The sequence below is a fragment of the Pelodiscus sinensis genome, chromosome 4 (assembly GCF_052426305.1).
Source record: "Pelodiscus sinensis isolate ZL-2025 chromosome 4, ASM5242630v1, whole genome shotgun sequence".
Classification (NCBI taxonomy): Eukaryota; Metazoa; Chordata; order Testudines; family Trionychidae; genus Pelodiscus; species Pelodiscus sinensis.
In genome coordinates, this window is record NC_143055.1 from 7,427,500 (window position 1) to 7,671,292 (window position 243,793).

General features: G+C 49.9%; 4 protein-coding genes across 15 annotated transcripts in view; all 4 read left to right on the forward strand.

Annotated features, from left to right (window-relative positions):
• The window catches only part of LOC112544060 (transmembrane protein 127-like), an 11,656-nt gene extending 10,925 nt beyond the window's left edge, over positions 1-731 (forward strand). The window contains exon 3 of the mRNA XM_025179545.3: positions 1-731. This exon is cut by the window's left edge and continues 1,495 nt beyond it. The gene's annotated coding sequence lies outside the window, so the exon portion shown is untranslated.
• A 64,861-nt stretch (positions 732-65,592) lies between these two features.
• Positions 65,593-190,721, forward strand: LZTS3 (leucine zipper tumor suppressor family member 3). Of its 7 annotated transcripts, none has more exons than XM_075931002.2 (5): positions 65,593-65,783; positions 172,647-172,754; positions 176,353-176,841; positions 180,168-180,998; positions 184,501-190,721. In XM_075931002.2, exons 3-5 carry the CDS (start codon positions 176,392-176,394, stop codon positions 185,209-185,211), a joined length of 1,992 nt encoding a protein of 663 aa, XP_075787117.2. In that variant the 5' UTR covers positions 65,593-65,783; positions 172,647-172,754; positions 176,353-176,391; the 3' UTR covers positions 185,212-190,721. The 7 variants fall into 7 exon arrangements, with proteins under 7 accessions (XP_075787117.2, XP_075787120.2, XP_006139283.3 ...); XM_006139221.5 differs by lacking the exon at positions 65,593-65,783 and adding an exon at positions 143,580-144,106; XM_006139223.5 differs by lacking the exon at positions 65,593-65,783 and adding an exon at positions 143,580-144,101.
• Positions 190,722-204,353: 13,632 nt separating this feature from the next.
• FASTKD5 (FASTK mitochondrial RNA regulator 5) lies at positions 204,354-212,518 on the forward strand. The gene is made up of 2 exons (XM_075930996.2): positions 204,354-204,478; positions 209,688-212,518. Exon 2 carries the CDS (start codon positions 209,726-209,728, stop codon positions 212,204-212,206), a length of 2,481 nt encoding a protein of 826 aa, XP_075787111.2. The 5' UTR covers positions 204,354-204,478; positions 209,688-209,725; the 3' UTR covers positions 212,207-212,518.
• UBOX5 (U-box domain containing 5) lies at positions 204,357-231,822 on the forward strand. 6 transcript variants are annotated; one of them, XM_075930999.2, is made up of 7 exons: positions 204,371-204,478; positions 218,522-218,594; positions 219,919-220,018; positions 220,464-220,567; positions 222,604-223,798; positions 229,647-229,808; positions 230,917-231,822. In XM_075930999.2, the coding sequence occupies exons 4-7, from the start codon at positions 220,514-220,516 to the stop codon at positions 231,120-231,122; spliced, it is 1,617 nt and encodes a 538-aa protein (XP_075787114.2). In that variant the 5' UTR covers positions 204,371-204,478; positions 218,522-218,594; positions 219,919-220,018; positions 220,464-220,513; the 3' UTR covers positions 231,123-231,822. The 6 variants fall into 6 exon arrangements, with proteins under 6 accessions (XP_075787116.2, XP_075787112.2, XP_075787114.2 ...); XM_075931001.2 differs by lacking the exons at positions 218,522-218,594; positions 219,919-220,018 and having other exon boundaries at positions 204,357-204,478; positions 230,917-231,082; positions 231,724-231,822; XM_075930998.2 differs by lacking the exon at positions 219,919-220,018.
• Positions 231,823-243,793: the final 11,971 nt, after the last annotated feature.

Consider the following 243,793-nt stretch of genomic DNA (forward strand, 5'->3'; position numbering starts at 1 on the left):
CCTGTGGGTGTTCTGATGACTCGTTAATCGTCCGAGGTTGCTGCTTCGCCATCTGGGGGTGAGGGTGGGAGCAGGTTGAGGAAAGGATTCCCCTGACGACAGCGCCAGTGACGCCAATACGCTCTCTGAGGTGGGCGAAGCAATGAAAATGGGAGTGCACAGAGTTAATAACCATCGACGGGCAGTTCTCTAGGCCGGCGGTTTTCACCCTTATTTTTTTCCCCCTCGGGACCCAGTTGAAGAAAATTGTTGATGCCACGACCCTACATATCTTGACTTGTGTGTGGGCTCCGGGGTGGGGCTGAGGCTCCAGCTTGGGAAAAGGGGTCAAGACTGTGGGAAAAGGGGCTCACCTTGAGCGGCTCCCGGTCAGCGGCACAGCGGGAGTTCAGGCAGCTTCCTGCCTCTCCTGGCCCCGACGCAGCCGGCAGCAGGTTCCCAGCCAATGGCAGTGCGGAGCCAGTGCGTGCAGCCCTGTGCTCTCTTCTCCCCCATTTAGGAGCCAGGCCTGTTGCTGGCTGCTTAGCACCCCCACTGCTCACCTGGTCCGCCTGTACCAATGAGACCCAGCGCCTGACATTCCGTGCCTGCCCGTCCTAGGTCGCAACCTGTAGTTGGAAAACCACTGGTCTAGATCATTCACTTAGGCCCTTCATATATGAGCTCGCCTTTTTTGTTTCTGCTTTCCAGCATGCTACAACCCCAAATAAGCTGCCTAATACGTGTTGCTTAATCCTTCCGCAAGCTTCTGGAGGGAGCAGTAGAGGGAGCTAAATAGCATGCAAAAGCTAGTCTCTGTGTGAAAGATCAGGACAGCTGTTTCCATAGATTTGCATGCACAATGTTTGCAACAGGAGGCCAAGGTAACACTGTGTTGTTTTGGGGGTCTTGTCCCCTGATACACATTCATCAAAACTCTTAGCAGTAACGGGGACTTAACGCACACATGTGTTCAGAACCCTTGTGGAACCACGTTCCAGCCTGGCTGGAACTCCGTTGAAGTTTGCCTGACGTGAACATACCCCTGTTTCCGACTGTCAGCGAGAGCACAGCGCAAACCATTGTCCAACAAGAGTAGTCGTAATATTTACTAATTGATTTTTAGTATTATTGTTTTCCAATCCCAAGGCTATAGTCACGTTTGACACTTAGCATCTTTCACCTGAAGTTCTTGCAGCACTTGACAAGTCTCAGTTCCTCCCAGCAGGCTGGTGAGGGAAGCAAGCAGTATCAACCTCAGGTGTAAAATGATTGTTATTTATTAACAGGTGCAAAAGCTGACCCAGATACCCGTTAAAAAGTGACTTTCCCTAAAAGAGTGAAATGGAAATTAAATCCTGCCATTGTGACTCCCTCACCCAGTAGTCCCCAACCTTTTGGGGCTGTTGGGGGCGGGGCTACTCACGCGCCGGGCACCCAGGGGCGGGGCCATGCACATGCCTGGGGGCGGGGCCACCCATACGGCACGCACCTGGTGCTGGCGCCACCCATGAGCTGCACTCCCGGGGCCAGCACTAGTGCCGCTCCTGTGCCGCATGCCATGGGGTGGGGCTGCCCACATGCCGTGCGCCGGGGCCGGAACAGCCCATGCGCCGCACGCCCGTGGGCAGGACCGCCACTGCCCGTGTGCTGCATACGCGGGGTCCGGCGCCACTCCTGTGCTGCGTGCCCAGGGCCGGTGCCACCTCTGTGTCGCGCACCCAGGGGCTGGTGCCGCCCATATGCCACGCACCTGGGGCCAGCACAGCCCTTGCACCGTGCACCCGGAGCCGGCACTGCTCATGTGCTGAGCGCCCAGGGCCGGTGCTTCTCCTGTGCTGCACGCCCACAGCCTGGGCCACCCCTGGGCCGCATGCCCGGGGCCAGCACCGCCCATGTGCCACATGCCCAGGGCTGGCCCAGACCTTGCACTGCGCACCCGGGGGCAGGGCCACCCACATGCTGCGCACCTAAGGGCAGGGCCGCCCATGTGCTGCACGCCCGGGGCCGATGCTGCCCATATGCCGTGCGCCCAGGTGGCCGGCACCACCCATGCACCGTGAACCTGGGGGCGGGGCTGGCCTTGTTCACTCGGCGGCTGCACAGAAATGGCTCGGCGGGCGCCAGGGCGGGGACCACTGCCCTAGTCTGTTCACTAATCACTAGATTGCATGTTCTCCTTTGTGATTGTGCCTGCTGCAAGATGTACACCTTGTGGCAATGACTGGCACAGCAACATGGATGCCTTGCACCTGATGGTTCTAGTTCCAAACACCAGCTGATGGACTGGTAGGGTTTGAAGTCCCACCTTGTGAACAGCTCGGGCGAACACCTGTCCTCAGAAAATGAACATTACTTCACTGCTTGGACATATCCGTTCTGTGCCTTTGCTGTCTCCAATGACTGGCGGTAAACAAGCTGGGTTTTCTTTAGATATCGCCTGCCAACTATAAAGTTGGCCCCAACCTGTTTAGCTTGACTTTAGAATCAAAGAGTCGTAGACTTTTAGAACTGGAAGGGACCCCAAGGGGTCATCAAGTCCAGTCCCCTGCCCTCACAGCAGGACCACGCACCAGGTAGATCATCCCTGAGAGATGTCTGTCTAACCGGCTCTTAAATATCTCCAGTGATGGAGATTCCACAGCCCAAGGCAATTTATTTCAGTGTTTAACCACCCTGACAGGCAGGAACTTTTTCCTAATGTCCAACCTAAGCCTCCCTTGCTGCAATTTAAGCCCCTTGCTTCTTGTCCTAACAGCTCCTCTTGATCTCAGGTTTCACAAGCTAAGTAGAATGTGACCTGCTCTGCCTAAATGGCAGAGATGCCAATGGTCTTCAAGGTGGCACCCTTCTTTGGCACGATCCTTTTGCTAGTGATGCTGTCTCCCGGATCAGATGAAAAGGCAAGGTCCTGACCGCATGTGCTCATGAAAGGAATCGAAAGCTTTTTTTGTTGGCATGAAAACATCCTGACCAACTTGAGTAATGACAGAGTGGGGACAAGAACCCCCAGGTCTCCTTACTCCCTGATCTCCATGCGCTGATCTCCCATCGTTTTTACTCCCAGCTCCATGCTCCTCCTTACATCGGCCTCGTTAAGCTGAGGACACTTGCCTGTCGAACTCGATCCTTCAAGCAGGTCCGCCAGAGCTCATCTGATAACTTTGCAGAGACACCGCAAGGCATTTTTAGTTTTCACAGCCCATTAATTAACAGGCACTTGATTGGTCATTCCCTGGGCTGCAGTGCTTCCAGGCACATCAGGGACAAGGGGTTGTCCAGCAGTAGAGGCTGGTTTATAATTCATTTGTCTTATAAAGCCCTTTGGAGCCTGCCTAGCACGATCGAACACAGACCTAGAGTAAAAAATAAACCGCTCGCATGGGCATGGTGAGGATTAAGTAATATCTGCCCGGCACACTGAGCCATTAGGAGGGTGTGACGTGGCACGGGGCTCCGCAGACGCGGAGACCCCGACTCCCTGCACTCAGCCCGCTCTCAGGGGCACCGGGGGTCCATTCCCGCCGCCAAGGCGGCCACACAGGGGGACGCAGAAGCACCTGATCTCCCCGGGGGGGAGGGGTCTGAGGCTCCAGGGCTGGAGAGAGGAGGAGGGAGCTGGCCACAGGAAGGGGCTAACCGGGGCGAGACGCGGGGTGACGTCATCGCCCCGCAACAGGAGGAGGCGGGGAAAGAACTGGCGGGGGAGTAAAGGGCCGAACAGCCGGCTCGGAGCAGGACGGTGGAGAGAGCCTGGAGCGAAGGCAGAACTGGGGAGTGGCGGGGGAAGACCTGAGCCCGGAGGCGCACGCCGGAGGTGCTTTTGGTGTCCGGCAGTGAGACTCTGGCCGGAACCCTGAGCGAGCGGCCGGAGCCCTCCCGAGCGGCAACGGGCCCATCTGGGCCTTGACTGGCGGTTGGGAGTACAGGGTCCAAAGAGCACGGGGGTTAAAGGGTTAGCTAGGAGCAGGCAACCCCGATGATGACAGGCCTGTAAGCCTGAGGGGGGAGCCAAACCCTTGACAGAGGGAAAGGGGCTGTTGGAATAAGAAGTATCGGGACTTTGTACCGTAGCTGCCTCAGGGTGACCCGCAAGGATAAAATCCAGATCCCACTGAGGTCAATGGCCATTGCCTTCAATGAGGAGGACAAATTTTACCCCTCATTTGGCCGGGCTGCACTGGTGTCATGTGTGATTTGCATTGGTATGGCTACCCTGTTTCTAACAGTGTGATGGGGGTCATATGAGTGACCCCCCACCCCCGGCATGCTGGTCCCAGGGTTCCATTTGTGGCCACCAGCGAACACCATGGGAGATGCAGAGGCAGGCCCTGTTGCAGGAAGGGAGGCCGTAAACCAGCCTCTGTAGCAGCAGAGCGTGTCCTACCCCCCGGCGTTGCTTTTGGAGCAATCCCTGTGCTTGATTTCACACCTTCCCCCCCAGAGCGGGCGCAAAGGGCCAAACACCCGACGGGAAGACGTCGCTAAAGGACGTCGGACGCCTGCGGAGGGGCGATCGGCGGCTCCGCTCCTCGGGCGAGGTGGGACTGTCGGTGGTGAGGGCCTGCCTGAGACGTTGGAACAACCCCAGGAACAAATGTCCCGGCCTTCTGCTCCAATGACAAGGCCCACGGATCTGAGCCACCGTTGGTGACAGACACCCACAGCACCACAATGGGCATTGTGGACTGTGGGTGAGTCTTCCTCTGTAGTATCTAGTCTTGTCCAGTGCTAGAGATGGGATCCTGGACTTTGAGGTAACAGTGGTTTGTTCTGGTGAATCCAGCATTCCAGCTTCCCCTTTGAGATGCACATACACACTACACGAGGACCAAAAGCTTTGTTACATAGCCTGGCCCCAGCTGGGCTCCTGGGCTTTTCTCCCAGGCAATAGTTCTCTTTAAATAGAACCTCTACACATTTGGTGAGTAACCAAGTGCTAAGAGGCCTGGCTTGGGAGTTACCACTCAGGCCTGGGAGCCAGGATATATCTCATTGCCTCCTGGTAATGTCCATGAGTCATTGCCTTCTGACCACATTGCTTAGGCCAACATTTTCTAAAAGTGGCCTTGAATTTTGGATGCCTCAGAGGCTGGCTGCCCATCTTTCAAAGCCCAGGGATACTGAGGCCACGTCTTCACTGGCCACGCTGGAGATCGATCTTTCGGCATTCTATTTAGCAGGTCTAGTTCAGACCTGCTAAATCGACCACTGAGGGAAGCTCCAGTTGGCATCAGTACTCCTACACCAGGTACAAGTAGTAAGGGACGCTAACAGGAGCGTTTACTCCCATCGACCTTCCTCTGTGAAGATGGCGCCAAGCTTGGCTTAAGGTAAGCCAACTCCAGCTACATATTTTACGTAGCTGGAGTTGCGTACCTTAACCTGACCTTCCAGGTCTAGTATAGACCTGGCCTGAGTGTCACAATTCAGCCCCTATGAAAATCAGAGTCCGTAGAACTAAAGCTGGGCTCTGAAAAAAAATAGAAGCACCTACTTGCAGGGCCAGATTGGAAAAATGGGCCCTATGGGGCCTTGGACTTGACTTGCCTGGTCTGTGAAATGGTTGTAGCACCTCTCACGCAGGCCCGAGAGGCCCTGGGGAAAGCAGTTTTGCTGTGGGCTGAAAGGTGGTGTAGAAAAGCAAGTGGTTACCGTATGATCCAGGGGGGAGTGGATCTCTTCGCTCCTGCAACCGACCAGGGACTGTGTTGAGCGAAGGAAGAGGAGGGTGCTCACCCGGCCCTGCCTGCCCAGCTGCGCTGGCTCCTGTCACATAATCTCCTTAGGCTTCCAGGAGACGTGAGCTCACTCGCTTAGATTAGCCAAACAAAACAAGCTGCTTAAGACTATTCCCAGCTTAGCTCTGACATTTGCCAGAGGAGATTTTTCGTTCTCTCCAGCTGCCTTCTCCCCAGCATGCAGGAGAAGCAAATAAGCCAAAACCGTAGCAACCCTGTTCCTTCCCTAGCAATTCTGGATTTGGGAAGAAGCTTTGCTCGGTTGTCCCCCCCAGCCCTCCCCGCACCACCGCCCAGTGACACCTGAACTGGCTGCTGGTTGTCATAGTAACATTTTTGCCTGCCTGTCTGCCAGGCTCGCAGTCTCTGGGATGCCATTGCTGCTGACGCTAACACGGCTCCTGGCAACTTTGCCTTGCAGTCCTAAGCATCAGATGCTGCTGTGTTTCCCCAGTGGCCTCTGGTTTGTTCCCAACTGGTGATGATTATAATTAACGGCGGAGAACGTCAGAACGGAGTGAATAAAACCATCTCAACTAGGAGAGACACCCCGGGATGGTTCCAGTCAAGAGTACGGCAAAACCAACCACCGATATCAACAGGGCCCTGACTCGTGCTAAGCCCAGGCCGATCCTGTTCACATCTGGACACTGTGGAGATGAAGTAGGAATGTGACAAAAGTGAAGCAGTTCAAAGTCATAGAATATTAGAACTGGAAGGGACCACAGGAAGTCAGCACGTCCCATCCCCTGCCCTCACAGCAGGACCAACCACCATCCAAACCATCCCTGATAGATGTCTGTCTAATCTGCTCTTAAATATCTCCAGTGTTGGCGATTCCACAACCCCCCTAGCCAACTTATTCCAGTGTTTCACCACCTAGACAGGTAGGACATTTTTCCTTATGTCCACCTCAACCTTCCTTGCTGTAATTTAAGCCCAAATAAATGTTCAACACCAAGTTTTACAATGAAAAATGGGGTCTTGGAGAAAAACAACTTTTTTCAATGGAAAATAAGTGGGATTTCATAAAAACAAACAAAACGTTGTTTTATCGCTTTTAATTTTTTTTAAAGTAAACCGCAACCTTTCCTATGGAAAACTTTTGATAAAAGAAGTTTTTTGTCTAATTTTTTTCACTAGGTGGGAGGAGAGGATAAACATTTCCTGGCTAGATCTAGAATGAATATAATTTAAAAGGCAGGGATAACAAGGCACATCAATAATGTTCATATCTTCCTCCCAGCCTTGGCTGTTGTCCTCATGTTATGCCACATATCAATCTCCATTGTCAATTCTTCTCAGTCTCTATCGTAAATGCAAGGAGCTCAAGACAGCTTGGCTGCATCTAGACTGGCAAGATTTTGCACAAAATCTTGCTGCCTGTCTACACTGGCCGCGAGTATTTGCGCAAGAACACGGAGTTTGTACTGTACAAAATCAGTGGTTCTTGCGCAAATACTCCGATGCTCCCGCTCAGGGATAAGCCCTCTTGCACAAGTATTCTTGCATAAGAGGGCCAGTGTAGACAGCCAAGTTAATTTCTTGCGAAAGAAAGCCCGATGGCAAGTTAATTTCTTGCACAAGAAAAGATGTCTTTTGCGCAAAAGCATCCGTGCCAGTGTAGACGCTCTCTTGCGCAAATACTTTTAACAGAAAAACTTTTCTGTTAAAAGTATTTGCGCAAAATCTTGCCAGTCTAGATGCAGCCATTCTGGCCAGCTGCTACCCTAAGGCCTAGGAGAATCAGGCCTGTAAAGAGGGTTAACCCCATCTCCTTTACAGCAAGAGAAAGACCCTAATTACTATTGATCTGCACCTGGGAGGTGATTCGTTGGTTTCGGGCCAGAGGCAGCAGTCTGAAGAGCAGAGGGAACTCGCTCATGTGAGAGGGCAGAGACTCCGGAGGAGATTGCTAGGGCGAAATTTCTCTCCCTGGAATAGGCCTGACACTAGGGCTGTGTCTACACTGGGCCACTTATTCCGGAAAATCAGCCACTTTTCTGGAATAAGCTGCGAGCTGTCTACACTGGCCCTTGAATTTCCGGAAAAGCAACGACGCTCTACTGTACAAAATCAGCCGCTATTCCAGAAAAACTATTCTGCTCCCGCTTGGGCATAAGTCCTTATTCCGGAACACTGTTCTGGAAAAGGGCCAGTGTAGACAGCCCAGTAGTCTTTTACGGAAAAAAGCCCCGATCGCGAAAATGGCGATCGGGGCTCTTTTCCGGAAAAGCGCGTCTACATTGGCCACAGACGCTTTTCGGGAAAAGGGCTTTTCCGGAAAAGCAGCCTGCCAATGTAGATGCTCCTTTTCCGGAAAAACTGAAAACGGAATAGTATTCCGTTTTAAGCAGTTCTGGAAATTCATGCCAGTGTAGACACAGCCAAGGTCTGGCAGTTTGGAATTGACTGTGGCCAGGAGGCAAAGCTAACTTCTGACGAATAGGGCTGGAGCCAGGGCCAGGACCTGCTAACACAGCTAGAGGATGACACAGTTTGGTTCAGTAATTCTCAGCACTCCCACTTTGCATGTTTTTCCAGCTCCTTGTCTGGCTGTCTGAGGGGAGAGATGGCTGGCCTTATTCAGAGAGGTTTTAAAGCATGCAGAGAACCACCCGGTTCGTGGGCAAGCCCACACTGTCCAGTGTGGAGTGTTAAACATTCAGGTGCTTTTTTATGCCAATCAAATACTCGTCCTTCATAGGGTGTGTCTGATTAAGACTTGCAACCATACCAGCCCGCTCTCCCTCGGAATGATGATTTCATCTCAGTCCAGGTGCTAGTGGACAGAAGCCAAGAGCGCACCGACAAAAACAACCCACTGCAATTAACGTCCGTTGGCCTCTTTGTCAACGAGAGGCAGAGGAGGAAGGGGGGGCCCCTAGAGACTGACCCCCAAGTCAGTGCTGGCACCAGCTGGCAGGGTGCTGTGTCGTAGGCTGGCATGGCTGGTGCCCTGTGCTACACCCATCCTGTGGGGAAGCAGATGGCAGCAGTCTCCTGGCTCTGTGCCTGGCACTTTTCAGGAGCTCTACACTGGAAAAACAAGCAGTCTGCGGGTTCCTTTCCTCCAACCCTCCTGCAACAGGGTCTGAGGTAGCCCTGTTCATCCTCCTGGGAGACATGGGATAGGAACATGAATAACATTTCCAGCAGGCCAGCCTATCACGAGAGGGTGGAATCTGGAAGCAGCGTATGACAGGAACTGGCCTGTCGTCTTGAGCCAGAGGCTTGGTCATTCCATCAAAAAGCTCTTGTGAGCTTTTAGGACAGGTGTGAGGGGCTGGATGCGGCCCCCGGCTTGCCTGAATCTGGCCCCTGATGCTCAGGGCTCCCCCCCACAGCATTGGGGAGCCCACACTGGCATTCCAGCTCCCACCCTCCTACTATGGGGCTGGGGCACACAAAATCTACTAGTCTGCTCCCCTCCCCCCCACCTTTAGGCTCTGGTGTGTGAGGGGAATGTGGGGAGCGTATTTCTCCCCCTTGGGGGCCGCATTAGTGTGGGGTTGTCTTTCTTTTTTTGCTTCTCACTTGTGAGCAGCTCCCGACTGATTTTTCTGTGGGTCTGCGGCCCCCCCAACCCCAAAAGAGGTTCCCCACGTCTCATTTAGGACAAGAGATTATAAAGCATCTTCAAGGAGCCTGGTTTTCAGAAGGCCGGTGCTCACTGGCAATGAAAACCAGGTCTGTTAAGGAGTTTCAAATTAGTCCTCCCCGAAATAGTGAGTGGAGTTTCCCAATCTCATCCTAGTTGCTTCTGGCAGATCAAGAGGGACTGGGAAGGGGTTGCACGTGGAGTTTTGTTGCTCTGAAGGGGAAGGGAGGCCGAGAAGGTGTGGTGTGTGTGCGAATTTTATACACTTTGACAAGCAAAAATGATGGTTTAAAACCAAACCTCCAGCCCAAAACAGATAAAGGGCCAATTATTAAAGTTTATTGAAAACAGAAATTGGTCAAGGGAAGAAGGGAGGGGACGATACCATGGCTACGTCTACACTGGCATGATTTTCCGGAAATGCTTTTAACAGAACAGTTTTCCGTTAAAAGCATTTTCGGAAAAGAGCATCTAGATTGGCAGGACGCTTTTCCGCAAAAACACTTTTTGTGGAATAGTGTCCATGGCCAATCTAGACACGCTTTTCCGCAAAAAAGCCCCGCTCGCCATTTTTGCAATCGGGGCTTTTTTGCGGAAAATAAATCTCGGCTGTCTACACTGGCCCTGCCCGAATGGGAGCAGCATAGTATTTCCGCAAAAGCACTGACAATCTTACATGAGATCGTCAGTGCTTTTGCGGAAATTCAAGCGGCCAGTGTAGACAGCTGGCAAGTTTTTCTGCAAAAGCAGATGATTTTGTGGAAAAACGTGCCAGTCTAGACACAGCCCATGAGTAAAATACAGAGCCATCATGATCAGCAAGTGGGACTGCTAGAGCAACGGCTGTTCAGTCCGAGGCAGGGGGAGAGAAGGCGCAATCACCAGCTGAAAAGGAACCAACCACCAAAGGGAGAATTAACTCTGGCCCAGGTCGGCCAAGGGGCCAGACATCTAACGCCCGTTGATTTCAAAGGGAGTTGGGGGCCTCAATAGCTTTGAGGGGCTGGCCAACCTAAGCCAGGTGCCCACCTTCTTCATGCCTGGCGTGTGGCAGCCATGTTGGATCCAGGATATCAGAGAGACAATGGAGGGTGAGGAAGAGGGACCAGTTTCTGCGGGTGAGCGCGAGGGGCTTTCCTGGCCCTGAAGAAGAGCTTTGTGCGGATCACACGCTTGTCTCTCTCATCGACAGAAGTTGGTCCAGGAAACGGTATCCCCCCACTTTGCGGGTCTGTCTACTGTCGCCATGGTCACTCAGCTCATATGCTGCATCCATCCCCCTACCCTGCATCCTGGCCAGTGGGCACTGTGATCGCCCGTGCCTATGGCAGTAAGGGTGAAATATAGCAGTGGCGGCCTGCCAGAGGCTAACCCTGGCGATCTGTTGCCATTTTATTGCCCACCCTATCATCATGCAGGATCGATGCCTTACACTGCAAACCTTTGGGGGCAGAGATGGTGCCTTTCACTGCAACGGGGCCTCCATTTGTCTTAGGCTAATACAAAAAAATACCAGCACAGTTCCCCTCCAACACTAGCATTTTCCCACAGCCTTCTTCCTCCTTTTTATAGCTGACAGCTGTGGCCTGTACCTTATTTGATCCCAGCTGCAGCGGTTCCCTGGCTAGTGAATTCCTAACGGGTTGGTTTCCTGCTCTCGCAGAGTTGGTGAGAAAATGGCACCGTGTCCTGCTTGATATCCTCTGAGACAGAAAAGTAGAACGGCCCTGTCACAACTCGTGTTCCTCCGGGGCAGGAGCAGCCAGTTTTCCTTTATCAGCTGTCTCCTGATGGTAGCTGAGCTCAGTGGGCCTGGATGTATTGTCTACCTCTTAGAGAGACAGTGAGTCATCACCCTGACCACTAACCGATCCCTTTCCTTTGAGACTCTCAGGCCTCCCCAGGTGTCAACAGGTGACTTGGCGCCATGTGTCTGGGAGGTGGGGCTTCACAGAACAGACGGGTAAAAGAAGCTTCCCAAGGTGGAAAATTTCAATGGGAAAATTATTTCATTTCTAGCAACAATTCTCTTGGGGGAAAAATTATAAATTTAAGTTGGAAAAACTGACAAAAAATCTGGTTTGGACCAGAAAACTAAGCTCAACCTTCGGCCAGCCACTACTGCGCTATAAATATGGCCTCACGCGTTCCAGGGAGCTTGTTGCAATATATCCAGTAATATGACTCTACTGCTAATTGTTTATCTGTTAACATAACTGTTGTTATGTGATGTTCTAAAATAATCGAACTAGGGAAAGTGTGAGCAGGGGTCAGGTTCAAGGTTGAAACAGAAATATTTGAAGGTCCCATGAGCTGTTTTCAGGCATTTTCTGCCATCTTCTGCCCCATCCAAGCTGGACTGGGAATCAGACCTTTTGCTATCATAAGAACGGCCATACTGGGTCAGACCAAAGGTCCAACTAACCCAGTATCCTGTCTGCCATCAGTGGCTAATACCAGATGCCCCAGAGGGAGGAATCAAAACAGGTAATCCTCACATGATCTCTCCCGTCACCCACTTCCAGATAAACAAAGGCTAGGGACACCATTCCTACTCATCCTGGACCTAACCTCATGAATCTATTTAGCTGTTTTTTGAACCCTGTTAAAGTTCTAGCCTTCACCACATCCTCTGGCAAAGAGTTCCACAGGTTGACTGTGCATTGAGTGAAGAAAAACTTCCTTTTGTTTGTTTTAAACCTGTTGCCTATTAATTTCATTTGGTGACCCCTAGTTCTTATATTGTGGGAAAAAGTAAATAACTTTTCCTTATTCACTTTTTCCATACCAGTCATGATTTTATAGACCTCTATCATATCCCCCTTAAGCTGCTCTTTTATAAACCATGGTAAGCTGTGGGTGTACCATGGTTTTATACAGAGGCAATAAGATATTTTCTATCTTATTCTTTATCTCCTTTTAACGACTCCTAATATTCCATTTGCTTTTTTGACTGCCGCTGCACACTGAGTGGATGTTTTCAGAGAACTATCCACAATGACTCCAAGATCTCTCTCTTGAGTAGTTGTAGCCAAAGTAGTCCCCATCATATTAAATATATAGTTGGGATTATATTTTCCAATGTGCATTACTTTACATTTATCAACATTAAATTTCATTTGCCTTTTTGTTGCCCAATCACTTAGTTTGGTGAGATCTTTTTTAAGGCCCTCACAGTCTGCTTTGGTCTTAACTATCTTGAGCAGTTTGGTATCATCTGCACATTTTGCCACCTCACTGTTTACCCCATTCTCTAGATCATTTATAAATAAGTTGAATAGGATTGGTCCCAGGACAGACTTTAGGGGGCCCCACAAGTTACCTCTCTCCATTCTGAAAACTTACAATTTATTCCTACCCTTTGCTTCCAATCTTTTAACCAGTGATCAATCCACAAAAGGACCTTCCCTCTTATCCCATGACAACTTACTTTACTTAAGAGCCTTTTGTGAGGGACTTTATCAAAGGCTTTCTGGAAATCTAAGTTTACTACTTACCACTTGATCCCCCTTGTCCCCGGCTACGTCTATACAGCTTCTTGCGCAAGAACTGTTGTGCAGAAGAGTTCTTGTGCAAAAAGTCTTCCACAAGAGCGCGTCTACACTGGCATGTACTTTTGCACAAGAGATGTGCTTTTGCACAAGAGCGTCTATGGCAATGTGGACTTCTTCTTCGGCTTCCTGCTTTTGATGCAGTTAAAAACATTTTGCTATTACTTTTTCAGTTTCTGGATAGCTGTTCTTCAAACTCCTTTTTGGCTTTTCTTGTTATATTTTTACACTTAATTTGACAGGGTTTATGCTCCTTTCTATTTTCCACACTAGGATTTGACTTCCGCCTTTTAAAATATCTTTTTATTCTCTCACTGCTTCTTTTACTTGGTTGTTACGCCACGGTGGCATTTTTTTGGTTCTCTTACTGTGATTTTTAATTTGGGCTATACTTTTAAGTTGGGCCTCTATTATGGTGTCTGTGAAAAGTTTCTAAGCAGCTTGCAGAGATTTTACTTTTCTCATTGTACCTTTTAATTTTTGTTTAACTAACTTCCTCGTTTTTCTGTCGTTCCCCTTTCTGAAATTAAATGCCACAGTGTTGGGCTGCTGAGGTGTTTGTCCCACTGCAGGGATGTTACATTTTATTACATTATGGTTGCTATTTCCAAGCGGGCCAGTTATATTCACCTCTTGGACCAGATCCTGCACTCCACTTAGGATTAAATCAAGAATAGCCTCTCCCCTTGTGGGTTCCAGAACACATCAAAAAAATGTATCTCTGCATCCTGTCCTGAGGTGACGTGTACCCAGTCAATATGGGGATAGTTGGAATCCCCCACTATTATCGAGTTTTTTAATTTGATAGCCTCTCTAATCTCCCTCAGCATTTCATGGTCACTATCACTGTCCTGATCAGGTGGTCGATAATATATCCCTACAGCTATATTCTTATTTTTGGAGCATGGGATTACTACCCATAGAGATTCTATGGAACATTTTGGCTCATTTAAGATTTTTACTTCATATGATTCTACATTTTCTTTCATGTATAATGCCTCTCCCTCACCAGCATGACCTGCTCTGTCTTTCCGATATATTTTGTACCCTGGTATGACTGTGTCCTATAGATTGTCCCAGAAGAACCCAATTGGTGTGTGTGGCCAGCTAGGGGACTTAGAATCTGACCACCCTGTCCCAGTAGTTGGGCAGGGAAAAAGCTTATATGCTGATATGTTTATAAAATAAACAATGTTGGTATGAATAAATGCCTGCTCCTCCCAAAATAATATGGTCATGTAGATAAAGTCCTACCCATGTTGATAAAGTCCAGCCCACTGTTCTCACATAGGACCCAGTGAATGCCGGCCACCCCGACTTGCGTATGTCCAATCTGTTATTGAAACCGCCAATAACAAGGATGCTACTACCTCCCTCGGAAGCCTGTTCCAGAGCTTTACCTCCCCTGAGAGCGGGACAGTTTTTTTTAATAGTAGATTCATGGAAGATGAGTGTTGGAAGAGACCTCAGGAAGTACCTAGTCCAACCCTCTGCTCCAAGCAGGACCAATTCAACCAGGGCTTTGTCATGGTGGGATTTAAAAACTTCTAAGGATGGAGATTCCACCCCCTCCCTAGGGAACCCATCCCAGTGCTTCACCACCTTCTAGGGAAATAGTTTTTCCTAATATCCAACCTAGCTCCCCACCTTACCCCCACTGCAATTTGAGACCATTGCTGCTCATTCTGTCATCTGCCACCACTGAGAAGAGCCTGGTTCCATCCTATTTGGAACTCCCCCTTCAGGTGGTTGAAGGCTGCTGTCAAATCCCCCCTCACTCTTCTCTTCTGCAGACTAAATAAGCCCAAATCCCTCAGTCTCTCTTCTTCCCCACCCAAGAAAACTCCTGGAAACTCCTGAGGAACAAAGTCTGAACTGGGGGCAGTGCTGGACCCCGGCTAAAGGAATTTCTAAGCCTGTGAATGAAACACCTGGGGATTTCAAGCGGTGAAGCAAAGTGCAGCATGCCCCTTAAAAAACTGCAGGCCTGTCTGTATCATTTCACAGGGTGAGACTTTGCTCATTCCTGTCTAGTGTATTTGGTATTAAGCTCTGTTTGTATTTGGTTTGTTTCTGCTTGGTAATCTGCCTTGATCTCTTTGCTCCGGTGAACTCTGTGGGACAGTCCTCAGCTGATGTGAATCCCCATCATCCACAAAGTGCTAATCTGCCTTTCTATCCCCCACCCTCCTCCAAACTGGGTGTCACTCATCAGGCGTTGCTAGAGCTGCTCCGAGCTGACCCTGCTGAAAGTGAGATCAGAAACTGCCCCGGTGGGAGGGGATCTCGTGTCTTTAAAACGAGAATTGCTGCTAGGTTCATGAGTCTGATTTGGTCACGTGTGTGTGTCTCTCTCTTTTTAAGGAGAGTTGGAAGGGAGAAGGGACGGTTCACCCTTCTTCCCCGTTGGGGCAGACGGTTCTGGGCTGTGCCTGGGCATAGCCGGGCAAGGGAGGGTTACCACGGCAACCTGGCCAGGTGTTGGATGACAGGTGCACTGATAAGAACAGGCGGTAGCTGCTGCGGCCAGATGAACAGAGCTAGAAATCCTTTGTCTCTCTCACGCAACGGCTGCTGTCCCGACAGCACTAAATCCACAGGGAGTGAGGAGAGCCCCACGGCCGCCCCACGGCCGCCCCACTTCCTCTGAGACAAAGTTGGGCCAGGATTCCCCACATGCATCCAGCTCCCACTTGGGCGGCTGCTAGGAGGTGAGATTCTTTCTGCTGGGCAGCGGCTCTGTCGTCTTCTCTCTCTTCACCCAGGCCTGGCTCTCCTTTATAGCCTGGACAGCCGGAGCTAGGTTCCTGATCTCAGTATTGCCTATTTGCACTGGCTTCGCTAGCTATCTCCACCATCCTTCTTCCATTGGCCTCTTCCCCCGGCCCGAGGAAATGTCGCATCCCGACAGCCCAGGCATCCTCCTTCAGAGCTCTGTGTGGCCAGCACAGCTTAGAGCAGCCTTTAGGCTATTCTAAGTAACAGATTGAGGCCTGATGGGTACCCCAAGATCCGGAGCCGTGCCCTGTCTCTCCCCAGCTATACCAAGTGCTGAAAGCCAGTGCCAGATCATAGCACAGTCGATGGGTCAGCAGCCACATGCTCTGAGGCGACGTCAGCTTTGTTTTCCATCCACAAATCTCTTCCTAATGTGATGCCCCTTGACTGGGTCATCCATGGGGCCTGGCTCATAGAACACTAGAACTGGAAGGGACCTCGAGACGTCGAGTCCAGTCCCCTGCTCTCACGGCAGGGCCAAGCATCATCTAAATCATCGCTGACAGGTGTCTGTCCAACCTGCTCTTAAGTATCTCTAGTGTTGGAGATTCCACAACCCCCCTATGCAATTTATTCCAGTGTTTAACCACCCTGACAGGTAGGAAGTGTTTCCTAATGTCCAACCTAAACCTCCCTCGCTGCAATTTAAACCCGTTGCTTCTTGTCCTAACCTCAGAGGCCAAGGAGAAGAATTTTTCTCCCTCCTCCTTGTGACACCCTTCTAGATACTTGAAAACCGCTATCATGTCCCCTCTCAGTCTTCTCCTTTCCAAACTAAACAAGCCCAATTCTTTCAATCTTCCCTCATAGCTCAAGTTTTCTTGACCTTTCATCATTGTGTTGCTCTTTTCTGGACCTTCTCCAATTTCTCTGCATCTTTCTTGATGTGTTGATGGTGTTGATGCTGTCATATGATCAATGGCCCAGGGCAAACCGCAAAGTTGATCCCTGCCCCAAAGAATTTACTATTGATAACCTTTGTCCATCGTCTGATTACTACAAGTCCCTAGAATGGGAGCCAGCTGGAAAAAACAGTCTGGTATCAAAGTTATAACTAGCTCCGGGAATGTGGGTTCACCTCTCGCCTGTCTGAAGGATCCCCATCTGGTCTCACAGTGGTAACTACAAGCAATCAGTGTTCGCTCCTCGTTGTTCCTCTTGTTATGCTAAATGTCTAGGAGGGGATAATTGAATTATAGCAGCATGACTGCATGAACTATTGCACAAAGACATCCTGTGGCAAGCCTGTAATTCATGGCTTTGCACCCTCCCTGCGTTGCTTTTGTATTCTATTTACCCTTCAGATGGCCATCCCTGTGTAAATTAAAGGGTTGCTCGAATGAACCTCCGGCTCTCACGATGTCTAATCGAACGTGGGAACGGGAGACTTGTTTAAACTGGGTTTCTGTCCTGATACCCCCAGCATCCACTGTAGAAGATTAAAGGATCTTTTTTTCCCCCCGCCAATAGTTTATTTATCTTGCATGATTATTATAGAACACTTGTTGCTCACGTTTATGCTTTGTTATTGCCCCTTCTGGCATGAGCAATAGAGAGAGTTGTAGTGGCAGAGAGAGGTGCCGAAAGAACCAGCTGATCAAAGGCTGGCATTAATTTCACTCATTCATGCTGGGTCGATGATACATGTGTAGCCATGTCCAGCAGCTGATGCTTCTGGTCAGAGGTGACTTCTGAGGAGGGCCATGGGGTGGGGGGCACTGTCCAGGTGACTCCCTGTATGTGACTACTCCCCATGCCACCCCTAGCCTGGGGGAGGGCCGGGACAACCCCCCTGCAACCCAGTCCCCACCTCTGCCTCACCCCTGCCTGCCACACCACCCCCCGTTCCACCTCCTCCCCACCTCTTTTCTGCCCTCTTCCCCCAAGCCGCCTCCCTCAAGCAATGTGGCCTGGAGGACTAGCGGGGGCCTAGCTCTGACAGCAGGAGTCTGGCCTCCCTGCACTCCCTGGCAGTGTGGGGGGGGCATGTGTCACCCCTGCTTCTGGGGCTTCCCATAGAGTTGCCAACTGTCTCATCACACAAACCCAAACATCCTTGCCCCGCCCCCTGCCCTGTCCCTTCCCTGAGGCCACGCCCCTTCCCTGCACCTTCTCCGAGGCCCTAACCGCACACACTCCACCCCCTCTCCATCCATCACTCACTCTCCTCCACCCTCACTCACTTTCACCAGGATGGGGTAGCAGGCTGGAGTGTAGGAAGGGGCTCTAGACTGAGACTAAGTCAGGGGCAGGTGGTTGGGGTGCAGACTCTGGGAAGGAGTCTGGGTGTGGAAGGGGCTCAGGGCTGCGGCAGGGGGTTGGGTTGCAGGAGGGGGTGAGGGGTGCAGGCTTCAGCACAGCATCACTTAACTTGGGTAGCTGCCAGTTGGCACCTCAGCAGGCCTAAGGCAGGCTACCTGCCTGTCCTTGTCCCATGCCACCCCCCCGCCTCTTCTAATTTTGTACCTGTGACTAATTGTCATTCTAACTCCATGGGCCGTCCCATCCTTTGTTCCCTGCACATCGCTAAAATGCACTAGTGCCGAGCGAATTACTCCAGCCCTATAGACCGCTATTGCTCATGCAAGCTGTAATTTTTTTGTTCCGTGTAGGATTTCACTTCCTTTCAAGTCATTTCAGGTTGTCGTCTTTTTAACAGCAGCCTCTTCGTGGACTCTGTAACGGTTCATTGACAATGACGCTAGCGTCGAGGTCCGGGGACTGCGTTGTTATGCCGCGGCTGTTGTACTTGGCGTGCCTACAGCCGGTTCAAAAGTTGCATTACTGCAAATCAGCAGATTGGACAATCCGGCTTCCAGATTCCTTCAAAACTGGGCAGTGTCCAGCTCGGAGCTTTTGTTTGGTCCCACTTCTGTTCTAACGGGAACAGAGTTTGGTAGTTGCAAAAGTTCCTCATGGGAACACAGGAATCCTCAGACCCAAAGTCCACCCTGCAGCCTGTCTCACTTAGTAGCCTGCTGCAGCACGCAGAGACCTTAGGGGCAGGTGTAAGGACACTGCAGTGGCCAGTTCTGGATAGCTTGCTCACAGAGAAAGCTTCTTCCTAGTCCCCATTAGTCAGACTGCCCCTGAGAGTGGGATGTGGGTTGAGGCTGGAAGCCACACTCCACACTGGTGGCTCGCTGGAGGAGCAAGTCAGAGCTGAGTCAGGAACCACGTGGACCAGTGAAAGTGGGGGGAGTGGAACAAGGGCGGGGTGAAAGGTCAGGGCTGGGACAAGGGGAGGTCGAGATCAGGGCCAGGAAAGAAGCAGCAGAAAACTCAGGTGGAGCTCAGGGCAAGAGAAAGAAGCAGCAGAGAGCCACCTCCTTGCACAAATGGCCCCAGGAGTCTACCTTCAATAGCAGCCTGATCCCAATGGGACCTCAGTAAGCACCGCCAACCAGGGCCTCTGTGAGCAGGGCACCCTTGAATCCGGAGTTGGCAGCCAAGGGAGCTGTCAAACGCTAGTGCGGCCCCATAGCTGTCACAGAACCAGTGGGTCCCAGACCCAGGGACCCTCACAGAGACTGTTCTGAGCCCTGAAGTACGGAAGTTAAGATCCCTTCCAAAACTCTTGGTTTGTGTCTTAATCCTTTACTACTGTAACTGTGCAAGTTCTTGTTATCCATAAACATGTCCAGCCCCGTTTAGAATCCTGCTAAGCTCCATGAGATCTTGTGGCAGTGAGTTCCACAGGACATCTGTGCATGATGTGGACAAATAGTTCCGCTTCTGTTTTCTAATTTGCTCCCTTTCAGCTCCATCGAATGTCCTCTTGCCCTTGTGTAATGAGAGGGTAAATAGAAGTGCCTGCTCTACCGTTGGTATCGGTCACTGTATATATAGGTGCAATAGACGGAGGCATGTCCAAGAACTGCATTCTTCCCCGGACTTTGTTAAAAAAAACAACTGTTCCTTTCATTTGGCCTCGCTAGTCTGCAGCTGTCGGCATCCCAAAGACAGTGGCCATTTGCCCTTGAAATGCTTTGCAGCCCTTTCGGCATTCCTTTACCTTTTGCTCTTGTTCACCCAGGGAAGTGGCACGATGGGTTATCTTCCCCGTGAGTTTGCTGCCTGGGCTGCGTCCTCTGACAATGGCAGGTTGACAGGTCCAGATGGCGAGCAATGAGCAGGAAACATACGCTTCCTCTGCGGCTCTCGCTGGGCAGCCGTGCTAAAAATACCAGCGTGTGTGTATTGTTTCATGTGGTTATACAATTGAAATTCACAGCTGGATTGGTGACACATCTGGGAGGCTGGTGAGTGTTGGAGTTATGGTTTCCCTTATCCCTATGCTGACAAGGAAATATTAGCCTCTGCCCACAGGGAATCCTGTCCTATATTTGAGCCTCTATCAGCCATCGAGATGGGGAGTGGGATGGACATTGGATTGGCTGGGATTGGAAGGGGAATTTTCAATGCCTTTATCAGGAGCCAGGTGACTTTCCTTGCCCTGTATTAAATAAAGCTATTGGATAATCAGCACTGGCCTGCTGCTTCTTGGAGCAGCTGGTTCTGGAACCCACAAGGGGAGAAAAAATTATTGATTTAGTCCTAAGTAGAGCACAGGATCTGGTCCAAGAGGTGAATATAACTGGTCCGCTTGGAAATAGTGACCATAATGTAATACAATGTAACAACCCAGTGGTAGGACAAACACCTCAACAGCCCAACACTAAGGCATTTAATTTCAGAAAGGGGAACGACAGTAAAAGGAGGAAGTTAGTAAAACAAAAATTAAAAGATACAATGAGAAAAGTAAAACCTCTGCAAGCTGCATGGCAACTTTTCACAGACACCATAATAGAGGCCCAACTTAAATGTATACCCCCAAATTAAAAAACACCATAAAGAGAACAAAAAAAGTGCCACCGTGGGTTAACAACCAAAATAAAAGAAGAAGTGACAGAATAAAAATACATCTTTTAAAAAGTGGAAGTCAAATCCTAATGTGGAAAATAGAAAGGAGTATAAACGCTGAAAAATTAAGTGTAAAAATATAATAAAAGCCAAAAAGGAGTTTGAAGAACAGCTAGCCAGAAACTCAAAGAGTAATAGCAAAATGTTTTTAAGTACATCAAAAGTGGGAAGCCGCCTAAACAACCAGTGGGGTCCAGGGACGATCGAGATGCTAAAGGATCACTCAAAGACGATAAAGTCGTAGTGGAGAAGCTAAATGAATTCTTTGCTTCAGTCTTCATGGCTGAGGATGTTAGGGAGATTCTCAAACCTGAGCCAGTCTCTTTAGCTGACAAATCTGAGGAATTGTCCCAGATTGAGGTGTCATTATAGGAGGTTTTGGAACAAATTGATAAACTTAACAGTAACAAGTCATTGGGACCAGATGCCAGTCACCCAAGAGTTCTGAAAGAACTCAACTGTGAAATTGTGGAACTATTATCTGTGGTTTGTAACCTATCCTTTAAATCAGTTTCTCTGACTAGAAGATAGCTAACGTGACGCCAATATTTAGAAAGGGCTCTAGAGGTGATCCTGGCAATTACAGACCCATAAGTCAGTACCAGGCAAATTAGTTGAAACTATAGTAAAGAATAAAATTGTCAGACACATAGATGAACATCATTTGTTGGGGGAAAGTCAACATGGTTTATATAAAGAGAAATAATGCCTTACTAATCTACTAGAGTTCTTTGAGAGGGGTCAACAAACATGTGGACAAGGAGGATCCAGTAGATATAGTGTACTTAGATTTCCAGAAAGCCTATGACAAGGTCCCTCACCAAAGGTTCTTAAGTAAAGTAAGTGGTCATAGGATAAGAGGGAAGGTCCTTTCATGGATTGATAACTGGTTAAAAGACAGGAAACAAAGGGTAGGAATAAATGGTAAGTTTTCAGAATGGAGAAGGGTAACTAGTTGGGTCCCCCAAGGGTCTGTCTTAGGACCAATCCTATTCAGTCTATTTATAGATGATCTGGAGAAAGGGGTAAACAGTGAGGTGGCAAAATGTGCAGATGATACCAAACTGCTCAAGATAGTTAAGACCAAAGCAGACTGTGAAGAGCTTCAAAAAAATCCCACCAAACTAAGTGATTGGGCAACAAATTGGCAAATGAAATTTAGTGTTGATAAATGTAAAGTAATGCACATTGGAAAAATTAATCCCAACTATATATACAATATGGCTGTTTCTACATTGGCATAATTTTGCGCAAAAGCACCCGATTTTGCGCAAAAGCACCCACTTTTGCGCAAAAACATGCTGCCTGTCTTCACTGGCGGGGAGTTTTTGCTCAAGAACCCTAACGTTCTAATGTGTGAAATCAGTGCTTCTTGCACAAGAACTATGATGCTCCCACTCAGGAATAAGCTCTCTTATGCAACTGTTCTTGTGCAAGAGGCCAGTGTAGACAGGCAACATGAATTTCTTGTGCAAGAAAGCCCGATGGCTAAAATGGTCATCGGAGCTTTCTTGCGCAAGAGAGCGTCTACACTGGCACAGATGCTTTTGCGCAAAAGCACATCTCTTGCGCAAAAGCACATGCCAGTGTAGACGCTCTCTTGCGCAAATACTTTAACGCAAAAACTCTTGCGTTAAAAGTATTTGCGCAAAATCTTGCCAATGTAGACGTAGCCTATGATGGGCACTAATTTAGCTACAACTACTCAAGAGAGAGATCTTGGGGTCATTGTGGATAGTTCTCTGAAAACATCCACTCAGTGTGCAGCGGCGGTCAAAAAGCAAATTGAATGTTTGGATAATTTTAAAAGGGATAGAGAATAAGAGACAGAACAGCTTATTGCCTCTCTATGAAATCATGCTACACCTATATCTTATTACTGCACACAGATGTGGTTGCCTCATCTCCAAAAAGATATGTTGGCATTGGAAAAGGATCAGAAAAGTGCAACAAAAATGATGAGGGGTTTAGAAAGGGTCCCATATGAAGAGAGATTAAAAAGACTGAGACTTTTCATCTTAGAAAAGAGGAGATTAAGGGGGGATATGATAGAGGTCTATAAAATCATGACTTGTATGGAGAAAGTGAATAAGGAAAAATTATTTACTTGTTCCCATAAGAACCAGGAGCCACCAAATGAAATTAATAGGTAGCAGGTTTAAAACAAAAGAAAGTATTTCTTCACACAGCACATTGTCAACCTGTGGAACTCCTTGCCAGAGGATGTTCTGAAGGCCAAGACTATAAGGCTGTGTCTAGACTGGCAAGTTTTTCCACAAAATCATATGATTTTGCGGAAAAACTTGCCAGCTGTCTACACTGGCCGCTTGAATTTCCGGAAAAGCACTGACGATCTCCTGTAAAATCAGCAGTGCTTTTCCGGAAATACTATGCTGCTCCCATTCGGGCAAAAGTCTTTTTCTGAAAGACTTTTGTGCAAAAGGGCCAGTGTAGACAGCATAGTACTGTTTTCCACAAAAAAGCCCCGATCGTGAAAAGTGCTTTTGCGGAAAAGCATCCTGCCAATCTAGACGCGATTTTTCCGAAAATGCTTTTAACGGAAAACTTTTCCGTTAAAAGCATTTTCAGAAAATCATGCCAGTGTAGACATATCCTAACAGGGTTAAAAAAAACTAGATAAATTCATTGAGGTTAGATCCCTCAATGGTTGTTAGCCAGGATGGGTAGGAGTGGTGTTCCTAGCCTCTGTCAGAGGTTGGCAATGGGTGACGGGAAAGATGTACGATACCTGGTTTGCTGAGCTGAGCCAGAGAGATGCGAAATGACCCCGCCACAAAGTCTGTGACAGAGCCCAGCATGGCACCCAGATCTCCAGCGTCCCAGCCCACCATAAGCGCATCCTTCCTCTCCAGCTGTGTTCCCAGTGGATAGGCCTTCGGCTTCCACATGCCATTGCCAAAAGGGCTGGCAGCCTTGGGGTGAGTCCATCCGTGGGGCAAACCTGTAGCAGGCTTAAGGAGAATCAGCTATTCTCTTCTCCATCAATGTGGGCCCACTCCAGATCCGAGCTGAGGCTCACGTGGGAGCCAGGCACGGATGGTGGAGGGCAGTGACGGATGGTGGACGGCATTTTGTTGACTGTTGCCACGTGCCGGGTTGCCGCATTCTGCTGGTTATCAGCCACATTGGGTTTTTCCTACCAGGAGTACTGAAGTGGCACGGACGTCAAGCCAGGGCATGCGAGGTGAGGAGCATGCCGATGGCGCACAACACTGGCTGTGCGTCCCAGCGCGCTCCCTCTGCAGCCAATCACAGCGCTGCTACGGTTCAGTCGGCACCTCCCGCCAATTCTAGCTACGCAAGCGCAGTGAGCAAAACTACCCTGTCCTGGGATACTCTCTTGGTTGCAATAAGCCTGCGGCCCACTGAGATAAAGGAGGGCCACTCATGTGGCCCAGTCGCTAGCCGAGGTTCCCCACGCTGGTGTAGGGAAATCGTGATCATGCTTTATCTGCTCTGCATGGAGAAGAAGGCTCACAGCAGGATCAGAGTCACAGGAGAAACGATGTTTGAACCTGGAAAATCCCCAAGCTAGCAGATTCTAGCCTTTCCTCCACGTGCCCAGAGTCTAATCTGCTGATATGGGTGGATCTGTCTATTTCTCTTCTGCACCGTGGTCAGCACAATGAGATCTCGGCCTTCCTGGCCTCAGTTCCCATCTGAGCTCCATAAGCCTGGGGATTAGAGGTTGTATTCTCTGCAGGGAGACCGTTGTCACAATGCATCACAGTCGGCCCTAGCTCTGAATGGATCCGCAACAAGGCGCTGTCGACAGGGATGCTCGCAAGGACTGTCACGTTAGGTCGAACGTGTTTCCCGCTTTTCTTTCCCAATGAAATCCCAGCAAAATCCACCTGGTTCAGTGAAACACTGAACCATCCAAATGTCCCTCTGCAGTTCCATTTCAGACACCAACCACCCATCTGTCCCCTGACTTGTGCCCTTTGATTTCAGGAAGGGGCAGTCCATGGAGAGGAAATGAAGGCAGAAATATCTTTGATTTGTGGAAGTAGCATATTATCCAACCCTGCCCCTGTTAAACAGTCCAAAGCCCGGGAGAACCATCAGCAGCCTCCAAAAAAGAATCCCCTTTTTCCACTTGTTGCAAGAAAAGCAAACATGATTCTGGGAGGCATTAACAGGAGTGTTGTGAGCAAGACCCAAGAAGTCATTCTTTCGCTCTGAGCTGATTAGGCCTCAGTTGAAGTATTGTGTCCAGTTCTGGGCACCACATTTCAAGAAAAATGTGGAGAAATTGGAGAGGGTCCAGAGAAGAGCAACAAGAATGACGAAAGTTCTAGAAAACATGAACTCTGAGGGAAGACTGAAAGAAATGGGTTTGTTGAGTTTGGAAAAGTAAAGACTGAGGGTATGTCTACACTACAGCGTTAATATGAGTTATCTTAATTCGAAATAGTTAATTCGAATTAAGCTCATTTGAATTAACGCGTCTACACACAAAATGCAGCTCAAATTAGCATTTTGCTAATTCGAAATACTGCATCCATACTGACTGGACACAGAATCGGATTTAAGGCCAGCCAGAACCAGGTCAGGCAGGGCATCAGGTCAGAAGTGTCTGTGTGTGGCTGCTGCCTGAGGCTATCTGATGCCTGTGCTTAATGGGGCCCCTCCCACCCCGTTCCCCGGGCAGCCAGTTCTCAGGTGTCCCTGCTTGCTTGCCTTCCTCGATGAGAGACAGCAAAGCATTTGTGTGTCTGCGTGCTCTGGTTGCCTTCACTGAGGACACCACAGCACTCGGCAACACAAAGCCAGAGCTGGCCCTGGGCCCTCTGGTGCTTCTCGTGGATGTGTTGCTGTGAGCCTGGCTGCACTTTCTGCAGGCTGCCATCCTGGAGGTCCATCGGGGGGCTGTCAATATCCAGGAGGCCCTGCAGGAGAGCTTCTACCCTGAGGAGCACTAAGAGCCTCCCTGGTCTGCCCCACTGAGGCCTTGTGCCTCATTTCTCCCTCCTTCCACTTACCCCTTCCTAATCCCCCTTCCTGATGTCAAATAAAAACACATTTTTTGCCAAAAACAAACTCTCTTTATTGGCTGAAACTGGGGTGGGAATGAGGGTAGAAGGGGGAGGGGGAAACCTGGGAGGAGGGAGCTGGAAGGGGGAGGCAAGGGGAGGAAGGGGGAGGAGAAGCTCAGGGTTGGGGGTCTTGCCAGACCAACTTGATTTTCATGCAAATCTGCTCCTGGGTTCGCATGTTGCCTTTGGTGGCCAGGCTGGCAGCTTTCCTGCCCTAGACGGCTGCGTTCCTCTGTCTAGTGCGGAGATCATGGACATTGGGGGCAGGATATCCATTAGCGACTAGTCAAAAGACTATCTGATAAGCTATTCTTTAACATCCCTAGTAGGCACCATTCGGCAAAGCTGGGCCCATAATGCAGATAGCAGGGGAACGTGGTGGGGCTCAAGAAGGTGCATGTGGGTGAGGGTTAGTGGCTTTGCCCTCTCTCTTCTGTTCTCTTGGAAGAGTAGTGAGGTCATCACAGAAATCTGAATCAGGGTTAGAGCTACAAGGCTGCGGCTCAGGGACTCGCCGCTCTCTCCACTCCTGCTTACACACTGGTGTCTCTTGCATGGCTGCTCCCCTTGCTCACTGTCCCCTGTATTCGCCCTACCCAGATAATCAATGGCTCTTTGCTTCCTAGCTTGTCCCCAGCTGATGGTGCAGCGGGCACCCAGGAATGGACCCTAAGGATCCACAACTGCATGACACTCAACTTTCAGAGGAGAAGTGGAGAGACTTTGGAACTTCTGAGCCATTCAGAGGGTCAGCGTGGGCCTAATCTATCAAATCTGCATTGTGTACCCCAGACCGTCTTGGGCAAGTCCAGTCCCCTGACTAGTGACAAGGGCCGGGATCCACAAAGGTATTTTGGCTCCTACTTCCCATTCAGATCCATGAAAGTGAGGAGGTTCAACACACTGAAGGAGCCGGGTCACGGTGTGATTGTTCTTTTGTCCAGCTGACTACAATCGAGGAGGTGGGGGGCTAGATTGGAACAGACTCATGGCTGTCTAGGAACCCGGAAATTACAGGTTGAACCTCTCTAGTCTGGCACTGTCTGGTCTGGCAACATCCATGATCCTGCCTGATTTTAGCTAGCCAGTTGTCCACGTAGCATGGGTGTGGTCAAGTTTCCCGCAGTCCCATAAAGTTTGTTTACAGCCACTAGGCCTGGATCTGTGTTAGGTGCTGTGATTTAGCTCTAATTCCAGCATGCAGTGGAAGTGTTGGTAATGCTTCTAGACAATACTGACCTCCCATCAGTAATCCGTCAAATTCTTTGGCTCGGCACTGAGGGTGCCAGACTAGAGAGGTTCCGCCCGGATCATCACCTCCTCTCCATGCTGATAGCAGGAACAGAACACGTTCCACCCTGCTTCCCAATCTCAGGTACAAGAAAAGAACATGTCTGTCAGTTAGGGAAGGGCCGAACACGACCCAGCAGAACAGTTCTGAGTCCATCCAGCAGAGGGCAGTAGGTTGCGCACCCGCTAACCTGCTCGTTGGCCATATATTTTGGATTGGACACGCCCCAAGCACAATGCAGGGGCGATTTAAGGGGAAGCTTTCCCCTCTAATGAAGAAAGGGGGAATTTGTAACCAAGGCGCTGCGGTAATAAAAGATTATTATAATAATAACCCGTAGACGGCAGCGAATTAGAACGGCTCTCCCGAATTAGAAGCTGTCAGTAATTATAGCTGAGCTCAGCAATGAGGCTATTTAAATGTAATGTGTTTAAAGTGCTGTTGGTAGAAATAACTCAATTGTGCAATTACAGGGCCCAGAGGGGCTGTTGTGTCTATCTAGGTACCTAGACCAGGCTCAGCATGGTGGGTTTTGTGGGTCTTATGGAAATGGTTTGGCATAATTATTGTGTTTATTTGTTTAGCGCTGACAGGGGAGTTAGGCATGGTACACAACACCAGAACAAAGGAACAGAGACAGCCCCTGATCCAAATACAGCCTGCTCTGGAAGATACAGAGACGAGGACGGATTTTTTTTAACCATGCGTCATATAATTATTCCTGTAGGTTTCCAGCTCACAAACATTGCAATGGCTCTGGCTAGAGAGGCAGTGTGATGTAGTGGTTAGTGCTAGCCCGGTGATGAGAGAGCTGGGTTCGATTCCTTGCTCTCACTTTGGGTGTGAATGGGAGGTAGAGAGAGAATCTACATGCACCACAAAGACTGGGCACGGTAGATCAGGAAAAGCCTTTTTAGCAAGCTGGCTCACTGTGCCTCAGTTCCCCACCAGTAACAGGAGGGTAATGAAACTTCCCTGGGTGCTGGGAGGTTAAAGACATTAAAGGTGGTATTTGGTTCAGATGCCATGATAATGGGGGCCGGCACAGGGTGACGGGCCCCTGTCAGGGGAGATGGGGCCAGCCACAACCATGCCATAACGAATTTGCCGCTTCCCAGCCTGAAAGTGTGAGGCTAGGGCAGGTCTGGTGACAGCTTAATGGCGCCAGGGCCTTACAAAAGGAGTGGGTGGGCTTCTGTGGAAGGTCATGAGCCAGGGCCTGAAGGAGGCTCAGTCCGACAGGGGAACCAGCTGACAGGCCCAGTGCTATTCCGGACCAAGAAATGGGGCTCAGAAACGGCTACTCCTGGGGGCTGAGAGCTCTGCCCAGAGCCAGAAAGACTCGGTGGTCATTCAGGAAGGAGCTGGGAACGGGGCCTAGAAGGTGGGTTGAAGAAAAGTCCGCAAAGGGCAAAAGGACCTTTTTGTTTGCAGGAATTTTGGGTTGTGTTTTTGCTACCCCGGAAGGAGTTTGGTTTGGCTGTGACATGGCTGGAGGGCTACGCCACAGACTGATGTGAGATGAGCCGGGGACACCCGCCTTGGGGAAGGAAACTGAGGCAGGGAGTTCTGGCCGGGCAGAGAGGGGGGTGCTACTGCCTGCCACAGACTTTCTGACCGGTTGTTATGTAAGTACAGCAGATGACTCTGGTATTGCAAGAAGAAAGGGGGTTGGATTCATGTGCCACTGAAGTTCACTGCAGCGGGTCAGGGGATATTTGTTGTTGGCCTCCTCTTCTGAGGAGAAACAGAGGGTTCTGGTTTCCAAGGCTGCCTGCAGCTGAATTATTCTCCCCCTATCTGACATCCTTCAAATCCACATGGTTTGTTCCCTGTAGCTAAAAAGGTCTGAATGCAACCCACGGCTCAGCCCCACCCCTGTAGGAACAGCAGCATCCCAGCTGCACTGGGAGAATGTGGATCCTTTGGGAGCTGGGCTTCCCAAAAGGCAGGTTCCGGGGGTCTGTAATCCGTGGTAATTCCGCGTGCTGCATCCCCCTCCAGTGACAGATCTGCTTAAGACCCAAGGCCGAGCTCTCTACCTCGGTTTGGATAAAGTCGCCCAGCAGCATGGCACCCGGGGGCCAGCTGGTTGCTTCTTTACCTCAGTAGTACAGATCTGAGCCATGGGGCCAAAGAGCCCTTCCAACCACACAGAGGAGCCAGGCGGGGGTTCGTTCCACACACCCATGGGCAGGCCCTGTACACGTTAGTGCATTCCCAGGCGCAGTTCAATGACAAACACTTCCCTGCTGGGCCTGAGCTATCCAGAGGAGCCCCACTGGCTGTCCTGTTCTGTGCCCTAACCCCTCCAGGGGCCTTTCCCCCCTGGGGAGGGTCTCTGCATGGGGGTGCATTAGGAGGAGCATTACAGCATATCTCGGAAAGATTATTCCCCTTTATTTAGCACTGGTGAGGCCACATCTGGAGTATTGTGTCCAATGCCGGGCCCCCCACTATAGAAAGAATGGGGATGCATTGGAGTCCAGCGGAGAGTAACCAGAATGAATAGGGGGCTGGAGCACATGACCTATGAGGAGAGGCTGAGGGAGTTGGGTCTGTTTAGTCTGCAGAAGAGAGGAGTGAGGGGGGATTTGACAGCAGCCTTCAACTTCCGGAAGGGGGGTTCCAAAGAGGATGGAGAGAGGCTGTTCTCAGTGGGGGCAAATGGCAGAACGAGGAGCAATGGTCTCAAGCTACAATGGGGAGGTCTAGGTTGGATATTAGGGATAACGATTTTCCTAGGAGGGAGGTGAAGCACTGGGATGGGTTCCCGAGGGAGGTGGTGGAATCTCCATCCCTAGAGGTTTCGAGGTCCCAGCTTGATAATGGGACTGGGACGATGGAGTTGGGGTTGGTCCTGCTTTGGACAGGGGGCTGGATTCGATGGTTCCCGTGGTCTCTTCCAGCCTTAGGCTTCTACGATTCTACAAGAGGGACTATGCCTCCGAGCTGGGGCTCCTTCCATGGGGCAGGCTTCCTATCCCACCCTTCTAGCCTGCCCCCGAACCAACCCCCACTGGGGCTGGAGGAAACTTTAACACCGATTTCCGTTTCTACGGGAGCTGGAATGGGCCCAGGGAGAGCAAAGCTAGGGGTGTGGTCAAGGCCCTGCACCGGGGGCCAGGAAATACGGCTTCTATTCCTGGCTCTGACACTGAGTGATTATGCGACCTTGGGCAGGCCTCTCTCTCTTCCCACTTCACTTACCCCAGCTAGAAGAAGTGCGATAATAAATAACCCAGCCCGCGCTCCTGAGGGGGTCGGGTCTGTTCATTCCTTCATGGCCGGAGGGTGCTTTTTGAACAGAGGACACCTATATGATTCAGCTGGGAACCTTCCCGTGCCCTTTGGCGTTTCAAGCCGATCCCTAGACACAGGCGTTCAGAACAACGATCTGCCCACCCCGCCGCCGCCCTCGGTCCTGGGCAGGACACATCCTCTCCCTCTTTCGCGGTTCTTGTTTCTTTTACTTTTGGCTGTGTGGTTGCCCAGCGGGAGGCTATCGCCATGTCATGGCCCACCTGCCAGCGATGCCTTTCATCAGCGGGCAGGCCCCTCCACTGCGATCCAGGGAGCTGCTCCCTTCCAGGGCTCAGAGAGAAAGCCCAGCAGTTGGAGTGCTGCGACAAGACGTGCTTTGAAGCTCTGGCGGGTATGTTCATTCAGGACCCCTAGGGTATGTCTAGACTGCACCCCTCTGTCAGCAGACGGATGCAGATTAGGCAGGTTGACATTGCAAGTGAAGCAGGGATTTAAATATCCCGTGCTTAATTTGCATAAAAATGGCCTCTGTTTTTGCCGACTTAGCACTTTGTCGGCAAAAAGCGGCAGTCTAGAGGGGGATCTGTCGAGAAAGAAAGCCTTTCTCAACAGATCCCTTTTGCTTCCTGCCACCAGCTCTATTTTTAGACCTTTCATCTCAGGGCTGGCAGTTCTGGAAGACAGCTGGAGAGACTCCATCCACCGCATCCCAGGAGAATAAAGGTTTCACGGGTGATGAATAGTCAGAGGCAACAACTGGCTGGATCCAAAAATCCTTCCCATCATGGGGCGGTTTGGATCCGAGCAGCAGAGCTCAGACTCAGCTCCACCACTCAGCTAAGCGGTACCCTGGCCGCCTGTCCCACATCTGTCTGCACAGTCAGACGTCTGCCAGCCATGTTACAGTTTGTCCTCAGACTCCCAGGTCGACACGTTTACCCGGGACCTTTGACTCAGACACTGGCACAAGAGGAATCCAGGTCATATGAAATCCGCCTTTTGTTTAACAAGACACGCAAGAACAGACCGTCGTCCAGAAAGTCATCTGGATCTCTGGTGGGTCTACGATGAGTGACGATATCAGAACATCACAAAACTCAACGGCTTTCCTGGCCTTTGCTTGAATCCCAAGCCCGACTCGGTGCCTTTGGGGGAGATTAGCTGTTGAAGGCTGGATCTCCCCACCCCCATGAGATAGGCAAAGGAAGCATTAGCACCCCCATCCTCCAGAATTTTGCCTGGCCTTTTTGGACACTCCTCTGAACTTTTTAGCAAGCCTGGGCCGGAGCTAAAACCATGGATCCAAACCTCTCTGCCGAAGGTTGGCCACAGGGAACGTAAGGTGAACCCCAGTCTGGATCTGGTCCAATCCGGATCTGAATTAGAGCCCAGCCTAGAGATGTCCTGGAAGGGCCGGGTATTGGAAAAAACACAGGTCCCCGTTCCATCATGTCAATCCGTTTGCATGGCTGAGATTCGGGGCTTAATCCCTGACAATTCTGGATCTTCCCAGGGAGTAGTTGGCTATGGGAAATACGCATAATACAGCCTCTCATGAGCTGTTGGCAGCTGGTCTCCATCCCGGGCTGCCGTGTGCACATGCCTGGCGCACCACAGCAGGTTGCTGCCTTTCACAGAAGCCCCAGAAGAGCGTCTGACACAATTTCAGGCGAACGCTCTCTCGCTGCAGAGACAGCAACGTCTTTCAAACAGCTCTGAGCTCCCCTAACCAGGGGAACCCTCCCTTCTCGGCACTAGCAAGTCAGGCAGGGCACGGGGCTACTAGAAAAATGACTCTGCAAATGGGGTTAATTACCTTGTAGGGATACTTCCCCCCATCACACCTCTCTCCCAGGCGGGAGTCCTCAAATCCGGGCCAGTGGGATGGATGCAGAAAACTTCTGGGGAAACAAGACAGATCAGGCACCTGGGGCAACAAGTGAAATGTGCCTCCAGCTGGGCAGGTCTCGGAGGCTGGGCAGAGGCCAATGGTCACAGTCGGAGTTAGGAATTAGAACGGGAGCTGCCGTCGGCACCAGGGAACTTGTGCCTGGAAGCGGGCATGGCAAAATGCCATGAGCCCATCTGTTCCCCCGGGGTCTGGATTGGCCAGGAAGCAACTGCCCTTAGGCCCCCATCTAGCCAAATGCTTCAGTGCCCGATTGAGTCGCAGCATGAGTCATGCCTTGAAATGAAAGCCCATGTAACTGCCTTGCTGGATCATGGCCATTATTCCCAGAGCAGGGAATGGGAGTTGAGGGGAGTCAGAATTATACAGACCTTATAACCTTAGCCCCCTATTCTCCACCCCGGTCTGGCACGTGCAGCCTGTCTGCCCGTTTCTAGCACACTCCCTAGCCAGTGGGCCCACTTGCCGGCTAGTGCATCTTCCAACCCTCCCTCCAGGGGTGGAATCTCCATCCCTAGACTGCCGGGGTGGGGTTATTGCCCAAAACAGGTAAACCTGGGCCCTGGCCCCCAACCCAGGCAGCTCCTGGGCATCTCTCTGTCCCCGATGAGCTTCAGATGTCCAGATAACTTGCACCTACGCATTGATTCCTGGCCGCGCACACATCCCCTTTGGTCGCAGCTGATTAGTCACAATTGAGGCTGTACAAGCCGGGGTATGTACTTGTGTGACTAGCTCGTGCTGGCATCCATGCTGCTGTGGCTGCATTGAACATAAGAAAGGCCGAACGGGGTCAGACCAAAGGTCCATCTGCCGACAGTGGCCAGTACCAGGTGCCCCAGAGGGAATGAACAGAACAGGAAATCATCGAACATCCCTCCCCGTCACCCATTCCCAGCTTCTGGCAAACAGAAACTAGGGACACTTAGGAAAGTTAGATGTCAGCAAGTCACCAGGTCCTGATGAAATGCATCCCAGGATACTCAAGGAGCTGATAGAGGAGGTATCTGAGCCTTTAGCTATGATCTTTGAAAAATCATGGCAGACAGAGGAGATTCCAGAAGACTGGAAAAGGGCAAATATTGTGCCCATCTATAAAAAGGGGAATAAGAACAACCCAGGAAACTACAGACCAGACAGTTTAACATCTGTCCCAGGGAAGATAATGGAGCAGGTAATTAAGGAAATCATATGCAAACATTTGGAAGGTAATAAAGTGATAGGGAATAGCCAGCATGGGTTTGTGAAGAACAAGTCATGCCAAACTAATCTGATAGCTTTCTTTGATAGGATAATGAGCCTTGTGGATAAGGGAGAAGCGGTGGATGTCATATACCTAGACTTTAGTAAGGCATTTGATACGGTCTCGCATGATATTCTTATTGATAAACTAGGCAAATATAACTTAGATAGGGCCACGATAAGGTGGGTGCATAATTGGCTGGATAACCGTAGTCAGAGAGTTGTTGTTAACGGTTCTACATCCTGCTGGAAAGGGATAACAAGTGGAGTTCCTCAAGGGTCTGTTTTGGGACCCGTACTGTTCAATATCTTCATCAATGATGTAGATATTGGGATAGAGAGTACGCTTATTAAGTTTGCAGATGATACCAAACTGGGTGAGGTTGCAACTTCTTTGGAGGATAGGGACATAATTCAAAATGACCTTAGCAAGTTAGAGAAATGGTCAGAGGTAAACAGGATGAAGTTTAATAAAGAGAAATGCAGAGTGCTCCACTTAGGAAGGAATAATCAGTTCCATACATACAAGATGGGAAGCGACTGTCTAGGAAGGAGCATGGCGGAAAGGGATCTCGGGGTCATAGTGGACCACAAGTTGAATATGAGTCAACAGTGTGATGCTGTTGCAAAAAAAGCAAATATGATTCTAGGTTGTATCAACAGGTGTGTTGTAAGCAAAACTAGTGAAGTCATTCTGCCGATCTACTCTGCACTAGTTAGGCCTCAGCTGGAGTACTGTGTCCAGTTCTGGGCGCCACATTTCAAGAAAGACGTGGAAAAATTGAAAAGGGTACAGAGAAGAGCGACAAGAATGATTAAAGGTCTAGAGAACATGACCTATGAAGCCAGGCTTCATGAACTGGGCTTGTTTAGTTTGGAAAAAAGAAGATTAAGGGGGGACATGATAGCGGTTTTCAAATATCTAAAAGGGTGTCACAAAGAGGAAGGAGAAAATTTGTTCCTCTTGGTTTCTGAGGACAGGACAAGGAGTAATGGGCTTAAAGTGCAGCAAGGGAGGTTTAGATTGGACATTAGGAAAAAATTCCTAACTGTCAGGGTGGTCAAATATTGGAATAAATTGCCAAGGGAGGTGGTGGAATCTCCCTCTCTGGGGATATTTAAGAACAGGTTAGATAGACATCTGTCAGGGATGGTGTAGACGGAGCTTGGTCCTGCTTTGAGGGCGGGGGGCTGGACTCGATGACCTCTCGAGGTCCCTTCCAGTCCTATGATTCTATGATTCTATCCCTGCCCATCCTGGCTAATAGCTGTTGAAGGGCCTGTCCTCCATGAATTGATCTAGTTCTTTTTGGAACCCTGTTATAGTCTTGGCCCTCACAACATCCTCTGGCAAGGAGTTCCACAGGTTGACTATCCATTGCATGAAGAAATACTTCCTGCTGCTACCTATTCATTTCATTTGGTGACCCCTAGTTCCTGTTATGGGAACAAGTACATAACTTTTCCTTATTTACTTTTTTCCATACTGTTCATGATCGTATGGACCTCTCGCATAACCCCCCTTAGGCGTCTTTTTTGAGCTGAAAAATCCCAGTCTTATTAATCTCTTCTCATGTGGCAGCCGTTCCATACTCCTGATCATTTTTGTTGGCCTTCTCTGAACTTTTTTTCAATGCCAGGGGGGTTGTTTTGGATTTGTTTGTGTGTGTGTGTGTGTTTTGAGATGAGGTGACCACGTCTGCACGCAGATTGATCAATGGTAGCCTAGGGACATGTCCAGTCACACCATCAACTGCCACGTAGGCATGGTGGTCCCAGTCCTAGAGCATGTATAGTGCGTGGGCCATGCCCCAAGCCCCCGGACCTTGATCCAACAGAGTGCTTATGTATGCATGGGAATTGCCTCATTGACATCAATGGGACTCGCCATGCTAAGTGCTTTGCTGACGTTGTTGAGGACAGTGAGAGAAGCTGAGGTTCTCATTTCAACTAGGTGCGCACACATGATCGAGAGTGCAACAGCAGTTCCGAAGAGGGTGGTGGAGAGATTCCTTGGGGAGGGGGAGAAGGTTAGAAATATTCCCTGCAGCACTAAGCTTGCAAGAGGGGCTGTAGATGCAGAGAGCGAGTACTCGGGAGACAAGAAGTGGGAGATTGTTCCAGGCATGATGGAAGGTCAGAAATCAGCCGTGCATAAGGGAGCGGTAAAGCTTCCAACATCCCTCTTCTCTTCCTGCTTCACATGGGGCCCAGCTGCAGTCCTGGGATGCGGGTGTGAACTTTCCCAAAGTTTGGATGTGGAGTCCAGGATGGTGTTGCCATGCCTCGGAGTGTTGCGCCCTCCTAGTCAGCAATGTTAAAGCAATTTGCCTCCTGCCGCGGCATGCAAATGAAATCCGTCATGCTTGCCTTGACCTATTGGCTGACTCATCATTGTGTGCGAAACATTTGTTTGCACGGTGTGAAAACAAGGGGTGGGGGAGAGAGTGCATGTGAAATGGATAACGCGATCCAGTGGCTGAACGTTGAAGCTAGATGCATTCAGGTTGAAAATAACGTGTAGTGTAATCGAACATTGGAACGATTTACCAAGGGCCATGCTGGATTCTCCATCATGGGCAATTTTCAAGGTGGAGGTTTACAGGAGCAGTCGACAAAGGCTTCCCTTGTCGACCGATCTGCATCTTGACTCGCGCGCTGTGCCGATGATCAGCTGAGCCGGCACAGCGTAGCAGCCATTTTTATTTTAATGAAGCTGGGGATATTTAAATCCCCATTTCATTGACTATGTCGGGTGGCCTATTTTACATGCCTCTGTCGGTAGAAGCATGTAGTCTAGAAGTACCCTGAGTCATGTCTTGTTGAAAAGTATCAGAGAGGTAACCGTGTTAGTCTGAATCTGCATAAACAATGAGAAGTCCTGTGGCACCTTACAGACTAACAGATTTATTGGAGCAGAAGCTTTCATGGACAACGACCCACTTCGTCAGATGCATGTAGTGGAAATTCCAGAGGCAGGTATAAATATACAGGCCTATGAAAAGCGTACCAATCAAGAGTAAGACTAGAGATAACGAGGTCAATTCAGTCAGGGAGGATGTGGCCTGCATCTAGCAGCTGATGTGGAGGCGTGAACACCAAGAGAGGAGAAACTGCTTTTGTAGTTGGCTAGCCATTCACAGTCTTTGTTTAATCCTAAATTGATAGTGTCAAATTTGCAAATGAATTGTAGCTCTGCAGTTTCTCTTTGAAATCTGTTTTTGAAGGTTTTTTTGTTGCAGGATGGTTACTTTGAAATCTGCTAGGCTACGTCGAGACTGGCATGATTTTCCACAAATGCTTTTAACGGAAAAGTTTTCCGTTAAAAGCATTTGCGGAAAAGAGTGTCTAGATTGGCACGGACGCTTTTCCGCAAAAGCACTTTTGCACAAAAGCATCCGTGGCCAATCTAGACACGCTTTTGCGCAAAAAAGCCCCGATCGCCATTTTCACAATCAGGGCTTTTTTGCGCAAAACAAATCTGGGCTGTCTACACTGGCCCTTTTGCGCAAAAGGACTTTTGCCCGAACGGGAGCAGCATAGTATTTCCGCAAGAAGCACTGATTTCAGACAGTAGGAAGTCAGTGTTCTTGCGGAAATTCAAGCGGCCAGTGTAGACAGCTGGCAAGTTTTTCCGCAAAAGCAGCTGCTTTTGTGGAAAAACTTGCCCGTCTAGGCACAACCCTACTTTGTGTCCAGGGAGATTGAAGTGTTCTCCTACAGGTTTTTGTGTGTTACCATTCCTGATATCTGTTGCAAGACTATTGGTTGTTTAAGTTTTTCCAGTTACAGACTAACACGGCTCCCCCTCTGAAACAGTGAGGTGGTTCTGTTCCAGGCGGGATTTCAATATGAAAAAGGAGGTGCAGGGGTGGCCCATCCATATAGGCAAACTAGGTGGTCACCTAGGGCACCAAGTTAAATTGGAGCGTCAAATGGTGGTGCAATATCATTGAGGGGTTTGGAGGTGGGGGCACCGATTGCATGGTTCGCCTAAGATGCCAGTTGCTGGCGGCTAGTCTAGGGCCACCCCAAGGAGGTGGCTTGGGCTCCTAGGAAAACAGCTTCTGCAAAAAACCCACGTGTAATTTCAACCATCTCAACTAACGGGAGGGCCCTGGCAGCTGCTCGCAAAAGGGAGAGAAAATGCAACGCAACAAGGATTTGCTCTGGGTTATTTGCTCATCTAGCATTTCTGGCAGTGCTGAGCATGTCACGATTTGTTTAGCCCATTGTGATCCAAACGCAAGACACCCTGAACAATTCAATACCGGATCAGCCATCTGAGTGCTCGCACCAGGCCAGCAAAGATTTTCCTCTCTCTGCATAATTCTACCCTCTTCAATGCCCTTCAAGAATGAGACAAACATTAATTTTCGGCAGGCTGGATGGAATCACATTATCAACAACCGCTAACTAATCACAAACAGACCCTGCAACATTAAGCTAGCTAGGAGATTTCTCCATTTGCCTCCGATCCCAGAACATGCAATTCTGCAGTCACACACGCTTTTAGTTCCAGTTCCTGCTCTTTATTCATATAGATTGAAATAAGAATTACAAATGCCCATGCAAAAGGCCTAGGCCCCTGACTGGTAACTAGACCTACAAACACCGTGAGGATCACCCAGCTGCTAAAAATCACTTACAAATCGTGAATTCCCTCAGCTAGCCAGTACCCGGAAGCAGCAAAACAGCCCTTTAACCATCTCAAGAAGGCAAGTAGCTGTTTTTCCACAGAGATTTGTAAATTTGCAGGAAGCGTGGAGGATGGCTGTTTTTAACATCACCTTCCCTGTTCCTCAGAACGCCTTGCAAATGTGCCTTAGTTATCATAGCTGTGTCTGACCCAGCTAGGGTGGCACAGGGCATAGATCAGTGTTTCTCAACCTTTTTTTATAAAGTACCCCTTTTAAGAAAAACATAAGTGACCCCTTTAAAAAGAAATTATAAGTACCCCTAGTACCTACCGTTTACAGACATAATTTTTTTTCTACCGATGCAACACATTTGTTTAAACAACTTAATCATAGCCAGGCAGGCGATGAAATTTTTGGGTGTAAAAAGTACAAAAATAACAAAGTGCTGTAAAACTTAAAACCAAAATTCAGGTTTCTCCAAATTTCAGGTGTGGTGACGTACCCCCACAGACTTCTCTCGAGTACCCCTGAGGGTACTCGTACCACTGGTTGAGATCAAACAGCTGCCGTCTGAACCTCAACAACAGTCTTTCTGTTCTAGGAATGTTGTACCCCACAAGGTTCTTAGCCCCACGTCCCAGCTCATCTGCGAGTGAAGCAGGTATCCTGATGAAAACGGGGTGGCAGAAGGTGTGAAAGGCTACAAATGAGGAACCTTTCTCTAATCCAAAGGCTTTTTTCCGTGTCAGAGGATTTGATGTTTTGCTTCTGTCCCAAATAGTTTACCGTCATGGGGCTGGTTTCATTCTCTTCCAGACAACCATGACAGCATGTGTCTCTTCTCTTCGCATGCCGGTTCAGTCACTCTCCTACTCAGCACCACCGCCGCCCTAAACTACAGTCACACAGCCCCATGCCGACTTCGCGAGGCACCCACCGGCCGCTCAGCCTGCTTGCGTGGATCTAAGTAATACACCACAGCCAACTGTGGTGCTGCTCTATTTCATTCTGCTGCAGCTCATCTAGATTCTCATGATTTCCTAACCGATGTCTCCCACATGTTCCGTTATTTCAGGGCTCTCACTGTGTTGTGCATTGGGCTGTAGATATAGACCTTGTTGTTACAGTAACTGAGATAGGTCACTCAGGGTCAGCCCAGCCTGTTTGGGCTGGTTCTAGTTAGTTCTGTGTTGTGAAATAAATGGACACTTGCAACTGCTCGAGCTCTCTGTGTTTCCAGTGATTTCTTTCTAAACTGTGGAACTCCAAACCATTTAACATGCTGTTTATTTCTCTGCATTACCATAGCACCTAAAGGACATAACCAAGATCGGGACCCACTGTGCTGGGCAAACACAGACACAGAGAGGATCAACATGAGGTAGGGTGAAGGAATATTAGAATCACCAGCTGGTAAGTGGGAAACTGAGGCACGGATACTCTAGAGTCTTCTAGGGACCTGGCTCCTGCTGTTTGATTGTACATAGAAGGTGCTGAGACACGACAGCAATATCAGGCCCTCAGATCGCTCAGGACTAAGGCCAGGTTCACACGATAGATTTCTGCCCGCATCGGTGTTTCCCCACCTGACCAATAGCAGAAGCCCCTCAGGTAGGTACAGTGATACTGGTAAAAGTGTAGCTTGGGCTGGGGAGAAGAGGGGTTACTACACCCATAGAAAGCACAGCTTTGCCAGTATTGTACACTGGTGCTCCTAGACCGGTACCGTATTATGCTCCTAGTACAGACGTCATCCAAAGGTCACACACAGCTAGGAACTGAATGTAAATCTTCTGCAGCCCATTCGAGTGTGAGAGCCACAAGGCCTTCTCCTACTTACTCTGTCAGGGGAGTGAATTAGTGACACCAATGCTGCTCCTTCACCCGTATGCGGAGGCCAGGGTGGGCCATTTGATCTGCAGTGATTTTCCTCTGCCTCTCTACCTCAATGTCTGCAATTCCTCTACTGTTCTGCAGCATTCCCCATGGGGCGTTAGCTGCAAGAGGCCTTCCGTTTCTCCCCTGGGTCTGTGTTTTCAGCCTAGGCTGAACCCACATTGTATACTGGAGATAGCCAGGATGTGTCTGATCTTTGCGGACCTTTTAGTTACACAGTCAGGAAAAGAGTATTGTCACCTCTAGAGGGTGCCCAGGAAAACCCAGTAGAACATTATTGGATGCGGATTAGAATTACAAGGCCCTTCTGTTTGTTTACATAGACTCAGGGTATGTCTACACTATCCCGCTAATTCGAACTAGCGGGGTAATGTAGGCATACCGCAATTGCAAATGAAGCCCAGGATTTGAATTTCCCGGGATTCATTTGCATAAGACAGGCGCCACCATTTTTAAATCCTAGCTGGTTCGAACCCCGTGCCGCGCGTCTACACGCGGCACGAACTAGGTAGTTCGAACTAGGCTTCCTAGTTCGAACTACCGTTACTCCTCATTCCACAATTCTTAGTTCGAATTAGCGGGGTAGTGTAGACATACCCTCATAGAGTTTAAGATCAGAAGGGACCATTATGATCATCTAGTCTGACCCCCTGCACAGTGCAGGCCACAGAATCTCACCCACCCGCTCCTGGAATAATCCTCTCACCTGTATCTCAGATACTGAAGTCCTCAAATGATGATTTAAAGGCCCCAAGATGCAGAGAATCCTCCAGCAAGTGATCCGTGCCCCATGCTACAGAGGAAGGCAAAAAACCTCCAGGGCCTCCAGGTTGGGGACCAGGCTGGTGTAGCCCAGGCACTTAGCTCTGTGGACAGATCCTGTCAGATAATAATATTACTTAGAGCAGTGGCCACCAACCAGTAGATCGGGATCTATGTGTAGATCTTGGAGCCTCTGGCAGGCGATCCTGACTGGTTTGGCCAGGAAGCTACCAAGTGCTGGCTCTTCAGTTGCCCCTCCACTCACTGTCCTGTTGCTCCTGCTCTCTGCCTCGGAGCCTACTGCTTGCTGTGCAGGGTGCGGGAGGGAGAAGAGGGACACTGATGTCAGGGTGTTCCTCCTCCCCTCACTTCTGTACCCCATCTCCACAGAGAGAAAGGGATGGAGAGAGCTTAGCAATGCAAATCTCTGAGAGAGAGAGAGAGAGAGAGAGACAGACACACACACACACACACACACACACACACACACACACTGTCCCTCACTCTCATCTCGAACCCAGCACTTACAGGAGTGGGGGTTTTTTACTTCTTTTACTGCTTGCAAAGTGGGTTGTTTTTGATTTTTGACTAGTCTGTGCATTTCATAATTTTCATTTCATTGCAGTGGGGTGTCTAGGTTGGATATTAGGAAAAATTATTCCCCTAGGAGGGTGGTGAAGAACTGGGATGGGTGACCTTGGGAGGCGATGGAATCTCCATCCCTAGAGGTTTTTAAATCTCGGCTTGACAAAGTCCTGGCAGGGATGGTTTAGTTGGGATTGGTCCTGCTTTGGGCAGGGGGCTGGACTCGATTTCCTGAGGTCTCTTCCAGCCCTGGGATTCTATGATTTCTCTTTCATGCACAAATGTAATTCTTTGAGTAGTGAGTTCTAAAATGCCTTATCGGTCATGGCTGGAGTAATAATCTCTATGGTAATTGCTGTTCTTGGAAGTGGCTGGCATGTCCCTGCAGCCCCAGAGAAAGGCAGAGCAGGGGGTCTCCACATGCTGTCCTTGCCTGCAAACACCACTCCTGCAGCTCCCATTGATCAGTAATGGGGAACCGTGGCCAGTAGAAGCTGTGGGCTCAATGCCTGTAGATGAGGAGCAGCACATGGTGCCATGGAGCCATTGCTGTACATGCCGGCTGCTCTCAGGAGTGGTGTAAGGCCAGGGCTGGAGTAAGCTGCCTTAACCCCACTGCTCCACCTCGAAGCCATCTCAGCTAAATGGTGCCAGACCCCTGTTCCAGCCCTGAATCTCCTCCTACACCCAACCTCCTGACCCAGACGTGAGTCCCCCTGCACCCAAACTCCTTCCCAGAGCTTGCACCCCAATCCCCACCCTGAGCTAAGCCCAGAGCCCTCCCACCCTCCAAACCCCTTGGCCCAAGACCAGAGCCTGCACCTCAAACCCCTACCCCAGCCTGGTGAAAGTGAGTGAGGATGGGAGAGAAAGGGGGATGGAGTGAGCAGGTGAGGCCTCAGAGAAGGGGTGGGGCAGGGCCCCAAAGAAGGGGCAGGAAAGAAGTGGAGCAAGGGTATTTGGGTTTGAGGTAGATCTTAAATTGCACTTAAATTGAATCATAGAATCATAGAACTGAAAGAGACCTCAGAAAGTCATCAAGTCCAGCCCCCTGCTCTAGGCAGGACCAATTGAAAAAGTCATCTTGCGGTTAAAAAGGTTGGAGACCCCTGACTTAGAGTGTGCAGTGCTTAAAAGCCCCCAGTTACTGACTCACCCCCCTTTGCGCTAGGCACTGCACAAATACTTTAAAGTGTCCTCCTGCATGTGCTCGTAAGCTGGTGAATTTATTGATCAACGTCAGGAGGGACCATTATGAACATCTAATCTGACCTCCGGTATCATACATTGTGAGGGGCGTAGAATCCTAAGGTTGGAAGAGGCCTCAGGAGGTCATCAGGTCCAGCCCTCTGCCCAAAGCAGGACCAATCCCAAATAAATCAACCCAGCCAGGGCTTTGTCAAACTGGGACTTAAAAACTCTAGGGATGGAGATTCCACCCCCTTCTTGGGGACCCATCCCAGGGCTTCACCACCCTCGTAGGGAAATAATTTTTCCTAATATCCAACCTAGACCTCCCCCACTGTAACTTGAGACCATTGCTCCTTGTTCTGCCATCTGAACAGCCTCTCTCCATCCTCTTTGGAACCTCCCTTCAGGGAGCTGAAGGCTGCTCTCAGATCCCCCCTCAGTCTTCTCTTCTTCAGACTAAACAAACCCAAATCCCTCAGCCTCTCCTCATAGGTCATGTGCTCCAGCCCCCTAATCATTTTGGTCGCCCTCCACTGGATCCTCTCCAATGCGACCACGTCCTTTCTACAGTGGAGGGCCCAGAACTGGATGCAATACTCCATATGTGGCCTCCCCCATGCATAGTAATTTCTGCTTCAAACCCACAGCAGCTGGGTGAGCGAGAGCAGCAGTTCTCAGCCCCTGGCAGGGGTGGGGGGAAGACCAGGTTTCAGGGGATCCACCACAATAAACTGAGGTTCAGTCTTCATTCAGCCCCGCATGGCACGGCTCAGGGAGGGAACGCCACCCCCACCCAACCTGTGGGTCAGCACCAGCAACATGCTTCACACCGAGTAAGTAAAACAAAAATAATATTCCAGGGGTTTTTTATTTCTGTACCTATAGCCTCCATTCATTTTCATATTAGAGAGGTGTGTGTGTTTCACTGTATAAGCTACAATTTCATGCAGCTTTTAATCTACTAGATATGCAGGAGAACAGCTGTTGTGGCCCAGGTGGGCCGTGGTGTTTTTGCAGCACGGTGAGAGGCCTCTGAAGGAAAGAGGCTGGGAACCCCTGAGTGAGAACACAATTCTTTAGCAAATAACCGGGCTGGATTTAAAGATTTCAGAAAATAGAACTCACCGCCCCCTAGGTATTCGGTGCCAATGGATAAGTGCCCTCGCTGTTAAAAGTAATGTATTTCTATTGTGAGTTTGTCTTGCTTCTAGACATTGGATGTGGCCATGCCTTTTTCTACGGGAGGTTGCACCTCCCTCAACCGGGACTCTCATGGCTGCGTGCCATGCCCAGAGGGGCAGTGGGCTGGTGTTAGGAGATATCCCCTAGTCCAGCTAATTCCCTCATTCAGGACCTGTCAGGTCCCAAGGGTGCCAGACCAGGGAGGTCCAACCTATAGTTTATAGACCCACCTGCTGTCAGAAATCTCTTCTCCACACAGGTTTGTGATTAAGCCACCTCTTCATCTGTGCTTGAGATTTTTAGATGGAGCTTGTTAAGTTTCTTACTACAAGGTGAGTTTCCCACATTTCAGCTCACCCTTAGAAGCTCTTTTCTGAACCTTTTCAATTTTTCTCTTTGATGTGTAACTGTCAGGAAGAACCAAACCTGGGCCCACTGGGGCTTAGACCATGAGGCTCTGCCACCTGAGCTAACAGCCAGCTGGTTATTTGGCACAGGCTGTAGAGAAGACTCATTATTCTCTCTGTAAGTGGTCTAAGTGCTTCCAGATGGGTCAGTGCCTCCCAGCCAGAAGGCATGTGGGTTACAACTGGACACCAGAACCAGATGCAATATTCCGGTAATGGACTTCTGTGTTCAGAGTTGTTAAAACTTTCCTCCTCCTCCTACTTGAACGTCCTTTGCTTTTGCATCTCTGAATTGCTCTCACCCCTTTAGCTTCAGTGTAACACCCACAGGCGGAACTGAACTTGGGACCTTTGCAGCTTAGTGCATGAGCCTCTACACGCTGAGCTAAAAGCCAGCTGGCTTGCATCTTAGGCTGTAGAGCAGACTCATTAGTCTCGCTCTGAGTGGTCTAACTGGCACTTCATGGGACACTGCACCTCTCCCAGAAGGCATGTGGGTTACAACAGCATCACCTACAAGCTCACATCCAGCCATCCACCAGGGCTTTCCAGTCTTGCTGCATTCCAGGATATTTCTCCCATCTTGGAAGTGTGACCTGAATTCTTTATTCCTGCTTCTATGCCCTTGCCTGCAGCTGTATTTAAAATGGTTCTTCCAAGGAGCCCATCTCGCCAAGGGATCCAGGTCTTTATAGAGGGGAAAACTAATGAGTGCCCAGAGGATCTGCTACCCACCCAGACTGAGAAGCTGGCCTGGCCCTGTTGGCAGGGATGTGATGAGTGACCATGTGTTTAAGGCTTTGCTCCTGGGTTTGGCTTGGCATCTCCTGACCATGCAGAGGCATTTGTGTGCTCAGTTGTTGGAGGAGGAGAGCACGGGACCCTGCCCTGTGGTGAATATGAACTGTGTGAACAGCTGTGAAGGGAACTTCCCTCCAGCTGCCCTTAGGAGTAGGAAGATGGCCAGAAGCCCAAGCTGCATGGGATGAGGGGAAGGAATGATACAAGGTGAGCTGAGGCTCTAAGAAGGGTTCAAGTTCCAGTTCTGACCTGTGCCCATCCCCTCCCACTCCTACCCCACTCCAGAGAACTCTGGGACTTGTAGTTCAGGCACCATTAGAGTTGTAGTCCTGAGAGCAAGGCCTGCTGGGAGAGGAAGTGATATAAAAGCAAACCACTTTGCTCACTGGGAGGACATCAGCTGAGAGTGGTCCAGGAAAAATGCCTGCAGAAGGGCCAGGTAAGTAACTGGTTTGGGGGAAAGGATGCAATGGACTGTTTGAGGCTGGAGTAAAAGGCTGCTGTGCTATTTAGGTCCTTGTGGCTGAAGCCTGTGGTAGAAGATGGGCACCTCTGTGCCTCAGCGGAGGTGGGAAGCTGAAATCCCTGCAGCTGAGGGCTGGTTCTACTGTTGCTGGACTTCCCTTGCCCTGGAAGGAAAAGACTTTGGATTTGGCTGGAGGGCTAAATCTACTTTCCCATCAGTAGAGGGAAACTGAGGCACAGACAGGCTTTAAAAAGCTCTCCACTGAAAGCCCCTCTTGGGGAAAATATTCCTAGACTTACAGGGTTTCCCCCAACTGACCTCTGGCCATGCCACAAAGACCAGTCGTCAGAGGAGCTGGAAAACTGGCCTGATCCTTTCATAGGTTTTGTTGAGGTCACATTCTGTAAAGAGAAAAATGACCTCGCGTTTCCTGGGGTTACGTCTTGACCCGGATGACTCGAATGGGAGTCTTGCCAGTGATGTTGCTGGGATCAGTACATGGCCTAGGGAAGCTGTTTCCATTGCTGGGTGCTCTCAGTTTGAGTCACGTCATGGGAACTCCATTCATGTTCTTTGTGCAGCCTGAACTGAGGTGAAAGGAAGCCGGTATGGCCTGGTACGGCCCCGTACGCGGTACTGGCAAGAAAGTGGCCAGCAAAGTCTGGTTCACAGCAGCGGCGGGTACGGTGTGTTGTACGGCCCCACGGAGCTGCCTCTCCTCCCACTCCCTCTGTGGAAAGCAGTAGAGCTGCTGTCAGCTCCTTCAGTTGTTATCTCACCTCCCAGCTAACCTAGGGTGGGATGGGAAGGGGAAGAGCATGGGGCCTCAGGCTGGGGGAGGGGCAAGAGGGGAGATCATGTGCCCCCCTATTTTTGGTGCACACACACCCCATACCAGGAAAAATTAATTTTACTTTCAACTCTGACCCTGAAGTTTCCTCCTCCTATTGCAGCCTGTCCAGCATGTATCCGGGGCTTGTACTTTGCAGGGCTGGAGGCATCCTCGGTGTGGCTTGGCACCAGCACTGAAAGATGAACAGGTGATCTGTTTAAGGAACAAGGAGGAGTCCTGTGGCACATTAGGCTGTCTACACAGCAACATTATTTCAAAATAACATAGTCCGTGTCTACTCCCAAGCAGTTACTTCGACATAATGTTGAAATACAGTCAAGCTGGAGGACTTCTTACTCCAACGCCTATAACCGTCCTTGTACGAGGAGTAAGGGAAGTCAGAGGAAGAGTACTTTGTTTTGAAATAAGTGCTGTGTAGACAGCCTCAAAGCTCAAAACAAGCTATTTTGAAATAAGCGACGCAACTGACATAGCTCAATTTGCGTAGCTTATTTCAATTTAAGCCCTGCTGTGCAGACACACCTTTAGAGACTAACAGATTTGTTGGGGCATAAGCTTTTGTGGGTAAAACCCACTTCATCAGATGCTTTGGAGTGAAATTTACAGAGGCAGGGGTGAGTGTATGAAATTCTATGGGTACATCTACACTGCATGCTTATTTCAAAATAAGCTATTCCGGAATAGTTATTCTGAAATAGTTTATTTCGAAATAGCACATCTACACTGCAGGGAAGCCTTAGTCTGAGGCAGACTTCCTTAATGTAGATGTGCTATCTCAATTTAGAGCCCCAGGAGGCATTGGGGAGGAATAACTTGGAATGTCCCTGGTGAGGGGCTATTTCAAAATAGCAGCAGTGGAGCATCTACACATGCCTTATTTCGAAATAGCTGTTTTGGAAGAGGCGTTATTCCTCATAGAATGAGGTTTACAGATTTTGGAATAAGCCGTCCATTATTTAGAAATTATTTCGAAATAACAGAATGGCTGTGTAGACACTCACATTATTGTTCTGAAATAACCGCTAGTTATCTCAAAATAACAGTGCAGTGTAGACGCACCCTATATGGACAACAAAAGAAAGGGGGTTCGCTCTATAAATGAGGCTAATCAAGCCAGGATGGAAGTGGCTCGTTCACAGCAGTCAATGTGGAAATTGCCTTTGTAATGTGCTAGCCAGTTGAGATGTTTATTCAGTCCTAAGTTGATGGTATTGAATTTGCAGATTAATTCCAGTTCAGCGGAAACCCTGGATAATCGGGTTTTGAAATTCCTTTGGTGAAGGATGGCTACTTTAACCTCCCTGGGCATTCAGCAATGGATTTGAAAGTGTTTCTCCCACAGGTTTAGGTGTGTTACCTTTCTTGATGTCTGACTTGTGTCCATTTATCCTTCGGTGCAAAGCCTGTCCAGTTTGGCCAATAGACCTGGCAGAGGGATGTTGCTGGCACTGGATGGCGTAGATCCCATCCGAGGATGTGCCGGTGGCAGAGCCCCTGATGTTATGGCTTATGTAACTATGTCCTGTGATGGTGTCACTTGTGGTCAGAACTGGCAATGGGGTTTGTTGCAGGGGTAGGCTCCTGGGTAAGTGTATCTGTAGTGTGGGGCTGTTGGTGAGGATTTTCTTCAGGTTGGGGGCTGTCAAGAGGCGAGGGCTGGCCTGTCTCCCAAGGTCTGTAGGGGAGAGATCGTATTCCAGGCTAGGTTGTAGATTGTCAGTGATGTGCTGGAGGGGTTTGAGTTGGGGGGGGCATGGTGATGACCAGTGGTAGTGTCTTCCTTGTTGGGCCTGTCCTGCAGTAGGTGAATTCTGGGTCCTTGTCGGGCTCTGTCAATCTGTTTCCTCCCTTCCCCGGGTGGGTATTTATCAAGCATTCTTGAAACTTGGATCCTGTAGGGGTTTCTCTGTCTGAGGGACTGGAGCAGATCTGGTTTTATCTTAGGGGAAAGGTGGGGTGCCTAAGGCCCAGGGGCCAGATGTGGCCCCTGGCTTGCCTGGATCCGGCTTCCAAGACTCATGGATCCCTCCAGCATTGGGGAACCCATGCTGGTGCTCCAGCTGCCCCACCGCAGGGCTGAAGCACACAAAATCTATGAGCCTGAGTTAGGGATGTTAAATGCTGTTTAATCAGCTAATTGATGGAATTTCCATCAACTAGTGGATGGGGGCAGGGGGAACTGCAGAGCGGCAGTGGAGTTAAGTCCCGACCCTGGGCACTGACCCTGCTGCAGCTCTGCCTTTAAATGTATTAAAAGGGTTGCGGGCATAAGCCAGAAATCAGCTGTCCCGGCTTGTGCCTGGTCCCCCCGCTATGCCTCTGCCTCCCATGCCCCACCGGAGAGATGGTGCTGGGGCAGGGGAGGGGGGAGAACCGGCTTTTAAGCCCGTTCCCTCCAGCACCAGGTCCTGCATCCCCCTCCCCCTCCAATTCCTCTCTCTGATAGAGGCAGTGAGGGGGGGCAACTAGTCGAGTTACTACTTGGCCTGTCAACAAGTCGCGTACATCCCTGGCCTGGGCCCCCTCAGCTTTGGTGAGTGATGGGAATGTGGGGAGCGCCTTTCTCCCCCTCAGTCATGGGCTATGTCAGTGCGGGTTTCTTTTTCTCTTTTTGCTTCTCACTTGTCTGCAGCCCCGACTCCTTCTTCTGTGGGTCAGCGGCCCCTGACCCAAAAATGATTCCCCACCCCGTCTTCGGGCTGGATCCGGTGCCACAGGCCTCTTCATCGGCTTAGCAGATGCAGACTAACATGGCTACCCCTCTGAGACTTCAGATGAAGGGTATGTCTACATTGGAAACTTAAATCCACTAAGCCATGGCACTGTTTACTTACGGGGTAGATCCAGCACCCAAGACTGGCTTCTAATTTTCCCCAGGGCTGCTCAAACTCTGCCTGGCTGCCTTCCTTCACCCTAAGCATGTAGAGTAGGCCAGGCCTGAGTTAGCAGAGCTCCACCTTAAGATCCCAAAGCTACGATCCTGCTCCCGCTGAACTCCATGCAATGGGTGCAGTGATGGGCTCAAAATAGACCAAGATCTGAAAATCACAGCTTTCTTGCCACCAAAAAGGTGGGAAAATCACACCTGCCTTACACACCTGCTAAGATTACCTCCGGCTTTGGCGTCATCCCTGTGGCAGGTGATTACAGAATATCAGCCGCCGCAACCCGTGTGCATGGGCAGGGTGCTCTCAGCTGCACACGCTTAGATGCCAGTGACATGACCAGTTATGGGAGAAGTCTCAGCCTGGCGGCCCGGCTGGTAAAAGCTTCTCTGTTCTTCCCCCAGTAAGCAATTGAACCATCTGACCGTGAGCTGCAAGGGGCTTGTGGAAGTGCTCTGTAGGCTGCTGCTCCAGTCAGGGATAAATGCATTTCATTGATTTGCTGATCTCCTCTTGGGGAAAGGGGATGGAAGCTGTATCAATCCCCACCCCACCCCACCCTACCCCTTTGGTTCTGCCCATGCCGGCGTCAGGGCCTTACCTCACTGACCTACTCTAGAGTTGGCCACCTCGGTTGCTCACTCTGATTTCTGGGGAGTGGAGGGAGGATGTTTAATTACCATTTCCTGTGCCTCCCTCCAGCAGCCTCGTGCTAGCCTGTTTCAGGTTCTTGCATGGGACATTGGTGCCTGGCTGAGCGGAGGTGGACTTGTACGTGTGCCTGAAGAGCCTTTCTGCAACAGGACTCATAAACATTCATGTGCAAATCAGCTGGCGCTTGCTTGCAGCTGTATGTGTTGGCCCCTTTGACTGGAGAGAGAGGTGCACACTGGCTGCCCTCTTTCCCCTCCTCCTTCCCATCCTGCCCCATCACATGCCCCTGTCCCGCTGGGACTCCCTTAAGGTGGGCTGCAGGGGGCGAAGAATCCTTCTATAGTGGCCGAGTACCCTGCCCTTGGGAGTAACCAGGGAAACTGAGCAAATGATTCTAGAATCTAGGAGGCCAACCTGCTGACTAGTGTGGTGTACAGTAATTCCTCATTTAACACGTGCCCACTTAACACGTTTTTGTGATAGCGTGATTTTTTTTTTTTAGGGAACGTTGTTTGAATTACACAACCGTCCCCGGAATAACACGATTTCCCCAGCCGGCCTATTGCCAGCGGCTGCGTGGAGCTCCCCCCGCCTCCCTGCAAAGCAGTGGAGGGCTCGCCCTGCCATTTCCCAGTGACACCCCCTCACCCTCTCCGGCCGCAGTGCGGGTCCCCGCACACCTATCACAGGGGTATACTCCCAACCCAATCCCCCTCCCCTTCCTTTCCCCAGAGCCAAACACCTCCCCTCCCTGCTGTAACCCAGCCCCCTTTTTCCCCTAACCTTATGTCCCGGTCCCAACAGACACCACCGCCTGAAATGCAACCCCCACCTTTTCCACTATTTTCAATGGGAAAATTGACCCCGCATAACATGTTTTCACTTAACACGATCATTTTCTGAAACATATCTAGAGTGTTAAATGAGGAATTACTGTATTTGACTGTGGAGGCATCTCGCAAGGAAAGCCATGCAAACCCTGTCATGGGCTATCTAAAGCGAAACCAGTCGAAGCACTAGAAGGGGCAGCCCTGCATCCAACTGTCTTCCCCTCTGCAGTAGCTAGAAACTCTTCCGCTCACTGCCGTCAGAGCTCTGCCATTGACTTCTCTGATGCAGGGCATCAGGGCTCCTAGATCCAATAGGTCTTTATCAGGAATGTGACAGACTCAGGGCAGATGGCTACAGTAGCCTGGTGGAAGGCAAATATACCGGAAACTGGGTGACTAGTTTTCTGTTCCCTGAGGCTACGTCTACACTACGAGTTTTCTCGGAAAAAATATGCTAATGAAAGGACTCATGCAAATGAGTTTCAATCTCATTTGCATATTTTCTGCCGATCTGTTTTTGCGCTAGGGGTCTTTGCGCAAAAATAAGCAACATGGATGTTTTCTTTGTGCGCAAAAACCTTTTTCTGCAAGATCGGTAAACCTCCGTTTTCTGGGGCATAAGGATCTTGTGGAAAAAGGGGTTTTTGCGCACAAAGAAAACAGCCACATTGCTTGTTTTTTGTGCAGAAAATGCAGTGCAGAAACAGATTGGCAGAAAATATGCAAATGAGATCGTGACTCATGCAAATGAGCCCCTCATTAGCTTTTTTTTTTTTTTTTTTTTTTTTTTTTTTTGCTGAGAACACTCGTAGTGTAGACATAGCCTGAGTGAACTGGCCAGGCGCTGCTGCCAAGGCAGACAGGCACCTGGGGCCAATTAAGCACTTTCCTGAAGCAGCAAGCTAATCAGGGCACCTGCCGCCAATTCAGGCCCAGTGGGGCCAGTTTAAAAGGCTTTCCCTCAGGAAGGGCAGGGGAGGAAGGCCAAGGACTGAGAGGGAGGAGGTGCACTGAGAGTGCTAAGGAGCAGGAGTGTGGAGGAGCGAGAAGGATTGCTCAGGGAAGGTACTAGGAGGAGTCTTTTGGGGAAGTGTCCTAGGGAAAGGCTGCAAGACTGGCAGGGGAGGAAGGAACCCATGGCCCGTGGCCACTGCCTGAGTCCCTGGGTTGGAACCTGGAGTAGTGGGTGGGCCCAGGTTCCACCCAACCCTCCCCGTGCCACTGCAGAACCTGTCCTGGCGGCGGGGGCAGGCCTATGGACTAGCCTGTGATGAGGATGGCTCAGTAGGCTGAGACCCCTGCCTCTAATAAAGGGCCAGAGGCAGCAAGGAGGGTCACAGCGAGTCTGAGGCAAACACTAACCGCCAGGGAGTGCAGGACCCTTGGGGCATGGCCAGAGCTTCGCCACTGTAACTACCATGGCGCTAAGTCTCCATGGGGTGCCTACCATTTCAGTGAGAGCTGCCTGCTCAAAGCAGAGGCTGGCCCCATGGAATTCTGCACTCGCCTCCCTGCCCCTTGCAAAAAGGGCTCCAGTGGGGTGCAGCTCCATGGGAAACAAACATCTGTGGCCCCAGGATTGTGCCTGGAGGCTGGTCCCGCGGGGGAGGCGCGCTGAGCAGAAAGCCGTGCGACTTGGGTGAAAGACGGGGTGCGGGCCGCATGGCACCTCCAGCTTCTCGGTGGGTAGGAGGCCGTTTCACCGCGTGTGATTCCGGCAGCTTCCTGCAGCCTTGGCAGCGAGCGAACAAAGCACCCGGAGCAGCCCAAACGGGAGGGAAAAAAGATGCGACTTCAGGGCCTGCAAGAGGAAGGTTGCAAATGAAGCTGTAAAACTTCTGCCAGCCTGCTAGCCCGGAACACCTTGGCCCACACCCCTTGGCCACCGTTCCCCTATCCCAGCAGCTACAATTAGCCCTCGATCCCGCATTCTCTGGGAAGCTGTCCACGTTACGTGGCCATCCCTTAGCGCCAAGGGGAACCGTTAGCCTCTGCGCTTTGAGTGTCCCACCCCACAGGATCTCTGGCCTCTTTCTCCTCAGTGCTCCCCAGTCACTGATGAAACCATCTACCTTACCCAGGCTGGTTAAAGGTCCCCCCAGCTCCGCTGTTGCACCAACCTCCGTGGCCGGAGCAGGTTGGGCCAGCCCCTCCTTCTCCCTGTGTTCCGTGGGAGTCCCTTCTGGCTCGTGAGAGATGAGGCAGTCCCTGGCACGCATCTCTGCGCACCCTCAAGCCATCTGCTCGCCTGTCTTTCCTTGGTTGCCTCCCTGTGAGGAGGAGGTTCCTGCTGCGAGAGTGTGAGCTCGCCCCCGTGCGCTGGCGACCCACTGCCAGATTGGATCCCAGCACACGCAGCCGGCCAGAAATATTCCCACCGAAGCTGCTATGGACTAAAGACTCTTGTTTGCTTACTGCCTTAACCACAAGTGCACATGGGACCCTACCAAGGAGAACCTAGGGGAAGTGCCAGCACGCCGGCTGGCATGCTTGGGATTGTATTTTATTACTCAGCCACATCTGCAGGACCCCATAAACTTGCATTGCCTGTCACAAATACACAGGCCTCTTCCCATCCAAGGCCACAGGAGAAGGCTTTTCTAATGTGAGCTGTCGGCTCCCACCGCTGCTTCGCCAGAGAAGCCCGCCCACAGGTTAAAGTTCCCCACCAAGACTGTGGTGCTTGTGTAACCACTACCAACGCAGATTTGAACCTGGGACCTCGGGAGCTGACTTTAGGAGCCTCTGAGCTAAAAGCCAGATGGCTCCCAGCCTGTGCTGTAGAGGTCTCTTGATCTTATCTGTTGCTGTGGTCTAGGTGCCACTTGCAGTACTCAGTAACTGCACTACGGGTGTGTCTACACTCGCGGCTTCTTGCGTGAGTAATATGCAAATGAGGCTAAGCATGGATTATTGCTGAGCCTCATTTGCATACCTAATGAGCCACCGTTTTTTTTCAGAAGAGACTCTTGTGCAAGAAGGAGCGTCTACACTGCCCCCTTCTTGCGCAAGAAAAACCCTCTTGCGCAATGCCGTTACACCTATTACTTTTCAGGAAGAACGGCATTGCGCGAGAGGGTTTTTCTTGCGCAAGAAGGGGCAGTGTAGACACTCCTTCTTGTGCAAGAGCCTCTTCTGGAAAAAAAAAATGGTGGCTCATTAGGTATGCAAATGAGGCGTGGCAATATTCCACACTTAGCCTCATTTGCATATTACTGGCACAAGACGCTGCGAGTGTAGACATAGCCCAGGTGTGTGGGTTACACTTGCTTCCAGCCTGCCCCTTGCAACGGGGCAGACTCTTCTGAAACTTCCACAAAGCCACATCGTTACCCCCAAACGCTGCCTCCAAATCCCGCGCTCCACACGAAACTCCCTGCCTTGCTACTTGGCATCGTCTTGCTTTTCTCACCCTTTCTTCTCCCATCTGTCTGGCTCCAGCTGTTGTCTTTTGGTAGCTCGTTGGGGCAGGTCTTATTTTGTTCTGCGTTTGTACAGCACCCGGCACAAGGGGCTCCTCCAGCTCCATGACTTGGACTCCTAGTTGGTTCCACCGTCCAATTAAGTGTCCTTTTGTCGGTCTCCTCACCCTCTCTGGTTATCGGTGTATTCTGGTGCTGCCAAGGAACCCAAACCAAGGATCGGGACCCCGTTGTATCTGTGACAAAGCAATAGTGCCCTGGCCCCAACAGAGCAGCCAGCTGACCTATGAAATGAGTTGATATGCTGAACAGACAGGATGAGCACAATGGCAGGTCTTATTTTGGTTGGTTTGGGCAAATCTTAGCCCATCGCCCCCTCGTGACCGTTTTCACGTGTTGCAGTGAAAAAAAAAAATAGCAGACAGGCGCCCAAGTCAACAGCCACTTTGGGGTAAGGCGCCCGAGTCCCATCGAACGTCCAGCCTCTTGTGGTCTCTTGAAAACGATCCCCCAGGCAAGAGGGGGCGTGAAGGCGAGATTCGCAAGAGGCAAGAAAAGCATCTTGACAGACGTGGAGTGGGAGCTGCTGCGTGAGCGCCGGGTATGCTAGGTGGGGGAACAAACTGCCAGCCTGGCCCCGCCCACACTCCACCCCCTGTGACGTAGTGGGGTGTGTGGGACACTCTTGTGGTCCTGGGTCCATGCCGGTTGGGCATTCACTGGTTGCTGTGTTGTGCTGGGGGTGACCCCTACTGGCCTGTGTCTGTAAGCACAGCTCAGTGGGAGGGAGAGGGGGCGTGTCCCTGAGGGCAGTGCACCTAACACAGTGGTCCCCAACCTTTCGGGGGCGGGGCCACCCACGCACCCTGCGCCTGGCACCGCGCATGTGCCACGCACCCGGGGCAGGGGCCGCCCACGTTCCACTGAGGAGGAGAAAGGAGGGTGGAGTGTTTCCTGCCCCCCCTCCCCAGGCTCTGGTGTGTGAGAGTAGATTTTGCGGCATGTGGGGCAGCAGGAAGCTGAAGCTCCATTGTGGGCTTCCCAATGCTGGGGGGAAGCCCCGAGCCTCGGGGGCCAGATCCAGGCAAGCCAGGGGCCGGATGCAGCCTCCAGGCCTTAGGTTCCCCCACCCCGGCTTAAATGCTTTGTTACACACGTCTCCTGGAGCCCAGCTCTGCGGCACTTATCCGTGTGCGCAAATGTTTCGCTGGCCTGGGCTCAGACCTCTGGAGAGTCACCTGGCCACTCAACAGCCACCGGGAGCCTTCTCGCTCCTCCCGCGAAGTGCGCACAGCTGCTGCGCATTGCCTGGGGGTGGGATTCACACGACGCGGCCGTTCACTTGGGTTCCTGTCCACGGAGATGGCCGTGGCGGAACCAGCCAGCAAGTGGAGATGGAGGCAAGGCCGGATTAAGGCATGGGCTAGCCGGACAGCTGCCAGGAGCGCCAACCTCTGGCTCCCGGCTCCCGGCTCCCGGATCGTGGGCTGCAGCGGCCGCCCGGGGCGGGGGCTGCGTTAACCCCTGCAGCACCAGCTAGCAGCGCCCTTCCCCACGGGGCTCTGCACGACCAGGCTTGGCCGGTCCCGGGCTGTGCGCCAGCAGCGGTAGCTGGGCTGGGCTGGGCCGGGTATGTGCGTCCTGCCACCGCCAGCTCTGTGCACACCCTCCCCCATGTGCTGGCATGGAGACAGGGCCGCGCATGTGCCCTTCCCCAACCTGGGGCGCAATTAACCCGTCTGCCTAGGGTGCTGGAATGGCTCGATCCAGCCCTGGATGGAGGTGATGGCAGAAGTAGGCAGCGCCAGGAAGGTGTAGCTTGAAATTGGAAGGCGAGAGGATTTGTCTCGTGGCGGACATGGCAGGTCCTGGGAAGAGCAGCTTTTCCTGTGGGTTTTTTGGTAGTCTTAGTTCCAGCGCTGGGCACAGCTGCCATACCTGGAAAGGAAAAGGGTCCAGATGTCTTAGGAGGGATACCTCAGTGGCTTGAGTGTTGGCCTGCTAAACCCAGAATTGTGAGTTCAATGTTTGAGGGGACCATTTAGGGATCTGGGTCAAATCTATCAAGGATTGTACTTGATCCTGCTGGAAGAGCAGGGGACTGGACTTGACCTCTCAAGGTCCCTTCCCGTTCTATCAGATGGTATATCTTGTTAATCTTTACAAAAAAAAAAAAAGACCGTGATTTGCTTTGAGCTCTGTTCTACATGTGGATGAAGATCCAAGGGTTCCCTGATCTTTTCAGTGCTAGCTCCTCTGTGCAAGCACCTGCTCCATCTACAAATAGCTGGGGTGTGCTGAAAAGAGCAGATTTGGTGAGCCGCACCAAGAGCCTTCTCAGCCAGGCAGTGTTCCAGTTCATGTATGTTTAAAAGAACGGTTGGGGCATATGTTAAAGCTGGCATCTTCCCGGGGGCGTGCTAAGATCTGACAGCTGGAACGCGATCACATTAAACAAATAAAGCAAAGTCCCTGAGAGCTGCGAGTGAGGCTGGAGCCTTGACTTGCCTTTCACGCAGAGCGGAGCAACGTACCGACGCTGCAGTTCCTGCGGCTTCGTCTTTCCTTCCGCAGAATGGCTAGATGCTCCCAATCGAAGGATGGCTAACTGTGCACAGCTCCTAGCTGTCCTTGCAAATCCAGAATCACTCCTCTGAGGACAAGGCAACATTTGGGATAGCGAATCCCAGTTAATCAGTTCAAAGATTAGGGGCGGGGAACACTTTTTTTTGGGGGGGTCGGGAGCTGCTGACCCACAGAAAAATCAGTCGGGGGCCATGCACAAATGAGAAACAAAACCCCACAAGAAACAAACTTTCACGGACGTGGCCCCCAACTGTGAGGAGGAAGACATGCCCCACATGTGGAACTCCTTGCCAGAGGAGGCTGTGAAGGCTAGGACTATAATAGAGTTTAAAAAGAAGCTAGATCATTTCATGGAGGTTAGGTCCATAAAAGGCTATTAGCCAGGGGATAAAATGGTGTCCTTGGCCTCTGTTTGTCAGAGGCTGGAGAGGGATGGCAGGGGACAAATCGCTTGATCATTGTCTTCGGTCCATCCTCTCTGGGGCACCTGGTGGTGGCCACTGTTGGCAGACAGGATACTGGGCTAGATGGACCTTTGGTCTGACCCAATACGGCCGTTCTTATGTATTCGCCTCACACACCAGAGCCTAGAGGGACGCAGGCTACTAGATTTTGTGCACTCCAGCCCTGCGGGGGAAGCATCAGGGGCTGGACCCTCAGCACGGTCTCCCCAATGCTGGGGGGAACCCCGAGGGCCAGATGCACTTAAGCCAGGAGGGGCCTGAGGTTCCCCACCCCTGATAAATGGTACCATTTAACCAACTAAAGCGGGATCCAGGCAGTGAGAGCCTTGTGAGTTTTAACCTTGGAAGAAGGGTTAGAGGAATTGCTGTGAATAAGCTCGGAGAAAGATTTGGTAGAAAGAAAACATGGACAAATTGGAGACAGTCCAGAGAAGCGCAACAAACATAATGAGAGGTCTAGAAAACATGACCTACAAGGGAAGATTGGAAAAAAAAATGGGTTTGTGTAGTCAGGAGAAGAGAAGCCTGAGGGGGGGACATAACAGTTTTCAAGTACGTGAAACATTATTACGAGGAGGAGGGAAGGAAAAATTGTTTTGTTAACCTCTGACGTAGAGATCATAGGAAAACTAGGACTGGAAGGGACCTCGAGAGGTCATCGAGACCAGTCCCCTGCCCTCATGGCAGGACCAAATACTGTCTAGACCATCCCTGATAGACATTTATCTAACCTACTCTTAAATATCTCCAGAGATGGGGATTCCACAACCTCCCTGGGCAATTTATTCCAGTGTTTAACCACCCTGACAGTTAGGAACCTTTTCCTAATGTCCAACCTAAACCTCCCTTGCTGCAGTTTAAGCCCATTGCTTCTTGTTCTATCCTCAGAGGCCAAGATGAACAAGTTTTCTCCCGCCTCCTTGTGACTCCCTTTTAGATACCTGAAAACTGCTATCATGTCCCCCCCTCAATCTTCTCTTTTCCAAACTAAACAAACCCAGTTTTTTTCAGCCTTCCTTCATAGCTCATGTTCTCTAGACCTTTAATCATTCTTGTTGCTCTTCTCTGGACCGTCTCCAGTTTCTCCATCTTTCTTGAAATGCAGTGCCCAGAACTGGACACAATACTGCAACTGAGGCCTAACCAGAGTAGAGTGGAAGAATGACTTGTAAGGGATCGGTCGACTATCCAATAAGCATGTGCTTATGGGGTAGTTGAGTGAACTATGTGCTTTTCCCTCCCCCTTGCTGCCTCTGACACAGGCAGCCAGGGGGGGAAGCAGGAGCCAGTGTTGGGGGGAGCTTTGTGTAGGAGCCTCTACAGCTCGAGCTATAAAACCAGCTGGTTCTCAGCTTAGGCTGTAGAGCTCCCTTGTTCTTATCTCTTGCTGTAAGTGAGGTAAGTGCCATTCCATGGGACCGTGAGCCATACCCACGAGGTGTGTGGGTTACATACGCATATAGCTAGATTCAAGGGGGGGGGCACCACAGAGAGCATGGGGCGAGCGGGGGCTGCTTGAGCCCTTGCTTGCCCCATGCTCCCTGCTGCACTTCTGCGGAGCTCTTGTATAGTTCAAAAGCAGAAGCGCCTGCAGTGGGATCCGGCACAAATGGGGACTGAAGCAGACCCCACTTGCTCCATTTCTCGCTGTGCCTCTGCCTCCCCTGCCCTCACTCCCAGAGATGGTGCTGGGTGGAACCGATTTTACCAGTTTCCCCCAGCACCAGCTCCTGGTCCGCCCCCCCACCTTGGTTTCTGCCTCTGATAGAGGCAGCAAGTGGGGGAGAGGGGAAGCGATGAGTCAAGTCGACCAGCCAATAAGCATCTGCTTATCAGATAGCCGACTAGACGCTCACATCTCTAGTGCCTGCAGGGAGCACTTCAAGGCAATGCACAGAGTTGTGCCCCCATGGGGGCTGTGCCAGGTAGGCACCCCAACCCCCTGCACCTTCCCACGCTGACCTTCCTGCCCAGGACCCTGCACCCTCAACATGCATCCTACTCTTGGCCCAGATCCTGCACCTCCCTCCCCCAGCCCGCTCCCCGACAGCCCCTTCCCAACACTCAATCCTGCATTTTGACTCCACCCCAAAGCCCTGGTTGGACACATCAAATGCGCTAGCCCTAGGTCCCCAGAAGAGTAAATTCCGCCCTGAGAGTAAGAGTTGAGCCTCGGTGCACCCTCCCCCTCCCCCACAGGGCTGGAGTGTGAAGGGAGTATTTTCCCCCTCTTTCTCACTTGGGGGGGTTGTGGTGTCTTGCTTCTCCCTTGCATGTGGCTCCTGACTTTTTTTTTTTTTTTTTTTAAATGTGGGTCAGTGGACCCCCAACCTCCGAAAGGTTCCCTGCGCCTATGAACAAGACTCATCAGGCAGACGCTTGGGAAACCTCCTCTCTAGTAACTCGGAGCTCTCGTCTCCCGTCTGGCCATTAGAGATCCTTGCTGACAACGATTGCTCGAGTATTTCGGCAGGACCCTCCCACCCCCATCCCAAACTCTTTCCTCTCCTCCCCTTGCAGCCCGGCCCTCTTCTCCCCTTTGCAGCATCCTAGAAATGCAGGACTGACAGGGCCCGCGAGAGGCTGCCCACTGAGGCAGGGTTAGGTAAAAGCTTCCACTGCAATAGCTTTAACTCTCACTGTGGCATTAACGCCTTGTGGCATGGGACAAGCCTGTTGTGGAGGAACCAAAGGCAGCGCAACCTGCAATGCTTCGGAGCTATGAGGGAAGAAAGGAGGGGGCCTACGAAGGGATCCCAATGGGATTTGGGCTACGTGTGCTAGGTCAAAGGCAAGGTGAGATTAGCATTACCTGCATATCCATGGCCCGTAGATCCAGCTGCCGCTGCTTCCAGGAATCGGCCGTTCCCCACCTTTAAGCAAGAGGGTAATATGGAAAAGGCAACCTGCCGACTTCTGGAGTTAAGCCCTCCTTCCCTCAGGCTTTCTACAAAACAGAGTGATTTAACCCTTCGGTTCCCATGACCTTTCTCATAAAACCCTTGGCCAAATTCCTACAGAGAGAACCGTTCCTCCATTGACTTAACTGGTTATGGTGTTCTTCGCGTCCAGTCCTAAAACTGTCGTGCAGTCCTGCTACGTCCGCTGCTACCCTTAGATCCTCTAGTCTCACTTGCTGTACATCATGGCCCATAGATATTCCTGCGTGTGCCTTCCTAGAGGCACCTGTGATTTTCAACTCAGAGGTGGCTGTTTGGAGGTGAGGTGGAATTGGGCCGGTATATTGGGTTTGGGAAGCAGGCGAGCTGGGCTTTGCTCCCGTCAGGTGACCTTAGCAGATAACTGTCCTAATGACCCCATCTGTAAAACGAAGACAATAATAGCTTTGTAGAGAGTCCTTCAGAATCCAAGCAGGAAAAGCACCGTGTAAGACCTGAACAGTACAGGCAGTCCCCGGGTTACGTACAAGATAGGGACTGTAGGTTTGTTCTTAAGTTGAATCTGTATGTAAGTCGAAACTGGTACATATTGTAGGGGAAACTCTAGCGAAACATTTCTCCAGAGCTCAGTTTTATTCTCCCACACCTCACTTCCCTCAGTCCTTTATTCTCAAGCTGAGGTGTCTGCTGAGACAAGCCGGTCTGTATCTCCCTGGTCTGCTGGGGGGGGGGGGGGGGGCGCTAGCTTCGTGTCTTCCTGGTCTGTTGGGGGGAAGCAGCTAGTGCGGGGTTGCCTCACCCCGTTTGTAAGTAGGGATCCGATGTAAGTCGGATCCATGTAACCCGGGGACTGCCTGTAATATGAAGTACACTGTGCAATCTGTAATTCCGCGAAGGAGTTTAAAGCCTCTGGAAGAAGCTCTATAAATCTACTTTGTATTATTATTAATAAATTAGAGGTTTTGTCAGCACAGGAGGTTGTGCGCACTGAAAGAGGCGGCGGCAGCCTGTGGAGAAAATGACTGAATTGTTACATTGAAAACCAACTATTTGTGAATTTACCAGGATACCGCCATCAGTGTATGCACACACGTTTATTGCATGGTGGACAATGGTGCTGCACAGAAATCACGTGCTCTTACTTGTGTTGCAGCGTGCTCCCGCTCTAGCACTTGTTGGTAAGGTTACCCAAGAGTTTCCATTCTAAGGCCCCTTTAATTAGCTGACTATAATTCTTCAAAAAGGTTAGGCCCAAATTTGTAGTTGCGTATCTGTCACTTGGGGCAATGTCTACACTACAGAGTTTTTTCTGAAAAATGGCCATTTAAAAAAAAAAAAAAAACCCTCAGTGTCCACACCTCAAGCACATTTTTTGTGCAAAAAAAAAAATCGAAAGAACGGAGGGGTTTTGCGCAAAAAAAATCAAAAGAATGGAGGGGGTTTTCCACCATAGGTATTCCTCATTCTACGAGGAAGAATGCCTTTTTGCAAAAGGGGGAAAATCAGTGGAGCCTGTATGAGGCGTGTGTGGACGGAGAAGAAGGGTTTTTTGCGCAAAAGGAGGAAAAAGCACAGGTGTCCTGGTGGCCATTCTGGGCATAGCAGTCACAGCTTACTTTTGAGAGAGCATCCATGCAGTCTGGACGCTCTCTTTTGCAAAAGCGCATCACTTTTTTGATGCGCTTTTGCACTGTGGATGCGCTCTTGCGCAAGACATTTTTGCGGAAGATCTCTTCTAAGCTTTTTATGCAAGAAGCCTGCAGTCTGGACGTAGCCTAGAAGACTCCCGCTCTTTTTCCTCCCCACCCCCACCCCCAATTTAAAAACATTTTTCAGTGAGGAGGCAACAACACAACCCCTTGTACCAATGTTTTTTAAAAAATGGAGCTTCTTTTAGAACGCTAGTACCCTTTTACATGGAAGAAACCTGAAATCTGGCAGGGAGTTGGTTCTGCGTCCATGTGCCTTGCAGTGGCTTGGGGGAAAATCCATTTTGACTTAACCGAGTTGAGGTCTCAGCTGCCAGATCGGAGTCTGGCAGCAGGAATGCGTGGTTGGCTAAAGACACGTGGAATGGTTTCCTTGTTTCTGGTGTGACTGGCTGTCAGGGTTTGACCTTCCACATAATTTTTGGACGCTGTTGAACAGGTTCCAAACTGGCCAAGGAACATGCTCAGCTGTCCTGTACCCACTTTGTCAGTGCAGCCCGTGTCAGTCAATGGCGCATGTGTCTAAACTAACGAGATTTCACAGAGGCCTTAGGGCCCTTCATTCAGCTAATGAAACTGCTGTCAGGCACCGTGGCAAGCACTGCAAATGCTAGAAGAACTTAGCTGAGTTTTATCGTTTGAAGGACCAGCTGTGTAGGGGAGTGAAATTCAGCTCTGTGCAGAGGCTCAGCAGGTACTTTGGTACCATTTACATCCCAGTGAGCAACTCTGAAGCACCAGTCATGTGGCATAAGCATCATTATCTATCACACTGGTGAAGTTCTAGGTGTGTCGGAATCCAAACCCCTGCTCTTCTTATACACATGTGTGAGTGGTGCACAAGAAACCTGGCAGATTAACCCCAGCCACCCAATAGCATTCGAGACAGAATCCCAGCCTTCTGCTCTAATCACTAGCCCAGCCTGCCTCTAACTTGGTGGCATCTCTATAAAGCTGATATTAATAATAAAAGCTCCATGTGGACCTAATCCTCTCTGCTCAATTTTCAGTGCAGGTCAAATGTGACCTGGGTTGCTAGATTTTCCCATAAGAGAAGATAGGTGCACTTAATTCATGTGCATCTGGCAAGGAAGGGCTATTTTCTCCCTGTTTACAGCTGCAGAACTGAGGCAAAGCACAACTAAAGTCAAATCAGCTGCAGCTGTAGGTGCTTTTGAAGCTCTCACGGGGTGCCTATCTGCATCTTTAGGCTCCTAAATTAAAAATTGGGGGCTAAGAGTACGTCTACACAGCACTGTAAACTGTAGAATCATGAGCTTTTGTGGGCAAAGCCCACTTCATCAGGTGGATTGGAGTGGAAATAACAGAAACCAAGATATATATTTATATAAACAGCAGAAGTACCTGTCAAGTGTAGGACCTGTGTTAATGAGGCTAATTAAGTGGGCTGGATGTGTCCCATACATAGCTTTTGATGTGGAAATGCAGATGTTAATGGCAGGTGAAATTGGCTTTGTAATGAGCCAACCAGTTAATGTCTTTGCTTAGGTCGAAGGCAACAATGTCAATGTCAAATCTGTAGATAAAGGCCAGTTCTTCAGACTCTCTCTAATTGGTTAGTGGAATGCCTTTGTAGAAGAATGGCTACTTTCAAATCCATTATTGAGTGACCAGAAAGGTTAAAATCTAAAGAAGTGTGTTTTGCCCACGAAAGCTCATGATGCTATATATTTGGGTTAGTTTCTAAGTCCTGCTCTACACTAGCGAGTTACTTCAAAATTAACCCTCTTATTTTGAAATATTAAGCAGAGCATCCACGCTACCAAACCTGTTATTTTGAAATAAGCTGGTTATTTTGAAATCTGTGCTCCTGCTTTCCCTGGGGAATAAGTTTATTTTGAAATAGTTATTATTTCCAATGTAGTTATTTTGAAATAATTTCCTAGTGTAGACATGCCCTAAGGTGCCACAGGACAACTTGTTGTTTTTAAAGTTACAGACTAATATGGCTACATCTGAGTAGCCCTGTGGCATCTTGGGGCACATCTATACTGCAGCATTATTTCAAAATAACTGATGTTATTTCGAAATAACAAAGAGTGTGTCTACACAGCAAGCTGTTATTTCAAAATAATTTTGAGATGGCAGGCTTCTTACTCCGACTCCTGGAAACCCTCATTTCACTAGGAGTAAGGGAAGTCGAAGGAAGAGTGTTCTTCCTTCAACTTCCTGCTGTGGAGACAGCATCAAAAGCCGAATTAAGCTATTTCGACTTCAGCTACGCAATTGACATACACAACTTCAGCTATCTTAATTTGACTTAAGCCCTGCTCTGTAGACGCACCCCTTCTGGCTACATCTACACTACAGGGCAAAACTCAAAATAAGCTATGCAAATTGAGCTACATCCACTGTGTAGCTTATTTTGAAAAAGCTTATTTTGAAATTGGGAGCATCTACACAGCACTTATTTCAAAACCGAGCACTCTTCCTCTGACTTCCCTTACTCCTCCTACAATAAGAGTTACAGGAGTTGGAGTAAGAAATTCTCCAGCTTGACAGTATTTTGACATTGGCTATGTCTAGACTACGGGCTTTATCAGAAAACGATATGCAAATTGCGCTCCATGATTTGCGTACCTTTTTCCGATAGTTTTTTCGGAAGAGGCTTTTCCGAAACTTGGCCCATCTACACTCGGCCACATTTCAGAAAAAACCCTCTTTCAGAAAAGCCTTTCTTCCTCATGGGAGGAGGAAGACAGGGCTTCCAAAAGAGCGCAAAAAAAAAAAAAGGCAGAAGAGCTAACCAGGGCCGACTTATCCATTAGGCACAGTAGGCACAGTGCCTAGGGCCCGTGGTACTTCTAGGGGCCCACGAAAATGTTTTAATTTCTTTTAAAATCAGAAGAAAAAAATGAACTTTTAGGGCTCATGAAAATCTATTAAATTTTGCCTAAAACAGAAAAAAATGTTGAAGTATTTAAAGTTATTTCAAAAATAATTGTAAATATTTTTTTATGGAGGAAGGGGCCCACGGAAGCAAAAGTGCCTAGGGCCCACGAAAGTCATAAGAAGGCCACATTCCCTGGACACGGTGGAGGTATCCTGGAAAAACGCTGTAGTCTAGACATAACTTCGAAACAACTGCCTGCGGCGTAGACGCGGACTACGTTATTTTGGAATAGCGCCGGTTATTTTGGAGCAGTGTAGACGTACCCCTAGACTATGTCTACACTCGCGGCTTTTTGCGCAAGTACGGCCGTTCTTGCGCAAGTAAATTTACAGTACGGCGTGGCCATGAGAGCTTTCTTGCGCAAGAAAGTGTCCGCACTGCCATGGGCGCTCTTGCGCAAAAGCACAGCGCGCACATGGCAGTGTGGACGTTTTCTTGAGCAAGACTTCTTGCCCAAGAACACTTGCCCAAGATGTGCTTGAGCAAGAAGCGGCGAGTGTAGACTTAGCCCTAGAGACTAACTGACCTAGAGGTAATAATGAAATGAAGGCCACTTCATCAGAGGAGCTACAGCGGCCCTGGAGGTTTTTCGCCTTCCTCTGTAGCATGGGGCACAGATCGTAGCTGGAGGATTCTCTGCATCTTGGGGTCTTCAAAGTATTTGAAGGCTTCAATATCTGAGACAGAGGGGAGAGGATTATTCTAGGAGGGGTGGGTGAGATTCTGTGGCCTGCATGGTGCAGGGGGTCAGACTAGATGATCCTACTGGTCCCTTCTGACCATAAAGTCTAGGAGGAGCAGCACAACCCCAGTGTGTTGACACCGGGGAAAAGTGGCTGGGTAAGGACTGCAAGGCAGGGCGCCCTGGCTGGACCCCCCCATCCCTCCTCCCTGGGCGGGCTCTGCGCGGTTCTCCCAGGCTCTGCAGGGCTGGGGGGGCCCATGCAGCCGCGGGGCGCTGCCAGCAGGGCCGGGGGCTGCTGTGGGCAGCGCGCCGGGCAGGGACGAGTTAAAGGGAAGGCGCCCGGCCGGTCCCACCCTCCCCGGCGCTGTTAGGCTGGCGGCTGGCGGGGGGCGGGCCGGGGGCCGGCTGCGCTTTGCCGCAGGACGGGGGAACGTGGCCGCGCGCGGTGACAGCAGACGAGCCCCCCTGAGCCTGCCAGGAGCCAGCGGGACCGGCCAGGGCGCCGGATTCCTGCGGGCCCGCGGGCCGCTCGCTCGCTCCGCCTGCGCCCGGGGGAGTCGCCCGCCCGCCCGCCGGCTGGGTCCAGAGCGCGCCGCGGCTTCCCTGCCAAGAGTAAGGCTGGGGGGGGGGGGGCACGCGCGTGCATTTTTGGGGGGGGGGGGGTGGCGGCTGCCGCCAAGCACTTCAGTGGACTCAGGAGCTGGTGCATGGTGGAATATTGCATGGGGAGGGGGGCTGGAATATTGCATGGGGAGGGGGGGTGGAATATTGCATGGGAGGGGGGGGGGGAGGTGGAATATTGCATGGGGAGGGGGGCTGGAAAATTGCATGGGGGGGGGGTGGAATATTGCATGGGGAGGGGGGCTGGAATATTGCATGGGGGGAGGTGGAATATTGCATGGGGAGGGGGCTGGAATATTGCATGGGGGGAGGTGGAATATTGCATGGGGGGGAGGGAGGCTGGGGCGGGGAGTGGAGAATTGCATGGGGCGGGGGGGGCTGGAAAATTGCATTGGAGGGGGCTGGTAAATTGCATGGGAGGGGGAAGGGGTGGATAGATTTCAGGGGGGGCAGCACCCTCTTCTGCAGCCCATCACATCAGCCACGGTGGGGAGGGGGTGGAAGATGGGGGGGGGGGGGCGCAGCGTTGATTTCTGCTATGGAGAAATGTTGGTGGGTGCATCCTTGCTGGGCTGTGTCCCTTTGGAAATCACCACCCAGTGTGTGTGTGGGGGGGGGGCAGCTTGCCGGGGGGGGGGTTCGGTGCCCGTGCTCGGCGGTGATGTCACGAGGGGCGTTCGGTCCAGCAAGGGAGATGCTGGCATCGGGGCGATGAACGTGCGCTAGCTGGGAATTATGTCATCTGCCTCCTGTGCACAGTGTGAGGGGGGAGTGGTGTGTGTGCGTGCTCCGTGCCTGCTCCTTTGGCAATAAGGAAAGCAGAGATTCCCACCCAACCCAGCACGGAGCATTTAACCCAGATCTGGAATATAGAGTTGGGGGGAGGGCCCCAAACCCGTCTCCTGTCTGCTCACTTGTTTTAATCCCTTGCCTGCCCCTAGCCTCTTGTGTGCACCTGCCCCCAGGTAGGCGGGCATGCCCCCAGCTGGCTCCTCCGCTGGCGTGCTGCAGGGGGCCTGGCCTGGAGAGGGGCACTGAAATGATTTGGGGCGCGGCGGTGCACACCCTGCGTATGATGTCATGGCAGCTGTGCTCCCTAATTCCAGCCCCCCGGCATGCTGAGGAGACAAGCTGCTGCCCGGCTCGCCGGCCAGGTCTCCGCTGCGCTGCTTGGCAGGGGCAGGTGGTTGGGGTTGGCCTGCCTGTGATGTTCCCAGCTGCCCAGGAGAGCAGGGCAGAGGCCTGACTGCAGTGCAGCAGACGGAGAATCCAGCGCGGCTGTGGCTTGCTCCTGCTTGCTTTCACGCCACCCCTGGGCCCCCTGCATGATGTCAGCTCTGGCCGGGGCAGCTGCAGAGGAGCAGAGGGCAGCCCCCTCCTCTAGCGTGTGTGTGTGTGTCGTGGGGGAGAAGGGAGGACGAAATGCCAGACTGCAGCTATGAGTGAGATTGACAGGGGGTGAGGATTCCCAGTTCCAATATGCTTCAGCCAGCTCCTCTCCCCAAATCTCGCACGGCGGAGTTAGGTAAGCACCAGCGACAGGGATCAATACCGCCCTGCGCAGCCAGCATCAGCACCTTGGTGGGGGAGGAGGAACCCTGACAGCTGGAGCAGAAGCTAGATCCAGAAAGGGAGCTAGATTCCTGCTGCGAGAACTACCTCCCTAACCTGACGGCGGCCAGGTGTAGCTCAAGGAAAGGCCTCTTACAGCATGGGTCGTGGTTGGCCTGGCTTGGAAATTCCTTCCGGCAGGGTCTGAGCCCTGCTCTGTGGTCTGTACAGGGCTGTGTGCGCTGGGAGGGGCCAGAAAACGATCCAAACCCCATGACTAGAGTGTACGTTGTGCGTAGGTGCTGATCACGAGCTGGTATGTTTAAAAAATCCTTGATGGGTAGGAGTAGCCGCTCACTGTGTTTAGTGTGGTCGAAGGGATGAGGGCTGTGAGAACAGGGGAAGAGTGCTTTTTTTTTTTTCCTTCACTGTGGGCCAGTTCCAGGCTGTGCGGAGGGTTTAACCCTCTGTTATAAGTTGATCAGTGAGAACCGGCAGGTTATGTTCCGGATCCCGATTTAGCTCATCAGTGCCTCCGAGCTCTCTTCATAGCTCTGCCCGGACTCACTGTGTGACTCTAAGTCATTCCGTTTTTCCCTGCCTCAGTTTCACCATCCATAAAATATTTCCCTACCTCATCTGGGAGGCACGTTACTATTGGTTTATTTATATTACAGAAATCTCAGGGGGCCTCTCTCAATCTGCGACCTATTGCACCAGACATTGTGATTAATACTTGCTTCTGAGATCTTCAGAGGGTATCACATATTTATTAATGAAAGGATGACCAACTCCACACTGAGCAGTGAAATGCGGTCGATATTGCAGCGAGTCTGTTCTGCGTATAGGTTTTCTCCTTCTGCTCTTATCACCACAGTATAGGAGGGCCTCCCAGGGGCGCATTAAGCGATGCGACTCACATCTGTCATATGTGGTTCAGTCTTTCTTTTGTCCTCTCCCCAGGGGGAGAATTCTGTGCACAGCGTAGTGTTGTTGCTTGTTTGTATGTGCGTACACTGCTAGTGGCTATATGATTTCGTGTGTCCCTATATAGAGTGCGACAATATCAGCTGAGTTCAGTTTACTTGTGGAATTGTTTTCTTGAAATATTTGAGGAAAATGGAGGCCACAGGTGTAGGCCATAGTCCTGCAGCCCTCTTACAGGTGAATAATTCTTAATCAGTGCATAAGTCCTCCAGAAAAGGCTTTCTTGTATCCTGCAGGATCACGCTCGTATGTTTCCGTGCTCTGGCAGACCCTGCAAATTCACAAATCCATGACCAAGTGCACCATTGCTGGTCCAGAGGTTTAGGATGCTTGCTAAAATTGTGAGAGGAGGGTTCAATTCTGCTCTGTCATGGACTTTCTGTGTGACCTTGGGCATTTCCCTTAGTCGTCCCATGCCTGAGTTTCCCCATCTGTCAAATGGGGGGGAGGGGATAGCATTGCCCTACCTCACTGGAGTGTTGTGAGGATGAATACATTAAGAATGTGAAGCACTTAGAGATCTACTCTTATCAAGAGTAACTCGAGGGAGTTGCTATAAATAACAGCCTCTTTCAATGATCAAAGTTAAAGATTGGGGGCCAGATAAAAATCGTAATGCAATAAACAAGCTTGTGGGTACCTGCCCCTTACAGGATGAAATTGGAACTGCCTGCTGTATTGAAAGCCCTATGCTCGGAATTGTTAGCAGGGAGTTTTCTATAGCTCAGTGGCTCTACGTTCTGTCTCTGTGAAATCCCCCATGTATAACAGCTGTGAAGGGGCTAGATGAGAGGTGGGCAATAATTTTTGCAGGGGGACCACTTCAGGAACTTTGATAGGCGGTCACGGGCCAGCTTTGCCCCAGAAGGGGCGGGGCCTCAGGTGGAAAGGGGCGGTTCCTTCTAGACACCACATGCCCCTGGTGGGGGGAGGAGACTTCATGCACTGGGGGCGGGGGAGCGACAGGGCGGGATGTGAGCCGGATCAAACAGCTTGGTGGGCCAAATCTGGTCCCATCCTGGGCTAGATTGCCACAGGTTTGTGTCTGGGCCAGCAGTAAGGCTGCATGAGTTCCGCCAGGGCAAAACATATCCCTTATTCTCTGAACAGGTTACGGCCTGGTCATTGCCCGGTTTTCAGGCTGTGACCCAGACTGCGTGCGAGGGGTGTCTGGGTGTGTGCCAGGGAGAAAGGCAGTGACCGGGTAGCCTCAGGGTGGAGAATGGGCTGCCGCAGCGTGAGGCTGGACACCTTGTACAGTCTTCATCCCACCCCCCTCCCACGCAGCCTGGTGGCTGTGATCCTGAGAAGGCTTTGTAGCAAGTCCCCATGCTAAGGAAGCCCCCTGTGAGGACAGTCCCATGGGCTCATAACCCACCAGTAGCCCTGGAGGGAGACTTGGCGCAGAACTAGCTGGGATTGGCTGTAAGGTCCTTATTTCCTGCCACTCCCTGGAAGCTGCTGGGGACGCAGAGTCGTCGTGGCTTGTTCTGATGTGGGCGGGAAATCCCAACTCCCAGGCTACGTCTAGACTGGCATGATTTTCCGGAAATGCTTTAACGGAAAAGTTTTCCGTTAAAAGCATTTTCAGAAAAGCGCGTCTCGATTGGCAGGACGCTTTTCCGCAAAAGCACTTTTTGCGGAAAAGCGTCCGTGGCAATCTAGACACGCTTTTCGCAAAAAAGCCCCGATTGCCATTTTCGCGATCGGGGCTTTTTTGCGGAAAACAAATCTCTGCTGTCTACACTGGCCCTTTTGCGCAAAAGTTTTTCGGAAAAAGACTTTTGCCCGAACGGGAGCAGCATAGTATTTCCGCAAAAGCACTGACAATCTTACACGAGATCGTCAGTGCTTTTGCGGAAATTCAAGCGGCCAGTGTAGACAGCTGGCAAGTTTTTCCGGATTTCTGGAAAAAGTGGCCAGTCTAGACACAGCCCCAGAGTGACACTGAGGGCACTTCTGAGGGTCTTTCTGCTGGGGAGGGGGAATCTGGCATTGACAGACTATTACAGGAACCCAGCTTCTTAAAGTGTGGCCTGGAGGCTACTAGTGGACCACAACCATCTTGCAGGTGGGCGGTGGGCTCGGAGCTCAGCCCCTCTTGCAGCAGGCAGCCTGTGCTGGCACTTCAGCCCCGCATCCTCCCTGTATTGTTGGCGCGCCAGCACCGGCTTCCCAGGGGCATGGGGGAGCGGCTCTGCATGCTGCCCCCAATAGGAGAACGGCGGCACAGGAAACCACTCACTTAGAGGCTTTCCCCGCTGCTCCCATTGGCCAGAATCATGGTCAATGGGAGCAGCAAGAGGCGCAGAGCTAGGTAAGCGCCCCCCATCATTCTCTTGCTCAGACCCTGCACCCCATCCCTGCTCCTGCACCCTCCCTCCCACCCAAACCCCTCCACCCGCTGCTGCCCCTGCACCCAACCTCCCAGACAGACCCCTCATCCCCCAACCCATTCCTGCGCCCATTTTGTCATCGTGGGCGTTTGGCGGGTGGTCCGTGGATGATTTGTGTTGAGCAGGGTGGGTCATGAGCCGAAAAGTTTGAGCACCCCTGCTCTAGAGGGATGTCACCATCTCAGGTTCCATTCTGCGGCCCTCTTGCTGTGTGTGGGACAGCAAGAGCGGGTCTGTGGCCTGCAAACTCTTGAGAAGGAGGGCGTGCGAATTGCCCATGGCTTGTTTGATGCTCCCGGCTGAGAGGGGCTGAGAGCGTCTAAAGCGAGCACCTTCACGACAAGGGAAGTTCAGTGTTGAAGTGACACGGTTGGAGCTGTAAGAGAGGCTGAAATCTTCCCAGCTTCAGCCTGGTAAGAGAAAGGAGCATGGACTGTCTGGGGGAAGCAGAGATTGTTGACTACATGCAAAGAGCTGTCAAACCCATCCAGGGAATAAATGGGTGGGAGTAGAAAAAGAGAGGGATATTTTTCTCCTCTAATCTAGCTCCGTTACAGTCATCCTGCTTGTTACTTATCACAGTAACAGGTGAACATTAACATCAGATGTATCCAAAATACACAAAGGGGCACATCTTCGAGACTCTGGGTGGAACATCTCAAATGGTGGAACTAAAATGAGATCTCCCGCAAAACCCAGACCTCTCTCCATCCCCCACCCACACGGGATTTCTCTAGTGACATGTAGATTCTGAGCTGGGGTCCCTTCAATTCTCATACCTCCTTGAGGGTAAACTGAGGCCCAGAGAAGTGAAATTGGAGCACTGAAAGATTTTAAGAGCTGGTCAGACAAATACGTGTCAGGGATGGTCTAGGTGATGCTTGGTCCTGTTGTGAGGGCAGGGGATGGGACTTGATGACCTCTCGAGGTCCCTTCCAGCGGTCCATGGATCATAAAGCAGGCTGGTATGGCTCTGAGAAGCTATACTCGCTGTGGGACCCATAGGGCCAATCCCAGCAAGTTTGGCGTCTCCAGGCAAATTCAAACTGGAAATAAGGCCTAATTTTTTAACACTGAATCGTTCCAGTTGTTAGTTTACCGAGGACGGTGGTGGCCCGCCCATCACTGGCAATGTTTAAATCAAAACTGGATGGTTTTGTGAACACAAGATCTGCTCTAGGCATTATTTTGGGGCGTTCCCTGGCCTGTGTTTACACAGGAGATCAGCTGAGATGAGTGCATTGGTCTGGTTGTTTGGGATCTAGCAGTCAAAGCAGTGTGGGCATCATAGTGGGGCTGGAACACTTCCCTGGAGTCCCTGCTCTTATGCCCCGTGGAGGCATCCCAAGCTGATTGCCCTCTGCTCATACTGAAATCAGTAAGTGTTCTGGACTCGGAGTTCAGCTCCATCTCATTAGTGCCTCTGCTGCCTTAACCAGCTACCAAGCAATTCCCTCTTGGGGCAGGAGAATTTTTTGTAGCCTAGAGCTGCCCATACCAGCCCTGCAACCAGTGATCCCTCTAATCTTTTCCATCAATGTGTGGAATAAACTTTTATATGCACCATGGCATGTGCACCACAAGTTCTAGCTCATCTGGTGGGCGGCATTTGGATCTCTCCTAAGCAGGCGCACAAGCGTTCTCCTTATGGTGTGCGCTGTCTACAAGACCATGCTTGCTGGCTCTCTTGCATGGGTGACGTGGCTCTAGGGGTCCCTTCGGCCAGTCCCAGCTGAAAAAATGGCCTAGTGGGGCCACCGGCGGCTGGGCACAAGTGACAGTGGCCAGGAGTGACAAGCCTTAGATGAAAGAGTACGACAGTGGAGCTTCGGTGCCCCTTCATGGCAGGAGACTGGCCATTTGATCGAATGCCTTAGCATCCCCTTTGTTGTGGTGCCAGGCCTGCTCGGTGGCCCATCGGGGAAAAGCCAAGTGCTGCCAGAAGTGCGGTGGGCAATTCGGTAGGAGGTCCTCTGCCTTCTATGTGCTGAGTCAGCCTCACAGCTGGCATTGTGCTGTGACCGCTTGGCAGCAGGGTGAGCTGAGGAATGGAAACCTAATGGGTATCCAAGCTCCCCAAGGAGACATTGCACGGGTAGGGCTATCGGCATGGTCAGTCGGGGCTCTTGCTTTCTATCTCCTGGAATCCCCTTCTGCCATCTCAGCTGGATATGACATTCTTCTCCTCTTGGCCTGTATGACGTTGTGTTGCGATGTGCAGTTAAATAGCTGCTCTGCACTGCCCCAGAGATGGCTGCATTTTGATGCTAGGTGAAGAGAGAGAGAATGTCTGTATGATCTACTCATGAAGACTGAGGCACACACCATATCTGAGGCAAAGCAAAGAAATGAAAAACTAACCCACATCAGAGTCCATACATACCATTGCAGTACCACCACCACAAAGACCACATCCAATAACTTTAAGTCTGCCCTGTGAGGATGCCAGATTTTCATCTTCTTCTCGCCCGACTCTCTCTTCCAAACTCACCAGAGTCTCCTGTCTGTGTGCACCCATTTACCGAGCTAACCCCACCCAGCACTTACTCGCAGAGGTATGGTATAATTTGCTGGAGGGCTGGCACCCCTAGAGGAGCAGAACACGTCCCTTCTGTGTAAGCTGAATAGGAAACCTCGCCACCAGTTAAGAGAGCCGAGAATGCTGATCTGCTGGCATTGTCCACTCAGTACACTCACAGCGCCTGATGCATGAGTCAGAAGTTGGGTCAAGTTCCAGTGGACTAAAAGGATGGGGATTCAGATCCACTTTGCTCAATTTAGGCAGGGGAAGGCATCAAATGCAGGAGACCAAGCGCAAAGGTGAGGAATGATTTTTGGATGCCCCTGTTTTGGGGAGCAGCCCTCTGCCGAAGCATCAGGAATCCTGATTTTCGGAAAGTGCTAATTGCACCCCTCCTGCTTTGAAACAGGTTATTTCAAAGAGTCTCAACAGGGGGACCCACACAGAAGTCACTTAAGTCTTGTTCTAAGATCTCTAAACAGGACTGCCTGTGAGCACAAGCAAAACAAGATTTGGGTGGAAAGAATGTGGAAGAAAAAGGAATAAAAAGGGAAAAACGTGTGATGGTCAGTGTTCCCTGTAAGCTGTGAGCTTGTGCGGCCACTCAGGAGAGAGTCAAATGCTGCCCAGCTGATTATTAGAGTGCCTACCGCTAAGTTTTGTGTTTCTACTGCTGGTGCACATGCACACATGCCTCCGTGCACATGACATTTATTCCGCACATGGATGGAAAAGAGTTGAGGGAACACTGGTGATGACCCCATAGCTCATGAATCAAGGGCTCACTCCTCCAGCTCTTTGACCAAGATGCCTCGGGTCTGATCCAATTCCACTGAAGCCAGTGGACAGACTCCCCTTGACTTTAGTGAGCTTTGAATCCATGCCTTCATGCATTTGACAGCAGATGACTTTTCCATGAGCTTAATTAAACAACAGGCCCCAAACGGAATCCATAGTGGTTCATGTGTGTTCTGAATACAAAGAAAGGGAGAACACCCTGAGAACCTGTTTCAAGCAATTGGAGTGAATTCTGCCACCGGGCTGTGATGCCAGGAAGAACACCTCTGTGCTGGAGTCTGCAGTGTCTGTAATTCAGTCATGCTCCCTCCTCCCGGAAACTACTGCTTACAAGTCAAGCACATTTACTTTGGAAGGTGCAAGATGGTTTCAGGACAGCTGAGATATAGGGCAGGAAGAGACCTCAGGAGATCGAGTCCAACCCCCTGCCCAAAGCAGGACCAACCCCAACTCAATCATCCCAGCCAGGGCTTTGTCAAGCTGGGACTTAAAAACCTCTAGAGATGGAGATTCCACCACCTCCCTAGGGAACCCATCCCAGTGCTTCCTCACCCTCCTAGGGAAGTAGTTTTCCTAATAACAAACCTAGACCTCCCCTACTGCAACTTGAGACCATTGCTCCTTGTTTTGCCATCACTCACTACTGAGAACAGCCTCTCTCCATCCTCTTTGGCACCCCCTTCAAGTAATTAAAGGCTGCTATTCAATCCCCCTCACTCTTCTCTTCTGTAGACTAAATAAGCCCAAATCCCTCAGCCTCTCCTTGTAAGGCTGGTCACTGGCAGATGAGAGCAGGACCCCCGACAAATTACGCAGGAGAATGGCCAATGAGCAGTTCTGCCACTGTGGTCTAGGACAGAGGTCTTCAAACTCTTTCCTAGCATAGAGTCCAACTGTATAGAGTGAATGCTTAATGGATCAACTCTCCCCCACTTCTGCCTTGTGATCAAATAACATCCAAGACGATCCCAATAATTCCTCACGTGGAAACAGATTTGATAACCTGAAATCATGAGTCCAGACCCGCCATGGAATTGTCTTAAGACAGGTTGGACTTTCTTTGCCCTTCTTGCCCCCAGCCTTTAGGATGTGCTTGCGTCATATTTTTTCAAGCTTTTTTTTTTCTTTTTCTGTAGAGACTAGTCCTTGTGACTGTCCTCTTAGTGCAAGGAACAGTGGGGGCTGTCGGAAAAAACCACTCAACATCATGAGGCTCGTGCTCACATTGCAAGAGTTGGCAGCACGGTGGTGGGAAAGGGAGATATTTTTCCTTGCTTTTTAATGTGATGAAGCAGGAAATAAAAAGGACGTTCATGCCATGTGTCTAGCCGGCATTTGCTGGTCTGTGGCCCGCAGCTTGAGACCCTCTGGACTAGCAGATGGGGTGGGGCATGGCGTCTGGGCTGTGGGGTGGAGAATACGACTGAATTTTCTTATAAAGGCTGATCACAGATTTCATGTGCGCCTGGGCTTTCCACTGGATGGATGTAAAATCTTACCTGCCTTGCCCTCCGGTGCGTGGAGGCCTTAAGGAATCTCTTACCCCACTTCTTCTCCTGGCGACCTTGGAAGCTCTTAGCTCAAGTAGCCAGGTCCTGAATCACCAAAGCTTTGGGCTGTACATCCCACAAAGCACGTGTGCAATAGAGCTGAAAACTACGATGCCTGTATAGATGCAACCACAGGTTCATTATACTGTCCTGGTAGCTAAAATTTGCTGCATTGCGAGGAAGCTGACCTCTCGCCTTATCGGGGCAACTCCCCAAGCCTGCTTCAGGCAGGTCATCTGAATTGCATGGTGCATTTGCGCTGCCCTGGTGGAAAGTTAAAGCTCTCGCTGCCCTTGCTGACAGCACCGTCCCTAGAAGCAGAGAAGTAGCCTCGGCTTCTTTTAGAGTCTCAAGGCCGAATCCTGATCCACGTTACGCCGGTGCAAATTGGCGGTGAGTCTGTCACTGATATAACCCAGCTCCTTTGTATCCAACCAAGAAATGTGATCATATTATTAACACGCGCTGCTCTTCCCACAAACACTGTCACAAATATTTATTAGCTGGAGACATTACTTGGCAGCTCCAATGCCAGTTTATGTAATGCGAGACGCTTTTAAATAGATGTGTCATGAATTACCCAGTCCCATTGGTACGTGGCCCAGTGACATGTTTTCCTGCGGAATCCAAACAGCAGAACTAATGATCCAAGCCTGGAAAAACAAGGATAAGCAATTTCTTCTCTTTGTGTGTCCATCAACTAGTGAATGCCTGTGGAAATTGGGACCATGCGGCGGATGATCCAAAAAGATCAACCTCTACACAGTCCTTGTCTGCTGGGGTGTAAGCCAGTCGGAGTAGTTTTAGTTTTGTAAGAGGAGGTGGTAGAAGAAGCCCTGAGGTACGGTAATAGATGCAATTTCGTATTGTGGTGACCTGGCTAGCATGTATATGCTGCTGCTCTACTTGGCTGGACAGACTCAGAACTGTTGGACTCTTGTGTGTCATAGGCACTGTACTACGAGGAGATTCTCCTATAGGTCAGGTGGTAGGGTCTTCTTGTTGCAGTGGTTTCTGTCGCTATCACCTTGTCCCTTACCCCACCCCCCCATGGGTGTTGTTGGGAACCCCTTGTCTCTTGACACATGGTAGGTTTGCAAGCTCTTTGGAACAGGAACATTTTGTACAGTACCTAGCACCCTGATTGGGACTACAGTACCAGTGGAAAATGAATTTCCAGATAGGTGGAACTCCCTCCACCCCCAGTTGCGCCTTGTCATTCGTCAGTCCTTTGGTGTGTTCCACCATGCCCCGCTCCATATCTGATAGCGCTCGTGCAGGATGGAACACGGCAGCATTATTCATAACTAGTGTTCTATGTCAGCTGAGCGCTTGAGCGGCCACCCAGGAGAGATTTAAATGCTGCCCAGTTGATTAGCAGAGCGCCCACCACTGGCAGCCTATGTTTCTATTGGTAGTGCACATCTGCACTTGCCTTGGTGCGCATAACACAATTTATTCTGCACACATCTGAAAACAATTAGAGGGAACATTATTCATGATGTTTAGGTCTAGTCTTGAGTAGTGGTTAGAACAACCAGCTAGTAATTGTGACACCTGCCTCTCGTTCTGCCACAATCTCTGACCTAAACAATTCTGTTTCAGCCGCCTACTCTGTGAAACAGAACTCGCAGAGACAGTGTATCATTTGTGTTATATTAGACACTAGGGATCCTAACTGAGCGCATGACCCCACTGTGCGGGGCACTGTACAGACAGACACACAGCAGAAGAGTCGCTGCCCTGGAGACGTGCAATCAAAATCAAACTGATAGGAAGCACCATTCACCCCATTTTATAGATGGGCAAGTGAGGCACAGAGGGACTTGCCCAGGGACATTATGGAAGTCGGTTGCAGAGCTGGGAATGGAATTGGCATCTCCTGCAAAGACCATTCTCCTTTTCCGGCATGATGACTACGGCTGCAAGGCTTTCCATTGGGGGACTGCAGTCCATATGGCAGCTCCGACCGGGTGCTCTAGAGCAGCTCCCTTACCTGCTGAAAATACCAGCCTGCGCCCATGCAACAAGGGGACAGATGATGCACCGCAAGCAAGTCGGCGCCCTTGTAAACACAGCGGGGAGGAGTGCCCAGTTGGTGGATTCTTGGCTGTCTGGTATTAATCTCGGAATGCAATTTGTCTCCCAGAAGGCGGTTTGCTGCAGGTTTGGGGGGGCTTTGTGCTAGGAAATTTGCTTTCAGCCGGCTGTTCTGCCGTAGTCCGCTCCACGCCTCCCTTCAGGCACCGTCCTCTCAAACCCCCTTCCCTACAGATGCAGGGCACGCGGCGAGCTCTGCAGACTGGTGTCTCCGAGTTCAGAGAGCGGAAGGTGGTTTGCCCTGGCCGGCTCTGGCAGTGGAGTTCCCCAGGCGATAAGGTGGTTGCCTTTGAGAAGCTACCTTGGTAGGGAGCATGGCCATGTGGGAGGAGGGGCCGTCTGCTCCAGAAGAGCTAATGGGGGAGCATAGCTCCCTCTCGGGAGCCCATCCCACGTGGCGTCAGGCCTGTTGGGCCTGAATCTGGTCTCTCGCTGGTGTAAATTGGGAGTCATTCCGTGTAAACACGGGGGATCGGGATCGGAACCACTATGGCATTTCTGAGAGGGGTGGGGAATCTTTGGCTCTTTTTTCACTATGGTGCGCTGCCCGTGTTGGATTGGAAGGAGTCATTCAATCTCTAGCCGCTTCTTTCTGAGTGACTGGGCCAAACTCATCCCCGGTGGATCTCCACTGCATTTGGAGCAAGGATTGGGCCCAAACTCCCCCTTAGGAATAGACAAAGGGGCGGGGAGAGACTGGCGCTCTGGGACCCGCTACTGCACAGAAGCCTTCTCTTTGGCAGAGCATCTGTGCTTCCACGGGCGATTGCAAAGGGGGGAGCACTGTGCGAAGATTCCCGGGGCAGTGGGGGGCAGATGATGTGAATGACATGCTTTGCCAGCCCTGTTCACCTGGCTGCATCACAGCTGTGGCAGGGGAATCCAGAGGCCAGACTGACCCCTGAGTAGGGCTCTTCTTGGGTAGGGCTCCTCTAGATTGTAGGTTCCTGCCCTCTGGTCTGTTTCCAAGCACAGCAAGCAAGGAACACCCCACTGCATGGGGGCAGAGCAGCGTCACGGCCTTTTAAAGGGAATTGCAACGTTGTGGACTCGACTCCCCGGGTGGGGAAGATGTCCTGGGTTCAGACCGCTGGGATCAATGAAAGAGATGCCTGGGGAGAGAAATTTCAGCACAGGAAGGCAGCTCAGGCCTGCAGAGTGAAGGAAAGTCCCACAGAAGACCCCGCGCTGCCCAGAGAGCAATAGGGGGCATCTGTCTGCCGGCCTCTCTGAGCCAGAGAGAGGACAGCTCATGGAAAGGGCAAGATCCTCTCCTGCAAGGAAGGAAGGACTCCAGGGAGAAAGATCTGACGGTAGCTGCTTGACTGAGAAGCCCCCAGCCTGGCAGGGAACCACCAGGTGTGGGTGTGGTGGTGGTGAGGGACTTGGGGTTTTGGAGGGTTGTTGTGAAGAGTTTGCTATTAAACCAGCTCCAGGCAGGAGCCCTTCTGGATTAGTTCCAGAGACCTCGAAGGGACACTGAGGCAAGGCCACGGCAGAGCTCCTAGGCCATAATGGGACGCTGCGGAGGGCAGGCAGCCGCAAGCAGCCTCCAGCGAAGGGATCCCATTTCTCTGCTGGAAGGAGAACACGTGCCAGAGCTTATGGTCTAAATAGAGAAGACATCCACCAGCGAGGATGGGGAAGGGCTGTGCTGTGATTCCCATTGTACAGCGGTGGAACTGAGGCACATAGAGACTAAGTGACTTGCCCCCGGTCTCATATGGAGTCGGTGGCGGAGCAGGGGAAGGACCCGATCTCCTGAGACCTAAACCGGGGCTTTAACCACAAGCCCCTTTGTAGGATCTGGCTTGAGCAGACCCAGAAGGCCGCGAGGAAGTTGGCTAGTCACTGTGCTGCAGGATTGGAGAACCCAGAGAGCAGCTGGTGAATAGCAGGAGATACGGGAAGCATGTGTAAGTTAATGAGCCTTAGTTCGCAGCAGGTCTCGTCTTCCTCCTCTGTACCCGGAGCACTGCGCTTTGCTCTCCTCCATTTCTGTTTAGCCCAGGAGATGCTCTGTGGGAGGGAAGAGGGTCTCTGCCCTTCCTTCATGTGCCTCTGTGTGCTAACGTGCCTCCCAAGGAATTTTGCAAGGCATGAAATGTGGTGATGCTTGAAAACAAAATATTAGGAGATGAATGTTTATGAAATAGCGCCGTGATCAAATATGTCCCTTCTGCCTGTGTTGCGGATCTGGGTTTGTTTTGGCTGCCGTTACATTTTGAATTTCTGGGAGCGTGTGAGACATTTCCTCCTCTTGCGGCTGCCAAAGACATGCGACCAAGACTAGAACAGCCCATCCTGCAAACACTGGTGATCTTACAGAGCATGGACCCGGGGCAATGGCCCCTTGGACTGTAGGATTGTCCCATTGTAACCCAGGTGCCTGCCTGCTCTTTAACTAGCTCCCTGCTGGCTTTTGCTAGCTCTCAGCCTGCTCTTGCTGGAGCTGCTGGTTGAGAGCTACCTTACGTCTGCACCCTTGCGCGGTTTGTGCGTTTCAAGGGATGCAGTTCGTGTGAAATCTGGTCACTCACAACCACAAAGTTTCCGGTCCTGCCCCTTACTCTCCCTGAAGTCTGGCATTCCCCAGTGTAGTCTCATCCTATAATGAACGCCAGTCGGTACTCCGCTCACGGCACACACTGTGGCTCTTGCCCCGAATCAGACACAACAGACTCCAACCTGATAAACAAAAAGCTTCATTTACACAAGCAAACCCTCTTTCTTTAGTTGTCCTTCTCTATACCCAGGCCTCTGTGAACTCCACTCCAATCCATCTGATGAAGTGGCTTTTACTCATGCAAGCTGATGCCCTAATAAATCTGTTCTTCTCTTGGGGTACGTCTAAACTACATGGCTCCGTCGACGGAGCCATGTAGATTTGTTTGTTTGGCAAAGTCAAATGAAGCCGTGATTTAAATGATCGCGGCTTCATTTAAATTTATATGGCTGCCGCGCTGAGCCGACAAACAGCTGATCAGCTGTTTGTCCGCTCAGCACGCTAGTCTGGACGCTTCCCTGCCGACATCAAAGCCCTTTGTCGGCAGCCCCGTTATTCCTCGTGGGATGAGGTTTACCGGAGCTGCTGACAAAGGGCTTTGATGTCGGCAGGGGAGCGTCCAGACTAGCGTGCTGAGCGGACAAACAGCTGATCAGCTGTTTGTCGGCTCAGCGCGGCAGCCATGTAAATTTAAATGAAGCCGCGATCATTTAAATCGCGGCTTCATTGACTTTGCCTATGTGTCTAATCTACATGCCTCTGCCGACAGAGGCATGTAGTCTAGACACAGCCTTGGGTACCCCAGACTAACACGGCTACATTTCTATCACCAGGACTCCTTGTTGCTTTTGCAGATGCCGACTAACACGGTGACCCCGCTGCTGACAAATTCACTAGCTCATAGGGAGCCTCAAGGCATTACGGTCAGGGCTCTTACGTGGAGAGCAAAGCTTAACCTTAACCGAGGTTTACCGGTTAACCAGTTACCCTTCCACATCTCTACTCCGGGTCAGAGGCCAGACCTATTTTGGGGAGGTGGCAACGTGGCAGAACGATGTCTTAACAGCTGCCATCTTGGCCAGCACTCCAGGGACTGAACTGGCAACCTGCGAAGCCTGAGCCAGGCGGTAACAGACGCAAGCTGTCATCTTTCAGGAGCATTAAATGAGCTTTCAAATTCATACAAACAAAACCCAAGCCACCACGCAGTATTTTAATGCTCCAGTGAGGGTCTTGAGTGTGAACCGTGGCAGACACCGAGGAAGAGAGGAGAACAGTTGATGAGGAGGGCAAATTACCCTCTATGGGGTGCATCTGCACCTGCTCCCGGGGAATGGATGGGGTGCTCATAAGGGTGGTATGCCTTGTGGCACAGTACTCCCTGCTGCCGTGAAGTATGCGTGCTAGCTGTGGAATGGTAAGGAGGTGTCTGAGGTGTACATGTGAGACAAGACAGAGAATTTACTCCCTGAGTTAGCGATAAATCTGCTCCTTTCTGTTGAAATGGGAGATGCAGAGACACAGTGAAATGTTAAAAGTAGGACCCTTTGCTGGCAAGAAATCTGATTGTTTAACAGGCATTTCTTCCTGCTGGTGTTACATGACGAAGCAGCTGCTTTCTGGATGTCTAGAAGTTCTCTGTCACTTGAAAGAGACTGGGGCTGAGCTCTCCAAGTTGTCAATAGGGATGTGAACGGGTAACCAAGTATCTGGTTCCGCAGTAAGCATCAGCCTTAACAGGTGATCCTTACCGGGTAACAGTTAACCATTATCCAGGAGTAGCTCCCTGCCCATGGGGCTCCCAGCCTGCATGGTCTGGGAGCCGGCAGCCTTGCGAAGGGCCAGAAGCAGCAGTGGAGTGGGGAGGGGGAGGCTGCCGACTCCCCACCCACGTGGGCTGGGAGCCGGTAGCCTAGCATGAGGCCGGAAGCAGCCGGGCTGGAGCAGTCCCTGCTCACAGCACGGGGGCTGCTGCAGCCTGCCCACCCCCATTTAATCAATTAGCCAGTTAAACTGGTTAACTAATGAAACGGGATTTTACCTCCCACGCTGCCAAAGGGATTTAGATGCTTGATTCCCTTCCAAGTGAACAAGCGCTGGGGAGCTTTGAAAAGTCCACAAGGAAGAATAAAACCAGAGTTTTTATTGGCCTTTTACCTCCGCTCCTCCACTCAGTTTGCAGCTCGGGAGAAGAGAATGGTAAAAAGCCACCAGGCGTGCGTGCCGGATCTCTTGAAGTAAGGAGAATGCGGTTTGCTTGCACGCAGGTTGGTGTGGCTGAACCCACGGGTGGCTCAGCAGTTTCTCCAAGCAGGCGGGATGCCAAAAAGTGGGTCCCCTTCAAAGACTGCATTCAGGGAGCTTACATCCAAGGGGGTGCTTTCTACCAAGACAGATATTAATAAAAATGTGTAAATGGCCTGTAATGTGACCCTGCAGCCTGTTGTATACAAAACAAGAGCAACTGCAAGAGCCAGGTGGTGAAACTGACTAGCCCTCATTATATCATTAGCCAGGGGTGCAACAAAAACCTAAATCTGCCTGACTCTTCCCTTGAAGAAGAGTAAAAAACAGAGAGAGTGGATCATCTAGCTCATCCCGGTGGGAACCAGCAAAAAATCCTAATATGTTCCCCCCCCACTGCTCTTTTGCGTGTCCCTGGGAGGCAGAATTCCTTGCCTTCTTTTGGGAATTTGTCCTCCGGGTTCTTAGTCCCGGGCATCACTTAAGTTGTCAAACTAGGACTTAGATGAGGATTAAGTGGTGCCTATGGAAATTTTGTGCTGGTCTCTGGCTCCGGTGTGAGTTTCATCCAGGGATCCTGCTGTTCAGCTGAACTTTCCAGCTCAGAACTTCTTCCTGCTTTCCCCCTGTTTGGATAACCTTTTGCATTGTGGCTCTCCTTCCTGGACTCACTTGAACAGAGGCTGGTGACGGTTCCCCTCCTCTCCCCCAATTCCCTCCCTTTGGATGCTTCAGATCTGCCCCAGCATGCCCAGATCTGGGGGGGAAGGGCTGGCAACACTCAGGCATTTGTGGAGGGAGGTGAGGTTACCGAGAGCCGACATCTTGGTGGGAAGCCTTGAAACTCTCTTTGCAAGGAACGCAGAGGCTCTTGGCTGACCTTCGCCCCAGAGAACAGGCCTTGCGAGGGTACTGAAGAGGCAGCCTCTCCGGCTGAAAGGAGGCTTTTGTGCGGAGGAAGGGAGCGGAATAGAGACGTCAGGCCGAGCGCCAGCTTGGCTGCCAACAGCCAAGAGAATTTCACTGGTGGTGATTCAATTTCAAGTTACACTTGGTTAGAGAGGGTGAGAGTCCGTGTTTGCCTCTGTCCCAGCCCTGCAATGAGCATCCGGTTGCGGGGCTCGGGGCAGGGAGTGTTATGTGGGGGAGAGATGTACCTTCATCCTTGGCTTCTGGGAACGTGGGCACAGGCTGGGCTGCAGCGTGGTCGCTGCTCCCCGAGAGACTGGGCCGCCTGAGGCCCATTTCCCTCCCCCTCCAAGAGCTGGATCCCCTGTAGAGTGCTGGGTGACTGCGGCCCCACACCTGTCCTTGGTGCTTGCATTTCTCAAAGGAATTTCTTGTTCATAAGCATCAAAGCAGCTCTCACTTAACCCCAGAGAGGCTTCCTGTGGATTTCACGACGTGGCTGGATTCTGGGCTTTTGTCTGACACTGAGCAGTAATGAAAAGGAACTCCAGGTCTGAGCAGTCTGCTACCTCCCTGCCTGAGAGGGGCTGGCTTCCCTTCCTTGTGTCTGATCTGCTGCAATCCTGCCCTGGCTCTGCTTGATCAAGTTACCTGATTTCTAAGTTGGCTGCACCTAGCATCCTGCTAGTATCTAGAAGCTCAGAGAACCCCCTCCCATTTCAGTGTAGAACTGATCTAGTCCATTTCTCACATCCCAAGAACCCAGCGCTTCGATATCAAGGGGCCAGGTGCTTTGGATGCACCCAAAGTAGGTAGATACTGGTGGGTTAGAGCAGCGATAAGCAACGTAGACTAGTGCGTGGGCCGCATGAGTGGCCCTCTTCCATCTCAGCCGGCTGCCAAATTGTCGTAATCAAGACTGTCTCCCGGGACAGGGCAGTTTTGCTAAATGTGTGTGCGCGCCTAGAATTTGCAGGAGGTGCCGACTGAACCGTAGCAGCACTTGGATTGGCTGCAGAGGGAGCGTGCGGTGCTCACGGTCAGTGTTGCCATCAGCCCGCACCTGCCTTCACGTGCCGTGACTCTATGTGCGTGTCACTTTTGATTAATATCAGTTGGGGGAAAAAACGACGCGGACAGAAACCGGCAGAATCTGTCTGCCCTGCACATGGGCAGTGGTCAACAAAACGTCTCGTGGGCCATACATAGAACCCTACTGGGCTGCATGTGGCCCGTGGGCTATAGGTTGCCCGCCACTGGCAATCTCCTCAAAGCCTGAATAGTCGGTTTTTGGATTGACACAATGTGCCATTGGGCCCTCCATTCCTCCTCTCAACTGCTGCAACTTTTTCCTCTTTGGCCAGGAGAAATCCCATCCCATTTCCTTGGTATCTTTGCTGCTTCAAAGATCGCTTTCCTCGCTCATCAGTCCGATCACATTGCTCCTCTCTGCCTCGCCCACCTGTCCTGTCGCATCAAACCCAAATGCTTGTCCTTTTCCTGGCCCTTCACTGCCCAGCCACACCTGCCAGAGTCTCCAGACGTTACTGAGATGGGGGCTTTGCTCCACCAATGATGCCGACCGTCATTGCCTGCAAATCTGCAGCTATCCGCAAACTCGGAGGTGGATACCCGACTGACACAGTTGTACCAACAGAGTCCTCTAGCAATCATCCATCTGCTGCTCTTTTGAGTAAGACCCTCTGTTGCCTTCCTTGCCATCTCCAGAAGAGCTCCTAATAAATATCCACAGAGCCACGTCCTTCTCCTTCCAAGCCCACCTTCAAACTCTTCTCTGCTGTGATGGCTGGAAAAAACATTGCTCGGGTTGCAGCAGCTGGTGCACTCTGATCACTCCTGTTCATGCTGGCTGGTACCATCTGCTTGTCAATTTGTGCTGTCTGCTGTGTCCACCCGTCTGCGACCCTCACCTGTTTGTCTCATTTTCTATGTTAGTTCTTTGGGGCCTGTTTATACAAACTTGCATGGTTATGTTTTTAAAAACATTCTGTATTTTTAACCCAGAGTTCTGATAGGAATAAAACCTTTGTCTCTGTTAACAACTGACCATAACTTCCCCCCCCCAGCCAGCTGTTCCAATGTGCACTGTTCTACTGCCATAATCTTCTTTGGTGAGCATCCAACGCAAGCCCCATCTTCCAATGGGTTCCACAATTTGTGCACCTTTTTCCGATTCTTTATTCGGAAGCGGCTTTTCTGAAATTTGACCCGTCTACACTGGGCCAAATTTCGGAAAAACCTCTTTCAGAAGAGCCCTTCTTCCTCGTGAAACAAGGTTTACACGGTTTCTGAAAAGACGCATTCCCTGGATGCGGCAGAGTTTTTCCGGAATACCTCTGGTATCCCGGAAAAACTCCATAGTGTAGACATAGCCTCTGTGGATAAGAGCTTTGAACCTGGGTCTCCCAAGGCATAGGGTAGTGCTGTATAACCACTGGGAAATTCTGCCTCATGGCTAGATTGTAGGGGGCCACATAAAAACATTGTTAGACACACAGCTCGCTGGTATTTCTGGTGTTTGGGGCAGCTCTGGCAAGGGAAGAGCAGACGGGAGGTTTAGCTGAATGGCCAACATTTTCTCTCAGGAATTCAGGGTGGATTTCTTCTCCCCCCTCCCCCTTTTCCTAAACTCTCCATAAACGTCCCTTAGCTCATTTCTCCAGCTCTTTCATTAGCCACGCTGAGGTTGGGAGGGCGAAGTGAATGCTCAAGCTCTGTAGTTCACGGTCTCACGTACATAACCCCAATGGGACGAAGAGGAAAACCTCTCCCTTGCTCTTTGCCTTTGGCTCCGCGCATGCGCGCTTCTTTCAGTTTCGCTGTTCCGATCGACCGCTCGTCGTTCCACGCCCAGAACACCATTTGCTTGCAAGGTTCTTTTATTCTGGGAGAGGCCACTGGGCTAATTATAAATCTGATGACCATGGGACTGGACTATGAGATTGGGGGTGGGGGGAAGGGCCAGTGAGTCCTGCAGGCCATCCCATCCTGCGACAGGAGTAATTATCTAATCGGTAATTGATGGGGCATCTTATCCTCGCATAAATACCTCCTGTGATGGTGCTTCCTGTGATGGCACAGTCGGGGGTTCCCCCGGTCCTGCACCCCCGTAGCAGACAGAACCGTCTCTACCAGCCAGTAGAATAGAGAGGGGTTTATTGATTTTCCAGAATACAGCACAGCACGTACGTGATGTGGCTACAGGGGCCAGGGCCAGGATGCGTCAGACCCCTAGGGTTCGGGTCCATCACCCCTAGCCCCCAGCTTAGCTTCTTCTCTCCATGCTTCCCAGACTGCAACTGCCTCCCCCCCAAGCCCTGCCTCCCAGCTAGGTGTTGGTCTCCGCCTTCCTCCCTTTGTCTCTGTCCCTGGGAGGCTGAGCCGGGGTGTCTGGGTCAATACACATTTGGGTGAGTCAGTGGGAATCACATCACAGCACAGGGGGACCCCGGGTTACAGAGCAGACAGCACCCCCACTACGCCACACTTCCAAGTCTGCCTTCTGCTCCATCTAGCTGCTTATACTGGGCCCATCACCGGGCATCTGGCCACCTTGTCACGGATTCTGTTCCCTGAAAAGCTAGTTGGACGGGTATGGGTGTGAGTGGGGGGGGGGGTTCTCTTGGAATGAGCTCCCTGTTTGCCCTGCTGCCGTTCTGACTTGTGGCTGCTTGTTCCGTCCTCGTGGCCGAGTGAGGATAATTGATTCCTACCAGCCTTTGCATATTTGTAGCCGTTATCATGTCTCGTCTTTTGTCATCTGCTTTCCAGCGACACACCTAATTCTCTCCAGCCTTTTATGCTCATGCTTGAGTTGCATCCGTTGCTTTCTCTCTAGCTCAGTCCAGTTTGCTTTTCCCGATATTAAAGCTTGCGGGTGGGCTCGTTCTATAAAATGTCTCTTTCACAGCACACCGATCTCGCTTTTTTCCCATGGCTGCAGCTTCCCCCCGCTATCTGTTGCTGCAGTAACTTTGTGTGAATTGATCTTCTTTACTCATTAGTTGGCGCCAGCAATTGGAATACATTGCCTTGGTTATTATTAATGCCAGCAGGTCTCCAATGGCTCCTGGCTCCATGAGAAAGAGGAGGGGGGAGACAGAAATGTCAGCAGTCCCATTTTGTGTGAGATTATTGCAGCTTCTAAACACTTTATACCAGGGGTGGCCATGCCATGGCTCATGAGCTGCTCTTTTACAATTAAAGTGCAGCGCCTGTCCTCCCCCTTCTTGCTGTTTATTTCCCATATTCTTTGCATTTATGTATGAACAGCTAAGATGTTGAGCAGATATCCCCGCCCCATTTACCCTCGTTCTTCCCATGATCCTCATAAGACCAGCCATACTGGGTCAGACCAATGGTCCATCTATCCCAGTATCCTGTCAGCCAACAGTGGCCAATACCAGATGTCCCAGAGGGGGGAACACAACAGGTAATCCTCACGTGATCCCTCCCCTGTCATCCATTTCCAGACAAACAGAGGCTAGGGACACCATTTTCACCCATCCTGGCTAATAGCTATTGCTGGACCTAACCTCCATGAATCTATCTAGCTCTTTTTTGAACCCTGTTAAAGTCCTAGTCTTCACCAGATCCTCTGGCAAGGAGTTCCACAGGTTGACCTTGCGCTGAGTGAATAAAAACTTCCATTTGTTTGTTTTAAACCTGCTGCCTATTAATTTCATGTGGTGACCCTGGTTCTGCTATTGTGGGAATAAGTAAATAACTTTTCCTTATTCACTTTTTCCACACCAGTCATGATTTTATAGATTTTATAGGGATGGTGCTTGGTCCTGCCGTGAGGGCAGGGGACTGGACTCGATGACTTCTCAAGATCCCTTCCAGTTCTAGGAGATAGGTATATCTCCATAACAGACCTCTATCATATCCCCCCTTAGTCTCCACAATATTTAAGATGTGGGTGTATTTAAGAAAAAAACATGGTTTTATAGAGGCAATGAGATATTCTCGGTCTTATTCTCTATCCCTTTTTTAATAATTCCCAATATTCTGTTTGCGTTTCTGACTGCCGCCGCACATTGAGTGGAAGTTTTCAGAGAACTGTCCACAATGACTCCAAGATCTCTCTCTTGTGCAGTTGTTCCTCTTGTAATTTTCTACTTTCCCCATTCCTCACCTCGGCACACATTTACCCCTTCCAGCCCATGTTTATTCCCTGTCAACCTCTTGAACTGCACATGGAAATCAAATCTACGGGCTTCTATTATGGAAACTTCTGACTATTATGGAAACTACGAACACAAGTAAAAATAAAGTGGAAATCATGAAAATGTTTGACCGTGAATAGGGGGCTGTTCACCTGGAAGGTGGAGAAACACTGACCTACTGGCTAGGCTCTGGCCTTGGAGGGTGGAGATCCAGACAGCTCTTAGCCCTCCGCTGGCCTGCTGAGTGATAAGTCACTTCCCCTTTTTTGTCTTCCTTCCCCTCCCTCCCTTTATCTGTCCCACCTGTCTGGAGGGAAAGGCCAGCCCTGCGTTGGGAGGGGGCCGAGACAAACCAGCCTCCGCACTAGACTCCTCCTCCTGTCCGATGAGCCCTTCCTCTCTCCGCCCAATCACCGCTCGCCTCCTCACCGTCCACCTGCTCCCTCCTTCCTCACCCCGTTTGCCCTCCCACCTCACCTCCCCGCCCGCCTCCTGCATGAATATCCGAGCAAAGGGCATCCCAATCGCACCTGGTCAGGACACAGGACAAAGGGGTAATGATTGAGGGCAGTGTGGATTTTTCTCCCAAGTGTGGGGCCTCCCCCAAAGTGTGGGGCCCAGGGCAGTTGCCAGATGGGACCCCGAGGGGTCGACGTACTACCACTAATAATCCTAGCGGGCACCCAAGTGGAGAATTTGTGTTGTGATCTGTGTGGAACACGAAGGGCACTGAATGCAAGCAGGGAATTGAGGGTCTGACTTATGATGCCACCAAGGCTGCTGATTGGGGGGGGGGGGGGACAAAGCAGGCAGCTGCCCCAGTGATTTAAAAGAGCTCAGAGCTCCCAGCTGCCACCACCAATGACCCCGCCAGCAGCAGGATCTCTGGGCCCTTTAAATCACTGCCAAGCCCCTGGCAGGCTGCACCCTGCTAGCCCCTTGCCCCTTCCACCTGAGTCCCTGCCTCTTCCAGGAAACCCAGAGCTGGTTCCCCCCAGGGCCCAGTGAAGTCTCTCATCAGTGCTGGCTAGCTCGCTAGTTAGTGCTTGCAGCAGGCAATCTTTACAATGGGGAGCAATTCTGTTATCCCCATTTTACAGATAGGGAAGCTGAGGCAGAGAGAGAGAGAGGGTGAGACTTCCCCAAGGCCACCCAGCAGGCTCATAGCAGAGACAGGAATAGACCCTTGCTCTCCTGAATCCTGGTTCAATGCTCCAACCACTAGGCCCCACTTCTTTGAGGAACAACATTTGCTCAGCCTGTCTAAGCACCATCTGATGGAGCAGGGCGAGGGGGACTTGGTAAGTCTCATTCAAAGAGGAAGAGGGATTGCTTAGTGCTACAACTAAGAGGAAGGGGCTAAGCTCAAGACGGGGGAGACTGAAATCCCCTGGCTGTGAGCCGTATCAAGCTGAGGAAAAGGCTCCGTGGCAAGGGGTGACCATCTGTATCTCTTTCATGTATAAGCTTTCCCTCTAGATAGGACCGATCCCTACGCTATCTCCTGGAGGAAGCCATCCTGTATTGGCTTCAGGGTGGCTGGACGGGGTAATCCAGTGGGTCTTCGCCATCTCTGATTTCAGTGAGCTTTGACAGAGCCGAACGTTGGGTGACATGTGCCGTGAAGCTTGCCACTCATATTCAACACAGCAGGGCTGGACTGATGGTAAATCAGCAGGATTTTGGTTGTATACCAGCTGGCAGAAAATATCTCCATCTCTTCCATTCCCTGATAGGTCCTGCAGGAAGCATTCAGCCAGAAGCAACCCGGGCCGCTGGGCGAGGGCAGCCAGCTTTCGCCATTAAAATCTAGGAGGGCATGTGACAATCTAGGGGGCACTGGTCCCCCCAGTGCATCACCTATGCATTCGGAGCTCAGATGATGCTCACATAGGTGAATGACATGGAGCTGAGCTCTTACTTCTGTCCTGGCTCGCTGGTCCGGTGGGAGCAAAGCTGTCCATTCCCAGCCAGTGTGCAAAGAGGAGTGACTGAAGATCGGCCAATAGATTTTTTTTTCCTCTTCCATTGTCAGTTGTGGTATCACCCAGCCTTGCTCTCTGGAGCTCTCAGGCATAAGCAAGGTCGGGGACAGGGGCATCAGGCATGGCTCCGGCTCTCGCAGTGACTGCAGGAGGGAAGCCTGCCTCTTAATCGACTTCCCTGGGTGAGAGGAAAACCTGCCCTTGTCACAGCAGATGGGAGCAGGGTGGGCGAGCGCCCGAGGAAGGCCGTGGGAGAGCGGTGTGGAGAGGGACTTGGCTTGAGGGCTGGATTGATTGTTTGTATTAAGAAGCCTGCATAAAAGTCTCTGAGGTTCTCTGTAACAGCCCCTCCCTTGGCTGGACATATCTCCCAGGACTCCCACATAAGACTACCCATGGATGGGGTCTGAGTGCTGTACCCTGGAGAAGGCGGCATGAGAGGGTCCACCCAAAAAAGGTCTAAGAAGGGAGGAGAAACCTCCACCCCCTCCCAAGCACTGGGTGAAAGGAATCAGAGTTTTATTCCACGTGAACGTTGGAACCACCTTGAGGTTCATTCGATAGCAAACGAGGGACGAATGAGACAGGAATAAAACTTGAATAACACACGCTGGAGAACTGCTGCACATGGGCATCCGGTGTTCCCACATCGCCTTCCTCCCGCCAGCATCCAGGGCGCCTCTCCAAATTCCCACCTTCACAACACTCCCTTGTGAGGGAACGTCTACAGATCGCAACCTTGCCGAAATGTATCTCTGCAAGCAGCAGTGCTTTCCACTGTTTCACTGTGTCTTCGGGTATGTTAGGACCTGAAAAGCCGTTCAAGGACCGTGGTCTGAAGTCAGGGGGACTCCTTCCCGACAAAAGGAGCACTAGCTAATCAAGGCTTCGACGTGCCCCCCCCCCCTTGGGTCTGCCGCCCATTTCCCCGCGCCAGAGTCCACCTGCGTTGGACTGGAGCTGTGCTAGCAGTACGGCTTGAACTGCAGAAATACTGCCTGTGAATCTGCCTTGGTGTGGGGCTGGTGGCTTTGCACAGACTCCCGGCACAGGGGATGCAAATGGGCGGCAGTTGATGCTGGAAGAGCACCGGTGGACGGGTTGCCCTGCAGCTCTGGGGTCTGTCCGTGGGGCTGGCGGAGGGATTCTGTCCCCATCCCCAACCTTCATGGAGTCTCCCACAGACGGACTGACTTACTCTGTGTGGGGGCGGGCTGGGGCAGGATTTTACCCATAAGACTCTCACTAACATTTTTTCAAAAGCACCTAGGTGATTTAGGAGCGTAACAGGGTGGCTGACCGACTTCGTCAGGCCCTGGGCAAGGTGGAAGAGGGGACGCTGGGCCCCTGGGAGGCGCAGGGCCTTGGATGAAAGGCAGGGCTGGGGCAGGTAGCCTCTCGTAGGCAGTCCGTCAGCGCCATTTGGCACATGTTGTCCAAGCCTCTGGGAGCAATTTAAAGGAGCCAGGGCTTGGCCACCACCATTTCCACTGTACTGGTGGTGGCCCAGAACCCCAGGCTTGTTTAAATTGGTGACCACAGGGTAGCTGCCCCATTTGTTTCCCCCACCCATCAGTAGGCCTGGAGCCTAATAACCTTCAAAAATGTTATTGAGGTACCCAAATCACTTAGGTGCTTTTGAAAATGTGGCCCGGTGTGATTACAGGCCGTGCTGAGCTTGCTGATGCCGGATCTAGGTGCTTTTTCAGCCATAGGATGAGTCTGTGGATTGTACAGAATTCCAAACAAGATGTGGCCCCTGGTAAATAAGGGAAACAAAGCTGGGACTGGAGCTGTGTGGAATCCTGTTTTTGTGGCTGGAGCGGTGTCTGTATAATTAGAACAGTACGTCCATGATTTCATATATCACAGAGACAAGCTGGGTGAGGTCATATCTTTTCTTGGTCTCTTTCCCCCGTAGAAGTTGGTCCAATAAAAGATATTATCTCACTGACCTTGTCTCTCTAATATCCTGAGGCCCGTATGGCTACAGCAATGCTGCACACAATCCATAAATCATGACAGTTTGTAACTTGAGGAATGCCAACATTGCCAGTCCCTGAATTACGGCATGCTTCATGTGTCTCTCAATAGCTCACTAAAAAAGACTTCAGTGTACATTAATCTACATAGCCTAAAGAAAGTATTACAAATAAAAAACAAATATTGTTCTTGTTAATTTTTGAATGGCTTGTAGAGATGTTGGCAAGTGAACGTTATATAATGCTCTTAATTTTGCTGCCCAATAACTGAAACATATTCCATTTTATATTAATCTGTAGAGCCCTGACGGATACAAAATGTATATCTTTATCTGCATCCATAGCTACAAAAATGAGCCGTGGATATTCGCATCCACAACCGCGGATGCCCATGGATATACAGGCAGTCCCCGGGTTACGTACAAGATAGGGACTGTAGGTTTGTTCTTAAGTTGAATTTGTATGTAAGTCGGAACTGGTACATATTGTAGGGGAAACTCTAGTCAAACATTTCCCCAGAGCTCAGTTTTATTCTCCCACACCTCACTTCCCTCAGTCCTTTATTCTCAAGCTGAGGTGTCTGCTGAGAAAAGCCGCTCCGCGTCTCCCTGGTCTGCTGGGGGGGAGACGCTAGCTTCGCGTCTCCCTAGTCTGCTGGGGGGAAGCAGCTAGTGCGGGGTTGCCTCACCCCATTTGTAAGTAGGGATCTGATGTAAGTTGGATCCATGTAACCCGGGGACTGCCTGTAAAGCAAATTTGCAGCACTGTACTAATCTTCTAAACTTCAGGGCTGCCAGTCACTGACAATTTTCATCCTTGTCTGCATGCCATAGAGTTTGGGCGTCATACAGGAATGGCTGTGAAAATACAGGAATCCAGGTAATTAATATAAGCCCAGGTCTCACTAGGAGAGCGAGAGTATCCAAACTGTGAGATCTGATTCTTACTTGCCTTACGGGTGCGATCCTGCTGCCGTTGAGTTCAGTGACAAAACTCCCATTGACTTCAAAGTGTTAGTTCATAGCCTAAGAAAACGTCTGTTAGCGTCTACATGGTCTGTGGAGAACTCCTGGGGGCTGCTCCTCCCTGAATCAGTGTGTGAATCTAGACAAGTTGTCTAGGCCAAAATACTTGATGATAACGATTTAGATTATGCTAGCACCTTATCATGATTACGTCCACACTGTGGAAACACATAATGAGAGAGCCTCTATCCCCTTACAGTCTAAATCAGCGATGGGCAACCAGGGCGAGTGAGTGGCCATGAAGGAGTGGCCTCCTTCATCTCAGGGGGCCGCAAGATTGACGTAACCAAGACAGTCTCCTGGGAGAGGGGAGGTTTGCTCACTGCGGATGTGCCCCTAGAAATTGCAGGGGGTGCTGACGGAACCAGAGCAGCGCTTGGATTGGATGCAGAGAGAGCACACGGCGCTGACCGTCACTGCTGTGTGCAACAGTTCGCACCTCACGTCACGTGCCCTGGCTTGACGTGTGTGTCGCTTCTGTAACACTGGCAGGAAAAAACCGATGTGGACGGAAAGCAGCGGAATTTGGCAACCTTGTGCATGGGCAGCAGTCAACAAAATATCCCCCAGGCCACACACAGACCCCGATGAGCCACAAGCAGCCCGCAGGTTGCCCACCACTGATCTAAATGGACCAGCCAGACAAAGGGTAAGAGAGAGGAAGGATCGGCCTCTCGCCCCTGCTTTACCACTCTGGCACAAGTATATGAGGTAGGTCACTGCAGAGCCAGGGCTGTGATGGACAACCAAGACTAATGAGCGTCCCTCCTTCGTCTCAGTGGGCCGCATGATTCTAGTGGTGGGCAGCTTGCGGCCTGTGACTCACTGAGGTTCCACCTGTGTCCCGTGCAGCCCCTCTCTGCCTCTTTCCCCGACGCCTCTGGCGTGCTGGGGAACGTCCTCCTCCTCCCCCCGGCCCCCAGCATTTTCAGAGCACCAGGAATCTGCTGGTTCACACTCCAGCCCTGCTCCTCCCCCTCCCTCCCAGAGCTTGAACAGCTGCAAACAGCTGATTCACAGCACTGGAAAATGTGCTGGGCGGGAGGGGGAAGAGGAGGAATGGGGTCAGGAGGCTCCCCTGAGCAAAACCAGCTCTGATTGGGTGCCTTCTCCATTTATTGCCCCCTCCCAGTGGAGAGCACCCCATCAGAAATGATTTACTGTTAGAATGAGAACTCTTCACCATAGCCTCAAAACCCAGAGACCGCAGGGAGAGCCAGTCGTGCTAACAGCTGCTGTGTCCCCACCCAGAGATGGCTGCATTTTGGCAATCCCCGAGTCTAGTTTCTAAAGCATGCTGGGGTCCTTTGAGGTTCACGTCAGATTATCCTCTATGAAGGGGCATTCTCTGGCTGGGTGCTAGCATCCGAGAGCTACGTTGCACCCAGAGACTTGCACTTGATAGTCCAGGGTAACTGGCCTCTTTCAAGGGAGGTGGGTCCCAGCTAGGGATGTAAAAATGCGATTACTTCCCTAATCGAATAGTCGATGGATTTTCTGTCGACTATTCGATTAATCGACAAGGACAGGCAGTTGCAGCGCTCGGTCTGGCTTGCGCCAATTCACAGCGAAACCTCCTCAGCTGTGGCCCAGGGAAGCCGGCGTGTGAAGGCGCTAGCTCGGCCCCTGCTCCGAATGGCAGGGGTGGGTGTGTGTGTGTGTGAGAGAGACTGACTGGCCGACTGACTGACACTCTTACTTTCAATGCAGAGCGGCAGCTGTGTGTGTGTGAGGTCTGCTGAATGAAGAGAGACCCATGGAGCAGGAGCCTTCGCGAGCCGGCTTTTCAATGCAGAGCGGCAGCTGGGGGGAAGTGACTAGTCGACAGAGCTAATCGATAAGCGCCTGCTTATTGGTTAGTCGACTCGACGCTAACATCCCTAATCCCAGCTGTAACCGTGATGCACTTAACCCACCTCTCCCCCGGCATTACTCATTTTCTGCACCTGGGGAGGTATGTGCCCACGTCAGGCCTGGGCCTCTGGGGCAGATAAGAGGAAACCCGAAGAGCCGGCTAAGGAGGCCTTGTGCCTTCCCCAGAGGGAGAAGGGAGGCTCCAGGTAGGAACCTACTGCCTGAGATGGAGCCGAAGGGCAGTGCAAATAGTCCTACACGAAGACTTTTCCTTGCTCCCAAGGACAGGGTCTGGGGGGTGCTGCAGCAGGCAGGTTGCAGGCAGAGCTAGGAGCACTGTTTTCCTTAATACACTAAGCCCCCAAGAAGTGTGGGGGGGGAGGTGTTACTGGCCCCCTTAAAAGCCTTGCGTGAGTTACTGTGGAAACATGAGCCCGCAGCAGGTAGCTGGCATGGTAAGGTCTCCCAACAGACCTGCTCCCGCCTGGGAGCTCCTCAGCTGGCTTCCAGCCAGGGCTAGAGGGGGCACAGTGCTGGAGGGAGGCTGCTGGGGGGATAGCTGTGGAGACGTTATCCGCAGGCTAGAGGCAGCAGCACTGGCTTCCTTCGTGCTCCCCAAAGCCGGACCAGATCAGAGCCCATTGCCGAGTGGAATTTAAGGATTGCACGAGTGGCTCAGAGCCATGGTCGGTCTAGTCCAGTGGTCCCCAACCTTTTGGGGCTGCTGGGCGTCTGTGGGAGGGGCCACTCATGCACCGGGCGTCTGGGGGCGGGGCTGCTCACACGCCACGTGCCCAGGGCCAGCACCGCACATGTGCCACGTGCCTGGACCAGGGCCCGCCCATGGGTTCTCGGCCGGCACCACGCATGTGCTGCGCTCCTGGGGCAGGGGCCGCCCATGTGCCGCATTCCTGGGACGGGGCCAGCCCAGATGATTCGGCGGGTGCACATAAATGCCCCGGCAGCCGCCATGGCGCCCGCGGGCATCGCGTTGGGGACCACTGGTCTAGTCCAACATGCTGTCTCCTGCTGCAGCCAGACCCCAGTGCTCCAAAGGAGGTGTGAGAACCCAGCAGTGGGCAGATGTGTGATAATCTGCGTGCTGTGACGGTCTCATCCTCGTTCCCAACAGTTAGAGATTGGTTTAAACTCTGCAACGGGAGCATTCGTGATGATAACTCCGGAGAGGGCCCCCTTTCAGGCATGCTAAATTCCGGGTCTCAACGATATGCAGTGGCAGTGAGTTCCAGAGTCTAATTCTGTGTTGTGAAGAAAAAAAAAAAAGCAGTTGCACATGGAGTGAAAGGCTGGAGAGCAGTCCTTGTGGTCCTTTCATTCCTCGGCCCCTCTGTCAGAATTGCCATTTTACAATGGGAAAAGCCCCTTGATCCATTCCCAATCCCCTCTACGTTATTTGCATCCCTTGGCAGGTGCCTTACTTTGCCCTCTTCAAAAACAACACAACTCGCTCCCCCTCTTACTGGCCTGCTCAGGCCCTGGTGGACTCAAAGCGTGTTTGGGGCTCTCTTTCAATGGTGAGAAAAACACGCAGGCCTCAGTGCAAATCTTGAATCTTTAAGCTTCATGTGTGGGAACCGAAGCCAGCTGAAGCTGAAAATAGCTCTGAGTGAGTACAGCGAGGTCGGAGATAGCATGAGTCACTAATGCCTTCTCAAATCCTCTGCATTTGATTTTCCCTGGTGTAACTCTGGCTCAGCAGTGCCTGGAAATATCCTGTCATACGGCTTCCCTACTCTTGCAGGGATGTTGTTTAGAGAGTTAACCCCCTTCTCCAGAGAGCCAGAGCAGGGAGGAGCAGGTTTTAGGGCTATTGTTTACACCTCATGCAAGTGCTTGTGAGAGACGTAGTATGGAGCAGGAGTGACTTTCCTCTGAATCACCCTGGCAGACATCACTCTGTTCACCTGGAGCAGGGGGTCTCCAATCTTTTTAAGCACAAGATCACTATTTGAATGTAAGTGCAATCCAAGATCTACCTCAACCTCAAATACCCTGTGCCGCCTCCTGTGTGCCCCTTCTCGGAGGCCTCACCCCTGCTCACTCCATCCTCCCTCCCTCCCCCATCCTCCCTCCAGGCGGGGACAGCGGGGTGGGGAGCAGACTCTGGTCTTGGATTGAGGGATTTGGAGTGCGAGAGGGGCTCTGAGCTTGGGGCAGGCGGTTGGGGTGCCAGACGGGGTTCTAGGTGCAGGTTCTGGAAGGGCGTTTGCATGCAGGGGTGCTTGGGTGTAGGGCAGGGGCTTGGGCTGCAGGAGGGGGTTCATGACGGGGGTAGGGTTTCAGGATGTGGGCTCCCACTGGGCCCTGTTTACCTCAGATGGCTCCCGGTTGGGGGTGCAGTGAGGCTAAGGCAGGCTCACCCCTGCCCCGGCCCTGCACCACTCCCAAAAGCAGCCAGAAAACTCCCTCCCAAGTCCTATTGTGCCCCCTGCCCTGCTCTGTGGAGATAGGATACCAGGTGGGAGAGGGGCACCCTGACCTCACTGCCCCTCTTCTCCCTGCCCTGCCCTGCCCTGCACAGCAAGCAGGAGGCTCCGGGGCGTGGGAGGAGGCAGCCAAGGCAAAGGGCAGGAGATGTGCAGCCGTGGGGAGAGGGGCAGCTGACATGCAGGCACTTGATAGCCTCTTGACCAAACCTCTCAGGATCACCTGTCAGATCTACCAGTAGATCCCGCTTTACTGGTTGGTGACCACTGACCTAGGGAAACCAGATGTGCTGGTTAGTGCCGGCCTGACGTTTCCAGAACCCTTTGGCCCTTACTGTGTCTGTGAGTAGCTGGCGAAGGAGAAAACTGAGCAGCAGCAGGGCGCCACTTTCTTTGCACACTCAAAAATCCCATTGGAACCTGGGGTTGGATGCACAAGATACGCAGGATCAGGCCACAAGCTGATAGGATGTCCTCTAGGAAGGAGCCAGCTTGTGGTTCACTGAGAGCCGTGTCCGTGCCTGGCACTGGACGGGGGTCTCCGCCCCGAGACGTTTCTAATCTGCACTAGATCGCATGTCCGGTTCACCCATCCCAGACGCTGCCTGGCCAGTTTCACAGCCGCACAGATACCATTTGCTCTGCTTGATTAGTGGGCGAGGGGCCGAGCGGTGGGAATGAGGGGGAAGAGGGGCACGTGAGAATCACACACATGCCGGGCATGTCCACACCTCTCCAGGCCCTGCCCCTTTTCTAAGGCAGCAGGCATGAGTCCAGAGGATTTCCCCCTCGGATGCAAAACACAACCTCCGCCACTTCTTCCAATCAACGGAGCAAACTCACCCCTCTGCCCCCAGCCAGGACCGGCAGGATGGAAACTGAGGCATAGCCCCAGAGTCCGGATCCAGACCTCACCATGCAGCTCCACTGGAGCCAGCAAACCCAGTTGTCAGCCTTTTGGAAGGCTTAGAGTGTTGGCCACTGGCGTCCGAATGCAGAGAGTGTATCCCATTTGAATTGACTGGTGATTCCACCCCCACTCCCCTCCCACCTGCCAATTTCAGACTAGAGACCATTTGAGCTCTCTGTGCATTTTGAAGCTCATTAGGCTGCCTGGGGCTTTTAGAGGAGACTGTTGAGGCCAGGAGCAAGTCCTGGAAGGCAGCCAAGTGGAATTCTTGTGTGGCATGAGCCACAGCTGCTGGCCCGACAGGCAGCAGGAGGAGAGGTGACCTGCCCCGACCAGGTTCGGTTGTCTTCCCGCCACACTTAGACTTAGCCATTGTAGTGGGCTTCGGGTCTCCTGGCGCAACAGGGCTCTGTCCCTGTATTACACTTTTGGGCATTGCCATAATAATAGGAGTGATGGGTTGGGAATGAGCAAAGGCGCATGGGCACTAAATATCAGACATGTCAGGTTAACCCGATAGTGGGACTGTAACTGAAAGCAGGGCTTTCTGGAGCAACTGTGTCTTGTTAGCCATGTTGTCCCCCGGTGGTAGTGCCTCTCTAACCATCAGCCTCTGCACACCCTTTCCCTGAACGTTTCCGTGTGTTCTGTGCCACTGTAGCGCACTCTGAGGGCCAGGAGCCAGGAATCTTTCCCGCGGGTTTCTGCCCATCACGGAATCGATGGTTAGTGATGGTGATGTACCTGAGTGCGGCTTGGTCTCGAGGAATCCTGTGCCACCATAAAGACTAACAGATGTCTTTGGGCATAAGGTTTTGTGGGTAAAAACCACTTTGTCAGTTGCATGGACACTTGATAAGCAATTCCCTTCTTTTGATATGCTAATACACATATATATATATATATCATGCTCTGTGATTTTCACTCCATGCATCTGACGAAGTGGTTTTTACCCACAAAAGTTTAAGCTATTATTCTCTAAGCCGGTGCCACAGGACTCTCTGTTGTTTTTGCAGATACAGATTAACAATGTGATCCCATTGAGACTTTTTTTTATAATGGTCCATGATACAAGAACAAAAGGTTCTGAAACTAAGGGCTAATCAGTGTGGAAACAGGGAAAGGTAAAGCTGTGCCTACAGTACACCTTGGGAATGTGCTGCCTCACATGATGAAACTTCAGAGGGAATGAATAAAACAGGGTAATTTCAAGTGGTCCCTCCCCTGTCATCCAGCCCCACCCTCTGGCAGTCAGAGGTTTAGAGAACATGGTTACATCCCTGACCATCTTGGCTAATAGTCATTGATGGACTTGTCCCCTATGAACATATCTAATTCCCTCGTGAACCTGCTTATACTTTTGGCTTTCACAACATGCCCTGGCAACAAATTGCAATGAAGCCTTATTAAAGGCACAGGAAGAAACCATCCTGATGTGCAGCAAGAAAAGCAAATATGGTAGGCAACCAACTTAGCTTACCAGGAAAATCCTTGGTGAGCTTAAACACAAAAAAGAAGCTTACAAGAAGTGGAAACTTGGACAGAGGACTAGGGAGGAGTATAAATATATTGCTCGAGAATGCAGGGGAGTTAACAGGAAGGCGAAAGCGCAGTTGGAATTGCAGCTAGCAAGGGATGTGAAGGGTAACAAGAAAGATTTCTACAGGCATGTTAGCAAGAAGAAGGTGATCAGAGAAGGTGTGGGGCCCTTACTGGATGAAGGAGGTAACCTAGTGACAGATGATGTGGGGAAAGCTGAAGTACTCAATGCTTTCTTTGCCTCTGTCTTCACGGACAAGGTCAGCTTCCAGACAAATGCACTAGGCAACACAGTATGGGAAGGAGGTGGACAGCCCTTGGTGGGGAAAGAACAAGTTAGGAACTATTTAGAAAAGCTAAACATACACAAATCCATGGGCCCAGATTTAATCCATCCAAGGGTACTGAGGGAGTTGGCAAATGTCATTGCAGAGCCATTGGTAATTATCTTTGAAAAGTTGTGGAGATCGGGAGAGATCCCGGATGATTGGAAAAAGGCAACTGTAGTGCCCATCTTTAAAAAAGGGAAGAAGGACAATCCAGGCAACAACAGACCCATCAGTCTTACCTCAGACCCTGGAAATATCATGGAGGGGATCCTCAAGGAATCCATTTTGAAGCACTTGGAAGAGGGGAAAGTGATCAGGAATAGTCAACATGGATTCATGAAGGGCAAGTCATGCCTGACCAATCTGATTAGCTTCTATGGTGAGGTAACTGGCTCTGTGGATATGGGAAAGTCAGTGGATATGATGTACCTTGACTTGAGCAAAGCTTTTGATACGGTCTCCCACAATATTCTTGCCAGCAAGTTAAGGGAATATGGATTCGATACATGGACGGTAGGATGGATAGAAAACTGGCTAGACTATCGGGCCCAACAGGTAGTGATCAATGGCTTAGAGTCAGGTTGGAAGTCCGTTTCTAGCGGAGTGCCCAAGGGATCTGTTCTTGGACCAATTTTTTTCAGCATCTTTATTAATGACCTGGATGAGGGGATGAATTGCACCCTCAGCAAGTTTGCAGATGACACTAAGCTAAGGGGAGAGGTAGATACGCTGGAGGGCAGGGATAGGGTACAAAGTGAGCTGGACAAATTAGAGGATTGGGCCAGAAGATATCTGATGAGGTTCAACAAGGACAAGTGTAGAGTCCTGCCCTTGGGACAGAAGAATCCCAAGCATTGTTACAGGCTGGGGACCAACTGGCTAAGTAGCAGTTCTGCAGAAAAGAACCTGGATATTAAAGTGGATGAGAAGCTGGATATGAGTCAACAGTGTCCCCTTGTAACCAAGAGGGCTAATGCCATATTAGGATGCATTAGGAGGAACATTGCCAGCAGATCTAGAGAAGTGATTATTCCCCTTTATTCGGCTCTGGTGAGGCTACATCTGGAGTATTGTGTCCAGTTCTGGGCCCCCCACTATGGAAAGGACGTGGACGCATTGGAGAGGGTCCAGCAGAGGACAACCGAAATGATTAGGGGGCTGGAGCACATGACCTACGAGGAGAGGCTGAGGGATTTGGGTTTGTTTAGTCTGCAGAAGAGAAGAGTGAGGGGGGATTTGATAGCAGCCTTCAACTTCCTGAAGGGAGATTCCAAAGAGGATGGAGAGAGGCTGTTCTCAGTAGTGACGGATGCAGAACAAGGAGCAGTGGTATCAAGTTACAGTGGGAGAGGTCCAGCTTGGATATTAGGAAAAACTATTTCACTAGGATGGTGGGGAAACACTGGAATGGGTTGCCTAGGGAGGTGGTGGAATCTCCATCCCTAGAGGTTTTTAAGTCTCGGCTTGACAAAGCCCTGGCCGGGTTGATTTAGTTGGGATTGGTCCTGCCTTGAGCAGGGGGCTGGACTTGATGACCTCTTGAGGTCTCTTCCAGCTCTGTGATTCTATGATTCTATAATAGCTGACCGTGCGCCCGTGTGAAGAAGTACTTCCTTATGTTAACTTTAAACCTGCTGCCTGTTTCATTACATTGATTCTTCTCTGGTGTGAAGGGGTAAATACCATTTCCCTATTCTCTTTCTTGACATCATTCATGACGACATAGATCTCCATGATATCCTTCCTTGGCTGACTCTTTTCTCAGCTGCACAATCAAAGCCTTTTTAATCTCTCCTTATGTGGAAGCTGCTCTACAGCCTTAATCATTGTGTTGCTTTTCTCCTTACCTTTTCCAGTTCTCATATACCTTTTTGAGATGGGGTGACCAGAACTGCATGCAGTATTCAAGGTGTGGACGTGGCCAGGATTTATATAGTGGCATTATATTTGCTTATGTTTGTCTTCCCTGTCACTTTCTTAATGGTAACTAGCATTGCTAGCTTTCTTGACTGTTGCTGCATGCTGAGCACATGTTTTCAGAGAGCTATCCTTAATGACTCCAAGATTTTTCTTGCATGGTAACCACTAATTTAGGCCCTGTCACTTTATGTGTATAGTTGGAATTATGTTTTCCTATGTGGATTATTTGCATTTAACACTGAATTTCACTACCGTTTTGTACCCAGTAACCTAGTTTTGTGTGATCCCTTTGTAACTCATAGAATCATAGAACTGGAATGGACCTCAAGGTCATCGAGTCCAGTCCCCTGCCCTCACAGCAGGACCAGCCACTGTCAGATCATCCCTGACAGGTGTCTGTCTAACCTGCTCTTAAATATCTCCAGTGATGGAGATTCTACAACCCCCCTAGGCAATTTATTCCAGTGTTTAACCACTGTGACAATTAGGAAATTTTTCCTAATGTGACAATTAGGAAGTTTTTCCTAATGTCCAACCTAAACCTCCCTTGCTGCAATTTAAGCCCATTGCTTCTTGTCCTATCCTCAAAGACCAAGGAGAACAATTTTTCTCCCTCCTCCTTGTAACACCCTTTTAGATACAGGCAGTCCCCAGGTTACATACAAGATAGGGACTATAGGTTTGTTCTTAAGTTGAATTTGTATGTAAGTCGGAACTGGCTCCAGATTCAGCTGCTGCCACTGAAACGGACCAGGGGCTGACTACACGAAGCCGGAGGCAGACTTGCTCTGCCCCCAGCTTCCTGGAATCAGCCTGATCAGTTTCAACAGCTGCTGAATCTGGAGCCTGGGACAGAACAGCTGGGGCGCTGCCCGGTAGGTTCCCACAGGACCAACCCGGCAGCACCCCAGCTGCTCTACCCGAGGCGTCCCGCAACAAAAGCCTGGTCTGCTGGGGGGGGGGGGGGCGCACTAGCTGCGCCCCCCCCAGCAGACCAGGGAGACCCGAGCAAAGCCACCCAGGCGGCGGGACCCCCGCCACCTGGGCGGCTTTGCTCCTGTCCCCCTGGTCTGCTGGGGGGGTCCAGCAAAGCCGCAGGACCCCCCCAGCAGACCAGGGACACCCGAGCAAAGCCGCCCAGGCGGCAGCTTTGCCTGGGTGTCCCTGGTCTGCTGGGGGGGGTCCAGCGGCTTTGCTGGACCCCCCCAGCAGACCAGGGAGACCGGGAGAAGCTTTTCTCGCCCTGGAGGACACGGGTGGCGACCCGCCGCCTGTGAGCTCCGGGGCGAGAAAAGCCCCGTTCGTAAGTGCGGATCCGACATAAGTCGGATCCGCATAAGTCGGGGACTGCCTGTACTTTAAAACCGCTATCATGTCCCCTCTCAGTCTTCTCTTTTGTAAACTAAACAAGCCCAATTCCTTCAGTCTTCGCATAGGTCATGTTCTCTAGACCTCTAATCATTTTTGTTGCTCTTCTCTGGACCTTCTCCAGTTTCTCCACATCTTTCTTGAAATGTGGTGCCCAGAACTAGACACAATACTCTAATTGGGGCCTAACCAGCACAGAGTAGAGCAGAAGAATGACTTCTTCTGTCTTGCTCTTAGCATTCCTCTTAATGCATCCCAGAATCATGTCTGTTTTTTTTGCAACAGTGTGTCACTGTTGACTCATGTTTAACTCTTCACACTTGGCTTTTGAATTAACTATCTTGAATAATTTTGTATTGTCTGCAAATTTTGCCACCTCACAGTTCATGCCCTTTTTCAGATTACTTATGAATATGGTGACAGCACTCTTCCCAATACAGGTCTTTGGGAAACACCTCTATTTACCTCTCCATTCCAAACAAGTGACCCATTATTTCCTATCTTTTAACCATGAGAGGGCCTTCCCTCTCATCTGATGGCAGCTCATTCTTCTTAAGAGCCTTTGATGAAGGGCCGTGTCAAAAGCTATGTGGATGTCTAAGTACACTAAATTCAGTGGATCCCCTGTCTCTGCGATTATTTAAAACAAACCATAGGAAGTTTTTCTTCACAAACAACGCAGAGTCAACCTGTGGAACTCCTTGCCAGAGGATGTTGTGAAGTCCAAGTCCTAGTCTCTGTTTGCTGGGAATGGGCAACAGGGAATGGATCACTTGATGATTCCCTGTTCCGTTCCTCGCTCAAGTATGGGAACCTTCCTCATATTCTCTGTTGTAAGATTGATGCAAATAATTCATTCAGCTTCTCTACAGTAACCTTGTATTCCTTGAATGTTCTTTTAGCACTTTGGTCACCTGGTAGACCCCCTGGTGGTTTGTTTGGCAGGCTTTCTGCTTGTGATGCACTTAGGAAAAAAAAAACACTTGCTGTTAGTTTTGTGTCTTTTGGCTAGTTACTCTTCAAATTCTTTTTGGCTGCCCAATTATACTTTTACACTTCACTTGCCAGGATTTATTCTCTTTCCTGTTTTTCTCCATAGAATTTGACTTCCCATTTTTAAAGGATGCCTTTTTGCCTCTAACCTCTTTTACTCTGTGTAGCCATGGTATCATTTTTTGGGTCTTCTTACTCTTTTGGGGTGGGAATTGGGGTATACATGTAGGTTAAGTCTTTATTGGGGTATTTTTAAACAGTTTCCATGAAGCTTGCAGGTATTTCACTTTTGTTCTTGTAATTTCTGTTTAATTAGCGTCCTCATTTTTATATAACTGCTTTGTCTAAAGTTAAACGCTACTATGGTGAGTTTCTTCTGGTATGTCCCCTCTACACTAATGTTTTTAATTACACTATGGTAACTATTACTGAGCGGTTCAGCTTACACCAAGTTTTGGACCCAGTTCTGTGCCCCACTTAGGACTAAATCAGGAATTGCCTCTCCTCTTCTGGGTTCCTTGAGTAGCTGCTCCAAAAGGCAGTCCTTAATGGTGTCTAAAACTCTTATCTCTGCATCCATCCTGAAGTGACATACACAGGCAACATGGGGGTAGTTGAAATCCCTCATTATTATGCTTTTTCTGTTTTTGTAGTCTATCTAATCTCACAGAGCATTTCACAATCACTATCATTGTCCTGATCAGGTGGTTGGTAGTATATATTCCTACCGCTATACTCTTATTATTCAAGCATGGAATTTCTATCCATAGAAATTCTATAGTACAGTCTGAGTCATTTACAATTTTTTACTATATTTGAATCTATGCTTCCTTTCACATATAGTGTTCCCTTCAGCATGTGAACTACTCTGTCAGTCCTATATAGTTTCACCCCTGACATTACCATCCCATTGATTATCATCATCCCACTGAGTTTCTATGATTCCTATTCGTATCAAAATCCTTATTGACTATCCGGCACTAAAGTTCCCCCAGTTAGGATTGCCAGGTGTCCGATATTGGCCCAGAAAGTCCAGTATTTGCAGCCTCTGTCCAGTAAAAAACCAGAAAATACCGGAAATGTAAAATGTCCAGTATTTTCTGTTTTTCTCAGACGGAAGGCCGCTTGGGATTTTCTTCCTCTGCCGCCCAGTGGGGAGCATGGTGATTTAAAGGCGCAGTGGCTCTTTTTCCTTTGTGCGGTTGTTTTTATGGGAGTTTTTTTGTGCTCAACAACTTTGGTCCCCCCCCCCCTTTTTATCCCCTCAACCAATGTTTTTCCCGCCATGTTCAGTATTTTTTGTGAAAGTATCTGGCAACCCTGCTCCTGGAGGAATTCTGTGCCGCTGCGCACCCACAGAATTCATGTTCTCTGCAGATCTTTTTTCCCAGCAGAAAATCAGTTGTGCCAGAGAGGTGCTGTAGTTTCACGTTTTACACACCTGGGGCTGCTGTGGCACCAGACGAGAGGACAGCTGGTTCCTGGTCTGTGCCGCCCGCCATAAATAGGGGAGAGAGAGAGGTGAGATGTTGTGTTCTTCACAGCATCCTGCCAGTGTGGCCAGATGAGGAGACAGCATTGAGCCAGGGACTGAATGGGAGGGGTGAAGGAACACATGGGGACAGAGAGGAGGTGGTTCAGGGGTACATAGTGAAGGGGTGGCTTAGTGGGGTGCAGGAACATACAGGGAAAGGAGGAGTAGGGGATGCAGAAATGCATGGGGCAGGGGCAGATGTACCTGACTGAATAGGACAGGTTAGGGGTCATCCAGGGCCTGCAGGGAAGAGGTTCCCCAGATCCCTAACAATCCCTCTCTTCCCTCCCAAAAAGACCCCTATTCCATGCTTCTTCCGCCCACACCCAGTAACCCTCCAGGTTCACTCCCAGGCTCCTTTCCAGCAATAACTTCCCTCTCCCTCAGCTCCTCCATTACCCCTGACTCCCCCAAGTCCTTGCACTGCTTCTGAAGAGTGCGGGAAATGTGGTTCTGTAGTGTAGGTGAAATGGAGTCGTACTCAGATTTGGTATTAATATGCCTCGTAAGAAATCTATTTGTCAGAAAACATTCCTGAGTCTTTTTTTGTCTTCTGTATTGTTACACACATACTTGCTGGCAGATGTTTTGAAATCAGTTACCAAAATAATTGAAACTGGCATGATTATATTGTGATATTTTTGAAGGCATGCAGAATTTACAGAATTTTAAAATATTGTGCTCAGAATTTTTAATTTTTTGACTCGTAATCCTCCCCCCCTCCCACCTCCCCGGTACTAGTATCTAGACTTCTAGCATTTGGATACCAGGGCTTGATAAAATTTGTCAATCTGCAGTTGTTTGCCTTCATGTGATGTAATTGAATGAGACTCTTTTTCATTGGATTGTTTCTCTTCGGTTCCCACCTGCGCTTTATCAACTTCTATTCTCTCCCTTTTGTTGGGATATAGAAACTCTCCAATGCTATAGCCTCTCCCAAGGGCAGTCTCTGTATGAACGGTGGCTCCTCTGCGGCTATTGGCTTCCTCCCAGCTTTTAGTTTATAAACCAGATGTAACCTCATCTGTTTGTGGCATTTTCACCACTCCGGTTGTACTGTCTGACCACCTCGCCATTTGGAATACACCCTTCCCCTGGCGAGTCAGCTGATTTTACAGGTGGCACTGCGGTACTGAGAGACAACGTGTCTTGCCCACAGTCCTGAGACTGGTTAAAGCCTCATTCCTTCCCCATGCTGCCCACAAGAAACGAGCAGTGAGCTTTTTTACGTGCATTACGGTTACTTAGTTGTAATTTTAGCAATGGCTGCAATAAGCCAAGAACTGGCTATTTGAAGCCCTAAGTCAATGGGGAGATTCCCCCGGGGTCCTAAGAAGGCAAGCAACCTGCAAAAGCTTGGGGATACGGTTATTAAATGGCACTATTTCAGATATTTGTTCAGCAGGGTGGTAACATGCCAGCCCACACTGGTGGATCTGGGTCAAAAGTCAAGTATAATTATTAACATCTGGCTTTGGCTCTGGCATAAGAACGGCCATACTGGGTCAGATCAAAGGTCCATCTAGCCCTTTGTCCTGTCTTCCAACAGTGGCCAGGTGCACCAGAGGGAGAGAACAGAACAGGAATCAAGTGATCCCTTCCTTGTCATCCATTCCCAGGCTCTGACAGAGACTAGGGACACTATCCTTACTCATCCTGGCTAATAAGTATTGATGGACCTATCCTCCATGAATTTATCTAGTTCTTTTTTGATCCATGTTATAGCCTTGGCCTTCACAACATCCTCTGGCAAGGAGTTCCACAGATTGACTGTGTGCTGCATGAAGAAAAACTTCCTTTTGTTTGTTTTAAATCTGCTACCTACTCATTTCATATGGTGACCCCTAGTTCTTATGCTATGGGAACAAGTAAATAACTTTTATTATTAGAATGCTCAGTACAGGTAAATACAAAACATCTAGGAGCCAGATACTTTCCTGGTAAACTCCGTGGTCTTCAGTGAAATTCTGCTATGGATGTAGAAGACCTGAAATGTGAATAATAGTTAGTTCTTGCCCTTTCCATCAGGAGACCACAAAGGAAGTAAATATCACCATTCCCATTTTACAGTTAGGATAGTGAGGCAGAGATCAGTAAAGGGATGTGCCCAGCATATCTGTGGTAGCGTTAGGAACAGAACGCCGGCCTTTTGAGTCCTCATATGGTGTCCTATCCACGAGGCCACCATGTTGCTCAAATTTAATTTACGCAGTCCTAATGAAAATCAAAAAGGGCCTAATCCAATGCCTTCCCATTGGTTTTCGTGGACATCTTCCCATTGACTTCAGTAGCCATCAAGCAAGGCAATAACTATTCAGGCAGATCTGTCTCAGGTAACTGTCGTCGGCTGGTGTGTTACAAAGCCTTAAATTCTAATCCCATTGCTCTCACTAAACTGAGATGTGGCTTTGGCCAAGTCATTTCTCTTCTCTGTAAAACAGGGAATAATTGTTGCATTCTACAGCCCTTCACACAACGATGAGGACGAATGCCTGTTGTGTAGCACCTGGAAGATTCTAAGTGCGAGCGAAGGACTAGCTGTTAGTAGTTGGGATCTGCTCATTTTTGATAGTTAGACATAAGACTTGAAACATGAACAGGGCTAGAAAGCCTGTGAGTCGTAAAGCCTCACTTTCAGTTGGGGAAATAACCCTTTTCGTTTCGGAGACTGTAGCGGCGAATTAATTCATTATAGATTAACTCCGGATTTTTCTGGGAGGTTAGGCATGAACTGTGCCAAGAGGTGTTAAATCAACATGAGAAAATTAGGCCAACAAACTGTGCAGGCCAGGAATTTAATTTTGGCTGAGAGTCACACATGCGTTCCCACTTCATAGACCTGTTAAATGCTTTGGCTTTTAGTGAGCATATTAGAGGCCCTGCATTCCCCCCGCCCACCATCACCCTCCCACTCTATCAGATGGATGCCTTATTACAATAGTACTAGAACCCTTCATGATTTTTAAAGGATTTGTCACTGTCCCCGGCTGAGGGTGCTACCTGTGGCCACGTTGTGAGGTAGGGGGGCTTGTCAGGGCCAGCAGGGGCCACCAGGAATGGCTGAGTTCTGATGGGTGTGGAATGGGGCAGGGTTGGGCGGGGGTCTTGCCTTACCCGGGCCATGGGGTTCACCTGCCTGCCATGCGTCTGCTCCTTCAGACCCAGGTGCAGCGCAGGCAGCTGGAGGCAGGTTGCTTTGAAATAAGCAGCATGAGCCCAGAAAAGGATCCTGGTGCCGGATCAGGCCCCTGCCCATATGTTGACTATGTAAAATCCCATTTAATTAGTTAACCAGTTGAACTTTAAGTTTAACCAGTTAACTGACTGGATGGGGGCGGAGGGGGGGGCATTCCAGCCTGCTGGGCTGGAGCAGCCTCCCGCCCCCCGCCCGCCACAGCACAGCAGGTAGGGGCTGCTCCAGCCCGGCTACTCCAGCCTCGCGGGGCTGCTGGCTACCAGCCCATGTGAGGGAGTTGGCAACCTTGCAGGGGTAAAGGGGGGCCGGAAGCAGCAATGGGGGGAGGGAGAGGGGCTGATGGGCTGGGATTTGGCAGCCTTGAGTGGGGCTGGAAGCAGCTGCCCTCCCCTTCCCCACTGGCGCTTCTGCCCCCCTCCCCCACATGATGCTGCCGACTGGCAGCCCATGTGGGCTGGGAGCAGCCCTCCATCTGCGGCAGGCTACGGGCAGGGGGCTGCTCCCGGATACCAGTTACCCATTCACATCCCTAATGTTGACACAGCTGCTGTACACCCGAGCCCCAGTTATTATTATTTGGTGGCATTGTGGGAGCACCCGGGAGCCGCTGTACGGACACAGAACAAAAAGACTGTTCCTCCCCCGGAGAGCTTCCAGTGCGACTGTTCTCTGAGCACGAACGAATGAAACTAGCCTATGACCTCGTTTGAAGTTGGCCTCTGAGACAACAGGGGAAGTTCGAAAAACTTTCATCTGGCAGCCTGGGAGAACCCACCCTCGCCCAAGTCAAACAGCATGTACATCAAGGCGGGGGTGGGAACTGGGTGCCTAATTCCCTTGGGCTCCTCTGGAAATCTGTGCCCTCGCGAGCCAAATGGTTAGGTTTGGGCTCTTTTTCTGAAGGTCCACACAGCTTTTATCCCCACATGGACCTGCCCTGCCACAAACTCTGCCCTGACAATGCCTCCTCCAACACCCCACCTGGCACTGTTGTGGGGGTAAAGTGGCTGGATACTGTCTAGGGGCATCCTGCACCCCTCACTGGGGTACGTTAGCTGAGCTACGCTGGCGGAGCTGCTGGCGTGGGGCCTACCCAGCAGCCCCACACTGCTCCTTTTGCCGCTGCGACGCCAAAGTCGCCAGCGTATCGGGAGAACAGATTCCCACCCCCCACCTCCCTCGATAAGGTGGATCCTAGCCAGCGGACATGTGATTCGGATTCAGGGCAAGCCTCCTCTTTGCCTATATAGGGCAGAGTGCAGCGGGGTGCAGTGTTAACCAGGGCAGTTCCTCAGCCGATGTGTGTGGGAAAGGTCATTAGTTATTCGGTGAATCTGCACCCCGCAACTTCAAAATCTGTCCTCCTCTACCTGCCTGTCCAAAGCGCACCTGGGTGGGGCATGGAGTCATGAGAGGTTGCTGCATTCAGGCGGAGACGGCTGGGTGAAGGCAGCTTATTTCAGCCCCTTCCCGCCGCGCTAGTCTGCCTCCAAGAGTCTCCAGCCTAGGTACACAACGGACCAGAATGATCCTTCAGAAGCACAGCAAGAAGGGCAGAGAATATGGTCCTGGTCAAGGTTCCCTCTAAGTTTTTGTATCTTGGGGTGGAATAAATGTTGGCATGTGCACACAGGAATGTGCAGATGTGCACCCCCGATAGAAACACATGCTTCTGGGGGCGCTCTGCTAATCAGCTGGGCAACACCTGAATCTCTGCTGGGCGGCTGCCCAAGTGCTCAGCTTACAGGGAACATTGGTCCTGGTGTGCTAATCCCTGTCAGTAGCACCTGCACCCTACACGGATGAAGGCATTGGGAACCAGTAGAGAGGCAAGGGTGTTTTTTGGACCTCGTGTGGCAAGCAGACAGTAGGGAAGAGCTTGGACTAGGCAGGACTGTTACCCAGAGATGAAAGAGAAGGAAATGATGGCTGAGACCTAGTGCCAGGGGCCATAACGTTCTGTTCCAAAGGAAGAAAATCCTAGTTCGTAAATGACTAAAAGCAGATGTGGGATGAGTCAGGCAGTTCCTGAGTCTGGGACAGTGTGAAACAAATAAGGACGTGTGTAAATCCGGGCTTTCTGATATGCTCATCGGGGTGAATACAGCTTTTCGAGACCTCCGTGGTTCATGGCCTCTTTAGAACAGTCCGAGCCAATAAACCAGCTCCCGATTCACTGAAGAAATACATGGCTGGGAGAAAGCGGTAGCCAGATGTTTCTCGTGAAGGTAACAAGAGCCTGATTTTTGAAGTGCTGGTCACCTGCAGCGTCTGTTGACCTCCGCTGGAGTTTGGGGTTATCTGAAAAGCAGGCCTGGGAACTATTGCAATGAACTGGCTAGTGTATGTGTGTGTCCTCTGCTGAATGGAATTAGTAGTACTCAGCTGTGTCACCTAGGCCCTATACTGATATCAACTGAGGGAGACTTTTTAGGTGTCAGAGGCCTGTGCTTTTTGGAGCAGGAAGCACTATCCCAATCACACTTGCCATTTCAAATGGTAGTGACATGCAACATACCACTCCCATGAAGTCCCAAGTGACCACAGATTTGTCTGTCTGTATATTTTAGAAATGTGCGTCTGTCTGTCTGACTTGGAGTCCCTTTGATCAAGAATTTCTCCTAAATGGTAAGAGCTAGGACCACCAAATTTGGTAGGCAACTTCCTCTTATCTTAACTTAAAGCAAGATCAGGGTTTGGTTGTGCCAGGAAAATGGGCTCTGCCTGGAATGGGATTGTTTTCCATAACACGGAAAGGGAGGGGGCTACTAGTAGAAATGTAAAATCCTATTTAAAATAGTTTAACCAGTTAACTGGCCAGCTGCACTGAACCACAGGCTGCTCGGGCCGGGCCAAGCACATCGCTCCATAGGTGTAGGACTGCTCCAACAAGGCTGGGTGCTAGTTAGCCAGTTACCCCGATAAGCATGCTGGCAAGGCAAATGCTTACTGGATAACCAGTTAACTAATTACATCCCTCGCCGCTACGAGGGACAGTTATACTGCAGAGTGACCAGCGGGGGGCGACCACGTGATTGTCCCCCTCACCCACTCTACTACAGGGGGAGGCCAACCCCCCTCCTTTCAGCCCCAGCACAGGACAAGGTGGTGGGGCAGCACAGCTCCCATCTCCGCGGGCATCCAGACCAGCACGGCCCTCGGTGCCCTGGACAGCTGCTACTACACCAGTGTGGCCCCGGGTGCCCCAGCAGTCGCAGCCGCCAGACCAGCACTGCCCTCACTGCCACAGGTAACCCCGATAAGCTGCCACAGGCGACCCAGACCTCTCAGCCCCTTTGCTCTGCCCCCCCACACCCAAACTCCAACCCTGAGCCCCCCCACACACACACCTCCAAGCCTCCTGCTCTGACTCCTACAGCCCCAATCCTCTGCTCTGAGCCCCCCCTCACCAACCAACCCCCTGCCCTGACTTCTGCACCCTCCACATCATGCCTTGGCTCCTTCATCACCCACCCACCCCGCTTCCCCCTCCCCCCCCAAAAAAAACAATTAAGGGCCTGAGCAACAGCTGGGCACATTTGCTCTTTATATTATGTTAAACTAGCTCAGTAAACCGCGCTGTTTACCTCCACAGAAATCAGCATTAGGCTGCCAGGACTCGTGATGCCCCTGTAAAATACACCTGCAAGGCCAAGACCCCTAAAATGTATGTCATCTGGCAGCAGCCAGATGTGGCGTTTCTACGGGTTTGATGACTCCAATCTTGAGGCGGTAAAGCAAAGTGAAGGGAAATCAAAGGCTTCTCCGCACAGGCAATGGCTCTTTTTGACCACATGGACTTATTTTGGGAGCAGACGCACAGTAGCATTACTCATTAAACCCTTATCGATTCACTCCTGGGACAAAACAATATCAAAACCTAGCTTTTGGTCCCTGGCAGTAGGCAAGGGGGAGAAAATAACCCTTCCCACCCTCAATCTCAATCACAATTTGCTCCAGAGATACTAAACACACCGTAAAAAGAAAGCTGAGGGTTTTGGATGGGGGTTATGTATTTTGTAACTCCTTAATCCATATGGATTTCAAATGTCTTTATAAGAGAAGGGAAAAAATAGAAATAAAAAAACAAAGCTTCTGTAGTCAGTCTGGGAAAGTGGCCTTTTGTCATTACCCAAACGCAAAACAGACACACGATAGGCCATTCTGGGGCTCAAATACAGCCTAATTTAGATAACATTGTAGCTCACATTTCATATGACTCACATCATCCATTTGTATCACAAAGCACTTTGCACGGTTTACATGCCGCTTTACATATAAGCTCGAGTTCCCTATAACAGCTGTTGAAATGCAGCCACTTCTGCCACGGAAAGTGGCGACTGTTTGACAGTACACAACAGGCAATGGCACATGTTGTATCTAATTGAAACTGAAGGGAATATTTTAGCTACAGGAAGTCAGATGTAATTATCTGTGCTGAAATTTGGCTGGAACACCAGGGCTAATGCCCTTACTTGTATTTGAAAGGCAGTGGAACGGATATCCCGGACAAACCTTAATGAAGATTGTACTTTTTCAAGTTACATGGAAGTATCTTAGGGTATGTCTACACTAGAAAGTTAGTTCGAACTAACGGACGTTAGTTCGAACTAACTTTCCTATGCGCTACACTAGCGCTCCGCTAGTTCGAATTTGAATCGAACTAGCGGAGCGCTTAGTTCGAACTAGGAAAACCTCATTTTACGAGGACTAACGCCTAGTTCGAACTAGCTAGTTCGAACTAAGGGCTGTGTAGCCCTTTAGTTCGAACTAGTGGGAGGCTAGCCCTCCCCAGGTTTCCCTGGTGGCCACTCTGGCCAACACCAGGGAAACTCTATGCCCCCCTCCCGGCCCCGGACCCCTTAAAGGGGCACGGGCTGGATACGGTGCCCGTGCCAGGTGCAAGCCTGCCAGCACCCAGCTAGCAGACCCTGCACCTGGCACGGCACAGAGCCACCCACCCGATGCCTCCCAGCCCACCCCCTCTTGCCGGGACCAGGCTGGCGGCTCCCGGGAGCTTGCCCTGGACCGCAAGAGGCGGGCACCTTCCTGGGCTAGTGCGGACATCGTGGACCTCGTCCACGATCTCCGCACTAGGCACAGGAAAGTGGCCGTCTAGGGCAGGAGAGCTGCCAGCCTGGCCACCCAGGAGCAGGTGTGCATGAAAATCAAGGGGGTCCACTGAGACCCCCGACCCTGAGCCCTGAGCTTACAATGGCCGTCCTGGGTCAGACCAAAGGTCCATCTAGCCCAGTAGCCTCTCTGCCCACAGCGGCCAACCCTAGGGACCCTGGAGGGGATGGACCGAAGACAATGACCAAGCCATTTGTCTCGTGCCATCCCTCTCCAGCCTTCCACAAACTTTGGGCAGGGACACCACTCCTACCCTCTGGCTAATAGGACTCCATGGACCCAACCTCCATCACTTGATCTCACTTCCCTTTAAACTCTGTTCTAGTTCTAGCCTTCACAGCCTCCTGCAGCAAGGAGTTCCACAGGTTAACTATTTGCTTTGGGAAGAAGAACAACTTTCTCTTACTAGTTTCAAGCCTGCTACCCATTCCTTTCCTTTGGTGTCCTCTAGTCCTTCTTTATGGGAACTCATGAAGAACTTTTCTGAATGCACCCTCTCCACCCAACCCCTGCTTTTAGAGACCTCTATCCTGTCCCCCCTCCGTCTCCTCTTTTCTAAGCTGAACAGTCCCAGTCTCTGTAGCCTCTCTTCATCTGGGACCTGTTCCCAACCCCTGATCATGTTAGTTGCCCTCCCCTCTCCCAGCCTTTCTCTTCCCCTCTCCCACCTCCTTTTCCCAGTCTCCCCCAGTTTTTTTCAATAAAGACAGAGTCAATGTTGGAAGAAACATTAGCTTTATTTTGTACATCAATAAGAAGGGGGGCTAGGGAAGGGCAAGTGGAAGAAGGTGAGGGAGGAATGGGGCACGAGCCCCCGATGGGGAGGACTGGGCTGGCTCTGCGGGCTTCTGGGGGTGGAAGCTCTCCTGCAGCCCCCCAATTACTCCCTCTCCCCAGATGGCAGCCTGCGGCAAGTGCAGCCGGGCTGATGGCCGAGTGGTGTGATGTGCCCAGTGTGGGCACTCAGGGCACTCCAAGCCAGAACTTCTTTGCAAGCGGGGCACCCCTTAGAACTGTGTGTCCGGGGTGGGGGTCGGGACCCTTTAAGCGCAGCCCTCGGCTAGCCTGAGACAGTATCTCCACGCTCTAAGTCCTCCTTTTATGCCCTGCCGGCACTGCTTCCGGCCATCATTAAGCCCTGTTCAGAGTCCACTCAATGTGGACTTACTAGTTCGAACTAGCAAAACGCTAGTTCGAACTAGTTTTTAGTTCTAGATGCGTTAGTTCGAACTAGCTTAGTTCGAATTAACTAATTCGAACTAAGTTAGTTCGAACTAGCGCTGTAGTGTAGACGTACCCTTAGGAATTCATTGTATTCAAATGCAAATGTGTAGATACTGTTGTGGGATTGCAGGTAACTTCTTTAAGGGGGAAACAAAAGCTAATGTAAACCCCGGGAAGTGTTAGGAGCTTCCGAGGACTCTTTGGAATTATGTGGGTTTTCTGGAGCTAAGTGGAATTTTCAAGAAGGAAGTATCCTCAAATGTCAACTCCTCTGGGTATTCAAGAATTCAGCCTTTGAAGCCTCTCAAAGAGGAAGGAACCTTTTGCCTGCTGATCCCCGGTTACGTGAGGACAGATCCAAAAGGCCCAAACAGGATTAAAGAATGACTCTCAGGCCATGTCTTCACTACACAGAAAATTGCCGCTGCCACGATCGATCTTCCAGAGTTTGACTTAGCAAGTCTAGTTAAGACTTGCTAAATCGAACTCAGAGGGCGCCCCTGCCTGTAGCCGGTACTCTTCCTTTTGCAAGGAGGAAGGGAAGCCAACAGAATCATTTGCTTCCGTCGGCTTCCCGCTGTGGGACGCCACCAAGCTTGGCTAGAGGTAAGCCAGCTCCAGCTATGCATTACGCCGAGCTGCTGGGTCTAGTGTAGACCTGGCCTCAGATTCATAGAATCATAGAATAATAGGACTGGAAGGGACCTCGAGAGGTCATCGCGTCCAGCCCCCTGCCCTCAAGGGCAGGACCAAGCTCCGTCTACACCATCCCTGACAGATGTCTATCTAACCTGTTCTTAAATATCTCCAGAGAGGGAGATTCCACCACCTCCCTTGGCAATTTATTCCAGTGTTTTACCACCCTGACAGTTAGGAATTTTTTCCTAATGTCCAATCTAAACCTCCCCTGCTGCACTTTAAGCCCATTACTCCTTGTCCTGTCCTCAGAAACCAAGAGGAACAAATTTTCTCCTTCCTCCTTGTGACACCCTTTTAGATATTTGAAAACCGCTATCATGTCCCCCCTTAATCTTCTTTTTTCCAAACTAAACAAGCCCAGTTCATGAAGCCTGGCTTCATAGGTCATGTTCTCTAGACCTTTAATCATTCTTGTTGCTCTTCTCTGTACCCTTTCCAATTTCTCCACATCTTTCTTGAAATGTGGCGCCCAGAACTGGACACAGTACTCCAGCTGAGGCCTAACTAGTGCAGAGTAGAGCGGCAGAATGACTTCACGAGTTTTGCTTACAACACACCTGTTGATACAACCTAGAATCATATTTGCTTTTTTTGCAACAGCATCACACTGTTGACTCATATTCAACTTGTGGTCCACTATGACCCCTAGATCCCTTTCTGCCATGCTCCTTCCTAGACAGTCGCTTCCCATCTTGTATGTATGGAACTGATTGTTCCTTCCTAAGTGGAGCACTTTGCATTTCTCTTTATTAAACCTCATCCTGTTTACCTCTGACCATTTCTCTAACTTGCTAAGGTCATTTTGAATTATGTCCCTATCCTCCAAAGAAGTTGCAACCCCACCCAGTTTGGTATCATCTGCAAACTTAATAAGCGTACTCTCTATCCCAATATCTACATCATTGATGAAGATATTGAACAGTACGGGTCCCAAAACAGACCCTTGCGGGAACTCCACTTGTTATCCCTTTCCAGCAGGATTTAGAACCGTTAACAACAACTCTCTGACTACGGTTATCCAACCAATTATGCACTCACCTTATCGTGGCCCTATCTAAGTTGTATTTGCCTAGTTTATCAATAAGAATATCATGCGAGACCGTATCAAATGCCTTACTAAAGTCTAGGTATATGACATCCACCGCTTCTCCCTTATCCACAAGGCTCGTTATCCTATCAAAGAAAGCTATCAGATTAGTTTGGCATGACTTGTTCTTCACAAACCCATGCTGGCTATTCCCTATCACTTTATTACCTTCCAAGTGTTTGCATATGATTTCCTTAATTACCTGCTCCATTATCTTCCCTGGGACAGACGTTAAAGCATCATGGGGATGCTTTACTCTGGGAGCCAAAGTGGTTATCAACTTGTAACCAATGAAAAACTCCTGGATGGGCTTTGAAGAGTTGTTCACTAGCCAGAGCCCTTCTTGGAGACAGGTGATCTCTGGTATGCATATTAGCATGCGCTTAGGTTCTTTGATGGCTTTTAATGTTTCCTCAGTAATGCTTTCACCTTGGAACTAAATGTGCTTGCTTAGAAAGGGCTGTGTGGTGCCTTGTAACTACTGGCAATTACACACTGTGTATTGCTGAAGCACTTTGATTTTGGGGGATGCACAGTGTAGGCAGAGAACTACAGAACCTGGAAAAACCTTAGGAAGGCAGGAGAGAGATGCATGTCTTTGCCCAAGAGAGGAGACAGCCGGGGAGCTACAAACCTAAGAGAATTACAAACCTAATAATTGCCCTGGCTGGACTGGAAAGGGGAAATACAGGTGCAGTTGCCCTCCCCTATCACAGTGGGAGTGTTGGTTCAGTATTGTCTCCTACCTAATCGCTGACGCCATCTCCTGCAATGGGTAGTGTTGCTTAGAGCTGCCAGCCCTGGAGAGGGAAGTCTCCCGTCACAGAACAGAGACAGCATGGCCAAACTGCCCAGCCTGCTCTTCCGTGTGACTCAACACTGACTTCCATGGGCCACTTGTGCAGGGCAGGGGGCAGATGCCCACCCACTCCTTGTCCTCAGGGGTGAGTCTGGGCACAAGGGCATTCGTGGGCACCAGCGATAATGGTGTTTGTAGCTTGGGAACTAAAGCAAGACCCCTCCCGAACTTAGCTCACACGGGCCGGCGAACAAGGATCCCTTTGTAACCGCTCTTGCTCGCTGCTGACTCCAGTTGGGTTTGAAAGGCCTCGTCTCCTGTTGCCAAATGTGGTGTATTGGAAACTGTGTTATAGTTAAAGTCATAGATTATCATTTTAAGGGGTTTCCTGAGCCTGCCGGCAGCCTAGGGGACTCTGTAGGGAAGCATGAAATCTGGTCCTTCAGCACCCAGCTGGCAAAGAGCCGGGCTAAGAGCGGGCGTGGTGCTTTTCTATCTTGGAGAGCAGCCTGTTTCGTCTGTCTCTGGTTTCTGCTGCATTAAAGTGGCGTTAAGTTGCAGCCTTCCAGAAGGAGTACTGGTTTGATCTAAGTTCCACATGTATCGCACGAATATAACAGGCATGTTTCAGATTAGCCACTCCCCCACCCTCTCCAGAGGTCTGTGTCGCTCTGCTGTCCCAGAGCATTTGAGTCAAAAAGAAAAAGACATCTGGCAAGGGGAGTTCAGTGATCTGTAGCCCTCCTTTCTAACCTCTTTCTTCCCGCACGCTCGCTGCGCTGAGAGGCTGTCAGTGTCTCCTGCGATGCTGGCTTCACCACCCACGCCCGTCTGAAATGCCAACCCGCGAAAGGCTAAAAGTCGCTCACAAAGTAGTTCTGGAGCTTTGGGAATAGAAGAGACAGGGAACTCTGCGTGCAGAGACAGGCTCGTGAAATATTACTTACAGCAGCTCGGAGAGATGCGGGCAGGGTTGACCTGTCTTCCCAAATACATGTGCCCTGAATGTGCATGTTTGAGTGTTTGCTGGTGCCCATTTCAAGGAGCCACCTTTCAGTCGCCAGTTCAGTGGTCCCTAAACTCTCCCTCTTGCTCCCACCATGGCCGGTAATGGAATGTGTCCAGCCTCCGTCCCAGGAGTGGAGTTGGGGCGGGGGAGCAGAACCGGGGCTGCAGCTATGGTCAGGGATGGGGAGGCTGCAGTAGAGCCTACCTGGATGGCACCTCACCCCACCTGCCTTGTGGGCCCACCTCAGACACACACACCCACTGACACCCCAGGGAGGAGTACTGCACGGTTTGGGGACCATGGGGGCTACATGTGTAGACAAAGTAAGAGACCCCGCTGAGGCAGGGAAATATGTTCCAGGGGGCTTTGGAGTGGGAATCGTGATGTCATGGACCTTTTCCCCTCTAGGCTGTGGGTTCAAGTCCAGCCCTGGGTCATAGTGCTGTGTTGCAGAGGGTGAGGGCAAACTCACTCCGGTTCCTAATGGCCAAGTACCGACAGCGCACAGAAGTGGGGCTAATCGGCACCTTTGCTAGCAGCCTGAGAGGACTGGCAGTCCAAAGACTGAATGTGCCACAGATGACTGGCCTCCCCACCCATCCCTAGAGAGGCCCCCCCCCCCCATGCAGGCTGGAATCTGTTGGGGGGGTAGCATGAGGGGAGCTTGCAGGACTATGGCTTGTGTTGCACCTGTTCTTTGGCTGCACAGAGGACTTCGTTCTCAGGGCGGATGATCCAGCCCTAAATTCAGTGCCACCCAGAAATCCAGTTGTTTGCTCAAATCTCTCCCTATCACCCCCTGTCCAACAAGTAGTGTGGGGGGGGGAGGGGGGAAGCAGCTTGGAGATGGGTGGGTGCTGCTGGCTTTGGTTTCCCTGGTAAGAAGCAGAGAGAAAGGAGCTCTGTGGGAAAACAGCACGGCGCGGGATATAACTGAAAAATCAGTAGGGGGAATTTGGGAGAGGAAAAGGGGAGCCGGGCCGGTTCTGAGCCAGGTAAACCCCTGTTGTGGCACTGGGGGCAGATTTGATAGTTGTGTAGGACTTGCCCTTTCAGCTCTGCGTGGCTGTGCATTTGGGCTGCATGGGAATGAGCCTGCAGGCCAGCTCCTGGCCAAAAGACACGCAGGCATTTCTCTCCTCGCTCTGACTCTCCTGCCTCCTCCAGGCTATCTGGCTGCCTGCCAGGCAGGAGACACAGAGGAGAGACCAGTCAGAGAGTCCTGCAGGGGCCATGCAACTCCTCCCTCGCTGGGGCACTGCCAGGCTGGGAGGGCAGCAGAGTGGCCCACTCCTTGGGCTGCTGGGAGGGGGTGGGCCCGGCTGCCGGGAAGAGGAACCTGAGCCCTAAGAAGGCAATGGAGGGGGACAGGGCGTTTGCATTGGAGAGGAAGAGGATTAATGACTGGGCTTACTGCAGCACAGGGAGGTAGGAGCCTACAGGAAACAGTGTGAAGGTTGGGGGGAAGGGCGGGAATGAACAGGGAGCCTGCAAATATTATGCAAATTAGTTCTTAGGGTGGAGCAATGTAGCAAAGTCTGGTTGTGCAGGAAAGTCCGGTGGGCGGAGCCCTGGATTGGGGCCTAGAGACCTGGGTTCTATTCCCATCTCTACTGGTGACTGTAGGCAAATCACTGCCCCTCCCCCTAAAACAGGCAAACTCGGTAGAACTGCTTGAAAAATAGGAATTGTTTTTCATAGGGAACTTCTGCACAATTTGGTTTAAAAAAAAGTCTTGTTCAAAAAGGGTTTGATTTTTGGTGACTAGGGGTCACCAAATGAAACGAATAGACAGCAAGTTTAAAACAAACAAAAGGAAGTTTTTTCTTCACTCAGCGCACAGTCAACCTGTGGAACTCCTTGCCAAAGGATGTGGTGAAGACCAAGACTTCAACAGGGTTCAAAAAAGAGCTAGATAGATTTATGGAGGTTAGGTCCATCAATGGCTATTAGCCAGGATGGTAGGAATGGTGTCCCTAGCCTCTGTTTGTCTGGAAATGGGAGACAGGAGAGGGATCACATGAGGATTACCTGTTGTGTTCCCTCCCTCTGGGGCATCTGGTATTGGCCACCCTCAGAAGACAGGGCAGTGGGATAGATGGACCTTTGGTCTGACCCACTATGGCTGTTCTTACGTTCTTATGTTCTTACATTTACTTCCCCCCTCTTGCCCCCATCCTGTCCCGTTCCTCCCCTCCAATGGCAAAATCAAAAAGGGGGAAGAAGGAAGAAACAACACTACAAGGAATTTGGGGAGGAGAGGGGATTAGGTCCCAAAATCTCCCAATTCTGAGTGATATGAGAACTTGTGGAATCGTGCAGGGAAGTGGGAAGAGCCATTTTTCATGGGCAAATGTTCTTGTATGAGAAATGCTGACCAGAGCTAGGGCTGAGCATGGTGAAGAGTGCAGCTAAAGATCAGTATCTCTGTTTCAGTAATTGGAAGCATCTCGGTGTTTGATTTTCTCAGACTTTACCTCCCCGACTCCCCAGGCAGCCATTTATGGAGACAAAACAACCTGAGACCTGATCTTTTCCTGGTGTTTCCACCATGGAGACACTGCGGTGCAGTGAAAAAACACCCATGTCAGCTTCATAAATCTCCTCTGAAAAGCCCATAGAAAGAAACAGCCACAGGACTTTGGAAGGGAGGCAATGGTTTCAAAGTATGTGCCGCGACCCATTGCTGGGTGGTGAATGCCCGGCACTTTGCTGTAGGGTGACCAGGTGACTAAGCCATGGCCCACACTGCTCCCCAGAAGTGGCCACACATGGATCCAGCTCCTAGGTCTGGGGGCCACGGAGCTCCACGCATGGCCCTCCCCCTGAGCACCGGCTCCATGCTCCCATTGGCTGGTTTCTGGCCAATGGGAGCTAGAGCGGACGGTGCCTGCATGAGAGCAGCATGCAGAGCCACTTGCACCCCTAGGACTCAGACCTGCTATTGGCTGCTGCCTGGGCACAGGGCAAGCAAGAAGCAGCCTTAGGGTATGTCTACACTCCCACCCTAGTTCGAACTAGGGTGGTAATGTAGGCAACCGGAGTTGCAAATGAAGCCCGGGATTTGAATTTCCCGGGCTTCATTTGCATAAAGCCGGGCGCCGCCATTTTTAAATGTCCGCTAGTGTGGACTCCGTGCCGCGTGGCTACACGCGGCACGGACTAGGTAGTTCGGACTAGGACTAGGCTTCCTAGTCCGAACTACCGTTACTCCTCATTTCACGAGGAGTAACGGTAGTTCGGACTAGGAAGCCTAGTCCGAACTACCTAGTCCGTGCCGCATGTAGCCGCGGGTACGGAGTCTGAACTAGCGGACATTTAAAAATGGCGGCACCCGGCTTTATGCAAATGAAGTCCGGGAAATTCAAATCCTGGGCTTCATTTGCAACTCCGGTTGCCTACATTACCACCCTAGTTCGAACTACGGTGGTAGTGTAGACATACCCTTAGCATCCCAGCTGCTCTGCTGACCGAGGGTCACTGGGGGTAAGTCCATACCCAACCCAACACCCCAATGCCCTGCCCCAGCCCTGAGCCCCCTCCTGCACCCAAAGCTCCCCATTCCCAGCCCCACCCCAGAGCCCACACTCTAGTCAAAAGATATCATTATGTTGGGTCGTGGGCATCAACAATTGCCTTCAGCTGGGTCGTGAGAAAAAACGTTTGCTAACCACTGCACTAGATGGTTTCCTCCTCAGGACAGGGGCTGTTGTTTGCACAGTGCCTAGCCCAGCGAGTCCTTCATCCGCAGGCCAATACACATTTCAGCTAATAATAATGAACATCCACACATCCTACCTGCAAGGTCCTCAGTTCCTACACAAGTCACCCGGGGCTCCAAATGCTCGTCACATGGGCCTGTAGTAACCAGCACAGCCCTCAACCATTCCTTGCAATTGCGGTGTAGTTAATGATTTAGAGGCGTGGGTCTGGTGAGAGAGTACCAGGAAGCTTGGTGACTGAGTAAAGCTACCCGGCTTGGGTATTTCCTTGTCCAGGAATAGCTCAGGGAACTGGCTACATAGCAGGATAGCTGCACAGTTAATTTTGTCCGTGTTCTCATAAATGTGATTGAAGGCTTTTTGCACTGCTGTAACTGAATACTCCTTTGGCTCCGAGGGAAATGAAAACAAACATAAGCAAAGCTGGGTAACACGTGTAACGCAAGCAGCTTTCTCGGTCCTCAGACACACAACAGACAATACGGCGCAGTTTGAGTTGGCTCAGCATCTTTCACACAAACTCAGTCCCTCAGCTGCTTTACAGACTTGAATTTACTAGAAGAAAGTGGGCAATTGAGGGCATAAGTTACAGGAAACAGCGGCGTAAGCCATTGTATGGAGAATGAATTAAAGCACTGAGAGTTACAGCTATTAATAGGAGAGGAGGGAATTTGAGATGTATTTGGGGCACGTCTACACTACAGCAAGCCCGGTATTTCAAAATTATTTCAAAATAACAGACTTCTTATTCCGGAATAATGAACCTTCATTTCACGAGGAATAATGCCTCTTTCGAAACTGCTATTTCGAAATAACGGTAGTATGGACACTCCACTGCTGCTTTTTCAAAATAGCTCCTCCTCCAGAGCCATTCAAAGTAATTACTCCCCAGTGCTTCCTGGGGCTCTAAATCGAGATAGCACGTCCACATTAGGGGAACCTGCCTTGGATTAATTTTGAGACTTCCCGGTAGTGTGGAAGCGCTATTTCGAAATAATTATTTTGGGAGTTATTCCTTGGAAATAAGCGCATAGTGTAGACATACCCAGAGATGGGTAGAGAGTCTCCCAAAGTTAGGGGCTGCTCACATCCTGCATTTTGAGCAGGGGCTCTCTTGCATTTATACGGGATTTGTAGAGGTGGAAAATCAGTGGCAACAATAGTTACAGGAAGTCTGTTCCAGAGGGCCAGAGTTACAGAGGAGGAGGCTTTTGCACCAGCTTGGTGACTTGCAAGTAGGAAGAGAGGCACCAGAAAAGGGAATAAAAAGGAAGCAGGCATGTGAACACGAGAGATGCTTTTTAGTAGAAATAGGTGACTAGTGCAAAAAAAAAAATCTACATTCATTTGGCTTTTCCAGTGGATTCCTTTTGGTTCTGTGTGTGTGTGCCCCTGTTGCATTCCTTTTCTGTGTGAGCATTTGGTTTTTGTTGATGATTGTGTTCGTGGAAAGTCCATTTCGACCGCTGGTGAGGAGTCTTCTCACTGAAGGAAAAAGCCATCCGTGGTGACATCAGTGTCTGTCCTGCTGCCAAGCTGGGCTTGCAGCCCGGAGCATGTTGAACATTTACAATCAGGGTGGTAGAACTTTCCAGAGGAAGCATCAAAATCCACCTGTACATCGTGTTCTTCCCAACACCGATCCCTGCACATTCCGCTTCCTGTCGATTGCATGCAGGTGCATAGACCTTGGGTGACTGTTTCTGAGAACCTAGCCCTTCTGACCAGGTTGGTAAAGGGACAGAGACCCTTAAACCAATACACTGATGCTGTGTCTAGACTGGCCAGTTTTTCCGGAAAATCAGCCGCTTTTCCGGAAAAACTTGCCAGCTGTCTACACTGGCCGCTTGAATTTCCGGAAAAGCACTGACTTCCTACTGTAAGAAATCAGTGCTTTTTGCGGAAATACTATGCTGCTCCCATTCGGGCAAAAGTCCCTTTTGCACAAAACTTTTGCGCAAAAGGGCCAGTGTAGACAGCTGAGATTTGTTTTCCACAAAAAAGCCCCGATCGCGAAAATGGTGATTGGGGCTTTTTTGCGGAAAAGCGCGTCTAGATTGGCCACGGACGCTTTTCTGCAAAAAGTGCTTTTGCAGAAAAGCGTCCGTGCCAATCTAGACGCTCTTTTCCGAAAATGCTTTTAACGGAAAACTTTTCCGTTAAAAGCATTTCTGGAAAATCATGCCAGTCTAGACGTAGCCTGAAGGTTCCACTTCACAAGTTTGGCAGAAGCTGAGAATGGGAGATAGGGGAGGGATCACTTGATGAGTCTCTGTTCTGTTCATTCCCTCTGGGGCACCTGGCTTCGGTCAGTGTCGAAAGAGAGGATAGGGAGCTGGATGGACCATTGGCTGTCGGTCTGTTCTTAGCTCCATTCCAAGAAAGTAGTGAATGACCAAAAGTTCTCTCTGGTGATGCCCATTCCGTGGCCTATGAGACGTTGGTGTGGTGACTGTCGTGCAATTCTCAGTGTGCAAAATGTGCACATTAGAATTGGCAGCCCTAGCAGAGAGGCCAAGGAAATGGGCCATGGAGACTGACGCTCCTTTCCTTTCCCCAGACGCAGTGTCAGCAGGCCAGGTCAAAAAGTGCTGGTAGGGAATGTGACAAAGCTTTTCCTAAATTCTAAGACCAGACAGGAAGTCTTCCCTGTAATCTTTTCTATCCATGTGTGGATTTTTTCCACCCATGTGTGGAATAATGTTATGTGGACTGAGGATGTGCATGTGCACCACCATTAGAAATAAAAAACCTAGCTGCAGGCGCTCTTGCTAAACAGCCAGGTGGCATTTGAATTTTTCCTGAGGGGCCGCACAAGCACCCAGGTTACAGGGAACACTGCAGAGGGGATCACTGTGATCATTCAGTCTGACCTAACCGCTTTGTGGCCACCCTGTTGTATCTGCTCCCGGGCGAAGCAGATGTCTCCAGCCCACAGGACTCTCCAGAGCACCTTCCACAGGGAGTGCGTGCGCACACACAGAAACTTGGCCCATCTGCCACAGAGTTCCTTGATAACGTGCAAATGTCATAAAATAAATGTCTCGTTCAGCAAGAAGCTGAATGAATAAATGTCTCGTTCAGCAAAGCCTTTTCTTCCAGGTCACATCCCGAGGAGATTAGAAAGGAGTTCGGCTAATACATACCTGTGAATCTGGATTCAGTATTTGGGATGGGAGACTTCCAAGGCTAATGCAGCCCTGCGATGCGTCACATGAAGTATTTCTAGTAGAGACAGGGAAGTGTCCTTGGTACCATGATACAAGGCTCTCGTGAGATCTCATCTGGAGTATCGTGTGCAGTTCTGGTCTCCCATGCTTCAGAAAGATGAACTGAAATTGGAATAGCTGCAGAGAAAGGCTACTAGGATGAGCCAAAGAATGGAAAACCTACCTTACAAGAGGTGCATTAAGGAGCTTAGTTTATTGAGCCTAATCGAAGGAAGGCTGTCAGGAGATAGGATAGCTCTCTTTAGATACGTCAGAGGGGCACATACCAAGTTAGGGGAGGAGCTGTTTTAAGTTATGCGCCAATGTGGACACAAGAACGCATGGCTGTACACTGGCCATCAGCAAATTTAGACTGGAAATCAGAGGAAGGTTGCTAACCATGAGAGGAGTAAAGTTCTGGAATGGCTGCCAAAGAAGCACAGCGGGGGCAAAAAACCTAACTGAGCTTGAGAGATTATGGAGGGGGTGGTATGGTGACGCTACCTACCATGTAGCCGATCTGTGACTGCTAGTAGCAAGTATCAGAGGGGTAGCCGTGTTAGTCTGGATCTGCAAAAGCGACAAGGAGTCCTGTAGCACCTTATAGACTAACAGAGGGTATGTCTACACTACCACCCTAGTTCAAACTAGGGTGGTTAATGTAGTCATACGAACTTGCAAATGAAGCCCGGGATTTGAATTTCCCAGGCTTCATTTGCATGTTGCCAGGCGCCGCCATTTTTAAATGCCGGCTAGTCCGAACTCCGTGCCCGGGGCTACACGCGGCACGGATTAGGTAGTTCGGATTAGGCTTCCTATTTCGAACTACCTGTATGCCTCATTCCACAGGTAGTTCCTCGTATACAGGTAGTTCGGAATAGGAAGCCTAATCCGAACTACCTAGTCCGTGCCGCATGTAGCCCCGGGCACGGAGTTCGGACTAGCCGGCATTTAAAAATGGCGGCGCCTGGCAACATGCAAATGAAGCCCGGGAAATTCAAATCCCGGGCTTCATTTGCAAGTTCGTATGACTACATTAACCACCCTAGTTCGAACTAGGGTGGTAGTGTAGACCTACCCAGATGTATTGGAGCATAAGCAGATATTAGGAATGGCGATATACAAAAACTTGTAGGAGAACATTTCAAACTCCCTGGACACACAATTGCAGATCTAAAGGTAGCCATCCAGCAGCAAAAAAACTTCAGGACCAGACTTCAGAGAGAAACTGCTGAGCTGCAGTTCATCTGCAAATTTGACACTATCAGCTCAGGATTAAACAAAGACTATGAATGGCTAGCCATTTCTCCTGAAACGGAGAGCAGTTTCTCCTAAAATGGAGAGCAGTTCCTCTTCTCTTGGTCTGTGTCTACATTGGCACCCCTTTCCGGAAAAGGGATGCTAACGAGACACTTCGGAATTGCAAATCCACGGGGGATTTAAATATCCCCCGCGGCATTTGCATGAACATGGCTGCCGCTTTTTTCCGGCTCGGGGTTTTGCCGGAGAAAAGCGCCAGTCTAGACGGGATCTTGCGGAAAATAAGCCCTTTCAAGTAGGAATAAGGGATCTTCCGGAAAAGGGCTTATTTTCCGCAAGATCCCGTCTAGTCTGGCGCTTTTCTCCGGCAGAACCCCGAGACGGAAAAAAGCGGCAGTCATGTTCATGCAAATGCCGCGGGGGATATTTAAATCCCACGCGGATTTGCAATTCCGAAGTGTCTCATTAGCATTCCTTTTCCAGAATGGGGTGCCAATGTAGACACAGCCTTGGTGTTCACACCTCCAGATCAGCTGCTAGAAGTGGGCCTCATCCTCCCTGATTGAATTTACCTCGTTACCTCTAGCCTGATTCTGGCCTGCATATTTATACCTGCCTCTGGAAATTTCCACTACATGCATCTGATGAAGTGGGTCTTTGCCCACGAAAGCTTATGCTCCAATACATCTGTTAGTCTATAAGGTGCCACAGGACTCCCTGTCACTTTTGCTAGTAGCAAGTGTCTCCAATGACCCATGACGGGAGACCAGCTGGGAACGGCTCTTGAGTTACTACAGAGAATTTGTTCCCAGGTGTCTGGCTGGTGGTTGTTTCTCACATGCACAGGGTAGAATTGAACGCCATATTTGCTGTCGAGAAGGAATTTTCCCCAAGGTCTGATTGGCAGAGACCCTTGGGCGGGAGGTTGTATTCCTTTGCAGGTCACTTCTAGGTTTAAAGTGGTGTAAATTTGCTGTAACTCGTAGTCTTTCGATCAGGAGTTGAGGATTTCAGTCACTCAGACAGAGGTTTGGGGTCTGTTACAGGAGCGGGGGGAGGTGGGCTGAGATTCCATGGTCTGTGATGGGCAGGAGGTCAGACTAGATGAACATGGGGATGAGTTTATCAGGAACCGGGAAGTGTTGCTGGGACATCTCTGAGCAATGCTCCTTCCTCTGATTCATTATTGAACCTGTGTCAGCCTCTGGACTTAGGGGATGCATGATGCTACCAAAAGCGCATCCCTGAAGACCTGATGTCCTGACCACTCCTGCTCATGGCACTTCCGAATGCAATGCCGGGGCTCAGGGCTCACCGTATTCAAGCTGAGAAAGTCCCATTTGGTTCCCCCGACAGCCTTCCCTTGAGATTACAACTGAGTGCAATCTTCCTCTTCCTTTCCTGCCCTAAGCTGTAGCACGGTGCTGCTGGGTGCTGTCCAACCAGCTGTCGTGTCCTGCACTCAAAGTAGCTGCACTTAAAAAGCAGGTGAAACGATTCTAATGGATCTATTTCGGGCATTTTTAATGCATCCGTCACTGTACGAGCTAGGTGTCTTATGAAAAAGCATCAGTCAAGTTCAATCAAGCGCAGGGTATGCATCAACTTAAAAAGCATTAGTGCCATTTGCAAAGGGCCTTATGGCAAAGTACTCAAACTTTAGGTGCCCAAATCTGTATTTAGGCGAGCAGCTTGATATTCCAGAAGGCCCGAGCAGATCACAAATCCTTTTGTTGCCAACGGGAGGACCAGGAGATCCGCCACTCTGAAAATCATGTCCCATATTAAGCAGCTTCAGTATGGATTTGTGAGTCAGATTTCAGGCATCCAGCTGCAGCATGGGAGATTGTGAATGCTCTGAAAATCAGGCCCCGTGTTTGTGCATTTTGATGTTAATTGGATCATCACCAGCCCCGCAAGACATTTAAATGTATAATAAAAATGTTTTATATTCTGTTCTCTTTCCTCCAGCTCCTTCTCATTCCCTACAGTTGTTCCGGGTTTTTTTTTTAGTATTGGTAGCAGTCCAGTCCCCCATCCCCTTCTGTGTTCTTAGAGTTGTCGGTCACGCTAAAAAATTCAAAATATTTTCCTTGTGGGCAAAAAGAGTATAATAAAGACCCTGGCACATGCTTGGAAGAGAGCTAATTATAGGATTTTCAAGCTAATGTGATAATATTTTACTTCAGTGCATGGCGTAGATGTAATTACTCCCCCAGAGATGCCAGCCGCAGAAGAGGATGAGGCAAGATGCTATTATGTAATCTACTGTTATTGTGCGGCTGTGAACATTTTCGCGCTTCCCTCCCCTACAGCCACAACCTTTTCCTCCAAAACTCATCCTTCTTGCTAACTTGCTTCTTGCAAGGAGATCTTGCTGAGTCTAGTGGGTCAACGCCAGAGCCAGCTTTATGCAGGCAGCTGCCTGAAAAGCCTTGTAGCTGTTAAAGGGCCTCAATCTATTCCTACTGACTAGGAGCAGTGTCTTGCAGTTTGGAATCCTGCAACCGTAGCCAACAATCCATCCCACCCAAGACTTCATTACTGGTGTACCTGTTTGCAGGTTTCTTTCCCCCCTTTATTCCGTGGAGTGCAGGCTGTGATTTATCATGCCCTCTAGAGCTGCTTCTGTCAATAAAATGATGGAGCATCCGTCAGCCTCCAGTCAAAGACGCTTTCCACCAGACTAGTTCTAGCCCAGTGTCTGCTCCTTTTAGGGCTATGAGGGTTTTTTGGCCAACTGAAGCTGTCTCTCTCTGCCGCTTCACTTTTCTGTGGGTGAAAATACAGCTCTGATCAGATTAGTGGACAGCGATAACGTTGGAAGGGTTGCAGGAACACAGGAGAACGGAAACAAACTGCAAAGCGGCCTGGAGAAATCAGAACAACGGGGGCTGCAGGAGGCGATCTCCCACGCCCAGAAACGCCAGGTCTGAAATAGGGGAATGGAACAAATGGCCAGATCCATCGTTTCAAAGCAGATTTCTTTTTCACTCGCATTGTCTTCATCCTTACTGATTTCCCCCCAGTAACCCAGCACTGCAGGAGAGATACAGAGCTGGAAGGAAAGGCTAGGAAAGGTCACGAGCGTATTTCTGCAGGGAGCTTAAGATGGGATCCATAATATGTAGGCGTTTGAGAACCACTGGTTTAGCGCTCTGGGATTCGGTTGTTCTCCATCTCTTATCCAAGGGATTTTGGCCTTGGGAAGTCCCACAGAGCCGCATCCAACACCTGCTGAAGTCAATGGGAAAAACTCCCGTTGACTTTGTTGAGATTTGAAGCTGGCCCCTCAGCTCTTTGTCTTGGTTTCTAAGTCACCCTGTTAACTAGGACAGTGCTTACCCATGCCGTTGGGGGTGCTGGGAGGATTCAGTCCTGACGGCTGGCAGAAGTGCACTGGAGGTGTATGGCTATTGTGAAATACAGGTAGTAGCTTCCGCCATTCAGTGGGATAGGCCATAGGATTGGAACCGCTGTGCCCAGAGGTGCGTTATTTCTTGGAGACCTGACCAGCAGGAGAGTGTTTCTTTAAATCACCCATGTGTAATGCCTGGCCGCTAGTTTTCTGACCTTATTCCCCTCCTCCATCTGAACGTTCGGTTGACCCAGGAAATATAGGACAGCCCTGCTTCTCAAATCCTCATTTGTCTGCATTCACAGTCTTAACATGGATAATTTATAAGCAATGAATTATGTAACCAGGGTTCTCGGAGATTTGCAGCATTTAAAATCTTGCTTTGTCATCAGGGTTTCCTGCTCTGGAGGTTCATGGCAAGGATCCATTGAGTCCAGAAGGAACCATTCTGATCACCTTGTGTGACCTCCTGGCCAGAGAACGTTCCAAAATAATTCCTTGAGCAGATCTTGTAGAAAAATATCCAACCTTGATGTAAAAATTGTGGCAAATTACTTGCTGCACCAGAGATCAGTCTTCTGGCATTCGATTTAGCGGGTCTAGTTAAGACCCACTAAATCAAATGCTAAGGGTGGCTCTGGTCAGCGCGGGGAGTGATGCAAGTCAACGGGAGCATTTTCTCCCATCAGCCTCCCTTTGGGAAGAGGGCACCAAGCTCGGCTTAAGGGTTGTCAAGTCCAGCTATATATTTTATATATCTGAAGTTGTGTAACTTCACCCAACTTTCCAGGTCTAGTGTAGACCTGACCATTGTCTGGTTGCTACAGCAGGGAAGATGTAGAATTGGGTGTTTCGAGTAGCTGAGAACGAAAACGTCCATTAGGGGTTCTTCAGTTTAGCAACTGGTGGTGAACAATAGGAAGAGTCTCTGCTATGAAGAATGACATCATAAGAACGGCCATTCTGGGTCATAACAAAGGTCCATCTAGCCCAGTATCCTGTCTGCCAACAGTGGCCAGTACCAGGTGTCCCAGAAGGAATGAACAGAACACGGAATCATCAAGTGATCCACCCCATCACCCATTCCCAGCTTCTGGCAAACAGAGGCTAGGGACACCATCTCTGCCCATCCTGGCTAATACCCATTAATGGACCTGTCCTCCATGAATTTATCTAATTCTTTTTTGAACCCCCGTTAAAGTTCAGGTCTTCACAACATCCTTGGGCAAGGAGTTCCACGGGTTCACTGTGCATTGTGTGCAGAAATACTTCCTTTTGTTTGTTTTAAACCTGCTACCAGGCTTTTTTCAGTGGCTGAGGAAAGGAGCTGAATGTGAGTGGACAGAGTGTTTTATCTGTAAAGAGCTTTGTGGATTGTCGGCTGTTGAGGCAGGGACTGTATCTTCCTGCACAACCGATCAGCTCTAGGCGCACTTTGGGCATGGATTCGGGGGTGCCAGAGAGAGCCCTTGTAGCCAGGGAATGGTGTAAAAGAGGAAAGGATGTTGGGTATTTGCAAGTCATTTGCCAGGGTTGGCCACGTGTTTCTTTTTAATGACGCATTTTTAGGAGCAATTCTGTCTGCATTCTGTCACCAGTGTAACTTCTTGGACTTTTGTTCTGTGCTCAGAGACATACACAATGGACTCTGTGTGCATGTAGCATTGGTTGCAGACAGACAACACATGACTGCAGGAGTCTTTTGTTACTGTGCACATTCTTTAATTCACAGATGCAATGGATGGAGCTAACTCGGGCACACTTAGCTCCTGATCTTGCAAACGCTTATTAGGCACATGAGCAGTCGCATTGACGTGAATGCTACTGCTCTTGTGTGTCCAGCCTACATGGGTGAATAGGACTACTCAGCTGTGTAAGTGTTTGCAGGGGTCGTAGCATGTGGGTGTCTGGAAACAAAGACTTTAAAATGTCGTGTGCTCCCTCCTACTTCAGAGCCCTTCCAGGCGCTCTCGGTCTTTGTACTGGTGGCGCAAAAAAGCCTTTTGCTCTGCAGCCGCTTTTGTCTGAAACAGCCTTTCTGGCCTTTCCATCAGCTCGCCATCTCTTTTCAAATTGCATCTGAAAACCTCTTCCTCGCTTGCCCAGCCCCCAGGTCCAAACCACTCAGGTTCTCTCTCCTGCTGCTGTCACCGAAAGATCCAGTTTGAAAAGTCCTCTATGCTCAGCATGCCAGTGAAAGTCCAGGAGCAGCTCCAGGTATGGATGTTTGGCAGGAATCAGGCCTTATTCTAAAAGGGCATAGTTTCTATGAAAACCAGTAAAAATGGCAGTACGTTGTGATTTTACTGCTTCATAGCAAAAGTCTCCGAAGTCCCAGAAGTTGGACAGCGCTGGTGGTTGGCCTTATTACTTCTGATATTACTTCTTTGTATCAGAATGGAGCAACATTGATTTACACTGCTCCTATCAAAGTCAGTCTCCCATAAAATCATAGAACACCAGAAATGGAAGGGACTGAGAGAGGTCATCGAGTCCAGCCCCCTGCCCTCACGGCAAGACCAAGCACCATCTAGGTCAGGGCTACTCAACTTTGGAAGCCCCGGGGGCCACAATGATACTTACAGCACATGTCGTGCTTATGCGTGATTGCATATACATGCACATATATGCAAATAGCTTCTTTCACACAATGCCCCGGCGCTCCCGGCACCAACTCCCGGGGGGGCTAGAAACACCGACACCCTGTACCTGTCCCAGCCAGCCCGTCCGCTTGCATCTTTCAATGCTCACCTCACCTGGGTGACGCTTCACGGTTGCAGAGTGCGTTCCCAGTGGAGGCCATGTTCAAAGGATCCTACCCATGGGTTGCATGTTGAGTCCCATGTAAACCCAGACCGCACCATAGTCTGCAAACAAATGGGCTGCAGGGTTGAGTAGCCTTGATCTAGATCATCCCTGACAGGTGTCTATCCAACCTGCTCTTAAATATCTCCAGTGATGGAGATTCCACAATCTCTCTAGGCAATTTAGTCCAGTGTTGAACCACCCCGACAGGTAGGAAGTTTTTCCTAATGTCCAACCTAAACCTCCCTTGCTGCAATTTAAGCCTGCTGCTTCTTGTCCTGTCCTCAGAGGCCAAAGGGAACAATTTTTCTCCCTCCTCCTTGTAAACATCCTTTTAGATACTTGAAAACCACTATCATGTCCCCTCTCAGTCGTCTCTTTTCTAAACTAAACTGCACCAAGGGGTTCTTTCTTTCTGAGTCTGCACACAGACAAATGGCAGCTTGACGTGCAATGTAGACTGCCTCCAAAGAGGCAAAGGGTTGATTATCACTGAAAACTAGTAATGGCAATTTAATGTTTACCATGTAACTAGGGTTGCTAGGTGTCCGTTTTGAACCGGACAGTCCAGTATTTGAGCTTTCTGTTCGGGAAACAAATTGAGAAAATATAAATGTCCAGTATTTTCTAAATAAGATGTAATGTCGACTGAGGGCCTAGTCAGCAACGTCACCAGAACAGCCCCTCTTGTGGTGTTTTAATATTTCCAGTCCCAGCCAACATCAGGGAGTAAGAGAATGTGGCACGGAAAATAGAACCAAAAGCTGCTACCTCAACTTCTTCAGATCTTATATAGGGTTTTGATGAACATCTTGGTCAATTTTAATGTAATCCAGAGTCATTCTCTCTTCCCCAGTGGAGTCTGCATGGGGGCATTTCCCATGTTGGACAAATCAGAAGTGGGAAAATCCTGATCTCATAGCGAGGATGGATTTTGTTGTTGTTGTTGTTAGTTCATTGAAGGGAAAAATATGTGATTTAATGTTTCTTCCCACTGTTGCTGAAGAAAAGTTATGATGAGCAGAGCTCTAGAAACAAACTGAAGGAGCTACAAATTTTACAGCACGCCCACCACATGTTATTCTTCTATAACTCAAGCCTGACCTATGCTGCATGGCCAAAGGATAACTTCTGCGCATTGCAGTGGGTGCACAATTCTTTTTTTACCCTGTTGCTAGACATGCAGGGGCCTAGTTATCATGTATACGAAGGCCTAGTCCACACACACAATTTGTACCGGTATAACAACTTCAACTAGGGGGGTGTTTCTTCTTCACCCGAGCAGCTGTACTAGAGTAATCCCTAGTGTGAAAGTAGTTACATCACTGTCGAGAAATTTACACACAGAAAAATGAGCTAGCTACAAGGAAAGACTTGCAAATTCATTAACTTGGGGGTTTCTAAATGAATCAAGGCTAGAGTCTGGTTAGAAAGAAGCAGAGGCCAACGTTCGACTATAGTTCGGGGCTACCTGTCTAACCAGACTCCATGACATGGCTTGTCTGTGTAACACAGCGTAATTCACATGAGCACCCAAAAAGCCAGATGCCTGTCGTTTTGAGTTTGCAAAATTGGGCAGGATATCCCAGGAGGCTTATGGCTGGGCTGGAAATAGAGTAAAGAAAGTTTGTTTTCTGGTGTTTTGGCACGTCTGTTTCTCCTCCCAGTTGGAGCCAAGAAGAGTAGAGGGCATGAAAGTGAAAAATGCTTCTTTTTTGGAAGGAACGAGCGGGTTTAGAAATTGTAAGATCTTTGGGGCAGAGATTTTGTTCCATGTGTAGACAGCACCTAGCGCAATGGGGCCCTAAGGCCAAGAATGGGGTTCCTAGGTCCTGCAATACAAATAATGATAAGCATCAGTTTCAGTGTCTTCCCAAAGAAACTCGGCTGACATGTTGGGCAAAGGTGATCAGGTGACCCATTCGGCGTGTCTACATTAACTAGAAAGTGGAGAATCATCTCTGGGTTACTCCAGACTGAGGGCCTGATCCAGCCCCCCATTGGAGTCCAGGGCACTAGTCAAATGCTTAAAGTTTAGCTTGAATGTGTAGCTGGGTAGGGGCTGGAGCACATGCACCTGGCAGAATCAAGCCTGTCGGAACAGCAGAAATCCAGAGTCTACTTAGCCTCCTCCTGTGCTTGGCTGGGTGCCCATTCTCTTGTAGCACAGCGACCATTTCCCCTTAACAGTCTGTCTGCTGCTGCGTTTCCAGCAGGGCAGAACGGGAGCATTCTGATGATTTGCTCTTTTTGTTTGTTCCCCAAACAGAGCAGCTCGCTCAGCTGCCAGATACTTCCCCCAGCTTTGAAACGGGAGGGGTACATGCATGCAGGGCAGCAAAAATCACAAGACACTGAGCAAAGCCAATCAGGGCAGGCATTGTGGGATACTGGTGGAAGCCAGTTCTCTCCGTAAAACAGACAGCCAAGTCCACACTGGCTCTTTGTCGACAATAAAGGGAGCAAAAGAGACAAAAGTCTCTTGCAGAGAGAGACAAAAGGTTTTTATCACCAAAATGGGGTGGTTCCTCTCCCCCACCCCCCCGCCTCCTCCCCTCACAAATGTTGCATTGTAGCGTAAATGCTCTCACTGCTTTGTCAACAAAAGGCAGGTTTTTGGAGCCAAAACGTGCCAGTGTAGACAAGGGTTAGGCCTTAGGTGGATGGGGCTGAGTTGAGAATGGGGCAAAAGCCCCTCTGCTAGGAACTGATATGGCAAGAACTCCAGCTTAGATGCTTCCCAACCAAGCATCAGGTAAACAAGGCCCCAGTGAGGGGAGGGGAGGGACCTGACTGTGTCTCCGGAGGAACTTTACCAGCAAGTTGTGTTTAAAAACAACACTCTTGCATAATTAAAACCTCTTCGCTGCCGAGAGAGCTTTTATTTACATTTCATAGCCCCGTGAAGGCAGCTTTTGTGAATGCCTAGGAGGCGTCGCAGCTTTGCCCTTTGGCTGGCACTTTTTGCTAGCTAGCAGCCCTGCTCCACGAGTTCAAATCCATTACCATGTTGTTGCTTAAGCTGAGGAATCCTCTTCCCAAACCTCGCTTCAGGTCTGGGTCGGCATTGGCTGAAACTGGGAATATGTGGCTAGTAGTATGCTTGACCTTCCAGGACTCAATCAGACCCTGCTTTCCATTCATGAGAGAGCTCATGGAGTTTGGAGGAGGGGGGGATTCTCTAGATCAAACAGTTCCAGATTCAGTGAGTTAAGATTAAACAGCATCACTCTCCCCACCTCCATCTCAATCTTTTCCTAGAAAGTCAAGCAAATGCTTATCGGATAGTCAACTAGTCTTTAACATCCCTAGTAAGGTTGGGTCGCTGCTATGCCTTGACCTCATTACAACTTTGAAATCATGATTATTACAGGAATGAATACTTTGCACTTCACTAATCCTTTTTATCTGAGGAGCTCAGAGAGCCTTGCAAACACCCAAAAAGCCACGTGATATCCCCACAGAGTTGAATGGGTAAGAAATCTATAGGAGAATTACTTTGCCTATCACTGAAATGCAACTGCCTCTAGGGTGGAGTGTCAGCTGTTTGACAGCACACAGCAACAGCATGCAGGGCCATCCTTACGATTGATGAGGCAGAACTATTAAACTGGTACCTTATGCCCAATGGCAGTCTGGGATGCAGGGTGGGGAATTTTTAGAGATGTGATTTTATAATCTTCTGCAACACACGAATGAAATCTTTGTAAAGCAGATTTTAAACTCAGGCCCTGTAGGCTAACACAGTAAATGACAGTACACCTGGGGTTGGAAAATGCCTGTTAAATGGCATCATTACCCCTTGAATGGCTTTCAGTAGTTCAGTGTTCTGCTCATACAAGGGTGGGGAACCTTTTTTGGGTCGGGGGCTGCTGGCCCCCACCTGAGAAGGAGAAAGCCCCTCCCCACATTCCCCTCGCACCAGAGCCTAAGGGGGCCCAGGCTAGTGGATTTTGTGTGCTCCAGCCCCCTGGTGGGTCTAGCAGGGGCAGGGAGCTGGAGCGCCTGCATAGGCTCCCTAATGCTAGGGGGAGCCCTGAGCCTTGGGAGCTAGATCCAGGCAAGCTGGGGGCCTCATCCGGCCCTCAGGCCTGTGGCTCCCCATCCCTGTGCTAATAGGTCTGGCAGGCTTCTTCACTTTTAAGTCAGCTAGATCCTCGCTGGAGAAAGCAGAGCTACGGACCAGAGAGAGGAGGAGGGGGACATTAAAACTTAGTGGTGTCCCCAAATTTTCAGGTGCCCCACACAATGGGGCATTCCGCATAGGAGTAAGCACCCCTTTGTGCCTATGCTAAACCTGCTCGCAGGCACCAAGATTTTAGAGTTTCCACATATTCTAGCCATAAATGAATAACTTTTTTTTTTTAATTTTGTGCTCCTAAAATCTAAGGGAATAAATAAATTCCAAGGTCAGAAGGAGCCGCTCTGACCCTCTAGTCTGACCTCTGCAACACAGGACAGAGAACTTCCCCAAAATAATTCCTAGAGCAGGTCTTATGGAAAAATATCCAGGCTTGCTTTTAAAATTGTCCGTAAGGGAGACACCACCACGACCCTTGGTAGGTTGTTCCAAAGGTTAACTGCACTCACTGTCAAAAATGTAGGCCTTATTTTCACTCTGAATTTTTCTTAGCAGCAACTTATAACCACTGAACAGGGTTCTTTCTTTTTTGACTAGACTGAAGAAGAGCCCATTATTAAAGGTTTGTTCACCATGTAGATAGATACAGACTGTAAACAAGTCACCCCTTAACCTTCTCTTTAAGGTAAATAGAGTGAACTCCTTGAGTCTATTACAGTAGGGCATATTTTTCTAATCCTTTAATTATCTTTATGGCTTTTATTTGAACCCTCTCCAGTATATCAATATCAAACAGGTGAATCTAATTTAATGTAATTTACATCTTTCTTCTGCCCCCCCGGGGTATGTATTGCATCACCGTACATTCGTTTAGACTCACTAAGATTTCCTTAAATTCACCCCCGGCCCTTGCCAATGTGAAACTTATACCCAGCTACTTCTTATTATTGCAGTCGAGTTAATGCTGATAGGAAATGCATTTGAGAGCACAAGGCTATATGGGTTGTGTTCTTGTGTAGGGTTAGTTCTCTAGATTTGTTCCTCTTCAAGGTCAGAAATGGATTTGTTAATACAGGTTGAACCTCAGTGGTCTGAGACTTCACCCCACCACAGAGGTTGCCAGGGGCTGCGAGCTCAGCTGGCAGACAGCCTGGAGGGCCAGTAGCCTGGGAACAGGGAGCCCAGACAGTAGCCAGAGCAGAGCCAGGTGGGAAGTCCTACCAGCCCAGAGGGTGCCCTTGCCAGCCGGGGGTGTGGAAGCCCTTCTAACTGGGGTGAGGAACCACTGCCAGCTAGGGGCAAGGAGGCCCCTGCAGCTGAGGACATGGAGCCCTTGCCAGATCGGGGCAGGGAGCCACACCAGCCAGGGAGAGGGAGACCCACTTGCTGGAGCAATGCAGCAGCTGGGAGTGGAGCCTGCTAGCAGCCGGGAGCAGCACACTGGCCAGGCCAGTGGCCGGGAGGGGAGCCGCTTGGGATAGCCCAAGGCCTGACCTCCCCTGGTCCAGCAAAATCCCTCCTTTAGGTCCCGGACCAGGGAGCTCCAACCTGTATATTCGTAAGAGGCAAGGAGCCCCCAGGAGGTCGTCTGATAATACATCCCCATCGCATTCTCAGCAGGAGGTACCTGGCTTTGCTAAAGGAGTTCGCAGGGAGCCCAAATCTGACTCTTACGATCAGATTGCAAGATCCCATTTTGCTCAGCCTTCCCCAAGTACTAAAACCCTTCCCGGGTCTAGTGCATAATGGAGCTCACTACGGGACAGACAGGAGAGCAGGGAGAGAGAAAGAGAAGACGAAGGAGGCTGGGAGTCTAACATTCTGCCACTGAGGTGAGGCAGAGAGATGAGAGCACTTAGGGATGTGCTTAGTGCTAATTAGCCATGTTTAGCGCTTAGATACAATGGCAATAAATGCCTTAGAGATACCTGAGAGAGAGCAGCGGTTTTCCACCTCATCTGCATAAATCAAGACCTGCTAACTTTATTTGATCCATCCCAGGAATCCCTTCACTCACCGCTGAAAAGCAGCCGGGCACGAGACAACAGGCCAAATTGTCTAGCCTGCTCCAGCCCTCTTGCATTGCTCATGGGACAATGTGACGTCCTCAGCTGGTATAGAACCAACATAGCTTGCTCCAGTGCCAACGCCTGAACCCAGCATCGTAGGTCTGCTAGGGGCTGGAGAGCGACAGTGCTTCAGTAATTTTCAGCCCTGTCAGGTTAGGCAGCTCCATAAGCGCCTGTCTGGGTGGAGTTGATTAATTCGCTGTGAGGCCGTGCTGCCATGCAGCTCAGAGGGAGCCTTGCTGATGACTCCACCTTGGTATTGTCGGTATGACGTGACCCAGCTTGTGACATCTCCAGCATCCACAAGTGAGGCCAGAACTTGCCATTATGATGGGTGGCACCTTGCAAAGTGACTCATCTGATGAAGTGGGTTTGCCCACGAAAGCTCGTGTATATTTTTTGTTAGTCTCCAAGGTGCCACAGGACTTCTCATTGTTTTTAAATTTACAGTGTAACACAGCTCCCCCTCTGAGTATTTTTATCATGAAAGATAAATTGGGCCCAAAATTGACCCCGGATTCACCTCTAGGAGTAAATATGGAGGAGTAAAATGTCCCATGTGCTGTCTCCCAGGAGAGTTGCTGCTGTTGCAACCATCCTTAGCAGGGTAGTTTTCTAAACAGCTTCATTGCACCACTTGCAGGTTATAGGTCAGTAACACATAGCAATAAATAATGGAACTTCCATCAGCCCTTTGATAGTGATTTATGGATTAATTACTTGCATGGCTTTATAGGGCATGTGCTGCAGAGAGAGAGGAGATACTGAAGTACCTATACTCACACTACAGATAGCAGGAATAGGGTATGTATGTCATTTAACTGGTGAGCTATCAGAGCCAGTGAAAAGAAGGTGACTGTGGCATTACTTCTAAATATCCCAAACACAAGACCTGGTAGTAATGGGGTAGTAAAGCAGCATGGCAAACCACGGCCCTGGTCTACACTACGACTTTATTTCGAAATAACCCCCCTTAGGCCGCATTGCTAAGCGGAGCGTCCACACTATCACACTATCAAGCCCTTCATTTGAAAATGACAAATTAACGGGCCACTTAATTCAAACTGTGCTCCTGCTTTTCATCAGGAATGAATAACGCGAATTCCAAAATAGTTATTTTGAAATAGCAGTTGTGCGGACGTGCTGGTGCCGCTATTTCGAAATAACGACTCCCCAGAGTCATTCAAAGTAATGACACCCCAGTGCTTCCTGGAGCTCTAAGTCCGAGGTAGCATGTCCACCTTACCAGAGCCTTCCTCGGACTAATTTCGATGCTTCCCCGTAATGAGGAGACCCTAATTCAAATTTGTTAAATTGTGGGTTCTTAAATTGAATTTAGTAATTTTGAAATAGTTTCCTAGTGTAGAATAGGTTTTTGGAAAGCCTTGGGGATAGCTGCTTGTTTCTGAGTAACCTGGAGTCAGCCATTTTACACTTGATTCTGACTAACAGGGAGGAATTGGTTGCAAATCTGAAGGTTGAAGGCAACTTGTGTGAAAGCGATCATGCAATACAGAGTCCATCATTCTGAGGAAAGGAAGGGATAAAAGCAGCGAAATAAGAACAATGGGCTTCAAAAAAGAACAATGGGCTTTATCATATTTGGGGGAGTGGTGTGTAAGGTCCCCTCGGAAGAAAATCTCACAGCAGCATTATTTCAGAATAACACCAGTTATTCCAAAATAACATTGTGCGTGTCTACACAGCGAGCCCGTTATTTCGAAATAAATTCAAAATAACAGGCTTCTTACTCCGGCTTCTGTAAACCGCATTGTACGAGGAGTAAGGGAAGTCGGGGGAAGAGTGCTCTGTTTTGAATAACTGCTGGGTAGACAGTGCCAAAAGCCAAAATAAGCTATTTTGACTTCAGCGACGCAACTAGTGTAGCTCAAGTTGCGTAGCTTATTTTGACTTTAGCCCTGCTGTGTCGACGTGCCTTCAGGGAAAAAGGAGTCCAGGAGAGCTGACAGCGTCTCAGAGATAATACTAAAGGGGTATCGTCAAACTAGTCTCGAGAAGGAAAGCTAGGAAGAATAGTAAGAGGCCACTATGGCCCCATTAGGAGCTTGTTAATGACCTGAAAATCAAAAAGGAACCCTACCGAAAGTGGAAGAATGGAGGAATGGTGAAGGAGAGTACCAAAGAATAACACAAGCATGTGGGAACAGATCAGAAAGTCTAGGGCACAAAAAGACTTCCACCGGGACTGGGCAAAATACGGCCCGAGGGCCGGATCCCGCCCGCGGACCACCCTGCTGGGACCTTCGGTTGGGGTGCAAGAGAAGTTGGGGTGCCAAGGCAGGCGCTACGTGTCTTCTGGCCGGCAGGCTGGGCTCCCTGCCTGCTGCAGCCCCGCTTGACGCTGCAGCCTGCTCCCTCCACGTGGCTCTCAACTAGTCTCTCAGGCCAATCTCTCAGCTCCGATTGGCTGGCTGTTTCCAGCCAAAAGAAACTGAGAGATTGGCTGAGGTCAGTTCTTATTGGCCAGCTGTTTCAGGCCAATAGGAGCTGACGATAGGGCTGGGGGGTGGGAAGATTGCAGGAAGCCTCCCCCTCCTTACATTTGTAGATTTCAGTGATTTTTTTTTTAATTAAGTCACACTGAAAATAAAATTAGTCAAGTTTAATTAAACCTTTGCATGTTTAGTCTATCTCAAATTCAGAACTTATAGTAGGTGTCTGGAAACTTTATGGGTGAGTCTACACAGCAGGGCTTAACTCGAAAGAAGCTTCGCAAACTGAGCTACGTCAGTTGCGTAGCTTATTTCGAAATTGGGAACAATTCTACACAGCACTTCTTTCGAAATAGAGCGCTCTTCCTCCGACTTCCCTTACTCCTCGTACAATGAGGGATACAGGAGTCAGAGTAAGAAGTCCTCCAGCTTGACAGTATTTCAACATTATTTCAAAATAACTGCCTGCTGTGTAGACACAGACTTAAGTTATTTCGAAATAATGTTGCTGTGTAGATGTACCCTAAGTGCCCAAGTTTGAAAACTGGGGCCCATTAAGAATTGGAAGCTCTTCTGATGATGTTTAAGCATCTTAATTAATTATCTTTATAACATCCGTGAAAGTTTTCTACCAAACTAAGCAATGGTACTTTGACACTATCCATTAATGAATGACCAACAATCTTTCAGCCATCTTTCATCCTTTCCAGTGGGGCGGCCACTGCAATTTTTATGCCCTGTGGGAGCCAGGTTGGTCCCAGGATATTAGGGAAATCTTTTCTTGGACCCGCTGGAGTATATTGTAACACTGAGGGGGAGAAGAGGAGTGGCTTATATGTGGGCGGGTTTGGAGCCAGTTTTCTGAAAGGGTGCCGTGAGTTAAGGTGCCTGATTTTCAGAGGCTTTGTGTGCAGTTAAAATCAACCCCTACCAGGGGTCTCTGATTGAGTCTCCCAAAAAGTAAGCACCCAGAATCACGGTGTACAATCTTGCCATTAACTCCTGAGCAGGACAGGGCATAATTCCATGCTGGATTTGTTTCAGAGCTGCAAGGAAAGAGTTAACGAAACCTAAGTGCTACAGGGAGCAGTTCCCTCCTCTTAGCCAATCTTCTGCTCTGTGCCTGCGCTAAGGCAACAGGTGACTTGTTGTTTACAGCAGGTATTTGTGCAGAGTCCCCTCGGGCACTGGGCAGGCAGCGAGGGTCTTGCAGCTCTGCCAGGAAAGGGCAAAAACCTCTTGACCGCGGAGGCCCAGCGAGCGTACCTTGGCTGAAAACATATTCTGCTTTAGCGGCTTAAAGGAGGCTCTGGCTAAGGTGAAACTACGGCATCCTTTGTTAGCCAGCACGCTTCCCAGGGAGGATGGACAGAGCAGAGAGCAGCCTGTTTGGACAAGGACAGCAATGTCTTACCTGCTAGTGTGCACCAGCGAAAAGCATCTACCAGACAACTCAGTGGATTGTGTTAACCAGGAGCCGCCTTGCCACACTGTGATGGACAGAGAGAAAACACATACACCGGGTTTACAGCTGTTCAGACCATTTGTGTGGTGGAGGAGCTGGAAAGGTTGGGTATGGCATTGTTTTCATTTCCTGCCTAAACTCTTGTGTAGTGTGCCTGTGTGCTGTTAACCAGCGGCCACCCTTCACCCCAAAGGTGGCTGCTTTTGGAAACGTGCCTGTGTGTATGCAGTTACACTGCAGGGAAGTGGGTAGTGTGTGGGTGTACCACTGCCCTCTGCTGAAGAGAATCAAAACTGCTCTACCGTGTTTCATAGGGCCTATACAGCTTATGGCGATTCCCCTTCAGCACACGTGGTAAGGGACTGGAGCAGTGCCTAGTAGGATCTGTCTTTGGAGCTGTAACAGTCAAGTGTTGTGAATATGGAGCATACAGGTGTCTGATATGGAGCAATGGAGTTGTGAGCTTGTAACTGAGAATGCACCATATGCTCTGTAAAGTCCTTTAAGATCTTTTGGTGTTAAAAGTGTTGTACGCGGCTTTGCTAAGACCCTCTTCCGTCCCTGTGCCCTTCTTACTGGCAGCAGAAATTCAACCGTGTCAGGCACCCCTAATACAAACCATAAGGACTAATATTTATGGCAGCAGGATTTTAAAGCCATGTAGAAACTGGCTTCTTCTCCAGCCAGGCCGCTCCCTTCCAGGGAGGAGTCGGAGGGAAATGAAGAGTGAGCCTGTTTCCATTGGTGGTGGTGTGATGCAGGGCTGTAGGTGGGGGCTGTGTAACTGCTCTTGAAATTCCTCATGCCGAGTTAATTATAAATCGAGGCTGGCTTCACAGTACAGAGTTGTTAATGTCCTGGCAAGGGAGGGAGAGGCGTCTGGATCTGAAAATGGGCATGGTTTGTAAACACACCTTGACGTTTTTCCCCTCCGCCCAGCCGGCGTGTCTCTCAAGCCGCCCCACGCTCTTGCGCGGGCAAGGCGACTTCACGCGCTCCCCTACCCCCAAGTCCTGATTGGCTTGAGGGCAGGGGAACGGTAGGGCAGCCACAGGCTGGATCCACTGGCTTGGAGGTCCGGATCCAGCCCGTAGAGGGCCCTTTGCCCACCCCTGTCTTAGGGCCTGCAGCGATGGAAGTACGTGCTCCGTGTCTCTGAAAATCAAGCCATTGCTGCTGAAAAATGGTACCTCCCCGCAGCGTTCCCTGTAAGCTGGGCACTTGTGCGGTCGCTCAGGAGAGATTCAAACGCTGCTCAGCGGATTAGCAGAGCGCCCAGGTTTTTTATTTCTACTGGTGTGGCACATTCACATATGTCTCGATGCACATAATAAAATGTATTCCGCACGTGGATGGAAAAGATTAGGAGGAACATTGCTCCTCACCCCTGCCACATACATCTCTGGTTCCTTGGGCTGTGAGTGAACCTTTAATTTTGCAGCTTAGCTGCCTGACCACTGTTTTGCAGTGATGGGCACACACGGGCAGTGGCGTAGCACCGAACCACCTTGTTTGTTGTATTAACGACAGCTATTTTTCGCTCTTTCACGTAGGCACGGTTTTAACCCTGGCTGAGTACATTGAAGGTTGTTTCGTTACTAGCTTGGCATTTGCCAGCCAGCTAATGCCTTGTCTACGCTACGGACAATGAACAGTCAAAAGCCCTAGCAGGCTTTGTATCCAGGCAGAAAAATGCCCTAAGAGGTCTAAGAGCTGCTTAGAACAGCCAGCCTGCTGACGGATTTAATACCTGGGTAAAGCTTCACCAGTTCCTTCTGAACTGGTTTAGTCCCAGTGTGGAAGCTGACACGTGAAACGGTATAGCTAGTCATAGACAATTAGGGTTGGAAGCAGGGAAGCCAACAGCCCCTGGGCAGAAGGGGTGGGGCCTCGAGTGGAAGGGGCGGGGCCGGGATAGCCAGCCCTTCATGTTATCCAGAGCCTGGTGCATCCTCCCCCCCTCCAGCCTTCAGAGCCACATGGAGCGAGTTGCATGGTGCTCGGGTGGCAATTTAAAGGGCAATTTGAATCACTCAGGCAACTGCCCCTTTTGTACCACCCCCCTGTTGGTGGGCATGGTTGGAAGAGACCTCTCAAGAATCAGAGTGCACCCCACTGCTCAAAGCAGGACCAACCCCAGCTAAACCAGTCCTCCTTTGACTGGCCTTGCACCATTTCCCAGCGCACGCTACTGCTGGGGGCCAAGGCGGGCATTGTGGGATAGGCACCCAGAGGGCACTGCAGTTCAAATGGTTTGGGGGAGGCTTCCGCACGGCTAGTGGGGGCTCACTGCGCCGTTTGTTCTGAAATGGCTTCGGTTACAGCTGGCACCCTTCTCTAGGGCAGATATGGCCAAAATGGAGGCTGTGGCTGGCCCCTGCCCACTGACTGGGCTAGGGGCTGTTTAACTGTGGTGTAGACATTCAGGCCATGTCTTCACTTGGTGGAGGATTGACACTACTGCGATCAATCTTCCAGAGTTCGATTTAGCAGGTCTAGTCAAGACTAGCTAAATCAAACTCAGAGGGCGCTCCTGCCAGCGGCCAGTACTCCTGCTCCTGTGAGGAGTAAGGGAAGTCAAGTGTCCCCTTAACTAAACCTGTGGGGACGGCAAGGAAACTCTAATCAAGGTACGTCGACTCCAGTAATCAATGTAGCTGGAGTTGTGTGTCTTGATTCGACCTTCCCCTTGAGTGTAGACCTGATCTCAGATTTGGTCTGGGGCACAGGACCTTGGATCCTCCCTTTTCACATGGTCCCAGAGGTTGAGCTCCAGCCAGCACGTGAACGCACAGATCTCAGTTGAACAGCCCCATAACCTGAGTCCTGTGCGCCCAAGTGTGCAGTCTAGACACACCCTAGTAGCTATTTAGGAGCCATCCAGGAGGGAGCTGTGCAGATTAAAGACTATTGTTTTTGAAAAGCGAACCTTTTGCATCTCCACGTCAAAAGCAGCAACACCAGTTTGCGAGAGAAAGTCTAAGCCTGAAAAACACCGGGAAATTTGTGGCATCTTAAAGGCTAACGAATTTTAAATCAATTGTTTGTCACTAAGGTGCCTTTGGACTCCCCATTGTTTTTGCTGAAACGGACCAACACGGCCACCCCTCTGAAACAGGGCATTTTATTTTTCTCCCCGCGTATAGGGCCCTGGAACTCCGTTTGTTTGCACGGTTTCGTTCCTCGGTCGCATGGGTGAAGTTGTTTCATTATGTGCTGGAGGAGGACGTGAGGGAAATGAGGAGGGTGTCTCAGACTCAAAGTGCCAGTACTGAGACAAGACTGGAGAGGTGGGAGGTTTCGCAAGGGCCTGCAGAGCAGACCATGCCAAAAGGAAAGTTTTCAGGTTGATCCAGGTGGCGGAGGGCTGCGCTTTCAGCGCGACCTTACCAAAGCTGCTGCTCCCCGATTAGAATAACCGCCCCGCCCAGTTTTTTCAGGTTGCTTTCAGCACTGGATGTGGTGGCTCTGAAAGGCAAACAGGAATGCTTCTTTTAAAACAAACGCAATCCAAGCAGATGCCCCCTTACAAGCATTAGCAGCATTTCAGCCTCACACCTACCCCTTCCCCATCGGCTCTTTCTCCCACACCACTTCCCTGCCTGCAGTCCCTTACCGCGCTGGTCACCTGGTGACCTATGTAGGGTTGCCGGATACTTTCACAAGAAATATCGAACACTGCGGGGGGAAAAATTGGTTGAGCAAAAAAAACCCAGGGAGCCAAAGTTGTTGAGCACAAAAAAAAGAGTCACTGCACCTTTAAATCCCCCCACTCCCGCCAGACGCAGCAGGGGAAGACTGTCCCAAGCAGCCTTCCGTTTGAGAAAAACAGAGAGTACCGAACATTTTACATGTCTGGTATTTTCTGGGTTTTTTTTTTACCAAACAGAGGCCACAAATACCAGACTGTCCGGGCCAATACTGGACACCTGGCAACCCTAGACATATGGCATTCGTACCTCTCTGGCTTGGGGACAAGGCAGGTCTTTCTTCACCTGCGATCACTTGACATGTCTTTTTTAGTTTCCCTTTCAATTTCTACCACACAAGGAAATAAGGTCTCCCCTCTCCGTACTTGAGATGAAAATGCCCAGGGTTACACGGTTGGACAGCGAATCTCCTGGTAGCTTTCTGCTGGGCCAAAGGATCCTATCAACTGGTGAGGCTCTCAGCATGAAATTTAAAAAAAAAAAAGTTTTCTAGGCCCTGTGATTGTGGGAAAATGTGTGAAAACATGAACCAGAAAGGTTTAGACACCCGCAGATAAACACAGACCTCATCGAGGAATTATTTCAAAGCCAGTGTTTGGATGTGGGAAGGGTTGTACACATGATTTTGGGGTAGGGATGTGAAAAATACTAACCAGGTAACCAATAAAAACTGTTAAACGTGATACCTGGGGATGGAGGAGGAGGGAGAGAAGGGTGCTACAGGGCACCCTGGACTCACAGGTGGGCACTCACATGCCAGCCTCATGGGCTGCTGGCTGCTAGCCAGCCTCGCGGGTTCCCAGCCCCATGGGGCTGCCGGCTGCTGGCCCCACACTCGCTGCAGCACTTAACTGTTAACAGGAAGTGATACGCATCAGCGTAATGGTTAAAGCTTAACGGTTAACCGATTAAACTCTTGCATGGGCCTAAGGGAGGAGAAACTCAGCTTCCTGCTTGCTGCTTTTTGAAGGTACTGCAAACAGATCGATCCCGCTTTCTCCACAGGCCCCACCCCCCGTCCCAACAGAGTTGGGTATGGAGGGAAGAGATCTGTGAGCATAGCAGTCTGCTGGGGCTCACCTGGCCAGTGCATCAGACTGAGATCAGAGCTGGGCCCATGCCCTTCTAAGGATGGATGCGTGTTGTCAGTTGCTTTACTGTTCCTTGGATATATCCACACCATGGACCAGCGCCAATGTTCCCTATAAGCTGAGCACTTGGGTGGCCTCCCGGAAGATGTTCAGGTGTCTCCCAGCTGATTAAGCAGTGCATCCATAGCTGGCAGCCTGTGTTTCTATGGTGGTGCACATCCACACATTCCTCAGTGCACATAGCAAAATTTATTCCACACATTCGTGGAAAAAATTAGAGGGAACATTGGCCAGCATCCTAGCTCCATTGTTATGGTGAAGCACAGCTTTGAACTCAGAGCCTGTAATACCACGGACCTTGTAGCTCCAAACAGCACCATTTCCACTTCTTTCTTTAAAATAAAAGCCTGGCACAAAATCAAGTTCCTGGGTAAGATTACTTCTTTATACTCTCCAGAGGGTAGCTATTTCACTGGTGCACAGTGGTACAGCTCCACTGACTTCAGCAAAGGGTGTGTCCCAAGGACTGTGCAGATGTTGCCTCTAGTGTCTCCTCTAATTTTGTCCACCAATGTGCAGAATAAGTTTTGTTTCATGCATCAAGGCTTGTGTGGATGTGCACCACCAATAGAAATGCCGGCTGCCGGCTATGGGCGCTCTGCTAATCAGCTGGGTGGCACCTGAATCTCTCCAGGTGGCCGCCCAAGTGCTCCGCTTACAGGGAACATTGATTGCCTTCATCCGGTTGCTGCTATTGGCACAGAGCCTATGCCCCGTCTGGGAGATCGCAGTCCTCATGCACACTGTCAGCAGTGGCTTGGCTTTGCTGTAACACCTGTCCCGATACCAGTCACTCCTGCAGTGTTCCCCTGAAGAGGTTCCCTCTCATTCAACGTTTGGGAGACTTTTGTAATGAAATGCCTCTAGGGCATAGGCCGCATGGACAAATAAGGTTTTGATGTCCAACTTTCCCAGCTTAATCTTCCGGTGTGGCGATCCTTTTTCCTTAATTAAAGCAGTTAATTGTCACGGGAAAGCCACACGCTGTTTGCTGGATGACTTGCCCTGCCTTAAGAATGTGCAACATAAGCAACTGATCCTAAACTGTCTGCTTCAGTGTTTAAAAATTAGTCTAGCAGCTTGGCGCTGGAGGGATGCTTTCTCGGTGCCGTAATGGCTGGAGCCAAAGCCCAGGAAGTTGTTGAGAACTTTTTCCACTGACTTGGGTGGGTGTTGGAATGAGCTCCGGGCCTAGAAATGGTGGTACACGACCCAGGAAAGACTCTGCAATTCAGCTGGCTACTAGGCCACATTTTACTTTTTAAATGAGGCCAGGCCTGATAACCAAAAGCCGGACCTTGCAGCCCTCGTGGACGGAAGGGCTGTATCATTAGTTTGAATCCGGGTGAGTTATTTGTCACATGGATAATAAGCGTGCCCAGGGGCCTCACTCTGCCTGGTGCTATACAGTGGGGCTGTGTCTAGACTGCATCCCTTTTCCGTAAAAGGGATGCAAATTAGACACCTCGCAATTGCAAATGAAGCAGGGATTTAAATCCCCCCCGCTCATTTGCATAAACATAGCTACCGCTTTTTTCCAGCTCGGAGCTTTGCCGGAAAAAAGCGCCAGTCTAGACAGGTACCTTTCGAAAAATAAAGCCTTTTCCGAAAGATCCCTTATTCCTTATTTTAAGAGTAAGAAAAAGTCCCGTCTCCAATGAGCTCACCACGTAGAACAGACAAGGCACAAAGGGCTGGGAGGAGAAACGGAGTCTCACGACAAAGTGACTTGCCTGGTCATCGGGAGAGCTGGGACTGGTACACGTGGCTTCTGTCGCCAGTCCAAAGCTGTGTTACCTGGACTGGGCAGTTGCAGAGTTAGGTGCTCCGTACGAACTAGGGTTACTCTGTGCAACGCGAGAGGCTCATACAGTATCGGCCCACACATTATGGCAGGGCCACGCTGGTATTCAGCCGGCATCACTGACATCCGTCGTTGTTGTCAGATTGCGCTGTGCCTTGGGGTACCCGCCTTTTTCTATTTGCTCCTGGGGCGGAGCTTTCTCCCTGGCAGAACCCCAGCTAAGAACTCCTTCCAAGAGCCTTAACCGACCGGCATTCCCAACAAAGCGTGGGGCCTGCTGAGAGCTGAGCTATTCGGTGGCATCTGATTTGGCTGCGCGATAAGTCCCTTAGTGTTGATTTGATTAGTTGTTTGTCAAGTACTTGGAACATACAGAGACACATAAGCGCTGAGTCGAGTTTGAGTCTCACTTTGGGATCTGCCCAGATGACAACCCCTGTACAAATGTATCTCAGGTGTGTCGACAGCTTGGACCAGGCCTCCCAGCGTGGACAGAAAGACTCACACTAGCTTTGCTCCAGCGCGCGTGCTAAAAATAGCAGTGTGGACGCGACAGCTCTAGCTAGCCACCCAATTACAGTCCCACCCAAGCTCTAGTCTGAGCGATCGCTCGTCGACACCGCTACCTTTTCATATCATAGCTGGAGCAAAACTGGTCAGAGGCTCGTCTGCCCAGGTTGGCAGGCACTGCTCCCAGCCACAGGATAGCCACACATTACAATTGCCAGCAGCAGTTTGGATTGTCCAGTGTGGCAGCCTCTGGGGTGGATCGTGACAGCTGTTGGACAGCGCACTATAACACTGAACAACAGGTAAGGGCAGGAAAGAAAGGTGCAAGTTGAAGTGATAGAAAGGGTAGAGAGTCTGAATGTAAATATCCAGATTGGGGTTTGGCAAGGAGAAGGAAGTAAATACAAGGCTCATCGGTTAATCTTAACGGCTACACGCAGCCCCTCCTTCCCTGCTGCCTTTGTATCAGAGACGGGGGGGGGGGGAGGTGGGAGACGGTGCACGTGGGAAGCTGATTTTAAGTTGGTTCCCCGCGCATGCCGGCTCTGCGGAGCTGTCGCCCCCCGCTCCCCGCCACACTGCTGCCTCCCACAGACTCCAGGTGGGCACAATACTTTCATATCCATTGGCCTTTGACATGAGCAGGTGCTCCATGAGCTGCTGTGTGTGGAATTCCCTTCGCTTCCCAGCGTACGCCTAGTGAAAGCCAAAGACCAAACAGGCCTGACCTTTCTGGTTAGTTTTGAGAGCCTGCTAAATACATCTGGGCTACATAGCTCTGAGCTTTCACAGAGCCCAGTCCCACAGGGCTTCTGCTCTGTTTTCCTTGGGATTCACCTTTGAAAATGGACATGGAGGAAACAGGGCGCTTTTTTTTATTTGTCTTCCTGGAAAAATATTGTTAGTGGGTGAGTAAATTTAATTGCCAGTGTTGAGTATCAGAAAACCTTACTCAGGCTTCCTAGCCTGCATTCATTGCACACCCAGAACTCCTTCCGTGGGACTTTCAGGCATTCAGGGAATCATAAAATCATAGAACACTAGACGTGGATGTGACCTCAAGAGGCCATCTGGTCCAGTCCCCTGCCCTCTCAGCAGGATCAAGCACCATCTAAACCACCCCTGACAGGTGTCTGTCTAACCTGCTCTTAAATATCTCCAGTGATGGAGATTCCACAACCTCCCTAGGCAATTTATTTCCATACATAACCACCCTGACAGTCAGGAACATTTTCCTAATGTCCAACCTAAACCTTCCTAGCTGCAATTTAAGAATTGAAGGATCAGTGCCCACCAAAGTTACTGGGAGTGATGGGGGTAAGGAGGGAGAGCATGAGATGGCGGCTGAGTGCCAGTTTGAGTGTGTTTGCAGGCAGGCTGAAAATCGAGCAGGGACGGCTTTCTGCCACTAGCTACGATGCAGTCTGGCTTTTACCCAGAGTTTGTTTGCTTCAGACTCAACAAATCCTGCATTTTGGAAGGGAGTGAGACTAGAGGACCCTTGTGGGGTACATCGTAACTCTGTGACTCTGTCTGCTTATGGAGCTTCTGTCGCCTTTCAAGCAGGGTTGCCAGGTGTCCGGTATTCGCGCTCTTTGTCTGGTAAAGAAAATCAGAGAATACTGGACACGTGCAATGTCAGGTATGCTCTGATTTTTCCGGCTGCGCACCGGACGGAAGCCTGGCGTGGGCGGGGGGAGCGGCTGGAAGGCGGGGCCACCACCGGCTCTAGGAGCCTGTGATTGCACAGAAGCCTGGCGGAGGTGGGGGGAGTGGCTGGGACTCTCCCCCCCCCAGGCTTCTGTGCAACCACAGGCTCCCAGCGCCAATCGCAGCCCCGCCTCCCAGCTGGGTCTCCCAGGTTGGGAGGCTGGGCCGCGATCTCTGCTCTGGGCCCCTCAGAAGGGGTGGGGAGAGTGGCTGGGAGAGGCAGAACTTATTATCCTGCGCTCTTTTTTTTTTTTTTAACTAAAATACCGCGTGTGCAGTATTTTAGGGGGGACCATCTGGCAACCCCAACTTTCAGAACTGTCTTCCAGCCTCAAAACAGTTCAGTTAGACTTGGGGGCAAAGAATTGTAGCAGGGGGCGGGGTCATTTGTTTTCTAAGATGAATTCCTTGGATTCAGGTGCAGTTCTCTTTCTTGGTTGGTCTTGCCCTTTAAAGGGAGGCTGCGCTCTGAAAAGTGGCGCTGGAAAGTTGCTATTGTGGGTCTGCGTGGTTGGGCCTCTCTGGCTTCTGATCAGATATGCTCCGTTCACAAGCAAAACCCCAGGGTTCCCAGCTGCCGGCCTTGCAGCCACCGCTTGGAATCTGAGAGCCCTGTCGGATTCAGGAGAGGAGTCAGTAGCAGGAGAGAAGTGTTTTTTCCCTCCTGTGTCCAGTGTTGGCAAGACTGAGGCTGGAACACTGTGTCCAGTTCAGAGGCCCATATCTCAAAAGGTGTTGAAAAAACTGGAGAGAGAAGCCACAAAACATATCTGAGGGCAGGAGAAAATGCCTCACGCTGAGAGACTTAGAAAGCACAGACTGTTTCACCTGGAGATTGAGATGTGATTTGATTAGCATACAAGTGCCTTCGTGGGGAGAAATTACAGGTATTCTAGGGCTCTTTAATCAAGTGGAGAAAGGCACAACAAGAACTAGAACTAACCGGAACCTCTTCCAGCCACATTCAAATTAGAAACGAGGCACGTTTTAGTAATACAGGGAAGTGGAGGAGTCACCATTTCTTGCTGACTGCAAATCAAGACTTTCTGGAAGAGTCAAACACAAGTTATTGGGCTCAGTGCAGAAGGAGTGAGATGCAAAGGTCTACAAGACGAGATGATCTGGCCTAAAACTCGGTGAAACTTTCCTTCTCATGCAGCATCACTAGCCATGAAGGTTCTACAGGCCCCAAGATGCTTTCAGATTATGCCTTTAGGGACATCTATGCAGACAGTAGCCTTGCTCAGGGGGTGGGCAGGGATGTAACCAATTGGAATTTAGTAAAGAATTCTGTGGATGCTAGGATAGGATCCAGTTTCCTCTCCCTTGAACCACAATTAATGCAGAGACGAGCCCCCCAAACCAGCAGGGCTGTCTGTAGGATGTATGAGGACCTACGCCAGAGCTACTCCACACGCAGGCTGTGGGCTGCATGCAGCCTGTGGCCCGTTTGTTTGTGGCCTGTGGTGCAGTTTGGATTTATGCAGGGCTCAACACGCAGCCTGTGGGTGGGAGCCAAAACAAAAAGTAGTCAATACAATGGTCTTCTGTTGCGATGCGTTTTAGTAGTTAAATTCCTGGACCGTCATTGATCATTAAAAGTGCTGTCATAGGGGTGGAAATTGGGTAAATATTGCATTTTACTAATATATCAGCAGAATTTGCTTAAATGGGGCCTGCATGTTGTATAGTCTTGCCTTAATCTTTTTATTCAGTTGTGTCAGTGTGAAAGAGGCTATTTGCATATATATTTGCATATATATATGCAACCACGCTTAAGTTGTGGCCCTCGGCACGTGCTGTGAGTATCATTGTGGCCCCCGGGGCTTCCAAAGTTGAGTAGCCCTGCCCTATGCAGGACTATTAAACTTGTGCCCCCAGTGGCGGCTCAGGGGGGAATTTTTAGAGATGTGATTTTATAATTTTCAGCAACACACTCATGAAATATCTTCAAGCCAATTTTTAAACTAAGGCCCTGTGAACTGTGTCAGCCAATTCAGAAACTGTCGGTATATACTCGGGGTTGGGAAATGTCTGTTAAATGGCTTCCCAACAGGGAAAGGAAGAGGCGGGTGGGTGGACATTAAGACCCAGCGGTGCCCCAAATTTTCAGGTGCCCTACTCAGCTGCTTATTCTGCCTATGGAATGACAGTCCTGCAAATTAGCGAGTTCAGATTCTGATCCAGACTCTCTAAAAGCTCAGGGAAAGTATGTTGCCTCTGGGGTTTGCCTTTGCCAGCTATTCCCCATACACCCCAATTTAGAACAAGGTGCAGTGCCTCTTGAAGTCTGTGTGAGTCCTATAGGCCTATAGTAACTAAGCTTGGGCAGTGATAAACTATTTACTCTGATTCAGCTCTGAGCGTAATAACAAGTGATGAGCACCGCTGGAAAGACATTCAGTGGGTGCAAGATATTCTGTCATCCCTGCATAAGGTTGGCTAGTGAAGTAGCAGTTGCTTCATTACCTGTGGGTGTCATACATATCAATCTTGTGGGTTTTAACCCACTTCATCAGATGAATTGGAGTATTCTAATGATTGATCTCTGGCCCCACTAATTAATACCACTAACGGTGCTGGGAAAAGAGGGATCTTAGATTTATATGGTGCCTTTTAAGGACATTTTGACAGGGGCACAGTGAATTAATTCTTCATGATTTTAAATTGTGCTTCCTCTCCAGAATTTGTTAATACTGCTCTAGACTCTTTCTACTCCACTAAATCTGTCCTCTCCCATATAGTAATCTATCTCTCCCTTGTCCCTCCACTTCTGTGTTTCAAATGGAGCTGAAATTAACATGGCCATTTTCATTTGACATCACTTACTTTTATTTCTCCAGTGTATCATCATGCCAGAACGAGAATTGTTCCTCGAAGCACAACTCTCTAGAAATAGTGTTATCTATTTAATTACTGCAGTAGAACCAACAGAGGAAGTACTAAATATGTATATGTAGGTCCTACAAAAATGTGGCCAGGCTATTTGATTTTTAAAAATCTAACAAATGATGGCCCAAAGAATTATCGCCTTTGATTATAACTATTATTAAAATGAGGACATATATTTGATCTTCAAATACCCTTAACAATGACCCTATTCTTTAAAAATTGAACAGGGGCCCCATGCTTTAATTTTGATGCAAATTCACTGACTTTCTTCTAGCTGGTCATTAGAGTTGTGGAGAGGGCTGGCTGATTCCTTTGGTAAAGATTTGTTGTGAGAGTGTTAACAATTAACCTACCAGATCAGAAATGGTGAGGTCTTTCCATCTGGCCTACTTCACTGCTCAGCTGCTTATCTGAATGCTTTTTTTATTCAAATAATGATCGACTTTGCACACTAATTTGGCTGAAGCAGGTCTGAAACGACAAGAGCCATCTAGTCAACATTATTATGGCAGTAGCCCCTAGAAGCTTCAACTGAGATTGGAGCACCATAGTGCCATGTACTGCACAAATACATAGTAAGAGACCAGAAGAGTTTACAAGCTAAATAATCTGGAAGTTGCCAGGAAGAAATTTGATCCTCCTTAGCTCACAGTTAGGAAACTGAGACACAGAGAGATTAAGTGACTTGCCTGCAGCCCCACAGTGAATCAGTGGCAGAGCCAGAAATTGAACCCAGATCTCCTGTGTCCCCATCTAGCATCTTAACCACCAGATGATATTTTCTCCCCAGTTTGTGAGGTGTTCATACTGCAGCAATGGGCACATGATATAGCCTGAGGCAGATAGAAGGGTGACTGTACTAATTAGATACTGGACTGGTAGGATGTTACTAGAGCCATCTTTTCCATTCCACCATTAGAGAGTTAATTTGTGGATCCATGCACTTTTGCAAAAGGATTTGCCCGCTTCACCATAATCCATCCAGACAAAGGAATTCCTCTCCAGCTTTTATTAAACACACAAAAAGAGTGCGGATTGAAATCCTCGGAAATGGAAAGTTAGATCAACATTCATTCTGGAAAGGTTCCCTTCTCCTCCCTTTTTGTGTTTGCACAAAGCCCCTTAATCCAGGTTTTCATTTAAAGCCCCTTGGTAACCAAACGCCTTTGGGGGAGGGGGGGGTGAAGAGCTGGTAAAATATTGATTTTGGGCTTAGTCATTTTTGTAGGATGCATCCTGCCGTTAAGATAAACATAACACAGGAGAGAGGATTGCAGAGAATGGAAAACCTTCTCTCTCTCCCTGATGCCTGGTCCAGTTGTGTGCTTGCAGGGGGCAGTACAGCACAGAGACTGGGCAGTTGCTAACACGTTGTTTTGCCCTCCTCCGCCCCCCTCTCTCCAGACCCTGTCTTGATTCCCATTCTGAGATCGCTTCTGGCTGGTATGTTCTGATGGCCTCTCACTGGGTCTCTCCTGAATCACCGCAGGGTAACTCGGACTATTTCTGGCTGTCATGATGGTTGCCACTGTAAGCCACACACCTGGGTGTGGTGCACTCCCGTCTGGTGGCACTGAGCCCACTTACAGGGAGAGCGATGTGTCTGCTCTACAGCCTTCGCTGTGAGCTGAGTGGCTGGTAGCTCATGTGGTAGAGGCTCATGTTCTGAGGTTCCAGGTTCGATTCTGCCTGCAGGCAACCAGAGTTTCAGTGTTAATGATGGTATAATAGAGAGAAGGCTGGCCAAGCTTAAAACCTATTAGACAGTATGGACAATCTAAAACAGCGATGGGCACCCTAGACTAGTGGGTGGGTTGCATGAGTGGATTCCTTTGTTTCAACGGGCCACAAGATTGTCATAGCCAAGACAGCCTCCTGGGATAGACTAGTGTTACTAACTGTCTGTGCACTGAGAATCTGTGGGGTGCACTGATTAATTAGATGCTGAGGGAGCACGTGGCTCACACAGTCAGTGTTGTGTGCAGTCAGCACGCACCTGGCTTTATGTGCATGAGTAATAACGGTAAGAAAAAAAAAAGACATGGATGGAAGGCAGGGGAACCTGGCAACCCTGTGCAGGAGCAACAGTCAACAAAATATCTCGTGGGCCACACACAGAACCCAGAGGGACCGCATATGGCTCTGGGGCTGCAGATTGCCTTCCATCAATCTAAACAGGCAAGTAAAATTGTATGGGGGGATAGATTTGAAGATTCAAAGGCCAGACAGGACCACTGTGATCATCTAGTGTGCTCGCCTGTAGAAGAGAGGCCAGAGAAGTTCCCCCCAAAAATTCCAAGAGCCAGATCTCTTAGAAAAGCATCTTTCTGTCCACTCCTGTTAAAAACTGTAGAATGCAGCACACCAATAGTGGCTTCCAACACTCATCTAGCATTTTGAAGATGGGATAAACAAGATAATAGAAGTGCTAAGTGAAGGATGGATGATCTTATGGTTAAGGCACGGATAGAATAGCAGTAAATGTGCAGCCAACAGCTAGCTCCCGGCAGCTTTAGAGAGGAGCCTAGAGAAAGGTAGAAAAGCAGGAGACTGAGATTCTGGAAGCTGGGGGTCAGTTCCTGGCTCTGACTCAGACTTCCCGTGTGATTTTGGGATCTCTGTGTCTGTTTCCTGGCTGCTATAGGGAACGTTCATGCTTCACTTCTCCCGCCCTGGGCCACTCTTCTCTATTTAAAATGCAAGGTCTACTCAGGGTGGTTGGAGCCCTATAGATGACCATTTAGACAGGCCTTTAGTCCTGTTCCAGATCTGAACCCTGGGAAATCCTCACTCCCTTTTCTTCTGGGGTGACGATGAGCGTTCGCTATGGCAATGGGAGCCGGGCACAAAGGAGCCAGGCTTCAACTCAGCTAGTAATTTGCAGTTCCTTTCTTAGCCTAATTAGCTGCAAGAGCTGCCGCCCTGTTGCCCTACTTTCCCAAGAGAGCTTGTTACTTTCGGTAAACACTCAAGTCCCTGGCATGGTTACTTTTTCCTGTGCCATCCGAGTGCATTGCCTGGGAAGGTCGGCAGTCCTGATGCGTTAGCCTGTTCATACCTTGTTGCTTTTGAGAGGAGGTCTTCTCTCTGGGTTGTTCTTTTCATGCTGATACATTGCTCCAGTCCCAGCAGATCAGTCTGCAAGAAGCGAAGGCTCTCAACACCTCTCAGGATTTGGTCCTTGACGTGATGTCAAGAGCGTTTCTTTGTCTAGGTGTGTCACTCACTGATGCATTCAGAATCATTGGCATATAACCTCCTGGCTGGGCGTTCCTAATCTCTGGCCTTTAAAGATGTGCTGCTGCAGGGGGTCAGGGCCATGGTGCTGAGAGGGACTCTTGCAAAGGAATATTATTACCCTTTGCTCGGCTGCCCACTTGCTTTGAGCCATGGCCGCCACGCAAAGAGACCTTAGCTAGGGCGCATGATCTAGCTCAATGAGTGTGAAGGCATATTCTACAGGCGTCGAGACAAGAGACCATCATGGTCCCTGATTGTGCTATGCCTTGGGAACCCCATAATCACACTGAGGAACAGCTACATGCGTAGTCACACTGAAGTACAGGATGAACCTCTCTAGTCTGGCATTCTCTAGCAACATCCGTGGTCCGGCATGATTTAGTTAGCTGCATGTCCACTTAGCATGGGTATGGCATGGGTATAGTTCGTTTATAGTCACCAGTCCTGGCTCTCAGTGTTCTGTACTGTTGTTTAGCTCTAATTTATCCCTCATTTTACCCTTAAGCACCCAGAAAGTTGTTGAAGTGTTGGTACAGCTGCTAGACAATACTGACCTCCTATGGTCTGGCAAATTCTCTTGTTCGGCACTGGTCAGGTCCCAAGGGTAATTGCTTATTAGTGTGAGCCTGTAATTGCTTACTAGTAATTGCAATTGCTTACTAGTGTGAGCAAGAAGGATCATGGTTCTGCATGGGAGCATTCAGCTGTGGCCATATTTAGGGAATAATATGCCCTGTGATCCCCAGAGATGAGGAATGCCCTGCCAGTAGGTTAAACGCCAAAGATTCCCAATCCTTCAGTGAGTGACACACCTCGACAAAAAAATGCCCCATCCTCATGTCCCAAGGACCAAATCCTGAGAGAGGCTGAGCCTTCATCTCAGATAGAAATCAGCAGGCATTGCATGCTTGCAAATTCATCCTAACTTTATGCACCCCTTGTTGAAAACCTTTATGCAAGGTTTTTATCTTCAAAACCTTGTTGAAACTTTATGCACCCATCAGCTGTCCTGTTGGGGTGCCTAGTCACTCCTTAGACTGATGGTAATATTTTGGCCCTCCTGCCACTCAGATGCAAAAATCTCTTCCTCGTTAACACACTCCCAAGGAATTTGAGAAGCCAGGTATTTTAGGCTGTGTACTGTGGGGTGCCACCCTATACCATGGAATCTGAGTGCCTGCTAGAGCAGAGTTTACAGCACTGGAGCTAGTTTCAAGTGTTCACATCACAAGGCCACCATCAACTCACAGCCAGACTAGCCTCAGAAGAGAAGCCAAAGAGGGAATGGGCTATGAAAAAGGCTCTACCCTCCCACCACTGGAGAAAACCGCTCAAGGCAAAGGTTGGAGCCTTATAGGAGAGCATTGAGAATGCTGCATTTCCGCTGCCCGTGCTATGCCGGTTTAGGCAGCCGGGTCTAGCAATGGTTCTGGGCTGTTGTTTTGGTTTGAAGAATCAGTGAAACCCAGACATCCCATAGCTAGGGATGCAGTTATACGGATGTGAAAGTGCCTTACACACTTACAACTTATTTCCCTGGGAATCTGCTACCCAGCATAAGCTCTTTGTATATAAACCGTGTCGATGCTGGGGTGGGGCAGTGCATCAGTGTAACTGACCAGTACAGCTATGTAGCTGTTGCTAGTAGACAAGGCCCTTAATGGAGAAAGTCAGTCCCTAGCGCCGACATTGCTTCACCTTTCCTTGACACGAGACTGGCAAAATTAACACCACAAAAGCTCTGTACAAAGATGTGTAGGGAAGATCTGTGAGTGTTGTGACTCTTTCTGGCTCTAGCATCTTTTGACCCTGTGCCGACAGCTTTGGAAACTCTGTGTTCCAATGCTCCTTTATGGGGTTTTTTTCTTGTATTTATTTACATATGGAGTCAGATTTACCTCTAGATCTGCAGTCTTGATGTTAAATGGCTCAAGAGACTTTTTCATGTCAGTGGAGCAGTTTTGCTAGCAGTAATATGTCAATATATATGAGAGCTTGACTAGATGAACGCAGTAGGCAGTATAAATTACAAAGGCACCAAAACCCCTCCATCGTTAGGGTTGCCTAGAAACGTGCACCAGAAGGAGGCTTTAAATTTCTTTGAATAATTTCATGTAACTGCCCTCAGCATACAGCACTTAGGATCCACCCGTGCAAAGATTTAAACAGCTGCTTAACGCTGCTCATGTGAGTAGCCCCATTAGAACCAATAGAATATCTCACCCGAGTAAAGTCAACGCATATGAAAAGTCTTTGCAAAATCGGGGCCTTACTGTTTGGCTACGTCTACACTGTGGGTTTTTTGCGGAAGAGGATATGCAAAGGGCGCACTCATTTGCATATCTTCTTCCGATTTCTTTTTGTGGAAGAGGTTTTGCTGATAAAAAGCCCCGCATAGACCGGGCCATTTGTCGGGAAAGCCCCCTTTTTCATGAGATCCTGTAAACCTCTATTTTTGAGGCTATGCCATTTGCATATATATCCTCTTCCGCAAAAAAACTGCAGAGTAGACACAGCCTTAAAGTACAGAGGGGCCTCCAGTGAAGTCAGTAGTAGTTGTTCCCTGAACTTTGAGGGATATGAAATCAGTCCAACGTGAATTTATAAGTAACTTTGTTAATCGGAGTTATGATCCATTCTAAATTCCCCTTTTTGAATTTTTCAGTAGCGTCCAACTCCCCTTCTGCTTCCTCTTGCTATTCAATGGCTTATGTGTGAGATGTAATAGTTGACTCAGTCACCAAGAGACTATTTGGGTGAATGCATCATCAAGTCTGGTAGCTCGTTATGGCATGACCAGTTCCTGTTTTAATGTAACTCTCAACCCTTTTAATTATTTAACAGAATTTACTTCAGCCATACAGTTGCCTTTTCTCCAGTAATGTTTCTCCAATAATGTTTGCCTTATACTTATTTTGTAGAGTAGTAAGAAAATTGCTGTTTGGGAACTGAGATGGAATGGATTAGGTCCTGAGACCCCCCTGCTGGAGGCCTTGTGGTCTTGCCACACTCCACCCCAGAAAAGAGCACTTAGAAAGGTCCTCCAAGCTGCCTAGAGGGGCTGCTTGGGAAGCAGCCAATTAGAGTCCAGCAAGCTAGTATAAGGAACGCTGCTGGGCTAGAGGAAGGCCAGTTCTTCACTGGAGCTCAAGGAGAGCAGCTGGCGCTCTGGGTTTGCTGTTGAGACTCCACTGGGACGAGGCACTGAGGTTAGGGTCCCTGGGATGGGACCCAGAGTATAGGGTAATGCAGGTCCTGCCCAACCTCTTATTAGCCACCTGGAGTGGAGATGGTAGACCAAACAGTGAGACACTCCAGAGTGGGAGACCGAATTCGAGTGGCCCTGTTGAAGAGCAAAGGCTAGAAAGGCCTTGAGAGGGTGAAGACGTTGCCTCCAGGGAAGGAGCCCTAGGGCACCACTCTGTGCCAGAGCAGGGACAAACAGAGACATTACCAGGGGCACTGAGAGAAGGGGTGCTCCAGAAGGGGTTTGCGTTGTTTCACATACAGCTTGTATGTGACTCAACCAGAGGGCTGAATCACCAGAGAGCCATCAGAATGGCCAGACTGGGTCAGACCAAAGGTCCATCTAGCCCAGTATCCTGTCTGCCGACAGTGGCCAATACAGATGCTCCAGAGGGAGTGAACAGAACAGGGAAACATCAAGTGATCCCTCTCCTGTCATCCGTTTCCAGCCTCTGGCAGACAGAGGCTAGGGACACTATTCCTACCCATTCTAGCTTATAGCCATTGATGGACCTAACCTCCATGAATCTATCTAGTTTTTTCTTGAACCCTGTTAAAGTCCTAGTCTTCACAACATCCTCTGGCAAGGAGTTCCACAGGTTGACTGTGCACTGTGTGAAGAAAAATTTCCATTTGTTTTTTTAAACCTGCTACTTATGAATTTCATTTGGTGACCCCTACTCCTAGAAACACAGCAACAGAGTGCAAGTACGCACGCTCGGGCACCTCATTAGAGATCTGTTTATATATTATTTTTGAGCAGGTACTATAAAGAAACCTGGGATTAAATAGATGACATCCAGGTAGCCTTTAACAGTTAAGGTCACTTTCTCATTTAGTAGACTGCATATGATTGGATGAAAGCTTGAATTTTTCACAATCTTTGTATGAAAAATAACAAAAAAAGTAACTAAATTACAGTTAACAGGCTAGAGTTTACACCAGCTGAGTCTCTTTGCTAGATTCACTTTCAGGCCAGACTTGTCCTGCTTGAAGGGATAGAGTTAGGGTTATTTGGGTGCTGAGGACTGAGGAGTTGTGTATGTAACGGTCTGTGTGTCTGAACTGAGTGTTAAGCCTTGTGTGTGAATTGTTTGTGTAACCTCAGTTCCATATTTGAATTCTGGGGTGTTTAAGGCTGTCTTTCATGGTGCTCCCTTTGAAGCACAACACCATGATTGGATGAAGTTTGGGTTGGTTGTGACCTGTTACCATCCACAAGCTTCTTGGTAATGCAACCATGGAGTGTGATAGCAATTGCAAGAACAGAGTCCTCACTTTCTTATTCCATTAGCACAGTCCCCGCTAATGCTTGTGTTAAAAGAGAATCCTCTGCCACTATTAACAGTATAAGGCCCATGACCCAGGGCTGAGCAATTCTTATCCCATCCACCAGAGGTCAATGGTGCACATATATACCATTCAATTCCTGAGCATATTTAAGGCATTACCATATTGAAATTCCATAGACAAAGAAGCATTCCATCTACTGTTCTCAGCAGACTTGAGCAAACTACTGCAGCCAATGCCAAGTTCATTAAAAAGCCACTAGCCTCATTAAATCTTCCTCTTTTTTTTCTCCCACAAATATTTGTGATGAAGGCAAAAGTTCTCTGCTCAGTGACTAACATCAAAGCTGTGTTGCATGGAGTTTTGGGATAGTTGAGGGTAACCATCTCAAGATTCATAGGCTGATCTGAGGCTTATCTGAGCCTGCCTGCTTAAGAAATCAGGTTGCGAACCTCATGTGAACTGTGTTTCTCTTTTTTACAAGCTAGACAGGGAACACTGCAAGAACAGCATCTGTTATGGTATTTAATGAGCAGAGTGTTCTCTGGGAAGGACGGTTATACACTCATCTGTGATCCCAGGAGGAGACAAATCAGCCAAACAGGACCAAAGAGTGAGGTAATTAGTTTTCGCCTCAGTCCTCCCTTCAGGGGGCTTTGTCTGAGGAAGGACTGAGGTAAAAACTGACCTAAAATTAGAGCTGGTCATTTTATTTTTTTCCAAACACATTTTTCCCTCTATAAAAAATTACTTTTTCCCAAAACAATTTTTGCAAAAATATTCGTTCTGGGTGTTTTTCAATGGCTCTGTGAAAAATAGTGCGCTTTGTATACTCTTTTCACTTGTTTTTTTTTTTATTCAAAACCCTACCAACAGATTTAAAAAATGTTTCATTTTCAAAACCTGGCTTTTCAATAAACAAATCTACCAGCAGCCATTTTGAGCCCAGGTGTCATGGTTACAATTAAAATTCCATAGGGAAAATTCCTATTTCAAAAAGGGGGAAGCGTGAAGGGGGTTCCTTTCAACCCCTTCGAAGCAAAATCTTTGCTAGTGTGAAGTGTTTCAGGAAGCAGGCTTTTGGTTTTGCCTAGGGTTGCCAGATACTTTCAGAAAAAATACCAAATATGGCAGGGGAAAAAATTGATTAAGCAAAAAAAAAAATGGGGCCAAAGTTGTTGAGAAAAAAAGAGGCCTTTAAATCCCCTCACTCCCCTGCCAGACGTGGCAGGGAAGGAATGTCCCAAATGGCCTTCAGTCCAAGAAAAACAGACTATTTTCTGTTTTTTTTTTTTTTTACCAAACAGAGGCCGCCAATACTGGATACCTGGCAACCCTAGTTTTGCCCCACCATGGGGCTGGATGCAGGTGCCTTTATTTGTGATGAAAAGTGCTTTACTCCCGGGAGCACTCAGTGGAGTTGCTTGAAGCGTGAGGGACTCCCCAGCCAAAGGAAAGGCACAGCTGCTTAGGGCACCACAAAATTTGGGGCAATTTGGTGCCCCAAATTCCGTAGTTCCCTACGCAGCCGTGTATTTTGCATATTGGTGGGTACAGCCCTGATGGGCGAAGCTGGAGAGCAAGCCTACCTCATGCCCACCCCAGGACTCCGGTCCTGCGAAGTTGGGCCCAGCTCCCTGCTCAGTCCCAGGACCCCCCACCGCACGCCCTTCCTGGCCCTGGGCTGCCGGATCCTGTCCCCACCCTGGGTTGTGGCAGGCTGGATGCAGCTCCCAGGCCTCCAGTTGCCCATCCGTGAGCCGCAGCGTGAAACAAATGTAGAAGCTGCTTCTAACACGCTGTCAAGCTCCGACCTGAATTCCAGCAGGCCAGGAGTTAATTCTTGGCTTAGACCTCACTCGGGTGGATGAGTGAAGCACGCTCCCCATTGGACTCAATGGAAAGATAGGCCCCCTAAGAGCAGCTTAAAAGGAGCAGAGAGTCTCTGGAGGTAGGGCTCCCCCGTTACTTGATCCGGGCCTGGTTTCTTTTGTTGATGGCCACGGTGGGCTTGTTCAAGGAGCTGCTTGCTTTGAGGACATGCCACCCTTGGGGCTAACTCCCCAGAAAGTTCAAGCGACCGTAGCTCTTTCGACTTAATGCGAGGGCAGTTGGAAGCCAGCTCAGGACAGTGGCAATTGAAAGCGGTCGCCGTCAGATTGGTAGCTTATAGGGGGTCAGGTGATGGGTGAGTTTCAGGATAGTTCTGAGTGGGCAAGTGTCCACCTCACAAAAACCACCACACCGTGTTAGCAGCCTTGGTAGAGAGGCCAGGACAGGCTCAGGTACTAGATGGTAGAGGGCCATCTAAGTACCTGCCTGATAAGTTGAGAATGGACCAGGAGGGCTGTGAGGGTGGCCCCCGCAGGGCAGCATGGGGCAAGTTTTCAGTGTCTCTGCTAGACATCGCTTGGAAGAAGAGAACTGCCTTGTGGGGTGTGAACAATCTCCTCCTTTCACCCGCACTAAACTGACACACCGTTTTTTTAAAGGATAAAAGCGTCTCTCCAGTTACTTCATCATGCCCTCAAAAACACAGGGCAGATGTCTCCGTGAAACTTACAAAGCCGATAACACTAAACTGGATTTCTTCTCCCTGCTCATTGGGCAGAGAACTTTGCACGTGCGTCTGTAACTTTCTCCACCCTTGTCTGGCATTGGGAGCTGACCGTTGCTCTGCGGTATCAGCTGCAGGCAGCTGGGATCCCATAAAGGCTAAGTAGCCTATAAAGACCCCAAATCCTCCAAAGCCATTGAAATAAACACACATAATTAGCTGAATGAAAAGTCTTCCCTGATTTGCATAATCCTCAGGCACAGAATGGGATGTGTTTTATTTGAGCCACTTGATTTTTTTTTTTAACACATCACTTTGCTGTGTGATGTGACAAACCAAGGCTCTGCAAGGTCTAGGGAAGCGCAGGATTTCTTGTCAGGCCGAGTTCGGTTATGGAAATCTTTGAGACCTGAATGCAGCTGTTGCACAACCTAGTAAGCTGCACCAGCACCATGGTTTTCAAACTATGGGTGGCGACCCAGCACTGGTCACACAATGCCAGGCCCTGGGTCACCTGGCTGTAGGGAGCCCAGTGACTAGTGGGGTGCTAACACCGGCCTCCTGCCTGGCCTGGCACTGCAGACCAGCAGCAAGTCTGGCTCCTAGGTGGGGGTCCATGGGACTCCATGTGCTGCCCCCGCCCTGAGCACTGGCTCCACACTCCCATTGGCCACTTCCCGGCCAATGGGCACAGGAGGAGAGCTGTACCTGCAGGCAAGAGCAGCTGTGCAGAGCTGTGTGTGCGCCTCTGCCTAGGAGCCGGACCTGCCGCTGTCCGCTTCTGGGGCACAGAGTGATCCACAGTGATCTTAACACCTGTACTGCACCACTGGCTAGGAGCCACGGGAGGTAAGTCCACGAGCACCAACCCCCTGCCCCAGTACTAAGACACCCCCCCCAACCTGAAGCCCCCTCCTGCATCCCAGCCCCCTCATTCCTGCCCCGCCCAGACCCTCACTCCAGTCAAAAATATAATGATGTTGAGTCACAAGCATCAGCAATTTTCTTCAACTGGGTCTCCAGAAAAACGTTTGAAAACTGCTGGAGTAACCTATCGCGGTTGTGTGTCCCCCTCTAGTGGCTGCACTCTCTGCACAGCTCACGAATCAGCTCCTGCCTTCGGCGCACCCCTGGCGCCAGTGCAGAGGCTCATGCTTTTAGCCCCAGAGGTCTTGGGTCCATACTCTCCAGCTGGTCAGTGATGACCGGCACACGAGTGAGGGAAGGCCAGTTTGCAGTGGGCAGCAGCGACTCTCCAGCTGGAATAGTGTCTGAGGAGTCCTGGATGCGGCCGTGCTGCTTGTCATGCCACCGTGGCATCACTCTGTGGTCGAGCTTCTGCCGCCAAGCGGGAATAAGTTGGTGTCTGCGGAGCAGTGCTCTCATGAATGCAGGGTCGGCATCCCCAGCACACCCCATCTGCATCCCGGCTGGCTTTGCACTTGTCCCATTTGCATTTTTCTCCGACCCTGGGCGGAGCTGGCTCGAGGAGGAAGGGGGGAGCGAGAAGGCAAACAAGAATGCGCTCACTCTCACTTGTTTCACGCATACCCTGTTTTGTGCCTTAACCCTGCTGTGTCTCCGCCCTGAAATGGCAAGGCCACCTCCAGTGTGGACGCTGCAGTTAAAAACCTGTGGCTGGTCTATCGCAGCTGGCTCAGGCTTGTGTATTTGCAGTGTAGACATCCGTGCATGGGCTGCTCCCCGGGCTCCAGGGCCCTGTACGAGGGGAAGGTCCCAGAGTTCAGGTGACAGCCCCCCTAAGCCCTCATGGCTATGTGGCAACTAAACAGCCCCCCTTACTGTGAGTCAGCTGGCGTGGGCCAGCCATGGGTTTTTAATTGCACCCTCAGTCTTCGGTCACTAGCCTGGGACAGCCAAGGGGGCCGATGTATGATCGGCCTGGAGGTTTTTTGTGAGGTGGGCAGCTGTCCACTGGACTGAAGCTACTAACTCCTCTGATGCTGCTTACCATCCTCTCATCCCACGGGTACCACTTCAAATCCCCAGCAACCCCAGGACTGCAAGGCTTCCGGTCCCCGGACTAGGGATGTGAAAGGTTCACCGGTTAATGGGTGATGCGTACTGGTTCCAGTTAATCGGTGGGAACTGGAGTAGCTCCCTGCCCTCTGTGACCAGGAGGCAACTACAGCCCTGTGGGACCGGCCACAGACAAGGGCTGCTCTGAGCATCCAGAGGTGGGCCCAGTGCATCACAAGCAGGGGCTGCTCCAGCCCAGCCATGGGAGGGGGGGGGTGAGAGCAGCTGGTCTGGAGTGGCCCCCCCTTAAATGGTTAACTAGTTAAACGTGAATAAACTTCACATTTAACCGGTTAACCAGTCCCCCAGGATTTTAGATCCCTACCCTGCCTATCCCTTCCTTGTTCAGTCCGTGAAGAGCTCTGGGTGGAAAGAAGTGAGGCAGTGGCTGGCCCGTCTCTCCCTGTCCAATGATCTCATCTCTCGGTGTTTGCTGTGGCAGCAGCTGATAACCACGATTTCCCAGCAGGACTTGGCAGGCACTTGGCTGCTGCTGGGCTCGTCAAGCCGAAGAACAAACAAAGAGTAGAGGAGCTTTGACGCGCTGCCAGGCCAGGTGCACAGTTGCCTTACGCCCCTCTCGCTGGGAATGGACTTGCAGCTCTGTTCAGTTTTCACGTAGCACTGGGTTTTGCACGGGCTGGAGCAACGCAGCGGCGTGCCACAGGGACGACTGTTCACCAACAAACACCTCTGACACCTACCCCCTTCCCCGCCTGTGGCGTGTGTGAGCCAGGGACTCTCGGGAGACGCCTGGCTCCACGGTTGTTCAGATAGCCTCTCCCAGGCTGTCATTTCAGCCCAGGGCAAAAGCAGACTGACTAGCTGGAAGAAGAAGGCCCCAATCCTTAATGCTCTGGGTGTGAAAGTGAATGGACAAAGGCCTGCACCATTATCTAGCTTGGACGGGGGGAGGAGGGGACTCCCATTACATTCGGTGAAAGCAGCGTTAGGCTAGTGCTGAGCTGCTCCACAGTCAAATGCACCTCGCTGCTTGGACGTGTTTTGGTGCCCTTCAGTCTAAATTTCCCCAGCTCCGTTTCTTTACACCAACTACCAACCCTGTTCCCAATATGGTTTTCCCTAAATAACTGCAGTCTTTGGAGGGTACAACCTTCAAATGGATGTGCACCTGGTAGCTGTTATACCCCCTCGACCAAGGTTTGCCTGAAGTGCATTCTGCTGACTCGCTGAAGCTAGTGAGACATTACCTTACCCGGATATTAAGGAAGTAGGGTCAGCTGCCTTCAGGGAGAGGACTCAGGTTGTGGGCTGAGCAGTCCTGAGGGAGGAACCATAGAAGCAGTCAAGCCTGGGTAGAAGGTTTAAGCAGAAGTTTTTTATATCATTGTTAATTTTTTGTTGTTAAATCGAAGCCCCAGGAAGGAGGTGAGCTTTGAGTCTTCCCAGTGTGTGGACAGTGGTTTAGAGTAGGTAGGAAATGGCACTGGCTCACACCCCTCCTTAGTTCTTTTAGCCCTGGTCTACACTAGGGAGTTATTTCGAAATAGCCCCCCTTATTAAGCGGCGCGTCTACACTACCAACCCCATTATTTCAAAATCTGTATTCCTGCTTTCCTCAGGGAATAATGGTTATTTTGAAATAGCGGCAGTGTGGACGCTCTGCTGCTGCTATTTCCAAATAACGACTCCCCAGAGTAACTCAACGTAATTACTCCCCAGTGCTTCCTTGGGACTGTAAGTCGAAGGGGTACATTCACAATAATGGAGTCTGCCTCGGACTAATTTCCAGACTTTCCCATAGTGGGGACACACTATTTCGATGTTGTTATTTTGGGAGTTGTTATTTCAAATTTAGTTATTTCGAAATAATTTCCTAGTGTAGACATGCCCTTATGGAAAAAATCCCAGTGGATTTAATAGAGATTAAACCCAAAGAGTTGTGGAGACATAGCTCTGAAATCCCTAGAAAAACTTCGGAGAATGAGATCTCCCTACTATAGACTCATATTTAAACCCTGATCGTGAGGATATCCTTCTCTAGTCATTCCTGTAGGTTTTGTCCCTAAGGGAGGGTCTCGTAGCTAGACCCCCCCCCCCACAATAAAATTCATCTGTCCTGCTCGACCGGACTCTCAGACCCGGTGCTCATTTTGTTGGGTTTTTTTCCTGCATACTCATCTTGTCATCATTGCCTTTCAGTTACACAAGTGCCAGGCAGAGCCATCCCATCCGTAGGACAAATCAGGGTAGCCGCCCCACACCCTGCGCTTGTGGATGGGAGGGACCAAGGGGGTCATGGGGGCCTGGTGCAGGGAGGCAGGAGGGGTTCCCCCCCTCACACACACACTCACCGTGTGGGCAGAAGGAGCCGAAGCGGCCCAGTAGCCTGTACTGCTCCCACCCCACCACGCTGCCCTCTCCCGGCCTGCTGCATGCTGCTTCTCAGTGGTGGCAGGAAGCATCGTGCCGTGGCCCCAAGATGCTCTGCTTCCCATCACCATGGAGAAGCAGGCCAGGAGGGCGCCAGGCCTCTCCAGCTCCCGCTGCCTACGTGGTGATTGGAGGGAGGTGACCGCGGCTGCTGCTGCACCAGGCCCCTGTATTTGCCTAGGACACATTGCTCAGGGGAGAGGGAAGGGGAAGGGCTTTGGGATGGGGTGGGTTGCACAGGGTTGCCTGTGCTCCCCCTCAGGACAGCCCTGGTGCCAGGAGCTGTACTGGTTGGTCCCAATGCTAATTTATTTCATGCTGTTAAAGAGTGACTGTGTCTAATTTGATTTGCCACAGGGCTGGGCTGGAGGGCTCCATGGTGGCATAGCCCTAGCAAGAGGCACCCCAGCGGAGTGAGGTGAGGGGTGAATGCCCTCCTTCTCCTGGAGCTGCCCTTCTCTCAGAATACTGCTAAGCCACCCCTGCGAGAAATGTCTTGTCTCTTCGGGCTAGGTTTGCCAGATGCTTTCACCAAAAATCCCAAACATAGCAGGAAAAAAAACTTGGTTGAGCAAAAAAAAAAAAAAAGTCATGGCACCTTTAAGAATCCCTGCCTTCTCACTTCCCTTCCTCCTCCCCCTGGCAGACACAGCAGGGAAAGAATGTTCTTATGTACAGGAAAAACAGAAAATATTGGACATTTTACATGTCTGGTATTTTCTGGGGTTTTTTTACCAGACGGGCCAGAAATAATGGACTGTCCATGCGAAAACCGGACTCCTGGCAACCCTACTTGGGACTCATAGCAAGTGTTTTGCCTTGCCGGTGGAACCGGTGGTACCATTATCTGATACATTAAAATAACGTATTTCTGTTGGTGGTGCACATCTGCACATGCCTTGGTGCACATCACAAAATGTATTCTGCTCATTGATGGAAAACATTGGTAGAGGGAACATTGGTTTGGATATGGACAGTTTCCTTGGGAACTACATGGGTGGAGCCAGGCTTTTTTTCTGAAGTGAAGCATTAACAGTGCCAGCAAGTGGCCCTTCATAGAAGCGCCTCTGAGGAGTGGTTCAGCTTCCTTTCTTGATTAACGAATCCGTTCTTCAATCCTTCGCCCTTCTTCTCTGCAGCACAAGTGCTCCTGGCCGACCAGAGGTGCTAGGGCGCTACGGTTTAGTCGGAGCCTTCGGTAACACAGTGACAGCACCCCACTGCCTTGCAGTAACATTGAGGGGTGGGAAATCTACCGTTCTCCTTGTGTCCCCTTAGCCCTCCCTCCCCTTGCCTGTCTGGGAGTTGCTTTTTGAAATGTATTCTATTGTAATCTCAGGCTGGATTTCTGTATAGCCTAGCAGCTGGAGATCTTTTGCTGAACACTATCAAGGTGAGGGTAGTTACAGGAAAGACCTGAAGTTTTTACTAATAGGACACAATGAGAGTTGGGTGTGATGCAGAACCCCCAGTCGGAATCCCCTTGTGCCGTTGTACCCTCACACACAAGAATACGACTTAGGATCAATAAGCTCCCTGTAAGCTGAGCACTTGGGTGGCCGCCTGGGAGAGATTCAAATGCCACCCCACTGATTAGCAGAGTGCCCACACCCGGCAATATGTGTTTCTGTTTGTGGTGCACATCTGCACATGTCTTGGTGCACCGAACAAAATGTATTCTGCTCATGGATGGGAAACGTTAGAGGGCACGTTGGTTTGGATATGGGTGCAGGTGAAGGCGGGTCTGAGCATCATTGTCATCGTCATGCGGATGCAGAGCTATTAGCTAAGCCCCTGCTTCATAACTTGACCACCACATAGCACCAATCTTATTAACATGTGATCAAGGTCCCCTCTCCATACTGCCCAGCTCATCGGTGTTTCTCCAGTGCTTATGTGCACAGTTCTGGTCACCTGCCCGGATCAAGCCTGACGGGGTGTAACTTGCCGGGCTGCAGGCTGATCAGGCTGCCTTTTCCGAGCGGAGCCCAGGGACGGGGACGCTCACACAAAGGGCACAGTCTGTAGAAATGCCGTTGAATAAAAAGCAAGTCCAGAATCATGCACCTTATTGTAACTTTTTATTTTTCCATTCCATTTCTAGTGCAAGTAGCGAGACCCGTGAGTGTGCTGTGATAACAGGGGGACACACTTGGGAGCATAGGAGTTGCTGTGTCGGAGGCGACCTTTAGACCTAAGCCGTTTCATCAAAGTAAATAAAAACCAATTCTCCTGTTTTGCTTGCGGTGGGGGGATGCTAACCTCACACTGACACCTTGGGAGAATGAAACCTCCCCCTGCGCTCCCCAGCATGGTCTGGCCCTTCGGGTCGCCAAGCTGCTATGAACAGATCAGATTCACACGACACTGCCCATTCAGGACCTCCAGGCTGGGTTGGTGTCGTTATCTCCATTGTATCAGGGTGAGTCTCGTGTGTGTTTTGAACCCATGCTATGCAGGTTTCACAGAGGAAAACAGCGTTTCTCAAACGGGGGGGTCCTGACCCAAAAGGGAATTGCAGGGGACTCACAAGGTTATTTTAGCAGGGGGTTGTAGTATTGCCGGTCCACACCTCCCTGGGCTCAAGACAAAGTTTATGCTGGGCAACATAGAATTGAAGACCCCTGCAACAAAAGACCAGACTTGCCTCTCTCATGTGTTTCAAGGGTTAATGATATGCTGGGCCAAATTCTGAATGGGAGTAAATCAACATAACTATTAAAGTCAGGGGCAGCTGATTTGCATTAGTTAAGGCCCTGGGATGACAGGTATTATTGAAGGGCCCAGTGTAATTAAGCTATTCAGGACTTGTCCTCTGACGGTCTGCAAAGCACCTCTCGTGCTTATAATAACCCTGAAGTGCATACTGAGGCAAACTCTCCTTGAGTGGGTGGGAATGTCCCAGAGTGAAGAAAGGGGGCATTTGGCCCAGTTCCTAGTTGGATTCGTGTCTAGCAGGATGCATATCCTGGCTTGCAAAACTTAGCAAGAAAGGCCCAATCCTGCTCGTTCGGGAATCTCGGGGCCTGGTTTTCCATTGCCTTGCCACTCCACGTCACCATGGATACCTGTGACAGAAAAACGCAGCCTCCAAGTTACACCGAATGGAGAAAGCTGGCATTATACCCACTGGGTACATCTGCGAATGACTACAGCGAGTGTAAGGTAGAGGAGACCTAGCGGCTTTTCAGTGGCTTTGGGATCGTTGTCTTTGTCTGAATAGCAGCATATAGTTCTATAAGGCCTGGCCCACTCGTCACTGAAGGCAGCGAGAGACGTTCCATTGATTGTACTGTAATGACAAATGGGATCAGGCCCAGATTATTGTCACATGGTTCTTTCTTGTGATGTTGTTTCTTCTCTCACATTCAGAATATTGGCCTCCTCTTCTAATAGACAACTGCCCTTAGCTAGTATTGGATCAAATCTCCAATAATTCCCAGTAGGGTGATCAAAATAAAGGAATTGGGGGGGGGTTAATAGGGACATGTTCGTATACACGTTTAAATGGTTAACGGATGAGGCTGGGCTCATCAGTTAACCTTCAGTTACAAGCAGGCTTCCTGTGAGCACCAGCTCCTAGGGAGCCGCCTGCCCCCTTTCCCCATGCTGCAGGGAGCTGGCTTAAAATTTTAGCAGTTACACATTTACCCCCCCAAAATGCATTTCAACATCCCTAGTTTTTAATAGAAATTATTTCATGCTGATGAAGTGCTGGATTAAATTAAACAGGATTGAATTAATGAGTGATTGAAATGACCAGAAAACCCGGTGTGATCACCAGTACAATACTGCCATCCTCCCAGAATCCCTATTTAGGCAAAGTCTAGAGTGATCTGTTCTAGGGCCTGGTGGTTTATGGGTTGGTCATGTCTCTAGAATCTGGTTAAGTGTGGGTTGTGATGTCCTGGGATTGCCCGGCAAGGTGTCTGATGGGGACCATTGCCGGAAACTGAGGCTTGCACACCAGTCTTTACACCGATACCCCCTGCATGCTGGGGCAGAATGTTGGGAGCTTGGTGAACATACTTTGGGTGCTTGTGTCATGCAGCCATGATCAATAAAGGTCGTAAGCCTTGAGTTTCAAATGACTTGTGATTTTGGGTACCCAACTGTGAGACCCTTTTGAAGAAGGCCTGACTTCCAGAAAGAGATGTCCTCTGGAAACTCAGCCCATTAAATGTCCCTCATGCTGAGGACCCAAAAAATGAAGGATCCAAAATCACTAGTTGCTTTTGAAAACCCAGGCCAGAGTTTATCACTCCAGAGGTTCCATACCATGATTTAAAGAACTCCTCTGTGACTTGGGATGTAGCCATGATGAGGTCACCTCTTTGGCCAGTCACAGAGGGTACGTCTACACTACAGCGTTTTCCCAGAAAAATGGCCATTTTTCCGGAAAAACTACCCTTGCGTCCACACTGCCATTGAATTCTTAAGACAGAAAGTCGAAAGAACGGAGAGGTTTTTCCAATGGTGGTAAACCTCATTCTACGAGGAAGAAGACTTTTTCTGAAAAAACGTTTTCAGAAAAAGGAGCGTGTGGACGCAGAAGAGGGAGTTCTTTCGAAAGAAGAGGCCTCCAGGAAATAACACAGGTGCCCTGGCGGCCACTCCATCCAGACTAATCACAACTTAAATGCGGGATGGTGTCCAATCGATGTGGACGCTATCTTTCGAAAAAGCACATTGCTTTTTCGTTGCCCTTTTGCTGTGTGGATGCTCTCTTTCGAAACAAGCTTTTCCAGACGATCTCTTCCAGAAAAGCTTCTTCCAAAAGAAGCTTGCAGTCTAGACGTAGCCTTAGTATGAAGCTGTGCCAGGCGAGAAGCCTGCATTGGAGAGAGGATAGAGATGAACTCCTGTGGGGGTGGAGGATCGGACTGGTGTCTCCCGTCTAGAATACTCTGGCTACGTTTTATGCTAATAAAAATGAGAGTGTTCAGAAGGAAGCCACACAAATGTTTACCAGGCTGGGGGAAAGAGGAAAAGAATTAAACAGGAATAGCTTGACTCCAGCAATGACAAAGAGGAACATGATAAGCATCTGCAAGCCTATGAAGGGTAAACAACCCACGGGGACAGGACTTGTTTAGCGTGATCAAAGGGAGATTGTTTAGGGATAAAGAGTAAAAAATTGTAAAGGAAAATTTGAGGACGACTGTCGGGGCAGGAGGAAGTTTTTTATTCCACAACCTCCTACAGCTTATCTTTAGTCTCTCCAGGGAGGTTGCAGGAGCGCCATCGCATGAGATATTTAGAACCCTACTGGAGAATTTATTGTAAGAAACAATTTTGCTCAGGCCCCGTGATGGATCTGGTTGGATCACCCTGGAGGAATGTTTCATCCCCAGTGACTGTAGAAGGTTATTTTGACCCAAGAGGTATTGCAGCAGCGACTTGGTAGCTGGGTCACCTTAGCTGTCAGCTCTCAACAGAATGCTTTTGGGCAGTGTTGCAACACATGCCTGAGATCGCACAGGTTCTGCTCCTCCAGCTCCGGAGAGCGTAGCCCCAAGATCCTTTGAGGAACCAAAGCAATTCTGCTGCAGGGGGGTGGACAGAATTTGGGGAGCTATACAGCAGAGCTCACTGCACGCTCTTGCCCATAGAGACTTACAGAAGTGGGCAGGGGCAAGTTAAGGAAAGAGCCAAGACAATGGATCTGCTGCAAGTGAAATCCACCAACCATTGTCTCCAGCAGGAGACTCGGGGTCTCAGATGCGATGGGAATTAACACAGTCCCAGGGGCAAAGAGGTGATCATAAATAAAGGCAGTCCAGTAACGCTCTCCCTTTCCTCTCTTTCAGTGCCACTGACTTGTGCCTCGACTTCACCTCTGAGTTGCCATGGCCAAGTTAGAGACCCTGTCTGCTCTTAGTGACCCAAGCTACCCGAGCCAGGAGACCTTCCGCTCGTTTGCCCCCAGGCCTTCTGAAACTGCCTCCCAAAACACTATGGGAAGCGTGGGCAGTGGAGTCGCCAATGAGCAAGAGTTTGCGATGAAGAGCGTGGGAACCCGGACTCAGAGCAGCGGTAGGCAGGCGGATAGCTCACGGAATGGCTATTCCACACGGGAGATCTCCAACCGCTACTCTGGGGAGGAGAAGACCTACAAGTCGGAGAAGATCTCCAACTCCCTCTACATCAACGGGGACCTGCGCAAGAGCGAGAAGATGAAGACAGACATTTGTGGGAACGTTGCCACCAACAACGAGAAAAACCTGCCACCTCCTCCCCAGTACAGAGAACCCAGTAACCCACCAAAGATCTTGCCGGTCTCTGGCAAACTGGACCAGGTAAGGTTCCGTTGTGCCGTGGGGCCCAGAGTGTCACTCCTGGGATGCAAGTCAGTGTCGCAAAGGGAACAGAACAGGTCTTGGTCTGGTCTCGGTATCTCAGATGCCTGATCAGTAAGGCGGTTAGATATCATTTATTTTAGTAATGTGTAGCCACAAGAGTTTTTAGCTGTTACACGGTTACAAAAATGCTCCCCCCCTTGGAGATAGGGCCAGCAGCCCCACTCCTGGGGAGCCCTCTGCCAACTCTGTGCTGCTGCCCCTGTCCGTGGGGGACCCAAATTCCCTAAGGCCTGCCGCAGATGGGGCTGCTGCCACTCCGCACTGCTGCATCTGGTCTGAACTTAAAATGCAGAGCATGCAGGAGGAGTTGTGGCTAACCAGGTCTGTTAACCGAGAAGCAATCGCTTATCAGTTAAACAGTTAGCCGTCTAGCCACTAAGCCTGTGTCTAAACTACACGGCTCCGTCGACGGAGCCATGTAGATTAGGGTTATAGGCAAAGGGAAATGAAGCAGCGATTTAAATGATCGCCGCTTCATTTAAATTTACATGGCTGCCGCGCTGAGACGACAAACAGCTGATCAGCTGTTTGTCCGCTCAGCGCGCTAGTCTGGACGCTCCCCTGCCGACATCAAAGCCCTTTGTCGGCAGCCCCGTTATTCCTCGTGGGATGAGGTTTACCGGGGCTGCCGACAAAGGCCTTTGGTGTCGGCAGGGGAGCGTCCAGACTAGCGCGCTGAGCGGACAAACAGCTGATCAGCTGTTTGTCGGCTCAGTGCGGCAGCCATGTAAATGTAAATGAAGCGGTGATTATTTAAATTGCCGCTTCATTTCCCTTTGCCAAAACAACAAATCTACATGGCTCCGTCGACGGAGCCATGTAGTTTAGACGTACCCTAACATCCCTACTGAGCAGCCTAAAACTCTACCTGCTGGGATATCATGGGATTGCTAATGACTGCTAGGCTGCCCACATCATGGTGAGACCCAGATTTTGAAAGGAATTTAGGTGTTCTCAGCGTTGCAGCCTCTCGGTGAGTTAGGAGCCAAAATATGATTTTCCAAAGGGATTTGGGCACTCAGGAGACTGTGCAGGGTAAGTTTCCCTGCAAAGAGAGATGGGTAGTGGAACAGGAAAGCTGGACTTTCCTGAGCCGGACCTGGGTGTGAAACCCTGGACATGTTCCTTCATCTTGCTGTGCTGAACTGCAGTTGGAGGTACTTTAAGATCCTCCAGGGAAAGGCTCTGTGTGGCTCCAGTCCAAAGTGTATTGAAGTCAGTTGAAATATTCCCAGTCATTTCACTGAGCTTTGGACTGGCTGGACCTTATCAGAGCAGATAATTGCCATCACTAATGTTCATTCCATACAGGTTCAAGGGCTGAGTTTAGTTTTCAAGCAAAGGGAGTCTATTCCTTTTACACACATGGCCTGATTGACAAAGAAAAGTCTTTCAAAACCTAGTCTGATGCAACACGTTGCCCCATGGAGCCTGAAGATAATGTTGAACAAAGAGCCAATTCTGTCTGGGCTGTCAGACAGCTCCAAGCCCGGGGAGGGTTACACCTTTTTCTATTACGGAGAAGAAAACAATGATCATTGGAACAGAGTGTAAAAGGGCGATTAGAGCCCCACACGATTCACAGCCATGACAAACACATCACACAGAGCATGAAATCAGATCTCCCCTCTGTGAAATCTGCTCTTTTGTGTGTTTCTACTCTGTGCTGTACAGACTGCACAGAGGAAAACAGCATTTCTCAAATTGGGGGTCCTGACCCAAAAGGGAGTTGCAGGCGGTTCACAAGGTGATTTTAAAGGGCCGGGGGGGGAAAGGGTCGTGGTATTGCCACCCTTACTTCTGCGCTGCTTTCAGAGCTGGGTAGCCAGAGAGTGGTGGCTGCTGACTGAGGCCCAGCTCTGATGGCACAGCATGGTGTGAGACCACACCAGACCATACCATCCTGACTTCTGCATTGCCGTGGGCAACCGCTCTGCCTTCAGAGCTGGGATCCTGGCCAGCAGCTTCCGCTTTTCAGCTGCCCAGCTCTGACGGCAGCGCTGCCAGCAGCAGTGCAGAAGGGAGGGTGGCAGTGCCACATAGGGAGGTTAAAAAGTGTTTTGGTTTTTTGGTAAACGTGTAACCATTGACATTTCCTGTGGTTACATGTTTACATGCAGGTGGGAGAGGCAGCAGCGTGGAGTGGGGTAGCAGTTGGAGGCTGGTGCTTGCAGGGAGCCGCTGCTATCAGATCAGGAACTGGTACGCACAGGGATCCTGCTTAAAAGCCTGGCTCAATGCTTAACCATTTAAATGTATACTCTGTCACATCTCTAGTACCACGCACCCTTACAATAACCTTACAACCCCCACCCACAGACACACACACACACACCCTTTTCAGGTCAGGACCCCTACAATGGCAGCACCATGCCATTTCCTATGTAAGTAGCTAAAATCACACAATGTATGAGTTTTAAAAATCTTACATGAAATGCACCAAAAGGGACTGTGAATTTGGTAGGGCCCGAAGGATGAAGATGGGATTTCAGAACAAACCCTGATTCACTTCATTCACAGAAGAAAAGAGATGGAGAGGTGGAGTGGGGAACTTTGAGCATTTATGTATTTAACTTTGAGCGTTATTCCCGAGGTCCTTCATACATGAAATCCATAATAGGGATGTAAGCGACTAGTTGAGTAGTCGACTACCCAATAAGCGTAGGCTTATTGGTAATCGAGTCACTATTCGACTAGTCATTTCTCACCCCCTCTTGCTGCCTCTGTCAGAGGCAGCAAGGGGGGGGAGTAGGAGCCGGAGCTGGGGGGAGCTGGCTTAAAATCTGGTTTCCCCCAGTGCACTCTCCACAGGGGCAGGGGAGGCAGAGGTGCAGCAGGGGACCAGACACAAGCAGGTACTCAGCTGTCCTGGCTTGCACCCAGCTCTTACTACATTTAAAAGGCAGAGCTGCAGCGGGGTTAGCTCCCAGGGCTGGGAGCTAACCCCACTGTGGCTCTGCAGTTTCCCCCCTGTATAGACTAATCAAGTAGTCGATGGAAATTCCACCGACTGCTCAATTATCTGATTAAACACAATTTAACATCCTTAATCCAAAAAAAAAATCTACAGTGGCTTTTAAAATTGAGCAGTAGAAAACCATGAGGCCTGATTCTGGGATAAGTCAGCCTACTTCCGTTAACTCTAATGACACCTATAGAATTACTGCGATTTACCCGATCTCTGGTTCGAACCCTTGCTCTGTTGTGTATTGTTACAAAGCTTCCTGGCTGCTTTTGATGCATCATTCCTTTTTCTTTTGCAGAGCAATGAGCCCTTAGTTAGACCGTCAGCCTTTAAACCGGTAGTTCCTAAAAACTTCCATTCCATGCAGAATCTCTGCCCGCCACAGAACAACGGGATAACAGAGAACAGAAAGAGCCTGAATCACACCAACAGCAATAGCCCCTCCGCAGTCAAAAGCGGAGCGGAGAAGACCAGCCTTAATAGGACTACAAACCAAGTGGGAGGTCTTTCCGATTCTGGCCGTAACTCTTTGACGAGCTTGCCCACTTATGGGACGGGCTACAGTCAGCACGTTGGCCCAATGAGTGCTTCAACGAGTCACATAAACCGTATTGGCACAACGTATGTAGATAAGAACATAGTGGGATACAATGGAATATCTACCTCAGACAGTGGACGGTCTTCAAGCAAGAGTACTTCCTCTTTCAGTAGGCTCAACCATCTGAACGAAACAATGCCTTTCCATTCGCCCTCAACAGACGACGTTATCCAGGACCTGGAAGACCGGTTGTGGGAGAAGGAGCAGGAGGTCCTCCAGATGAGAAGAAACCTGGACAAAAGCGAGGCTGCCATCTTCCAAGTGTTTGAGGAGAAGCAAAAGATCTGGGAGCATGAAATGGAGGACCTCAGGCAAAATTATGCAAATAAGCTGCAGCAGGTCTCCAAGAAGGCCCAGAGGGCTCAACAGGCTTTGCAGCTCCAGATCTTCAAGCTCCAGCAAGAGAAAAAAAAGCTCCAGGATGACGTGGGGCAACTTCTCCAGCAGCGAGAAGAGCTGGAGAAAAAATTTGTGACTTTCAAGAAAGAACAGGCCGAGTTTCTTCCCAAGATTGAAGAAACTAAGTGGGAGGTAAGGGCCCAGCAAACATTCATGGCATTGCACTAGACTTACATCAGTGTCTGGGGGATGAATGAATTAGTCCATGCTAACGGAGATTCCCATCCAGCAAAGCACTAGAATGCTAATTTCAGTGGGGCTTCTCACACGCATACAGCCAAACACGTGAACAAGTGCTTAGTCACATCCAAGGCCTAGCAGTAAAACTTTTAGGGTTCATCTACACTACGGAGAAGATCGTCCCTTCAGAGGTCGATCTTCTAACGTTCGGTTAAGCAAGTCTAGTGTAGACCCCCAAATCAAACGCTGAGGGCAACCCCACCGGCATCCTGTACTCCTCATTCTGCGAGGAGTACGGGAAACCAATGGGAGCGTGTGCTCCTGTCGGCCTCCCGCAGAGTAGGCGCTGCGGCGGCTCGGTTTAAGATAAGCCAAATCCAGCTACGCATTTTGTGTAGGTGAATGGCATATCTCAAGCTGACCTGCCTGGTCTACTGTAAACCTAGACTTAGTGGATTACAATGACGAGACCAAACATTCAGATAAAACCCTCCCTGTAGAATGGACTAAAGAACACCCTGCTCAAGGATGTTTGCAAGCTGGGCAGGAATAAATAATTGCTAAACACCCAAGATTTGTAGAACCGCTGGCTTGTGGCCACAGCAGAACAGCAGAATTCTGACCTCACGGGCTGTCTCCCCAGCCTTCCTGCTGACAAGTCATAGAACCGTTCTCTGCATCTTATTTTCCCCAATGCTATGATAACACCCTACAGATGTTCTGAGCCAATGTTCATACAGCATTTTGACTGAGGTCCTCTGATTGTAGCAGCAGGTGAGAAAAGGGAAGGGGGTTCCCATTGTGGTCATTTGCCTTTTATCTCTTGTCAACGTTTTTTACCTTATTCCCATTGGTGGCAGAGAGACAGGGAGGGCACAATCATCATCTGTAACTGGTGTGGGGGACTGGACATTATGACCTCTCAAGGTCCCTTCCAGTTCTAGGAATCTAGGATTATAATCCTTGTTACATCACGATTTGGAGGTTTTTTGGCCTGTGGGAACACAGGGTGTGTCTAGACTACAGGGTTGGGATTTTTTTTAAAAGAAGCCTTTTTTCGAAAAAAAAAACTTCCCCTGTGTCTAGACTGCTGCTGCATTCTTTCAAAAATAAATTGAAAGAACGCGGCAGGTTTTTTTCGGCCGCGGAAAACTTCGTTTTACGAGGAAGAACGCCTTTTTTCGAAAGTGCGCTTTCAAAAAAAGGCATTATGTAATGCAAACTGTGCTTTTTCGAAAGAGAGCATCCAGACTGCCTGGGTGCTCTCTTTCGAAAAATCGGCTTGCTTTTTCACAAGTACTGGTCATAGTCTAGAGGCTCTTTTTCTAAAGTATCTTTCAAAAAAGCCTCCTTCGAAAGAGACTTGAAGTCTAGACATAGCCACAGCTGAGGCTTCGTCCATGCTCCAAGTTCCTCTGGGTTAACAGAAGCTGTGACTTCTTTTTAAATTGGTTTTAGTTAAACCAGCACAACTTTGTACATGTGCCCTCTTCATTTGGTTTAAACCTAGTTCGTATAGGGTCAGCTGCTGATAGCTGGCAGCCAAGCAGCAGTAAGTCAGACTTCAACTGATATGTGTCCACATTGGGGTTTGTACCACTTTAAGTAAACCAGTTTATAAACCAATTGAAATTACACTGGTGGAACATCTGTGTTTAGGCAAGCCCTTGAATTCACAGCTCAAATGCTATGTTTTTATGTATTAGAGATTTCTCTCGTTTAGGCTTCCATTCCATTTTCCATTCTCAGCGTTTCCAAGAACAAAGTTAACCAAAAGGAAGTAATTTTGCCAGTGTTAACATGTTTGTCCTTATTAGGGTCGTCAACCCTCCAGCATTTGTCCTGGAGTCTCCAGGAATTAAACATTAACTGTAATGAAATATGTGACATATGATGAAACTTCCACGAATACATCCAACCAAAACTGTCAACTCCAGCCCGAATGCTTTATTTGAACAGCTCTGTTACCTCCATGTACTGGAGTGAGATCAAAACAATGTAGAAGAGGGGGGTAATTCTGGGGTCAAAGAGTTCCCCTTTACTTACCCCTCAAAGCCACCCTGACTTGACTAAGTTATAAGCCACTGAAAACTGCAGTTTGCACGTGAGCGTATTACAAGTTGGACCTCCCTGGTCCAGCACCCTCAGGACTTGAGCTGTCCTGGACCAGGGAGTTTGCCAGACCAGGGGAGGTTAGTCCTCCCCTCCTGGCTACTGTGCTCCCAGGCTCCTGTCCTTGGGTTCCATCCTGCCGCTGGCCCCCCTAACACCGGCACGACATGGCTTCCCACTGCCCACTGGTTCCTGGCAGGGACTGCTTGGCTGCTGCCAGCCATGCTGCAGCAGGATGTTCCCCGGGGTTCCCAGCTGGGTTGGCCCTGCTGTTGCCGGGGATTCCCCAGCCCATGCCCCCCAGCCACTCCACTGTTAGGGCTGGCCCCATGGCCGCTGGGGATTCTGGCTGCCCGACTCCGCCAGTCCTGCTGCCATCGGAAGTTTGCCGGGATTCCTGGACGGGGCCGCCCGGCTGCTGACAGCTCCGCTCCATCCAGGGGTTACCTGGCTGGGACTCCCCGGTCACCTGGCCCCGCTAACGCTGGGAGTTCTCCGGCCAGGGCAGGGACTCCCCAGATGCCACCTGACCCAGCCGTGGCTCCCCAGCCCCTGCGTTGCTCCCGCCTCTGGGGCTCTTAGGTCCAGCAACATCCATGGCCTTGCATGGATGTTACCAGACCAGAGAGTCTCAGATCTGGGAGGTTCAATCTCTAGAGGCTTGCTGCTAAAAACCTCAACGTTCCACCTGCACTCAGCATGTTCATGAGCCTCCATGCCAGCCACACGGAGCACACATACAGGTCTTGTGTTGCTTTCTACGTGCTTGGTGTGGTCTATATACAGACTCGGTACCCATACAGCTCTCCTGGTTAGGGGCGTAAATATTTTTTTACCCAATAGAGTTATACTGGTCCGACCCCTTGCAGCAGGCACAGTTATATTGGTATAAAGATTCGTTGTCCCACTGTCATTTAGTCTCCTTCCAGGACAGGAATAAATTGAGCGCCTTTCTAAGTACAAGCGGCGAGGAGTCCTGTGGCACCTTATAGACTAACCAAAGTGTTGGAGCATAAGCTTTCATGGGCAGAGACCATGCATCTGACGAAGTGGGTCTTTGCACACAAAAGCTTATGCTCCAACACTTCGGTTGGTCTATAAGGTGCCACAGGACTCCTCGCCGCTTTTGCAGATTCAGACTAACACGGTGACCCCTCTGATACTTTCTAGGTACAGCATTAGCAGCTGCTGCTCCCTCTGCTGTGGCTTAAGGCCAGACATAAGGCCAATGGTATGGGAGGGGAATACCAGCCTCAGGCTCGCCAAGCGAACTTGGCTCTCTGGCAACACGCGGTGGTTTCCATGTGGCACCCACATGACTACCTCTCACTTGCTCTTCCAGGTATGCCAGAAAGCTGGTGAGATCTCCCTGCTCAAGCAACAGCTGAAGGATTCCCAGGCTGACGTCTCTCAAAAGCTGAACGAGATCGTGGGGCTGCGGACCCAGCTCAAGGAAGGGAAGAACTTCCTGAGAGAGAAGGAGGAACAGATCATCACCCTGAAAGACTCCTACAGCTCCAAGACGGTCAACCTGGAGCTCTGTGAGAATGAGCTGCAGAGGAAGATGAACGAAGTGCAGATGCTAAGGGAAAAACTCAGCCAGTGTGAGCTGGAGGTCTCTGACTTGAAGCAGACTCTGGCCAGCATGGGGCACCATGGCCATTTCAGCGCCGAGCTCAGCGAGAAGCTAAGGGACCCCTTGGCCTGCGAGAGCGATGAGGCCAAGATGCAGCGCCAGAACGAGGACAGCGTGAACGCCCTGAAGAAGGAGGTGGAGCGGCTCCAGACGGAGCTGAAGCTCGAGCGCCAGCAGCGGGAGCAGCAGATTATAGACTTTGAGGACGAGCGGCGCACGTGGCAGGAGGAGAAGGAGAAGGTGATCAAATACCAGAAGCAGCTGCAGCTGAACTACGTGGAGATGTACCAGAAGAACCAGCTGCTGGAGCACAAAGTGAACGACATGTCCACCAAGGCCACCAGCCCGTCTTACTCCGAGGAGAAAAAAACGTGGACTCCGTCCAGGCTGGAGCGAATAGAGTCCACTGAGATCTAACAAGGGACCAAGTGAATAAAAGTCATTTTTATTACTGTGCATGTACTACCTACTCCAGCCAGTGATCTTCCTAAGGAGAATATGCTCTTTTGACCAGAGGTGACTGCTCCGAACCCCACGCCCTTACTCTGTTCCTCAGTGCTCTGTAGGTAAAATAACCGTGGGTGTACATTGTTATACTACTGATGATGTTACATCTGTTTCTCCTAGTACAGCTGGGGGGGGGGGGAACCGGGGGCCCTTTTGGAATCTGCTGTGACTGTTATTTCAATACATGCTGCCACACCCCCCGCCACCGTGACCAACTCCCCTTGCCTCTGAGAGTTGGGGATGTCTTTCCCCTACCAGTGCACGCAGCAGAACAGTGCAAAGCGACAGGGTGTTTCAGGGCATTTTAGCCACATTGGCTAATAGAGCAAAGGTCTTGGGGTCAGAAGAACCATGCAGTTCAGCGCTACACGGTATCCCATCTTGATGTTCCTCGTCTTACAGCCTCATCCAGTGAAGTCAGTTGGAGGTTTGCCACAGACTTCAGTGAAAGTAGGCTTTGACCTAGTCAGATAAGTCTCTATAGCAAATGCTTTGGGAACAATTGCCAAGGTCCATGGTTGTCACTAGGGAATTAGAATAAGCCCGTTATAGTACAGGGAGCCAAGCCCAAAAGGAATCAAGCAAGGTGTTCAAGCTTCCAAAAACATGCAGTGCTTCTGCTTGGTAATTTTTACATTCCACATCCCTTCCACTCCAGGACTCGGAGCGGATATGGCAAATTGTAACAACCCCCACTATTCTTCCTGTAGTTCTAGCCTGGCCCAAACAAAGGGATCCCCAATAACTGAGGCAGCCATTCCCGTTCCTCCGGAGCGATCCCTGAGGACATAACTTTGACTAAGCTTCCGAGAACACCTGGCGGGTTTGTCCAAATCAGAAATTAATGCTTGGGGGATGCCCGGGGGTGACACCATCCCGTTCCCAAAAGAAAGGTGCCAGGGTTGCATTTCCTCCTGCTGCTGTTCCCTGGGAGGTGGTCTAGGTAGAGAAGGGCCTCGGGAAACAAACGTTTGCAGATTCTGCTGTGTGGGTGAACATGCCTGGCTAGATGAGGCAGGAGATCAGACCATAACATAGTAAGCAACACGTCAACAAAGGTCTGCGCTGCTTTTTAAGAATATAGCCAATGCTTAAGAACTGTGCTGAATTGGGGCTGTAGGAAAATCCGAGGGGCCCAGTTTTGCCTGCAGATGTGGTTGCATAATTGCCAAATCTCACCTGTGTCCAAGGCCATAAAAGGGCCTGATTCTGTATCGCACTAAGGATGCTACCAGCCTTCAACTTCCTGAAGGGAGGTTCCAAAGAGGCTGGAAAGAGGCTGTTCTCAATAGTGACAGGTGGCAGAACAAGGAGCAATGGTCTCAAGTTGCGGTGGGAGAGGTCCAGGTTGGATATTAGGAAAAACTATTTCCCTAGGCGGGTGGGGAAGCACTGGAATGGGTTCCCTAGGGAAGTAGTGGAGTCTCCATCCCTAGAGGTGTTTAAGTCCCGGCTTGACAAAGCCCTGGCTGGGTTGATTGAGTTGGGATTGGTCCTGCCTCGGGCAGGGGGCTGGACTTGATGGCCTTCTGAGGTCTCTCCCAGCTCTATGGTTCTATGTAAAGGGGTTTTCAGGTGGGACCAATCTGAAGCAGTGCAGATTCAGTGTAGCTAGGAAGGAGGCCCAATGCCTTATTCCGGAGGGAGAGCTAGAAGGAATGAGGGCGTAGAATGAGCGGCGACGCAAACCCCTACACAGCGACTTCAGGGAGAGTTAAGGCCCGAGTGCGTATTGACCGAGAACGGCAGAACAGGGCAGGCGCAGCCTTGGGGAAATTGTTCATTTTCCAGACACTGCCCTGAGCTGAGCTCCAGCGATGAGACGGTGGCTCATGATGTAGCCCGTCTTGGGGAAATCTCAGGTTCCAGCAGGCAGGGGGAGAAAGCGAAACTGACCAGTTCTCAGGGAGTTGTTTTCCTGCTGGGTTTGGCCTTTGTGCTTGCACCAGCGGTGAGTGACCAAGCCTGGGCCACAGCTGGCGCCGGTGAATAACAACAGTCGCTGATGCTGTACGAATGAAGGCTTCTTGCAGGAAGGCCTGGCACAGCCGGTCCTGGGAAACAGGGCTCCTCGGTTTCTCCACGGCTTCTCTTGTGCGGGGGGAGGCAACGAAAACACTGCAGGAGTGTGGCAAAAACGAACACAGATACCCGTGAAACTGGCTGTCCTGGGGACGAGCCCAAGCCAGCTGCCCCCGAAATGGTCTTTGATGGAGGGCCAAGAGGCGTTGTCCTAGTCTTGGCATGGGCTGTGTAGGACAGGGAGTGGGCCCCGCTCTTGGAGATGGGGTGAGCACACGGAATAGACAGAGTGGGCCTGACGCACAGCCCAGAGAAGAGTCTCATTGACTCGATGGACTTTGGATGAGGCCCTAAATCAGTGGCTGCTCTCTGGAAGTCAGTGGCGAGAGTCCAACAGCCCATCCTTGCAGAGAGGAGCCAGGCGCTGGCTGTATTCGCGGTAGCCCCGTTGCACTTGCGGTAGGAGGGAGATTGGCGTCAGTGGGAGAAGTGGTGTGAGGAGGCGCAACCTTAAGCCACCATCCTCTCTGTCTCCAGCGCCAGGACAGTGCGCAAGGGGGCACTTCCTCCCCACCACCAGCTTCAGCTGGGTGCTTTGTGGCATTCCAGTTACGACAGGCGCTGGCTTTGCTGCCCGTTGCCAATTGTGCCGTGGTGTAACCCCGCTCCTGTTTCCAGGTGCCGACTGTTAATCCGCCCCCGGCCCAGCACCACAGCTGGCAGTGACAAGTGCGTAAGGGTGCAGAGGGCTGCGGCTGTGTGCCCAGAGCAGCCTACCGACTCGAAGAGCACATTGGAGTGGTAGCGCCTGCCCGTTCTACTGCTGTTCCACCTGGCCCCATGGCCATTCCGGGACGGTGGTTTCCCTTCCCGGCGCCTGCCGTGACAATTCCTGGGGCGCTGCAGCCTGGCTTTCAGCAGCAATCCCATAGGCCTGTGTTTGGGGCACTGCGGGGTGTCTAATTTGCACACCCAGTTGTTCACACACACTGGAGGGAGTTGCTGCACAACTAGCCTGTGGGAGGCATAGCTGAGGCACGTGGGTCTGCTGCACATGCCTCGTTTGTGTGCAAAGGCCGATGAAGTGTCTGCACGATTGGGCACCATTTTTCTCTCTTGTAAATTAGCTGGACCTGTCCCTCCGTGGGCGTAAAGCGAAACAGCTCCCTTGACTCGAAGGGAGCTGGTCACCCGCATACTCTGAGGGCTGAGCGCCCCGGATCCCCATCAATCCATGGGAGGGGCTGAGTGCCCGAAACCCTCGCTGTTAACAGTCATAAGGAGTTACGGGATGGCGAGGGATCTGATTTTCTGTTTGGGTGACCGTGGGCATGTCACCGTGCTGTGCCTCAGTTTCCCCAGGAATTAAACCAAGATAAGCATCCTTCCCTACCTCGCAGGGATGAACCGATTCCTGTTCACAAAGGGCTTTGCAATCCTTGGCGGGAAGGGAATCATGCTGAGTGGCTAAAAAGACCAGTTTTCACAGGTCTCAGGTCCCACCTGATATGTAATCTTTCAGGATTGAAAGAGCAGATGTTTCAAGGAACAAACAGTCAGCCTGTGAGGATGTTCACCCCCCTGATGTTAGCATCAGCCCCGTTCCACCCACTCAGTACATCCCTGGGATTCCTACTGGTGCCTAACCAATGCAGAACAGAACAGACCTTGCGTGCATGTTCTGCAGGCTTGAAACATTCCCAATTAGAGAGAGATCTAATCAGATCAGCAATACGCTCCCTGAAAGCTCCTTAAGGGTATGTGCTGCCCAGCAAAGAACACCCCACAGCTGGCTCAGGCTGCGGGACTGTTTCAAGGCTGTGTAGAATTCCAGGGAAGGGGTCTGGTACCCTGCTGAGCGTTCCAAGAGACCACATAGCAATGAAACAGCCTCACAGCCCAAGTCCCTGGAGCCAGAGTTGGCTGGCACAGCCGCAGTGGTCTAGTTGCTGTGTAGACATACCCTAATTGTGTCCCAGAGTCGGGAGGCCAACAATCCATGCAGTGAAAGTCCCCTGCGTGCATATTCATTCAGTGCACTGTAACATCACTGCAGTAAAAAGGCAGGGGGAGTGTTTTAAGACTTCCCTTAATGTCCAATTCACACCATTGAGGCAGGTGGGTGAGAAAATTCGGGCCAGAACCCCCTACGCTACAGTAAATCAGTGTAGAATGAGCCAGACCAGCTGAGGATCTGGGGGTGTTAAAATGACACTCAGGCTGTGACAGGAATCAGTCATTGCAAAGGCGAGGCCGAGAAAAAGCTGAACCTTGAACGCTCCTTCCTTCACGGGCTCTGTTTTCTATGCAAATTAGCCAGACACTTGAACAAGCAGAAGTCAGCAAAGTCACCATTTTTGCAGGCCAGCTGTGCTGCGAATTGCTCTTTGTGCATGACGCCCGCTCGGGTGTTGCCACAACCAGAAGGTGGCTGGGGGCCCGGGTTGAGGTTACTTTCCCCGTGAATCCTGTGGGCAGGTGTTTTGCCAAAATGCTAGGAAGTGCACAGTTCCGTTCCCTTCCTTTCCCCGAGTGATCGACGGACTCGTCATGCTGCCGATTTTAGGGACCACAGAGCCACGTAAGGACGGGGGAGGGCATGTGCCATAACCGTTCTTCTAGCAGATGTGCCACGTGCTTGGTTTGGGATCTATTCAGATGTCTTGAGCTAAGCAGGGGTAAGCCTGTCTTTCCTTGAGACCGGCACCGAACACCCGAGGTGCACTGAGAAGTTATGCTGGTGAGTCAGGGACACTTTTCCCTCCCGGGTCAATACGGAGCTAATGCTCCAGCACGCTGCCAGAGAGTTGCAAAGCAGAGGGTTTGATCATGAACAGCTCCACTGAATCCAGCAGAGCAGATCTTTAGCTGGTAGGCACCAGCTTAATTTCATTGCCTCAGACCCATGGCCTTCCATTAGCTGAAGATGTGGCTCAAACGAGTTACGCTCCCGTAAGACAGGGAAGCGTCAGATCCTTTCTGTCTGTGTGTGTTTGGTTTCCTTCCATGATTTTGCTTCTATTGCTTTAAGACGTCACACCGGGGATGCTTTGGCTTATGGCCAGATCAGCTGGTGTGTAATAGCCTTGCAGCCGTCTGGGAAAGGGTTAGAGATTAGAAACGCTGATATGACTAACTATTGCCCCGTACTGCGTAGCTTCCACCAATCTCCTGACTGGCGATCACCACGTCGCTGCAAACAGACGCGCAAACGATAGCGTTGCTAGCATAAAACTAGGAAAATCACTGACGGTTTTCTGTGTGTGAAGTGCTTATTAACAGAAATAGGAACCGAATCGTATATTATATGCTGCTAAGTTATACAGAGACAAGTGTACTTGGATGTAAATAACGGTCTAGTTCTGTATATATGATTATTAAACAAAACAAGGAAGAAACCTCTGTGACGTCTATGTGGGCGCCTGGGATTGGCAGTAAGAGCAGAAGTTCTTTCCAAGAACAAATTTCAGGCCTGCCGGCCTGATCCTATGAGATATTCCACATCCTCACTACCCTACTGACTCCAATAGGAATAGGAGGGGGTGTTCTCCATCTCCCTGGATCGGGGCCTTGCTTTCTGGTTTGTCCTTGCGTTCTTCCTGCCCACCGATAGTCCTGTGGAGAACCTGGGATGTTAGCATCCTGTTGGTGCTATAGCATGGGCCTCCCACAAAGCCCAGCTAGACAAGGCCACAAATCGTCCTCCATTCTTCTTCTGAGACTTGGATGTTCGGAAGACATGCCCAGAGAGGGACAGTCTCTTAGGAAACCCACGATAGAACCCTGCTGCAGCTCTCTTGACCCTGGCTACAACGGTCGTGAACCAGTTTGCTCCAGGATTTCCTTCTGCTGGTGGCACTTTATAGCTTGTTTGAGAGGGTGATCCCCTGGGCCATCATGACCAAAGGCCTCGTGAGGGTGTTTGAATTACAGGTTTGGGGCTGTTTCCTTCGTGGCCTTGCAGAGGACTATCTGCGCACTGGGAAAGGACTCCGAATCTATTAAGGAAATAAGCATTGATCGCAACAACCTCTACGCAGGGAGAGAGGGAGCGGAGAGATCTCTGTTCTTTTCCCATTTCTAGTGCAGATGTGGGCGTCTTTTCCGCTCCCTGCCTCAGTTTCCCCAGCTGTAAAAGAGGGGTCATGAAACTTCGCCTGCACACCCATATCGTAGCTATAGAACTGCACTACACTAAATGAAAGGTCGCAATTAACACCTATGGACTTCAGTAGGAGACTTGGGAACATCAACCACGCTGTTGATCATAGGCTAAGAGCTGGTGGCAGGTCGAGGTTCTGTGTCACTGTCTCTCTCTGAAGCCTGTACCTGAGAGCAACGTAATACCCAGGTTATTCAGGGAATAAAAGATTTCAGGAGTGAGAAAACCTAAAGTCAGACGCTTTCATTCACAACCCCTGCTGGGCACATCTGCATAGACTCAGCCCATCTTAGCTCAGGAGCGAGGGCTCCTAGAGACACTGCAGCGTGCAGAGAAATGAGACTCATAGGTTTCCCCTTTGGGCAGCTCTGTGCTGACTAGTTCTTCTCATCCGCCCGAGGAAGCACAGTGGCGTGCTTAGCGATTCAGACTGGCAGGAAGGAGGTCTGGATTTGCTGGGTGATCCTGGCCAAGCTTCGTCATGGCTCTGTGCCTCATTTTGCCCAGCTGAAGAATGGGGATAATCCCTCTCTGCCTCAGGAGGGTGGTAATTGTTTGCTGTTTGTACCATGCTTTGAGAGCTCCAGCTGAAAGGGGCTGGACAAATAAAGTGCTGCCTTAGACAGACCTTTTTTTGAATGAGCGGTGGGAAACCAGAGACCAGCCTTTCCCTGCCCCCTGGTGCCAAAGGAGAGACCGTATTGAGTGTCCCCAGCAAAGAATAAACTTCCTGGAGGTAGTGATGTCTCACTGGCCAAGGCGGGGCTGAAGGCCGTAGGGTTGGCAGAAGAGGCATGTTAGTGCATTCTGTAGGGATCAGGCTAATGTGTGTGAACGACTGCCCACTGCTGGGTGGAACTGGAACTGCTTACTTGCATTATAGGACCTAGGCTGTTCACACCTGGCGGTGATAGGCCAGGGGTGGGCAATAATTTTTAATGGCGGGAGGGCACTCCAAGGTATTGACAAGTGGTCAAGGGTCACACTTCCATGGGGGCGGTGTGGGGTCTGGGACGGAGGTTGGATGCAGAAGAGAGCTTGGGGTAGGGGACTTGGGTCTGAGAGGGAGTTTGGGTGAAGGAGGGGGTTGTGATCTAGGGCAGAGGCTTGGGGTGCAGGGTTCAGGAGGGGTTTGGGTGCAGGAGAGGATTCTGGCCTGGGGGAGGGGCTCTAGCAGGGGGTGCAGGGTCTGGGAGGGAGTTGTGACCTGGAAGAAGGGGATGCAGAGGGTTTTGGTGGTGTCCAGGGACAGGGGAATGGGATGCAGGATCAGGGAGGAGATATGGGTGCCGGAGAGGATTCTGGCCTGGGGGAGAGGTGTATGAGAGTGTGCAGGGTCTGGGAGACCGATGTAACCTAGGAGGAGGAGGAAAGGGGGTACAGAGGGTTCGGGTGGTGGCCGGGGCAGGTAGTCAGAGGGGAGAGAGGGGGTGGGATGCCAGACGCAGGTTCTGGCTGGGAGGCACTCACCTAGGTGGCTCCCAGCCAGCAGCCCTGCCGGAACCTGAGGCAGGCTCCCTGCTGAAGTCTCAGTCGGCTAGCTGCTCCACCTGGGGCATAAGAGGGGGAGGGAGAAGGCTTCACACCGACCCTAGCCTCAGCAAAATTTCTCAGCTCCTACTGACCAATGGGAGCTGAGAGATTTTGCTGGGGACCAGGAGCAGCGTGCAGTCTCCCTCCCCCCTCCCGTGCAGTCCACTGTTTAATGAGCGAGTTGCTCTCTGCGTAAGGGTTCTGGCAAGGCGGCCGTGGGCTGGATCCAGTGGCTTGGTGGGCTGGATTTGGCCCGCTGGCAGCCTCTTGCCCACCCCTGTGATAGGCCATTAGGCTCACCCAGTTAGGAACTGAGCTTCTGGCGCTGGTTTCAACCGCCGTAATATGCAGCGTTGAGACAACAGTGAAGACCTGGTTGGCCCAGATGTGATCCAGTGCTAAGAATTCTCCTGGTTTTAGCCCTGTGGCCTCAGACATAGCACACACCTGGCCACTTCTGCCCTTCCAGGACAATTGCCCCAGGGCCCTTCTCCAAACACCACGAAAGCTGCCTCCACATCTTGCCTGGGACCATGCAAGTGCCCCTGAGAACTGTCACCCCAGAGCTCCATTTCCCTTCCTTTTGGAACGTCTAGTGACCAGCTTGGCAAGTCAGCCAGAGTCAGCCTGTGGCCGGGCGCGTCTCGGTGCCTGGTATACAGAGGATAGCAGGAAGGCCGGGATCATCTCCTGCTAAGGGACTCTCGCCATCTTTTCTTAGGAAGCGCTTCTGTTAGGACTCAGTTCCTTTGCCGTGCACTGATTAGCAGGATCTACCCTTGTCATTCCCATCTGCCTTTAGACAGAGCTTGGTCTCTGCTCGCTACCAGCCAATTCAGCATTGCCTCTTTGAGAGCTGCATTGGACACCTGTTTTCCAGCAGTTACTGCTCCCCATGATTTCCCTGTCCAGGGGGCACGGGTATTTCTTGGAACAACTTGTGCTAACCAAGAGCATGCTCCAGGCTGGCTCCCAAGTCAGCTCATTCTCCTGCTGTGCCTACGTTCGCCTAGCAATCACCATTGTCATGTGGCGTGTTGCCCCATTAGCTGGGCACTCAAAGAGCGTTACCCCTGCAGCCAGCTGCGCTGTGCTAGAAATCCATTTCAGACTGGGCAGCATGCCACCGTCCAGACTCAACACCTCCCCCCAGGTGTTGTCCCGCCCCCTCGCAGGTCCCACACATCACTCTTGGTCTGAGCAGACGCGGGAAACCATGACCATCTCGGCCACTGCCGCATGGGAGCTGTTAGCAAAGGCCAGCTTGTTCACAAAGGCCTCTTAGCCTGCCACGTGGAATACAGGGCTCCAGACACACATGGGTTTATCGGAGCCATTTGGGGATGTGGCTTAAATTGGTAGGGGAGTCTGTTCATTTAGATCCGTGGTGCCCAACCAATTGTGAAGCAGTTGCCCCTACGGTGGCTACTGCTATGGCGAACTAGCCACAATAACCAGCCAATTAGCCACATTGTTCAAGCCAACTAGCCACACTCAACCAGCCAAATAGCCACATGTGGCTACCGTGTTGAACACCACGGCTTTAGACCATAGAATCATAGAATACTAGGACTGGTAGGCACCTCGAGAGGTCATCGAGTCCAGTCCCCTGCCCTCACAGCAGGACCAAATACTGTCTAGACCATCCCTGATAGACATTTATCTAACCTACTCTTCAATATCTCCACAGATGGAGATTCCACAACCTCCCTGGGCAATTTATTCCAGTGTTTGACCACCCTGACAGTTAGGAACTTTTTCCTCATGTCCAACCTAAACCCCCCTTGCTGCAGTTTAAGCCCATTGCTTCTTGTTCTATCCTCAGAGGCCAAGATGAACAAGTTTTCTCCCTCCTCCTTATGACACCCTTTTAGATACCATAAATCCTTGACTTCGCAGAAGAGATAATTGAATGTATAGTGTGCACTAGCGACAGGCAAGGCCCCATTGAGAAAGGCCCATACTTTTCTGGATTGGAATGGAACACTCTTGGCTTTCCCTTACAAAAATATTTAATTTTCTCACAAGATGTAACTGTAGCTGTTCCCGGCTGCCAATACTGCCAGGCAGAGCCATCCGTTCTGTTTGAGGCCTTTCTTCAAATGCCCCTCCCTGCAGGCACTGTGTATAAGAAGCCACAACTTTCTTCCGCTGGCGTCAGGGCTATGACATTAAGACGAGGGATGGCCCAAGCGACCTAGCCTGACTCAAGATTGTCGCTTCCCCAGAGTTTGTGTAATACATTGGTCCAAGGCCGAGTCAAACGCCATCCGAGTACATGGGAATCTTTCCCACTTTAGCTGTGAATCAGGCCCCTTCCCCTGTATATGTGAACATGTCTCCCTCTAGTGGCTGGCCCTTGCAACTATAACAGCTTTCTACTTCTGGACAGAAGGAGGAGTCCTTTCACTCAGGTGGTAGGGCTTGTGTTTACGGCACAAGGTACCGGTTTGATCCCTATGACAATCATCGTGTCTGTACTTTCCCAGCCGTACTTTGCTACATTCAGATCCAAACAGAGACTGGGATTTTGGACTGGGATCCAAACTGGGTCATAATCCAGGTTTGGGCAGGTTGGAGCCAGTGTATCATTCTGGGCCCATTCCTTAGGAGCACACTGTATTTCTCTAGTCTATTGGCATGGCCCCTTGGCTCCTTTCAGATGACCGGAGGGATAAAACCACATGGCAAATCTGCCCCACTGGTGCAAAATGCCGCACCCAGCTAGCGTGCTGCGCAAACCAAATGCCTAAGCAGTTTTTTACCGTGTAACGATGAAATCAGGTTCTGAGCTAGATCCTTTGAAAGGCGTTTTTATTTGCATTGGCTCAGATCTTCTCCCAGTTGGACATTTTCTCTTCTAGAAGCTGAACTGGAGGCACCAAGCACACGAGACCCAGGAATTTATCCAACCTGCCTTTAAATTTACACTGGGTTTTAAAAATCAAAACTAAATCGCCATGGCTTCTTTGCTCGTCTCCATCTTGTCTCTGTTCCTTGACAGGAGCAATGAGCCAGACCCTCTGCTGCTGGCAGGCCTTGAGGTCACTCTGTTCAGTGGAGAGGTGCCTGCATAGGCCAGCTAAGCATTTAGCCTAGCGTGCTGTCTGAGTTTACCAGCAATAAAAATCCTGCAGGTGAACAGGTTGCTGCCTGGCCCTGCCGGTGGTAGGGGTTGCGTTAGCTTCAGGATTTTGGCTGGAGTCCACATAGACCTGCAGGCCACATTGGGGATGGCCTGTGTGCAAATGTAAGTCCTGTCCTTGTGTGTTTTGTTTCTGAACCTTCCCCGCCCCCTCGCTTTCTGCTCTTACTGTGAATTCAGACCAGAAGGTAAACTGTTCCCGTGTGTGCCACATGGACCCTTGATGAGTCTCTCTCTCCGCCTAGCGAGACTTTGAAAGAACACCCACAAAAACAAACACTTTAAAAAGAATACGTATGAATGAAAACAAAACCTCCGTGTGGCTTCTGTCCGCATTCCGACACTGTTGTGTTAACTGTGCCTCTGGTAAATGTGTTTAAGGAAAAGAATTTTTTTTTAAATGGACTTTTTGTACAGCAAAAATGCATCCATTTAGGAAAACTATTGTTACCCTTCTAGCACATTTCACAATCAGTGACTAGTCTATTGTACATCTCCATCAGGTTATAACGTTGTGAAGAGTCACTGCCTTTTAGATTTTCTACTGTGTACATATATATATATATATAATGTCCATATAGAGATAGGTGTGTATATATATATATGTGTAAAGATCTATATGTATACGTATCTCTAGCTATCTTGCTATATTGATATCTGACTGTGAAGGATTTTTATTCCAGCAAAATAAAATGGAGAAAAGCCCCTTTTAAGAATCTGCATTGCTGGCTCGTCTGTATATTTTGTCGCTGGCAAGGGGCAGTAGGAGCAAATGGGCAAAAGCACTCGGCCTTCAGCTCTCGGCTGCTGTGTCTGGTGGAGGGAGAGGGGGAGGTCATGAGGTTTTTAGAAACAAAGGAAATAAAGTCTTGCCTCAGCTCACTGCAAGCTTGTTGCAGTCCGGGTTTCATTCAACGATGGACTTATCCAGGCAGCTGCATGGCAGTTGTCCCAGTAATAGGCGGGAGGCTTCGAGCCTTGGAAGAGTGTATTAGTAACCACTGGGTTACCAGATAGTCCTTAGGGGAAATGTTAGGCATCCAGTTCCTATGGAAAGAAGAACCCCTAATGCCCATTTGTGTCTGTGTCCAGCTGTCCCGTCCTTCCCTTATTGACAGACAGGGGGCACTATAGCAAACCAGGGAGATCTAATGCTAATGAGCCCTTAGTTCCACCTTTTATCCCAGCCATGGGTGTGGGGGGTGACCCCATGACTTGGACAGGCAAGCCCCTCCAAGTCCCCCATCAGAGCCCATGCTTCCCCAGAGTCCCACAGAGTCTGGGTCCCACAGAGCTGGAGCAGACGGCGGGCGGGAGGCTGCACCAGCCCCCACCAGTTAATCATGCCCGCTATGCCTCGCCCATTAAAGGTGAGGCTTACCAGTGAACCATTCATCTCCCTCCTGTGATGTGTGCTACCACCCTTCTGTCTGAGGTTGACCACCCAGCGAGTGAGGAAGCAGCATGCTCGGACTGCGGTGTCTCAGCAGCGTGGTTACTTAGCTTGTGCATAAATCCGACACTGCAGTCGCTGGATGCGATACCAAGGGAGTAACAAAGGGACTATTGTTCATCTGGAGAGCCTGACACTGCAAGCACGAGGGGAGTCCTGGAATGTTTGCTCTGGAGAGGTTCCCACCTGCTATTTATTTCAATAAGGTTATTTATTAGCTTCGTTCCTTTCCCACCTTTGCTACATGCAGGAGCGGCCCGAGGCGGGCTGCAGCAGCTGGCGGCCCCAGGCGGAACACGTGATTGGCGCCCCTGCCTGCACGGCCGTCACTGGAGTGATGTCATCATCGGGCGCCCCCAATGTCATCATCGGGTGCCTGGGCACCGCCTTAGGCAACGGCCAAGTCGGCCTATAGTCACAAGCCACCCCTGGCTACATGCCAGCCAAGCGAGGCTTCAATGTGTGTGTAACGGCAACAGGCAGAATCAAACCTGGGACTTCTGGAGCTTAGTGTATGAGCCTCTCCCATGAGCTAAAAGCCAGCTGGCGCTCAGCTAAGCCTGTAGAGCAGACTCATTCTTCTCGGTGCCCCTCCATGAACCACGCCCAGCGGGTGTGTGAGTTACACGTTTGTGTCTGACAGATGTTACTGGCAACCCACTGGAATCGCTATCATTGGGGAGCAAGGATACCACCAATACAGTGTGTTTACTCGTGGGTGGGCACAGGGCCAGCCCCGCATGAATCCAACTGCAGGATCTGGATCTTAATGAGATTAGCCCATGCAGATATGCATAGACTGGAATCAGGTCACCCCTTACCTGTCTCTTTGCTAAACGAGATGGAACTCATTGCGTCTATCACTATCTAATCGCTGAATCATTCTCCTGGCACCTCGCTGAACGCTGCACTGTATCAGCAGCCTTCTTGAACTATACACAAGAGCCGATTCAAATAACTTCTCTGTGCCTACTTGCGATTCCTCCCCTCATGCAGCCAAAGAGTGCATGTTTTAAAACTCAGTTTTAACAGTCTAAGGGTATGTCTACACTACCCCGCTAGTTCGAACTAGCGGAGTAATGTAGGCATACCGCACTTGCAAATGAAGCCCGGGATTTGAATTTCCCGGGCTTCATTTGCATAAGCGGGGAGCTGCCATTTTTAAAACCCCGCTGGTTCGAACCCCGTGCAGCGCGGCTACACGGGGTACGAACTAGGTAGTTCGAACTAGGCTTCCTAGTTCAAACTACCATTACTCCTCGTGAAATTTAAATTCATTTTAATCTGTTTCTCCAGTAAACTTAATTCAGTCTTTTAAAGACAACAAGTGGTCCTGTGGCACGTGAGGATCTAACAAAAATATCAGGGGCAGGGCCTGACAAGCGGCAGCAAGCCCTGCTCGCCAGCCATGCGGTTCAGCATGCTGTGCATGCGCAGATCGCGCTGCGCAGCTGTGCCGGCTTGTAATCTACTCGCTATGGGTGAGTAGATTACACTAATTGTCAAGCCCTGATCATGGGCAAAACCCACTTCATCTGGTAAACTGGAGAGGGATATCACGAACCCAGACTTTATAACTTGTCATTTATAATTTTGTTATAAATTCTGCGTTCCTGTTGGCCCTTTCCAGTTCATCTGAGGAAGTGGGTTTTGCCCACAAAAACTCCTGATACCATATATATTTTTGTTAGTCTCTAAGGTGCCACAGGACTGCTCGTTGTTTTTAAAGTTACAGACTCACAAGGCGACCCCTCTGAGACTTGTTAAAGACAAGACTTTCTAAGTTACCAAAGGTGAAATGAAGGGCTAACCGACTTGCATGAAGAAATTGATGCAAAATGGTATTAACATGGAGTAAAGATTAAAGATGGGTGCAACTGCTGCTAATTAAGGATGTTAAATAACTGTTAATTTACTAGGCAAGTAGTCGATGGAATTTCCATCGACTACTCAACTAGTTCATAGGCACTTCCCGCTGGGGCTCTTGTGTATTTCTTGTAGCCTGGGGCCAGCAGGAAGTCCTGCTGACTCAGGGCTCCGTGTGGCTTGCCAGCTTTGAAATGTACAAAAGTCCCCAGTGGGGGCTCTTGTGCATTTCAAAGCGTAAGCACCTGCATGGAGCCTGGGGTCAGTGGGGGACTCACTGACCCTGTGCTCCATGGGGAGCTGCCGCTTTGAAATGCCATGCAAAGCCAGGGTCAGCTGGGGACTCCCCAGCTGATCCTGGGCTCCAGCGTGGCATTTCAAAGCTGGGGAGTCCCCAGCTGATCCTGAGTTGCAGGGAAATGTCACACAGAGCCCTGGGTCAGCTGGGGACTTATCCTGGCCTCTGCACGGCATTTCTGCAGAACCTGGGATCAGCTGCTTGTGGCTTGATCAGTGGACTCTGCACACTTGGAAATGCTGCGCAGAGCCCAGGTTAGCTGACTCCAGGTTCCGTAGAAATGCCACTGGGAGCCAGGGGTGAACTAGGGAGTCCTCAGCTGACCCTGGGCTCCATGCGATGCTGCTGCTTTGAAATGCCATGGTGGCATTTCAAAGGGGCAGCGCCACATATAGCCCAGGGTCAGCTCTGTACGGCACAGCCCCTTTGAAATGCCAAGATGGTGTTTCAAAGGGGCAGTGCCACACAGAGCCCGGGATCAGCTGTGTGGCGCTGCCACCTTGAAGTACCCCTTCTTCCCCCCTCCCTTGTTGCCTCTATCTGATAAAGGCAGCAAGTGAGGGGGAGAATCGACTCGACTATCTGATCAGCATTTGCTTATCAGTCAACTAGTCCTTAACATCCTTACTGCTAATTATAACTGTCTACGCTCCAGCCTCTGGCTAATGCATCTCCTCCATGGTCTAGTTCCTGATTCCCTACTCTGTGTTATGTGATTACATACTGTGCTGACTCAGGAAGGATGAACTTGTAGCTAAATCATAGAATCATAGAATCATAGAATAATAGGACTGGAAGGGACCTCAAGAGGTCATCGAGTCCAGCCCCCCGCCCTCAAGGCAGGACCAAGCTCCACCTACACCATCCCTGACAGATATCTATCTGTTCTTAAATATCTCCAGAGAGGGAGATTCCACCACCTCCCTTGGCAATTTATTCCAATATTTGACCACCCTGACAGTTAGGAATTTTTTCCTAATGTCCAATCTAAACCTCCCCTGCTGCACTTTAAGCCCATTACTCCTTGTCCTGTCCTCAGAAACCAAGAGGAACAAATTTTCTCCTTCCTCCTTGTGACACCCTTTTAGATATTTGAAAACCGCTATCATGTCCCCCCTTAATCTTCTTTTTTCCAAACTAAACAAGCCCAGTTCATGAAGCCTGGCTTCATAGGTCATGTTCTCTAGACCTTTAATCATTCTTGTCGCTCTTCTCTGTACCCTTTCCAATTTCTCCACATCTTTCTTGAAATGTGGCGCCCAGAACTGGACACAGTACTCCAGCTGAGGCCTAACTAGTGCAGAGTAGAGCGGCAGAATGACTTCACGAGTTTTGCTTACAACACACCTGTTGATACAACCTAGAATCATATTTGCTTTTTTTGCAACAGCATCACACTGTTGACTCATATTCAACTTGTGGTCCACTATGACCCCTAGATCTCTTTCCGCCATGCTCCTTCCTAGACAGTCGCTTCCCATCTTGTATGTATGGAACTGATTGTTCCTTCCTAAGTGGAGCACTTTGCATTTCTCTTTATTAAACCTCATCCTGTTTACCTCTGACCATTTCTCTAACTTGCTAAGGTCATTTTGAATTATGTCCCTATCCTCCAAAGAAGTCGCAACCCCACCCAGTTTGGTATCATCTGCAAACTTAACAAGCGTACTTTCTATCCCAATATCTACATCATTGATGAAGATATTGAACAGTACGGGTCCCAAAACAGACCCTTGAGGAACTCCACTTGAGGCCCAAGGACCGTGGGCTGAGAAGGCCTGTCTCAGCCTTATCTCATTATCATTGTTTATTTGTGAGTTCGGGCCTGATTATTTTCGGGACGCTCAGCCCCTGCAGCCTCCATTGGCATCATCACTTGGAGATGCCACGGGGCAAACGGACTGGACTCAGTGGAGTGCCAAGCACAGTGAGTATTAGTGTTTGTTTTTACAGCGTGCCGACCACATTAGACTTAGAATGAGACCGTTCTCCGCCAAACCCAGGTTGGCCGAAGCCAAGGACACCTGGAAGAGCCCACGGAAGAAGCTGTATCCAATGCTGAAATGGATCTAGAAGGATCACCTCGTTCCTGTCTTTTGTGGGACTCGGTCACCATGGTGATAGATGTGGAGTAGAAGAATCAGGATAGAATGGTGGGGGGGGGAAGGCTCGGCTGGCATGTGGGGCCATGAGCAGCTGGTCCAGGCTGAAGGGCAGCCTGGAGGAAGGACTGGCGATGGGAAAGGGAGAAGTTCTGGGGCAGGGCTGGCAATCTCCACACCGGGTGCACCAGAAAGGAGCTAAAGGCTTGAAGGCCTGTGCCCCACCACCATCAGCAGCCCCACACTCCTCCACCATCACAGACACAGCAGCCCTGCGGGTGCATTTCCTGAACCGTGCTGTGGGTCGGGTAGCAGCACAAGGAGGGAGATTTAGGAGAAGGGGAGGGAGGGAGGAACCCAACATGCCCAGCCAGGGCTAAGCTAGCTGAAGAGACTCCTCCGTTTCACAGGGGCCCCATCCTATGAGCACAGCTCTCGCACATGGGCAGGAAAAGCCCGCCCTCCCCCAGCACTTCACCCTGTCTCTGGAGAGGTGGAACCCTACAAACCAGGCCTCACCTACAGTTACGGCTTTGGCAGCCTTTCCTCAGCCAGCTGTGCCAGGCTCAGAGGCCAGCAGAAACCTGCCAGCCAGCAGCAGTATCCCCGGCCCATTCTCAGTCCTGGGTCAGAGCTTTGGGGGGCGTGCACAGCCCTGTACGCAAGACAGAGGAGCGCATGGGCATTGCCCCTAGCAGGGGAACCCTGTTGCCGCCAGCTTCTGGCCCCTATCCTGGTAACGGCTTAGGGTGACTCTCCATGAGCTCCAGCATTAGAGGAGCGCAGGCTCTGAGCTCAGCCCTGGCTGTTGCTGTGGGCGGCAGTATAATGTGTCACTGTGCTGGTGTCTGTAATCAGTGACACCTTGAATTTCACCTGGAAGTGGAGGCAGACTCAAGGCAGCGCTCACGTGGCTGGTGCCAGTGAGCCACTGCTCATTGGCCCGGGTGACCTCAGTCAGTGAGGCACATTCAAGCCAAAGCTGGAGATGCCCCACAAATCCGAGCTATACGCGGGTTAACAGCACCACGGGGTCTAGGTTCAGCCGCTAGGACTCCCAAGTAGATTGCCTGTTCTGGAGCAGGGCCTGTTCTGTCCAGTAGAGGGCAGCAACACTCACACCCAAAATACCCAGCCCCAATCTGGCCAAGACTTCTGGGTGGAGCGCACAGGCAGGGAGGGGGCGTGAAGGGCAAGGGGATGAAGAGCACAGGCTGGGTAGACTGGCTGTTGGGGGAGATCACAGGCCAGGAGAGTTTCAGATCAGCAAGGGCCAGAGATGGGAGCAGAGGCTGTTGACGGGGGACTGATCAGGGAGGGCCATGCCACCCCCTGAAATGAATTTGAAATGTTGGTCCATTTGCCCATGGGTTCTGGAAACGGCTGGGGAAATTTCACACACAAGAAGCAGGATTTACACCCCCCAGCACAGCCACTGCTCTGCAAACAACCCCTAACCGTATCAAATCTGTGGGCTGGCACGGACATTCAGCAACACCAAGCCGGTTCGTTACAATGCACAGAAAAGAGCAGGTCTGATTCCCCGCCTACCCACCCCTAGCTCACGCACACTGGCTGGTACGTTACGATGGAAGGGTGGGGTGTCCAGCGTCACTACGTTCCCAGCGAGCTGTGCCCCGCACCCAGCCCGGTCACATTACACCTGCTCCCGCCCACGATTATTGCACATGCCAGCAGGTGAGCGACTCTGATCAAGATGGATCATTTAGTTAGTTCCCTTTCGTCTGCCCTACCCCCCCCCATCCCAGCCCAGGGGCTGCAATGAATGTGATAGTGCCCAGATCGGGCCTGAAGCTGGCATTTCTATTTAAAACCCCAGCCTCTGATTGCCTCGGACCAGCCTGAGCTGTAGTTAGACTTTTCCACTTGACACTGCCGCTGGCGGAGGCAACAGCTACATAGGGATAATGCGGCTTGCCCTAGCCCCGGAAAAGGCCACGCATCTGCCTGGAGCAGCTTGACCCTGCTTGGCCTGACAGTGGGTGATACTGGGGGGGGGGAGAGAGGCATGACACTGGCGTGACTCAGCATGACCCCACGTGGCGGGGCATGACAAAGTGTGGAAATGGCATGACACTGGCGTGACTCGGCATGACCCCACGTGGCGGGGCATGACGAAGTGTGGCAATGGCATGACACTGGTGTGACGTGACATGACCCCCCATGGCAGAGACATGATCAAACGCAGCAAAGCTGGGACACAGTGTGACTCCAGGCAGCAGAGGCAGGACAATGTGTGTCAATGGTGTGAAACTGGCGTGACCCCATGTGGCAGAGGCATGACACTGGCATGACCCCACGCGGCCTTGGCATGATGCCGGCGGACACGGGGTCTGAGCGCGCGGGCTCCAGGCGGGGCCCAGGCAGGCGAGGAGCGAGCGCCCTCTGGCGGGCCCGCGCGGAAGCCGCAGGCGCAGCGCCTCTCCCCCATTAGAGGCGCGGCTGGCCCCGCTCGCCTCCCGTCGCGGCGGAAGTGCGTGAGGAGAGGTCAGGTGACCGGAAGTGCTCGGCGGCGACGGGGGCAGAGCGACCCCAGGCAGGAAGGCGAGACGCGGCAGCCAGCGGCTGGGTCCCGGTGAGTGCGGGGAGGGGGACTCGGCCGGAGGGGGGGGGGTCCCGCCGCCACCCAGCGCCGCCAGCCCCCGGGAGGGGCCGGTGCTCGGGCGCGCGCCGCCTGCCCCTGTCAGCGCCGGAGCCCCGCGAGCGCGGGCGGACACGCGCTTCTCCCTCCCTCCCCCCCCCTCCCGGCGCGGGCACGTGCCTCGTGAGCCCTGCGCCTGCCAGCAGCGCCGCCGCTCCGCCCCGGGGGCTGCGCGTGCTCGGGCCGGGCGCGCGCATTGCACGTGCTGCCGCCGGGCACGGGCAGGCCCAGGGAGGAAGCCCCGCCCCGCCCGCCGTGGCCTGTCCCCGGGGGCTGCAGGAGGCTGGTTCTGAGCCGCGTGCCCATGCAGGGGCTCCTGGGGCCGCCTCCCGGGGGGGGGTGGGGGTCCCCTGGGGTGGCATCTCCCAGCCCGCAGAGTCCGCCTAGCTCAGCGCCAGCAGGCCCCCGCCTCCCAGCCCTGCCTGGCGCTGACACGCTCCAGAGACTCGCCCTGCCCCGCTGGCGCCGCTCCGCTTAGCGAAGGTGCCTTTAAAAAAAAAAAAAAAAAAAAAAAGATGATCGCTAATGCCTGTAACGTGCGTTAATGGCCAACTCAGTCCTATGTCCCTAGCCCGCTTTGCAGGGAGTCTGGCAGCACCTTCGAGACTCTCGCACAATGCAGACTTCTGCGGGTTATGCCCTCCGAAGCTCAGGAGATCGTCCACCTTTTTTTGTTAGTCTCGAAGGTGCGGCAAGACTACTAGCAAAATGCAGGACAATGTAGCACTTTAAAGACTAACAAGATGGTTTATTAGATGATGAGCTTTCGTGGGCCAGACCCACTTCCTCAGATCAAGTGGGTCTGGCCCACGAAAGCGCATCATCTAATAAACCATCTTGTTAGTCTTTAAAGTGCTACATTGTCCTGCATTTTGCTTCAGCTACCCCAGACTAACACGGCTACATTTCTATCGCAAGACTATTAGTTATTTACATTTTTTCAGTGACAGACTAACATGGGTATACCAACACAACTTGCAGCATGTATGAAATGTGAAAATTCACACCTCACTTTGATATTTTGCTCCGAATGTCCTAATTTTTGGTGGGAGATGCTACATTCCCTTCCATTTGGAAGCTTTGGAGCTAGTATAGTGTGTAATACATACTGTATTTGATCCATAGTAGTGAGACTGTGATGGGGGTGACACAATGTTAGTTATAAATTGTACACTTGTCATTTTTGAGTGTCTTAAGAGTATACTGAATGCTCCGTACTCCAGGAAAGGAATAGTTTCTGTCCCATAGACATATAGTCTGAGGTTTCTTTGTTCTGCAATTGAATCGGCACAATTGGAACCGTTGTCTTAGTCTGCCCATCCAGATTCACTTGCAGGACTGGAGCTGGTATTAGATATGACCCACAAAATGAGTGTTGTAAAGAAGGGGGCTGATGAAGGGTAAGATGAACAATGTAATCTCTTGGGATTTCCATAGGGCATGCATGCAGCTGAGAGGGTCCGGTTATGTTTCATGCATGACACAGAGGGTCCGGTTATGTTTCATGCATGACACAGCAGAAGTGAGTTTCCAAGAGGGATTTGAATGGAGCATGTTCACACATGAGGAGGAACACAGCAAAGAGTACAAAGGTGTGAGTAGCAGTGGCTGGAAAAGAGACCTATAAAAGAAAAATATATGGAGGAAAAGGAAAAATAGGACCTCTAGTTTGAAAATTCATCTGGTGTGTAGTGGTGTTTCAAAGACAGGATGTTAGTTTAATCAATTAACCATTTAACAAATAAGCTGGTACTCCTTGATTAACAGTGTTGTTAAACTCAGCCACCTTCCAGAGAGGCAGCCTCACTGCATCAGGACACCAAAGCCACCTCCCCCGGAGCCAGGAGCGAAGGCTGCGGACTCACTTTGCTGTTGCAGTGGAGCCTCCTCTCTGGAAGTCCGGCCAGCAGGGGCTGCCAGCCCAGTTTGCAGGGAGGCTTCGCTGTGGGCTCTGTAGTATGTAGCTAAGCTTTACACTACAGGGCTTGCAGCAAGTGTAACTGCTAAGATTTTTAGTGGTTACCCAGATACCTTAATACACAACTTTTAACATTCCTGACATAAACTAAGTGATGAGCAAGAACAATACTTTAGAACCTTTCTCTCAACACTTGGCTTTTCTTGTCCTCTGTACCTCTCCCTCCCTCCCTCTTTCTTTTTGTGTGTGTGTGTGTGTGTGTGTGTGTGTGTTCTTCTGTGGTTCTGTGGCTTTGAAGTTAAGGGATAGATAAATAAACTTTTAACTCTACATGGCACTTCCCAAAGCACTTCTGATTTGTTTTACATAGCTTCATACCAAGCCATTCTAACTAGGGATGTTAAAATGGTTAACCGGTAAGCATACCTGTAAGCCTCAGACTTACTGGTATGCTTTCCAATTAACCAGTCCCTGCCAATGAATTTGACCATGGAAGGGCTAGACAGCGAGCTGGGTGGCAAACCCTGAGTTAAAACAGTTAATCAGTCAACTGTTTTAATATCCCTAATTCTGACAGATTCTTAGCATCATTCTGGTGAGCTGTGATCCATGGGCATGTCACTGACTAGCTCTGTGACTCATGTTCCCTTGGATAAAATGGGGATAATTATCTCATAGGGATGTTTTGAAGGTTAGATTGCCAATAGTAGCAAAGAGCGAATGTCATCCCTTGCATCATTGAATGTGTTTTACTAGCGAAATGATTAATCTACACAACTCAAAATAGACCAAAAAGAGACTAGAGAAACCCATGTATCCTGCACTTACAGTGGTCTGACTATCGATGACTAGCTTATACTCTGCCACAAAGCTCACTTAATTAAAACTCCAGCAGCAGACTGTGGTTTCAGAGTTGGGTGGGCCTTCATTGAGAATGTGCTTCCTGGTATGCATGCTATGTAGTGGGGCCTTACGTAGATCATACTTCTACCTTTCCAGGCTATCTATCTGAAGACCTGGGAGGGTAGCACTGTGTCAGTTATGCTCAGCTCGAGGTTACCCTGACAACCCTAACAGCTAAAAAAAATTTCCATTTTTAAATGAAATCCTGGATTCTGCAGACATTGCTAGGGAAGGCTGAGAAAGATTCCTACTTGCTGTTGACAGTGGATTTGCTTGGGCTTGCAGTGTGCCAAAATAGATTGGCTATTTGCTGTGGTTTTGTTGTACATATACAGTACTGGAAAGTGGAGGGGGGGGGTTGATTTTTCTTCCTTTGGTTTGTTGTATAAGAGCATCTAGTAGATTACAAGGGTTGGGTGGCATTTTCATACACAGGATGAGCTATTGTTTTCTGCAGCATTAGCTGAGGTCTCAAGCACAGCCCGTTGCAGCCATTTGTCGCTCTGTCGTGGCAGAAGGAACCGTTATGATCTCATCTGATCTCCTGCATTGCACAGATCTTCTCTTGAGGTTCCCAACACATAAATTGCTATAAGGAGACTGGTATTAGGTTTGCCATCCATATCTAACTTGTTGCATAGCTAACACCAATGAAAACACAGTTACTGACCCAAGCAGTGCAGTTTATACACACACAAGACGTCAGACAGGAGTAGCTGCAAATGAGTTTTATCAACCCTTTAATTTTTTATTTTTTTAACAAAAAATCAATTGCTCTCTTACAGCAATCCTTTCCTTAATTCTTTTTTTCCTTCATGCTTTGATTTCTCATATCCTAACCATTTCCCTTCTTCTCTTGCCTTCACCTGTGGTCTCGGTCTTTTTACCCAAGTAGTTTTTTCACTTTTTCTCACACTTCTGTTATAGACCTTCTACTACTTCCACATTACCATTCTTTGAGTGAAGTACCCTATGCAATGTGACTAAGAAAAGTAGGTTAAGTGATATGAAGCACTGTGAGAGGGCACTACTGGGCTGTTTTTATTGTTGCTATGCTGAGGAATTCTAGATAAAACTCAGCTGAGCATTTACGTGGCTTCATTCTTTTTTCTTGTCATAGGTAAGACATCCATAACAGATCTGTCCCCATGGCCAGAGGCCTCTGTGCTGAGGAGCACAGAAAGAAGCTAATGCAAATTGCTGTTGTTGTGTCTTCAAGCTTTGGCTTCCCTAATTATTTGGCATCCTGCTGTCCTGACAAGTGTTTTGTCTCAGTGAAGAAAGAGAGAGTGAGCTTTTTAAGGAAGGTGGCAGTCTGATATCTCCTCAGGAGTAGCAGCCACACCTGGGGCTGTAACTGATCACCATTCTGACACCTCCTAAACAGGTTACATTGGTTGCTTACCCAGGCTGGCTATGCTAGATCTTTGTATGGCAACTTTCCCATCTTTGTCGTCCCATCTTTGCAAGCACTCATACAGCCAAGGCCCCAGATAGTGAAGTACTATGTCACCTAAGCCTATAGAAAACTTTCCCAGGTCTAAAGAATGGAGCTCTCTTCGGTATCTTTACTGTTCTGTTAAGTATTAATTTCCAGCATGTGATAATGGAACACCAGTTTTTTAACTTTGGGAGTTTTATCTGGTGCTTTTCTTCCCTCTCTGTATGTAACAGTCACTAGCAACAATGTTTAAACAGCTGTTTAGGCCTGAGGGTTCCAGTCCATCTTGCAGACTAGTTCTGCTCCAGCTTTCTTTCTGTGTCTCCCTTTGTAAGAAAAACCCTCTACTGTATCCCCAGCCTGACATTGTGTAGGTTCAGAATACTTCCATCTGTGGAGCAATGGTCATCCATGGGCCTCATTTTGAGAACTACTGGGCGTTCTGATTGGTGCTCCTTAATAGAACTGAATCATTTAAAACTCAATCTAATAAAACTATTAGAGCTTTGAAGATAGTTAGAAAAGTGTTAAAGGGACAACAGCTTGAAATCTAATCAGTTTAAAAAATAGAAATGTTTCCCCTAACCTGAGAGCCATTTTATAATGTGGATTTCCAATCCTATCAAAATTCTATAATGCATCAGGCTTTGGAAAATAAGTTGGGTAGTTGATCTTGGGTAGAGTTTTGTGTGATAGTTTTGGGCAGTATTCTTAGCTGCTGACTTGCAGGAAAATGCCTGATACTCACTAACTCTTTGTGAACAAGTGGGAAACCAAGTCTCTCTTTCACTCTCTAACTACTATAGTGTTAAAGGTTGTGTTTTTAAAAAATGCATCATGATAGATGGAAGCCACTCATTCTTCATCTGCCCTTTTTTCAGTACCTGGAGGCAATTCTGAGCCCAGTAAGTTGTGATCCATGGCTACAGTGATAATATGCCGGAGATTTCCAGGAAGAGTTCGCAGCATGGTTGCATTTTCAACTACGCCCAAGTGCAGAGCCAAGAAGAGAATTACTAGTAGAAAACAAAAGGTGGATAAGAGCTCTGAAGTGAGCAGCACAGGTGCCAAAGCAGCAGTGTCTTTCAGATTGCTGAACCCTCTGGAGTACAGAGTACTTTATAGTCCATCCGCCTATACAGGAATCAAAACTGCATCCCACCGGAATGCTGCTAGAAACTGTGAAAACAGTGAAGAGCTGCTTGAAAACGAATTCTCCAGCATCAGTGCTAAGCAGGGTCAGAACACGTACAGCATCACCTGTTCTCGAAGCCTGTCAAGCACAAAAACCACCTTGCTGGATCTGGAATTCAATAAAACACTTTCCACACAGGCCAGCTCAGCACACCCAGCCACGGTGGAGTCCAAGGAAGACACATTGCTAGATGCTGATTTGGAGGCTTATGACACTAAGGAAGACCCCAGAATGTTTCAAAAGAACAGGCCTGAATACCAATCCCTGAGTTATGACAAGTCTGAGACCTTACCTGTCCTTCCTCTAGAAGAAGGTGACTTGATATTACATAAAGTAACCGTGCTTAAGAGTAGCCTGATCCCGGGAACCATTGTGGAGTACTTTTGCAAGCTGAGCTGTTTACCAGGGGAGCAGCATGTGATCGTGAAGTCCAATACTAAGTTTACAATGCTGTGTCGTTATGGAGTTGAAAACATCCAACTGTTTACCTCCTTGGAACTCACTGATATTTTAAGGGCCTTTGTCCATTTATCCATTCCACCAACCCACTCCATGCTGAATGTGTATGAGACTGAATTTTGCCGTCGGGTCTGGGACATGAGCCTGGATCAGCTGCTGCTGGTGGCTGACCTGTGGCGTTGCTTGGGACGCAGTGTGCCTCGCTATTTACAGATCTTCTTCAGTTATGTTAACTTGCATCGGACAGACCTCACCTTGCCCCAGCTGGTTCAGCTGCTTTATATCATCGGTGAAGGCCGGAGGGTGCCCCAAGATTTAATGCAGAAGTTGGAGTCCTTAGTGTTGAAGTACTTGGATTCCCTCAACTTGGAGGAAGTGGGCACTGTTTGCTTAGGGTTCTTCAAGTCCAACAGTGCCATTTCTGAGCATGTCATGAGAAAAATTGGAGACAAAGTGGCAGCCCAGATGGCAGACATGAGCAATTATGCTTTAGTGAATGTACTTAAGATGTTCCGCTATACTCACGTCGATCATTTGGAATTCTTGAAGCAACTGGGGAGAGTTGTTCCACCTCGGATTGGTACTATAGGCATCCAGGGTGTCATGCACATAACTCTTGCCTGTTCGTCCTTGCGGTACCTCGATGAAGGGATTATGAATGCTGTAGCCTCTTCGTTGCCTTCCAGGGTGATATATTGCCGAAGCAAAGACCTTGCTAAATTCTTGTGGTCCTACGGATGCCTGAATTACGAACCGCCAAATGCAGAGAGTTTTTATTCCAGCCTCGTGGAGCAGATACACAGAAAGCTGCATGAATTTGAGAAGTTCCCTGAACATCTCCTCACCTGTTTGTTGGCTCTGGCATTTGCTGGGCACTTCCCAGATGACTTGATAGATTACGCTCTGAGCGCTGAATTTATTCAGTTAACCAGGGAGAGTAAATTTGAGCTCAAAAAGGACCTGTTCACTCTTGGTGGCAGTGTAGAGATTGAGTGCCCAGATTACAAAGGTAATCGCCTTACGCCACAGCTTCGGCAAGAGGTTACTGAGATGCTGTGGAATTCTGCAAAGAAGGAAATCTGCACAAAGCCAGACGTGACAGAAGCGGTCTCTCTACTTGAATTAATGTTAGGGGGGCCCCAGTATGTCAAACACCACATGATTTTGCCTCACACTAGATCGGATGATGTGGAGGTCCGCTTGGGCCCAGACCGAAAGCCGTTACCATTTAACTTAGAAGCTGCCACAGTCACTACCAAAGGACTACAAGACGTTGGAATCAGTCTCACAGATAACTTAATGAATCAGCTGCTAAAGGGGAAGTCCAGTGGTAAGTCACTTGTGGGTAATAAAACTCAGGCAGAGACTTGTAGCCAGGAGGCGGCAGTAGAACAGAAGCAGGCTCCACCCCCATCGAATCATTCTGTGTTTTTACATGAGGTTCCTCTGACTGACACCATTTTGAATGTTTTGACCAAATCGAAGACTTCTCCTGAAAACCATCCCTCCCAGCTGAGGCTGCAACCCAGAGAGGTGAAGCTGGCCATTCAGGTGTCAAACAGGAACCACTACTGCTATGGTTCTAAACGGTTGCTGGGACTGCACAGCTTGAAAAGAAGGCAGCTACAGAAACTGGGGTACGTGGTGGTCGAGCTGCCCTTCTGGGAATGGTTTCCTTTGCTCAGGCGGACCCGTTCAGAGAAGCTGAGCTACCTGCACCACAAAGTATTTGACTCAGTTCTTTAAGAATAACGGTATCCCCAAAAAGCTGTTGGACAGATTAATTACTGCATCAAGTTCTGTCAGGGAAATCTGCCTGTGTGTACAGCGGGAAATCGCTATATATACAAATGCTTCTCTTTGTGTCTGCTCCCTGTTGAAAATGGTTCTTAGGGTAACCTCCTTAAGCTTTGGTGGCTGCTGTGTAGCCAGAGCTGACTTGGCAACCATGTTAGTAGGTTCATCCTCATGTAAATCCCTAGCTTGTTCTGTTTGGTAAACCGATCCCAGAGTGATTCTATTACAAATAAAATCTCTGGTAACACACTCTTTCCTCTACAACATCTTTTGCTTTCAAGTGAGAGCTGGTGGATTCGGTTGCTCAGCGTGTGAAAACTCGCCTTTCCTTCAAGATGATGTATCGATGTAGTGTGAATTCTACGTGTGCACTGGCCCCCCGCTTCAGACACCTCTTGCCCATAGGTACTTACACACAGGTCTGCCTTCACCTGGTCACTCCCAGAACCACTGGTCTGGGTGACTGGAGAAGTCTCCCCTTTGCCCCAGCTATTTCATGTTTGTAGTTTTGGGGAGGAGGGGGGTGGTATGGGAAGGATTCCAGGACTTCCCCTTTCTTGGGCTCATAGCGAAAGAGAGGAAGACAGTGAGTGTTATGGGGTGAGGCTTACGGTGTGAGTGCTGGAGCGGAGGGGGATGAAGATGGGGAAGTAATGTGCTGTGTTGGCCATTGATTTCTCATGGATTTGTGCACACCCACAAAGCTTTAGAAGGAACGTAGATCTTGGGTCACTCTTAGTGAGAGAGGCATTCACCTCACGCCACCCCCAGCACTGGCACTAGTCAGCTCTGTTGATGGCATTCTGACCTGAACAGGTAAAGGCTGAGTGGGCCTAGAAATTCAGTTATCCGTCTTGCAGTGGTTCTTCCAAGTCAGGCTTGAATCACATAAACCAGGCAGTGTTGCAGAAGCGTGTATTGCTGCTGTCCAGTATATCTATTCTGTAGCTAAAGAGGGTTTTAATTCTGCCTCCCCCGTGCATTGTCGCATCTAAAATTAGATGGTGAAATCTTTGGGGACAGGGAATAGGTCTTTGTAATGGTCCTAGCACATTTTGGAGCATGGTGTAAATTATCATCTTCCTCTTACTTTATACTATTTTATACTTCCATTTCCATATTAATAAACTCTGCTAGTAGCAGAAAGCCTGTGCTCCGCCTAGATGTAATTGGTAAAGTTATGTGAGTAAAAATAGGGGCTTCTGTTTCCATGTGCTACAATGCTGTTCTTTGTACATGTTCCCCAAATGTTATGCCCAGAACTGCCCACTGGCTGCAGGCACAATCACCTCTTTATTATTCCCTCCTCCTGTCATCAGCTGTTGGATCCGACCTCCCCCGCACGTTTGGACTCCATTCCATCTGGTTTTCACATGGTCCAGAGATGCTGAACCTGGCACTGTGGTGCACGGAATGAGATTTTTAGCTCTTGATTACCGCTGTTTCCTTGTGTTCCACTGACTCAGCAGTCATTCTAGACCTCCGAGTGACTGTCCTGGATAGGGATGTAAAATCCTATTTCATTGGTTAACCAGTTCACTGTGATGTTTAACCAGTTAGCCAGATAACACGGGGCACAGGCAGGGGTGCTCCAGGCCGGCCCTGTCCTTGGCAGGCCCAGGCACCTCCCAGGCAAGGGCTGCTCTGGACAACCAGAGTAGCCGCTTGCCCAAGCAGGGAGCTGTTCCAGCCTCCACCAGTGGATGAACTGGAACCAGTAAGCATCACCTATTAAGGGTGATGCTTACTGGTTAACCTTTCACATTCCTAGTAGGGATATGAGTGGTTAACTGGTAAGCCTCATGCTTAATAGGTGAGGTTTACTGGTTAAGGTTAACCAATGGTGGCGAAGCTGTTTGCCTGCTGTGGTCAGGGGGCTGCTCTAACTCCACGGGGAGCCTGCCACAGACAGGGGCTTCTCCCACCTGCTCCCACCAGTTAACCAATTAGATGGGATTTTACATCCTTAATCCCTAGTCCTAGAAGAGATCATTTGTGTGGGTAGCAAACAGCTGTATGCTGAGATGAGTGTCCATGTGTGTTTAGGGTTCCTGCGCATGCCAGTTGAATTGAGTGAGTGGATGTGTTGACTGGGGGGCATTGTGCTGGGAGGTTTGGGTGCTCAGCTGTGACAGTTGGACCAAGCAATCCACCATCTCTTCTGTCTGCCCCCTACAAACAATGAACTGTGGCTTCCAAAGGAGCTGGTGCATAAGGATGGTAATTAGCTGAAGTACCTTTGATACCCCAAAAGTCTAGCACCTTTGACATAGCATAGATACGTGACATGCTGTAGTTGTACACCGTACAGGTGTCATCCATAAAGACAGGCTGAGATCTTGCATTTGGATGGCAACAGATCATACATCCCAGCATTGATTGAGCAGGGTGATATTTTAAAAGAAAAAGCTTTCATCTGTGTCTGTAGGGGTTTCCATCACCAGGCATACTAAGATTCAGAGTAACAATCCTGTTTTATTATTATTTACCTAGCGTTGGTCAGGTCCTTAATTCAATTAATTTTGGAAACTACAGTGAAACTGTACATGCTTCATTTAAATCATTGCTTTGGGATGGGGATGAGGGGTTCAGTGTGCAGGCTGGCCCAGGGAGAGAGGACAACCCCAACCCCCTCTCACCTCAGCAGTGTGGAGCCAAGTGAGAAGTACCTCTCCATAGCCACTGCAGCTTTTGTGAGCACAGCCAGGGAAGGGTGCATGTCCCCTGGCTGGGACAGGTCTAGGTTCGCCTACCTCAACCGTAGTGAGGAAGGCAGCAAACTGCACTTCCCCCTCGCCAACAATATCCCCATACAAATCTGGGAGGGGAGAGGGAGCTTCAGGCCCCACCTGCCCTAAAGTGTGACTGGAGGGTGGGTAGCTGTGGGCTGGGGCAGGGCAGGGCAGGTTTATGATCCCAGTTAGCCCCTTTCACCTGCCTGATGACTGTCTCTCTTCTGTATGGCTTTATGAGAAGCAATCCCATTCCAAGCACATCCCATTTTCCTGGCACAGCTAATCTCTTTATCTTACTTTAAGTTACAAGACAAAGCTGCATAACACATTTGGTGGTCCTAGCTCTTACTGTTTAGGAGGAGTTCTTGAACAGACAGGCAAACTCACTCGTAAGTATAGTAGTATAGTGTCATCCGAAGAAGTGGGTTGTACCCACAGAAGCCCATGCTACCATCTACATGCTTTGTTAGGCTTCAAGGTGCTGCCAGGCTATTTGTTGCTTTAAATGTATAATCTTAACTGTATTTCAGTGGAGTAGAAGATCCTACTGTGACATTACATGCACAAAGCTCAAATGTCTGAAGCAAGGTTGCCTGTGAACCCATTCTCCCCTCCCCCCCAAGAGCGACCCTTTTGGTCCCATCCCTCTAACCTCACGGTGTCCCCATGTTTTCACCCAGCTAGTCCCAGTCTCCACTCCTCAGGCCAGCCAGTCCCTAGTCCAGGGGTGGGGAACCTTTTTTGGGTCAGAGGCCCAAACCCTCACTGGCATGGCCCCTGACTGAGAAGGAGACAGACATTCCCCTTGCACACCAGAGCCTACGGGGGCCCCAACTAATAGATTGTGTGTGCTCCAGTTCTGCGGTGAGGCAGCATGGGGGTGGAGCACGAAGCGCAGGCTCCCCAATGCTGGGACAGGGCCTTGAGGCTTCGGGGCCAGAACCAGGCAAGCTGGGGGCCACATCTGGCCCCTGAGCTGGAGGTTCTCACCCCTGCCCTAGTCTCACCCCTCTACTCTTCCTCCCAGCCTCCTTGCTCAACCATTCCCACCTCACCCCTAAAATCCTGCGTCCTCATCAGAACTGTCTCCCCTCCCCTCAACCCCACTGGTTCTCAATCTCTTTTTTCCAGGTAGTCCTAGTCTCCTTCCACCTCCTCATTTGATCCCAGTCTCCCCTCACCTACTGGCTCCTAGTACCCCCACCACATCCCCCAGTGCACATTCAGTTTCCCTTCTTGGCTCATAGTTTCTTTGCCCAGGCAATTCCAATGTTCCCCTCCTCCCTCCCATTGCCAGTGTTCAGGTCTTCTCCTCTCCCCCTCCCCACCTCCCAATGTGCTCCCTGTTCCAATCTATTCACTCTTCTTGCACATGCACACACCCCTCCCAAGTCTAGCTCTTTCCCCTCTGCATTTGAATCTCCAGGTTCCCCGGGCCCAGCAGAAAGAGCATTAAGGGCACAGGAGAGAGTCTTCCTGCCTGGATATAGCAGCCCAAAACTGCAATAGCAGGGAAAGTCCTGCCCATCTCTGGGCTGGAGCGTGGGCGGAGGGACTCTGGAGTTTAGCTGCTAAAATAGAGTCTGTTGAGCATGTGCAAACTAACTTTCTTTTTTAAAAAAAAAGCTTTGATTTGTCTATTTTGGGGCAGGTTTTCAAAAGAGCAGCAAAAAACCATATCCCTGGCCTAAAGGCCGCTTCCCTGCCAGACTTAAGTCCCCGCTCCAAAGCGTGGAGACATTTTCAAATAAAACCTAGCTGGAAACTTTAACCGGTACAAAAGGTGTTTTTTCCTAGCCCTGCTCTCAGAAACAGCTGAATTTTTCTGGCTCAAATTTAACACACAAACCAAAACATTCAGAATTGTTGCAGGCACTCAGTATGGAAAACCACATGCTAAAATTTGACGAAGTTATAAACTGGAAAAAGGGCTTTATGATGCAAAATTTGGGGTAACCTTAACAGTAGGTCATAGTCCCAGCCCCACTTCTCATTATTTTGGGGGTTGAAAGGATTGGTGGGGGTGTAATTTTTGCACTCCATCCCACTTCTGTTGTGATTTCTCCCACTCTTTAGGGGAGGGTATAGTTCACTTTTACATACAGATGATATAGTGCATGCTAACAGACCTCAGTGACAAACTTATTGATAACCTATTGATCTGAATAACATTATCTCAAATTGTAGGGTAGTTTATTTTAAATCTCTCACGTTTCAGCTGAAAGGAAATCAGCCCTTAAACTGAACAGAACATGAGCGGCCCACCCAGCATGTACGCATAGAGCGTCGTCTAGGCATTTACCTCACAATAGATTGCCCCTCAGCCAGAATGTTCCTTATGCCTCCCAGTAAGGGAAGAGAATCCTAAGCTACATCTCTTGTCTGTGGCTATGAGCTCTGCCTCTGTTGGGACCACAGATTCTTGAGAATTACCATGAGATACACTATGAGAGCTGTACGCATTGTCCTTCCGTACCTGATGTTCCAAAAGCAGAAGAGACCGTAGTGATCATCTAGTCTGTCCTCCTGCATAACGTAAGCCAGAAAATTTCCCCCAAATAATTCCTAGAGCAGATCTTTTAGAAAAACATCCAATCTTGATTTAACAATTGCCTGTGATGAAGAATCCACCATGACTTTGGCAACGTGGTAAGTTGCTCCACTAGTTAAGGCATAAACTTTTAGCAGAGTAATTATTTCCGGTGTGAATTTCTCTCTCTTTAATTTCCAGCCTTTGGATAGCGAATTACCTTTGTCTGCTAAATAGTGGAGCTCCTTATTAAATACTAGTTCCCCATGGAAATACAAATTAATATCAAGGTATCCTTTAACCCTCTCTTGAAGCGAAATGGTTCACAATATTCAAGCCTATCACCTAAGGCTGGTTTTCCAATGCTTTCATCCAGGTGTGGAGAACCGTTTTTGGATGGGGGCCGGTGACCCGCGGAAGAATCAGTCCGGGGCTGCACCCAAGTGAGAAGCAAAACAAAACCAAAATCCCTCACTGACGTGGCCCCTGGCTGATTGTGAAAGACACTCCCACATTCCCCTCCCACACCAGAACGTAGGGGGGCCTAGCTTAGTAGTTCTTGTGTGCTCCAGCCCCATGGTGGAGCAGTGGAGCGCCATCATGGGCTTCCCAATGCTGAGGGCAGGGCCCTGAGCCTCAGGGGCTGGAAGCCTGCGTTTCCCCCACCCCAACACACCCCGCTTTAATCATTCTCATGGCTCTTCTCTGGCCCCTCTTCAAATTACCACTGTTGGTAACGCACAGTGCTTTTTTGGTGTGTGTGTGGGGGGGGGGGGGGGTTTAAAGTGCCGGTACTCCAGGGAAAAAGTTGAGCTCTGACTGGAGGTGCCGGTACTGCATACCAGGCAGGCAGTACCATCACAAAAAAAGCACTGGTAAAGTACAACTGAGTTCTCTTCAAAAGCTGCTATGAGCATATCAGCCCAAAGCTGAGACTTCAGCGCTGGGCAACAGCATAAGAACCTAGCTAGATAAATGGATTGATCTTGTTTTTTATAGATCTCTTTCTCCCTGATGAGATTTCAAAGTGATTGAGACACTCATCAGCGAGGAGCAACAGAAACAGAGGCAGGTGAGGTGATGTTCCATTTGTATTGCCATACGGTCTGGGCATAGCACGCTGCTGTTTTAGGTTCTGTTCAAATACAGCGCAAAGAGAGGGTCCTTACCCTAGAGAGCTTACAATCTGAGTACAAGACATGAGTCAGCAGGCTGATACCAAGAGACAGATGGAGGAATATAAGGCAACAGTGAGACATTGGTGTGATAAATAGTGGTCTCTCATCAGCACCATTCTCAAAGGCCCAGAGAGAACAATTTGTGAGGTGAACTACACACTGGTAAGTGGACAGAAGTTAAAATGAGCATTCATACATATGCTTCCTCAGTATAAGAACAAGGGGACAATGACAGTGAAAGGCAGCTAATTGCATAGAAGTTTTCTTGTTCAGTATATAATTAACCTATGGAACTACATACAGCTACAAGATACAGTTGAGGCCGAGAGGTTAGTAGAATTAAAAAGAGAAAAGGCTTATGCACTTACACTGTACTGTGGATATTCTCAGTAAATAGGCCAAAAATATTGTGAGTGGATTTAAAGCGAGAAGATAACCCAGCCAACTACTGCTGGTGTTAGGAGGAAACTTTCCTTGTGAGCTGACCCTAAGGTAATTCTGCATTGTGGAATGACTTGTACTTTCATTTTGCTAATACAATACTCATCATTGCTAGAAATGGGTTGTTGGACTGGATGGGCAAAAAGTTCCATGAGCTCTTTAATAATCAGGAATAGACTAACGGACAGAGAGGTCTACATCTCAAGAGATGGTATTTCCGGCAGCAAGCCTGACACTGGTATAGATCACAGACCTGATGCTTTAAAAATAAATAGAGACTTTAAAATGCCTCTGTTACCTTTTGTGAAATTGACATTTATTACGTGTGAGCATGCAATCCAGCAGGCATTGGTAAGGTAAGCTTCAAACTCACTCTTTTGTGGATGGATTGAGATTTTGTTTTTTAATGTTGAATTTGTACTTTAGAGTCAGTGCCACCATTTATCTGTGTTCTGACATCTATACTTAATGGCTACGTCTACATTGGCCCCTTCTCCGGAAGAGGCATGTTAATTTCCAACTTCAGAATAGGGAAATCCGCGGGGGATTTAAATATTCCCTGTGGGATTTAAATAAACACGGCCGCCGCTTTTTTTCCGGCTTTATTCCGGAGGATCGCGCCAGTGTAGACGCTTTTTTCCGGCTTTTCCCCAAAAGAGTTGACTTGGTCAGTGCTCAGAATTTCGTCTATCTCCCGAAAGTTCCCAGGGCTCTATTGGATAACAGAGAGCAGCTATTATATAATTATTATTAATTTTTTTTTTTTGCATTCAACAGTAACCATCATCTGATGATTTCAAAGTGTCTAGAAACATTTATCCTTGCAACAACACAGTATCCTATTCCTTAATTGTTACAGTAACAGCTAGGTTCATTGGTGAGTTTTCAGGTCCTATTGTGCTAGACTTTTTACTGCCCCCTCCCCCCGCTTGCTTACAACCTGAGTAGACAAGATAGACACACAATTGAAGAAAAAACAAGGACAAGGATGTGAAATAATTTGCCCAAGGTCTTTCAGCAAATAAATGGAAGAGACAAGAATAATGAGAACTTTTAATAAAAATACTCCTTCCTTAGGCTGCCTTCTCAGATAGCTTTCTCCTTTGAATCATGAATGATTTTTATTTTATTTTGCATCTTAGCCCAAAATCTCCAGGACATGCTCACTTGGATTTCTCTTGAGTTGCTGTAAGCCTCACTCACTTGAAGTTGAACTTCATTTTGTGAGCCCTCAGACTTGCGACTCACCTGTGATTCAGGGACTGTTGGCACAAGAATCTCCTATCTTCCTCTGTTCACTAACCTTCACATTTTGCTTGTAGTTTTACCAGTTGCTTCTGATGCGTGGAAGTTGAGCCCTCAAACTGCAAAGATGGTGATAAACGTCTGCCTCCCACAGTTCAAGCCAAGAATTCACTGCAACAAGGTAAAATAAAAATGCATTGTGATTTCTGCGGCTGAAGTCACAGAGGGTTGGCGCTGGTATCCTTTGGCTAGGTGGAGGGAATAAACTGTTCTTGTCTCTGCTGGCCAGAGTAGACAAAGGATCACGCTCTCATTACATTGTGTCCGAGATAATGTAGCAATATTTGCCTAACGCAACCAGTTTTACTCTCCAGGCTCTGTGGTGAAATCTCCCAGGAAACACCTGAGCAGTGTCTCCTGGAGTTATTCAGTGTAATGTGTAGAGAGGTGCTCTTGTAACATCACATGGGGGGCATGGTCAGGTAGGTTACAGCAAAGCATAACGGTAATTTTGCAATACTGGACGGAATTGCTGGTGGGAGTTGTACAAAATGTATGTTTAATTTAGTTGTACAAAATGTATGTTTAATTTAGACATTGATCTTCAAAGCTAATCAATCTTTTTGCAAAGAATTGGGGCAGTGTGATATAATGGTGAGTTAGGACTCCTGGGTTCTTTTTCTGCACCTGCAGTTCCTATTGACTTGGTTTGGAGTTGTGGGTGCTCATCTCTACTAAACATCAGCATCAAGGTATTTCAGGTTGGGCTCTTCCCCCACCCCTCTGGTAGGGTGTCACTCTGAATAATTGCCCTTTATCTTTTCTCTGCTTCAGTTAACCTCTCTGTAAGATAGGTGTTATAATATGGTGGGGTAGTTCTGAAGGTTAATTAGTTCTGAAATCCTCAGATGAATGGTGGTTATACTTGCAAAGTAGGGATGTGAACGACTAGCTGACTAGTCAACTATCTAAAAAGCAAATGCTTATCAGATAGTCGACATGCTAGTCTACTCGTCACTTTCCCCTTCCTCCCTCCCTTGCTGCCTCTACCAGAAAGAGGCAGCAAGGTGGGGAAGAGGGAGGGGGTGCTTCAAAGCGACAGCGCCATGTGGAGCTGCTGCTTTGAAATGCCGCATGCAGCCCAGGGCCTGCTTGGGTGTCCCCAAGCTGCATGTGGCGTTTCAAAGCAACAGTGCCACATGGAGCCTAGGGTCAGCTGGGGACTTAGAGTCCCCAGCTGACCCTAGGCTCCATGTGACGTTGCCACTTTGAAACACCGCGGAGAGCCCAGAGCCAGCCGGGGACTGCTGGAGTCCCCTGCTGGCCCTGTGCTCCTCCTCAGCACTTTCGCCTTTGAAGCAGAGGTGCCCTCATCAACTACTCAAAATTTTACATCCCTATTGCAAAGTCTCATGTTATAGTAAAAACTGGGTGTTCAGGTGCTTACATAGTATTTTAATATGAGATACTTTCTTCTCCTTGCCACCCCAAATTCCCCGTGACCGTAAAATGTGAAACTTCCCCATTTTTCTCTCGAAGGTGTCAAGCTATTTATAACCTACGGTTGATTTTTTTTCCATGTGTGATTCTTGGGGTCCTGGGAATCCTTAGAGATTACCTAGTTCTTAATTCAAAGCCTGTTTTGAATAGCAAGCTCCCCCTTTCTTAACTGCATCTCAAAAATAATAAAGCACCTGGCTTTTGTCCTGTGAAAAGGCAACATGGATTTACACAGTATTTTAAACCCTTCCCAGCTGAAGCTGACTACATTGCTGGTCTCCATAAGCAGGGTAGCTCCAAAGAAGTGGAATTGCCTGCTACAGCAGTGCTGAATTTAGTCTCTGCTCTGTATTTTAGTCTGGAATGAATTTATGGCAAAATCCTTTTAAAGGAAATCTTTTCAATTCAGTTCTCATTTCCCTTCAACTAAAGGGATGCTGTCATTATTGGTAAATGTTTCTAACATCTTGAGAAACACTGTTGTATCAAATGGATTTGGAGAGCACAGCCCAGCTAGAATAACAACTCAGGAACCCACGTGCTCTGGGGAGTCAAATCAAGGGAACACAGTTCATCTTTCAAGTGTTGTTGTCCACAGTTGGTCGTGTTTTGCCTCACTTACGTTTTGTCTCACGAATGCTGTAAAAGTGGTTGCAAACTCACATTTCTTCTTTGGGTCAAATCAAGCCCAGTATCCTCTTTTCTCTTTAAACACAGATTTCCGCGGATGGGTACGAAGTTGAGAACCTCATCTGTGACGACCTTGCAAAGAGAAACCGTGGCTTTCGCAGTGAATATTTCATCAAGCCCCCGGTCCACATTACTCTGTCCTTTCCCTTCAACCTAGAAATCTGCAGGATTAACATAGACATTTCATCAGGCGGGTATCAGAATTTCACAGGGCTGGACATTTACACGTCTACCTCATTGAACAAAAGTTCTTGGAACAACCCCGAGTCTCAGTTCTCGGTTCTGACTGGTCAGCCTGTGTCAGACAAAGACGTTTTCACGCTCGTGGGCAAAGCCGTTCTAAAAAATCAAAGCAAAGTGACGTTCAGCCACAGGGGCTTCAAACCAAGGCCTCCTTTCCATCAGATGGAAGCGGCCTTCTACCCTGGGTCTGCCTCTCAAGACCTATGGAATAAAGGCCCTGCCTCACTAAGCAATGTATCGCACTTAAAAATTTGCATCTCCCACGTGGCGGGAGGTGGCCTCCCTTGCATTAAAAGACTGGAGGTCTGGGGGCAGCCAGCCAAGTCGTGCCCACAAGAAGTAGTGGACAGTGTGTTCCACGTGGCCGCCGAGTGCCTGGCTCAGAGCTTGGGCATCCAAAGCGCCGGTTTCACGTTGCCCATGGAAAGCGAGTGTGTTCCCTTAGGCAACTCCGACAACGAGCAGCCGAGTCTCCAGAAGCTGGTTGAAGTGGTCCAGGATATCCCTGAAGAGTTCTTGGACCCTATCACTCTGGAGATTATGCCCTTCCCGATGTTGCTGCCCTCCGGCAAGGTGATCGACCAGAGCACCCTGGAGAAGTGCAACCGGAGCGAGGCTTCCTGGGGTCGGGTACCCAGTGATCCGTTCACTGGCGTTGCCTTTAGCCAGCACTCCCAGCCCCTTCCACACCCTTCGCTAAAGGCACGAATAGACCACTTCCTATTGCAGCACAGCATCCCGGGCACCAACCTCCTCGGGAGGGCGCAGGCCTCAGGGGTGCTCACACCTTCTTCCATAACCATGTCCTCTCTGAAAAGGAAACTGGACTGCATGGAGCAAAGCCCTGAGCACAGCAACCGCGTAGAACCCTCCTATTTTTCTACCACAAACTTTCTAGCTCTGTCTACCTCAGAAAGCAGTGCTAAAAAAGTGAAAACTGAGAGCGACTTCCATTTGGCTCAAATGGACTGCTCGACAGGTATCTCGCCTCCCTCAGTTTCAGTGTTTCTTCGCCTCCCTGTTCACCCAGGGCTAGAATTGCACACACGCCATCCCAAATGTGCATTCCCGTAACCCTCACATCTGCTGATTCTCACGCCAAAAGCTGGTGGCGCTTTTTGAGGCTATTGTCTCTTACTCCTGCCACACATTGTAGGAATGGTTTTAGTCTGCCATTCGTGTCTGGTTTTCCCCTTTCTTCTATCAGTATGTTTTTCCTCTCATAGCCATACTTTACAGCTGCTTTGTTTTCAGTCCCTGACCTCCTTGTTTTGCCTCTTTCAATCTACGCCACCCATTTTATTTACCCATGATTGGTTCAGAACGCTTAATTTTTCCATGAGCTTTTATTTCCTTCATCCCCACACTTTCGGTTCATCGACGGATTTTGCTGTGCTGGAAAATCATCCATCTTGCAGCCTATCAAAAAAAAGATCATGGCGCTTTTATTAGCCCAGGGTCACAGTCTGCTGGCCCATCATCCCTATAATGGGGGGGAACCCTCAAATACCTTCTCTGCACCTAGTGAAGTGGTTAGTAGAATCGTGTGTGGGCAGCTTCCATAGGTCACTGCAGTTGCACATGTGCTTTTATTGACCCTGTTGCTTTATGTTCCTCACGATTCTTCCCCCAAGTGGCATTTGCTCAACACAGCACAATGCGCGAAGCACTTGTCACATCCCAGTCAGTGACACTAAAGACTGGTGTCGATAGACACCTCTGCCAAGGGAGCGCAGAGCCGATGACTAGCAGAAAGAGTACGCGGTGTGTTGGTCCAATCAGAGTGTAGGGCTAGAGGCCAAGGGACAGTACTTGAAAGCCTGGAGGGGGAAGGTTCTACACGTGGGCTGTAGGAACTTAAAGCAGAGAGGGCATTTCCAAAGGAGACGCCTTTACTGTGGCTAAAAATGGGCTGTACCAAGTATCCAGAGGGAAGCACTTTGACACTGGAACCTCCCCTCGCCCCTCGGTATTGTCTGCTTTTGTAGCATGGGTTAGGAAAATGTTTGTGAAGAGAGCCACAGGATGGGAGCACCTCTTTGTGAATCCTTTGCCAATTGTCATGTCACTATGAGCCCAGTCTTGTACCCTTCGGTCGGAGAGCAGTCCCAGTGACCAGCCACGACTTTAACACACAGTTCAGCTCCCTTCTGTGCTACAACCTGCCACTGTCAAGCCCATCAGGAGGGAGGTAGGCGTGTTGTAAGCGGGATCTCTGGCTGGGGTGTATTTGCTGTAATGTAGTCAGCCTCCTGGGCTTTCTGTAAATGTAAAGTTCGGCATGGCTTGCTGGACAGCTATAGCGGCGATGGTGGGTTAATAGCACTCTTAAGCTTTTTGACTACTGTGCCAAGACAAATGCCTCTGCCTCTCCAGAATAAGAACTACTGTTCCTGCTCTTCTGTTCTGTAATAAATAATAATACATTCTCTCTGTGTCTCTGACGAGCAGCTTAGCACAAGGGGATTGTAGTTCTGCTGGCTCCAGCCATGTTTGGTTATGCAAAGAATTAATTTTTCTTGGCATACTTATTTCCTTCCTTGTTTGTGCAGAAATAGCTCAAATGTATTGACCCTACGCTCGCTCTGGCTTTGCTCCAGAATACCTGTAGCCCTCTCAAGGCGTACACCCCCCATTACTTACGAATTGTGTGCCATAATTGTAGTTACTGAGGGTATGTCTACACTTGCACCGTCTTTCAAGAGAGGGATGCAAATGAAGACGTTCAAAATTGCAAATGAAGCCGGGATTTAAATATCCTGTGCTTCATTTGCATATTTGCGTTAGCGCTATTTTGAAATAAGATGCTGTTAAGAAGCAGTTATTTCAAGAGAAAACCCTTCTCTTGAAATAACTGGTAAACCTCATTGTATGAGGAATAAGGGTTTTTTCGAGAGGAGGGTTTTCTCTCAAAATAACTGCTTATTAACAGTATCTGTTATTTCAAAATAGCGCTATTTCTAAATAGCACCATAACGCAAATATGCAAATGAAGCGCAGAATATTTAAATCCTGGCTTAATTTGCAATTTCAAATGTCTTCATTTGCATCCCTCTTGCAAAACAGGGTGCAAGTGTAGACCTACCCTGAGGGATTAAATAGTGTGGCAGAGCAGGAGAAGTAAATGACATTGAATAACAAAGGGAGAAGAGAATACGCGGATCGGGGAGATCTGAAGAGCAGTAGAGAGTTACCGAGGCAGTGACGTTTAGGGAGTCTGGCCCACATACAGTAATGTTGGCACACCGCATGCAGCAGTCACACACAGAAGAATGGTCTCCCTGAACAGACGAGTTAGATTTTCTTTAATATGTTCTGCAAAGGCTTCCAGAGCAGGTACGTGAATATGTCAAAGGTGTGGCAATGCCATGCACTTCAGATCTGAACTCTCCCACTCCTGGTCTACACTAGACCAGGCAGGTTGGCTTAAGGTACGCCATCCGGCTACGCAAAATGCGTAGCTGGAATCGGCTTACTTTTAGCCAAGCCACTGCAGTGTCTACACTGTGGTAGGCCGACAGGAGCCCACGCTTCTGTCGGCTTTCCATATTCCTCGCAGAATGAGGAGTACCGGATGTCTGGCGGGAGCTGCCTTCAGCATTCTATTTGGGGGTCTCCACTAGAGCCGCTAAATCGAATGCTAGAATATCGACCTCTGGAGGGTCAATCTCTGTTGTGTAGACGTGCCCCCAGAGTGTGGGCTTGTTGATTCAGGGCAGTCTTCAGAGAACGTGATGATTTATTTTGTATTACAGTAGCACTTAGAGGCCTCTATTGAGATCAGGTCCCCGTTGTTGTAGGTACTATATACGCACAGTTATCTTCAAGATCTTATTCCCGCATTTGTTGTGCTTCTGTAGCCTTCGTCTCTGTATCTGATCACCCCTGGGAGATTTGTGAAACTGAATTGCTGCAGCAGCTGCAGACCATTCTCGCAGTATAAATACCAGTCTACCTGTATGAAACAAAATACAGGACTATGTAGCACTTTAAAGACTAACAAGATGGTTTATTAGATGATGAGCTTTCGTAGGCCAGACCCACTTCCTCAGATCAAATAGTGGAAGAAAATAGTCACAACCATATATACCAAAGGATACAATTTTTTAAAAAAAGTGAACACCTATGAAAAGGACAAATCACATTTCAGAACAGAAGGCGGATGCGGGGGGAGGAGGGTCAGGGGAAAGGTAAGTGTCTGTGAGCTAATGGTATTAGAGGTGATAATTGGGGAAGCTATCTTTGTAATGGGTAAGGTAGATGGGGTCTTTGTTGAGACCGACACGTAGAGTGTCGAATTTTAGCATGAATGACAGTTCAGAGGATTCCCTTTTGAGTGCAGATTTAAAATGCTTTTGAAGCAGGATGCATGTAATTAAGTCGTTGAGACAGTGTCCTTTCTGGTTGAAATGGCAAGAAACTTTTTTCTTTGTGAACCTGTCTAATATCTGTTTTGTGGGCATTGATCCTTTGGCGAAGTGTATACAGGCAGTCCCCGGGTTACGTGCAAGATAGGGACTGTAGGTTTGTTCTTAAGTTGAATCTGTATGTAAGTCGGAACTGGCGTCAGCCGCTGCTGAAACTGATCAGTTTCAACAGTGGCTGAATCTGGATGCCAGTTCTGACTTACATAGGATTCAACTTAAGAAACCCAGGCGTCCCCAAGTCAGCTGCTGTTGAAACTGATCAGCGGCTGATTCCAGGAAGCCCGGGGCAGAGCAACTCTGCCTCACGCTTCCTGTAGTCAGCCCCTGGTCAGTTTCAGCAGCGGCTGACTTGGGGACACCTGGGGCAGAGCAGCTGGGGTGCTGCTGGGTTGCTCCAGTAGCACCACTCCTCGGCGCTACTGGAGCAACCCAGCAGCACCCCAGCTGCTCTGCCCCAGGCGTCCTGATTCAGCCACTGCTGAAACTGACCAGCTGCGGCTGAATCAGGACGCCTGGGGCAGAGCAGCTGGGGTGTTGCCGGGTTGGTACAATAGTGCCAAGGAGCGGCGCTGCGGGACCAACCCGGCAGCGCCCCAGCTGCTCTACCCCAGGGGTAGGCAAGAAAAGCCTGGTCTGCTGGCAGGGAAGGGGGGGCACTAGCTGCAGCCCCCCCTCCAGCAGACCAGGGAGACACGGTTGGCGGGACCGCCCGCGTCCTCCACGGCTTTGCTCCGTCTCCCTGGTCTGCTGACCAGGAAGATGGGGAGCAAAGCCTTGGAGCACGCCCGCAGCGGGTGTGCTCCAAGGCTTTGCTCTGCGGCTTTGCTCTGCGTCTCCCTGGTCTGCAGGGAGACCGGGAGCAAAGCCTTGGAGCACGCCCACAGCGGGACAGCCCGGGCGCGCCCGGGCTGTTCCGCTTCGGGCGCGCTCTGCGGCTTTGCTCCCGGTCTCCCTGGTCTGGCCTGGTCTCCCTGGCCCGCTGCGGGCGTGCTCCAAGGCTTTGCTCCGCGTCTCTCTGGTCTGCTGGGGGGGGGGGTACAGTAGCGCCGAGGAGTTCCCCCTCCCCCCCCCCCTCCAGCAGACCAGGGAGACGTGGAGCAGCTTTTCTCGCCCCGGAAGACGGGGGCGGCGGGACTGCAGCGCATCTGGGCGTCCCGCCGCTCCAGTCCTCCGGGGCAAGAAAAGCCCCGTTCGTAACTGCGGATCCGACATAAGTCAGATCTGCGTAACTCGGGGACTGCCTGTATATGGTTGTGACAATTTTCTTCCACTATTTGATCTGAGGAAGTGGGTCTGGCCCACAAAAGCTCATCATCTAATAAACCATCTTGTTAGTCTTTAAAGTGCTACATAGTCCTGTATTTTGTTTCAGCTACACCAGACTAACACGGCTACATTTCTATCACTAGTCTACCCATATGTGGTCTTCAGCAAAACGCGGTCTTTGAGACCATGTCAGAGAAAAATGCTGCCATATCTGGCAAAGCAGCCAGAGTGTCCCAGTCCCTGATGACAAGACACTGCCTTCTCGTTTAGATCCCACGTCAGAATTATGTTTCTCAAACCAAACCAAGCCATACAAAACCCATTGTAAATGGAGGGGTTTCCATACAAAAAGGAAACCAGCATTTTCTCTTGGACCTAAACATTCCCCGGCAGCGTTAGAAACCAAACCAATGGCACTAACGTAGTGCCTACGGACCGCAAAGTGAAACTGACCAGTCTAGATTGAGATGTCCAAGCTGCGTGAAATGCAGAAGCAAGGAAAGAGACTGGGATTTTCAAAAGGGTCCAAAGGAGTTGGGTGCTGGAATGCCATTGAAATGTAGGCTGTAAGCAAGCAGAGCCTGAACATCAATGGCATTCTCACACCTAACTTCCTAAGTCCTCCTTGTAAGTCCCAAGCAATTTAAAAAAAAAAAAAACTTCTATTGGGCTTGTCTGCCATAGCTCTGGAAGCTCTTCACCCAACTGGGCGAGGTATCAGTATCTCAACTTCACAGGTGGGGAAACTGAGGCATGGTGAGTAGGTGCATCTGGGCCAGTCCATCACGGTGAATCAGTGGCAGAGTCAGAACCCAGATCTCCTGGCTACACACCCAGCCACCACGGGACATGGTAAAAAGCAAAACTAGAGTTAAAAGTACTTTTGCGTGGCTGTCTGGTCCTTTCTTTCTACCATTGCAGTGCCCACAGGGATGTTAGTGCGTGGCATGCCAAGGGACTAGCCTCACAGCTGGCCTGCCGTGTGTTAATTCAGGCGCTGCTAAGCAGAGATTTAAAAGGGCTTTGGTCTTAGTCAAGACCATCCCTTTAAAATTAAAATGGTTCGTAGCAAAGCAGCATTTATTTTGTCCCTTGGTGCCCCCCACATGGTTATTTCTAGGTCTCTCTCTTCAGGTCCAGTGTCTCATGAGCAGAAGCTGTCGGAAAGCTTGGACCTTGCCTTGACCTCCGCGCTCAGCTCTATGCCATCTTTTACAGCAAGGCTGACAAAGGGCCAGCTGCCGGCACACAGCGAGGGGGGCTGCAGCAGTTCGTGGAATGCCAATGCCCTCGCTGGTAAGCAGCAAACCGATTGGTTTCACTTTTTTGGCATTCAGAAGCCACAGCAAAGGAATACGGCCATGGTAGCCTATAGGCTTTGCCGTAACATAACGACACTCAGAGGTTGGCTTGTGCAACACATTTTTTTGTTTTGTTTACTTTTTCCCCCCTTTTGACCTGAAGAGTAGTTTGTAAATCTGCTCAAAGTGTCTCCTAAAAATCCCTACTTACCAGGAACCATCTGAGTACCCTGGAGCCTGTTCACCCAATTCCCTGGCAAAGCACCTCTGTGCTATTCTCTCCATTGTACAGAGGAACCAAAGCACAGACCGGCCATGTGATCTGCTCATGCAGAAAAGCCTATGCCAGAGCGGAGAGTTGAACCTGCATCTCCCGAGTCTCAAGTCAGCACTCTGACCACTCAAGTGTCCTTCCGCAGATGAATGTGGCTGTTGCCCAATTTCCGTGTCAGAAATCAGCTGCTAGGAGCCAGCTAGTGCCCTCACAGAGGATGGGGACCATGTGCAGCTCCCACAGAGAGTGCATCTGTCTGAGCTTTCACTAGCAGTGTGTTGTACTTTGTTACCTTTTAACGCTACCACCATTGAGATGGGACCTGAATAGCCCACTCTAGGGATTATGGGCATGAAAAGCTAAGCGGTATTAGAGAAATAAGCGAGTTCTTCATTCAGTGTAGTATAAAACCTGTGCAAATGTCTGACTGAGACCGAGATCTGTACTCAGATTCTAGAGTTTGGAATTGGGGGTGATTTTTAGCTTAGACAAAAGCAAGAATTCTTTTGCTCGCTTTGGTGGTACCCTACTTTACCTTGCTCTGGTCTTCCCAAGCGGTAATGCTAGGACGCAAGAGAAATGCCCTTGGAGTTTTGATATGGTAGCTTGTTATAAGGAAAACAGGGCCTGTTCCCAAGATAATGTGAGCACATGCAGCTCCTGCTTCTTGTGCGTGCCCCTGGTCGCTCGGGGCTGGTCTTCTAGCCTACGTCTAGCATCTTGTGCCAGCGGTTGAGGTGCGTGACAGGTCCCATTTTGCCACAGTTGCTGTAGTATCCTCCGACTTGCCTGAACATTAACAAAACTCTTTCTTCTCTCAACTTTCCAGAGCACAATAGCAGCCCAGCTCAAGGATGTGCTTCCTGTAATAGAACATTTTCTTCTTATTTCAAAACGGAGCCTGTTTACCAGCTGCCGTGTGGCCACCTCCTGTGCCGCCCTTGCTTGGCCGAAAAGCAGAAGTCTTTATCGATCCTGTGCATGAATTGTAAAAGGTCAGTCTCTGCTCATGATGTGCTGCGGGTCCACTTCTAACTTCCTGCCGGCGGCTTTTGAAATGGCTGGCTGAAAGGCCCCAGGGGCAGCTGGAGCCATCCCTGTGCTCCTTGCCTGCATTGAATAGTATCAGGATGCAGTCCTTTAAGGAGCTTGCCGGAGGAGCGCACGTAATTCTGAAGAGGACTTGTCGTCTTATGCTTACAAAGCAGCAGGGAGGTTAGAGCACCGCCCCAGAGCAAAGCGTTACAAGGATAATAAAGCCATACGCTTCTTTAACAAGGAAAATGTATTTATATGAAACTGACATCCCTCCAGTCACGCCCCTTCACTCCACCATTCCAGTGGCTCAGTGGTTAGCATAGGTGCCTTTGGAACCGTGAGTTTAGCTTCCCTGTCATTTGAAACCATTTCAGTATCTGACAAGCGGCCGTTCAGTCATGGGCCCTGTGAAGTCCTTGTGATGGAATCCATGCAAGCTACCCAACTTCTCCCATTTACTGACCCTATTCCCTGCAATTTCCCAGCGGGGCTAAGAGCACATAAGTCATCTGTTCTGAAGACTAGTCTGTAATGGAAAGGGGCTGGAGTTAGTACATGAGTAACTCTGACAATTATCTCCTGCTCATACAAACTGTAGAAAAGCCATTTTGCATCACACTCTGTTCGTCATGTGACCGGACCAGCTCCCGTCTGGCTGATAGACATGTAAGCCTTAATAAAACTACGGTTAAAGTCAGTTACTGTCTTTTGCTACATAATTGGTCTCTTTGTGAGTCTTCCTAATGATCTCGCCTTGTGAGTTTCTTTTCAGAGCTCAGTCTAAAAGTGAAGGAAAAACCCAGTCAATACAAAGGAATATTCTCCCTAGAGCCATATATTTTCAGGTGGGTGATCACAGTAACCTACTCTGCGGTCGATCCAGACTTTAAAAATTGAATTTCAGAGGTGTTAATCCAAGGGGCTGCAGTTTTCATATATTTGCTGTGAAAAGGCATTCAAGAAAATTACCTGGATATCCTCTATCATGGTCCTATCCGAGAGATGTTGGGAACAAATGGATATTGAAGGGTCTTGTTAATATTATCTGGGGGGAAATTTGCATCAAAAAATTAAAAATTCTGCATGTAACACAATATAATCGCCAGTTTCAATGTTGGTAGTTTTTCAAAATATCTGTCAACAAATATGTCTGTAACAATACAGACAAAAAATCAGGATTTTTTTGACAAATAGTAAGGAATCTAGGTATATTAATACAGAGCTCTGAGTAATAATTCGTTTAAACTACACTATGGAAAATCCCAATAGCTAGTCAGCATTTCCTAAACCTAAACACATGAAAATTAACTCACAAATACTTGGAAACCATTCCCCTGCATTTCAGTTATAATTCTGGATTTTCATTTACATTACATCACAGAAGCCCAAACAGCAAATTGTTCTGCTTTTAATGTCATTTTAAATTGCTCATTTTAATCCCCATCAAACAAAGCTAATGACAGTTCTCCGCTCTTCCTGCCAAAGAGGATGCCCACAAAACACGTCAGTTCACTTTCCATGAAGCCCTGCATAGACATCATCAGGCTGCTGAAGGCCTGAACTCGAGTGGGCAGCCCCCTGCACCCACGTAGTTTCTCACGGCAGGGTCAAGGTGTAAGTTACCCTAAAACAGGAGAGATGGGGAGGAAGGCAGAGAGCAGGATAGTCGGTTGAAAGAATGTATCAGCTGAGTGGGGTCTCTTCCCAAGAAGGAGTGAGCGGGATTCCTGCTTCTGTGAGTAAACACATCCCCAGATCCACTAAGCTGCACCTCCCCCCTCCCCACCCTTCTTCAGGGCCCCCACCTCCGGTCCTGGCCCCAGAGATTGTTCTTCCCTTAGCAGCTCCTTGCACGCTCACGCCCCTCCTCCCTCAGGGCACAGCTTAATGCCCATCTCTCCCTTCCCCTGGAGATGCACTCCCCTGCCCTGGGGGACTCTGTGCTCCCTCTGTCCCCCCACCATCACTGGGGTTCCCTGTGCTCCCCCTCCCAGCCTGACTTCTTCCTTGCCTGCCCCACCTCCAGAGGCAAGGGATGCATTGGGGCTGTCTCCCAGTGGGGCATGCAGACCACTGGCTGCAGAGAGATGGTCGATCTCCAGTACTCTGGGTCATTCCTTCCAGGAATGGAGCAGCAGGAGGCCGTGTTACATGGAGCCTGTGATGCAGCCTGAAAACAAGTAATGGGCCCCCACCCACTTATGCCCAGATTCCAACCCCCTCTCCCTCACTCATCCTCCCCAGCCAGACAGTCTGCCCCCAGCCCAGACAGCATTCTTACACGGCTCTTTGCTCAGTCTGTTGCTTGCTCTGAATTTTGATGCAGTTTGGCTCTTTGGTTTGAAAAAGACCCCTGCTCTCAATTATACTTGTGCAAGTCCATTGTCTTCAAATCCTTTGCAAGGATGTAAGTGTTCCGCTGGGTAAAGCTTTCTAGGCACAAAGAGGCGGCCCAGCATCCAGCTCCTTTAGCCTTAGTGGTGTTGGCTCGCAACTCGTTCTTTGGCACCGAAATCAGAAGATCAGCCAGAAGGCGGCTGAGAGGAAGGGCTGAATAAGAAGTTGTCAGTTTTATGCACGCTTCAGTGCTGAGCCTGGCTCTTAAGATCCACAGCACCAAATGCTGGATCTAAAGACATTTGAATTTCAGCGTCTGTATTGTTCCTCCAGTCACCATAACTCCTTTACACGCCTTGCTGAACCCTCGTCTCCCCAGCTAGCACCCTGTTGAGCATCTGCAGTCGCTTTCACTTTGGATTCCTACGCTGTGCTTGCTTAGACTGTAAGCCCTTTGGGGCAGCGACTGTCTTGTTAATACTACGTGAGGCTAGAGTCTCTAAGGCTGTGTCTAGACTGCAAGCCTCTTTCGAAAGAGAGCGTCTAGACTGCACGCGGAACTTTCGAAAGAGCAAGCCACTTTTTCGAAAGAAAGCACCCAGTGAGTCTGGATGCTCTCTTTCGAAGAAGCCCTATTTACATTCAAGAACGCCTTCTTTCGAAAGAAGCACTTTCGAAAGAAGGCGTTCTTCCTCGTGAAATGAGGTTTACCGCCGTCGAAAGAAAAGCCGCGTTCTTTCGATTTAATTTCGAAAGAACGCGGCTGCAGTCTAGACGCAGGTGAAGTTTTTTCGGAAAAAGGCTACTTTTCCCGAAAAAACCCCTGAGTCTGGACACAGCCTAAGGCTGTGTCTACACTGGCATGAATTTCCGGAAATGCTTAAAACAGAATACTATTCCGTTTTCAGTTTTTCCGGAAAAGGAGCATCTACATTGGCAGGCTGCTTTTCCGGAAAAGCGTCTGTGGCCAATGTAGACGCGCTTTTCCGGAAAAGAGCCCCGATCGCCATTTTCGCGATCGGGGCTTTTTTCCGGAAAAGACTACTGGGCTGTCTACACTGGCCCTTTTCCGGAACAGTGTTCCGGAATAAGGACTTATGCCCGAGCGGGAGCAGAATAGTTTTTCCAGAATAGCGGCTGATTTTGTACAGTAGAGCATCGTTGCTTTTCCGGAAATTCAAGCGGCCAGTGTAGACAGCTCGCAGCTTATTCCGGAAAAGCGGCTGATTTTCCGGAATAAGTGGCCCAGTGTAGACACAGCCTCAGTGTTATTGGACCCAAATAACATCCTACCACTGGTAACCTCACTCCTCTGTCCTCTCTGAAATCCTGGCAATCGAGCAAATACCTAGGTCGTGTATCTTTCACTAAGGTCCTGGGCGGGAATAACTGGAGAACATAAGAACGGCCAGACTGGGTCAGACCAAAGGTCCGTCCAGCCCAGTATCCTGTCTGCCAACAGTGGCCAATGCCAGGTGTCCTAAAAGGAGTGAACAGAACAGGTAATGATCAAGCAATCTTTCTCCTGCCATCCGTCTTCACCCTCTGACAAACAGTAGCTAGGGACACCATTCTGTACCCATCCTGGCTAATAGCCATTAGTGAATGTAACCTCCATGGATTTATCTAGTTCTCTTTTAAAATCTGTTATAGCCCTTGCCTTCACAGCCTCCTCAGGCAAGGAGTTCCACAGATTGACTATGCGCTGTGTGAAGAAGAACTTCCTTTTATTTGTTTTAAACCTGCTGCCCATTAATTTCATTTGATGGCCCCTAGTTCTATTATGGGAACAAATAAATAACTTTTACTTATTCACTTTCTCCACACCACTCAGGATTGTATAGACCTCTATCACATCCCCCCCTTAGTCTCCTCTTTTCCAAGCTGACCCAGACAAGCCCTACCAAGCAAGTTTCAAGTGGGCAGCATGGAGCGTCAGGTTAGGGTTAACTGATGGTCCAACGTAGTTCACGGTGACCGAATGAACCACCTCGAGCCCTTGCTAGCTACTGGTGAAACTCAGTCAAATTAAGGTGCATTAGTTCACTCATCAAATAAAATGGCTCTGACCGTTTGGCAGCATAACCTGCTTGGTAGTTACAGCACACCAGTTATGTTTATTACGAGGGATCTCACTCGTCCCAGGGCTGTTAAGCAGCTGTCTCAGCAGTCTCTGCTTGTCTGTATTAATGGGACAATTTATCAATTGCACATCAATTTAAAAAGGTTTTTACCTATTACTCTTCTAAGTGCTGTAGCGTCCAAGTTGCTCTAATCTTTCTTGAACCATTGTGATTATTTCTGGTCTTAAAATCTATTAAACTGATGCAGTTCTTTTATCACTGACCCACCGGTATCTAAACATATTACCAAGGCATTAAATCATGAAAGTGTCTTTCTCCCTCACCCCTGTTCCATTCTGAAGGGACTCTTAAAAAGGAGGGATTTTGTTGGTATTACACTGCTGGAGGCAGTGTGTCTGGCCAGCAGACAGGAGTGGGCTGGAGACAGAGGGTCTGCCCAGGAGCGGGGTGGGGGGAGAGGTGTGTGAAAGGGTGGGGAGGTGAGATCTGGGCATGGAGAGTGGGGGGCACTTGTTTTCGCTCCACATCGTAGGTAACGTGTAACACGACCTCCCTCTGCTCCCAAGCCTCCAGGAAGGGTTCGCAGGTGAAGCCTGCGAGGAAGTGTGTACTGAGGGCAGGCTAGGGTTTGTTACGTTCTGAAGGCGCTGAGACTTGCAGTTACTCCGTTAACAAGATGAGAAAAATCACTGTCCTTTCTGTACCACAAAGAGAATATTAAAAAAAATCTGTCATTTTAGCATACGTATTTTGTGTTTTGAACAGTTTAGAGCACAGTCTGGTCAATTTTGTCATTCCACCCCTTGTGGCCAGAAGTAGATCTCTGGCACCCTGCCTCAGTTTCCCCCTTTTGACTCTTCAATAACTCTTAACTGGCTTTCAGGAGTCCCATGATGACAGCCCTTTGTGGAGCCTGGTTTGTTAATTTGAAGTTCAAAATAAACACAAAAGAATGGTGGACCCAGCCTAAGCTGCTGAGGGCTTGTCTTCACTTTACCTTGAGATCAATGCTCTGGAGATCGATCTCCCAGGGTTTGATTTAGTAGGTCCTTACTAGACTGGCTAAATCAACCATTGATGGCACCGCTATTGACCCTAGTACTCTGCTGGGTCACGGGGGAGTAAAGGAAATCAACCGAAGAAATTCTATAAAGTGGGGACATTGCAATAATTTGACCTAAAGTACGTTTACTCCAGCTAAGTGTGTCATCTGAGGAAATGGGTTTTGCCCATGAAAATTCATGATACTAAATTTATATTTTTGTTAGTCTGTAAGAACCATTAAGTGTTTTAGTTACAGACTAACACGGCTCCATCCTCCAGATATGCTAGTCTCGTAGCTGGAGTTGCATCTCTTAGGTCAACTTTCTCCAGTAGTTCACTAGGGATGTGAACAGGTAACCAGTGCCCAGAAACAGTCCCCTGGCCACAGCTTGCAACATGCAGAGGGTGCCACAGCAGGGCAGGGATCTGGGAGCAGCCAGGACCAAGCTGGCAGCAGCTCCTTGGGGCTGGAGATGGATCCCGTTTAGTTGGTTAACCAGTTAAATGTTAATGTGACCTAACATTTAACTAGTTAACTGGTTATTTGGGCCTTTACATCCAAGTGTACACCTGGCCTGACGTTACTTTGCTTTTCTGTGTTTCACTTTCCCATCTACATAACGAGTGATGTGGTTCCTGATTAGTTAATGTTTGCAGCGCACAGAAATAAATGACACTTCCCAGAGTTAACGAATGCCCAGCTCGTCACAAGTCTTTGGGGTTTTTCTTTCGGAGCTGCTCACGGCCCACTGCGGAGCGAAGAACGGCTTTACGGAAAGCATCCGTGGCAAATTAACTCTGCCGATTAGATGCTGCCCTGCGTTTAACTAATGACTTGCATGTTGTTACGCTATTAGTCAAAACAAAAGGGCCCTCTGGGGCAGAGTAGCCTCAGAAAAGAACATAAACAAGTGTGTCATGCAGCATGTTCGGTGGCCGAGAGACCCGCAAACACACGGAGCGGGTGGGAGTGGGAGTTGGTGCCTCCGTGGCTGACCTATGTGGCTGCTTTTCAGTCCCGGCTGGAGGACGGGATTCATTTGGCCTGTCCCATTCCAGGGTTCGGCCTGCTGAGACTAGTTGCTTTTGGCACCAGGACAAGGAATCAGATTTGGGGTTCGAAAAAGAAGAGCATCTACTGGCTTCTCAAATAGGCAAGGCCTTACCCAGCCTGGCTTGAGGCCCCGGAGGTAGATTTTTCAAAAGTGTTCAAATGAGCTAAAAAGAGACTTATGGGTCCAGATCTCACTGATGGGGACTTAAGAGGTTGGGAGTCCTGAAAATGTTACTCTTAAGACTAAATTCACAATGGGATTTAGGTGCCTTATTGCCAAGTTAAGCACCTAAATCTAAAATGTAGATGCTCCAAACCTCGGCTCAGCTGCCCCCTAGCCCTGTAGGCCCCTCGGTAGAGTCCCCTGGCCTCCTATGTTTTGGCTAGTGGACGGTGCTCCCTTTTACACGACCCCTGCCTCTTCCAGCTCCTGGGGAATGGCCCAGTAGATAGTCATTGATGCAGAAGAAAATATCTCCCCTGTAGCGCAGTCCCTTTTGTCCTTCCCAAAGACTCCATCCCGTGTGGAAGTCTCGATCCTCTAGCTGCCATAAACATCCGGTTCAGCAAGTCCACCCTACCCAGAGGGCAGCAAACTTCCAGTGGGTATAAATACACGTAACAGGGCTCATCAGCCAGGCACACCGCTGTGTTCCACCTCCCACCATGACCCTCCAGTGACTCAGGCTCTCTGCTGCTCCGGAGTGAAGTGCTCAGCTGACCGATGGGTTCAAACTAGGGATGTAAGGAACTCGTGGACTATACAATAAGCATCAGCTTATTGGATCATCAAATAGTCACTCCTCTAGTCTCTTCACCGCTACCCCCTTGCTGCCTCTACCAGAGAGAGGCAGCAAGGGGGGAGGAGCAGGAGCCAGTGCTGGGGGCAGCTGGCTTAAAAGCTGGTTCCCCCCAGCACCATCTCTGTGGAGGGGTAGGAGAGGCAGAGGCATCCCTGGTGCTGTGCCTCTCCCTTTGAAATGCACAAGAGCTGCCCATTGTTCCCGACCCCTAAGCGAGCACCCCCCCTTATCCACAAATCAAATAGTCGATGGAAATTTCATCGACTACTCAATTAGTTGATTATTCGAAATTTAACATCCCTAGTTCAAATCTGTGGTTCCAAGGAGATGGAGTATTGTAAAATGGGGACTTGGGCTGTAGAGGATCGTTGGCAAATGTGGTTTTGTGTCTTTTAAAGATTCATAGATGCCACGTCCAGAAGGTCCCCCACTGATCATCTGGTCTAACCTGTATAACACAGGCTGGAGAACTCTCCCCCCACCCCCCACCCCTCAAATAATTCCTAGAGCAGAGCTTTTAGAGAAACATCCCGTCTCCATCCATCTCCACCCTCTGACAAACAGAAGCTAGGGACACCATTCTGTACCCATACTGGCTAATAGCCATTAGTGAATGTAACCTCCATGGATTTATCTAGTTCTCTTTTAAACTCTGTTATAGCCCTCGCCTTCACAGCCTCCTCAGGCAAGGAGTTCCACAGATTGACTATGCGCTGTGTGAAGAAGATCTTCCTTTTATTTGTTTTAAACCTGCAGCCCATTAATTTCATTTGATGGCCCCTAGTTCTTCTATTATGGGAACAAATAAATAACTTTTTTTTAATTGATTTAAAAATTGCCCGTGATGGAAGACCCACCCCAACCCTTGGTAAATTGTTCCAATGGTGAATTGCTTTCACTATATGCCTCATTTCCAGGCTGAATTTGTCTAGCATCAACTTTCAGCCATTGGATCATGCAGGATTGGAGAGCCGGTTATTAAAGATTTATTCCCCATGCTGGTACTTATGGACTGCAATCACGTCACCCTTGAACCTTCTCTGTGAAGCTTGTGTCTGTCACTCTAAGGCAGGTTTTCTAACCCGTTAATCATTCTCGTCATTCTTCCCTGACCCCTCTCTAGTGTATCAACATCTTTGAATTGTGAACACCAGAGCAGTGGTCACACCACTGCCAAATGCAGAGGCAAAATAACCGCTCTGTTCCTGCTTGAAATTCTCCTATTTATACACCCAAGGATCACATAAGCCCTTTTAATCTCATGGCATCACACTAGGAGCTCATGGTCAGCCGATTAGCCACCACCCTCCCCCAATCTTTTTCAGAGTCATGGCGTCCCATGCTGGAGTTTTCCATCCTGTAAGTATGTCCTCCGTTCTTTGTTTCTAGATTTGTACCTTTACATTTAGCCATATGACAACACACATTGTGTACCTGCACCCAGCTTATCAAGCAATTTAGATGGTTTCATAAGGCTTCCCTGTCCTCTTAGAATCCTAGAACACTAGAACTGGAAGGGACTGCAAGAGGTCATCAAGTCCAGTCCCCTGCCTTCATGGAAGGACCAAGCACCGTCTAGACCATCCCTGACAGGTGTCTGTCCAACCTGCTCTTTAATATCTCCAGTGATAGAGATTCCACAACCTCCCTAGGTAATTTATTCCAGTGCTTAACCACTCTGACCATTAGGAAGTTTTTCTTATGTCCAACCTAAACCTCCCTTGCTGCAATTTAAGCCCATTGCTTCTTGTCCTATCCTCAGAGGCCAAGGAGAACAATTTTTCTCCCTCCTCCTCGTAAACATCCTTTTAGATATTTGAAAACTGCTATCATGTCCCCTCTCAGTCTTCTCTTCTCTAAACTAAACAAGCCCAATTCTTTCAGTCTTCCCTCATAACTTATGTTTTCTAGACCTTTCATCACTTTTGTTGCTCTTCTCTGGACCTTCTCCAATCTTTCAACATCTTTCTTAAAATGTGGTGCCCAGAACTGGACACAATACTCCAACTGTGGCCTAATCAGCGCAGAGTAGAGCGGAAGAATGACTTCTCGTGTCTTGATCACAACACTCTTGTTAATGCCTCCCAGAATCATGTTTGCATTTTTTTTTACAACAGTGTCATATTGTCAATTTAATTGAGCTTGTGGTCCACTATGACCCCTAGATCCCTTTCTGCCGTACTCCTTCCTAAACAGTCGCTTCCCATTCTGTATGTGTGAAGTTGATTGTTCCTTCCAAAGTGGCGTACTCTTCATTATTTACCCCTCCTCCAATTCTTGCGCCATCTGCAAACTTTATTGGTGATGCTTTTTATGTTTTTCTCCAGGTCATTAAGAAACATGGTAGATAGCATAGGGCCAAGAACCAGTCAGGCAGACCCCTTTTAGAAACACGCCCATTTGACGAGAGCTCTCCCTGTTAAGCCCTACCAGGGAGCCAACTTTTAATCCAGCTGACGTGCCCTATTAGTTTCAGTTTCTAGTTTTCTTTCATCAAAATGTGATGTGCTATCGAGCCCAACACCTTACAGAAGTCTGTTACAACAACATTATTCCCTTTTCCAACCAGACTTGTAATTTCAGTGTAAAAGATACCAAGTTAGTTTTACAGGATCTACCTTCCATCAACCCATGTTGACTGTCACTGGTCACAGTTACCCTCCTTTTGTTCTTTATTAATCAAGTCCTCTATCAACTGCTCCATTATATCCATGGGATACCTGTCAGACCAACACACTTTTATTCAAGTCATCCCGTTGAACTTAAAGACTGACACAGTGATAGCCTCCATCTAGTCCTCTGGAACTGCCACAGCACTCCACACTGAAAATGACCATTCATGATCCAGCAAGCTACTCAGCCAACTCTTTTGAAATCCTTAGATGCAAGTTGTTGGGACCTGCCAACCTCCCCAGCTCTCCTGAAGGGGAAAGCAAGAGCCAAAATATGAACCCCTACTTGGACCAAGTTATTTATCTCTAATATGCAGTGACCACAGACTCTTTAGCCTGAATATATCCCGCACATAGTGCTTTTCCTTACAGAGGCAAGACACAGAACAAAGAAACTTTCCCCTGATGTTTTTCGGCTGACCTGGTGTTTTCCATCTACATGCGCCTTTTGGACTTGATGACCTTCTGAGGTCTCTTCCAGTTCTATGATTCTATGATTTTGTGGCTTATGCTTTTTTTTCCCCCTAATTTCTTTTCCCTCCCTCTTCCTCTCCCCCACCTCCATAGCTCCCTGACTGATCCTCCGCTTGATTCTATTAAGTGATTCCGCGCCGCAGCCGTGAATCCTCTGCAACTTGGAAAACATTTGATTAACCTCCGGTGACTTTTAAGAGCGTGATTACATTTTAATCTTATATTCCCCCGTTGGCATTCCAGACACAGAGCCATTTGAATGCAGAGCATGCCGGCTAATGTAATTTTAAGATACAGTAATGAAGAGGACAGGCGTGAGTGTGTAACATGGTTGCCCAATTTAGCGATGACATTTGCGTTTCTTCTGAAATAAGTTTGCCTTCCCCATTTCATGCATTTTGCTTGTGCCTCAGACTCTTAAGAGTCGGGTCAGTTGCTGAATCAACTGAGACAAGGACAAAGTGCGGGGGCACGTAGGTGTGGGAAGTACTGCAGCACCCCCAGGTTTGCATCCGGCTTCCCCACACATGGAAACCAGCCCTGCCGCAAGCTTCTCCCGTCCCGGGTCCCAGGCTCCGGGTGGCCCCACGGGACACCACCCTCTCTGCCACAGGGCCCTGCCAGTCCCTCCAGTGCTCCACTGTCTGTTGCTCAGGGCTCTGCAGCTGCCCCCAGATGTGGCTCTGGCCTGTGTCAGTGAATGTTGCCACCTCTCCTTGACTAGACAGACTGGGTGCCATTTGCAGCAATGGTGTCTGGTCCATGTGGTCCAGGAGAGTTGGCAACCCAATCGCTAAAGAAGGGGTGTGGCTCAGCACCCCACCCCAAAATAGTTCCAGCACCACTGGGGGGACATGTAGCTACCAGGCGCTGATAGTACCTAGCTAGGTGCCTAAGAGTGTCTATGGGCTACGTGTTTTGCAATGCTACTAACACCTCAAAGCCCAGGACCTAGGATGCTGCTTTCTAAATTCCCCACGTACAAGTTAGGGGGTTCAGTTCACCACTGAGAGCAAGGGACTTTAGCGACAGGACTTCTGGGGCCTCGTTCCCACCAGGACCGGCCCTAGACGAGCTGCTGACAACTGGCGCCCCAGGCGAAACGTGCGATGGGCGCGCAATCGGCGCCCCCACCTCCAAACCCCTCATCGCCGTTTAACTTTGGTACCCAAGGCTACCGCGTAGTTCTCCTCTACGGGCGGGCCGCCACTGGTTCCCACTGCTGAGCACTCTTGGTGTTGCCTGGTGCAAGTCACCTGAGGCCACAAAGCATCCAGCACCTGCTGCCGGGGAATGTCTTGGCCCCAGTGGCGCTCAATCGACAAGGCCTGACCCAATACTGGGCCGTGCAACATCGGGCACCGGAGCTCGTTGCCTCTGGGGGATCAGGTGACCAGTGGGGGGGCTGAGGCAGCTCCCTGCCTGTCCTGGCAACACAGACTGTGCTGCACCTCAGAAGCAGCCGGCAACAGGCCCAGTTTCTAGGTGGGAGGGAGCACACAAGGCTCTGCGCTGCCCCTACCCCAAGCACTAGCTCCGCACTCTCACTGGCTGGGAACCTGCCGTGGGTATCGTGGTCTGTGGTGCCAGGAGAGGCAGGAAGCTGCCTTAGCCCCTCTACTGCAGCGCTGACAGGTGAGCCCCTCCTGCCCCAGACCTCACCCACCTCCAAAGCCAGAGCCCCCTTCTATACCCAAAACTCATCCTCAGCCCCAGCCTGGAGCCTGCACTCTCATCAAATTACATTGGGTCGCGGCATCAACGATTTTCTTCAACTGGGTCATGAGCAAACAAGTTTGAAAACCGCTGGCCTGGAAAACATCAGTTTGAAAACCTCAGTTCCCAGGGGGTCTAAATGCCGAGGGTCTGATTCCCAGCAGCCAGCGCCAGGGAGATGTTCACTTGCTCCGTGGAGAGTGAACGGAGCTGGTGGGCGAGGGGCCCCTCTGAAGAGTCAGGCCTGGATCTGGGTGTCCCCCACCTGTGAACCAGGGCGCTGAGAGCCATTGGGCTTGATTGGATTTTCTTGAGCCACGCAAATGTCAGTGTCAGTCTCTGGGAATGGAGCTGCCGGTGCCACTTCCCTTGTTGTCGGGGCAGGCGCTGGTAATGGGGCAGGAGGGGGGGGGAATAAGTGTGGGTCGCGGTGACACTGATTCCTTGCCTGCTTCTTAAACCCTAGCACACGCTCCCCTCTGCT

Excerpts from the sequence above, each read along its gene's own strand:
- LZTS3 (XM_075931002.2), top strand. The coding sequence starts at position 176,392 with ATGGCCAAGTTAGAGACCCTGTCTGCTCTTAGTGACCCAAGCTACCCG. Across the intron at positions 176,842-180,167 it reads TCTCTGGCAAACTGGACCAG|AGCAATGAGCCCTTAGTTAG; the intron begins GTAAGGTTCCGT and ends TTTCTTTTGCAG. Across the intron at positions 180,999-184,500 it reads TTGAAGAAACTAAGTGGGAG|GTATGCCAGAAAGCTGGTGA; the intron begins GTAAGGGCCCAG and ends TTGCTCTTCCAG.
- FASTKD5 (XM_075930996.2), top strand. The coding sequence starts at position 209,726 with ATGGCTACAGTGATAATATGCCGGAGATTTCCAGGAAGAGTTCGCAGC.
- UBOX5 (XM_075930997.2), top strand. The coding sequence starts at position 220,514 with ATGGTGATAAACGTCTGCCTCCCACAGTTCAAGCCAAGAATTCACTGC. Across the intron at positions 223,799-229,646 it reads TCAAATGGACTGCTCGACAG|GTCCAGTGTCTCATGAGCAG; the intron begins GTATCTCGCCTC and ends CTCTCTCTTCAG. Across the intron at positions 229,809-230,916 it reads GAATGCCAATGCCCTCGCTG|AGCACAATAGCAGCCCAGCT; the intron begins GTAAGCAGCAAA and ends TCAACTTTCCAG.